Below are 288,358 nucleotides of genomic sequence, written 5' to 3' on the forward strand. Positions count from 1 at the left end.
TTATATCTTACCACCTTTCAGCCACAAAGTTTCAGACACTACTATGATAGCATCTCGACCTCTCTGTCTTCCCCTCCTCTCTCGACTTCTCTCTGTCCTACCCAACAAAAACAACAGTTATAACAACAATAACAACCACAACAAGGGAAACAAAATGGGAAAAATAGCCTCCAGAAGCAGTGGATTCCTAGTTCTGGCAATAATAACAACGACGATAAACAATAAGGGCAACAAAAGGGAAAAAAATTCTTTCTCTCTAAGATTTTATTTATTTATTAATGAGAAATACAGGAGGAGAGAGAGAGAGAGAACCAGGCATCACTCTGGTACATGTGCTGCCAGGGATTGAACTGCAGACCTCACGCTTGAGAGCACAATGCTTTATATTCACTGTGTCACCTCCTGGGCCAGGTACCTCAGTAGTCATTTTCCATAAGTGTAGAATATATAGAGTTGTCACTTACTGATTACAGATTATATGACGTTTTTCTTTGCTAATTTTCTTTCATTTGCTTGCTGTAGGGGAGCTGAAAAAACAACCAGGTTAAAATAAGAGATAAGTAATGTTGAAAAGTCTGGAAGAGACTGATAAGTAAAACTTAAGCGTACTGAAAATTTTATGAAGACAAGTCACAGTTTTATCTCTTCATCGTCAGTAAATTTTTCTTTTCCTCAAATATGAAATATCAGCAGAACAGATAACAAATCAGCTTGGGAAATCACACACGAAGCACGAGAACCAGAGTGACCTTTGGAAACAAGTTAAAAATACAGGCAAAGCAACTCAGAATTGAATGATTCAGGTAGATTAGAAGATTAAGGTTCAGATCTATTCTAACTGGTTGTTAGTGACACCATAATACTGTTGAGTCAGCCCTTCCCAATAATCCTTTTTGGTTAGTTTTTTTCTGCCTATATATTCATATTTTACAACTAATGAAGGGTAGCTTAGAAACAAATGGTTGGGAGTCGGGTGGTAGCGCAGTGGGTTAAGTACAGGTGGTGTGAAGTGCAAGGACTGGCATAAGGATCCTGGTTCAAGCCCCTGGCTCCCCACCTGTAGGGGAGTCGCTTCACAAGTGGTGAAGCAGGTCTGCAGGTGTCTATCTTTCTCTCCTTCTCTCTGTCTACCTTCCTCTCTCGATTTCTTTCTGTCCTATCCAACAACAATGATAACAACAACAATAATAATAACCACAACAATGATAAAACAACAAGGGCAACAAAAGAGGAAAAAATGACCTCCAGGAGCGGTGGATTTGTGATGCAGGCACTGAGCCCCTGGAGGCAAAACAAAGAAACAAATGGTTGTTTTATAATAGGAAAGACAATCAGAGACCAATGACATCAACATCCTGTGTTTCCTAATGGAAACGTTTCAAAGTTTATACATATTCAGTCATACATAAGATGACAAAGGAGGATGCGACTTTTATTATTATTTTTTTGCTTTTAAAATATTTTTATTTATTTATTTTAGATAGAGACAGAAATCACAAGGGAAGGGGGAGGTAGGAACATTCCCTACAATGTTGCTTCACTTTTTAAAAATTAATTAATTAATATATTTATTTATTCCCTTTTGTTGCCCTTGTTGTTTTATTGTTGTAGTTATTATTGTTGTTGTTATTGATGTCGTCATTGTTGTTGGATAGGACAGAGCAAAATGGAGAGAGGAGGGGAAGACAGAGAGGGGGAGAGAAAGACATCTGCAGACCTGCTTCACTGCCTGTGAAGTGACTCCCCTGCAGGTCGGGAGCCAGGGGCTCGAACCAGTATCCTTATGCTGGTCCTTGTGCTTTGCGCATTGCTTCACTTCTAGTGAAGCTTCCCCTTTGCAAGTGAGGACCAGGAGCTGGAGCCTGGGTCCTTAGGCACTGGTATGTGTGCAGTCTACCAAGTGCCCTGCCACCTGGCCTCAAGAATGATACTTCTGGAGAAACTGAGTAATCTCTCTCTCTCTCTCTTTTTACTTATTATTATTGGGTAGAGACAGAGAAATAGAGAAGGTAATGGAGATAGGGAGGGGAAGAGACAGAGAGACACCATAGCCCTCCCTGCTACACCACTTGTGAAGCTTTCCCCCTATAGCTGGGGGCCAGTGGCTTGAACCTAGTCCTTGTGCACTGTGATATGTGCTCTTAACCAGGTTGCTACCACCTGGCCCTCAATACTCTTTTTTCTATAAAGGGACAATTGACTTTTAATTTAATTTATGTACAGCGTCTGGGTGGGTATACCTAGTTTAGTGCACGCATTACCAAATGTGCAAGGACCTAGGTTCTGCTCCCCACCTGCAGGGAGGATGCTTCACAAGTGGTAAAGCAGGTCTGCAGGTGTCTCTTTCTCTCCCTCCCTCTCTCTTTTTCTAATTTTTTAAATTTCTGTCTTTATTGAATAGAGACAATCAGAAATCGAGAGAATAGACGGAGATAGAGAGGGAGAGAGAAAGAGAGATAACCTGTAGCCCTGCTTCACCACTTGCAAAAACTTTCCCCCGGCAGGTGGGGACCAGGGCCTTGAACCTGGGTCCTTGTGCATTGTAAGATGTGCGCTCAACCAGGTGCCCCACCACCTGGCCCCTCTCCCTCCCTCTTTATCTCTTTCTTCCCTCTCAACATGTCTCTGTTCTATCAAATAAAATAGAAAGACAGAAAAATGACCATCAGGAGCTGTGGATTCATATTGCTTGCACCAAGTCCCAGTGATAACCCTGGTGGCAATAAAAAATAAAACAAAATGAAATAAAATAAGACATTGGCCTGCCTTTATGTCAAAGGTGGATATTTGTCTTCTGTTGTAGCTGATTTAGCTGCTGTGTGAAAGTTGAAACATGATATTATCCTTATAAAAGACAGTCTGGGGGTAGGGCCAGATGGTTGGCGCACCTGGTTAAGCGCTCACATTACAGTGCACAAGGACCCAAGTCAAGCCCCCTGGTCCCCACTGCAGGGGGAAAGCTTCATGAGTGATGAAGCAGGGCTGCAGGTGTCTCTCTGTTTCTCTCCCTCTCTATCTCTTCTTCCCCTCTCAGTTTCTCTCTGTCACTATCCAATAATAAATAAAAGTTTTTGACTTGGAAAAAACTTTAGAAGACAGCCTGGAAATTTCTCAGAACACAAAAAATAGGCATACCCTATGACCCAGCAATTTCCCTCCTGTGGCTTTATCCAAAGAAAACAAAAACCAACATCAGAAGAGATCTATGTATACCTATGTTCAAAGAAGCTCAAATTGTAATCGCCAAAACTTGTAAGCAACCCAGATGTCCAACGACAGATGAGTGGCTAAAGAAACTGTGCTATACATACACAGTGGTAAACTACTCAGCTGTTAAAAATGATGACGTCATCTCCTTTGAGTCACCTTGGATGGCACTTCAAGACATCCTGTTAGGTGATAGAGGACAAAAAGAGAAGAACAAATACTGAATGATCTCACTTTTAAGTGGGACCTGGTAACTAGGAACAGGGAAGGAGAAAACAAAGTGAAGAATCAGCTAGGCACGGTGTATTGGATCACATGGATCAAAGCAAGGAACTCTGGGGAGAGATGGGGGAGGGAACAGTTGAGGAGATTTGTGGGAGCTGGGTGCATAATGAAATTATGTACATGTGACCATGTGACAATGACTGTACTGCAAAGCATTAACTCTAATAACAATGTTGATGATAATAATGATAATAAAGAAATGTGACAATTTGCTTGACTGCTCAGTCTCACACATCTTTCCATCATACAATTAAAAAAAATTTTTTTTAATATTTATTTATTTATTTTCCCCTTTGTTGCCCTTGTTGTTTTTCATTGTTGTTGTAGTTATTATTGTTGTTATTGATGTCTGGTGTCGTCGTTGTTGGATAGGACAGAGAGAAATGGAGAGAGGAGGGGAAGACAGAGAGGGGGAGAGAAAGACAGACACCTGCAGACCTGCTTCACCGTCTGTGAAGCGACTCCCCTGCAGGTGGGGAGCCGGGGGCTCGAACCGGGATCCTTACAAAGGTCCTTGCGCTTTGCGCCACCTGCGCTTAACCCACTGCGCCACCACCCGACTCCCCTCCATCATACAATTTTTGTTTAGGTACTCAAAACATCCTGCTCTAAGTCTGCCCTGTTGTCAGAATCACAGTACTTTTCTGTCATCACTGCTGTACTGACAATCGTCACACAAATCTCACACAAGTGCCACAAGGTTGGTTTCTCGATAATTTCACCTTTGGGCCTTGTGAACTCTCTCAGACTTTTCTGATACCTTGGAACACATCTAGACAGTTGGCACACAGATGGAGCATAGAGGCTCACAGAACCAGCTCTGCACTTCAAAGAGTGTCCCCCCCCCCCCGGTTATCACTGGGGTTCAGTGCCTGCACTATGAATCCATTGCTCCTGGAAGCTATTTTTTTCCTTGTTGCCCTTCTTGTTTATCATTGTTGTTGTTATTATTATTGTTGTTGTTGCTGTAGCTGTCGTTGGATAGGACAGAGAGAAATGCGAAAGAGGAGGGGAAGACAGAGAGAGGGAGAGAAAGATAGACACCTGCAGACCTGCTTTACCTCCCTTGAAGCGACCCCCCAACCCCCGCAGGTGGGGAGCCCGGTCTCAAACTGGGATCCTTACGCAGGTCCTTGAGTTTCTCACCATGTACACTTAACTCTCTGCGCTACTGCCTGGTCCCCAAGGGTGTTGCTCTTACACTGAGATACCATCTCACACCTGAGAGAAGGGTTTACAACAACAAACCAGAAAATTACAAGCATGGGAGAGGTTTTGGAGGAAAGGGAACTCAGAAGAGACATATGCAGCCCTATGTTCATAGCTGCATTATTCACAACAGCCAGAGTGGAAGCAGCCTAGATGTCCATTAACAGATGACTGGCTAAAGATGTTGTGGAATATCTATTAAATGGAATACAACTCTGCATTCACAAAGATGATATTGTGTCCTTTGGGACAAAAATGGATGAAACTGGAGGTGATTATGCATAACAATGTAAGTAAAGAGATGAAAAATGGTTTCCGGATGGTTTCACTCATGTGGAATCTAGAGAACTGATACACATGAACTTGCCCAAAACAAACAAACACACACACACACACACACACACACACACACAACCAAAACAAAATAGAAGCAAGCAAATTGTAAGACTTATGCGAACTCTGGTGGTAGGTGTGGTGTGGAACTATACATTGCAATCTTACAATCTTCTATCAAACTATTAAGAACAAAGAAAAATTTTTTTAAAAAGTATAGTTCCTGAGGAAGGAGCTGTTTATTCCCTTTTGTTGCCCTTTAAAAAATTTTTTTTATATTTATTTTATTTACTTATTCCCTTTTGTTGCCCTTGTTGTTTTATTGTTGTAGTTACTATTGTTGTTGTCATTGTTGGATAGGACAGAGAGAAATGGAGAGAGGAGGGGAAGACAGAGAGGAGGAGAGAAAGATAGACACCTGCTGACCTGCTTCACCGCCTGTGAAGCGACTCCCCTGCAGGTGGGGAGCCGGGGTTCGAACCGGGATTCTTATGCCGGTCCTTGTGCTCTGCGCCACCTGCGCTTAGCCCGCTGCGCTACAGCCCGACTCCTGCCCTTTTTTTTTTATTGTAGTTATTGTTGTTGTTATTGATGGCATCGTCATTGTTGGATAGGACAGAGAGAAGTGGAGAGAGGAGGGGAAGACAGAGAGGGGGAGAGAAAGATAGACACCTGCAGACCTGCTTCACCTCCTGTGAAGTGACTCCCCTGCAGGTGGGGAGCCTGGGGCTCCAACCGGGATCCTTAGCCACCTGCGCTTAGCCCGCTGCGCTACCGCCAGACTCCCCATTTATTCATTTTTATGAGAGACAAAGAGAAAGAGAGAGAAAGATGTGCTCCACTCAGCTCCAGCATATGAAGCACTGGGGATTGAACCTGGGGTCTTAGGATACAAGTACAGTGCTTTACCTCAGATATCTTCTTCCCAGTCCAAGTCCAGGCTACTGATGGTCCATTTCACTGAAGTTTCAGCTAGTGCCATTATGATAGTTGTCTGAGGTAGCCTGGGAGGTGGTGCAGTGGCTACAAACTTGAGCTTAATAGCAGGAGGTCCTGAGTTTGATTTCCACTATTGTATGTGTACGGGTGATGTTCTGGTTCTCAATCTTTCTCTCTCTCATTAATAAATAAATAACATTTTAAAAGACAATTTTCTGAGTAGAGTCCTAATTATGTAACAGGCTTAATAATTATATTTTGAAACATTTTCATAAGAATTGTATTGGGGGGGCAGGCAGTGGCACACATATTACTAAGTGCAGGACCTGGGTTTGAGCCCCTGCTCCCCACCTGCAGAGGGTTCCGCTTTATGAGTGGTGAAGCAGGTCTTCAGGTATCTATCTTTCTATCTCCCCATCCTCTTTCAATTTCTCTCTGTCGTATCTAATAACGAAAATTAGAAAGAAAAAAAATGGAAAAGAAAATGCCCACTGGCAGTATTGGATTCATAGTGCTGGCACCAAGCTCTCATGATAACCCTGGTGGCAAGAAAAGAAAAAAAAGGAAGAATTTTATTAGTAACTGTATTATACTCATGCTCTAACAAGAGTGCCTCCTATCTCAGTCTTAAACCTGCTATTCAGTGACTCTAGGCAGTGATAGCACCTCTATCTGTCTATCTATCTATCTATCATCCATCCATCCATCCATCCATCCATCCATCCATCCATCCATCCATCCATCCATCCATCCATCCATCCATCCATCCATCCATCCATCCATCCACTCATCATCTATGCATCCTGTGCTGCTGACTCCAGTAACATACTGCATCAGCCACTGTGACCACTAGGTGGCAGCCTGATGCTGAATGGCAGCATCAGGAAAAAGGACACAGTTCTAATCGGATGACGATGAACATCAAGCTTTTCTTGTATTTAAAATGCAAACCGAGTCAGGTGGTAGCGCATTGGTTTAAGCGCCGGCTCAAGGATCCTGGTTCAAGCCCCCGGATCCCCACCTAGGGGAGTTGCTTCACAGGCGGTGAACCAGGTCAACAGGTGTCTGTCTTTCTCCCCCCACCTCCGTCTTCCCCTCCTATATTTCTCTGTTCTATTCAACGACGACGACATCAATAACAACAACAATAAAACAACAAGGGTAACAAAAGGGAATACAAAAAGTAAAATAAAATAAAAAAATAAAATGCAAAAATTCAGGCTGGGGAAATGCACAGCTGATAGAGCAAAGGATTTGCACGCCTGAAATCCCCAGTTCAATCTTCAGAGCTGCACATCCTGGAGTGGTGTTTTGATTTCTTTCTCTCCCATGTGAAACTTCTATCTTATATGAAATAAGTAAAGTAAAATACGAACATCTGTTCTCATATGAGTCTATAGCCCCAATTGCCATTATTATTTCTGCTTGTAGACTGTCATACACAAAATATTCAGGGTCTTATTCCTGACATAAAACCAGATAATAGGATAGATTTCCTATCATAAAGTAGATTTTTTTTTTTTTTTTTTAACCAGAGCACTGCTCAGCTCTAGCTTATGGTGGTGTGGGGGATTGAACCTGGGACTATAGAGCCTCAGGCATGAGAGTCTCTTTGCAGAACCATTATTCTATCTAGCCCCACCCCTTAAAAATTTTTTTTTTTTTAATTTTTTACCTCCAGGGTTATCTCCAGCACTCGGTACCAGCACTATAAATCCACTGTTCCTGGTAGTCATTTTTCCATTTTATTTGATAGGACTGAGAGAAATTGAAGGGGGAGGGGAAGGTATATATAGAGAGACACCTGCAGACCTGCTTCACCGCTTGTGAAACGATCTCCCTGCAGGTGGGGAAGCTAGGGCTAGAACCTGGATCCTTGTGCCGGTCCTTGTGCTTCATACTATGTGCGTTTAACCCAGTGCGCCACCACCTGGCCCCCATAATGTAGTTCCTAAATAGACATCTAGAGTTTTTGAAGAGACAGTCTGACATTTTGAGTTCCTTTTGAAAATGTATGCAGCACTGTAATAATAAAAAGGAATGCACATTAAAAGAACCTGGAAGTGAGGATGGGAATCCTCAGACAAAGTCTACTAACTTCAGACCCTAGAGAGGCACTGCAGTACTACACCACCACCTCTCCATTGCAGTGTTTATGAGAAGTCAAAGCTTCCGGTCTAGCAACAAGGGAGGTGACTCAGCACACAGAGTGCAGGACTTGCATGCCTAAGGCTCCAGGTTCCGTTCCTGGCACCGCATATGCTGATGCTGGGCTCTGGTTTCTCTCTATAAATAAAGAAGTAAATACATCGATATTTTTTTTCAATTACACAATGAGTTACCTTTACTAATGCATGGAGAAAAACAACTAGATTGTGGTGTGGTGGAGGAGGTAATGTTTGCTTTTGACCGTTTTCTCTTTGCTGAAACTTCTAGTAAATAAAACTTCCATACAGGGCTCTTTTTTGCTTGTTTGTTTGTTTTGTAGCATCTGGGTCATAAATGCATAATTTCACCACTCCAGGTTGTTTTTAAAATTCAGATTGAGAGGAAGAGACACCACAGTAAGGGAGCTTCCTTTGTTGCCACAGTGCTTCCTATGTGGTGCCAGGGTTCAAACTAGTAATTATCAATAAAACTTACTTGTTGTTATTATTATTATTATTTTACTTTTTTTTGCCACCAGGGTTATCCTGGGGCACAGTGTCTGCACAACAAGTCCACTGTGTCTGGTTGCCATCCTTCTTTTATTTTTTTTTTTGTTTGTTTTTTGACCATAATACCAGAGTTTCTTTTATTGACATAGCATCTCTCATGTAGTACAGAAATTTGAGCCTACATGAAGTTGATGTATATCCCTGATGTAATGAGCTATCTCCCTGGCTCTGACTAAAGTTTTTTTTTTTTAAATTTTTTATTTAAGAAAGGATTAGTGAACAAAAACATAAGGTAGGAGGGGTACAACTCCACACAATTCCCACCACCCAATCTCCATATCCCACCCCCTCCCCTGATAGCTTTCCCATTCTCTAGCCCTCTAGGATCATGGACCCAGGGTCGTTGAGGGTTGCAGAAGGTAGAAGGTCTGGCTTCTGTAATTGCTTCCCCGCTGAACATGGGCGTTGACTGGTCGGTCCATACTCCCAGTCTGCCTCTCTCTTTCCCTAGTAGGGTGTGTCTCTGGGGAAGCTGAGCTCCAGGACACATTGGTGGGGTCTTCAATCCAGGGAAGCCTGGCCAGCATCCTGATGGCATCTGGAACCTGGTGATTGAAAAGAGAGTTAACATATGAAGCCAAACAAATTGTTGAGCAATCATGGATCCCAAGCTTGGAATAGTGGAGAGGAAGTGTTAGGGAGGTACTCACTGCAAACTCTAGTGTACTTCTGCTTTCAGGTATATATTTTGCAGTAGTTTATGGATACGTGTGCACATAAGCTATCTCTCACAGAAACTGGTGTATATCTAGGTTTTGGGACTTGGTTAGAAAGTGAACCACCTGAGATGAAATTAGAGTGTACTATAAAAGGAAAGGTCTCACCCGAGTAATGAAGCTGAAGGGTTGTCATTCCACACGTGAAGTCTCTGGACACAGTCTGAGGTGAAGCATGTTGAGGTGGCAATCGTTGCTTTGGTTAGGTTGTGATCGGCGGACGCAATATTATTTGGTTTGGATTGGGAGATGCATACGGGAAAGTGGGCCCTATCCAAGGGTTCCAGGACTGGGGGAAGTAGGGGCTCTATAGTGGAGATGTGAGGTTCCTGCTGTCTTAGGGTTCAAAAAGACAATCGATAGTTAATGTTATCATCACATTATTTGTTAATTGGGTTAACTTTGAAAAGTCCTTTTGTTATGGTTTGCTGTACAGTACCCAGTATCTTGTATATAGCTGTGCTATTGGATGCTTCTAAGCCATCCTTCTTTTATTTATTTATATTTTTTACTTATAAAAGGGAAGCGTTGACAAAACCGTAGGGTAAGAGGGTTACAACTCCACACAGTTCCTACCACTAGATCTCCTTATCCCACCCCCTCCCTTGATAGCTTTCCTATTCTCTATCCCTCTGGGAGTATGGACCCAGGGTCATTGTGGGATGCAGAAGGTGGAAGGTCTGGCTTCTGTAATTGCTTCCCCGCTGAACATGGGCGTTGACTGGTCAATCCATACTCCCAGGTTGCCATCTTTCCTTTCTTTCTTTCTTTCTTTCTTTCTTTCTTTCTTTCTTTCCTTTCTTCCTTCCTTTCTTTCTTTCTTCCTTCCTTCCTTTCTTTCTTTCGTCTTTTCCTTCTGATAGAGACAGAGAAATAGAAGTGGGGGAGAGAGAAATACTTGCAATACTGCTTCATTGCTCCTGAAGCTTCTCCCTGTAGGTGAGGACAATGGATTTGAACCTGGGTCCTTCTACACTCTACCATGTGCCTCACCACCAGGTCCCAGAATTTGGTTCTTCTCCTTCTCCTTCTCCTTCTCCTTCTCCTTCTCCTTCCCTTCCTTTCCCTTTTTCTCTTGGTATCTTTTTTCCTGCTTTGCAATGACATTGACTCCAGTGATAGCATTGACTATCACTGGACTCGACTCTATTGAAAAAAACAAAGGCAGTCCTTTAGGATAGTAAAATTGTGGTTTTATTAGATTTCTGGACACTGGAGTAATGGCTTGATAGGGCCAGTAAATAAAGTTAAGCCATACAACGAGTCTAACATGAACCCTTATGGAGTGAGTTAATCTCCGTCACAAGTCCATTCTCTAGGCATCAACGTCCAAACTGTAGCATCCCAAGAGACCAGATGCCCAGAGAGAGTGGGTCCCAAGAAAAAGCTGTTTCCCCAACTCAGCTCTTAAATAATGTTCGGATCTCAAGTTACTACAATCATATGTTCATGCTAATCACACCTACGAGGCCCCTACCTTCCTATTTGTTTAGCGGCTCTGACGTAACAGGCATAATTCACCATGTGTATTCCAACAAACTTAAGTAAGACAACTTTTGTTCTCACGCTTCTTCAAAATTGATAGTCGAGGGGGTCCGGCGGTAGCACAGCGGGTTAAACGCACGTGTGGCAAAGCGTAAGGACTAGCATAAGGATCCCGGTTCGAACCGGCTTCCCACCTGCAGGGGAGTCGCTTCACAGGCGGTGAAGCATGTCTGTAGGTGTCTGTCTTTCTCTCCCCATCTCTGTCTTCCCCTCCTCTCTCTATTTCTCTCTGTCCTATTCAACAACATCAATAACAACAATAACTACAACAATAAAACAACAAGGGCAACAAAAGAGATTAAATAAATATTTAAAAATATATAGATAGTTGTTTTTGGTCCCCAAATGACCTCCCTACTTGAAGTGATCTGTGTTGATGCTGTTTGGTGTAGTTACTGCTTTTGAAACCAGATCATTCCCAGACCTTAAGCTACCTTCCCTCCCTCCCGGCTCTTGTATCTATGGTCCTCTTTCTGACTCCTGTCCTAGGATCTCCCCCGTTACCTGCTATGCTAGCTTGTCTCAGCATTCAGCATTTGAACTCTCTGTGAAGTGTTGTCACATGACTGATTAGGCTCTCCCATTTGCACCGGGACACTGTACCTATCCTACTTTCTTCTGTTCAAGACTCTGGTACTGTCACTCCCAAGTTCATTCAATTCCACTTTCATCATGTCCCTGTGCATGCTTGATGGAAGTAACAGAAAATGCAAAGACACTTTACAATGAGGGAAAGTTCAAAATTATAAAGGTGTTCTAGTTTCATTTGCCCTATGCCCACCTTACAATTTTGTTAATCATTATTAAATCACAAATAAAAATTAAAAAAAACCCAAAAGATTAGAAAGGTATTGATGCTTCCTAATAAATCAAATAAGAACTTTTAAATACTTTCATCCTTTTCCTTCCCCCACCCTTAAAACTAGACAGATTCAAAAATTCACAAAGAAGAGTGATACTCACAGAGGACCTAGTGGCGGTTGTACTGTTATGTGGAAAACTGAGAAATGTTATGCATGTACAAACTATTGTATTTACTGTCAACTATAAAAAATTAATCACCCAATAAAGAAATAAAAAAAAAGAGTCATAGTTTAGTGGTGGTGGTGGTGGTGGTGGTGGTGGTGGTGGTGGTGGGGTGGTAGAGCATGGGACACTGAAGCATGAGGTCCTGAGTTCAATTCCCATAAACACATGTACCAGAGTGATGTCTGGTTTTTCCCCTCTCTCTCCTCCTATCTTTCTCACTAATAAATAAATAAAATGTTTAAAAGAATTTGGAAGAGTCCTAGTCTAAGCAAAGCTCAGAACAATTTTTAAATCAGCTAGAGTAGGTGATTTTTCTATTAGGCACCAAAACTTAATACAAAATCATATTAATGAAATCATATGGAATCTGGCATGGTGACAGGCAGGCAGATCTAGATTCCTAGACGAGGGATCACCGGAACATAGGGTTGGTTCCTTTCTGGTGTTTTGAGGAATCTCCAGACTGTTTCCCATCAGCAATGTAAAGAGTTTCTTTCTTTCTTTAATTTTTTAATATTTATTTATTTATTTTCCCTTTGGTTGCCCTTGTTGATTTTATTGCTGTTGTAGTTATTATTACTGTTGTTCTTGCTATCGTCGTTGTTGGATAGGACAGAGAGAAATGGAGAGAGGAGGGGAAGACAGAGAGGGGGAGAGAAAGATAGACACCTGGGGGTCGGGCGGTGGCGCAGTGGGTTAAGCGCATGTGGCGCAAAGCGCAGGGACCTGCGTAAGGATCCCGGTTCGAGCCCCTGGCTCCCCACCTGCAGGGGAGTCACTTCACAGGCGGTGAAGCAGTTCTGCAGGTGTCTATCTTTCTCTCCCCTTCTCTGTCTTCCCCTCCTCTCTCCATTTCTCTCTGTCCTATCCAACAACGAATTGCGTCAACAAGGGCAATAATAATAACCACAACGAAGCTACAACAAGGGCAACAAAAGGGGGGGAAAATGGCCTCCAGGAGCGGTGGATTCATGGTGCAGGCACCGAGCCCAGCAATAACCCTGGAGGAGGAAAAAAAAAGAAAGAAAGATAGATAGATACCTGCAGACCTGCTTTATCTCCTGTGAAGGGACTCCCCCTGCAGGTGGGGAGTCGTGGGCTTGAACCAGGATCCTTATGCTGGTCCTTGCGCTTTGCACCAAGTGCCCTTAACCTGCTGCACTACTGACTCCCAAGAGTTTCTTTACTCCTACAACCTCTCTCCAACATTTGTTACTGCCTTTTCTTTAGTTCGTTTTTGTTTTAATTTTTATTAGTGATTATTATTGATTTACAAAATTATGAGAAAACAGTGGTGAAATTCTGCATCATTCCCACCACCAGAGCTCTGCATCCCCATTCCCTCCATTGGAAACTGAAATAGTTCTCCCAAACATGGGTTGATATATATATCATATATATATATATATATATATATATATATATATATATATATATATATATATCTCCAGTTTTTCTTATGGTCCTGCCTTCTCTTCCTTTCTAAGTCACACCTATACCTGCTACCACTTCCAAGTAGCCTTCCTTCCCCCCCCTTCTCTCTCTGGGTCTTGATGGAGTTGGAATTCAGAGCCTACTGATCATCTTCCTTTTAACATTCTCCCCCTCTGGGAGAATAGATCAAAAATCCTGGAAAAGGTAGGAGTCCTGGCTTCTGTAATTGCTTCTCTGCTGGACATGGATGTTGGCAGGTGGATCCATACTCCTGTGCTATTTCTAGCTTTCTCTGGGGAGGTAGGGCTCTTTAGAGGAGAGATTCTGGGACATGTACTGCCCTTTCTAATGTGTGAAGTTCTCATGGGTGTGAAGTAGTGGTATTGTTATCTTTCTTTGCCTTTCTCTGATAATCAATGACTTCGAGCATTTTTTTCATAAATTTGTTGATCTTTTCTATCTCTTCTTGGTGAGGATTCTGTCCAGGTTCTCTCTCTCATATTTTAGTGAGGTTATTTGTTCTTTTTTCTTTTTTTTTTTTTGAGATCTGTAGGCTCTCTCTCTATATATGTATACTTTAAAAATATTTATTTATTTCCTTTTTGTTGCCCTTTTTATTATTGTTGTAGTTATTATTGTTGATGTTGTCGTTGTTGGATAGCACAGAAAGAAATGGAGAGGGGAGGGGAAGACAGAGAGGGGGAGAGAAAGACAGACACCTGTAGACCTGCTTTACCGGCTATGAAGCGACTCCCCTGCAGGTGGGGAGCCTGGGGCTTGAACTGGGATCCTTACACTGGTCTTTGGCTTTGCGCCACATGAGCTTAATCCTCTGATACCGCCCGACTCCCAGGATTGATACTGTCATTGTCCTCTGGACAAAGAGGGAAGTGAATTAGCATCAGGGACAGCCACAGGCCCCTGGACCTTTATATCTGACTAATCCATGGCACACATCCATATTATAGAAAAAAGGACAAAGAACCACATCAGCACTTGACGTAGAGATTAAATCCCACTTAGGGAAACCAGGATTTGGGGCTCGTGATCTCAATACTCTAACCATTGTGCAATCTCTTGACCCTTCCCCAACTCCTGCCTGAGACAAAGGAATGGGGAAGTTGATCTGAGGAGGGCATCTGCCTCCATTGCAAACAGTCAGAAGTGCACATTCTCTCTCTCTCTCTCTCTCCTTTTAATATTTTTATTGATTTATTACTGGATAGAGACAGCCAGAAATTGAAAGGGGAAGAGGAGAGAGAGAGGGAGAGAGACAGAGACAACTACATCCTTGCTTCACCACTGGTGAAGCCTCTCCCCGCTGCAGGTGGAGACCAGGGGCTTGAACCTGGGTCTTTGCACACTGTGTTCACTTAACCAGGTGTGCCCCCGCCTGGCCCCCCAAAGCTGGCATTTGATTTGCTGAAGTGCTGAGCAGTCAGTCCACATTCAGCTTCAGAAGTATTGAGTGCAAGGATGGGTTCTAAATTACAATGAGCCTTCAGCTGCATCCAGTTTGTCTCAAAAGACACAAATTTCATCTTTTCAAATTAAAGAGTAGCATTCTATTAAACATATTTACCTTGACTTCATTCAGTTGTCCATTGATGGGCATTTAGGCTGCTTCCACTCCTTGGCTAATGTTAACAACGCAGCTATGAACACAGGGGTGCACGTGTTCCTCCAAATGAGTGTTTTCATGTCCTTTGGATATATGACCATCAGTGGTACTGCTTGGTCATAAGATAATTCCATTTTTATTTGTTTAAGGACTCTCCATACTCTTTTCTTTCTATTCTTTTTTTCCCTCTCTACCTCCTCTTCCTCCCTCTTCCTTCTTTCCTCACTCTTTCTTTCTTTCTTTCTTTCTTTCTTTCTTTCTTTCTTTCTTTCTTTCTTTCTTTCTCTTTTTTGCCCCCAGCTGGGCTTGGTGCCAGCACTATAAATCCATTGCTCCTAGAAGGTGTTCTTATTGTCACTGTTGTTATTGCTGTTGGATAGGACAGAGAGAAATCGAGAAGATAGAGACGGGGAAAGAAAGACACCTTCAGACCTGTTTCACTGCTTGTGAAGCGACCCCCTTTTAGGTGGGGAACCGGGGGTTGGAACCAGGATGTCTAAGCTGATCCTTGTGCTTTGCCATGTGCATTTAACCTGCTGCACCACTGCCCAGTCCCCTCCATACTGTTTTTTTTTAAATGTTTATTTATTTACTTATTCCCTTTTTGCTGCCCTTGTTTTATTGTTGTAGTTATTATTGTTGTTACTGATGCAGTTGTTGTTGGATAGGACAGAGAGAGATGGGGAGAGGAAGGGAAGACAGAGGGGGAAAGAAAGACAGATACCTGCAGACTTGCTTCACCGCTTGTGAAGTGTCTCCTCTGTAGGTGGGGAGCCAGGGGCTCGAACTGGGATCCTTACACAGGTCCTTGCACTTTACACCACGTGCACTTAACCCGCTGTGCCACTGCCCGACTCCCCGTACTGTTTTCTAAAGGGGATGCACCGGGTTGCATTCCCACCAACAGTGCAACAGAGTTCCTTTCCTCCCCCACATCCCGCCCAACACTTTTAATTTCCTGCTTTGTTGATGTAGGCCATCCTCATAGACCTGAAGTGCTATTTCTTTTTCTTCTTTAATGTCTTTATTGGGGGATTAATGTTTTACATTTGAAAGTAAACACGATAGTTTCTACATGCATAACATTTCTCGGTTTTCCATATAAGAATACTACTTTGCTATTTCTTTGTTGTTTTAAGTTGTCTTTTTCTAGTGATAAGTGATGTGGAGCATTTTTTTCATATGTCCATGAGTCATCTGAATATCTTTACAGAGCAGTCTAGTTATATCTTTTGCCTACTATTTTACTGGGCTGCTTTTTTTTTTTTTTTTTTTAATGTTGTTGAGCTGTATGGTTTCTTTATGAATTTTTCCACATCATCCCTTGTCAGATGGGTGATGTGCAAATATCTTCTCCCAGTTACAGTTAGGTTGAATTTGTATCCTTTTGGAATTTCCTTCGGATGTACAGAAACTGTAATCTGATATAGTACCATTTGTTTATCCTTTTTTTTTTTAGCTTCTTGTCAATGCAGATAAGTTTCTGAAGTCATATTTATTTATTTTTAATTACAGCCAGGGTCACTGCTTGGTTTGGTGCCTGCAAGATGACTTCACCAGTCCTGGCAGTCATCTTCTACCCCTTCTTTCTCCCTTTCTTTCTCATCAGACAGAAGTTGAGATGGGACGGAGATAGATAGGGAGAGAGAGAGAGATACCCATACTACTTCACTTTATGAAGCTTCCCACTACAGTTGCACATCAGGGGGTTGAACCCAGATCTTTGCAATGTATGTGCTCACCTGGATGTGGTACTGCCTAGCCCTTCTGAATATATATATTTTCCAGAGCACTGCTCAGCGCTGGCTTGTGGTGGTGTGGGGGATTGAACCTGGGGCTTTGTAGTTTGAGAGAGTCTCTTTGCATAACCATTATGCTATCTACTCCACCTCCTGAATACACTTTTGATTTTAAGGTCCTGAAGTGTTTCACTATGTTTTATCTTATGTATTTTATATGTTTTATCTTATGTATTTTATATTTTAGGTCTAATATTCAAGTCTTTAAAAATTCATTTTGAATAGTAGGGACTGCCCCATTCTTGAAGGGAGGCTGGGTCAGCCTGCTCTGCCACTCGAAGAAGACTGGTCCTGAAATGATTGCAGCCTAGACTGTTCCTAGCTGTGACCATGGACCGTGAGCTCAGACTGGCAGGGACTCAGAGGCTACACAGGCTTTAGTGCTAAATATGCTATACATGGGCCCTGGGTCAGATTGATGGGGTGAGCAGTTAATAGCATTTATATACTTTCCTCATGTTTGGGAATACTTTCTGCCCTAATCCAGCTTATTCTCAGTTCTGACATCATTTTACCAGACAATGGATTTAGTTTACCTGCATGTTAGCTATCAGGCCCAGGCAAAAATTACTAAAGTCATGATGGGTCCCTTGGAACATACCTAAAATGAACTTCCTAGCTTCTTCTCACCCTCAAATCCCTATTCTCATCTGATCTATTCCTACTTTTGGGTTCCTGTTTATTAAACATTTTGTCCTGCTTTATATCTTATTGCCCTTCTGCCACCAAGTTGCAGATGCTAATATCATTTCATCCTGAATTCCCTGGGAAGATGACCTCACAAATGTATCCTGACATTTCATCTCTCCAGAGCCCTATTTACCCTATTTTCCCACTAGGGAAAGATAGAAACAGGCCGAGAGGTAATGGATTGAACTGCTAACACCCTTGTCTAGCAGAGAAGCAATTACAGAAGCCAGAACTCCCACCTTCTGCACCCCATAAAGAATGATGATTCATACTCCCAGAGGGATAAAGAATAAGGAAGCTTCCAATGGGAGGGACGGGACACAGAACTCTGATGTTGGGAACTATGTGGAATTGTATTCCTGTTACATTACAATCTTGTTAATCATTATTAAATCACTAATGAAAAGTTTATTTTGAGTTGATTTTGGTGTAAGGTGTTAAGTGATGCTCTCGTTTCATTTTGCTACTTGTGGCTGACCAGTTTTCCTAATGCTGTTTATTGAAGAGTTATATGCTAGGTTTTCATATATGTGTAAATGTATTTCTGATCTCTATGTTCTGTTTCATTGGCTGGAATATCTGTGTTTTGCTTGAATATTATTCTATTTTAATTACATTTCCTTTATTATTTTTTTCCCGTTTTGTTGCCCTGGTTGTTTTATCATTGTTGTTTATTATTATTGTTGTTGTTATTGATGTCATTGTTGTTGGATAGGGCAGAGTGAAATCGAAAAATGAAGGGAAGACAGAGAGGGAGAGAGAAAGCTAGACACTTGCAGACCTGCTTCACTGCTTGTGAAGCGACCCCGCTGCAGGTGGGGGGTTGAGGGCTTGAACCGGGATCCTTATGCCATCCTTGTACTTTGCACCATGTGTGCTTAACCCACTGGGCTACCGCCTGACCCCACCCCCCCGTTACATTTGCTTTATGGCATAGTTGGCAGCCGGAGTTCGTGATACCACTATTTTCTTTTTCATTTCTCTCAGAATTACTTTAACTATTCATGGTCTTTTGAAGCTCCACACACATTTTAGAACTGTTTTTTTTTTTTTTCAAAAGAACTAGAAATTTCTTTAGATAGAATGGTAAAGGAAACAAACATTCATCTAGAGAGATTTATGTACACATGTGGTGGCTCCAGGAGGGGAGCACAGCTTCTTATATACCCTCAACCAAAGACTGGTCCATTTCTGTTCAAGGAAGGTTATCCTCTTTGACCAAGCACACAGATTTGGGAGAGACGCACATGGATCAGTGAGGAAAGAAGGGGACACTGGCTTTGATAGTCAGATTCGCTGAATCAACTCTGGTGATCAATGGGATGACAGATGTCACAGTGAGACTGCCCTCATATTCAGTAATAGTTCATTTTAAATCTTTTTTTTGTGTGTCTGCAACCATAGCATAGCTATATCTTGCTATTAGTTATTATTTTTAATTAACTTTCAATCCATGGTTTATTTACTTAAAAATGTTTATTTATTATTTCTTTATTTAGTGAGAGTGAAAGAACCAGAGTAGTATGCAGACTGAATCTGAGACCTCAGTCCTATATTTCTCCATTAAGCCACCTCTCTCCAAGATTTATTTCTTGAAGGAATTTTTTTTTCAAAAGATTTTATTAAAAAAGGTCCTGTTTGGTTGTATCATTATATAGAAAACTGGGAAATGTTATGCCTGTACAAACTATTGTATTTACTGTCGAATGTAAAACATTAATCCCCCAATAAAGAAATTTTAAAAAAAGGTCCTATTTATATATTTAGACAGAGTGAGAAACTAGTGCACAGCTCTATATGCATAGCCAAGGATCAAACCTAGGATCTCAGACTGGAAAAACTTAAGTTCTATCTGCCAAGCTATACATTCAGATGTCTGATAAAAACTCCCATAGTCCACATTTTGCTAATACATTTGTGTAGTGTTTAATTTCTTCCCCTAGAGTGTATGCTCTTGAAGACTGGAAGTTATATTCAGAGGCTTGGTTAGATACAGGCTCAATACAGAGTAACTGTGTTAAGTAGTATCTTGTTGATCTCTTACTGAAACTTCTCTTTTCCTTGCTTTCTGGTTTATATATAGTTTCTCCTGAATCTTGTATCTTTCTTTCTTTTGAGTTATTTCATTGATTTGATTTTTGTAATATAAGTAGCCCTACTTATATTTAAAATGTAATTAATTCGTTTATTTTTGAAGAATCACTTTATTGGGGAAAATGCTAATTTACAAGACTTCCCATCTTCCTCCATCACAGGAAACTGGGTCTTTAAGTTTCCTCTTTCCATCTCCCCAAGTTAGTGTCCTTGGATTTGCTGTGATAGACCAAAACTAATGGTAATCCCACCCCGTATTTTCCTTTGTGTTGTGTCTTAACTTTCTTTTTAAATTTTTTAAAAATATTTATTTTCCCTTTTGTTGCCATTGTTGCTTTTCATCATTGTAGTAGTTATTATTGTTGTTGTTATTGATGTCGTTGTTAGATAGGATAGAGAGAAAGATAGACACCTGGAGGCCTGCTTCACCACTTGTGAAGAGACTCCCCTGCAAGTGGGGAGACAGGGGCTGGAACTGGGATCCTTATGCCGGTCCTTGTGCCGGTCCTTGTGCTTTACGCCACCTGTGCTTAACCTGCTGCTCTACCGCCTGACTCCCGCGTCTTAACGTTCACTGAGTGAAGTCATTTGATACTTGTCCTCCTTCTGACTTACTTATTTACTTAACTAGTAACTATTTATGATCATGAAGCATTTTCATCACCATAGCAAGTGCTATTGGCCTAGGCTCATTAGTTCATTATAATTTATGATGAGCTGTTATTACAGTTCTAATGTTCATCTTATATTTATTAACTGGAAACCTTTTATAAAGAGAAAGTTTCCCTTATCTATCTTTGGTTATCTAGTGATAGAATTCATATGGGAAAAGTAGGAAAATATTTAATCCTTTCCCTTTAATGTATAAATTCTAAGTCCGATTGACCATGCTTACCTCAGTATAAGCAAACATTGTTCATTGTAGAACTAAAATATTATGCTTGTACTTTTATTTTTTTGCCTCCAGGGTTGTTGCTGGGGCTTGGTGCCTGCACTATGAATCCACTGCTCCTGTAGGCTATTTTTCCCATTTTTGTTGCCCTTGGTGTCATTCTTATTATTGCTGTCGTCGTTGTTGGATAGGACAGAGAGAAATTGAGAGAGGAGGGGAAGACAGAGAGGGGGAGAGAAAGACAGACACCTGCAGACCTGCTTCACCGCCTGTGAAGCGACTCTTCTGCAGGTGGGGAGCCGGGGCTTGAACCCGGACCCTTATGGTCCTTGCGCTTTGTGCCACGTGTGCCCAACCCGCTGCGCTACCGCCCGACCCCCTGCCAGTATCTTTTCTTTCACTCTCCCTCTTTTTCTTCTCTCACCCTATTTCTGTCTCTTTCATAATAGGAAAAAAATTATTTCCCCCTCCCTTTGTTGCCTTTTTCCTAGAGTTAGTTCTTCTTGTTGGAACTTCTGTTTTCCTTGATCTCTGGGTTATATATACTTCCCCCTGAATCACACATGTTCCTCTTTCCTTGGGTTATTTCACTAGTTTGCTAAATAAGTGCTCCTCAAGAAATTTCCTGGTAGTCGGGCGGTAGCGCAGCGGGTTAAGCGCAGGTGGCTCAAAGCGCAAGGACCGGCATAATGACCCCCGTTCGAGCCCCGGCTCCCCACCTACTTCGGGAGTCACTTCACAGGCGGTGAAGCAGGTCTGCAGGTGTCTATCTTTCTCTCCCCCTCTCTGTCTTCCCCTCCTCTCTCCATTTCTCTCTGTCCTATACAACAACAATGACATCAACAACAACAACAATAACAACTACAATAACAATAAATAAAACAAGGGCAACAAAAGAGAAAATAAATAAATAAGAAACTTCCTAAAGAATTTGTGAGGTCCAAGTTTCTGAGACGTCCCATTTCCGAAAAGTGCTTTAAATTTATGATTACTCTTATTTAATAATTTGTTCAGTCATAGACTCCCAATGTTAAATTCTGGACTCATAAAAAATGTTAAGGACCAGACTATTACTATTCCTAGTTATTTTCAGCACTATTTATTTTCCAAACGGGCAGAGATTTCCCCTTGGGTAAAAAAGATCATTGGACAACAATCAGGTATTCTCTGTAAGTCTGTCTATCTAAATTTTTATTGTCTTTATTTATTTATTGGATAGAGACAGCCAGAAATTGAGAGGAAAGGGGAAACAGAGAAGGAAAGAGACAAGGAGATACTTACAGCACTGTTTCATCACTTGTGAAGCTTTCCCCCTGCAAGTGGGGACCCGGGACTTGAACCTGGGTCCTTGTGCATTATAAATGTGTGCTCAACCAGGTATGCCACCAACTGGCCCCAGTTGTAAGATTTTATATAAATAATTGTTAAGTAGATTATGCATGTATTAATTTTGTCTATAGTGTTTCTGGAATGTTACAGAATTTGATGTATACAAAGCAAATGATTTTTGGATGCGGTATATACTCTGAACCAGCAGTTAATGCTTTTCCCAGCTGTCTGAAGAATAAAGAGGTGGAAGCAAGGGGCGGGGCTCCCCTTAGTCCTCAGGAATCCATTAATGAATTTATGTTTTTTTTGCTTCTCATTCTGTAACATCAGGAATTATACACATATACATGAATATATGTTTGTATACATAGACACATAGACACATACACACACACAATAGTAAATTTGTAAGATGCAGGTAAACACTAGCGTACCAATGACATTTTGGTAAATGTCCTTCAAGTCTTCTGTCAGTGCATTTATCTACAGTGTGTATGTACAGATAGACACTTTCCAGGGCTGGGCGGTGGTGCACTTGGTACATGTTACATGACGTATGTTATAGTGAGCAAGGATCCGGGTTCAAGCCCCCACTCCCCACCTGCAGGGGGAAAGCTTCACAAATGGTGAAGTAGTGCTGCAGGTATCTCTCTGTTTCTCCCTTTCTATCTCCCCCTTCCCTCTCGATTTCTGGCTGTTTCTACCCAATAAATAAAGATAATAATAAGAAAAAAATTTAAAAAGATAGACACTTTCATTTTTATCAAATGGAATCACATTAAGTTTTTGTTTTCTAAAACAGACTCCTTGCCTTTAACAACATGTCATGAACATTTATTGCTAATTAATCTCCAGCTTAAGATCATGATTTGGGGGGTTGAGTGGTAGCGCAGCGGGTTAAGCGCTCATGGTGCAAAGTGCAAGGTTCCTGGCTCCTTGTTCCCCATCTGCGGGGGAGTCCCTTCACAGGTGGTGAAGCAGGTCTGCAGGTGCCTATCTTTCTCTCCCTCTCTCTGTCTTTCCTCCTCTCTCTCCATTTCTCTCTGTCCTATCCAACAACAAAGCAACGTCAACAATGGCAATAATAACCGCAACAAGGCTGCAACAACTAGGGCAACAAAAGGGAAAAAATGGCCTCCAGGAGCGGTGGATTCATGGTGCAGGCACCGAGCCCAGCAATAATCCTGGAGGAAGAAAAAAAAAAAAGAGCATGATTTGATTTGTTTTATTGTTCTACATGCTCACTTTCACTGCTGTGGGTCATACTTTCATTCAGATAGGGAGACACAGAGAGGAAAGACTACAATTTTAAATCACCTCACAGTGCTCTGCTGCAGGGGGATACCATAGCTGATTTATCTCAATCTCTTTTGTTTTTCGGCCCTCAGATTATTTTTGGACGCCACCAACCCTATCACAGGAGGAGATAGGTAGTTGTATGATTCCAGCATTCCTTGGATCTGTCTCTTCTTTCTTTCTTTCTTTTTGGTAGATGGTGAGAGACAGAAAAAGAGAGGGAGAGACAAAGAGAGAAGGAGAGACACTTTCAGCATTGCTCCACTACTCTTGAAAATTCCTTCCCTCTTCCGGGTGGAGATGGGGGCTTGAACCCTGGTCCTTAAGCATAGTAATGTGTGTGCTTTGCTGGGTGAGCCACCACCCCACCTATCAGACAGTTGTTTAAAGACCTATCTTGACATGATAAAGGGAGAGGGAGGGAGAGACAGAGAGACATCCACACACAGAGAGATACCAGGGCAGCTTTGCTTTGGCATATGGTGGGCTGGGTAAATCCTGTGCTTTTCCTGCTGAGACACCAGTTTTCCTTTTGTTTGACTATTTTCTTGAATGAATGATTTTTTTTTTTTTTTTTTTTGCCTCCAGGCTTACTGCTGGGGCTCGGTGCCTGCACTACGAATCCACTGCTCCTGGAGGCCATTTTTCCCATTTTGTTGCCCTTGTTGTTGCGCTTTTTGTAGTTTTTATTGTTATTGTTGTAATAGCTGTTGCTGTTGTTGTTGGATAGGACAGAGAAATCGAGAGAGGAGGGGAAGACAGGAGGAGAGAAAGATAGACACCTGCAGACCTGCTTCACCGCCTGTGACGCGACTCTCCTGCGGACTGGGAACCAGGGGCTCCAAACCGGGATCCTTACGCAAAGGTCCTTGCGCTTTGCGCCATGTGCGCTTGATCCAGTGCGCTACTGCCCAGCTCCCGAATTAATTTATTTTTAGTGCCACCAGGGTTATTGCTGGGCTCAGTGTGGGCACTCTGAACCCTGGCAGCTATTTCTTTCTTTCTTTGTATCTTATTTGATAGGACAGAGGGAAATTGAGAGGGGAGGAGGAGGTAGAGAGGGAGAAAGATAGACACCTGCAGACCTGCTTCACATCTTGTGTGGCTTCCTTCCTACAGATAGGGAATGGGGGCTCAAACCTGGGTACTTGTGCATGGTAATGTGTGTATGCAACTGCATGCCACCATCCTGCTTGATGGTGATTATTATTATTATTATTTTTTTGGTGATTATTATTTTTTAAAGCTCTACTTATTTTTATTAATGAGAGAGAAGGAGACACCAAAGCGTTGCTCATTTCTGACATTTTGTTGTGCTGGGGATTGAACCTCTGTGCTGCCTCTTTATATTCTCCCTGGTCCTAACAGTAGCGTGCAAGGACACAGGTTCAAGCCTCCGGTCCACACCGCAAGGGGAAAGCTTCACGAGTGGTGAAGTAGAGCTGTGGGTGACTCTCTCTCTTTCCCTGTCCCTCTCTCTCTCTCCCCCTCACCTCTCAATTTCTCTCTGTGTGGTGACCCCTCTGCAGGTGTAAGGAACCAGGTTCCTTACATTGGTCCTTTTACTTCACACTAAGTGCGCTTAACCGGCTGTGCTACCTCCTGGCCCCCTCAAATTTCTTTCTGTTTCTGTCTAATAAAATAATAAAGTAAAAAAAAAAAAAGAACTCCAAGATAAACATTTCTTCTTCAACAAATTTTCATTGAGTAGCTACTCTACTAAGGTTTGTAATAGATTCATTTCTATGAAAATCCAGATGATTAGCTTTCTGCATGGCTAAACTTTTAACAGTGTGCACTGTGAGAAAAATGGTATAAACAGATGAAGGTGGGTGGAGGGTAGATAGCATAATGGTTATGTAAAGAGACTTTCATGCCTGAGGCTCCAAAGTCCCAGGTTCAATCCCATGCACCACCATAAGCCAGAGCTGAACAGTGCTCTGGTAAAAAAAAAAAAAAAAAAGCAAAAACCAAACAAACCCAAAAAACAAACAAACAAACAAACAGATGAAGGCAACATCCATTTAAAACCTGCAAATTTGTGTAAAACAACCTGGCTGTTCTAAGCCTTTCTAGATTTCCTGGAATAGCATCAACTAATCCCTCTTATATATGTCTGCTTCTAGAATAAACCTGATTTATGGATCCATTGTATAAAGTGAGATTTTTTTTTTTGTTATGTCACATGTACTTTGTATTTATTTTCAGAAAGGCCCATAAAAACCAAATATATGCATTTTTCCCTCCAAGAGTCTATTTTTAAAATCTTTTTTTTTTATTTGTGATTAATAGTTGGTTACAAGATTGTAAGATTACAATTTATAGTTCCACACCACATTCAGCCACCAGAATTCTATGTCCCCACCCTCCTCTGTCCCAAAGAAACCACTATAGTTCTCATAAGTCTTAGAAACAGGTTTTTTCCCCCCCCAAGTTCATGTGTATAGGCTCTCTAGATTTCTCATATGAGTGACACCATCTGGTGGTTGTCATTCATCTCTTTACTTTTTTGCTAAGCATAATCACCTCCAGTTCCATCCATTTTATTTTATTTAATTCATTTATTTTTTTGCCTTCAGGGTTATTGCTGGGCCTCAGTGTCTGCACCATGAAGTCACTGCTCCTGGAGGCTATTTTTTTCCCCTTTTGTTGCCCTTGTTGTTTTATCATTGTTGTGGTTGTTATGATTATTGTTATTATTGATGTCATTTTTGGATAGGACAGGGAGAAATGGAGAGAGGAGGGGAAGACAGAGAGGGAGAGAAAGATAGACACCTGCAGACCTGCTTCACCACCTGTGAATTGATTCCCCAGAAGATGGGAAGCCGGGGCCTCAAACTGGGATCCTTATGTTGGTCCTTGAGCTTCACGCCATGTGTACTTAACTCGCTGTGCTACTGCCCGACTTCCCAGTTCCATCCATTTTATCCTAAAGGACACAGTATCATCTTTTTGATTGCAGAGTAGTATTCAATTTAATATATATTCCATAACTTCTTTAGCCAGTCACTTGTTGATGGGTTTCTAGGCTGCTTCCACTCTTTGGCTATTGTGAATAATGCAGCTATGAACATAGGGGTGCATATGTCCCTTTGAATCAGTGTTTCAGTGTCCTCCGGATAATTGTCTAAGAGTGATATTGCTGGATCATAAGGTAACTTAATATTGACTTGTTTAAGGACAGTCCACACAGTCTTCCAAAGGGGCTGCACCACTTTGCAGTCCCAGTGTATCAGAATCCCTTTTCTGTGAAGTGAAACTTGAATAAAAATTCTCTGTGTTCCCAACTTTCACATCTCATCAAAATGCCCATCCACTGCCTCTATCTGTAGGCTTTCTTTGGTCCATGTTGTTGAAGTTATGTGAAATTTTGAAGTATGTACATTGAACTTCGGCAAAATTTTGGCCTCCACCCACACCTGTTGAAGCAATGTCTGGAGCTCATGTGATTCTCACAGATACCACAGCTTGAGAGACACTGATTTAGACCGTGACACTTAGCTGGGACTCAGACCTGCCCCTGCTCTCTGAACAACAGGGGAAAGAGACCAGAGGAGCAGTATCAGCTGTGCCAGGGCCAGGATTTGTACTCAAGGATCCACTCAGACCCTTGTCACTGTATCCCATCCCCTACCTGCACAGGATGTGGGCCACTAAAGATAGGCTGCCTGCAGGAGACAAGGACATCAGGGACCTCTGCAAGTTGCCTGGTGGGGTGAGAAAAGGGTGGAACAGGAAAGGGAGGAAAGCCAGTTCCTGGACTCCAGAAACCACAGTTCATCTAGGTGCTACTTTCCCCCTTATTTAGCTCAGGGCTCTGCCGAGACACATTCCTTTGCTGACCTCGTTTCCTTTCGCGTGTTGCCCTGTGTTAAAAACCACACCATCTCGAAAAGTTGCTTCAGGAACCAGAAAGTTTTAAGTTGTCAAGGATGGTGTGTACTGTTTGCCAACAGCTTCTGGCAGTTGCCTGGTTTTTATGGTGTTGTCATGGTAAAACCTGAGTCATCAGAGTGAGTGGCAGCGCCAAAGTGCTGGGGGGAAGGAGCTAGGTCCATTAGCTTATTGACCACAAACAAACGGCCCAGCAACATTCACCTTAGCAGCTAAGCTACTGCATCCTGTGTTGAAACAAATTGCTCCAAGCCTCACAGCCCTAATGAAAACTCTTGCAGTACCGTGTGTTTACCTTCAGTGGAAAATAGAAAGCATCTCCTCCACATAATTGCTTTTCAGGGTGCCAAATAGCTACACCGAATTTGTTCCTGTGTCAGCATCTTTCCCCTCTTCTGTTCCGTTTTATGGTCCTATCTCTTTGTTTTTAAAGCTGAGAAAACCCATTTTCCTGGAAGGGCAAACAACACGCATTCATTTCTGTCGAAAAGAACCCGTGTCTTCTTCTTGTACTTCATGTACACGGAGCATTCTCCAGAAAATGCACCCCTATTTGGCCCGTGAGTGAGTGAGTGAAGGAGTGAGTGTGTGTTTGTCATTTCTCTAAAGCTCTGACTCATAGTCTGGAGGACAATGATTGATTTTTTTCCACTTCACATAGCTGCAATGAATTTCGCTTCCCAAGGATGGGCCTGTTTATACACTCTGGGCACCACTGGTTGGAAAGCCCGGCGGTCTGGGGGAAGCGGGCTCTCGGTGTGCTCCCTGGGGTGGCGTGGAGGGAGCAGGGGTGCAAGGGGGGGGGCAGAACCTGGCCGAACAGATACCCCAGCCCCCTCCAGCTCTGCCCGAGGAGCTCGAAGCGCCATTGTGAAGTGGGCGGGAGGGGTGGAGCCAGCGAGTCGCGTCTCAATTTAGATCGCTCCTTCTAAAAGGCGCGCCCATTTCAGATTGCTAAACGCCAGAGTCCCCGGGAAAAAAAAAATCCCGGAGGAGGTGCAGAGCCACACCCCGCGGGGCCCGCGAAGTTCCCCAGCAGTTTCCAGGCAGACACCGCCGAGATGCGCGACCCGCGGCTGCTGCGTGCTGCCCACCTCGTCCTAGTGTGCGCGGCCGCCGCGCTGGCCGCAGCCCCGGGGTAGGAGCGCGGGGGGCGCGCGGGCGGGGCGGAGCGGGGCTGGGGCGCGCGGGTTCCCGGGGCGGGGGCCGGGGCTGGGCTGCAGCGCGGGGAGCTGCCCGGCCTGGCGAGGGCCTGGAGGTTTGGCCGGCTATTCCTTCGGGCCAGATTCTCCAGGGCGGCAGTTGGTTTTTCCACCTTTGAAGTCAGAGCCTCCTTTTTAGGAGACTTTTTTTTTTTTTTTTTTTTTAATCTCTTTTCCCCCAAAACAAGGTCAGTGGCATTGACAAAGTGTGACTGAGGTGACAGGTACAGATGCTGTAGGAAGATAACTAAAGTGACACTCTAATAACCCCCAAATAATGGAAAGCCGCCCATTTCTAAAGTTTTCTTTTTTACATTTTTATTATTTATTTTTTAATGGGCAGTTGATCTGTAATTTCCACTTTGGGCGGGGACAATGCGGCTTGGGGACGGTGCAGTTTTGCTCCATTTGGGCATTTCACCTGGATAATTTAAATTTCAGTCATTTTACATCAATGGTATTGGTTGCATAGTTTTTTTTGGGGGGGAGCAGGTGTTGGAGCAAAAAGATCTGGAAATAGGCAAAATCCTAGCATGTTGCAATGGAACAGGCAAAAAAAAATATCTTAGTTTGTTACACCTTTTCACTTTTTCTTAAACCAAGTCAACAAACAAACAAACAAAACAAAGATCAGAAAAGAAAACACAGGTAGAACCTGAACTGGAATTGGCATATCGCACCAAAGTAAAAGACTCTGGGGTGGGTGGGTGGGGAGAATACAGGTCCATGAAGGATGACAGAGGACCTAGTGGGGGTTGTATTGTTATATGGGAAACTGGGGAATGTTATGCATGTACAAACTATTGTATTTACTGTTGAATGTAAAACATTAATTTCCCAATAAAAAATAAAATAAAAAAAGACCAGCGTTGGGATGAGGTTTTCTACAAAGAAGTTTAACTCCCCCCAGGCCTCCTACCTGCAGGGGGAAGAAGCTTCACAAGTGAAGAAGCTGTGCTATAGGGCTCTCTCTCTCTCTCTCTCCCCCCCTCTTGTTTTGCTCTCAGTTTTTCTCTGTCCTGTCAAATAAGGAATAAATAAATAAAATTTAAAGTTGTTAAAAAAAAAGTAGAAGCTCCTGCCTGACTAGTATCCTCTGCATGCCCTGGTTTAAGCCACGGGCACCGAGGCTCATTCTGTGCTGTTTGTGGTTTATAAAGTGGAAGTAATAGCAAGGTCCTCTTCCAGTGGTGCATTAGTTACTGCGCAAAAACGGTCTCGGGGAATAGTTGTTTCAGGAGCATTTTCACTGTTGGCTCAGAGAGGAGCCGAGGACGTTCTTAGATGGAACAGCTGCAGCTGGCACAATCTAGGAAGTCTGTCTCACTGTGAAGTTGGAGGATTACAGAAGAGTGGAGATGTGAGGCTAAGAAACTTTGCTTTTCCCTTGTTGGGAACTCTTTAGGCCCCGGTTCCTGGTGACAGTTCCTGGCATCATCAGGCCAGGAGGAATGGTGACTATTGGGGTGGACCTTCTGGAACACAGCCCCTCGCAGGTTGTTGTGAAAGCCGAGGTGGTCAGGATGGTGGCCAACCACACTGTCTCTGTCCTGGATGCAGAAGGAGTCTTTGAGAAAGGTAAGGTCAAGCCTGGGCTGTGGTGCATCCATGCACAAGGACCGGGGTTCAAGCCCTGGGTTCACACCTGCAGGGGGAAAGCTTCATGAGTGGTGAAGCAGTGCTGCATGTGTCTTTCTTTCTCTTTCCCAGTCTCCCCCCACCCCAGTTTTTCTCTGCCTCTATCAAAATAAATAAATAAATAAAAATTAAAGACAAAACTATATAAAGAAAAAGATAAAAGTAATCAATATAGATTCTTCTGCAACAGTGATAGGAACATTGTTAATAAAGTCGTGGGGGGCTGGGTGGTGGCACACCTGCTTAAGTGCACACATTGAGTACACAAGGGCCCAGGTTCGAGGCCCTGTGTCTCCATCTGTGGTGGAAAGCTTTGCAAATGGTGAAGAAGGGTTGCAGGTGTCTTTCTGTCTCTCTTCCTGTTTATCTCTCCCTTCCCTCTTGATTTCTGTCTCTATCAAATAAATAAAGATAGCAAACAAACAAACAAAAGCCATGTGGTAGGTAGTGTGACAGAAACTTCAGATTTGCGGTGACCCAAGTAATAGCAGTCTGTATGTCATGTACTTCTTTCTCAAGTGAAGTCCAAAGCGATACTTTGGGTGCTTTCCAAGTGGAGATTCAGACACCCAGGTGCTTTGTACTTGGTGGTTCCGTCATCCTCACTCGGCATGCGGCTACCAAGTCTGCGAAGGAAGAGCATGGGATCCCTCGAGGGCAGGTTTTATGCTGTAGGCTTATAAGTGGCCTACATGTCTGCTCCTCTTTCAGAGGCCACACCTGCTTGCAAAGGAGGCTGGGAAATGCAGACATAATGTGCCCTAGAAGAAAAAAAAAAGGGCATAATTAATAGTCTGACACAAGCTATAGTTACTTTTTAAATTTATAGATAAAATTTATTCCAGATATTTTCATTCTGTTCTAACAATCACTTTCAAAACACAAGCTGTAGAGGCTGGGTTTACACCCAGTTTAGTGCACAAGGACCCACATTTAAGCCCTTTGTCCCCCTACCTGCGCGGGGTGGGGGGAAGAATCTTCACTAGTGGTGAAGCAGTGTGGCAAGTACCTCTCTGTCTCTCCTTCTCTATCTCCCTTCCCACTCAGTCCTATTAAGTAAATAAATAAAATTAAAACAAACAGCCTCCTCAAAAAAAAAAAAAGCACTATCTATATCTTTTTAACTTACTTAGAAAAATTCTTTATTGGAGGATTAATGGTTTACAGTTGACAGTAAAATACAATAGTTCGTACAATGCATAACATTTCCCAGTTTTCCACATTCTTTTTTGCTTTCAAACTTGTCTCAGCATGTAGAATTGTTTCACATCTTGTAGAATATAAAAGCTAAATTAACACACCCGTAACATAAATCAGGGATCAAAACAAAACAATATAAAATAAATTTATTTGAGTCTCCTGAAGTATCCTGGTAACAGCAGGCTTTTCCCAGAGGATCTGACTTTATGGCAAAAAGAATTCAATTAACATTTATAACCTTTCTTTCTTTCTGTGGAAAAAAACGAAGTCATTATTGTTTGACTAGAGCACTGCTCAGCTAGTGCTCACTTATGGTTGTACCAGAAATTAAATCTGGGATTACGAAGACTCAGGTGTGAAAGTCTGTGGTGTAAATTGCTGTGCTATCTCTCAAGGTTTTTCTCTGGAGATTTCTAACTGAAGCTACAAACCGTAGACAGTGAGTGCAGGGGATTTTGCTCAGTAGGCCTGTGGGAAGGAAAAGAACTGTGTTAAAGCCCAGTTGTGTGGAATCTCTCTCTCTCTCTCTCTCTCTCAATATATAGCTATTTATTTGGCCAGAATATTCTTCAGCTTTGGCTAATGGTAACGCTGGGGACTGAATCTGGATCCTCAATGCTTCAGGCATGAAAGTCTTTTTATATTAACTACTATACTGTCTCCCCAACCCTATTTCTTTTCTTTTTAAAGAATATTTCTATTTAGTTATTAGTGACAATATGGATTTACAAAATTACATGTAAGACAGTTTTCATAAGGTTGCAGATATGGGATAACTATTATTTCTACAACTCTAACTCTCTCTCTCTCTCCATATATATATATGCCTCCAGAGTTATTGATGGGGCTATGTGCCTGCACTATGAATCCACTGCTCCTGGAGGCCTTTTTTTTTCCTTCCCATTTTGTTGTCCTTATTGTTGCCATCGCTGTTGTCATTATTATTATTGTTATTGTTGTCATTGATATTGTTGGACAGGACAGAGAAATTGAGAGAGAGAAGAAGAGACGGGGGGAGAGAAAGATAGACACCTGCTGACCTGCTTCACCGCTTGTGAAGTGACCCCTCCCCACACACAGGTAGCAAGCTGTGGGCTTGAACAGGCATCCTTATGCCAGTCCTTGGGCTTTGCACCATGTGCGCTTAACCCGCTGCACTACCGCCTGACTCCCCCTCTGTGTATATTTATATATAATTGCCTCCCCCCTTTAAAATAAAGATCCTATCTTCCTTTCCAAGCTACACAATGTTATTACTACATCTAAATATCCCTCTCTTTTTCCTCTTTTCTCTTTGGGTCTTGATAGAGTTAGAATTCAGAGTCCTCATCCTCTTTTTCCTATCACTTCTCCCCCACTGGGAACATAGATCAAAATTATTTTTGGTGTGTAGAAGGTAGGAGTTCTGATTTCTGTAATTGCTTCTCCATTGGACCTGGGCATTGGCAGGTCAATCCATACTCCCCGCCTGTTTCTGTCTTTCCCTAGCAGGGCAGAGCTCTGGAGAGGTGGAGTTCCAGGACACATTGGTGAGGTCTTCTGCCCAGAGAAGTCAGGATAGAGGCATAGTAGCGTCTGCAATTTGGTGGCTGAAAGGTGGCAAGATATAAAATGGGACAAAATGGATAATGAACAGAAACCAAAAAATAGACACAGAGCAGATTAGATTAGGGATCTTAGGGTCGAAAGAAACTAGGAAGTCCATTTTAGGCATGTTTCTAAGGGACCATGACTATCATTGTTTTTTGCTTGAGCTGATAGCTAACATGGAGATGGACAAAAATATTGTTCAAGGGGCAGTCGGGCAGTAGCGCAGCCGATTAAGCGCACGTGGCGCAAAGCAGAAGGACCGGCCTGGCCTAAGGATCCCGGTTCGAGCCCCGGCTCCCCACCTGCAGGGGAGTCGCTTCACAGGCGGTGAAGCAGGTCTGCAGGTGTCTGTCTTTCTCTCCCCCTCTGTCTTCCCCTCCTCTCTCCATTTCTCTCTGTCCTATCCAACAATGACATCAATAATGACTACAACAATAAAACAACAAGGACAACAAAAGTGAATAAGTAAATAAATATAAAAAAATTAAAAAAAAAGAAAGAAAAATATTGTTCAAGAAGATGGTGTCAGAGTAGAGAAAAAGGCTAAAAAGTTAAGGTTAGGGCAGAGAGTAGCTCCCAATCTTGAAAAAGATCTCTGAGCAGAAGTTGAAAAACAAAATCAGAAGGAAAAACACTAAGCAGAACTTGGACTAGAGTTGGTGTATTACACGAAAGTGAAAGACTCTAGGGTAGGTTGTGGGGTTGGCGTGGGTTCTGGTTCTGGAACATGATGGCAGAGAGGGACCTAGTGGGGGTTGAATTGTTTGTTATGTGGAAAACTGGGAAATGTTATGCATGTACAAACTACTGTCAGTTGTAAATCATTAATCCCCCAATAGACAAATTAGAAAAAAAAAAAAAAAACGATGTATGAGTAAAATAAACTGTTTACCTCATACACCTGATCCAGGGCCCATATGTATTTTTATTTTTAGCACAGGAGCCTGTGTAACCTCTAAGTCCCTGTTAATCTGAGTTTGCAGTTCATGCCCACAGCTGGGAACATTGTAGGCTGCACTCATTTCAGGACCAGTCTCCCTCAAGTGGCAGGGCAGGATGACCCATCCTCCCTTCAGAGCCTGGAGCAGTCCCTACCTTTGTTGCTTTATGGCAAGAGCAAGGTACTTTGAAGGCCAGCTAGCGGACTTATGATGACATTCCTGATGGAAGTGACCATTGATGGTGGAGAGAGGGACCCGTTAGAACTCTAGGCCCATCATATTTGTGTAGGAATACAAGGATTCCCTGACTAGGGCCCAGATGATGGGATAGTGTGATACTAACCATAAAGGCCATTAGTATTTTTTTCTTCTTTTTATTTGTTGGGGGGATTAATGGTTTATAGTCAACAATAAAATATAGTAGCAAAAACCAAAACACAGTAGTTTGTACATGTGTAACAAAAAGGGCCATTATTACATGAGCCAGTCTCTTGCCTTTATCCAACTTTTGTAGTCCTCTCTTTATCTGATGACCTTAGACCTTAAGAGTTGAATGTCATTTGTTGAAACCAACCAGTATTAGGTTTTTGGGATCTGTCTTCTTTGGGCTTTTCTGCTAGATTTCCAAGCTAATTTGGTCTAAGACTGTCCATTAGAGGATTATAATTAGGATTATTCTTTAGGCATTTCTACTAGGATTCTTGGCTTCTTAGGTCTAAGTCTTATCACAGAGGGCTATTAATCATTTTTATTTTGAGTTCTGTAATTGTCCATTGCTTATGGATACATGTACACCTGTATCCAGTACCCTAAGCTCCATCCTAAACCTAATATCTGTAACTTTGTTAGGTGATATGTCATCTAAAGTGGAACTAGATAGTCCCATGTGTTAAGAAAGATCTCACCAGATTTGAGGAGTTGGGAGGTTGACATCTTACGCTTGGTATCTCTGGCAACAGTCCAGAGAATTCAGTAGCAGCATAACATGGGATGACTAGTAGCGTTGATTTGGTTGAAGTCAACAGAGGTAGTTTGGCAGTAAGAGATCAGAAAGAAGAAATATCAAGAAGTATGGACATAGTCCTAGAGGTTCCAGGACTAGGAGAAATGAGGATCTTAAAGAGAATGCAAAGGGTTTCTTGAAGTCTTCGAATTTCGAGTTTCGAGTTTCGAATAACAGTAGTTAATATCATTATAACCAGGTTAGTTGGGGGTTTGTTTTTCTGAAGATCCAATGGTTAGCATCTGGCGTAAGAATCCTGGTTCAAGCCCCCGGCTCCCCACCTGCAGGGCAGTCGCTTCACAGGCGGTGAAGCAGGTCTGCAGGTGTCTATCTTTCTTTCTTTATTTTATTTTATTTATTTATTCCCTTTTGTTGCCCTGGTGTCTATCTTTCTCTCCCCCTCTCTGTCTTCCTCTCCTCTCTCCATTTCTCTCTGTCCTATCCTACAATGACGACATCAATGACGACAACAACAACAACAACAATAAAACAACAAAGGCAACAAAATGGAATTAATAAATAATGAATTTAAAAATAAACCAAACAAATAAGCAAAAAAAAAGTTTCTAAAAAAAAAAAAAAGAAAATCCAATGGTCAGCATCGACAGCAATATCCTTAACCTCTGTGCACTTTGTGCCCTCCAGTGCTATCTGACAGTCTCCACATTTTAGATACTCACAGTGCCAAATGCCCAACCCTATTTCTTTTTCTTTTTTAAAAATTTTTATTTATAAAAAGGAAACACTGACAAAACCATAGGAGAAGAGGGGTACAACTCCACACAATTCCCACCACCAGAACTCCATATCCCATCCCCTCCCCTGATAGCTTACCCATTCTCTATCCCTCTGGGAGCATGGACCCAGGGTCATTGTGGGTTGCTGAAGGTGGAAGGTCTGGCTTCTGTAACTGCTTCCCCGCTGAAGATGGGCGTTGACAGGTCGACCCATACTCCCAGCCTGCCTCTGTCTTTCCCAGGGGGCAGATCTCTGGGGAAGCAGGAGCTCCAGGACACCAAACCGATTTCTTAATTAACAGGAAAAATAAAAATGAGAGCCATTTGTCAAAGTACCCATGTGTTCTGTTTCATGGTTAGACTGTAACTTGGTTCAGGATTATATGGGACAACTAATATCTTCCCTCACCCCCAATATAGGGGGAAATGATTTGGGGAGACAAGTACCTGTATACTTAAACTTTTTTTTTATTAAAATAAAAGCTTATTGTTTTGATTTTAACAACCTGATAAACACTGGAAGTCAAGGAAACAAATCAGAATCACTTACCTCACCACCCAACTACAAACAACACTGTTAGCTAAGATGTTTAGCCAGAGAGGCTAGAGATTAAGGGGAACAATCCTATAATTTTGAGAGTCAGTTTTAAAGAACAGCATTTACAGGTACCTAATGAAAGGTGGATAGGATTCCACAAAAAGTTCTTGATAGAAATCTTCATCCTCTACCAGCATGGAGAAGTTGACACCACCGTGACGTGAGATAAAATTGATAGCTGTGGTTCTTTCTCCAGGGGCAGTTGAGTGATTGGTGGGTAAGTCTGGGACAGGAGTCAGGAGGAGATGATGTGTGCAGGGGCCAGGCTGCTTTGTCCTTCACATTAGGAAAGGGGAAGTCCTTCATCGCCTTGAGAAGAAATGTAGGTGTTTGGGCACCTGGTAGAGTGCACACATCACAGCATGCAAGGACTCAGGTTCAAGCCCCACATCCCCACTTGTTGGGGTGAGGGGGAACTTCACAAGTGGCAAAATAGTGTGGCAGGTATTTCTCTTTCTCCCTCTTTTTTTATTATTTAAAAAATTTTCCCCCTTTTGTTGCCCTTGTTTATCATCTTTGTTATTATTATTGTTATTGCTGAATAGGACAGAGAGAAATGGAGAGAGGAGGGGAAGACAGAGAGGGGGGGAGAAAGACAGACACCTGCAGACCTGCTTCACTGCCTGTGAAGTGATCCCCGGCAGGTGGGGAGCCAGGGGCTCAAACTGGGATCCTTACGCTGGTCCGTGAGCTTAACCCGCTGCACCACCACCCGGCTCCCCTCTTCCTCCCTCTTATTTTCCACTTTCCTCTCAATTTCTCTCTGTCCTATTAAATAAAATAGAAAGGAAAAAAACTGGCTACTGCGTGTAGCAGATTTGAGCCCCCAGTGATAGCCCTGGTGGCAAGGAAAAAAAAAGAAAGACATAGGTGAGTTCTTAAATGTGAAATCGAGTCCTGGCACCGGTGTGATTTCCCGAAGGCTATGTAGTTGATCTGAATCTGTTTCCTTATCTGTAAATTGGGGATGGTGAGAGTTATTTCCCAGATGAGTTGTAAGTTAGACATCAGCATCTGGTACCTCTTAGCAAATCAATAAAGCATAGTAGTTAATGCTACAAATAGTACTTACTGCAGAAGGAGATGCAGGAAGCATCATTTCCTCTTTACATAATTTCCCCTTTTACTTTTTTTACATTTCCTTTTTACAAATTTTCTGAAAAAAATGAATGAATTCTGCTTTTAGCATAAGAGCTACAGGAAATTCTGAAATACTAGTCCACAGCCAATAATCCTTAAGATAGTTCCAATATCATTAAGAGCTATGATTTTGGCTCTACTGATGGGAGTTTTACTGCATTGCTAAGGCACAGAAAAAACATAGCTTCTTCGGATAAATATTTGGGCCTTGCTTGGATGCTTGCCCATTCTTTTTCTAGAATATCTCCTGTATCTTTCTTTTTCTTTCCTCTTTGTTAGTCTCTTTTTTCTGCAAACAAATAACACTAACGCCACAGGTGAATGTTGTTGTGGCTTTTTTTTTTTTTTTTTTTTTTTAAAGTGAGACTTTTGTCTGGAAGGCGAGTCAGAAGTTGAAGTACTGAAGACTGGCTTGGATAACACTATTCTGGCAGTAGAATGATTCTTTTGGGGGGGGGGTATCTACTTATTTAGGGGTTGTTTTTAATTCTGTTCCACAGAATCCCTGAAACTACTGTTGCTCAGAACTGTTGCTCCTTGCTTCAAAGGTGAATACTGCTCTGTTATCTGAGGACGAGTCCCTTGTTCTCAGAGCAGATGCTTCCTGTAACGCTAGAACTTAAGGATCCAGCCCTTTCTCCCTCCTTGTCTTCACATCCTTTGATTTATTTGGCTTCTCCAGTTGTAACAATATGATAAACACGCAGCTCTAAATCAGTGGGATCTTCAGTGGGATCTAAATCTTCCTAGGATCTTTTTCCCTCTCTTTTACCACATAAACACTGACTATTTCTAGCTGAGCTGGTAGGTAGGGGAACTGTTTCTAGAAGTCACAGTCCTGTTTTTAGAAATCCCAGGGTCAGGACTGTGTTTCACCATAACCTGAATGTAATTCTTAGTTTCATTTGTGTCAGCAAGACTTAATAGCTGAAGGGTTTGCATTGTAATTCTACTTTAATAAGGGTGGGAAAAATATGGTTTGTCTTTAAGAAAGTTACTCTTTTAACATTGTTTACTTTTCTACCCAGGAGAACAGTAGCATTGATTATATTAGAGTTCATTCATTCATTTTATTTTTTTTAAATTTTTATTTATAGAATGGAAATATTGACAAGACTGTAAGATAAGAGGGGTACATTTCCACACTACCTATCACCCGAGGAAGATGGGTCCTGAAATGAGTGCAGCCTGGAATGTTCCTAACCATGACCACAGAATGCGAGCTCAGACCTACAGGGATGCAGAGGTTACACAGGCTCCTGTGCTGAATATGGACCCCAGATCAAATAGATGGGGTTTACAGTTAATGATATTTATATAAGTTCATTCATTTTTAGTTGTATGAACTATACCTCTATTAGGGAGCAATTTAGCTTTTGGGTGTTTTTTTTTTTTTTTAGGAAAAAGCATTAATAGTAAACTTTGTGTGTTAATGCCTCTTTAGAGTAGATTTTTCAGACACTGAAGAGTATTTGTCATTATCACCATTGCCATCTCTGTCATATGTGTATCCACTAGAACTTGGCTCAGAACCCTGCCTTCTTCCCCCTGCCTTTTTAAATTGATTTAATAATGTTTGACAAGACTATAGGATAAGAGGGGCACAATTCCATACAATTCCCACCACCAGAATTCCGTATTCCACCCCCTACATTGGAATCTTTCCTGTCCTTTATCTCTCTGGGAGCATGGACCCAGGATTATTATAGGATGCGGAAGGTGGCTTCTGTAATTGCTTCTCTGCTGGACGTGGGTGTTTATAACGTTGGCAGGTTGACCAATACTCCCAGGGGCTCTGGGAAGGTGGGGATCCAGGACACATTGGTGATGTCATCTGTCCAGTAAAGTTAGGTTGGTGTCGTTTACCCTACCTTCTATTCATAAGGATTAAAATCTTCCTTCTTTATAGTCTTTACATCTTTCTCAGATTGATGATGGGACATTGACTTTTCTTTAATTTTTTTCTTATTTTATTTTGATATGTTTTAAAAATGTATATTTATTGGATAGAGGAAGAGAGAAATCAAGACGGAAGAGGGAGACAGAGAGGAAAAGAAATCACCTGCACTGGGGACACTTCACAAGCCGTGAAGCAGGTCTGCAGGTGTTTATTTTTCTCTCTCCCTCTTTTCTTTTCTCTCCCTCTTTGTCTCCCCCTCCTCTTTCAAATTCTCTCTGTCCTATTGAGTAAAATAGAAAAAAGGAAAAAAAAAAGGCCCTCAAGACCAGTGGATTTGTAGAGCTGGCATCAAGCCCCAGTGAGAACCCTGGTGGCAAAAAAATAAAATAAAAAGGTTGGTGGGGGAGGGAAAGAGAGAGAGAGAGAGAGATGTAGTACTGCTTCACTGCTCAGGCAGTTTTCCCTCTGCAGGTGAGGACTGGGGGCTTGAACCTATGTCCTTGTGCATTGTAATGTGTGCATTCAACCAGCTGCGCTACCTCCTGGCCCCAGAAATTTTATTTTCTGTCTTGATCCAGTAAATTTGTGAAGTCATTATCTTCAGTTTTCTTTTCTTCTCTTCTTTTTTTTCATTTTTATTATTGGATAGAGACAGAGAGAAATTGAGAGGGGAGGGGTAGAGAGGACAGAGACAGTAAGACACCTGCAGCCCTGCTTCACCACTTGCAAAGCTTTTCCTCTGCAGGTGGGGAACAGGGGCTTGAACCTGGGTCCTTGCACAGTAATGTATGTGCTTAACCAGGTGCGCCACCACCTGGCCCCTTCAGTCTTCTTTATTAGCTAGAAAACAAAACCAAAAAGCAGCCAATTCTGTTTACATGACTTTTTTTTTTCTTTGCTTCCAGGGTTATTGCAGGGGCAATAATCCCAACCTGCAATACGGATCTGCTCCCAGAGGGTATCCCCCCCCCTTTTTGCCTTTTTGTTATTATTGTTGTTATGGCTGTCATTGTTGCTGGATAGGACAGAGAAATAGAGAAGGGGAAGACAGAGAAGGGGAGAGAAAGATAGACACCTGCAGACCTGCTTCACCACTTGTAAAGTGACCCCCCCCCCCCCGTAGGTGGGGAGCCGGGGCCTTGAACCAGGATTCTTACACTGGTCCTTCTGCTTTTGCGCTGTGTGTGCTTAACCTGCTGTGCTACCGTCCACCCCCCTCCCCCTTACATGACTTTCTATTGGAAACCAAACTTCTGGACACACTTTTCATGACATATAGATCAGAATCAGACACAAGGGTTAATGGAAGTAGATTAATTAGTGTGTGGGCTGGATTTTACAGGCAGCTTTGCCAGGAGAAATCTGTCTGAACTTGTAGGTATGTGAGAGTGATTTGGAAAAGGTGTGGGCCTTTCATTCACACATCTTTGCTGTTGTGTGTGGCATAGATAAAGAGATAGGTGGACTCTGAAGATAAAGGAGTGTAGTGTAATGGTGCTTCCATTGGTGGTTGGGTGGCTGCGGGCAGTTATGATCTCACCTGCCTTTAGTTTTATCATCTGAAGAGCAGTGGTTCCCTCTTTATATGATTATATGTTCTTGTGAGGACTAAATGCACTCAACACACGGCAATTACTCAAGAATATGGTAGTTATTGTTATTAGAAAAGAATAGCAACAATCATGTCAGAAGCCATGATTAAGCACTTCTTGGGATGATTTTGCACTGAGAACTCTATAAAAAGTACATGACTGGCTTGGAGTGAGGAGGGATTTAACGTGTGAACTGTTGTGTTTCTTCCCAGTGCCACAAGCTTTACACTCAGTGTCTAACTTCAAGAGTCCCACAGAGAAGGCCTGGTTATCTTCATTTCTGAGAGGGGGAAGCTGGGAGAGAACAGTGACTTCCCTGAACACTAGAAATGCCCGAATTTAAAGTTGGCTTTGGGTTTGAAGGTTTTTTTTTTTTTTTTCCCCATGCCTGAAAGAGTTGGAAGTACAGTGCCGTCTTAAGTGATCTTTCTGAATTTTTTTTTTTTTTTTTTTGCTTCTAGGGTTATCATTGTGGCTGGGTGCCTGCACCACGAATCCACTGCTGCAGGCCATCTTTTCCATTGTTGTTGTTGGATAGGACAGAGAGAAATGGAGAGAGGAGGGGAAGATAGAGAGGGGGAAAGAAAGATAGACACCTGCAGACCTGCTTCACTGCTTGGGAAGCGGTCCCCCTACAGGTGGGGCAGCCTGGGCTCTAACCCAGATCTGTGTGCAGGTCCTTGAGTTGCTTATGAGACGACCCAAACTGCCCCTGTGGCTACAGACAGACTATGACCCATATAGTCAACGACTGCCACCTCTACAGATTCAAAGGAGGTCTCGAAACTTTACATCAGGCTCAACCTGACGCTGTTGACTGGCTACGGAAGAAGGGCAAACGCTAGAAGAAGAAGTTGCTTATGTGTGCGTAACCTAGTGCACTACCACGGGGGGGGGGCGGCTGCACACAATCATTTTTACATTTGTATTTGGTGGTTTAGTCTTGGGTCGAATGACATCAAATTGAGACTTAAATCATCCTACATGCAGGGTGATCTTTCTTCTTCATTCATTTTGAGCCTCATGGATTATTGGAGCCGGAAGGAACCTCAGAGGTAAACCAGTGCAAGCAAGCAGTTAGTAGCTGGGGATGAGGTGTGATGTGTGGTGACTTGCCCGCAGTGAAATCGTTTGTCTGTGCAAAGCTGGATTGTGGGGTGGTGAAATTTGCTGTCTTGTGCTCTTTACTGTTTCACTGGAGTATCAACTACTATGTTTAAAACAGAGGCTATGCTTGCCAATGTCTTTAGCCACAGAGGGAAATAAGGTGAACCAAGGCATTTTAAAATACCTGTCTGTGTATTGGTGCAAGATTTCTATTTCAGGCCAAGGTGAAGTAACTCTTGATTATTTTTTAATGTTGTCAGGGTATTGCTGTGGCTTGGTGCTGGCACTACAAATTCAGGAGGCTATTTTTTTCTTTTACTTTATTTGATAGGACAGAGAAATTGAGAGGGGTGAGGGAGATAGAGAGGGAGAGAGAAAGATAGACACCTGTGGAGCAGCGAACTGTGAAGCATCCCCACTGCAGGTGGGGAGTGGGGGCTTGAAGCCGGGTCCATGTGCATGGTAACTTGTATGCCACTGCCGAGCCCCCAGTGAAGTAACTTTATGGACTTATGAAGAAGAAAGGACTTTATGCTGTGGCATCAAAGGTCCCAGGTTCAAACCCCAGTGTTACCAGAAGAATTGAGGAGAACTCTAGTAAAACAAAACAAACAGAAACATTCAGGGAGCTGGGCGGTAGTGCAGTGGTTAAGTACACATGGCGTTAAGCACAAGGCCCGCCAAGGATCCAGGTTTGAACCCCTGGCTCCCCACCTGCAGGGGAGGGGGTCGCTTCCCAAGTGTTGAAGCAGGTCTGCAGGTGTCTGTTTTCTTTTCTCCCTCTCTGTCTTCCCCTCCTCTCTCAATTTCTCTCTGTCCTATCCAACAGCAATGGCAACAATAACAATAACAACAACAACAAAGGCAACAGAAATGGGGAGAAAATGGCCTCCAGGATCAGTGGATTCATAGTGCTGGTACCTAGCCCCAGCAGTAGTCTTAGAGGCAAAAAGAAAAAAAAAAATCATGGTGCAAAAATAATAAATAAATAAAAAAAAAAAACCCAGCATTCATAGGGTCTAAATTTGTAAAGCCCAGAAATGGAAACTTCATTTCTAGCACTCAGAACAGTTTTCTCTTGGCCACATCGAAATGAGAATGACTTCTCTGTAGGTGCCCACCATGTGTTCCGTGCCCAGTTCGGGAGAGCCTACGAGTGAGAGGCATGCCTTTACAAGTGCCTTTACGTGCCTTTCATGATTCATCGGGGCATCCAGAAAGCCCCACCCAGAGTTCCGTCTTTGCTTTTCTGGCAGCCCCCAAACCTAAGCTTCAGTGTTCTTTTCAACCCTGGTGAGACACGTCTTGAGGCTTGATTATGAACCAGCGACTGATTGAAGTTGAAAATGAACACACTGTGATTTTGCAAACTCCCGCAGTCAAACGTGCGGCTTCCCTCCTAACACTGAATTGAGTCATCGTCTCTGTGACTCATGGGGTGGTTGCAGGCAGGAGAAATCAGATCCTGTCAGAATTTGGGCTGAGTGAATGTGAATCTTGAGTGTTCCTGAGAGAGTTTTACAGTGCTGGGATGAGTTACTCTGATGACATTAATCCCTTGTTTCCTTGCTTTGCTTTCGTTTGTTAGGATATAAAGGGTATTTTCTTTTAATTGTTATTTATTTGTATTCGTTACTTATCTTTTATATTTTTACTTATTGGATAGATAGAGACCAGAAATCAAGAGAGGAGGGAAAGATAAAGGAGAGAGACAAAGATACTTGCAGCATGGCTCTGCACTGCTCACAAAGTCCCCTTCCCCCTTGCAGGTGGGGACTGGGGGCTTGAACTCCGGTCCTTGCACATTGTAACATGTGTGCTCAACCTTGTGAACCACTGCCCAGCCCCAGGCCCTGTTTGCTTTGTTATTGTTATTTGCTGTGTCTGAAATGTGAGTAAATGGGAGAATAAGAGAAAGGAGGGCATTGGAGGAGGGTCAGAGGTTCCAGGAGGATATCTTACAATATTAAGAGTACAGAAGACTGGGGAATTTTCATTTTATTTCATGGATTTTTCTTTTCATTTTTATGAGAGAAAAATTAGAGAGAGACACTAGAGCCCAGCTCAGCTCTGGCATATGTGATGTCTTCTGCCTGGAACTGCTTCCTTTTATGTCCAGAGTGATACAGATATCCATTCATAGGCTTCCTACCTCTGCTGACTTGACCTATTTGGTATTTCATAGGAATAGTTATTTCACAGAGTGGGGAAGGGAAGGGTGTGTCTGGGAGTGGCAACTGAAAAGAGACAGAGGTCTCTGTGTGTTTTCTGAAAAGATACTGCATCCTGTTTTGGGGTAAGCTTGGGTAAACAACCTGGAGGGAACACCTAGCAGACAGTTTTGAAACGGTAGCTGAGGATAAGGACTAAAGCACTGTTTTCACAGAGGCAGGCACTATTTGAAGGCTCAGTGGGAATGCATGGGATGCATAGAGTCTATGGAAAGAACAAAATCCACCGAGGAGAAGTGTAAGAGAAGGAGAGGAAATCAGTGAGAGGGACAGGCAACTGGCAGCCAGAATCAGGATAGATGGAAGGTTTTGGGATGCTTCAGAAGCCAAGAGGAGGGAGTTGGGAGGTAGTGCAGTGGGTCGAGCGCACGTGGTGCAAAGCACAAGGACTGTCGTAAGGATTCTGGTTTGAGTTCCTGGCTCCCCACTTGCAGGGGAGTCACTTTGCAGGCAGTGAAGCAGGTCTGCAGGTGTCTGTCTTTCTCTCCCCCTCTCTGTCTTCCCCATCTCTGTCGATTTCTCTCTGTCTTATGTAACAACAATGACATCAGTAACAACAATAATAATAACTACAACACAAAAAAAGGGCAACAAAGGGGAAAATAAATAAATTTAAAAAATTTAAAAAAAGCCAAGTGGAGATGGGCAGAGGAAAGATGAAAGGGTGCTGGTGACCTGTAAGCAAATGATTTTAAGTGTTGGAAGTCAAATCCTATTACTGTTGTTGTTGTTATATTTACCGGAGCACTGTTCAGGTCTTTTTTTTTTTTTTTTTTGAAATTTTATTTTTTAAAACTCCTTTTGTTCTTAAAAAAAAAATTTTTTTTTACAGTCTTTATATATTGGATAGAGACAGCCAGAAATCAAAAGGGTAGAGGGAGATATACAGAGAGACACCTGCAACACTGCTTCATCACTCACAAAGCTTTCCCCCTGCAGGTGGGGATGGGGGCTCGAAGGATCCCCCCCCCCCGTCTGGTGTATGGTGGTGCTGGGCATTGAACCTGGGACTTTTGGTGCATCAGGCATTTCTTAGGCAGGCAGGTGGTAGTGAGTCAAGTACACATGGCTCAAAGCCCAAGGACCAGAGTAAAGATCCAGGTTCAAGCACCCGGCTCCCCACCTGCTGGGGGTGGGGTTGGGGGGGGTGTCGTTTCACAAGCGATGAAGCAGGTCTGCAGGGGTCTCTGTCTTCCCCTTCTCTGTCGATTTCTCTGTCCTATCCAACAGTGACAGCAATAACAACAACAACAACAACAACGGTAAATAACAAGGGCAACAAAAGGGAAAAAACAGAGGAGCAGTGGATTTGTAGTGCAGGCACCGAGCCCCAGCAATAACCTTGGAGGCAAAAAAAAAAAAAGTAAGTCTTTTTTTGTAACCGTTATGCTATCTCCCTTGTCCATCAAAGCTATTTTTTTTTTTTTTGAGTCAGAAATGGGTGGTGTAAAAATACAGTCAGAAAAATATAATCCAGTCTTCCTTCACCAACATTTGAAGGTTGAAAGGAGAAAGGTGGATGGTCTTTTCCTCGGCATTGTAGATGGGCAAACAGGATAAAGGCGGGTGTGTGTGTATGTGTGTGTGTGTGTGTGTGTGTGTCACTTCAGGCATAAGAAGTAGTGGGGTCAGACTGAGAGCATCTGTGAGTGCATTACCCTAAAAAAGGACTATACTTAAAACAGACAAACAAAAAAAACTTGTACATTTTCTTTTGATTTAAGCAAGAAAAAGAAGAGAATGATTAAGAAATATCTTTTAAGTATGACATTGAGATGATGAATAAAATTGAAATATATATAATTGATAAGTAAAACTAAAGTATACATTAGGGAAAAGATAGAAACAGGCTGGGAGGATGAATTGACCTGCCAACACCCATGTCCAGTAGAGCAGCAATTATAGAAGCCAGACCTTCCACCTTCTGTACCCCATAAAGAATTTTGGCCCATATTCCCAGATCCCTATGATATGATATGATATGATATAATATGATAGAGAAATGATAGAGGAAGATAGCTCAGAGGGCTCTGAACTCCAATTCCATCAGGACCTGAAAAGAGAAGAGGGAGAAAAAAAAAAAGGAGAAGAGCATTCAGAAGTAGTAGGTATGACTTAGAAAGGAAGAGAAGGGAGGACCATAGGGGAAAAAAAAGGATATATGTATATGATAGTCAATCCATATCTGTGATCTTGGGAGAACTAATGAAGTTTCTAATGGAGGGAATAGGGACATAGAACTCTGGTAGTGGGAAAGGTGTGGAATTAAACCTCTGTTATCTTGTAATTTATTAATATTAAATATAAATATAAAATACTAAATCACTACAGAAAATTGAAGTATACATTGGGCTTAGACTCTGACTCCCACTAGATTGTGCAGATCTAGTTATTTCTGTATTGGAAGTGGGGATAAACCTGAAAAGTAATGGCACATTGGGAAGAGAAATGTAGATTTGGAGATATCCCCAAATGGGGTCCCTGAAAGATTGTGGGGGTATTGGAATGCAAGGGCTGATAGTAATCGGGGGGCAGGAAACACAGGAGAGTGCAAAGAGAGCAGTTTTGATGGTAGTTTTTCTTACTGGAAGCTGCAGTAGGGTAGAGTTATATTCTTGTGATGGTTGTCAGAGTGAGTAAGATGTGAGATTGTAACTCGGAGTTCTTTGGTTTTAAAGTGACCATTTCACTGAGGGTGTGTAGAGTGAGTTGAGTTGAGGAGAGGGAGATAGTAGTGAGTCTTTTTTTTTTTTTTTAAATCTTATTTAAAAAAAATTAATATATATTTGTTTATTTTCCCTTTTGTTGCCCTTGTTTTTTATTGTTGTAGTTATTGTTGTTATTGATGTCGTCATCGTTGTTGGATAAGACAGAGAGAAATGGAGAGAGGAGGGAAGACAGAGGGGGAGAGAAAGATAGACCTGCAGACCTGCTTCACCGCCTGTGATGCGACTCCCCTGCAGGCGGGGAGCCAGGGGGCTCAAACCTTAAGCCTTCTCTTCTACATTTCACTTCCCTCAGGGAAATGCCAGAGCTTGACTTTCATCCTTTAAAGAGTCTGCGTGAAATTGGTCAAAGGCTTCATGGAAAGAACTCGGGAGGGAGGTAGTCTACAGGTCTGAGCATCTTTGATTTTTTTTTTTCCCCTCCGGAGGAATGCTCAGCCTTGACTTGCTTGACTTAGGGTGGTGCATGGGATTGAATTTGCGACTTTGGATCTTCAGGAATGAGAGTCTCTTTGCATAACCTTTATGCCCATTATGCTACCTACCCCTGGGAGTTTTTGGTTGTGAGAAAATCATACACAGAGATTTGAAAATCAGAGTGGTAAAGAACTTGGAAACAAACTGGAGTGGGGGGAGGTCTGTTTGTTTACATTAATAGTTTTATTTGTTTTTGAGAAACTGGTTCCAAGGCAATAAAGGTTTTAGAAGTACAGTGTATACCTCTTCTGTGTCTGTACACCTCACCTCATCCCTCACCAAAGCACCAGCCTTGCTCCACCAGCGTCTTTGGAGCCCACCCACCACCACACTTTCTGCCTTACAGCCACACTCTTAGATAATCTCAGTTCAGCAGTTCAAGACCAAAGGCTTGTCTTGTCTTAATTTGACCTTGCTGTTCCCTTGTTTTACTTATTTTAGGAAGATTTTTTAAAAAATTTTTAATCATTTTTGTTGGCGGGGTGGGGTGGGGTGGGCGGGGAAGATAATGGTCTATAGGACAGATGTTGACACATGGGTACAGTTTTTTTAAAAAAAATTTTATTTTTTCCCCTTTTGTTGCCCTTGTTTATCATTGTTGTTATTATTGCTGACGTTGTTGTTGGATAGGACAGAGAGAAATTGAGAGAGGAGGGGAAGACAGAGTGGGAGAGAAAGACACCTGCAGACCTGCTTCACCGATTGTGAACGACCCTCCTGCAGGTGGGGAGCTGGGGGCTTGAACCTAAATCTTCACGTTGACTCTTGCATTTTGCGACGTGCGCTTAACCCTCTGTGCTATCGTCCAGCTCTCAGTTTTTTTTTTTTTTTTAACCTCCCCTTGATAGGTGTTTCCAAGCCACTTCCACCATCATCCCATGTCCCTCTAAGGAAACACAAAATTTTTTTGTTATTATTTAATTTAATTATTGAATAGATACAGTGAGAAATTGACAGGGGGATGTCGGGCGGTAGCACAGCGGTTAAGCGTAGGTGGCACAAAGTGCAAGGACCGGCGTAAGGATCCCGGTTCAAGCCCCCGGTTCCCCACCTGCAGGGGAGTCGCTTCACAGGCGGTGGAGCAGGTCTGCAGGTGTCTATCTTTCTCCCCCCCGTCTCTGTCTTCCCCTCCTCTCTCCATTTCTCTCTGTCCTATCCAACAATGACGACATCAATGGCAACAACAATAATAACTACAACAATAAAACGAGGGCAACAGAAAGGGAAAATGAATAAATAAATATTAAGAAAAGTCTCACATCTATATATAAAAAAAGAAATTGACAGGGAAGGGGTTGTTAGAAAGGGAGAGACACACAGAGGCATCTGCAGCACTGCTTCACCACTTGCAAAGCTTTCCCCGTGCGGGTGGGCACTGGGGGTTCGAGAGTGGGTCTTTGTGCATTATAGCATGTGCACTCAATCAAGTGCGCCACCACCCGGCCTCAGGTACTTTCTTCTTCTTTTTTATTATTTCTTTATTGGGGGGTTAATGGTTTACAGCTGGCAGTAAAATACAATAGTTTGTATATGTATAACATTTCCACATAACAGATTTAGGTTAAGGAACTTGAGGAAATTTTTTGGAGAGATTTCCTAAGTTGGTCCAATCTAATAAGCACTATTAGAAGTGGAAAAATTTCCCCAGCTGCAACTAGAGAGAGACATAACAACACCATAGTAACAATCCACATCTTGTTTATTTTTTAAAAAAATTAATTTATAAAATGGAACCGCTGACAAAACCAGAGGATAAGAGGGGTACAATTCCACACAATTTCCACTACCAGAACTCCGTATTTCATCCTCTCTCCTGATAGCTTTCCTAGTCTTTATTCCTCTGGGAGTATGGCCCCAGGGTCATTATGGGATGCAGAAGGTGGAAGGTCTGGCTTCTGTAATTGCTTCCCCGCTGAACATGGGCGTTGACAGGTCCATCCATACTCCCAGCCTGACTCTCTCTTTCCCTAGTGGGGCGGGGGCTTTGGGGAAGCAGGGCTCCAGGACACATTGGTGGGGTCTTCTGCCTAGGGAAGTCTGTTTGGCATCATGGTATCATCTGGAACCTGGTGGTGAAAAAGAGTTATGATATAAAGCAGAACAAGTTGTTGACCAGTCATGAACCTAAAGGCTGGAATAGTGCAGATGGAGATTTAGGGTCTTCATTTTGGAAAAAAGCTGGCAGGTCTGTTTTAGGTCTATTCCAAGGGACCCATGACTTTACTAGTTTGTGCCTGAGTCTGACTTCTGATGTGCAGGTGGACCCAGGTTATTGTCTGGGGAGATGATGTCATGGCTGAAAAAAGGCTAGAAAGCTGGATCAGGGCAGAGAGTAGCTCCCAAATATGGGAAAAGTGTATAAATATTGCTGACTATAAACTCCATCGATTTGATCTGGGGCCCATATTCAGTGTAGGAGCCTATGTAACCTCTGCACCCCTGTAGGTCTGAGCTCACATTCTGTGGTCACAAGTAGGAATGTTCCAGCTTGCACCAGTTTCAGGACCCATTTTTCCTCAGGTGGTAGGTAATGTATGTTATCCAACCTCCCTTTGGAGAATGGAACAGCTTCTACCATTGTTGATCCACATTGAGGGCAAGGTTGAGTGCACATGCTATAATGCACAAGGACCCACGTTGGAGTCCCCAGTCCCCACCTGCAAGGGGAAAGCTTTGCAAGTGGTGAAACACTGTTGCAGGTGTCTCTGTGTCTCTCTCCCTTTCTAGCAACCCCTTCCCTGTTAATTTCTGGCTGTGTCTATTTAATAATTAAATAAAGATAATACAAAAAAAAAAGAAAGATGGCTTATTGGTTATGCAAAAGACATTCACACCTGAGATTCTTGAGGTCCGGGGATAAACCCCTGGCACCACCATATGTCAGAACTGAGCAGCGCTCTAGTGAGGGAAAAAGGAGGGAGGGGGTGGGAGAAAGAAAAAGAGGGGGAGGGGAGGAAGAGAGAGAGAAGGAGGGAAGGGCAGAGGGGGGAGGGACGAAGGGGAGGGGAAGAGCAAGCCAAGTAGCTCACTTAGTGTGCTGCTTTGCCCTGTGTGCAATCCAGGTTCAAGCCAGGCCCCCACCTCATCAAGGAAAGCTTCAGAGCTGCGGTCTCTTTCACTCTCTCTGCCTCCCCGCTGCTCTGTGACTGTCTTAAAAGTAATAATAATAACAGGTTGGCAGCGGCACACCCTGCAGAGCACATGGGTTACAATAACAAGGGCCTGGCTTCAAACCTGTTCCTACCTGTTGGGTGGAAAAAGGTCTTCATGAGTGGTGAAGCAGTGCTACCGGTGTCTCTGTTTCTCTCTTCCTTCCTCTCTATCGCCTACTTCCCTCTCGGTTTCTCTCTTATCCTTTCATTTAAATAAATACTTAAATAAAAGCACCTAGTACCTTCTTATGGCAGAGAAAGATAAGGATGAATATGGGATGATCCTACTCGTAGACAGAAGTTGAAAAATAAGAATGGAAGAGAAAACACAAAGCAGAACTTAGACGGGATCTGGTGTATTGCATCAAAGTAAAAGACTCTGGGGGTGTGATGGGGGTCGGGATATTCAGGTCCTGGAACATGATGGTGGAGGAGGACCTAGAGTTAGGAGGCGGTTAGAGTGTTATGTGGAAAACTGAGAAATGTTACACATGTTCCAACTACTACATCTTACTGTCGACTATAAACTCTTAATCTCTCCAGTAAAGGAAAAAAAAAATACAGCTGTCAGAAATGATTCAGGATTGCATATTTAGGTTTTACTGAAAAGTGTTACATCTCCTCAGGAGTAGAGGTCAAGACAGGACACCTACTATTTTGAGAGGTCCCAAATACTTCTAAGGCACTGAATTATATGTGGTATAATACTGGGTGGCCTAAATGCGTGTTTACCTCACAAGATTCTTGCCCATACTTTCCTCAGAGGGAAGCAAAGTCAGTTTTATTTCATGTGCCAACTTAAATTGATGGTACTGGCTACTTTTAAGTTTTGTGTCAGTGCCTCAAGTCAAGTCTGGTGACTTAGCTGTGCCTACCATGGGCCTGGAGATGGGAGTGCGGTCAGATGGTCTGAATACTATAAGTGAGCTTACTAGATTGAAGACGGATAGTTACCTTCAGAGTTCCAGAGCAGTTGAGGTAATAGCAACATGGATAGGAGAGAAAGATGGATAAACAGATGTGTACACATGCTCAAATGAGCGTGCACTCATCTATTGAACTACTATTTTAGTTTTTCCTTTTAATATTAGTGAGTTCGTGGTCCGGGGGGTGGTGCAGTGGATGGGGTACTGGACTCTCAAGCGTGAGGTCCTGAGTTCAAGCCCTGGCAGCACATGTACCAGAGTGATGTCTGGTTCTTTCTCATCAATAAATAAATAAAATCTTAAAAAAAATATTAGTGAGTTCACAGTGTTTTACAAAATTATAAAACACCAGGATTCTAATTCCCTGCTCAGACATGGTAAGGTTAAGTCACTACATGTTCCACCATAAGTTCTTTTTTTATTTTTATTACTGAATAGAGACAAATTAAGAAATTAGAGGGAGATAGAGAAGGAGAGAGACAGAGAGACACCTGCTGCCCTGCTTCACCATTTGTGAAGCTTTCTTCCTGTAGGTGGGGACTAGGGGCTTGAACCTGGGTCCTTGCGCATTGTAATGTGTGCACTTAACCAGGTGTGCCACCTCCTGGCCCTTCCACCACAGATCTGTGTCCCTCCATCCTGCCTCCCATAATCATAACATAGTTCTTAAAAAGTTCAAGAGACAGTTTGTTTGCCATTTTTTTTTACAAGGTCATTTGCTTTAGTCATCTATATCATGCATGAACGAAAATATCTAGTAATTATCTTTTTACCTCTTATTTCACTTAGTGTCATCTCCGGTTGCATCCGTTTTGTTCCAAATGACACAGCCTCATCTTTTTTGATTGCAAAGTAGTGTTCCATTGAATATGTGTGTGTGTGTGTGTGTGTGTATATATATTCTTGATCATCTGTCGTTGGGCATATTTAGGTTGCTTTCATATTTTGGCTATCATAAATAGTGTAGCTATGGCTTGAAGAAATCATGTTAAGTGAAATAAGTCAGAAACGGAAGAATATGGGCATTCACAGGCAGAAGATGAAAAACAAGATCAGAAGGGAAAACACTAAGCAGAACCTGGGCTTGAGTTGGTGTATTGCACCAAAGTAAAAGACTCTGGGGTGTGTGTTTTAGGGGGGAGTACAGGTTCTGGAAAAGGATGACAGAGGAACTAGTGGAGGTTGTATTGTTGTGGAAAACTGAGAAATGTTATGCACATACGAACTATTATATTTACTGTCAAATGTAACACATTAATCCCCCAATAAAGGGGAAAATAGTGTGGCTATGAACATAGAGGTTCACATATCCTTTCCAGTTAGTGTTTCTCTGTTACTATAGTTTTGGGAGGAATGCCTGGGTTTGTCTAGGATGATTTGGAGGACACCGTGGGGCTTTAGAATCACATTAAAATGGCTTCTTTAATATTAGATCTTACAACCTGTGTGACCTTGGTAAGCCACTTCAGCCCCTCTGGTCCCACTCATTTATAAAATGACAATAATAGCAGTACTTCAGAGCACTGAGGAATACATGAGCTAATGCTTTAGAGCTGCATTCTCCAGTATGGTAGCCACTAACTACATGTGGCTTTTGAGAACTTAAGTTTGCTTTATACAAAGTGAGATGGAGCATTAGGATAACATACACGACGGAGTTTCACTGCTTCATACCCCTATTAATAACTATATCGAGGGTGGGGGTAGATAGCTTAATGGTTATGCAAAGAGACTCTTGGGCATGAGATTCCAAAGTCCCAGTTCCCAACACCACTATAAGCCAAAGCTGAGCAGTGTTCTGGTTAAAATAAATACATAAATAAATAAAAGCTAAAAAAAATTACTATACTGAGTGAAGGACTTATGCTGAGGCCTGACCCCCCCTACTGTCACAGGGAGAATTTATCTTGCTGAAACAGATTGGAGGGGATGAGAATAATTAGCAGACCCCTCAGCCACACAGGAAGACTTACCCCTGTTTGCACGGACATCTCCAACCAGAAACGGGTCATAAATCCTATGACCCAACCAGGTCTCTTTCAACTGGGGCTCCTTCCCCCTGACTTCGATTGCACCTCATAATTCTAACATCTTGGTGCTAAAATCTGAGAAGGGGCTTAAGATTTAGCTTCTCCCTCTGGGCCTTTTAATGTCACAGAAACCTAGCACTGAGCCTATTTTCAGTTTTCATGTTATTGGGATATATTGGTTTAATGAAAGAATGCTATTAAACTTCCACTGGTTTTCTTTTTTTTGTTTGTTTAGTCTTTTTTTTTTTTTTTTTTTTGATATTCTGCTTTAGAACATCTATCGCAGTGTATGGCACAACGTAAACTCCCAGGAATGCCAGCTGTGTTGTACCTAACCCTTCCAGTGATAGACAAGTAGCACCGAGGCCTCTTCTCTGAGCACAAGCTATGGCATGAGGCCAGGTCTCTCTGTGAATGGTTGTTTGATTTTGAAGTGAGTGGGCCTTCAGCCTACTGTTTATGCTTTGCGGAAGGAAGAGGATACTGTTCTGTAGGGGTCAGTAGACTTGCTGTGAAAGGGCTACATGGCAAACACTGCAGGCCTTTGGTCTCTGTTGCAGCTATATGTCTTTGCCGGAGCAGCAGGAGAGCAACCACAGCTGATAGAAGATGCATGAGCGGGCATGTGTACCCACAGAGCCTGGCCTGTGAAATTTGAATGTGGGATTGAGAATATTTCACTGTGTAATGAGAGAGATCCTTTAAGCCCCCTCACCCCCAGCTATTTGCTAAATGCAAAACAATTTTTAGTTCCTGAGCAGTACCAGAAAGGGTATAAGTCAGATTTGGCCCAAGACATCTGTTGCCAAACTTCCATCATACATCAGTTAGCCTTCAGCAGCCAAAGGGGGAGGGAGAGGCCTTGCTTGACTCTTGGATTGCCACTTGTGTCAAACCTAAGATTGAAAATTTTTAAAAATTAATTTATTTATAAAATGGAAACACCAACAAGACCATAGGATAAGAAGGGTACAATTCCCACTACCAGAGCTCTGTATCCCATTCCCTCCCCTGATAGCTTTCCTATTCTTTATCCCTCTGGGAGTAGGTGGAGGATGCAGAAGGAGGAAGGTCTGGCTTCTGTAATTGCTTCCCCGCTGAACATGGGCATTGACAGGTTGATCCAAACTTCCAGTCTGCTTCTCTCTTCCCCTAGGGGCCAGGGCTCTGGAGAAGTGGAGCTCCAGGACACATTGGTGGGGTCGTCTGCCCAGGGAAGTCTGTTTGGCCTCATGGTAGCATCTGGAGCCTGGTGGCCCAGGCAAGACCAAGGCCCTCTCAGATTTCTTATAGTTTAAAGATGTATGTATGTATGTATTTCCAAGAGTGTAGGTTGGAGCACCACTTAGTTTAGGAATATGAGGTGCTGGACAGGTAGTATAATGGCTATGGAAAAGATTTTCATGTCTGAGGCTCTGAGGGCCCAGGTTGAATCCCCAGCACCACCGTTAACCACAGCTGAGCAGTGCTTTGGTCTCTCTCTGCATCTGTTTTTTATTATAAATAAATAAATAAATAAATAAATAATGGGGGTCGGGCGGTAGCACAGCTGGTTAAGTGCACATGGCTCAAAGCACAAGGACCGAAGGATCTGGGTTCGAGCCCCTGGCTGCCCACCTGCAGAGGGGTGTCGCTTTACAAGTGGTGAAGCAGATTTGCAGGCTTCTGTCTTTCTCTCCCCGTCTCTGTCTTCCCCTCCTTTTCCCCTCTCTGTGTCCTATCCTGCAACAATGACATCAACAATGACAACACAACAACAATAATAACCATAAAACAAAAGGGGGAAATAGCCTCCAGGAGCAGTGGAATTTGTGGTGCAGGCACAAATAATCCTGGGGAGAAAAAAAAGAAATAAAGGCTAGGTGGTGGTGCACCAGGTTAAGCACACACATTACAGTGTGCAAGGTACCAGGTTCAAGCCCCTGGTCCCCACCTGCAGGGGGAAAGCTTCACGAGTGATGAAGCAGGGCTGCAGGTGTCTGTCTCTTTCCCTCTCTTTATTTCCTTCTACCCTCTCCATTCCTCTTTGTCTCTATTCAATAATAAGCAAGTAAAATATTAAATAAACAAACAAGGGGCCAGGTGGTAATGCACCTGGTTGAGTGCAAATATTACCATTTGAAAGGACTCTGGATCAAGCCCTCGGCCCCCATTTGCAGGGGAGAAGGTTCATGAGTGGTGAAGCAGTGCCGCAGGTGTCTGTCTTTGTCTCTCCCTCTCTGTCTCCTCCTCCTCTATCAATTTCTTTCTGTCCTATCAGATGAAAGAAAGGGAAAAAAGGGGGGAGGCTGGGTGGTGGCACACCTGGTTGAGCGCACATGTTACAGTGCACAAAGGCCTGGGATCAAGCCCCTGGTCCCCACCTGCAGGGGGAAAGCTTCACGAGTGATGAAGCAGGGCTGCAGGTGTCTCTCTGTCTCTCTCCCTCTCTATCGCCCTCTTCCCTTTCAATTTCTGACTGTCTCTGTCCATTAACTAAATAAAGACAATATATATTTAAAAAAAAAAGAAAGGGACAAAAATAGAAAAAAATGGATGCATTGTGCAGGCACTGAACCCCAGTAACACCTGGTGGTAATAAAAAATCCCCACAAATAAAATTATTAACAAATCAATATGAAGTACTAGGGCCTTGAACCCAGGACCTCAGCAATGCATGCCCCCCCAAGCCCTCTGATGTGTAGTTTTTTGTTTTTTTAAATATTTTATTTTATTTATTTATTCCCTTTTGTTGCCCTTGTTGTTTTATTGTTGTAGTTATTATTGTTGTTGTTGTTGTTGGATAGGACAGAGAGAAACGGAGAGAGGAGGGGAAGACAGAGGGGGAGAGAAAGATAGACACCTGCAGACCTGCTTCACCGCCTGTGAAGCGACTTCCCTGCAGGTGGGGAGCCGGGGTTCGAACCGGGATCCTTATGCCGGTCCTTGTGCTTTGCGCCACCTGCGCTTAACCCGCTGCGCTACAGCCCGACTCCCCTGATGTGTAGTTTATGCTGTCCTGTTTTACTGATCTTTCTCTCAGTGGGGTTTCCTTTGATTTGCTTGACATTCTGGAAGAACAGCAGGTCTTGCTGAGACTCATATTTATTGAGATTCTTGCAAAAAGGGGAGACAGGAGAAAAAATAGGTCTAAGGGGATGAACAACTTCCTCCCCTTTTATTGTTTTGCTTTGTTTAAAAATGCTTGTGGTTTTGTATAGATTACATTCATTGGAGAGTTTCTTAACCTAAAAGTGACATTAAGCCATGAAGCAGAAATGGAATATTTCAAGTTTTTAAAAAATTTTTAATATTTATTTATTTACTTCCCCTTTTGTTGCCCTTGTTTCTTTTCTATTGTTGTAGTTGTTATTGTTGTTGTTATTGATGTCGTCGTTGTTAGGACAGAGAGAGATGAAGAGAGGAGGGGAAGACAGAGAAGGGGAGAGAAAGATAGACACCTGCAGACCTGCTTCACCACCTGTGAAGCGACCCCCCTTTGCAGGTGGGGAGCTAGGGGCTCGAACAGGGATTCTTACCCTGGTGCTTGCGCTTTGTGCCACGTGCACTTAACCCGCTGCGCTACCGCCTGACTCCGCGAGTTCTTTTATTATTATTATTTCCCACAGATTTGTGATAGAAAATCCCTTTCTTGACCAGTCAACGCCCATGTTCAGCAGGGAAGCAATTACAGAAGCCAGACCTTCTCCCTTCTGCAACCCACAATGACCCTGGGTCCATGCTCCCAGAGGGATAGAGAGTGGGAAAGCTATGGGGGGTGGGGGGGTGGGATGTGGGGATTGGGTGGTGGGAATTGTGTGGAGTTGTGCCCCTCCTACCCTATGGTTTGTTGATTAGTCCTTTCTTAAATAAAATAAAAAAAATAAAATAAAATACTAGGTGACTTCTCACCCTCACCTAATATTCTGTGCTCAAAAAAAAAAAAGAAAAAAGAAAATCCCTTTCTTACTTTTTCCACAAGGATCACAAGGATCACAAGGCTGCTGTTGAAACAATGATAATGAAGGTGGAGCTGGGTGGCAGCACACATATTACCATGCTTGAGGACCTGGATTCAAGCCCTTGGTCCTTACTTGCAATGTAGTGGGGCAGGTTGGAGGTACCTCTCTTTTTCTCTCCCCTTTCTTTCTCTTTATCTCTTTCTAGTTCTTTCTGTTTCTGTCCTAAAAATAAAAAAGGGCACTGGGAGTGATGGAATTATTGTGTAACCACCAAACCTTTGGTGTGTGGGGGGGGGAAGGAAAGAAAATAAAGAAAATAAATCCAAAAAGAATATTTAATAACTTGGTAACAAAGCAACATTTTGAGCTTAAAAAAATGCTGTGCTTAAGTGTGTTACTGTAGTTTACTGACTTGCAGAGAGCTGGCATAAGCAATAAATACTAAGTCAGGCGTACATGGAGCGGAAGATCTTTGGTGCTTGCTTTTTTCATAGAGAATATTTCTGGATTTAATTGGATTTCCACTTACACACTACTCCTTCCCTTCAACTATTCTCTGCAGAGTTATTTGGCAAGTCGAGATGTCAGAAGAGGCAGCACATGGTGTTATAAAGCAAGCTAAAATAGTTATGGAAAGGTTCAGTGTGTGTGTGTGTGTGTGTGTGTGTTTATTACACAATCTAAAAATAACTTTGACTGTATTTGTAAGGCTGGCCCTTAGGTTCATATTCTTGCCAAATGTGAGCTCTTTGAGGGTTCATTTGAGTAGCTTCCACAGTAAGGGGAAGGGACAAATTTCATGAGAGGGTTTTTAAGTTTAACTTTCTCTGCTTAGACACAAAAATGTGGGAGTGTTGCAAAGGGAATCACAGTAACGTTGAGCAGGACTTGGTGTTTAGCTAAGAGTGCCACACAGCTTTTTTTTTTTTTTAATTTCTTTATTGGGGGATTAATGCTTTACATTCGACAATAAATACAATAGTTTGTACATGCATAACATTTCTCAGTTTTCCAAAAAAACAGTAGAACCCCCACTAGGTCCTCTGTCATCCTTTTTGGACCTGTACTCTCCCCACTACCTACCCCAGAGTCTTTTACTTTGGTGCAATACGCCAACTCTAGTTCAGGTTCTACTTGTGTTTTCTCTTCTGATCTTGTTTTTCAATTTCAGCCTGAGAGTGCCGCACAGCTTTGTGTGAGCTGGTGTCTGAGTGGAGCCTGGCCAAAGTGGAGGAGAAATGTTTCCAGCTGTTGGTAGATACTGCCTTTTTTATCCTCAGCCTAGCCAGAATGGAGAAGGAGGCTCCTGTTCCTTATCTACTTCCATACGGCTTCACTTGGTTCCTGATTTTATGTTTGGGTGGAAATTATTGCTTGAATGTTAGGGCTTTCTTCCTCCTCTCTCTTCCCCTCACCTTCCCTCATCTCTTCTTCCTCTTTCTTTTTATTTTGCAAGATAGAGACAGAATTAGTGATAGAGATTACCACACTGAGGCTTCCTTCAGTGCGGTGGGGGCTGGCCTCAAACCTGGGTCACACACATGCAAAGCAGCGACCTAAGTGAGCTATTTTTCCAGTCTTACTCCTCCTCTTTCTTTTGCCTTCAGGGTTATTGATGGGGCTCAGTACCAGCAATATGAATCCACCACTTCCAGTGGCCATTTTTCCCTCCCTGTTGCCTTCTTTCCTTCTCTCCTTCCTTCTCTCCTTCCTCTTTCCCTCCCTTCCTTCCTTTGTTCCTTTCTGTTTTTATTTGGCAGGCCAGGGAAAGATTGTGAAGGAAGGGAGAGATAGGGAGGGAGAGAAAAAGATAGATACTTGAAGACCGGCTTCTTCTCTAGTGAAGTGTCCCTCCCACAGGTGGGGCAGCGAGGGCTTGAACCCTGGTCCTTGTACATGGTAATGTGTGCACTCCACTGTGTGCACTACCACGTGCTCCCCTTCTCCTGCTTAAGATAGAGACAGAGAAGGTAGAGAGGCAGAGATAAAGAGACCACAGCCCTGAAACTTCCTTCAGTGTTGTGGGGGCTGGGCTTGAACTAGGTTCACATACATGGCAGAGCAGCACACAATCCGAGAGAGCTGTTTGACTGGCCCTGGACTTGCGAATAAGACTTAATAAGCACTTAGGAAATTCCAAGCTTCATTGGGGAATCTAGGGGGAAGACAACAAATCGAAAAAAAAGATGGTGAGTACTTAAAGTTGACCTTTTAGTAAGGACACAGGAAAGCAATGAGCGAGTCTTCAGTTGGCTCTCTGCACACTCTCTGAGTCACTCTCTGAATCCAGCAAGGATTTGGGGATGGGGGGGAATGGGGATGGGGATGGGGCGTCTCTGTCCCTCCACTCTAGCTTTTGGATGGGGCTCTTGATTTCAACTGCTTATCTTTATATAGTTGATAGGACAGAGAGAAATTGAGTGAGAGATTGAACACTCACTCATGAAACTTCTCCCTTGCAAACTGAACTTGGGACTTTGGATTGCCAGGCACAAGAGTCTCTTTGCACTCGGCCATCTTCCCCACTGTATGAATGTATCTCATTGCCGGTGTGTGTGATCAGATAGAGACAGAAAGAGGGATCAATACCATCACACTGGAGCTCCCCCTGGTGCTGTGTCCCCAGCCACGTGTTGCTGGGCTTTGAACCTAGGCCAAGTCATGGCAAGTTAGGCCTTCTGCTTCGTAAACTAGTTTTCAGACCCTTTCTCCTGGGTCTTTGAATGATTACAGTCATGTATGAGACCAGTGGGTCTCAGGCATGCTGTCCGTTTCCTTTTCTCATTTCTCTCTAACAAGAAAATCTTTTAAAAGTTTGACTCCATTATGATCTATATTTAGGGGGGGAGGAGGGGATGGCTCTCTACTATAAAAAGGACTTCCTGTGCTTCAGTTCTGGGCAGCATGCTTTAAATGGACAAAATGCTTGCTCTCCAGTGAGTGAACTTATGTGATCAAAGTTGGAGTGCTGACTGTTTTGTTTTGCTTTGTTTGGTGTTATTTACCCACTCAACACACACACACACACACACACACCCGTTACTTGGTCTTTGTACATTTACCCTTGATGGGAGGACTGGACAACAGGAAGTCCATTGCTTTCTCCAATCTCCTGGCTGACATGACAGTGTCAACCCTGATGATGTCACTTAATGAAGAATCAGAAACTAATTGAAAATTATTATTTATTGAGTAGAGACAGAGAGAAACTGAGAGGAAAAAAGAGGGAGATACAGAGGGAGAGAGAAAGATAGACACCCACAGATCTGCCTCATCATTTGGGAAGCTTTTCCCCCTCCTCAGGTGGGAAGTGTGGGCTTGAACCCGGATCCATGCACACGGTGATATGTACTCTTAATCAGGCGCACCACTTCCTGTCTCCTAAGTCTGAAACTCATTATCCAAGGGGCTCATTTATTGGGACTCGGGTTAGTGCAAGGTAATTTTTGAAAAATTGATTACTGGAGGACCGGCGTAAGGATCCTGGTTCGATCCCCTGGCTCCCCACCTGCAGGGGGGGGGTCACTTCACAAGGGGTGAAGCAGGTCTGCAGGTGTCTATCTTTTTATCCCCCTCTGTCTCCCCTCCTCTCTCCATTCCTGTCTGTCCTGTTCAACAACGAAGACAACAAAATGGGGAAAAAATGGTCTCTAGGAGCAGTGGATTAGTAGTTCAGGCACCGAGCTCCAGCAATAACCCTGAATGCAAAAAGAAAAAAGAATTGATTCTAAAGTAGGGCATCTAGGAGGAGGCTGTATCTTGGAGTCCTTCAGGGATACAGGACCTGCCCTCTTCATTAAATAAATAAATAAACAAATAAACAAAAGCCATCAGGTATAGTGAACTTGTCATGCAGGTGTCAAGCCTGAGTGATAACCCTGGTGGCAATAAAAAAAAGTTCTATTTTTGCTGATAGTGTATTTTGGCTGATAGTCCTTTTGCAGTTATTATGTCTTTTGAAAATATTTTCTTTCAGTCTGTTTTTTCTCAAATTTCTCTTGGCATCTTTTGCAGAGCAGATGTTTTTAATTTAATTGATTATTTTTCAAAGTTTTGTTGAGGGGACATTACCTTACAAGAGATTTGTTTCAGGGGCACAGTTGTTATTGACAGTTTTAAAACTCTTACCAGTAGCTCCTGGCAATGAGTAGACACAACATAACAACAAAAAGGGTTAAAGAGAAAAAGAAAATTCTTTAGCCAAGGAAGAAAGGAGCTGTTGCTTAGATTAAAAAACAAAACCAAAACAAACAACAACAACAAAAAAAAAAACACAACAAAACCATCATATCTCAGTGACTGAGAAACAGCAAATTTCTGGTGTCATTTTTTTCTTTCTTTTTTTTGTCTATTGGGATTTTTTCCCCCCATAGCACTGCTCAGCCCTGGTTTATTTATTTATTTACTTAATTTATTTTTATTTTTTCTATTGGATAGAGAGAGAGAAATTGAGAGAGAAGGGGGAGATAGAGAGGAAGAGAGACAGAGACGCCTGTCGACCTGCTTCACCACCTGTGAAGTGACTCCCCTGCAGGTGAGGAGCTAGGGTCTTGAACCAGGATCCTAACAGGTCCTTGCGCTTAACCTGCTGCACTACCACCCGACTCCCATTATTTACTTAATTTCTTATTGTGGGATTAATGGTTTATAGTTGACAGTAAATACAATAGTTTTGTACATGCATAACATTTCCCAGTTTTCCACATAACAATACAACCCCCACTAGGTCCTCCTCTGCCATCATGTTCCAGGGCCTGAACCCCTCTCCCCAACTTCAGAGTCTTTTACTTTGGTGAAATACACCAACTGCAGTCCATGTTCTGCTTAGTGTTTTCCCTTCTGATCTTGTTTTTCAATTTCTGCCTATCAGTGAGGTCCATATTCATCCTTTTGTTCCTGACTTTTCTCACTTAACATTTCTTCAAGCTCCATCCAAGATGGGGTGAAGGTGAATTCACATGGTGTCAAATTTTCACTGAGCATTAACAGAAAAGTGCAGTACACAGTGTGTGTCAATGCTGCCTTCTTGCTGGCTATTTTCCAAGAGTTGTGGGGTACTGGCCTATATGTTTCCTTTTGTGCCCCAGATCAGTGGGCCACGCTACATCCAGAGTGTTTAAAAATCTTCCAAAACAACCTTAGAAATTGGGGCTGGAAATCTGACTCTAGTGGTACAATTTCATGTCTCCTGAAATATGTGCCTGTGCATCTCACCCACCAGTCTTCTTCTTCTAGCGTTTGCCCTTCTTCCGTAGCCAGTCAACAGTGTCAGGTTGAGCCTGATGTAAAGTTTCGAGACCTCCTTTGAATCTGGAGAGGTGGCAGTCGTTGACTATGTGGGTCATAGTCTGTCTGGAGCCGCAGGGGCAGTTCGGGTCGTCTCTGGCTCCCCAGCGATGGAACATAGCGGCGCACCGGCCATGGCCTGTTCCATAGCGATTGAGGAGGGCCCAATCATAACGTGCTAGGTCAAAGCCGGGTTGACGCTTGCAGGGGTCTGTGATGAGGTGTTTGTTCTTGACCTCAGCTGACTGCCAACTCTGTTTCCAAGAGACTGGAACAGAGAAGTTCAGTGTAGGCGTAGGGGACCAGATTGGGTGACGAGACGTCAAGCGTTGGACAGGGTAGGCGAAGATATCGGCAGGTCCGGTCGAGCATAGACGCGGGAAATGAACTTAGATGATGCCGCATCCCGACGAATATCTGGCGGGGCGATGTTGCTAAGAACTGGCAGCCATGGAACCGGGGTAGAACGGATGGTTCCAGAAATTATCCTCATGGAGGAATATAATTTGGAATCGACCAAGTGGACATGGGGGCTACGGAACCATACTGGGGCACAGTATTCTGCAGTGGAATAGCATAATGCCAGAGATGATGATCGTAGTGTGGAAGCGCTCGCGCCCCATGAGGAGCTGGCCAGTCTAGCAATGATGTTATTCCTCGCGCCCACCTTTGCTGCAGTTTTTATGAGATGTTCGTGAAATGACAGAGTGCGATCGAGAGTAACGCCAAGATAGACTGGCTGGGCTTCATGCCGGATTCTCGTATCGCCAAGCTGCACGTTAAGCTCACGCGAGGCCGAGGCATGGTGTAGATAGAAAACAGATGATACCGTTTTTGCAGTGCTAGGGATTAGTCGCCATTTTTTACAGTAATCAGATATCAGAGACATGTCTTTCGTGAGTGTTTCCTCAAGGATGTCAAACTTTGATGCCTGAGTTGCACAGCAGATGTCATCGGCGTAGATGAACTTCCTTGAAGAAGTTTCTGGGAGGTCATTGATGTAAATATTAAATAGCGTAGGAGCCAGAACAGAGCCCTGGGGGAGGCCACTTGAGACAAGTCTCCATTTGCTAGACTTGTCACCCAGATGCACCCGGAATCTTCTGTTTTGGAGGAGAAACGATATAGTGCTGGCCACCCATGGAGGCAGGCATCTTGAGATCTTGACTAGGAGACTACGGTGCCAGACCGTGTCATAGGCTGCTGTGAGATCAACAAAGACAGCACCCGTCTTTAAATTCTTCTGGAATCCATTTTCAATGTAAGTTGAGAGGGCCAGGGCTTGTTCGCAGGTAGATCTTCCTGGGCGGAAACCAGCTTGGGCGGGTGATAGGAATTTCTCTGTAAGAGGAGAAATACGTGACAGAAGCAGCCTCTCAAGGAGTTTGTAACACACGGAGAGGAGAGAAATTGGTCTATAGCTGGCGGCCAGTGTTGGGTCTTTCTTTGGTTTCAAAACTGCTATTATCATCGCACGACGCCAAATTTTGGGCATAGATTCAGATTCCAAGATGTGGGACAGGAATGAAGTGAGCGACTTCTTTGCCGCGGGGCCCAAGTTAAGAATGAGTTCTGGGGTGATGTTATCATAGCCAGCAGCCATTCCCAGTTTAACCCTCTTCAAAGCGTCTTCCAGTTCAGACAGTGTAAAGGGAGAGAGTTTTGGAGATGGACAAGATAAACGGAAGTGGGATGACCACTCATGGGAAATTTCTCTTTTCCAGACTGGGTCGATCTTAGCACGTCCAACTTGAGTTAGGTGACTGGCCACTGAGTTTGGAGATACGGGAGGATGGGAGACAGGAGGGGGTTGGCTACCGGCACCCAGTCTGTGAAGAAGCTTCCAGGCCTTCCTACTTGAGTGGGTGAAGTTCAGACTTTCCGTGAGTTGTTGCCAGCGGGCTTGGCGTGCTGCATCCAGGGAGGCAATGAGGTGGTCAGCCACATCTGGGTCGCCCGACTCATCATACTGCTTTAGTAGTTGCTCGCATTCAGCATCAAGACAAGGTGTATAGTCAGCATGTCTCCCACGAGGAATGGCTTGGGAAGCTGCTTTGAAGATGGCTTGGCGGAAGCGCCTGTAGGAATCTTCAGAGGGGATAGAGTTAATTGGAATTGCAGGAATAGATTTGTTGGTAAGATCACTGAACAGACGCCAGTTTGCTTTCCGAAAGTTCCATCTTAGTTTCTCTGAGCACAGAATCAGTGGGAGCTGGAGACCAATGTGGATGATAGCTGGGCGGTGATGACTGTGCGGGAAGATCTTGAGAACGTGTCTCGTAGCGGGAAAGGCTTGGCCATTGACTGTGCTAATCCAGCACAGGTCGGGTGACGAGTCTTTATTCCATCTAGCACTGTGAAAAGAGCCTGGCTGTTTGGGATCGTATAATAGGGAGAGGTCATTCGCTGAAGCCCAGTCGGCTAAGATAGAGCCGTCAGCACGAGTGGAGGAATATCCCCAGTCTTGGTGATGACTATTAAAGTCTCCAACGTAAACGGCTGGGTGATTCGGGCTAGGCAGGACCTCATTCACCCGCCAGTGAAGTGCCATTTTTCTCCATGAGGGGGCACTGCATCTCTAGAACCCCCCCAGTTGTTTTCCCCCTTCCCCATCCGTGTCCTCAGATCTGATGCCAACCAAAGGTTTTTAATGTTTGACTCGATCTTTCCAGAACTTTTTTTAAATGATTTTTTTAAAAAAAATTTATTCTCTTTTATTTTATTTTTTATATTTATTATTTTTTTATTTAAGAAAGGATTAATTAACAAAACCATAGGGTAGGAGGGGTACAACTCCACACAATTCCCACCACCCAATCTCCACATCCTACCCCCTCCCCGATAGCTTTCCCATTCTCTATCCCTCTGGGAGCATGGACCCAGGGTCGTTGTGGGTTGCAGAAGGTGGAAGGTCTGGCTTCTGTAATTGCTTCCCTGCTGAACATGGGCGTTGACTGGTCGGTCCATACTCCCATATTCCCTTTTATTGCCCTTGTTGTTTTATTGTTGTTATTGATGTCGTCATTGTTGGATAGGACACAGAGAAATGCAGAGAGGAGTGGAAGACAGAGAGGGGGAGAGAATGACAGACACCTGCAGACCTGCCTCACCACTTGTGAAGCAACTCTCCTGCAGGTGAGGAGCCGGGAACTCGAACCGGGATCCTTATGCCTTATGCCAATCCTTGCGATTTGCACCACGTGCTCTTAACCCGCTGCGCTACCGCCGGATTCCCAATCTTTCCAGAACTTTTACATTTTAGTGGAATCCAGCTTGTCAGTTACTTCTTTCATGGGCTGTATCTTTGGTGTTGTATCTAAAAAGAAAACACCATACCTGCAGTCATCTTGTTTTTCTTTTATGTTTTGTGAATGGGTTTAATGGACAAATATTAAAAAGTTATTTTTTTTAAGAGAGAGAGAGAAAGCCTGGTGGTGGTGCACCTGGTTGAGCACACATGTTATAGTGTGCAAGGACCCAGGTTCAAGCCCCCAGACCCCAACTGCAGGGGAAACCTTTATAAGTGGTGAAGCAGTGCTGCAGGTGTCTTTCTGTCTCTCTTCCTCTCAGTCTTCCCATTCCTCTTGATTTTTGGCTGTCTGTATCTAGTAAATAAATAAAGATAATTGAGAAAGGGAGAGGGAAAGGGAGAGGAGGAGGAAGAGAGAGAGAGAGAGGAGAGAGAGACTTCAGAGTGCTGCTCAGCTCTGGCATACAGTTATGGCCCCAGTTATCCTGGGGCCTCTGACATGCAAGTGTTGTGTTCTGACATTGAGGTACTTCCTCCAACTTGTTTATTTGTTTGTTTTCTTCTTTTTCTTTTTTAACATTTTGCCTAGTTACAGCAGTATCACAGGACTTCTCAGTTTCACTTCAGTTCCACATAGAATAAACCCGACCTTGTGACACACTAGAGACAGAAAGATGGATACGGAATGATCTCACCTATAGGTGGAACTTAAGAACAAAGAACAGTGGGGAAGGAGGGAAAGGGGTGGGATGAAGGGACATGAGGATCTTGATGTGTCTCCTAGGTACCAGTCAAGGGGAGCTGAGAGGGAGTGACTAGTGTTAAGGACTATAGTGTAAACCACTAACCCCCTCCCTCCAATAAAAAGGAAAACAAATGGGTTAAGTAGGGAGGGAAGGAAAAATAAAAAATAAACCATTAAAATGAATGGGCTTGTGGTCTGGGAGGTGGTACAGTGGATACAGTGTTGGACTCTTTAAGAATGAGGTCCTGGTGACCTGTTGGTAGCACAGCAGGTTAAGCATATGTGGCACCAAGTTCAAGGACCCACATAAGGATCCCGGTTCTAGCCCCCGGCTCTCCACCTGCAGGAGCGTTGCTTCACAAGCGGTGAAGTAAGTCTGCAGGTGTCTATCATTCTCTCCCCCTCTCTGTCTTCCCCTCCTCTCTCCATTTCTCTCTGTCCGATCCAACAACAACAACGTCAATAATAGTAATAACCTTAGCAATGATAAAACAAGGACAACAAAAAGGGAAAAAAAAATTAGCCTCCAGGAGCAGTGGATTCGTGGTGCAGGCACCGAGCCCCCAGCAATAACCCTGGGGGGAGGGGAAGAATGAGGTCCTGAGTTTGGTGTCCGGCAGTTGATCCCTGGAGGCACATGTACCAGAGTGATGTCTGGTTCTTTCTCTCTCTTTCTAATCCATTTCATTAATAAATAAATAAAATATTTAAAAAAATTAATGGGTTTATGTTTTGGACTGAAGTTGGGGTGTTGCTGAGAGATGTCAGGACTGAATCTTTTTTTAAAAAAATTTTTAATATTTGTTTATTTACTTATTCCTTTTTGTTGCCCTTGTTGTTTTATTGTTGTAGTTATTATTGTTGTTATTGATGTCATTGTTGTTGGATAGGACAGAGAGAAATGGAGAGGGGAGGGAAAGATGAGGGGAAGACAGAGGGGAAGAGAAAGATAGACACCTACAGACCAGCTTCACCGCCTGTGAAGTGACCCCCCCTGCAGATGGGGAGCTGGGGGCTTGAACCGGGATCCTTACACTGGTCCTTGCGCTTTGCGCCACCTGCGCTTAACCTGCTGCGCTACTGCCCGACTCCCATCAGGACTGAATCTTAATTCACTAGCAGATGAAGCAGTTAGTTGGTATGATGTAAGACTGAAAAGTCTGACTACCAACGCCAGCTGATTTTTTTTCTTCTTGTGAATTATTTAAATGATTTATTTAGTTTTTCCATTATTGGGGGGATTAATAGTTTACAGTTAATAGTAAAATACAGTAGTTTGTACATGTGTAACATTTCTCAGTTTTCCACATAATACTAACCCCCAACTAGGTCCTCCTCCAACATCATGTTCCTGGACCTGAATACCCCCCCAATCCCAGGAGTACACCAAATCCAATTCAAGTTCTGCTTTGTGATTTCCCCTCTGATAATTTTCTTAATTTAGGGCTTTCCTTTTATCCACTCACTCGTACCCTTGGATATGCAAGTGTTATACCACACACTTGTAGTTTACGTTAAGTGCTTAAATGGAATAGTAATTTCTAGAATTTTAATTTCTTTCTCTTACTGCGTTTCTAAAATTTTTTTTAATACTTATTTTCCCTTTTATTGCCCTTGTTTTTTATTGTTGTAGTTATTGTTGTTTTTGATGCCATTTTTGTTAGATAGGACAGAGAGAAATAGAGGGAGGAGGGGAAGACAGAGAAGGGGAGAGAAAGATAGACATCTGCAGACCTGCTTCACTGCCTGTGAAGCAATGCTCCTGCAGGTGGGGAGCTGGGGACTTGAACCGGGATTGCTACGTCTGTCCTTGTGCTTTGTGCCGCATGCACTTAACCCGCTGTGCTACTGCCCGACTCCCTCTCTTATTGGTTCACCTAATCTCTTCCCTCTCTTTTTTCTCCCCCCATATAAGATGACCTTAGCACTTTTGAATGTTTTACTTTATGATCTATAATTATAAACAAACTACATATAGGCAAAAAATTGAGAATTTTTTGGGGCCAGGCAGTAGTGCACTGGGTTAAGCGCACATGCAAAGTGCAAGGTCCAGCACAAGGACCCGGGTTTGAGCCATTGTTATTTCCGAATGACTTTTCTTTTTTCCTCTTCTCTTTCTGGGTTTTGATGGAATTGGAGTTCAGAGCCCTCTGGCCATCTCTCCCTAACATTTCTCTCCCTCTGGGAGTATGAACCAAGATTCTTAATGGGGTGCAGCAAGTGTGAGTTCAGGCTTCTATAATTGCTTTTCTGATGGACATGAGTGTTGGCAGGTGGATGGATCTATGCCCCCAGCCTATTTCTTTCTTTCTTTTTTTAAAAATTTATTTATTGGGGGATTAATGTTTTACATTTGACAGCAAATACAATAGTTTGTACATAACATTTCTCAGTTTTCCACATAACAATACAACCCCAACCCCAGCCTGTTTCTATCTTTCCCTAGTGGGGTAGGGCTCTGGGGAGGTGAGGTTCCAGGACACACTGGTGAGGTCTCCTGCCCAGTGAAGTCAGGAATAGTATCATGGTAGCATCTGCAGTTTAGTGGTTGAAAGGCGGCAAGATATAAAGCACATTGTTTAATAAACAGGAACTCAAAGGTAGGAATAGAGCAGATGAAATTAAGGGTTTTCATGTGGGGAGAAGTTAGGAAGTCCATTTTAATTATGTTCCAAGGGGCCCATGACCTCGGTAATTTTTGTCTGAGTCTGATAACATGCAGGTGGATTAAAAATATTGTCTGGGAAATTGGTGTCAGAGTTTAGAATAGGACTAGAAAGCTGGATTAGGGCAGAGAATAACTCCCAAACATGAGGAAAATATATAAATACCATTAACTGTATACCCCAATCCTTCTGATGTAGGATTCATCTATACTAATATTTAACACAGGAACCTGTGTCTGAACTCACAGTCCCTGGTCACAGCTGGGAACATTCTAGGCTGTGTTTCATTTCAGGACCAGTTTTCCTCAAGTGGCAGAGTAGGTTGACCGAGCCTCCCTTCGGAGAGTCCCTACCATGGCTGCTCTAGATTGAGGGCAAGGTCCTGTAGAGGCCCACAGCAGAACTTATGATGATGTTCCTGATGGAAGTGACCAGTGATAGTGGAAACTGGGATCTGTTAAGAGGTCGAGGCCTATTGTGTCTATGTAGAAATCCAAGAATTCCCTCCCTGACTAGGGCCCAGACGATGGGCAGGCCTGGTATTGACCAAAACGGCCATCATTATGTGAGCCAGTGAGACAGAGAATTTAATGAACATAAAACTTTCCCCCAGGAGTACAAGTCCTGGAAAAGGATGACAGAGGACCTAGTGGCGGTTGTATTGTTATGTGGAAAACTGAGAAATGTTATGCATGGACAAACTATTGTATTCACTGTCGACTATAAAAACATTACACCCCCTTATAAAGAAATTAAAAAACAAAACTTTCCTCCAGGTTAGGATATTTCCAAAGCAAGGATTACAAATTTCAATGTTAAATCATGTGCAAATTGAATCCACCTCACTTAAATATTTTGCTAACCACACAAATAAAAAAATAGATCCGGACAAATGTTATACCAGCATGTGGAGACAGTGAAACATAGGAGGGTGTGGCCCAGTGTAAAAGATCTTCCATAATCTGTCCTTGGTCTCTTTTCCTCTCTCTTTGCTGGTGGTCTTGTCTCACACTCCTTTTTGCTTTAGTCAGTTCATGTTGACTTCCATCCCTTTGCACGTGCCCGTTACTTTGCCTGGAAACCTTCTCCCTCCTCCTTCCCTGGCTGCATTCACCTTATCCTACAACTCAAGATTTTGGCATCATTTTTCTCCAGGCCTTCCCTGTTCTGCGTTTACTGCAGCATCCTTTGCCGTCACTACTAAATCTCCACCTTTTCACGGTACTTTATTTTGGGTCCAGTGTCCTATTGCTTAAGCTTCCCGTCTTTGATTCTTAGCGATGACAGTTTACTGGGTAAATGGATCTGTACTAAGCATTAAGGGCTGTTGATGAATTGCTTGTCTGCTTCTGTAAACCTTTTTTTGGATTATATCGAGGCCCACGGGGTGCAGAGCAGGTGTGCGAACGTCTGGGAGTATGCAGGACTGTTGAGAAGAGTGTGAGCAGAGAATGTACTGCTTTTCCCTCCATTGTTTTAGAGAGCAAAAGTAAGACATCCAGGGTTTTTTGGGACTGGCGAGATAGTTCACCTGCTAGAGCACTCACCCTGTCATGCTGGCAACATGGTGTTGGGCTCCTCGCTCCATATGAGAGCATTGTGATACTTAGATGCTGTATTCTGACTGTCTGTCTGTCTGTCTCTATAGGAAAAAAAAGTCAGTCCGGAGTGGTGAAAGAACACATGTAAAGGCTCTAGAGAAACAAATTAATTAGGGAGTTCTAATAGCTGACACTTTGGCCGAGAAAGTACATGTGTGTAACTTTCTAAGTTCAAGTGGATACTGATAATGTGCAGAACTCTTTAAAACCTCCTGCCACGGTCATAGCAGGTGGCACTTAGCCACCCTTCCTCTGTGTCAGCACTGTTGTTCTCTCCCTCTTTCTTTTATCCTTCCTTCCTTCCTTCTTCCTCTTTATTACCTCCTTTCTTTCTTTCAGAGAAATTGAGAGCTAAGGGGGAGATAGAGAGAAAGAGAGACCACCCACAGCACTGCTTTACTGCTTGTGAACCTTCCCCTCTGCAGGTGGAGAACCTGGGCTTTTATTGTACACTTTACTGGGTACACCACCACCCACCCACAGCCCTATTTTGTTTTTAATTTGAAATGCTTCTTTCCCTGAAATAACTGTTTTCTGATGAGAAATTGGCATGAGGAGTCCCACACATAGAAACTTTATATGGTAGAGTGTCTGCACCTTTCTAATACCAGTGAGTCAGTTATGAGTCTCAACTCACTCCGGAAATGACTCAAGTCTTCCTTTTCTTCTTTAGTCAGGAGGGAATGAGAACATAAAGAATAAACCTCAAATTCCTTGTGTTCACTCTACACTGAGCAGTGTCCTGTTAAACATGCATAACTTGAAAGCAGAAACAAGAGCAACACCACACACACACACACACACACACACACACACCACACACACACACACACACACCCAGAAAGCAAGCAATCAACAAAAAGTCACAACATAAAAAAATCCTAGAAAAGAGAAAGAGAAGTGAGTGGTCCAGTGAATAAAGCGTTGTATTCTCAACCATGAGGTCCCGAGTTCGTCCCTGGCTGTACATGTACCAGAGTGATGTCTGGTTCTTTCTCTTCTCCTATCTCTCTCATGAATAAATAAGTAAATTGTTAAAAAAAAAAAAAAGAAGAGAGAGTGAAACTTGACTAAATTTTGATGTCTGGCCCGGTTTCTTTAATTTTTTTTTTAGTCACAAGACTATAGTCATCTTTTATACTTAGGACATTAATAAGATTATTTGGTTTTGACGGTTACCTTTTAAGTTTAACATAAACTTAACAGAAGCCACAATGAAGTTTATGATTCTGTATGTTTATGATTCCTTCCACATCTAAGAAACATTTGGATAGTCTTGCAAGGTTCTGTGTTGTATCATATTCAAGTTCTCATTCTTTCTTCCTCCCTATTCTCCATTAGGTTCTCTCAAGATGCTTTCTCTTCCTCCGGTAAGTACTCATATCTCAGAAATATGTATTGTGCCAATGATTTAAAGAGATTAATTGCTTATTGACTTTTGTTTTATTTATTTATCTTAAAAGTATTTTATTCATTTATTAATGAGAAGGGTAGGAGGAGAGAAAGAACCAGACATCACTCTGGTACATGCGCTTCTAGAGATCGAACTCAGGACCTCATGCTTGAGAGTCCAATGCCTTATTCACTGCACTACCTCCTGGTCCACCTTATTGACTTTTATATCAGCTTGATTTGTGTGTGTGTGTGTGTGTGTGTGTGTGTGTGTGTATTGGTTTCAGGTAAATTCCTCCTCCAGATTATTTAAGAATAATATTCCTTCAGAAACAGTGGATATTAGACCCTTCAAATTGGTAACAGAGCTTTTTTCCTCTTGTTAAATAGAGAATTTCATCAAGGTAGCCTGGTCTGGACCGTAAGTAATTATACCTGGGATTGGTTTTGGTTCTGCTTCTGACTTAGTGACTCTCAGTGTCTGGAAACACTCTGCCTCTTGTCTTAGAAAAATGGCGCCCTCCCCCATCTTGGAAAATGGTTGCCCTCCCCATTCTGAGCCATGTTGAGATCAAGGCAAAAATAGACACCAGGGATGCCCTGTCGTGTCTTTGCTGAAATTGGAATGTGTTTGTAATTTCATCTCCCCATACTTTTTGACATTAATAGTATTTGTTTATTATGCAGAGCATGGCTCAGCTCTGGATTATGGTGGAGCTAGGGTTTCAGTCTGCTGCTTCTGGTGTCTGCAGTGTGTGAATGTCTGTCGAGTATAAAATTGCTGTGATTATTTCCCAGCCCAAATGTTTTGAGTCAGACGCTGTTTTTTATCTGATTTCTGCTTTTTTTTTTTTTTTTTTTTGGGTGGGGGGGAGCTCACTCTTAAGTTTTGTACCAGAGACAGTTGCCTTCACTCACTTCATCCTAGTTCCTATTTTGGAAATAAAAACAGATAAATGATTTTTGTTTTTTGGCTCAGAGAAGAAACCCTGGAGGTGAAAAGACATGTGAAAGTGCTGTAAAATTGCTATAGATGTGGGAAGGGGATATGATTTTACTGAGAGAGTTATCGGGGGGGCTGGGTGCTGGCGCAGTGGGTTAAGCGCACATAGTACGAAGTATAAGGACTCACGTAAGGATCCCAGTTCAAGCCTCTGGCTCTCCACCTGCAGCGTGGGTCACTTCACAAGTGGTGAAGCAGGTCTGTAGGTGTCTGTCTGTCATTCTCCCACTCTGTCTTTCCCTTCCCTCTCAATTTTTCTCTGTCCTAACAAACAAACCTATAAAATAAGAGTTATCTGATTTAACGTAGCTTTAATTCAGATGTTTGTACTTTCATTACTAAGTTCTTTTTTTTAAATTACATATATAAAAGAAATCTCATTCTTATTTTAAATTATGTATTTCTTTTTTTCTTTTTATTTATTTATTTAATTTATTATTTTTTTTTAAATTTATTTCTTTATTGGGGAATTAATGTTTTATATTCAACAGTAAATACAATAGTTTGTACATGCATAACATTCCCCAGTTTTCCCATTTAACAATACAACCCCCACTATATCATTTATTATCCTTCATGGACCTGTATTCTCCCCCACCCACCCACCCAGAGTCTTTTACTTTGGTGGCAATATGCCAATTCCATTTCAGGTTCTACTTCTGTTTTCTTTTCTGATACTGTTTTTCAACTTCTGCCCTGAAAGTGAGACCAATCCCATATTCATCCTTCTGTTTCTGACTTATTTCACTCAACATGATTTTTTCAGGTCCATCCAAGATCGGCTGAAAACGGTGAAGTCACCATTTTTTTTATACAGCTGAGTAGTATTCCATTGTTCATTACTAAGTTCTGTTTTTGGAGCTGCACATGTTGAATATATAATGACTATATTATTCAAAGCACCTGAGACTGGATGGCTTATGACTTTGTGACACACCTGCAGAGCCTGGTCTCCTAATTAGCTGTTGGAAGTTCCTTGTCCAGGATATTTAGAAACCGTATTTGCTTTGGAGGTTCCTAGAGAATACAAGGTTCTTAAAGGGCCTTTTGTAACAATTACTTAATATTCCAAATCTCTTATATTTCTTATCTACTAAGAAATATGGAATTCAAGGGCCAGGTTAGGTAGCACACCTGGTTAAGTGCACATATTACCAAGTGCAGTGATCTGGGTTCAAGCCCCCTGCTCCCCACCTGCAGGGGGGGATGCTTCATAAGCAGTGATGTGGGTCTGCAGACATCTCTCTTTCTCTTCTCCTCTCTATCACCCCATCCTCTCTCAATTTCTTGCTGTCTTATCTAATAAAAATTAGAAAGAAAAAAAAATAAAAAAGGAAAAAATGGCTGTCAGGTGCAGTGGATTTGTAGTGCAGGAACCAAGCTCCGGTGATAACCCTGATGGCAGTAAAATAAAATAAATAACTCTTGTATTGTCAGATAGAAAGTATGTGGGGGGGGGAACAGGCAAAAAAAAGCAGAAATAAGGAGAAAACTTCAATTTTAATAATAATTCCATGCAACCCCTACTGGATTGGAGGAAACTTCGGTGTCCTGGTCTCTCTCTCTCTCTCTCTCTGCCTCCAGGGTTATCACTGGGGCCCAGTGTCTGCACTATAAATCCACGGCTTCTGTGGCATTTTTCTTTTGATTTGTTGAATAGGACAGAGACAAATTAAGAGGGGAGAGGGAGATAGAGTGGGAGAGAGAAAGGTAGACACCTGCAGACTTGCTTCACTGCTTGTGAAGTGACTCCCCTGCAGGTAGGGAAGTGGGGGTTTGAACTGGGATCCTTGCACTTTGTACTATGTGCACTGAAGGTGCGCCCCCCCCCCCCCCCCGCCAAAAAAAAAAGTCAACTGGAAGTGGTGAAACCCTAGCAATGTCGAAAACCAAATCAAGTAAACATAGAAGCAAGCAAGTAAGGAAACTAGCCCCAACCCAACTGAATAACAAAACCAAAACAATAGGTTGCATCCGTGCCACCTAGTACACTAGACGCTGGCCAATAAAATCTGTGTTTTCTTTCAATGGTTGAATGAGGAGTCCAAATGAGATCTCAATGATCTAATGCATTGTAATTGTTCCATAGAGGAAGGCGGGTGGGATTTAAGCTCAGGAATCATAGCTTCAAGCACAATAGCTGGTTTCCTTAAAGAAGCTTGCAGGTCCACTGACTGGGAATAGAGAAAGTTTTGAAAGAAGCACTTCCGGCAGGACAAGAGGCAGTTGAATTCAGATTAGTTCCTGCAATACCAGCATAAGCTGTACTCATCTGTGCTGTCATAATACGGAAGCTGGTCTTAGTTTTGTTTTAGTCTAAACTATATGAAATATAACCCTGGAACCTTATGTTTGTCTTTAACATCATGCTATGTCTGTTGTATGTAGAAATGGCAACCCATCCTACATCGGGCAGAGAGAAACTTTGTCAAGATTGCTTAAGGCTGGCCAGGGTGCTCGGTGGTTTGTGCGCCCGACTTGCATGCCTGAGGTACCAGTACAAGCCAGAGCTGAGCAGAACTCTGGTCTTCCTTATTGAAAAAAGACTGCTTAAAAAAAACCAGAGTTCCCCCCATTCTCCTTTACATGAGGTCACTGTGTCACAGCAGAGGGTCAAGGGCTGTACCAAGGGTCCAGAGACCCAGGTGGGAATAACGCCCAGTGGCTCATAGAAATTCCCCAGAGGGGAGTTGGGCGGGCGGTAGTGCAGTGGGTTAAGTGCACGTGGAGCAATGCGCAAGGACAGCGGAAAGATCCCGGTTCAAGTCCCCCGCTCCCCACATTCAGGGGAGTTGCTTCACAGGCGGTGAAGCAGGTCTGCAGGTCTTTCTCTCCCCCTCTCTGTCTTCCCCTCCTCTCTCTATTTCTCTCTGTCCTATCCAACAACGAACAACATCAACAACCACAATAATAACCACAAGGCTACAACAACAAAGGCAACAAAAGGGGGAAAAATGGCCTCCAGGAGCAGCAGATTCGTGGTGCTGGCACCAAGCCCCACCAAAAACCCTGGAGGCAAAAAAAAAAAGGAGTTCCCCAGAGCTGCTCTTATGCATGAATGATATGCCGTCAGCTCTGACTTTCCAGAATTAGGATGAGCACTGAGGCCTTGAAGATCCCCACCTATGAAGATCTTACAAATGATGAGGGAGGGGTTTTGATAGTTAGGGTAGCCCTTTCTGAAAGGATCAGAAAACCAGTATCATTTCTCCTTTATATTGCCATCTCCCTAAAAAAAGGATGGAATTGGGGGGGGGGTTGAGTAAACGCTTTGGATTTACATGTGTATTAATTTTGATTCTCTTAGACCTCTTTGTGGTTAAATAGGCCTCCTTAGCTTCCGGTTTCTTCTGTGTCATTTATTTTATATAAGTTTTCAACCTATTATCTATCCTGGAGTCTCTGTGTCACTAAAAATCTTCTTCTTCTAGCGTTTGCCCTTCTCCCGTAGCCAGTCAACAGCGTCAGGTTGAGCCTGATGTAAAGTTTCGAGACCTCCTTTGAATCTGGAGAGGTGGCAGTCATTGACTATGTGGGTCATAGTCTGTCTGGAGCCGCAGGGGCAGTTCGGGTGTCTCTGGCTCCCCAGTGATGGAACATAGTGGCGCACCGGCCATGGCCTGTTCCATAGCGATTGAGGAGAGCCCAATCATAACGTACTAGGTCAAAGCCGGGTTGACGCTTGCAGGGATCTGTGATGAGGTGTTTGTTCTTTACCTCAGCTGACTGCCAACTCTGTTTCCAAGAGACTGGAACAGAGAAGTTCAGTGTAGGCGTAGGGGACCAGATTGGGTGACGAGACCTCAAGCGTTGGACAGGGTGGGCGAAGATATCTGCGTATATTGGCAGGTCCGGTCGAGCGTAGACGTGGGAAATGAACTTAGATGATGCCACATCCCTACGAATATCTGGCGGGGCGATGTTGCTAAGAACTGGCAGCCATGGAACCGGGGTGGAACGGATGGTTCCAGAAATTATCCTCATGGAGGAATATAATCACTAAAAATGATCAAATAATACCTCAAATACCTCAGTCATAAAAGACAATTACAGTGGGCTGGGGATGCAAAAAAGGCTTTCATGCCTGAGGCAGCAAAGGTCTCAGTTTCAATCCCCAGCAGAGAGAGAAAGAGAGAGAGAGGGAGGAAGAGAAACAGGTTGCTCCATTGAACCACCTGGAAACAACTTGGAGAACTCCAAGGATGGTGGAGTGAAATTTTTGCTCTCTCTTTGTCTCTGTCTCTGTCTCCCTCCATCTCCCTCTCTCTCTCTCTCTCTCTCTTTCTCTCTCTCTCTCTCTCTCTCTCTCTCTATATATATATATATATATATATATATATATATATATATATATCCCTCTAGCTGCTGGGTTGCCAGTACTATAAAACAAATAATTAAAAAAAAAATTAAAAAAAAAATTTATCTATTTCCTTTTGTTGCCCTTGTTTTATTGTTGTAGTGATTGTTGCTGTTGTTATTGATGTTGTCGTTATTGGATAGGACAGAGAGAAATGGAGGGGGGGAAGACAGAGAGGGGGAAAAAGATAGACACCTGCAGACCTGCTTCATCAATTGAGAAGCGACTCCCCTGCAGATGGGGAGCTGGGGGCTCGAACCAGGATCTTCACGCCGGTCCTTGTGCTTTGCGCCACGTGTGCTTAACCCTCATTTTCTTCTTTTTAACCAGAGCATTGCTCAGCTTTGGCTGTTGGTGGTGTGGGGAATTGAACCTGAGACGTTGGCACCTCAGGCATGAAAGTATTTACATAACTATTATGCTATCTACCCTCTGACCAATGCCAGCACTATGAATCCATTACTCCTGGAGACTATTTTTCCTTTTTTTCCCCCAGAATTTATTTATTATTTATTTTTTATTAAATAGGACAGAGAGAAATTGAGAGGGGAGGGGGAGATAAAGAGGGAGAAAGTCCTGCTTCACTGCTCGTGGGGAGGGAGGAACTCAAACCCAGATTCTTGCCTGTGTCTTTGTGCTTACTACTAAGTGTGCTTAACTGGGTGCACTACTGCTTGGCCCCTGAGGGCTCTCTCTCTCTCTCTCCCTCTCCCCTCCCCCCTGCTCTCTCTCTCCTAAAAATAGAAAAAAGAAAACGGTACAGGAGAGGCGACTCAGTGGGACTGTGCTTATGTGACTCCCAGAGTTCAATCTCTGTCACCTGATTAAAAAAGCTCCCATTGAGGGAGGTTACTCAGCAGTAAAGCACAAGACTTGCTTTTATAACATCCTGAGTTTGATTCCCAGCTTTGCATATGCCAGAGTTGATGCCCGATTCTCATTACACAAACACATCTACAAAAAAGCTGAAAGTAGCAGCTAGTCATGCCTTTCTCCTTATCCCAGAGCTGTGACTTGTGAGGAGCAGGATACAGGGGTGAAGTGAAGTGCAGGAGAGACCTAGAGGACTGAGAGATAGCTTCCTGGTAGAGCACATGCCTTGCTACATCAGAGTCTGAGCCCTAGCACCACGTGGGAATATCAGCAGCATCTGGGGAGCTGTATGACTAGTAGGGTGCTACTGTAGTGCTGGGCTGTCTCTCCTCTCTGTTTCTCCATCTCTCTCGCCCTACTTCCAAAGAGAAAGAATGAAAAAGCCAGCCCGGAGAAGTTGCTTATAGGATGGAGAGAGAGAGAGAGGGAGAGGGAGAAGGAGAGGGAGAGAAAGTGAGAGAGCTTGAGTTCAAGAAAGAACGGCTAGTAAACAATTCTTATATGAAGATGCCTTTTAAAGATTGGCTGTACAAAGCAGAGCAGGGAAAGGACAGTGAAGGAAGGTAGATATTCTCTCTCCTCAGGACCGTTAGTGAGAAAGGATTCATACTTTCGGTAAGAAATGAGCTCGTGACTGGGCTGGGAGCTGTCTTCATTCCAGTAAATCAGGGGTTTGCTTGGACATCAACAAATTACAGCATGTTAAAAGAGGGGAAAAAAAGAGGAAAACAAATTTCTTCCCTTTGGCGTCTAGGAGGGATAAATGTTTCAAGGTTGCAATTACTTTTACTAATGATGCTTACTTGCATTTTATAGCCTAATTATAACATTTTTGAGGTAAGATCCTGAGACACTGATATGTCAAATCTCTGTTTTTCTTTTTTTCTCCAGTTGCCTATGAACAGTGCAGATGGGCTCTATGAGCTCCATGTGATTATACAAGACCAAGATGAAGTTATATTCGCTGACAGAACACACTTATCCTTTGAGACCAAGAGAATGTCTGTCTTCATTCAAACCGACAAATCCATATACAAAGCAAAGCAAGAAGTGAAGTTTCGTGTTGTGACACTCCTCCCAGATTTTAAGCCTTACAATACCTCGTTGAACATCCTCATTAAGGTAAGTGCCAGACAGAAATGAAGCAAGGAAGCCCAAGTCTTTCACTTCGAAGTTCTACTTGTCTTATTAATATCAGATTTAGAATCCACCATAAATAAGCTTCCCTTATAGCAGGCGAGTCCTTTCTGTGGGAGGGAGAGGGGCAGAGAGCACTGACTGAGATCACAGATCATTTTTTATTACTAGTGAGTTAATAATTATTGACAAGATTGTAGGATAAGAGGGGGTACAATTCATATAATTCCCACCACCAGAGCGCCATATCCCATCCCCTCCATTGGAAGCTTGTCTATTCTTTATCCCTCTGGGAGTATGGACCAAAGACCTTTATGGGATGCAGAAGTTGGGAGGTCTGGCTTCTGTAATTTTTTGTCTGCTAGATATGGGCATTGACAGGTTCACCTATACCCCCAGCCTGTCTCTACCTTTCTCTAGTGGGGATGTGGGGTTCTAGGACATATTGGGAGGTCATCTACCCAGGGAAGGCAGATTGACATCATGGTAGTATTTTTCAACTTCTGTCTATGAGTGAGATCATCCCATATTCATCCATCTCTTTCTGACTTATCTCATTTAACATTTCTTTAAGCTCCATCCAGATGAAGTGAAGAAAGTGAAATCACCATTTTTAATAGCTGAGTAGTATTCCACTGTGTATATAGACCACAACTTATTCAGTCACTCATCTGTTGTTCGACACCTGAGTTGCTTCCAGGTTTTGGCTATTACAAATTGTGCTGTTATGAACACAGGCGTATGCAGATCTTTTTTGTATGGGTGTGTTTGGTTCCTTATTATTTGTAAAATTTGTAATCATTTTAATATACTATCTTACAAGGTTCTTTCTGAGTGTAAGAGAGGATTAAGCAAGACAATTCAAATAATAAACATTTAGAGCCACACCTAGCACATAGAACATTTATGCTTACTAAACACCATCTATTTTTATTAGTATAATGTTAATAGAATTCTTTTTTCTTTTTTATATTTAAAAATATTTATTATTTGATAGAGACAGAGAGAAACTGAGAGGAGAGAGGGAGATAAAGAGGGAGAAAGACAGAGAGTTACCTGCAGCTCTGCTTTACCACTCATGAAGCTTTCCCTCTTCAGGTGGGGAGCAGGGGCTTGAACCCAAATCTTTGTACATTGTAGTGTGTGTGCTTAACTAGCTGTGCCACTGCCTGGCCTTTGACAGAGTTCTCTAGATGATCTGGAGATAGCATGGGTAGCAGACTGAGTTTTTTCCCCTTGAGAACCAAGTTGAGGACAATTGAGATAAGTTGGACCTGGTTTTCTACATTTAAACTGCAGAGAGTTTTAGATATTTGGCTGTCACACGGGAATTGTATGACCAGCTCTTTTTAATTTCCTGGAACTTTATGATTTTAGAAAGTTCCTGGTCCTTCCTTAGGGACCTCTCTCAGTCCCAGGACATGTGTCACTATAGTGTCCTGATAAATGACATAGATTGGAAAGAAAGCCTAGATTCTTTTAGTTTGGTCCCTCCTTATTTTTGAATTATTTGATATTACAAATTAAGGAAACAAAATTCAACTAAACTTATGTGCATACACAAAAACTCAAGACAAAATACATTGATTGGTAAGGTGCTCATATCTGTATATCTATTTATTTATTTATTTTTAATATTTATTTATTTATACCCTTTTGTTGCCTTTGTTGCTTTATTGTTGTAGTTATTATTGTTTTTATTAATATCATTGATGGATAGGGCAGAGAGAGAAGGGGAGAGAAAGATAGACACCTGCAGACCTGCTTCACCACCTGTGAAGTGACAGGTGGGGAGCCGGGGGCTCGAACCGGGATCCTTACGCCGGACCTAGTGCTTTGCACCACGTGCACTTAACCTGCTGCGCTACCCCCCGAGTCCTTCTGTCTGTTTGTCTGTCTGCCTATATCTATCCCTATATGTCTGTCAGTATCTGTATCTTGATCTGTATCTGAACTGGCATAATTTCAGAGTTTGTAACTCTGAGTTTCTGCTTTTTTTTTTTTTTTAAGTACTAGACAGTCTGCAAAGCAAGGTGACACAGTGTATTCAGAACTCTATTCATAGTACCCTTCACCATATTCCTATCCACGTAGACCAAGAACTGACTATATGTCAGGCACTGAGTTAGATGAAGTCCTTAAAAGCGAGTGTTTGCTTCTCGCTGACTCATTACATTCCAGCCGTCTCCTTCCCTTCTCAGGTGAATAAGTATCAGCACTGGATAAATCATCCACTTAATCCTCTGGATACCAACCCTGAACTAACCCTACCGTTTCTGGACTGCATTCTGGGCATTTTTATAATCTATCTCATCTCTCTTCTCTGCCCTAGAGTCAGCCTTACGTTCTTTGCTCTGCAGGATCCCTTGGCTTCTCCTTTCTAGCTGTGAACATAAACCTGCCACATGTGACTTTCTTAGACGTTCTCAGAGAACCCTTCCTCTTGCTGACACTGATCTCGTGAGGGATCCGCCACATCTGGCTAACGTGGTCTGGAGAGGGGAGTTTAGATGAAAATTCTACTTGGAATCCAAATCCTTTGGAAATAGTGAGCTGCACAATGGCTCCACTCTGCTCTCTGCACTGGGTGGTGAAGCCTGATATGCTTTGAGGCCTCCTCCTGCTGTACATCTCCAGCTGAAAACAGTGATCTGGACTATGCTCCCACAGCCTGTGACATTTTCCATCTTCTAGTGTGTGATAGTTGGACTGTGGATCAAATTCCCCAGAAAAATGAGAAACTAGTGTAACAAGAACCTGATTTTGATGTTTTATTCCTTAGCACAGCACCATCTGCAGGCTGACATGGAGAAGTGCATCTGGAAGTTGCATTTTTTTTTTTTAGCTTTTATTTATAAAAAGGAAACACTGACAAAAACCATAGAAGAAGAGGGATACAACTCCACACAATTCCCACCACCAGAACTCCGTATCCCATCCCCTCCCCTGATAGATTTCCTGTTATTTATTTATTTTAATTTTTATATTTATTTTCCCTTTTGTTGCCCTTGTTGTTTTTTATTGTTGTTGTAGTTATTATTATTGTTGTTGTTATTGTTGTCGTCGTTGTTAGATAGGACAGAGAGAAATGGAGAGGGGGGGAAGATAGAGAGGGCGAGAGAAAGATAAACCTGCAGACCCGCTTCATTGCCTGTGAAGCGACTCCCCTGCAGCGGGGGGTGGGGGGTGGGGGGTGGGGGTGAGGTGGGGTGGGTTATGCCTGTCCTTGTGCTTCGCTGGGGATTTATTTATTTAGTTTAGACAGCAGGTGAAAGACATAAGGGGAGAGACAGAGATGGTAGAACATTGCTCCGCTGTCAGTGAACAGTCCCCTTTGTGTGTTGCTTCCGTGTGGTGAGTGGGTGCTTGAACCTGGGTCCTTATGCATGGTAGAGTGTGCACTCTACTGGTTGAACTATCTCCCTGCCCTCTTCTCTTTTTTTTATGTGGTGCTGGGGAATGAATTTAGGGCCTAATATCTGCCCAGTACTTCTGAGTAATCTCGTGAGCCCTTTTTCTCTTCTTCATTTTCCCTTATTACTATTTAAGTATTTATTTAAATGAAAGGATAAGAGAGAAACCGAGAGGGAAGTAGGAGATAGAGAGGAAGGAAGAGAGAAACAGAGACACCGGTAGCACTGCTTCACCACTCGTGAAGACCTTTTTCCACCCAACAGGTAGGAACAGGGGTTTGAAGCCAGGCCCTTGTTATTGTAACCCATGTGCTCTACAGGGTGTGCCGCTGCCAACCTGTTATTATTATTACTTTTAAGACAGTCACAGAGCAGCGGGGAGGCAGAGAGAGTGAAAGAGACCGCAGCTCTGAAGCTTTCCTTGATGAGGTGGGGGCCTGGCTTGAACCTGGATTGCACACAGGGCAAAGCAGCACACTAAGTGAGCTACTTGGCTTGCTCTTCCCCTCCCCTTCGTCCCTCCCCCCTCTGCCCTTCCCTCCTTCTCTCTCTCTTCCTCCCCTCCCCCTCTTTTTCTTTCTCCCACCCCCTCCCTCCTTTTTCCCTCACTAGAGCGCTGCTCAGTTCTGACATATGGTGGTGCCAGGGGGTTATCCCCGGACCTCAAGAATCTCAGGTGTGAATGTCTTTTGCATAACCAATAAGCCATCTTTCTTTTTTATTTTATTTTAAATTTTTATTATGTTTATTTGCTAGAGACGGCCAGATATTGAGAGGAGAGGGAGAGATAGGAAGAGAGACAGAGAGACAGCTGCAGACCTGTTTCACTATTTGTGAAGCTTTCCCCCTGCAGGTGGGGTCTAGGGGCTTGAACCTGGGTCCTTGTGCACTGTAACATGTGTGCTGAACCAGATACGCCACCACCTGGTCCAATAAGCTATCTTTCTAGCCAGGTCCAATATTTTTCATTCTTTCTATTTAGAGAGAGCGAGAGACACTCAGCAGTGTTCTCACATTCATAAGGTTCCTTGCAGTGTCAGGACTCAAACCCAAGGCCTTGTGTATTTTAATGTATTTGCTCTCCTGGTTGAACTATATCTTGTCTCCCCAGCTCACTTCGTGAGAAAGTTTCTGCTCTTGGCATAGGTGAATGACCTTGCCTGAACAGGTGTTGTTGGCATGGGTGTCTGGCCTTGTGATTATGCCCTGTTCCTGACCCCACATTGTCTCATTCACTCCCAACCTTCTGGATCCTCCAGTGAAAAGTCATCAAAGACTTGAGTGCAGACCTCCTTTCTGAAGGAGTTATTTTTTATATTTTTCAGTCTGATAGCAGAGAAATGGTAGTTCGTTGTTTTCATCTGTGTTTCCTCAGTATGATTGTTAGTTATTCATATTTCTCTTTTGTTTATGTGCTTTTAAGCTTTACCTCCTTTCCATCAAACGGTGTCAGACACAATATTGACGATGCCCACATCAGGGTTTGCCAAGGATAGTTGACCTGCATATTCTTGACTTGCTTTCAGTCTTTAATTTTGGCAATTAGTTTCTGGCTTACTAGGCTGTGCCCTACCAGCCCACTTTTCAAAAAGTCTGTTCCATTGTTTTATCAGGGAGTTTTGTTTTGTTCCTTACTGAGAAGGCACCAAGGTGGTGCTGACCTGGCCAGCCTCTCCATAAAGTTAAGCTCTCTAACTGGAATCCATCTTTCTTGTGTGTTCACTATGTGACCTAGGCTCTTGTGTACTATTCCTGTATAAGGAAGTGGAAGCATAGTGGTGGGTGGTAGATTAGAAGGCCCATTGTATTTAGGTGGGTACCATATCTTTCCATTTATTAATTATGCTATGCAAGGTGGCCCCTCCACTGTGAGAACCACCAATCTTTCTCTATATTTTAGGGGGAATACTAAAGGAAGTGGTATAGCTAGAGGGGGAAACAAGTCTTCCTCTTGGAGTCTCCTAAAAATTCTGCATTACTGATATTGCTTGTTCCATTATTATCAATCTTTCAGAGTGCAGTACAGGTTTTGTCATTATTTTTGTTATTGGTCAGGCTCTGAGCCTGGCCATAGATAAATATTATTAAGACCACACAGAGCTTAATACCAAGCCTTATATATGGCAGAAGGTAAGATGGTTTCAGTTTGGCCTGGAGAGTCCAGCCATGCTGAACTTCCTGTGAAGCTGGTACCATGTCAAGCAGCTTGCATGGTGGCGCCTGCGCCAATCTACAAATAGGGAGAGTTTGACCTCTTCTCTTCCAATCTGTATCCCTTTAATTCCTTGCTCCTGCCTGATTGCTATGGCAAGAATTACCAACACTATGTTGAACAGTAATGGTGACAGTGGGCAGCCCTTTCTAGTACCTGGTCTGAGGGGAAATGCTTCCAGTTTTTCACCATTGAGTATGATGTAGGCTGTAGGTTTGTTATATATAGACTCCACTATCTTGAGGAATTTTCCATCTATTCCCATTTTTTGTAGTGTTTTGATCATGAAGGGATGCTGGATTTTGTCAAAGGCTTTCTCTGCATCTGTTGATATAATCATGTGGTTTCTGGTCTTGTTTTTATTAATGTGGTGGATCATGTTGATTGATTTACATATATTATACCAACCTTGCATTTTATACTGCTATATATGGTTAGCTAGAATTTTGTTCAATATTTTAGCATCTCTGTTCATCAGAGATATTGATCTGTAGTCTTCTTTTTTAATTGTGGCCCTGTCTACTTTTGGTATCAGAATGATGTTGGCTTCATAGAAACTGGAAGGGAGTATTCCTGTGTTTTCAATCTTCTGGAAGACTTTTAAAAGTAGAGGTATTAGCTCTGCTTTGAAGGTTTTGTAGAATTCATTTGTAAAACTATCTGGTCTAGGACTTTTATTCTTGGGAAGGTTTTTGATAACTGTTTCAATTTCATTAGCTGTGATGGGCCTGTTCATATTACCTAGTTCCTTTTTATTTAATTGTGGAAGTTCGTAGGTATCTAAGAAATCATCCATTTCTTCCAGGTTCTCTAACTTGGTGGCATATAGTTAGTTGTTCATAGAAGCCTTGCATGATATGTTGAATTTCTGCAGTGTCTGTTGTGATATTTCCTCTTTCATTTAGTATCCAATTTATTTGGGTCTTCTCCCTTTTTTGTTCTGTGAGTCTGGCTAAAGGTTTGTTGATTTTTACTTTTGTTAATCTTTTGTGTGGCTTTCTTATTTTCAATGTTATTTATTTCTGCCCTAACTTTAGTTATTTCTGTCCTTTGGGTTGATTTAGGGTTCCTTTGTTTTTCTTCTTCTAGGTCTTTAAGGTGTGCAATCAGGTTGTTTATTTGTGCTTTTTCTTGTTTCCTAATGTGTGCTTGTGTGGCTATGAACTTCCCTCTCAGTACTGCCTTAGCTGTGTCCCAAATATTTTGATAGCTTGTGTCTTCATTTTCATTGAACTCTCGAAACTTTTTGACTTGTTCCTTTGTTTCCTCTTTGACCCAGTAGTTGTTAAGTAGTGTACTGTAGAGATTCCACATTTTGGGACTATTACTAATCCTTTGTTGATTGTTAAGTGTTAATTTAATTCCAATGTTGTCTGAGAAGATGCTTGGGATGATTTCATGCTCTTGAATTTGTTAGGTCTTTGGGGCCTAACATATGGTCTATCCTTGAGAATGACCCATGTGGACTTGAGTAGAATGTGTATTACAGTTTCTTGGGGTAAATTACTCTGAAAATGTCTAATAGTTCTAGTTTATCTGTCATTTAGCTCCCTCATTTCTTTATTGATGTTCTGCCTGGATGACCTGTCAAGCTGAGAGAGTGGGGTATTGAAGTCCCCTACTATGACTTTGTTGCTGTAGTTAATTTATTGCTGTAGCTATTTCAGTAGATGTTTGATGTATTTAGATGGCTTCTCATTGGGTGCATAGATGTTAATAATTGTTAAGTCCTCTTGATTGACTGATACTCTGAGCATTAATGTTCATCCTTATGTTTTTGAATTTTATTTATTTTAAAGTCTGTCATGTGAGATATGAGAGTAGCTGTGCCTGCCCTTTTTTGTGGGCCATTGGCTTGTATGATCGTTTTCCATCCTTTCACTTTGAGTCTGTGTTTGTCTTGTTGAGTTAGGTGGGTTTTCTGTTGACAGCATATTGTTGGGTTGTGTTTTCTGATCCACCTTCCTACTGTGTGCCTTTTAATAGGTGAATTCAGGCTATTGACATTTATTGATATCATAGATTGAAGATATTTTAACACCATTATTGTTGATTTTTAGAGTGTTCTGATATGTTTTTTAAAATATTTATTTATTTTTCCTTTTTTTTGCCCTTGTTGTTTTTCATTTTTGTTGTAGTTATTATTGTTGTTATTGATGTCATCGTTGTTAGATAGGACAGAGAGAAATGGAGAGAGGAGGGGAAGACAGAGAGGGGGAGAAAAAAATAGACACCTGAAGACCTGCTTAACTGCCTATGAAGCGACTCCCCTGCAGGTGGGGAGCCAGGGGCTCAAACTGGGATCCTTGTGCTTCGTGTATCACATGCACTTAACCCGCTGTGTTACTACTGCCCGACTCCTGATATATGGCTTATTTATGGTGGTCTGATTGTTTATAGGAGACCTTCCAGAACTTCTTTCAGGGCAGACTTGGTGATAGTTGATTCTTTCAACTGTTGCTTGTCTGAGGAGGTTTATATGCCTCCATGTAGTCTAAATGACACTCTAGCAGGATACAGTAGTCTTGGTTGAAAGCCTTTCTCATTGGGCACTCAGTAGATATCTTGCCATTCCCTTCTGGCTTGTAGTGTTTGTGTGGAGAAGCCTGCTGCCAATCTTACGAGTTTTCCTCTCTAGGTGACTCTTTGTTTTTCACTTGCAGCCTTCAGAATCCTTTCTTTATCTTTATTCCTTTCCATTCTAAATAGGATGTATCTCGGTGTCTTTAAGTCTAGATTAATTCTGTTTGGGACCTTCTGGGCTTCTTGAACCTTTATGTTTTTGATGTTGTCTACACTAGAGAAGTTCTCAGCTATTATGTCCTTAAGAATGCTTTCTTCCTCTCCCTCTCTTTCTTCCTCTGGTAAGCCAATAATGCATATAGTGTTTCTTTTGAAGTCATCCCATACGTCTCTGTTGTTGTTTTCAGTATCTCTTAATCTCTTTTTGAGATCTCTTAATTCTTTTTTAGTTGTCTCTAATTCATCCTCAATGATTCTATTTTCAGTCTCATTGATTCTATTCTCTCTCCCTTCTACTGTTTTCTGGAGTTCATCTATTTTGTTTCCCTGTTCTGACACTGTTTTAGCTTGTTCAGCTAGTTGTGTTCTTAGTTCAGCTATTTCAGCTTTCATCTCTCTAATAACCTTGAGATAATTAGTGTTTTCTTCCAGAGTCTCATTTGTTGTTTCTGCATTTCTGATGACAATTCTTTGAAACTCTTTACTCACTCCTGTGACTATTTCCTTAACTAGCATTGGATGTTGACCTCATTATTTTGTGCTTGAACCTTTGAGGGTCTTTTAGCTGGACTTTTGTCCTGATTAATTTCTCCAATATTTCTTCTTGTTGGTTTAACCATTTTATATATTATGTTATGAGTTCCTTCTCTCAGTACTTTCCAAATTACTGATTACTCTTACCTGGATTGACTTGTGTCTAAGTAAGGTACTAAAAGAGTTCACAGTTGTAGAAATTAGCAGTTCTTTTAATATTATTGCAATCTCTGAGTTGGAGCACAGTGGCTGTTAAAGCTTCTTTTGTTATTTTTCTTCCCTGTAGGCTATGGGAGCCTGAGGGCTTATAAACTATAATATAAGTAGGCTTCTTAGCTTAATCACCACTCAAGACCAAGAGATAAAGATGGGTGGGGGAGAGATAATACAGTGGTTATGCAAAGAGAGTCTCACACCCCAAGGATCCAAAGCTCTGGACTCAATTCAGCTGTCTGCACTGCTGGGCCTTGTGAGTTTCTAAACAATTTCTGTTTATAGTCTGTAGGTTCTGAGGCAATTATTCTCCATATTCTCACCAGGAGAACAATGTGAAAAGGCTCTTACCATACAGCCCCACTGCTAGGCCACTGAGGTGTAGATCTTCTCCTGAGTTTCCTGGTCATTTCTCTGTACCCCGATGTCTGAGGAGGGAGGCCTCCCCCGTGCTGCTCCAGCCTCTGAGGCAGTAGCAATGGAGACTCAAAGTTGCATTTGATGCATAATAGCTGAGAGTCTAAGGGGAGTCCTCTTTTCCCTTCAGTAGTCTTTCTGTTTGTAAAACAGATTGAAGGTGGTACCTCAACCTGTAAACTGCCAGTCTGTTACCAGCCACTCAGGAGTGTAAATGGGCTTTATTTCCAGGAATCTCTCCTTAGGCTCCTCTCTGTCCACTAGCCCCATGTGCTTGCACTCACTCACTGGTGATTTGGTAGGTTCCCAAGTTGTTCTAGTCCAGTTTTGTTGAGGTCTCAGGTGATCTCCTTTGATATTCCTAGTTGAAAGTGGAAAGGAGAGGAGAGAAACACAGCTGCTGCTGCTCTGTAGCCCCACCTCTGGAAGTCCCCTGAACTGTACCTATCTTATCTCACAATCTTGTCGACCATTATTTTAAATCACTAATAATAATAACAAGATGGCAGAGGACCCTAGTGGGGGTTGTATTGTGGTGTGGAAAACTAAGAAATGTTATGCATGTACAAACTATGGTATTTACTGTCAAATGTAAAACAGTAATCCCCCAATAAAGAAAGAAATCAAAAGAGGATCCTGACCACAAAAAAAGAAATAATAAGGTGGGGGCGATAGCATAATGGTGATGCCAGCAGACTTTTATGCCTGAGGCTCCAAAGTATTAAGTTCAATCCCCCGCACCTCCACAAGCCAGAGCTGAGCAGTACTCTGATGTTTCTGTCTCTGTCTCTCTCAAAAATAAAATAGATAAAATACTTAAAAATAAAAGAAATAATAATAAGTTGAAAAAATAAGAAGACACAAAGCAGAACTTGAACTGGGTTGGTATATTGCACCAAAGTAAAGGACTCTGGGTTGGGGGAGGGGGGAGGATTCAGCTCCTGGAACACTGTGGCAGAGGGGGCCTAGAAGAGGGTGAATTGTTCTGTGGAAAACTGAGAAATGTATTTTACTGTTGACTGTAAACCATTAATCCCCCCAATAAAGAAAAAAATATTTCTGTGACATATTTTTGATAGGCTAAAAGTTTGTGTGTACTTGCCTTTAAAAGTTAATGTTAAAAAAAAGTCAATGTCCATGGTATTTATTACAGGACCCAAAGTCAAATCTAATTCAGCAGTGGTTGTCGGAACAAAATGATCTCGGAGTCGTTTCCAAAACTTTTCAATTATCTTCTCATCCAATACTTGGTGACTGGTCCATTCAAGTTCAAGTGAATGTGAGTATAAATCTCTATTATTTGGGGGAGTGTTATAACATGTAACTAGGCCAGGTGGGGAAATCTCTCTGCCTCTTTCTCTTTTTTTTTTTTTTTGCTTCCAGGGTCATAGCTAGGGCTCACTGCTGGCACTACAAATCCACTGCTCCTAGCAGCCATTTTTCCATTTTATTGGATAACACAGAGAGAAGTTGAGAGGGGAGGGAAAGATAGGGAGAGAGAGAGAGAGAGAGAGAGAGAGAGACACCTGCAGACCTGCTTCACTGCTTGTGAAAAATCCCCACTGTAGGTGGAAAGCAGGGGCTAGCTAGAACTTAGATCCTTGTGTTTAGTGCTGTGGTGTGCCACTGCCTGGCCCTGGTGGGGAAATAATTTCCAAAGTCATTTATTCAATGAATAAAAAAGATTAATCTGAACGTCTAGTCAATTTAGGCGGTTTATTTTTCACTTACTATGCTGATTGATCATGGGAATAAATTTGTAATAACATTTGGGTTTTTAACCAATGTTGCTTTTTTTTATAATGAGATATTTGAAGAGTCAGCCATTTGGTATTTTAGTATTAAACATTATAAATCATTAAATGAGGGTTATTTTACTCACTGCATGCATTGAGAATTTTGAAATTAGTAAACACATAGCCATTATCTAGAAAGCCTTATGTATCAGAATAATGACTTCTATAACTACTATATTCTTAGTTTTAAAATGTGTCTTTGAAATAAAGCCTCGTGAGAACTGTGGTGGTTATTTTTGGTGGGGGGCACAGAACTTTGTTGGTGGATATGGTGTGGAATTATACCCTGTAATCTTATAATCTCTTTTTTAAAAATTATTATCTTTATTTATTTATTGGATAGAAAAGGCAGAACTCAAGAGGGAAAGGGAGAGAGGGAGGGAGGGAGGGAGAGAGAGAGAAAAAGAGAGAGAGAGGAGAGAGGCTCCTGCAACCCTGCTTCACCACTCATGAAACTTTCCCCCTGCAGATGGGGACTGGGGGGTTGAACCAGGGTCCTTGTGCACTCAACCAGGTGTGCCACTACCTAGCCCCAATCTCACAGTCTTGTAAATCATTATTAATTGCAAATAGAAAATGCCTTGGGGGGGGGGGAAGACTTCAAATGGCCATATCAGACTTCTGTCTCCTAATCTTTTCTCCCCCACGTTTTCACTTTCTTGGTTAGTCACTTACTCATTAACAGCATAGGAACATTAAGATGCTCTCACCTCTCTACTTCAGTTTTTCTCTTGTGCATAACTGTGGGATCTTTTCCAGTATGCCTTTGGATTTATTAAAAATATATAGTCATAGAGGGCCTGGCAGTGGCACAGCAGATTAAGCAAACATGACGCAAAGTGCAAGGACCAGTGTAAGGATCCCGGTTTGAGCCCCGGCTCCCCACCTGCAGTCGGGTGGTGAGTGTCACTTCACGAGCAGTGTAGCAAGTCTGCAGGTGTCTGTCTTTCTCTCCCTGCTCTCTGTCTCTCCTCCTCTCTCGATTTCTCTTTGTCCTATCCAACAACAGCAGCAGTAGCAGCAACAATAATAGCAACAACAATGGAAAAAATATTGTCACCAGGAGCAGAGAAATTGTAGTGTAGACACTTAACCCTCGCCATACCCCTGGAGTTAAAAAAATATATATATATGTATATATATATTCATAAATAAGAACTTTAAAAGAGTTTTTATTTTTTAAACATTAAAAAATGTACTTTATGAGACAGAAAGACCAAACTGTTCCAGCATATGTGGTGCTAGGAATCAAACCTGGTGCCTCCACAAGCAAGCCCTGTGCTCTAACCACTGACTGCTCAAAATAGGTCTCTTCAAACAGGGTTTCTCAAGGTCAGGGAGCTAGCACAGTGGTCATTATTCAAAATGACTTTTCATGCCTGAGGCTACAAAACTCAATCTCAGGTACGACCATAAGGCAGAGTTAAACAGTGCTTTGGTAGAAAACAAAACGAAACACATCCAACAAACAGGGTTTCTTACCATTGACATTGTGGACAAAATTTCTTGGCTGTGGTCGCATTGTAGAATACTTAGCAGCACTTCTGACCTCCGCTAGATGCCAGAAACAGTTTTTCCTTCTCCCTAAGTGGTAACAGCCAAATACATCTCTCCTCCTCCTCTTCTGAGATCGCTGTATAAGAAAGGGTCATCGTTCATTAGCTGAACACCTGAGATGAAAGTGTCACATTCTGAATAAATTAAACATTTCTTTGATTTTTGTTTTTCTTGTTTTGGGCAGCAGGGTGGTGGTGGTGACACATTTTAGAAGCAGGATTAATTCCATTAAGTCGGCTTTTTTTTTTTTTTTTAAGATTTTAAAAAAATATTTATTCATTTACTTATTTGTTTCCTTTTTGTTGTCCTTGTTTTTATTGTTGTAGTTATTATTGTTGATGCCATCGTTGTTGGATAGGACAGAGAAAAATGGGAAGAGGAGGGGAAGACGGGGCGGGGGGAGAGAAAGATAGACACCTGCAGACCTGCTTCACTGACTGTGAAGTGACTCCCCTGAAGGTGGGGAGCGGGGGCTCGAACAGGGATCCTTATGACTCCCCTGCAGGTGCAGAGCGAAGGCTCGAACCGGGATCCTTACTCCACGTGCGCTTAACCCACTGCGCTACCGCCCAACTCCCCTCCGCTCGTGTTTTATGAGCGACTGGTGTTTTATGAGCATCTGCATGAAGATGGAGAGCACAGTTGGCCACAGAAAAGTTGTGCCATAGAGGGGAGACAGACAGGAAATGAGAGGTGCTACAGATAGGAAGTAGGATACCTCAGAATATGTGTCGGGTGTTAAGGAACCTAGAGCATGGAATGGTGGACTATATAGAGAGAACAAAGGGGGGGGGGTCGGCTGGTAGCACACCTGGTTGAGTGCACATGTCACTATGTGCAAGGACCCAGGTTTGAGCCCCTGGCTTCCACTTGCAGGGGGAAAGCTTTGTGAGTGGTGAAGCAGTGCTGTAGGTGTGTCTGTTTCTCTCCCTCCCGATCTCCCCTTAACCTCTTTATTTCTGACCGTCTCTATCCAATAAATAAATAGAGATAACAACAATAACAAAAAATACCGGGATGGTATTTTTCTTTTCTTTTTATCTTTATTTATTTATTGGATAGAGACAACCAGAAATTGAGAAGGAAGGGGGTGATAGGAACAGAGAGAGACACCTGCAGCCCTGCTTCATCACTCGCAAAGCTTTTCCCTTGCAGGTGGGGGCTGGGGGTTCGAACCTGGGTCCTTGAGCACTGTAACATGTGCACTCGACCAGATGCACCACCGCTCAGCCCCTGGATGGTCTTTTTCTCTGTTATTAGCTTTTGTCCTTATGGGATCCCCGCCCGCCCTCCACAAGTCGCTTGAGCTGATGGCCAGCACTACGAATCCACTCCAGGCAGCCATTTTTGTCCCCATTTTATTGGATAGGACAGAGAGAATTTGAGAGGGGAGGGGGAGATAAGAGAAGGAGAGAGAAAAACAGACACCTGAAGCCCTACTCCACCGATTGTGAAATGTCCCAGCTGCAACTGGGGAGCGGGACCATCACCACCTGGCCCCTCCTCCTGGGAATCCTCTTAACTGGCCTAACTCCTGTAGGCATTTGGCTGTGTGACTTGGTTTCTTCACACACTTTTTTTTTTTTTTTTTGTCTCTATCCCTGCGTCTCTGTGACCTAGTGCAGTGCAAGGCCATAGACATGCAAGGATAAACAGACAAAAGTTCTATGTACAAAGTATATTTGTATAAATAAATATAATTTATCAAGTGAATATTTTATATTTTTATTAGTGATTATTTTATTTAGTGGATAGACACAGAGAGAAACTGAGATGAAAAGAATATATATTATATATATATATAATATATATTCATATGTATATGAACTTGTGCAGCACTGCGTTATCACCCATGAAGCTTCCTTCCCCTGCAGGTGGGGACCGCAGCCTTGAACCTGGATCCTTGTGCATGGTGATGTGTGTGCCCTACCACGTGTGCTGTCACCCTGCCCCATAAATGCATATTTTAAAGCTATTGGTGTGAACTAAGTGTAGTTTCCCCTTTCCACATTTTACAGAGCATCTATTTTAAGACAAATATTCATTAGGTGCTTATTGACAAGTCCCCTTTCCTCAGGATTACAGTAGGCAGATAAAGTCACAAAAAATTGGTCTGTACATTGGGTAATTTGATGTTCCTCTGTATCGTGCAAGAGCTTTCCTCAGGTGAGAGGACCTTAAGGCACAAAACTAGTGAAAACTAAGTTGCTTTATTAAAAGAATGAATTCTTCTTGCGCCACCAGGGGTCAGTATAATCAAAGAAATTCTATGAGAAGCAAAGCCTGTCCTGGTCTGGGTTTTTCTCTCTCCTTGATTTCTGCACAATTTTCAATGACAGTGGAGGAAATATACTTATTATTTAAATAGTTTGCCCTCAGAGATTTTGTTTTTCTTTGCTGAAGGTCATTCTCAGTATAAATTCCGGAGTGGGGAAAATATTTGCTGTCTGGAGTGTGTTTTGAAATCTCATTTTATTTCCAGAAGAAACTATACAAGGGGCCAGGTGGTGGTACCTGGTTGAGCACATGTTACAGTGCGTAGGACCTGAGTTCGAGCCCCCATCCCCACCTGCAGGGGAAAAGCTTTGCAAGTGGCGAAGCAGGGCTGTAGGTGTCTCTTTGTCTCTCTCTCCCACTCCCCTTCCCTCTCGATTTCTGGCTGAAATATATATATATATATATATATACATATATATATATATATATATATATACATATATATATATATATATATTTTTTTTTTTTTCTTTTTTCAAGTTCATGTGTTTCAATTCTCTGTATTCCATTTATGACTGAAATCTTTCCATAGTTGTCCTTTCTTCTTCTTGTTCCCTTTCAGATAAGAGAAATGCCTAAAGTCAGCTTTCTCAGGTGTTTTTAGAATCTCTTCCTTCTCAGTAATGGTACAAACACAAAAGTTCCTTACCACAGAAGCTCCTGGCTTGACATTTTACTTGTATTTTGAAGCACCTATTTGACAAGCACTGACTGATAGATGTATACCCACAGCCAGGAATATTTTAATCTGTTCCACTAAGAGGCAATGTTGGGCCACTGAAAAAATTATGGCAGTGGGGACAGGCTCCCTGATTTCTCCTTCTCCTTCTCCTCCTTCATTTTCTTCTTCATGAGAATGAGAGAGGAGGGAGAGAGAAAGAACCGGTTCACTTCTCAGCTCTGGTATAAAGTGGTGCCAGGAAGTGAACCCCGTTGCTTCTGGAGCCCCAAATGTTCCAGCTGGTTCTGTGACAGGCTGAGCTCACCCTCACCCCCTGATGTGCTCTTTGAACTCTATGAAGACGAGAATCTAGCTCTCTAGGCTACTAGTGCATTCTGACACCCTTTAGCTATGCATTCAGATTTTTTTTTTTTTCCTGGGGGGTGGTGGTGTCTGTCTTTTCACAACAGCTTCTCTGGTGAGTTAAATGCCTGACTAATGTGGCGACCACTGCCCTAGATAACCTGTGGGCTTGCTGGTGTAACTGACCACAAGTACAGGTACACACATCAAGTTCACTATTTTAGAAAGAGTTTTTAAATTTATTTCCATGATAGAGGGCACCTCTCTTGCTAATGTGGTACCTGGAGATTAAACCTAGGGTCTCACACGTGCAAGTCCTGTGCTCTCGCTGCTGCCCTCTCCCCTCCCCTCCCTGCGCCCTGTTTTAATATTTAATTGGGCAGTTCATTTGGCAATAATTAACATATGGGTGTGTAGCTGGCACCACTGCCCATTTCTCATCTCACTCCGAAGCTGGTGTTGAGCAGGGTGGGCACCAGGGTAGGGCATGCTAGTTTCAAGGCTTGAGAATGTTCACTTGGAGCTCTATCTAACTGAAACAGGGGTGTCTTATACCCATAATGTAACTCAGAAGCCACTTGTGAGATAACTCAATAATTGTTTCAAGGCTTGGGACTGTTCTTTTGGTGAAGTGAGTCCTGGGTGTCCTTTTTAAAAAATTTTTTTTGTATTTATTTATTTATTTATTTATTTGCCTTTTGTGGCCCTTGTTATTTTTGATTGTTGTTGTAGTGATTACTGTTGTTGTTATTGATGTCATCGTTGTTGGATAGGACAGAGAGAAGTGGAGAGAGGAGGGGAAGACAAGAGAGGGGGAGAGAAAGATGCCTGCAGACCTGCTTCACTGCTTGTGAAGTGACTTCCCTGCAGGTGGGGAGCCGGGGGCTGGAACCGGGATTCTTACGAGGGTCCTTGCGCTTTACTCCACGTGCACTTAATACTGCCCGACTCCTGGATGTCTTTTTTTTCCTAAAAAAATATTTATTTTAATGAAATAGAGAGGCAAGAGATACCAGAACGCTGCTCAGCTCTAGCTTATGGTAGTACCGGGGATTGAACATCAGACATGAAAGTCTCTTGCATAACCATCATGTTGTCTCCCCTGCCCGTGAGATTCTTTTATACATGATGTAACTCAGGAGCTGTCAGTGTGATTTGTTCTTTTGTTCCTAACAATTCTTTCTGAATTCACTGGAGTCAGCTGCTGAGGAGAGGTTAAGGAAGGGTTGCCAGGATCTTGCCTTTTATTTTTTACTTTTATTATTTATTTATTTATTTATTTTTTAATAGCTACTTGGAATGTTTCTGATCTTCCTGGTTGGCCTTACTGCTCAGCTCTTGGCTGGGTCAGTTTGCTTCCACTGTCAGGTTTGTCTGGGTCTGTTAGTCCTTTGTACAAGACCCTATCTTTGGATGGCTCTGTCCTTGAAACGCTCCACAAGTAGCAACTGCTCTCCCCACCCCCCACCCCAGCCCCTTGCTTGTGATGAAAACTTAACAGGAAGCCCAGAGGACACCATGACAGGTCAGGAAGCAGTGGCAGCCTCTCTGGAATGTGGATATAGCTTCCAGAAAGCTAGTCTCTTCTTAAGAGTGATTGTTTTGGGAAAGACTTCAAGTTCTTGCAGATGTGGCTGGGGGAAAGAGAGGAAAGAGAGAGAGAGAGAGAGAGAGAGAGAGAGTGAGAGACCGTAGAGTTTTGACTTGAGAGTATCAGCTTTTAGAGTTTAATTTAAATTTTTTAATTTATTTTTACCTACCTGGGTTTTACCAGCACAACTCCTTGTCCCATTGGTCATTTTACTGCCTTCCTGATAGAAAGTGAGAGAGAGAGGCAAATATGGATGGGGGCGAGGAGGAGGGGAGACACCACAGCACTGCTCTACCAGTTGTGAAGTTTCCTGCTCGAGCCCAGGTCCTTGTGCATGGTAACGTGTGCACTGTACTAAGTAATGCTTCTGTTACCCCACAGTTCTGGTTATTATTATTATTTATATTTATTTATTTCCCCTTTTGTTGCCCTTGTTTCTTTTTTATTGTTGTTGTAGTTATTATTGTTGTTATTGATGTCATCATTGTTAGACAGGACAGAGAGAAATGGAGAGAGGAGGTGAAGACAGAGAGGGGAAGAGAAAGACAGACACCTGCAGACCTGCTTCAACACCTAGCGACACCTCTGCAGGTGGGAAGCCAGACGCTCAAACTGGGATCCTTACGCGGGTCCTTGCGCTTTGCACCACGTGCGCTTAACCTGCTGTGCTATCGCCCGACTCCCTATTATTATTTTTAAAAACATATATTTATTTGGATATATAAAGAGCTCAACAAACTCAGCAGCAATAGCAGCAGCAGCAACAACAAAATGTCCCCATCCATAAGTGGGGAGAGGACATGAACCAAAGAGATCCAAAAAGCCAACAGCCATATGAAAAAATGCTTCAAGTCATTAGAGAAATGCAAATAAGACAACACTGAGCTACCACTTCACTCCTGTGAGAATGTCATATAGCAGAAAGGATAGTAACAACAGATACTAGAGGGGGCTGGGTGGTGTACACAGTTGGTTGAGTACACAGGTTATAGTGATCAAGGACCCAAGTTCGAGCCCCCAGTCCCCGTATGCGGGGGGGGGGGGAAGCTTTGCGAGTGGTGAAGCAGGGCTGCTGGTGTCTCTCTATCTCTTTTCCTCTCTATCACCCCCTTCCCTCTAGATTTCTGGCTGTCTCTATCTAATAAATAAAGATGATAAAAAAATAAAAATCACAAATATTAGAGAGGTTGCATTGCTGGTGGGAATGTAAATTTGTCCAACTCCTGTGCAGAGCAGTCTGGAGAACTCTTAGAGGGCTAGAAATGGACCTACCCTATGACCTGGAAATTTCTCTCCTGGGGATATGTTCTTTTTTTTTTTTTTTGCTTCCAGGCTTATTGCTGGGGCTTTGTGCATGCACCATGAACCCACTGCTCCTGGAGGCTATTTTTTCCCCCTTTTGTTGTCCTGGTTGTTTTATCGTTGTTGTAATTATTATTATTGTTTTTATTGCTGTCGTTGTTGTTGGATAGGTCAGAGAGAAATGGAGGAGGGGAAGACAGAGGGGGAGAGAAAGACACACACCTGCAGCAACTCTCCTGTAGATAGGGAGCTGGGGGCTCAAACTGGGATCCTTTAGCGGGTCCTTGCGCTTTGTGCCATGTGCACTTAACCTGCTGTGCTTAACTCGACTCCCCCTGGGGATATATTCTAAGGAAGCAAACACACACATCCAAAAACATCTGTTTATACTTAAGTTCATTGCGGCACAACTTGTAATAGCCAAAACCTGGAAGCACTGCAGGTGTCCAACAACAGATGAGTGGCTGAGCAAGTTGTGGTCTATATACACAATGGAATACTACTCACCTATTAAAAATAGTGAATTCACCTTCTTCACCTCATCTTGGATGGAGCTTGAAGGAATCATGCTAAGTGAGGTAAGTCAGAAAGAGAAGGATGAATATGGGATGATCTCACTCATAGACAGAAGTCAAAGTAAAACTTGGACTGGTTCTGGTGTATTGCATCAAAGCAAAGGACTCGGTGGGGGGTGGGATGGGGGTAAGGAAAGGTTTTCAGGTCCTGGGTGCATGATGGTGGAGGAGGACCTAGGTTGGGGGTGAGAGTGTTTTGCAGAAAACTGAGAAACTTTACGAATGTACCAATAATTGTATGTACTGTAAACCATTAATTCCCCCCCCCCAATAATAATAAATACTACGACTGTGCGAAATGAAATAAGTAAAGGGTGAAAGTCAACTACCAGATGGTCTTGTTCATATATAGAATATAGATGACTAAAGCAAGTGAAGTTGCAACAAACAAACAAACAAAAACCAAACCAAACTTTGATTGTGAGAACTGTGGTGATGGGGAGGAGGGGCACAGGAGTCTGGGGGAGGCCATGGTGACTTCTACCTACTATGCATAGGTGTGAAAGTATACCCCTGAAATCATATGATTTTTTTGAAAACACAGTTAAATCACCAGTGAAAATAACATTGAGAATATACGGTGGCTTTATTTACAACTTAGTGACATTTTTTTTTTGAGGTGAGGAACTCTTATTTTAATAATTTTCATATTTACTCAGTCTGCTATAGTATTTGGTCTGTCAGAGGAACTTATTCATGTTGACGGTGTGAAAGAATGAGTGAGTCAAGTGAATGAACAGTTCCTCCTGGCCCACTGCTACTGATGATTATCCTTTGAGGTATTTAGTCTTTGACATACAGTCCTGCTCTTCTGTTACAATTTAGTAGAAAAATATATATTTTTAATTTTTATTTATAAAAAGGAAACACTGACAAAACCATAGGATAAGAGGGGTACAACTCCACACAATTTCCACCATCAGAACTCCGTATCCCATCCCCTCTTCCTGATAGCTTTCCTATTCTTTAACCCTCTGGGAGTATGGACTCAAGGTCATTGTGGGATGCAGAAGGTGGAAGGTCTGCTTCTGAAATTGCTTCCCCGCAGAACATGGGCGTTGACAGGTTGATCCATACTCCCAACCTGTCTCTCTCTTTCCCTAGTGGGGCGGGGCTTTGGGGAATTGGGGCTCCAGGACACATTGGTGGAGTTGTCTGCCCAGGGAAGTCTGGTTGGCATCATGCTAGCATCTGGAACCTGGTGGCTGAAAAAAAGAGTTAACATATAGAGCCAAACAAATTGACTAAGAAATATTTTTTATTATTATATTTATTTATTTATTGGATAGAGGTAGCCAGAAATTGAGAGGAAGCGGGGGGAGGCAGAGAGGGAGAGACAAAGAGACACCTTCAGCCTTGCTTCACGGCTTGTGAAGCTTTTCCCTTTCAGGTGGGGACCGGGGGCTTGAACTCGGGTCATTGTGCACTGTAACATGCACTCAACCACGTGTGCCACCACCCGGCCCCAATATACCTGTGGTGGTGTGCATTTTAATGTTGGACTGTAAGTTAATTTACAAGAGGATTTCTTTTTTTGCTATTGTCATTTTATTTATTTTAAATGCTTTTTTTTTTTTTTAAACTTTTCTTTATTTATTGGATAGAGACAGCCAGAAATCAAGAGGGAAAGGGGTGATAGAGAGGGAAAGAGACAGAGAGACACCTTCAGCACTGCTTTACTACCTGCAAAAGTTTTCCCCCTGCAGGTGGGGACTGGGGGCTCGAACCTGGGTCTTTGTGTATTATAATGTTCACTCAACCAGGTGTGCCACCACTCGGCCCTGCCATTTTATTTTTAATTAGCAGTTGAACATTGTTTTACAAAATTATCAGATTTCAGGTGTATTTTCTTTTTTTAAAAAAGATTTTATTTATTAGTGAGAAAGATAGGAGGAGAGAGAGAAAGAACCAGATATCACTCTGGTACATGTGCTGCGGGGGATGGAACTCTGGACCTCATGCTTGAGAGTCCAATGCTTTATCCACTGCACCACCTTCTGGACCACACAGGTGTATTTTCATACCGACATATGATAATGAGACCAAGATTCTGAGTGCTTGTCTGCCCCCCTACTTCCCAGTCGCCTTCCTTCCCTCCATCCCTCCCTCTGTCCCAGTAACTTGAGCTTCAACCTTCATTTTGTTTAAGTCAGTCCAGTTATCTCTCCCTGCCCCCTTTTGCTCATTTGCTTTAGTCATTTACTGATATATTCCACACACAAGCGAAGCCATTCCTTAGTTATCCGTTGTCCTATTCACCTCTTAGTCCACTCAGCACACTCACCTCTATTTCCATTAGTTTTGTTTCAAATGATACAGTCTCATCTTTTTTAAATTGTAGAGCAGTGTTCTCCAGTATACATACCCCACAACTTCTTTTTCCAGCTGTCATTGGGCACTTAGGCTGTTTTCATATTTTGGCTACTGTGAACCGTGCAGTTACGAACTTAGACGTGCGTGCACACTTTCGAATTATTATAGGTGGTGCATATGTCCTTTCAAATTGGTGCTTCCTTGTTCTTTGAATAAATGCCTAGAAATGGCATTGCTGGGTCATAAAGTATTTCCATGTTTATTTGTTTAAGTATTCTCCAAAGTGCTCTTATCTGGTAAGGGATTGTTATCAAAACTTTACAAAGTAATCAAACAGCTCAACAACAAGACAACAAACAGCACAATTATAAAATGGGCAAATGATCTGAAGAGAAAGTTTTCTAGAAAAGAGATAACACATGACTGACACAGACATACGAAAAAATGTTCCACATCACTTATCTTTAGAGAATTGCCAATCAAAACTACAATGAGTTGCCCCCTATTTTTTAATTTTAATTTTAATTTTTAATTTCTTTACTTATAAAATTGAAACCCTGACAAGGCCATAGGATAAGAGGGGTAAATTTCCACCACCAGAGCTCCGTATCCCATCCCCACCCCTGATAGCTTTCCTATTCTTTAACCGCCTGGAAGTATGGACCCAGGGTCATTATGGGGTGCAGAAGGTGGAAGGTCTGGCTTCTGTAATTCCTTCCCCGCTGAACCTGGGTGTTGACAGGTCGATCCATACTCCCAGGGCTCTGAGGAAGCGGAGCTCCAGGACACATTGGTGGGGTGAGATGCCCGCTCTTTTAAGTGTGAGAGTTTCTTGAAAGTTTTTGTTGTTATTTCAGAGACTTTATCAATGTTTTTCAGAGAGAGATAGAGGCAGACTGAGGGAGAGTGAGAAGTGCATCTAAATTAGATCTTTAATGTTGGTTCCTATTTTGGAAAGGTGAGATGGTACCACTATGACAAGAAAAGTCTTGTAAAACACTTCAGCTAATAATAATAATAATAATAATAATAATAATAATAATAATAATAATACCAAAGCAAATGAAATAAGACAACAAAATTAACTCCTAGACTCATTGAAAACTGTTGTAGCTTCGGGAGGGCATGAAGTTGGGAGGAGTAGGGAGGGGCCTTTGTGGTGGAGTGGCACTGGAATTTTGGTGGTGAGTGCTGTGACATTTAAAAAAAATACTTTATTGAGGGGGCTTGGCGGTGGTACAGCGGGTTAAGGGCACATGGTGTGAAACACAGGGGCCAGCAAAAGGATCCCGGTTCGAGCCCCCGGCTCCCCACCCACAGAGGGGGTTGCTTCACAAGCAGGTCTCCAGGTGTCTATCTTTCTCTCCCTCTCTCTGTCCTCCCCATCTCTCTCGATTTCTCTCTATCCTACCCAACAACAACAGCAGCAATAACAACAACAATAACAACAGTAAAGATAACAAGGGCAACAAAGGCAAAAAAAATAGTCTCCAGGAGCAGTGGATTTGTGGTGTAGGCACCAAGCCCCAGCCATAACCCTGGAGGCAAAATAAAAAAGTATATATATATGTATGTGTATATATATATATATGTGTATATATGTATATATATATTTTTAACTGGGGGGGTTGTGTGGGGGAGCACTGGGTTAAGCGCACATAGTATGAAGTACAAGGACTCGCGCAAGGATCTTGGTTGGAGGAGGGAACGCTTCACAAGTGGTGTCTTTCTCTCTCCCTCTTTATCTCCCTCTCCCCCTCTCAATTTCTCTCTATCCTATCCAATAAATAGAAAAAAAAAATGGCTTCCAGGAGTAGTGGATTTGTAGTGCAGGTGCTGAGCCCCATCGATAACCCTGGAGGCAAAAAAAAAAAGTATTAATGCTTTGGATAGAGACTGAGAGAAATTGAAAGAGGAGAGGGGAAGACTAAGGAAGGGGAGAGAGAGAGAGAGAGAGGCACACACTCCACAGCACTGCTGATGGGGACTGGGGTTTTGGAAGTGGGTCTCTGTGTGCACTGTAATGTGTGTGCTCAACCTGGTACAACATCACCAGGCTCCTCAAGTATAGGGAATTTGAATACATATAAGGAGGTGTAAAACTACACCCCTACATTTTTTAATTTCTTTATTGGGGGGTTAATGTTTTACATTTGAAAGTAAATACTGTAGTTTGTACATGCAGAACATTTCTCAGTTTTCCACATAACAATTCAACTCCCACTAGGTCCTCTGTCATCCCTTTCTAGGACCTGTACTCTACCCCCCCCCCCCCGAGTCTTTTACTTTGGTGCAATACACCAACTCCAGTTCAGGTTCTACTTGTGTTTTCTCTTCTGGTCTTGTTTTTCAACTTCAGCCTGAGACCCCTGCATTTTTTAATAGTATTTTTTTTAGTGATGTTAAATCAATATATAAATACATAGATTAAAAATTACAGTGATGGAATCAGGTGGTGGTTCACACACTGGAGTACACACATTATTCTGTGAGGACCCAGGTTTGAGCCCCTGGTCCCCGGCTGCTTGGGTGAAGCTTCACAAGCAGTGTCATAGGGCTGCAGGTGTCTCTTTTTGTCTCTGCCTCACCCTCCCTCTCTGTCTCTATCTTATCTTCAGTACATCAGATGTTTCTTTTTTTAAAAAAAATTTTTATTTATAAAAAGGAAACATTGACAAAACCATAGGATAAGAGGGGTACAACTTCACACAGTTCCCACCACCAGACTTCTGTATCCCATCCCCTCCCCTGATAGCTTTCCTATTCTCTATCCCTCTGGGAGAATGGACCCAGGGTCATTATGGGATGCAGAAGGTGGAAGGTCTGGGTTTTGTAATTTCTTCCCCCGCTGAACATGGGCGTTGACAGGTCGATCCATACTCCCAGGCTGTCTCTCTCTTTCCCTAGTGGGGAAGGGCTCTGAGGAAGTGGAGCTCCAGGACACATTGGTGGGGTTGTCTGTCCAGGGAAGTCTGGTCAGCATCATACTAGCACAATGCCTGGCATTTCGGTGCAGCGATTCTCGGCTGAAGGGGATGGGTAATGGGATGGTTTTTTTTTGTCTGGGTTACAGACAAAACATTGTTCATTCTGGTGCAGTATCTCCTGAGTACAAACCAGGTTTCTCTCTCTTTTTTTTTTTAATTTTAATTTTTATTTATTTATTTTTTCCCCCTTTTGTTGCCCTTGTTGTTGTAGCCTCGTTGTGGTTATTATTATTGCCCTTGTTGATGCTATTCGTTGTTGGATAGGACAGAGAGAAATGGAGAGAGGAGGGGAAGACAGAGTGGGGGAGAGAAAGATAGACACCTGCAGACCTGCTTCACCGCCTGTGAAGCGACTCCCCTGCAGGTGGGGAGCCGGGGGCTCGAACCGGGATCCTTACTCCGGTCCTTGCGCTTTGCGCCACATGCGCTTAACCCACTGCGCCATCGCCCGACCCCTGGGTTTCTCTCTTTTAACTGAACCTGCAGCAGGTGCTCCTGATGTTGAGTTTGGATTGAAAACTCTTGGAGAAATATGCTACACCTGCAAATTAGTTTACGGACGCTTAGATTCTCTCTCTTTTTTAAAATTTACTGGGGATTAATGTTTTACATTTGACAGTAAATACAATAGTTTGTATATGCGTAACACTTCTCAGTTTTCCATATAATAATACAACCCCTACTAGGTCCTCTGTCATCCTTTTTGGACCCGTACTCTACCCCCCCCCCCCCACCAGAGTCTTTTACTTTGGTGCAATACACCAATTCCAGTTCAGGTTCTACTTGTGTTTTTTCTTCTGATCTTATTTTTCAACTTCTGCCTGGGAGTGAGATCATCCCATATTCATCCTTCTGTTTTTTAACTTATTTTACTAGCTCTGCAAGCTCCATCCAAGATGGGCTGAAAATGGTGAAGTCACCGTTTTAACAGCTGAGTAGTATTCCATTGTGAATATAGACCACAACTTGCTCAGCCACTCATCTGTTGTTGGACACCTAGGTTGCTTTCAGGTTTTGGCTATTACAAATTGTGCTGCTAAGAACATAGTTATACACAAATATTTTTGGATGGGTGTGTTGGGTTCCTTAGGATATATCCCCAGGAGAGGAATTGCAGGATCATAGGGTAGGTCCATTTCTAGCCTTCTGAGGGTTCTCCAGACTGCTCTCCACAGGGGTTGGACCAATTGACATTCCCACCAGCAGTGCAGGAGGGTTTCTTTGACCCTACAACCTCTCCAGTATTTGTTGTTGCTACCTTTCCTCATGTATGACACTCTCTCAGGAGTGAAGTGGTATCTCATTGTTGTTTTTATTTGCATTTCTCTGACAACAAAGAATTGGAGCATTTTTTTCATGTGTTTCTTGGCCTTTTGGATCTCTTCTGTGGTGAATATTCTGTCCATGTCCTCTCCCCATTTTTGGACGGGGTTATTTGTTTTCTTGTTAAGTTTGGCAGGCTCTTTATATATTTTGGTTATTAACCTCTTATCTGATGCATGGCATGTAAAGATCTTCTCCCATTCTGTGAGGGGTCTCTTGGTTTGGGTATTGGTTTCTTTTGCTGTGCAGAAGCTTTTTTAAAAAAATTTATTTATAAAAAAGGAAACACTGACAAAAACCATAGGATAAGAGGGGTACAACTCCATACAACTCTCACCACCAGAACTCTGTATCCCTTCCTCTCTCCTGATAGCTTTCCTATTCTTTAACCCTCTGGGAGTATGGACCCAAAGTCATTGTGGGATGCAGAGGGTGGAAGGTCTGGCTTCTGTAATTGCTTCCCCACTGAACATGGACGTTGACGGGTCGATCCATACTCTCAATCCATACAGGTTGTTCCATACTCTCATCCTTTATAATTTGATGTAGTCCCAGAGTTCTGCCAATATTTTCCTCTAAGTACCTGATAGTTTATGGCCTAACATCCAAGTCCTTGATCCACTTGGAATTTACTTTTGTGTTTGGTGAAATATAGTGGTTCAGTTTCGTTCTTCTGCATGTTTCCACCTATGTTTTCCAGCACCATTTGTTGAAGAGACTCCTTTTCTCCCATTTAATAGTCTGTACACCTTTGTCAAAGACTAGATATTCATAGGTGTGGGAGCTTACTTCTGGGCTCAGTTCTACTCCACTGGTCAGTGTGTCTATTCATGTTCCAATATCAAGCAGTTTTGCTGAGAATGGCCCTGTAATACAGTTTGAGATCTGGGAGTGCCTCCAGTTCTGTTCTCTCTTCTCAAGATTGTTTTGGCAATTCTAGGTCTTTTCTGGTTCCAGATAAACATTTATAGAATTTGTTCTATCCTCCTAAAAATGAGGTTGGAATCTTGATGGGGATAGCATTAAATTTGTATATGGCTCTGGGTAGTATATTCATTTTGATGATGTTAATTCTTCCAACCCATGAACATGGAATATCTTTCCACTTCTCTGTGTCTTTTTCTATTTTATTGAGTAGTGACTCATAATTTTCAGTATACAAGTTTTTCCCTTCTTTGGTTAGGTTTATTACTAGATATTTTATTCTTTTTGTTGCTATAGTAAAAGGAATTGATTTCTTGCTTTCATCTTCTTCTAACTTAGTGTTTGCATAGAGGAATGCCACTAACTTTTGAATATTAGTTTTGTAGCCTGACACCTTACTGTATTGCCTAATGATTTCCAAAAGCTACTGCTGGATTCCTTAGGCTTTTCTATGTATACTATCATGTCATCTGCAAATAGGGAGAGCTTGACTTCTCTTCCAATCTGTATCCCTTTAATTCCTTATTCCTGTCTGATTGCTATGGTAACAACTTCCAACACTATGTTGAATAGTAATGGTGATATGACCATGTGGTTTTTGGTGTTGCTTTTATTGATGTGGTGGATCACATTGATTGATTTACATATATTAAACCAACCTTGCATCCTTGGGATAAACCCCACTTGGTCATGATTAACAGTCTTTTTAATATCCTGCTGTTTCCAGTTGGCTAGAATTTTGTTCAATATTTTAGCATCTATGTTCATCAGAGATATTGGTCTATAGTTTTCTTTTTTGGTTGTTTCCCTTTCTGTTTTTGGTATCAGAGTGATGTTAGCTTCATAGAAGCTGGAAGGGAGTATTCCAGTGTCTTCAATGTTCTGAAAGACTTTTTTAAATTTAAGAAAGGAGACATTAACAAAACCGTAGGATAGGAGGGGTACAACTCCACACAACTCCCGCCACCCAATCTCCATATCCCCTCTCCCCCTTAGCTTTCCCATTCTCTATCCCTCTGGGAGCATGGACCCAGGGTCATTATGGGTTGCAGAAGGTGGGAGGTCAGGCTTCTGTAATTGCTTCCCTGCTGAACATGGGCATTGACTGGTTGATCCATACTCCCAGTCTGCCTCTCTCTTTCCCTAGTAGGGTGGATCTCAGGGGAAATGGAGCTCCAGGACATATTGGTGGGGTCTTCAGTCCAGGGAAGCCTGTTCGGCATCTGATGACATCTGGAACCTGGTGGCTAAAAAGAGAGTTAACATACAAAGCCAAACAAATTGTTCAATAATCATGGACCCGAAGGTTGGAATAGTGGAGATGAAGTGTTGGGGGGTACTCACTGCAGACCCTAGTGTACTTCTGTTTTCAGGTATATATTTTGCCCTAGTTTATGGATACATGTGAACATATGCTGTATCTCACAGAACCTGGTCTATATCTAGGTTTTGGGACTTTGTTAGGAAGTGAACCACCTGGGATGGAATTAGAGATTACTAGGAAAGGTCTCACCCGAGTAATGAAGCTGAAGGGTCTGAAAGACTTTTAAAAGTAGAGGTATTAAATCTTCCTTGATGGTTTTGTAGAATTCATTTGTAAAAACACCAGGACTTTTATTCTTGGGAACTATTTTGTAACTATTTCAATTTCATTAGCTATGATGGGCCTGTTCATATTATCTAGTTCCTTTTATTTAATTTTGGAAGTTCATAGGTATCTAGGAAATTGTCCATTTCTTCCAGGTTCTCTAGCTTGGTGGCATAGAGTTGGGTTTTCCTCTGTAGGTGGCTCTTTTTTTTTTTTTCTCTTGCAGCCTTCAGGATTCTTTCTTTATCCTTATTCCTTTCCATTCTAAATATGTTGTGTCTTGGTGTCTTTAAGTCTGGATTAATTCTGTTTGGGACCCTCTGGGCTTCTCGAATCTTTATGTCTTTGATGTTGTCTAGACTAGAGAAGTTTTCAGCTATTATGGCCTGAAGAATGCTTTCTTCCTCTCCCTCACTTTCTTCCTCTGGTAAGCCAATAATATATTATTTGTTTTGCAATATATTGCGTATATTGTTTCTTTTGAAGTCATCCCATAGGTCTCTGTTGTTGTTTTCAGTATCTCTTAATCTCTTTTTGAGATCTCTTACTTTTTTTTTAGTTGCCTCTAATTCATCCTTGATCTTGCTAATTCTGTCTTCAGCCTCATTGATTCTATTCTCTCTCCCTTCTACTGTTTTCTGGAGTTCATCTATTTTGTTAATCTGTTCTGATACTGTTTTAGCATGTTCAACTAGTTGTGTTCTTAGTTCAGCTATTTCAGCTTTCAGCTCTCTAATAACCTTGAGATAATTAGTGTTTTCTTCCAGAGTCTCATTTGTTGTTTCTGCATTTCTGATGACAATTCTTTCAAACTCTTTACTCACTCCTGTGATTATTTTCTTAGCTAGTGTTTGGATGTTGATCTCATTTTGTGCTTCACCCTTTGGGGGGCTTTGAGCTGGACTCTTGTCCCGGTTCATTTCTCCAATATTTCTTCTTGTTTGTTTAACCATTTTATATATTATGTTATGAGTTCCCTCTCTCAGTGCTTTTCAAATTACTGAATACTATTGCCTGGATTGACTTGTGTCTAAGTAAGGTAATTAAAGGGTTCACAGTTGTGGAAGTTAACAGTTGTTTCAATAGTATTTTAATCCCTGATTTGGAGCTCAGTGGCTTAAAAGCCCCTTTTGTGCTTTTCCTTCCCTGTAAGGTTTCTAAACTATAAGTAGGCTTCTTAGCTCAATCCCTCACTCCTGACCAAGAAGTAAAGCAGGGTGTGGCAGAGTTAAGCCAGTGGTTATGCAAAGGGACTTTCACAGCCCCACTGCTATGCCACCGAGGTATAGGTCTTCTCCTGAGTTTCCTGGTTAGATCTGTGTCCCCTGGTGTCAGCCCACGGCTTCCCTGATGCTGCTCCAGATTCTGAGGGCAGTAGCAATGGAGACTCAGAGTTGCACTTGGTGAGTTTCAGGGGAGTCCTCTCCTCCCTCAGCCGTCCCCCTGTTGGTGGAACAGATTGGAGGTTGTGTCTCAATTGATAAACTACCAGATTGTTACCAGCCACTTAATCTCTCCCTAGGCTCCTCTCTGTCCACCAGCCACACGTGTTTGCACTCACTGTTGATTTGGTGGGTTCCTGAAGTCGTTGTAGTCCTGTCTTGTTTCGGTCCTAGGTGGTCTCCTTTGGTGTTCCTAGTTGATCTGGGAGAGGAGAGGAGAGAAACAGATCTGCTGCTGCTAGTAATCCTGCCTCCGGAAGTCTCCTTCTGTTTTTATGTTTTTATGAGAATGAAGGAGAGAGGAAAGGATGAGTTATCAAAGTACTGTTCCACCTTCATGGAGATGCAACATCTTAGCTAGAATTTACTTTCTGATTATTCTTGGGTCCGGGCACATCAATACTTCCTCATACAATTTATCTTTAGTTTATTTTCATATCTACCCTTATGTTAAAGAGTTGTAAAAACCAGCTTTTGGAAACCTTGTGCATGTCCTGCATTAGGGTTGTACACCTGACTTTGGGAATAGGGATGTAGTTGGCATCTGTTGTCTTGAGGGACAAGGTCCAGAGTGATTCTGAAAAAAGTTCCATTTTTTTTATTAGTGATTTAATAATGATTAACAAGATTGTAGGACAGGAAGGTTCCAATTCCCTGTAATCCCCACCAACTGAGTTTTCTATTTCATCCCCTCCCATGGAAGGTTTCCTCTGGGAGTGTGGAACAAAGATCAAAGTTCCATTTTCAAGATGCTATAAATGTACTGGAAAAAAATATCCAGTCTGTTGGTTAGTCTTTAAATAAAAAATAAATATAGACACTGGAAATCCAAACTGAAGCAGACTTTTGGGCAGTTTAAATGATCATAAATGAGCATCAGTGTGCAGTCATTACCCACCCAGTATCTCAGTTCTTTTGCTGCTCTTTCTTTCTTTCTTTCTTTCTTTCTTTCTTTCTTTCTTTCTTTCTTTCTTTCTTTCTTTCTTTCTTTCTTTTACTCCAGAAGCAAGAGTTCAAAGAAGCTGACTAGCATTTTAAAATAATAATAAAAAAATTAATGGCCATATAGTGTGTCATACTCTTTTAAGTTTGCTAAAACCAGCACCCCCCAAAAGTTGGATGATTTTGTGGTTAAAGGGGGAACATTCTGTCGCTGGAATAGATGACTTGAGTCATTTACATGTATTCACTTTGCAGTCTAGTCCGAGTGAATTTCTTAGGAAGATAGTCATGACAGTGTCTGCTTTCTGTCATTAGATTTGGTGAGTTTCTTTCTTTTTTTTTTTAAATATATTTTTCAAGTTTTATGATCTTTATTTATTGGATAGAGACAACCAGAAATTGAGAGGAGCGGGGGAGATAGAGAGGGAGAGAGACAGAGAGACATGTGCAGTACTGCTTCATCACCCATGAAGCTTTCCCCTTGCAGGTGGGGACTGGGCGCTTGAACCTGGGTCCTCGTGCATTGTAATATGTGTGTTCAACCAGGTGCACCACCACCTGCCCCCGTCCCCCCCGATTTGATTTATTTCCATAATAGGCACCATCACAAGGAATTATAAGAGAAAGGGGATAAGGAAATGAGAAACTGCTGACCAACCTACTGGTGATTCTTCTCAAACATCTCTGCTTTAGAAACTGAAAATTTGAAGACAGACTTACTTCCATCTGATACAACTAAAGACTGAATATGTGTGCTGAAGAATAGGATTTCACAAGGGGAACTTCCCCCTTAGGGCAGAGATACTGGGGAAGATGTTGACACATGATGTGTGCTCTTGTCTGGTAAGGTGTCTGCTTAGAAGACAGGCTGCCAAATATTTCAATCTGTAGGTCAGCATATCTCTCTCTCTCTCTCTCTCTCTCTCTCTCTCCCTCTCTCTATTGCTGGCAGAGTAAGTGATCCTGAGCTGCATATGATAAGCTAGAATGGACATTAAAAATTATGTGGGGGGCGCTGTATGGTAGCCCACTGGGTTAAGTTCACATACTGGAAAGCGCAAGGACCAGCACAAGGATCCCAGTTCAAGTACCCTGGCTCCCCACCTGCAGGGTGTTTGTTTCACAGGCAGTGAAGCAGCTCTGAAGGTATCTTTCTTTCCCCTTCTCTGTCTTTCTCTCCTCTCAATTTCTCTCTGTCTTGTCCAACAACAACAATAATAACAACAACAAGATGGGAAAAATGGCCACAGGAGCAGTGGATTTTAATTTTAAACAACTGTGACAAGGAACACTTTCCTCCCACTTTTTCCATCAGTTTCCGTAATGGCTGGCTTCTTCCACTCTGTGGTATTTATATTCTTCCCAAGAACAGGGCAGAGAGTTTAGGCTATTCTGTACATCATTTGACAGATGACTGTTTGATTCTGTTCATGAGAAGGCTGTTGCAGTTTATTGCAGGAGAAGTATTGCCTATAAAAAGAAATTATTCTTTCATTGACAACATACTTCCATTCAATCAGTGTTGAAAGCATGCTGGATTACGTGCTATGTTTCCAAGAACATAATTATGGCATAGTGAGCAAAGTTAAATGTTAGAGTTTATACACAAGATGTTACAGGGGTGGGAAAGAAGGGACATCTAAGCCAACATAGAAATGAACAAGAAAAATGGCCTCTGGTTGCCGGAGAGGTAACTTAGCTTGAAGGCTTTTCATGTGTGAGGTTACAACTCTGATGTCTGACATCCCCACATGACAGAATGGAGTGGAACAGTATTCTGGCATTTCTCTCTTATTATATAAGATAAATAATTTTTTAAAAAAAATGGTCTGTGGCTCTACCCTCTTAGGTAAAAGATAGAAACAGGCTGAGGAATGGTCTGGGTGGTGGCACAGTGGATAAAGCATTGGATTCTCAAGTATGAGGTCCTGAATTCAATCCCTGGCAGCAGATGTACCAAAGATATATCTGGTTCTTTCTCTTTCTCTTCCTATCTTTCTCATAAATAAATTCTTTTTAAAAAAAAGAAAGAATCAGGTTGGGGATATGGATCAGCTTGCCATTGTCCATGTCTAGTGGAGAAACAATTACAGAAGCCAGAACGCCCACCTTCTGCACCACCTAAAGAAATTTGATCCATACTCCCAGAGAGATAAATGATAGGGCAAGATAACCTGAAGTCTCTGAACCTCCTATTCCCTGAGAAAATAGTGCCAGAGTAAAGGGCTAGAGGGGTGGATTAGGACAGAGTTGCTCCCATTCTTGAAAATATTCTGTAGATAGAATTAACTACTTACTTACTCTTTATCCCTCTGGGAGTATGGAACAAAGATCTTTATGGGGTGCAGAAGACTGTTTCTTTTATCTGAGAGAGAAGAGGAAAAAAGAAAAGGATACTTGGAAGTAGTAATAGGTGTAGGTGTGACTTAGAAAGGAAGTAAAGGCAGGACTGTGGAAAAAAATGGACAAAAACATTATATGTATATTTAGAAGAAAAAAAAATATATATACAGTCAGTTCATGGAAATGACCTTGGGTGAACTACTGCTGTTTCCAACAGAGGAAAATGAGGAAACAGAACTCTGGTGGTGGGAATGGTGTGGTAGTATCCTCATTATCAAATAATTTTGTAAATCAATATATATTAAATCACTAATACAAAATAAAGCTTAAAAAAAGAGAAATGTTCTGTGTGAGAAGTTAAATCCAAGTATAAAAACCCCTAATGCTGTAGAGGATTTTCAAATGGACATGGTCGACGGGTGGGTTTGAGTTTGAATTGCCAGGGTGGAGTGTAGCTAGATAGAAAAATTTAGGAGCCTCTCATATAGAGGTGACAGTCCAAACCATGACAGTTGAGGGCCAGGTAGGTGGTGGCACACCTGGTTGAACGCACACATTACAGTGTGCAAGGGCCCAGAGTTTAAGGACCCAGATTTAAGCCCTTGGTCCTCACCTTTAGGGGGAAAGCTTCACAAGTGGTGAATCAGGGTTGTAGGTGTCTGTCTCTTTCCCTCTTCTTTCTCCCCCATCCCTCCCAATTTCTCTCTGTCTCTCCTGCAGGTGGGGAGCCAGGGGCTCAAACTGGGATCCTTACACCGCTCCTTGCACTTTGTGCCACGTGCGCTTAACCTGCTGTGCTACTGCCCGACTCCCTCATCCCATCTTTTGATGTTTCTGTTGTGTTAATTGAATAGTCAGGTGCCTTATTATCTTGTAATTTTGTAAATCAATATTAAATCACTAATAATAATAATAATAATAATAAAAATGAGGGCCTCTCAACGTAGTTTATTTGCACCTTAGTAACTCAAACTGTGTCTTGGATGACATTGCCGTAGCTAAATGTGGGCAGCCTGGGACATAGCTTGTTGATGGAGTTTTATGTACAACTTGGATGTGTGAGATCACAAGTTCAGTTCCTGGCAGTGTATACACTAGGATATTGATCCAGCCACCCACCCATGAAATAATATATTATTTGGGCTCAGGATGGGAAGGCCCAATATTTCAGGATCAGAAGAAGTATTAATGGGGACTAGGAATTACTTAACTATTTTGAAGAGACTCTGTTTCAGGTGTTATCTGTGGTTGAAAATGGAAATATGAACATAAATAGAAATAGGAAGTTAGAAAAGAATGGTGGTCACATACTTCCTTGCTGATCTTTAAAAAAGGAAATGCTAAATATTATTTGTTAAAATAGGATTGAGTATATTGATTGAAGTGTTTCTACAAGAAAATACTTCAATGGTCCAGGCAGTGGTGCACCTGGTTAAGTGCACACATTACAGTGCTCAAGGACCCAGGTTCGAGCCCTCAGTTCCCACCTGCAGGGGGAAGGCTTTGCAAGTGGTGAAGTAGAGCTGCAGGTGTCTCTCTGTCTCTCACTTTCTCTATGCCTCCCTTCCTTCTTAATTTCTCTCTTGCTCTGTGGATTTCCAATAAGAAATAAATAAAAATTAAAAAAGAACAAACCATTTGAATATAAAAATATAAGAAAATAGTTCAAGGAATTGAAGTTGAGGATGTTGGTTCATGATGGTTTTGTATCTTTGATTTGAATTTTTTGTAAATATTTGCATAATGTGTAAGTTTTCTTCATTGTTTTTAATAGGGACATCATTTTCACTTTTTTTTTTTTTTTGCCTCCAGGGCTATTGCTGGGGTTTGATGCCTGCACTATGAATCCACTGCTCCTGGAGGCTATTTTTTCCTTTTGTTGCCCTTGTTTATCGCAGTTATTATTATTATTGTTATTGCTGTCATTGCTGGATAGGACAGAGAGAAATGGAGAGAGGAGGGGAAGACAGAGAGGGGGGAGAGAAAGATAGACACCTGCAGACCTGCTTCACCGCCCGTGAAGTGACCCCCCCTGCAGGTGGGGAGCCAGGATCCTGTAACCAGGATCCTTTGCGCTTTGCACCATGTGTGCTTAACCTACTGCATTACCGCCCGTCCCTCTATTATCACTATTAATAGTGATACCAATAACTGTGAAGTCATTTCCTGTTAATTTGACATGCTAACCTTGTTTCAGAAATTTCTAAATAATATAAATTAATCTAGTTCACTTTTCACAGTGTACATCAGATTAAGCAGTTTGCTTAAATGACCTGCAATGAACTATAAAAGACAAGTTACTTTTTGTGTTATGTTAGTGAATTGGTAAAAAATAAATACTCATGAAATCTTACCTGCTTCATATAATAGATTACAAAAAACAAACTTTCACAAGCTGTTTTGTTCATCAAATCATTGTAAGTGTGATTAAAATATTTTTTCTAAACATTTCTTAAGTAGCTATGTAAATGAGCAAATTCATATACTTTTTTTTTTTCCTCTTCATAGGACCAGACGTATTATCAGTCATTTCATGTCTCAGAATATGGTAAGTGTTTTCAATTTGTGTGAAAGAAAAAGACACTAATCACTTCCCACAGAGATGAGAGAAATTTCCAAGAGACTTCCTACTTAAAGTAAAAATACCAATGAAGACAAAATCCTGCTGTTTTTATTAGGCCTGGACTTTTGTTTTCTTTGTAAAAGTGAAATTTGTGAAACATCCTCGTAAAGACTAGACAAAGAAGGTCTTCTTTCATAGTCCCATTATGCTAGTCTTTTTATTTTTTATTTTTTTGCCTCCAGGGTTATCACTGGGGCTCAATGTGGTCACTATGAATCCACTGCTCCTGGCAGCCATTTTTTCCATTTTATTGGATAGGACAGAGAGAAATAGAGAGAGGAGAGACAGAGAGGGAGAGAAAAACACCTGTAGATCTGCTTTGTGAAGCTTCCTCTCTACAGGTGGGGAGCAGGCAGGACTCAAACCCAGATCCTTGCACTTAGTACTATGTGCACTTAACCTGCGAGTGCGTCCCTGCCAAGCCACCCCCCCATGTCACCCCCCCCACTAGTCTTTGTATTACATAAAGTTTTCCGTTTTTCCTACTTTTGTAGTGCTCATGGCACATTCACATTTTTGTATTTTAAAAATATATAACATCAGTTATTTTCTGTGCTTCTTGCTTGGTTGGCACTGGTAAAGGCCTTGTTATGAGACTGGTCTGTTTCATTTTCCAGTGAAGTTAGAGAAAAGAAGCAAAAGAAAACTTTTTTACAGTAGTGATATCACCTAGCATTCATACTTGTAAAATATTTCATGTCTTAGTTACATAAAACTGACCAAGAATGACTTCTAATATTGGAATCATCTTTTTGGGACCAGTGCCTGCCCTTCAAGAAGCAACATTGCTACTCTGTAGTCATATCTCAGTTATCTTGAAATCCTACTATTCAGCTCTCTTGTCATTAGCCTAACTTTTTCCTTCTTTTTAAAAACTAGTTTTAAAAATGATCTTTATTTATTTATTGGATAGAGACAGCCAGGAATCGAGAGGAATGAGGGTGGGAGAGAGGGAAACAGAGAGAGACACCTGCAACACTGCTTCACCACTCACAGAGCTTTCCCCCCTGCAAGTTGGGACTGGGGGCTCGAACCCAGGTCCTTGCACATTGTAACATCTTCACTCAAATAGGTGTGCCGCCACCTGATCCCATAACTTTTTTTTCTTTATATAGGGTGGTTAATGGATTATAGTTTAGTAGTTGACACATGGGTGCAATTTCTTGTCTCCACATGATAGGTATCTGTAAAACACTCTCCTCCCTAGTTTAGGTCCCTTGGCACCAGGACAACAACACTGTCCTCTCCCCACACTACCACTTCTTAACCTGAATTCTTTGCTTTGGTAAAATCCACCAAACCCATTCCATTTTTTTCTTTGCCTCCAGGGTTATTGCTGGGGCTCAGTGCCTGCACCATGAATCCACTGCTCTTGGAGGCCATTCTTTCCCCCCCTTTTGTTGCCCTTGTTGTTGTAGCCTTGTTGTGGTTATTGTTGTTGATGTTGTTCGTTGTTGGATAGGACAGAGAGAAATCGAGAGAGGTGGGGAAGACAGAAAGGGGGAGAGAAAGATAGACACCTGCAAACCTGCTTCACTGCTTATGAAGTGACTCCCCTGCGGGTGGGGAGCCGAGGGCTCAAACCGGGATCCTTATGCCGGTCCTTGCCCTTTGCACCAGGCGTGCTTAACCTGCTGTGCTACCACCTGCCCCACCCCATTCCATGTTTTACTTCGTGTTTACTCTTTCTGTTCTTGTTTGTTAAGTTCACCTATGAGTGAGACCATCCAGTTATTCATCCTTCTCATCTTGTCTTATCTCACGTAAAACGATGTCTTCACATTCCATCCAAGATGCGTCTATTATTATAGGAGTTTGTCTCCAGATTTGCCTTAAATTTTCTCAAAGGTCAGGGGTTCTCTACGACAACATATTTGACATCACACAGAAGAGGGAGACTATTGTGTACCTGAGATGTGTTTTCAAGAGTAAAATTTAGGAAATGTCCTAAGGAAAGCAGCATCTTACGTATTTTAACAAACAGTAAGGCTATGCTGACAGATGACAGCTGAGTAAAAGCCTGATTTAGCACTCAAATGCTCCTGCCTCTAGAACTTGGATGCAATTTAGATCTTACCAGTAAAAAACTTCCACTGAAACAAGTGTCCACATTAGTAGACCACCACTGTGGGTTTTTCCTTTTTTTTTTTTTTTTTCTTACCAGAGCACTGCTCAGCTCTGGCTTTTGGTGGTATGGGGGGAGTGAACCTGGAACTTTGGAGCCTCAGGCATGAGTCTCTTTGTATAACCATTATGCTATCTACCTCCACCTACATATTATGGTCCTTGTGGGGATTTCTAATTTTGGGTAAAAGAAAATGCTTTTCTAATATGTTACCATACATATCTATAATTATGTTTAAATAACACTGGTTGTCATTCCCTTCATCAAATTCTAGTCTTAATTTTGTTAAGCTGAAGATGACTAAGTAATCTTTAAAATATTGACACTGGCTTTTCTTTTTCAGTATTACCAAAATTTGAAGTTGCTTTGCAAACACCACTATACTGTTCTTTGAATTCTAAAAGCTTAACTGGTACCGTGACAGCAAAGTAAGTACATTTTTCCTTTTATGGCTATGAACTACTGTACAACTCTGTGACAGAGAGTTCAGTACTTACTCTAGAATATCACCACCATTTCCTTCTGGATTAGAAACAAGTGTCTATAATAAATAATTAAGTATGAGAGATGTCTGCACAACCCTTTGTATCCATCACTTTGTTTCCAAGCTGAGCTAGTTCTAAATCGTTTTCACAGGGTAGTATGTTGACAAGACTTATCAGTTCGTTTACATTGTAGCTTGTGTCTGATTACCAAAAATAAATAAATAAATGAATAAATAAATAAATAAATTTATATATTCCCCACTCATCTGTTGTGACTTGAGGCAACTTACCTTAATTTTTTCCCCCTGAAAGATATGTATAATTTTTTTCCCTTAACATCACTCAACTCTGGCATAGGTGGTGCTGGGAATTGAATCTGGGTCTTAATGCAATGCAAGTTCATCAGCCTCTGAGCTGCTTCCCTTGTCATTTTTTTCTTGAATCTCCTTTTAGCTTTCTACTATTTATTAAAACATTCTTTAGATTTATTTGTGTGTGTATGTGTATGTGTGTGTGTGTGTGTGTGTGAGAGAGAGAGAGAGAGAGAGAGAGAGAGAGAGAGAGAGAGAAATATCACATTGCTTGAGATGGTGCTGGGGATTGAACCTGGGGTCTCTGGGACTTGAGGCATACAAATCTAGTGCTATCTCCCTGGCCTGGTAACTTTTATTTGGAAGTACTGATATCTGTATTTTTCTCTCTGAAATATATTTAGTTTCGTAATACATCTGTAGTAATTGTTAAGAGCTAGCCTTGACCTTGGGTCATCACCTTTTTTTCTTTAGTATATATTATTTATTTACTATTTGATAGAGACAGAGAGAAATTGAAGGGGGGAGAGATAGAGAGGGAAAGAGACAGATATCTGCAGCCCTGCTTCACTACTCATGAAGATTTTTCTCCCTGCAGGTCAAGGTCCCAGGGCTTGAACCTGGGTCCTTGTGCATTGTAATGTGTGTGCTTCACCAGGTGTGCCACTGCCTGGCTCTTGGTTATCATAATGCCTCATGGCCTTCCTCTCCTGGTGAGAGTTTGAGGCAGTGACAGGAGATGGACAGAAGGATTCCTAGTTGAAGTGGTTCACAGGCCAGCATATTCTGAGGACTCCTGCTTTGAGATTTCACTTAATTATTACCCTGCGTTTGATCCTAGACATTCTGTCTGGGATTCTTTTAAAAGAGTGCTTTAAGTATGCTTATAAAACTTATTGGGTTCAAATTGACACAAACCATCTTCTGTTCCCATGGCTTAAGTTGACTGTGGAGCCTTTCCTTGCACATGCTTTTGGTTTGCAGGGATGGAATTGAATATAGTCAGTTAAAGCAGAGGCTCTTGATCAGCTCTTCCAGATAGAGACAGAGGCAAAGAGGGTTAAGATAGCACAGGACCAAGTCTTCCCCCAATGCAGATGAGATTTGGGGTTTCCATTTTGGAAAATGTTAGCAGATCTATTTTAGGTATATTCCAAGGGGCCTATGACTTTACTTCTCTCTGTCTTTTTTAAAAAAATTTTATTTATAAAAATGAAACACAAAAACCGTAGGATAAGAGGGGCACAACGTCACACAATTCCCACCACCAGAACTCCGTATCTCATCCCCTCCCCTGGTAGCTTTCCTATTCTTTATCCCTCTGGGAGTATGGAGCAAGGGACATAATGGGGTGCAGAAGGTGGAAAGTCTGGCTTCTGTAATTGCTTCCCCACTAAACATGGGCATTGACAGGGTGATCCATACTCCCAGCCTGTCTCTCTCTTTCCCTAGTGAGGATACATCCCCTTTGCCTCCCAATTTCTGTGTGTTGTATCAAATAAAGTAAATAAAATGATAAAAAACCAAAAAGTCTTCCCATTTTAGAGATAATTTCAAGGATTTATAAAGGAATTCCCTATATTTAATTAAAACCATTGCTGTAAGAGCTTGTTAATGTAATTTTTAAAGTTGAACTGCCAATGTGTATTATTAAAATATTATTTATCTCATGATGTTGATTTTTAGGTATACTTATGGGAAACCAGTGAAAGGAGATGTAACACTTACATTTTCACTTTTGTCCTTTTGGGGATTGAAGAAAAATATTACCAAAAAAATTAAGGTAACTTTTGCACGCATAATTTACTTCTTTTTACAGATATATATATACATACATACATACATATGTATATATGTATATATATATATACATATGTATGTATGTATGTATATATATATTTACTTATTGGATAGAAACAGAGAAAAATTGAGAGGGCAGGGGAGATAGAGAGGGAGACAGACAGAGAAACACCTGTAGACCTGCTTCATTGCTTGTGAAACTTTCTTGCAAGTGGGGAGTGGGGGCTTCACGCACCTTGTAACGTGCACTCAACCAGGTGCACCACCACCTGGCCCCCTACACACCTTCTAATTTCTTATGGGGAAAATTATAAAGCATACTTTTTCTAGAAATGGGACTTTGGTGCTGAATTAGCACATTATTCAGAGTAAAAGAAAACAGAAGCTTTTTAGCAGTGGCCATAGGAGGATTCACCCATTTATAGTGATTAAAATGGAATCAGAGCCATTGTATCATTGTGAGCTTGTCTTCTTATAAATCGAATTTGAAATAAAGACTGACACGGCACTTTGAATCAAAACAGATTGATGGATCTGCAAACTTTTCTTTTACCAACGAAGAGATGAAAAAGGTAATAGGTTCTTCTCATGAGCTTTCTGAACACGTGACTCCATCTGTTCCTGGGCCAGTAGAAATTTTAGCCACAGTGACAGAATCTCTTACAGGTTAGTCAACTTGGAAGTGAGGTAAGCCGTGTGGTACTACTCTTTGTTATTTTTCTTGTTATAACCAGCATGCTTGTTAGGGAATATGACCGCCTTTTGAATGGTGCTCTAGAGGTTGGCTGGTGGTGACACACATGTTAAATGTGCAAGGACCCAGGTTCAACCCCCAGTCCTCCCTTGCTTCCCGATTGGTGAAGCAGTGCTGTGGATTTCTCTCTTTCTCTCTCTCCTCCTTTCTCTTGATTTCTGGCTGTCTCTCTCCAATAAATAAATAAAGATAATAATAATAATAACCCCCCCTAAAGGTTCTTGTTAATGATGAAATGGTCATGACTGTTCATTAACTTGCAGATGGTCATAATGATGGCAAAGTTAGTTTTTTATGAAAGTTGGTGCTTCATCAATCACACATGATAGGTACCTATACTTTTCCCATTTCTAGCCTTTGTGTTTAGGCTGAAAGGTACATGGAAAGGTCAACCATTTTAGCTGACAAACCATCTTTTTTTAAAATTATTTAACATCCATCTGAAAGCTACCCTTTCCTTGAAAAGTTTTCTTTTCTTTTGCCTCCAGGGTTATTGCTGGGGCTCAGTGTCTGCACCACAAATCCACTGCTCCTGGAGGCCACCTTTCCCTTTTGTTGCCCTTGTTGTCTATTGTTGTTGTTAATATCGTTGTTGGATAGGACAGAGAGAAATGGAGAGAGGGAGAAGATAGAGAGAGGGAGAGAAAGATAGACACCTACAGAACTGCTTCACCACCTGTGAAGCAACTCCCCTGCAGGTGGGGAGCTGGGGGGGCTTGAACCAGGGTCCATACACTGGTCCTTGTGCTTTGCGCCACGTGGTGTGTGCTTAACCCGCTGCGCTACCACCCGGCCCCCTCTTTTTTATCTTTTAAAATTATCAGAGAGAGAGAGGAAGGGGGGCTGATTAGAGCCTCACTCTGGCACATGCGTTGTTGGGGGTTAAACTCAGCATTCCATGCCTGTGAATCCTGTGCTCCACTCACTGTGCTGCCTATGGGCCATGACAATCGTTCTTTAATATTAAAAGTTTAATCACATGGAATTTTCAGTTACAATCACAGCTACTTTCACCAACCCGCAGTGAAACCACAAATGTGTCTTAATTTGTGCAAATGTCATTTAGCGAGTTTAGAAGGCAATTCTCTTGGCCTTATCAGTGTGAGAATGAAGTTTCCACGTCCTGAGTTCGTAATCCTTTGGAGAAGTAGCTCAAATGGAGAGATTTGGTAGGCAGAAGATGATGGTGAAATATTACTCTTGCTTTCTAATTGGTACACTTTCCCAAAACAGGTATCTCAAGAAATGCAAGTTCGAATGTATTTTTCAAACAATACGATTACACTATTGATTTTTTTGATTATGCTACTGTCTTGAAGCCATCTCTCAACTTCACAGCCACTGTAAGTTCACATATTTGTTACTGGTGTAAAACAGCAAGATCAATTTAGTGGAGCAGAATGGGGAATGGTTTTTTTCGGGGCTCTTCATACATTTTAAGCCAAACGTAGATAGAATACTTTCCTTTTTAGATAGATGAAGCATATAGAATGGTTTCTCAAATGAGTTCTAACTCAAAATACAGCTGGGATACTTCTAACATTCCTCTATCAATTTAAGTAAGTACTTGTATTGCTACACTGAGATTTTAATAGTTAGATACAAATAAAAAGTTTGCAATTAAAATTTGATTTTTAATAATGACTGAGATAGCACTGGGTGTAGTTTTCAAAGTTAAGAAAGACCTAGTCCCTACCACAGGTTGACAGTTTTTGTGTTGGTGACAAGAAAATACATGAAGCCAGGGAATAGCTCACCTGGTAGAGTTTGTACCTTACATTTAGGAGGTCCATCCTAGGTTTAAGTCCCAGCAACATGGGAGCAATGTGGACGGGGGCAGCTTCACAGATGGTGGAACAGTGCTGTGTTATTTCCCCTGTATTCATCTCTCTCTCATTAAGGTAGAGTGAAAGAAAAATTCGCAAAGAGGTACTATCACACATTTGATAATAAGGAAAACACACACACAGTGCTGGGATATTGTACAGATGTGGTTGAGTTAGGCAGGACCTACAAACCACCATATTTCCATGCGAGTATTATTATTTACATATCAGTCTTCTGCCTTGTTTTAAAATGACTCCTCTGCCACCACATTAACCCCTCAGGGTATCACCCATTCCCGCGAGCTAAAAAAATATAGTAACCATTACTACAGAAGCTTTCTACCTTCCCAGAGTGCCTTGTTTTCTGCACCCACTTTCCTACCCAATTTCGTCTTGACTTGCCACTTCCAGAATTCTCCTATAAAAGTCACTCCTGTTTCTGCTCTCTCTCTTTTTCTCTTTTGCATCCCAACCTGGAGAAGGGCTGGCATGCATAGCAGGAGGCAGCCATTTTGCTAGCTCCACATGGCCTAAACCTGCTGTGCTCACACCCGACTCTGGGGTGTCTGCATGAATAAAGATTTGTGTTTGCACTCTGCCACGAGTTCCTGGTCTCTTCTCTCTCCAGTGACTAGCCCGGCAACACAGTAACTATTATGGTCTCTCTCTCTCTCTCTCTCTCTCTCTCTCTCTCTCCTAGAGCATTGCTCAGCTCGGGTTTATGGTGGTACTGGAGATTAAACCTAGGACCTTGGAGCTTCAGGCATGAAAATCATTTGCATAACCACTGTGCTGCCTCTCTCACTATCCTTGGTTATAATTCAAGCCAGGATAAGATTAGTAACATGAGTGGTGGGAATTGTGTGGAATTGTATCCCTCTTATCCTGTGGTCTTGTCAGTATTTCCATTTTATAAATAAAAATTAAAAAAAATTAGTATCATGAATAAATTTGTCTTTTTAATAATAAAAGCTCTTTTGAAAATATTAATTTTCACACACACACTACACACACACACACACACCCAGAGCACTACTCAGTTCAGGCTAAGGGTGGTGTTGCAGATTGAACCTGGGAGCTTAGAGCCTCAGGAATGAAAATCTTTTGCATAACTACTATGTTATCTCCTCACCCCCCCAATAGGAATAAATTTCTTTCTTTTTTTTTGATACCAGGGTTACTGCTGAAGCTTAGTGCCTACCTACATTATGAATCCAGCACTGCCAAAGTCCTTTTTTAAAACTTCTATTTTTTTTTTTACTTGGTAATGCAGAGAGAAATTGAGACACCTGCAAATGTATGATAGAAAGGGAGAGAGAAAAAGAGACACTGGCAACTCTGTTTCACCACTCATGAAGCTCCCTCCTCACAAGTAAGGACTGGAGTTTGAACATGTGCCCTTACAAATTGTAACCCATATGCATGAGGTGTGCCACTGCCTGGCCCCCCCATAAATAGATGTCTATAGGCTCTTTCAACCAAAAGTTGACAAACTTTGCCTGTGAGGTGCTACATGATAAATATTTTCAGCTTTGTAGGCCATGTGGTATTTGCCACAAAGACTTAGCACTGCCATTGTAGCATGACCGAAACCCCAACCACTTTGTGACCTCCCTGCCAAGAAAGCTTGGCTTACAGAAAGACTACATTCATTCTCCCTGTTGAGTGGATCAAGAGATTTTTTTTTCCCCCGATACTTCCTAGTTGCTTCTGACTTGGTGGTTTGACAGGTAAGTGAGGAAGCTGCAGGTCCAAATGAATTGGATGAAACAAGGAGAGTTCAGACAGGCGGACTCAGCGTTGCCTTATGGATGAGGGCCTTTAAGGGAGACTGCAGGAAGGGTTAAGAGTTAAGCTACTTGCTGAAATGTGTTTGGGGAGTATTTGGATGTGAGGGTGGGATGGCAAGGAGCAAGATGAGCTCAGCATGAGGTAGGAGCATTGCCTGGCTAGCTCAGAGTGTATTTAGGCAACAGTGAGCAGACGATGCAATTGCAATACAGAGTGTGTCTAGGAGGGGTCAGATGTAACCGGAAAGGCCGGGTGGTGGTGTACTTGGTGGGTGGTACACATTACAGTGTTCAAGAACCCAGGTTCAAGTCCCTAATTCCTACCAGCAGGGAGGAAGCTTCAGTTGTGTAATAGTTCTAAAGGTCTTTATCTCTATCACTATTTCTATCTCTTTATCTATATCTTTTTTTTTTAAAAAAATATTTTAGTAGTGATTTAATTATGGGATCAAGATTGTGGCCTAAGAGGGATACAATTCCACACAATTCTCACCATCTGAGTCCTGTATCCCATTCCCTCCATTGGAAGCTTCCCTAGTCTTTATCCCTCTGGGAGTATGGGTCAAATATCTTTATGGGGTGCAGAAGGTGGAAGGTCTGGCTTCTGTAATTGCTTCTTCGCTGGACATGGGCATTGGTAAGTTGATCCACAACCCCAGCCTGTTCCTGTCTTTCCCTAGTGGGGCAGGGCTCTGGGAGGTGAGGTTCCAGGACACATTGGTGAGATCATCTCCCCAGGGAAGTCAGGTTGGTGTCATGGTAACAGCTGCAATTTGGTGGCTGAAAATTGGTAAGATAGAAAACAGAATAAATTATTTAATAATCTAGAACCTAAATGTAAGAATATAGCAGATGAGATTTGGGGCCTTCATGTTGGAAGAAATTAGGAAGTCTATTTTAGGTCTATTCCGATGGGCCTGTGACTTAACTACTCTTTGCCTGGGCCTGACAGCTAACATGCAGGTGGGCTAAAAGTGTTGTCTGGCAAGATGGTGTCAGAGTTGGGAATAGGACTAGAAAGCCAGATCAGGGCAGAGAGAAGCTTTCAAATAGGGGTCTCTATCTATATTCACCCATCTCTATATTACCTTTGTCTATTTCTATCTGCCTCTATCTTTATTTCTATCTCTATCTCCAACACTTTCTACCTCTGACTGCCCCTTCCCTCTCAATTTCCCATTGTCTGTATCCAAAATAAATAAATTAAAATACTAAAAGAAAAAATGTTCAGCAAGGGCCAAAGCTTGGGGTGTGGGGAGTTGTGTCTCACTCAGGTATTTGAGTTTTCAGCTGTAGACATGAAACATCAAGGAGCCTTGTGAATGGGGAGGGCTGGGGTGGATGGGAGGGGATGGGAAGGACAGTGGAGCTTCTAGGGTGGAGGAAGATAAAGTTTGAGGACACTGTGGTGTGTTAATGCTTATCATGGAGAGATAAGGAGCTCTATACTTGTGAAGACAGTAGTCTTGCAGATCCACAACTCTCCAATGTTGTGTTTTGATCATTAGGTCAAGGTGGCTCGAAGTGATGGCAGTCTGCTGACTCATGAAGAAAGAAGAAATAATGTCATCATAAGAGTGACACAGAAAAATAGCACTCAGATTTGGAGCCGTTGGGACAATGAGAATCAGGAAATGCTATCTGTCCAGATCATAAATTATACTGTCCCTTCCAATGGAATTTTTAAAATTGAATTCCCCATTCTTAATGATTCCAGCAAGCTACAATTGAAGGTGCTGTTTTCTTCATCGTGATGCTTAATAGCAATGTTGCAATTATAATCTTCCAATAAGTGTTCAGTTGTGCGGGAGGGGCAAAGTGCACACGAAGTGGATGCATGTTTATCTCTTTAAAAATGGGGGGGAAGGAAATGGGTGCTGGATGATAATTCATCACACAGCACATATACCTGCTCACATACAAGGTTCCGGTTTTGAGTTCATGGAGTACTGTGGATGGATCAGGGGAGCTGTAGGGATTGTGCAGTAGTGCTATGATATCTCTCTTCTTTGTCTGCCATTCTCTCTCCTTTCTCTTTGAAATGAACAAAAAACTGGTCTAGGGGAACCTTTTAGTGACAGTGTCGTGTGTACACCCTGCTATGGGTTCATTTTTCATTGCCATATCTAAAAATAAAATGGAGGCAAGTTTTGAAACGTTCCCCATTCCTCTCTGCCTCTCTCCTTCTCTTCCCCTCCCCTCTTCTTTCCTTTCTTTTCCCACTTGACCACTTGAGCCTCAAGCCTGCATGATTTTACCTCTTGGAAGCCTTTTTTCCCCCCCGCCCTTTCAACTTCAGACGTGCAGTGAGAGAGACAGTGAGGAGAGGCACCACATCGCAATTCCTTTGTTGATGGAGCTTCCCTTGTATAGTGTAAGGTGCTTCTTCTGTGTTTCAGGTCCTCAAGCATGACAGTGTGTGCTTTGCCCGTTGAGTTATCTCTTGACTCCTGTTCCTATTCCTTTTTTTTTTTTTTTTTTGTAGTTTGGGTCTGCCGCAGGCCTGTGAGTTTTTCAGTTTTTATTTGTTGATTAGATCCAGTTGGGTGGGGCCTATAACTTTTTTATTGTTGTTTGTAATTGAGCTCTGTGTTAGACAGAGAAGGGAAAGACACCTCTTCCATTTTCTTTCTTTTTCTTTTAGTTTTTATTATAAAATGGAAACACTGACAAGACCACAGGATAAGAGGGGTACAACTCCACACAGTTCCCACTACCAGAACTCTGTATCCCATCCCCTCCCCTGATAGCTTTCTTATTCTTTAACCCTCTGGGAGTATGGGCCCACGGTCATTATGGGGTGCAGAAGGTGGAAGGTCTGGCTTCTGCAATTGCTTCCCCACTGCACATGGGCATTGGCAGATTGATCCATACTCCCAGTCTGTCTCTGTCTTTGCCTGGTGGGGCAGGGCTCTGGGGAAGCGGAGTTCCAGGACACATTGTTGGGGTCGTCTGCTCTAGAATCCTCTTCCATTTTCTATTATCTCAGCAGTATTGTCTAACCATCTGCCTTTGTTTCTGAACTGAATTAGCGACTGTGCTTTTTCCTCTTACATTGATGAAGACCCATTTCTCTGTGTTAAAACTATCAGTTTCTTTACAGTATAAGCTATATAGTGATTAAAATCAGTGTTTGGGGAATGTATTTTTCCTGCATGAAAAAAGTGAAAGTGTATTAGTTTTTCTGCAGTTGTTGAACAGGCAGAAAGCATCTTTCCTAAGGTTGTTACTAACTATGAATTTTATTTGCTCTTTTTGCCTTTTGCTACAGGCATCATTTCTTGATAGCGAAGGTGGTATTGCAGTTCATGGCGTATTTATGTCTCCCAGTAAGACATATATCCAACTGAAAACAAGAGAAGAAAGCATAGTGGTACTGCCTATAATCACTTGTAATTGGATTGTAATTATTTTTCTCTTGCCATTTTTATGTGTATATAATTAGTGTGTTTTTTCCTAGGTGGGGTCACCGTTTGAACTGGTGGTGAGTAGCAGCAAGTCATTGAAGGAGTTCAGCTATATGGTAAATTTCTTTATTAGTGATTTAATAATGATTAGCAATATTGTAAGACAACACGGGTATGATTCCATACATTTCCCACCACCAGAGTTCCTTGTTCCATGCCCTCCATTGGAAGGTTCCCTATTCTTTATCCCTCTGGGAGTATAGACCAAAATTCTTAAGTCATATCTATTTATTTATTTATTGGATAGAGACAGAGAGGAAATTGAGAGGAGAGGGGGGAGATAGATAGATAGAGAGAGAGAGTCAGAGCTTTACCACTCACAAAGCCTTTTCCCTGCAGGTGGGGACTAGGGGCTTGAACCTGAGTCCTTGTGAACTGTAATGTGAGCGCTTAACCAGGTGCACCACCACCTGGCCCCTAGACCAAAATTCTTTATGGGGTGCAGAAGGTGGAAGGTCTGGCTTCTGCAATTGCTTCTCTGGGCATTGGCAGGTGGATCCATACCCCCAGCCTGTTTCTATCTTTCCCTAGTGAGGTAGGGATCTGGGGAGGTGAGTTTCCAGGACACATTGGTGAGGTCATCTGTCCAGGGAAGTCAGGTTGGTGTCATGGTAGCATCTACAACTTGGTGGCTGAGAGTTGGTAAGATATAAAGCAGTACAAATTGTGTAATAATTAGGAACCTAAAGGTAAGAATAGAGCAGATGGAACTATGGGTCTTCGTGTGGAAAGAAGCTAGGAAGTCTATTTTAGGTATGTTACAAGGGGACCATGACTTTAGTAATTTTTGCCTGAGCCTGATAGCTAACGTACAGGTGGGCTAAAAGTACTGTTTGGGAAGGTGGTGTTAGAGTTTAGAAAAGGAGTAGAAAGCTAGATTAGGGTAGAGAGTAGCTCCCAAATATGAGGGAAGTATATAAATACTGTTAACTTTAAACCCCATTGATCTGAGCCTAGGGCCCATATCTGCTCATATTTAGCACAGAAGCCTGTATGACCGCTGAGTCTCTGCCAGTCTGAGCTCACAGTTCATGGTCACAGCTAGGAACATTTTAGCTTGCAGTTATTTCAGGACCCCTCTTCCTTGGGTGACCTAGCCTCCCTTTGGAGAGTCCCTACCATTACAGAACAACCTTATATGGTTCCTGCCTAAGTCTAGACTCAAATAATTTTTGAAAAAAGTCAGCCTGACACCTGTTCAGCCTGTTCTTTGTAGAGTTATACTCACAATATCTTTTTTTTATCTTTCTTATCAATTTTTGAAGTTTCAAGATTGAAAAATTAGATCCTGCATTATGTTTAAGATTTAAATTTTTATGAAATAAACCACATACTCACTATATAAAATTAGCAAAGATAAATAAAACAAACAAAAAGGAAATAAAATGCTATTCACAGACTTTTAATAAACCTTTCTTCTCAATAGTGTCCCCCCATATTTGTGCCAGAAATAAATTCTGGAATATGAAGTAATTGTGTCAGTTAGGGTTACTTTACATTACCTTAATTCTGTATTTCAGTGTCATTTCTTCATTGATTAGGGATAATTTTTTTGTTTGCATTTGAAAATGTTTTGAAGTTGATTTAAGGATTTGTACGTGTGGTTAAGATAATGATAAATCGGGGTCAGGCGGTAGTGCAGCGGGTTAAGTGCCCATGGCGCAAAGCGCAAGAACTGGCATAAGAATCTCAGTTCGAGCCCCTGGCTCCCCACCTACAGGGGAGTTGCTTCACAGGCAGTGAAACAGGTCTGCAGGTGTCTCTCTTTCTCTCCCCCTCCTCTCTCCACTTCTCTCTGTCCTATCCAACAATGAACAACATCAACAACAACGATAACCACAATGCTATTACAACAAGGGCAACAAAAAGGGGGGGGGGATGGCCTCCAGGAACAGTGGATTCATGGTACAGGCACTGAGCCCCAGCAATAACCCTGGAGGCAAAAAAAAAAAAAAAGATAATGATAAATACTGCAGTAGTTGAGTGTCTCACTACTTTTAGTACAAAATTAAGCTTGTCTGTTGTTATTTTCAGGTAGTATCCAGGGGGCAGTTGGTTGCTCTAGGCAAACAAACTTCAACAAGCTTCTCTTTAACACCAGAGAATTCTTGGGCTCCAAAAACCTGTATAATCGTGTATTATATTGAAGATGATGGGGAAGTTATAAACGATGTTCTCAAACTTCCTGTTCAGCTTGTTTTTAAAAATAAGGTAAGATTGCTGGTAATTAAAAAAAAAAACAAACTACATATATGTGAAGTCATAGAAATGCCGTATCTTTCGAAACAAATCAGCAGAACACTAGGATGTCACTCAAGTGCAATTAATTTGATTAAAAGTTTATGTACCTTTTTCAAACTCTGGCTAAGCCTCTGCCTATCTAGTTGCTGCTTATGCTTTTCTGTGTGTGGGGGTCTTATTTGTAAGATATGATGCTTTGCTTTAAGACTTTAATTCAAATTATTGAGGCAGTTTTAGGACTTCTCATGTGGGTAAGTCAGTATTATTCTGACATGGAATTTTGGAGACAAAATAGAATCTGTGTGGTATTGATTTTGTTGTATCTACATTAGCACATAGAGAATAAAATGAAGTGTGTGCTAATTTTCTGGTCTGCAGTGGAGCAGTAACTTGTATTCCCTTCTAAGTCCAGATTGACAACATTTTAGCATCTTGTTTCTCTCTCTTTCTTTCTTTCTTCCTTTCTTCCTTCCTTCCTTCCTCTCTTTCTCTCTCTCTTTCTTATGTTATTTCACCCAATTGTCTTTGTAATCTTTTTTGTTATTATTATTTTATTGGGAGGACTAGTGGTTTATAGTCAACAGTAAAATACAGTAGCTTGTACATGCGTAACATTTCTCAGTTTTCCACATAACGATTCAACCCCCCTCTTAGTCCTCCTCTTCCAGGACCTGAACCATCCCCCTCCCCACCTCAGAGTCTTTTTACTTTGGTGCAATACACCAAACCCAGTCTAAGTTCTGCTTTGTGTTTTCACTTCTGTTCTTATTTTTCGATTTCTGTCTATGGATGAGATCATCCCATATTCATCCTTCTCTTTCTGACTTATCTTACTTATCATGATTTCTTCAAGTTCCATCCAAATGAGGTGAAGAAAGTGAAATCACCATTTTCAATAGCTGAGTAGTATTCCAGTATGTATATATGTCACAACTTACTCAGCCACTCATCTGTTGTTGGACAAGGCATCTCTAGTTTATTTCTTCTCTCCTGTCCTTCATCAGATGCTCTGAAAATGTCATAGATGAGGCACTGGTGTCTTGTCTTCATCACTGACTGACGGGTAAGGGGTTGGGCATGGAGAAAGGGAAGAGGAATGTTAGAAGTGAAGATAATTCTGTTTTATGCCACTGTAAAAACTTCTCATGCCTCATGCTTCCACGGGAGTAGATTTTATCTCATTCTCTGGAGACGATTAGTATATAGTTTTAAAATTATTCCTGAGCAGAAGCAAAAAATAGAACATCTACTAGATATTGTCAGTAAAACGTGTCAAGTTGTGCTTTAAGGCAGTGAGTTAAATTAATCCTGTCTTCCTTCCTTCCTTCCTTCCTTTTTTTGTTTTTGTTTTTAGATAAATCTCTTTTGGAGTAAAGCAAATGCTAAACCATCTGAGAAGGTCTCTCTTAGGTTCTCTGTGACACAGCCAAATTCGCTCGTTGGCATTGTAGCTGTTGACAAAAGTGTGATGCTGATGAATGCTACAAATGAGCTGACAATGGAAAATGTGAGTCCAACTAGTGATCAGTCAGTCTTCCAAGTCAAAAGTAATCCTCCCTCCAACTGCCATCATGGAAGGAAGCTCATATGCTCAGGTCTTTGTCGTCTTACAGGGGAAGTGCCACTAAGAGTTCCCCTCATTTTCATACTATGTTTAAATTTAAGATTTTCAAGAAGGGAGTTGGAGGTTGACTTGCACTGTTATGGATGGAGAACTTTAGTTACTACTGAAGTGTCTTCTATTTTGGTCATACACAAAGATTATAGAGCCCTCACTGAATCAGGACTTTGCAGTATATTGAAGGAATGAATTCATGTTAATCTAACTTAAATTTATAAATCAGAAAGTATGTGAATATTTAATGCTGCATAAAGTAGTTTCCAATTCATTTGCCATTTTATTTTATTTTTATTTTTTATTTATAAAAAGGAAACATTGAACAGAGAGGGAAACTCAAAGCAGAATTTGACTGAATTTGGAGTAGGGCATCAAAGTAAAAACCCTGGGTTGACGGTGAGGGTGGACGTTTGGCTTCATGGGGTGGGGGGAAAGGGGGGAGATGGGATGGGACACAGTCTTTTGGTGGTGGGAATGGTGTTTATGTATACGCCTATTAATTTCTAGTCATATAAATCACTAATTAATATGAGAGGGGAATATTTTATTTTTAATAAAATAAAGGAAACATGGATAAAACCATAGGATAAGAGGTGTACAATTCCACACAATTCCCACCACCAGAACTCCGTATCCCATCCCTCGATAGCTTTCCTATTCTTTAACCCTCTGGAAGTATGGACCCAAGGTCATTGTGGGATGCAGAAGGTGGAAGGTCTGGCTTCTGTAATTGCTTCCCCACTGAACATGGGCGTTGATAGGTCGATCCATACTCCCAGCCTGCCTCTCTCTTTCCCTAGTGGGGCGGGATTCTGGGGAAGCGTGCCTCCAGGACACATTGGTGGAGTTGTCTGTCCAGGGAAGTCTGTTTGGCATCATGGTAGCATCTGGAACCTGGTGGCTGAAAAGAGAGTTAACATAAAAAGCCAGGGAGTCCGGCGATAGCGCAGTGGGTTAAGCACACGTGGTGCAAAGCTCAACGACTGGCGTAAGGATCCCGGTTTCCCCGGTTTCCCCGGTTTGAGCCCCCGGCTCCCCATCTGCAGGGGAGTCGCTTCACAAGCGGTGAAGCAGGTCTGCAGGTGTCTGTCTTTCTCTCCCCCTCTCTGTGTTCCCCTCCAGTCTCCATTTCTCTCTGTCCTATCCAACGACGACATCAACAAAAATAACTACAACAATAAAACAACAAGGGCAACAAAAGGGAATAAATAAATAAATATTTATATTAAAAACCACAAAAAGCCAAACAAATAGTTCATTAATCATGAACCTACAGGCTGGAATAGTGCAGATGAAGAGCCATTTTCTTTTTGTTTGTTAAGATCTTGATATGTCCTTGTGTGCAGTAATGAATTTAGATTGTTGCCTTCTCTAGATACTGTTGATTTGTCAGCTGCAACGCTCCTACTTTAATCTTTTGTTTATTTTTTGTTAACGAATCACTTCTCAGCTCTGGTTTATGGTGGTGCAGAGGACTGAACCCGAGACCTCTAGTATCTGAAGCATGAGAGATCAGTCTTTTTTTTTTAATGAATTTGTCTTTCATCTTTCTCTTTTTTTTTTAGTCTTTATTTATTATTGCATGGAGACAGAGAGAAATTGACAGGGGAGGTAGAGATAGGGAAAGAGACACAAAGACACCTGTAGCCCTGCTTTACCACTCGTGAAGTTTGTCCCCCTGCAGGTGGGGATCAGGGTCTTTAATGGAGGTCCTTGCATACTGTAAGGTATGTGCCCAACGAGGTGTGCCACCGCCTGCCCCCAGCATGAGAGTCTTTTTACATAACCATTATTCTATCTCCTCCCATCCTACTTGATCCTTGTCTTAAGTGCTCTCAGCTATTATGCTCATTTAGTTCTTATTTCTTGTTCTTGTTTTATATTGCTAGCATCTCTATCTCGTTTTTTTTCCTTTTCTTTTTTTTTTTTTTTTTTGCTGTCAGTGCTATCGCTGGGTCTCAGTGCCTGCACTATGAATCCATTGCTCCTGTGGCCATTTTTTTCTTTCAGTTTTTTTGAATAGGATAGAGAGAAATTGAGTGGGGAGGGGAGGGGAAGATAGAGAGGGAGACAGAACGGTAGACACCTACAGACTTGCTTCACCACTTGTGAAGCGACCCCCTTGCAGGTGGGGAGCCAGGGGCTCAAACTGGGATCCTTATGAAGGTCCTTGTGCTTTGTACTATGTGTGCTTAACCTGGTGTGCCACCGCCTAACCCCCACATCTCTATCTCTTTATACATATTTACAATGATTTTTAAAAGTTGTTGAGCTGACCTTTTCAATAGCTTGCTTCATGTACTATGTGTTGTCCAGTTGGATGTCTCTTAAGGAAGTTACAGGCTTTGAATAACTCGTAGATTTGGTCAGTCACAATGTCTGTTAGGGAAGGCTGGACAGCAGGCTGCAGTGCTGTGACTTTCAGGATGGGGAAAGGGCTGAGTTTCAGTGAGAAGTTATTGATTTTTTTTTCTGTTTCCTGTTTTTATTGATAATGACCTAGCATTATTTCACAATATTACAAGGTTTCAGGAGTATAGTTCCACGTGTGTGTGTATATGTAATTTCAAACCACCGCCAAAGTTCTGCACCTCTCACCTTGGATAACCACCAATGTTCTTATCTTCTTCTTGTGTGCTGTCAGTTTTCACTTAGTTAAACATTTAAACTCTCATTTAAACTTTCACATTTAAATTCTGATGACAAAGCAGTGGCAGGAAGAAGCAGTTTCTAGATGCTGTGACCCCTTAGATACTTAGAGGAAATATGAAGACTTGAGTGTTTGATCCCCGTGGCTTTCTCACTTTCCTGCCCTGAAGGGCAGAGGGGCTAATCTTTCTTCTCCATGTGTAAGGATACTGCAGGCAGCTACCACTGCTGAGTTTTTAAAAGGCTTTATCTGCTGGAAGGTCGCTTCACAAGTGGTGAAGCAGGTCTGCAGGTGTCTGTCTTTCTTTCCTCCTCTCTGTCTTCCCTTCCCCTCTCAATTTCTCTCTGTCCTATTTAATAAAATGGAAAAAATGGCCACCAGGAGCTGTAGATTTGTAGTGCAGGTACTGAGCCCCAGTGATAACCTTGGAGGCAAAAAAAAAAAGTTTTTACTATGCATCCTTTTAGTTTTTTAAAAAGATATACTTTTATTAGTGATTTAAAGATTACAATAGGGGTATAATTCCATACCATGCCCCCCACCGAAGTTCTGTGCCCCCATCTGCCTCCTATGGTGACTACCACAATTCTCCCCAGCTCATAGATATGGGCTCACTATCTATTTCTATATCTGTATCATCTATATCTATCTGTATCTATATCATCTATATCTACATCATCTATATCTATCTATCTATATATATTTCAAGTTCATTTCATTTTTTAAAGATCATTTTATTGTGGGGGGTTGGTTAGTGGCTTAAAGTAGTTGTTGACACATGGACACAGTTTTCATCTCCCTAGGATAGGTGAATACAAAACACTCTTTTCCCCAACTTAGGTCCTTTTATGAGAGAGAGAGTGAGAGAGACATAGAAAGAGACAGAGGGATGTACCCCTCATTTGGACTATCTTTTTAAAGTTTTAAAAAAATATTTATTTATTCTCCTTTGTTGCCCTTGTTGTTTTATTGTTGTAGTTATTGTTGTTGTTATTGATGTTGTCATTATCTGATAGGACAGAGAGAAATGGAGAGAGGAGGGGAAGACAGAGAGGGGGAGAGAAAGATAGACACCTGCAGACCTGCTTCACCGCTTGTGAAGCGACTCCCCTGCAGATGGGGAGCCGGGGGCTCGAACTGGGATCCTTCTGCCGGTCCTTAGGCTTTGTGCCACGTGCGCTTAACCCACTGCGCTACCACCCAACTCCCCATTTGGATTATCTTATGCTACAGGGAATAGAACTCTGGACCTCATGCATGCCACTCCTCGATTCTACAGATGAACCGTATTTTTGGCTGCTTCCACTGCTGAATTCGACAGTGAAATGGCAGGGAATGTTTGTCCTGTGACTGATCCCTTGAAGAGAAGCAAGAATAGGACTGAAGAACCTTTCTAACTGCCATTCTAATAAACTTCAGTCTCCTACTCTCTCCTAACATGCCTGTTTGAAAAGATCCTTTACTCTTCCCAGGGTTTTCTATTGCTACTTAGTTAGCCATGTTTCCTGCCTGCTTTGGTTATTTCTACAGATCTGGCTCTGGAGAAGGGAGTCAGGAGCTGGGGATAATAGACTTCATTTTGGCTTCTTTCTTGCTCGTTAAATCTGCTTGGGCTGCTGAGAGACTCTTGAATGCCTTGGAATCATTTTAAGTATGCCAGATTTTCCGGGGACAGCTTTCAGACATCAATCTGCCCTTCATTAACTCGCACTAGAGCTTTGGCAGTACTTGTTCTTTTATTGAGCCCATGAGAAAAAGAAGGGTTTCTTTATATGAGAGTGATGCTTCTTCCTAGCTAATTTCATCAATTCACACCTAAGTGTCAGCCTAAAGCAATTGCATGATTTTGCCTTCTGTGGCAGAGTGTGAGTCATGGGACGAAATCTTCTTGCTATCGTCTCCTGGTTCCATTCTCAGTAGCTGGCCTTGCTATATTTGCCAGCTTGTTGAGACATAACGGAATTTTCTGTTTTCTCTTTCTGCTGTTTTGTTTCGCCTGTTCTAGCTTCATCTTTGCTTATGGTGCATGTATTAGTAGTTATTGTCAGCAGAGCAGAAATGTGGTGTGTTTGTTGAACTCGGACTTTGTCATTGCTTTTTATTCTTGCCTTAATTTGTGTGGTTAATGCTGATATGCATAGGACAGGTATATAAAGAAGTACACTGCTCCTGGAGGCCTCCCCCCCCATTTTGTTGCCCTTGTTATTGCTGTTGTTGGATAGAACTGAGAGAAATCGAGAGAGGAGGGGAAGACAGAGGGGAAGAGAAAGACAGCTGCAGAACTGCTTCACTGCCTGTGACTTCACCCCCCCCCCCACACAAATGGGAAGTCTGGGGTGCAGATTGGGATCCTCACGCAGGTCCTTGCACTTCTCACCATGTGTGCTTAACCTGCTACACTACCGCCTTGCCCCTCCTTTTTTTTTTCATTTCTTCTATCCTTCCTCCCTCCCTCCCTTCCCCTCTCCCTTCTTTCCTTCTTTCGTTCCTTCCTTCCTCCCTTCCCTTTCCTTCCTTCCTTCTTCCTTCCTTCCTTCTTTCCTTCTCTCTCTCTCTCTCTCCTTTCTCTCTTTCTCTCCCTCCTTCCCTTCCTTTCTTCTTTCTTTCTTTTTGCCTCCAGAGTTGTCACGGGGCTTGGTGCTGGAACTATGATCCACTGCTTTTGGCGGCCATTCCCCCCCCCCCCCCATTTTATTGGATAGGACAGAGACATTGAGAGGGGAGGGGAAGACACCTGTAGACCTGTTTCACCACTTGTGAAGGGACCCTCCTGCTGATGGAGAACCCCGGGCTCGCACCAGGATCCTTGAATGGGTCCTTGCACTTTGTACTGTGTGTGCTTAACTCGGTGCTCCACTACCTGGTCCCCAAGATTTTATTTCTTTTTGTGACTGAATAATAATATCATTGTTAGCATACACATTTTGTTTATCCATTCTCCTTTTTATGGACACTTAGGTTGTTTCTACTTTTTGGCTATTGTAATGGATGCTGTGAAAATCGTTACACAAGTATCTCCTCAGGTTCCCATTTTCAGTTTTTGCTTTGTTTTGGTAGATAGGAAAGAGTGGAATCGCAGGTTCACAGTCTGTGTTTAACTTTCTGAGGAACTGCCCATTTTACTCTTTTGTACCGCTTTGTCCTGTTGTTCCTCACTCTAGCTAGCAGTATGCACCATTTAAAAGTAGCATTTTGAATGTGACAAACATAAATGTTTCACTTTGCAAAGACATTGTAATTCACTGAAGTGGCAATTGGCATTGTTCAGAGTATTAACGAGGTTGAATATTTTCCTGCTCACTAGTAATATTTATTTATTTAATTTATTCTTTTTAGCAGAGCACTGCTCAGCTCTGGTTTATGGTGGTGTGGAGGATTGAACCTGGGATTTCAGAGCCTCAGGCTTGAGAGTCTCTTTGCATAATCATTATGCTATCTACCCCCAACCATATTTCTTTTTTTTGTGTGTGAATTGTGTGATTTTTTAAACTGAGTTAAAGATTTTACAAAAATTATATTAACTATCTAATTTAACTGGTTTATTTTTTTTGCCAAACATTTGGGTGATTTTTTAACTCCCACCTCTCTATGTGTCAGGCTTGCCAATCAGTGACATTTAAGTTTTTCCTGAGCAAAACTCAAGCCCATGTTTCTTTTAAAAATTTTTATTAGTGATTTGATAATGATTAACAAGATTATATGATAACAGGGGTATAATTGCTACCACTAGAGTTCCATGTTTCATCCTCTCCATTGGAAACTTTATACCTCTGGTAGTATGGACTAAAATTCTTTATCAAGCCCATGTTTCATAGGAACTCTAGATGACTGAGTAGTTTAAGAAAACTATGAAAGTCACCCCATCAGCTGGGGCTCTAGTCGGGGCATCCTGAGATTCCCAAACAGACATGATGGTCCTAGACCTCGAATGAATCCCTCTCTCCATTGTTACCAGTCATTTCTATCAGGAACAACAAAATAGACACCTTTGTGGGCCCCCATAAGACCTTGCCCTCAACCTGTATCAACAATGGTAGAGAATGTTCCATCCTCTGAAGGGAGGATGGACAGCATACTCTATGCTACACCTGAGGAAGATGGGTCGATATTGGAGCAGCTTGGAACGTTCCTACTCATGACCACAGAATGTGAGCTCAGATCTACAGGGATGCAGAGGTCACATAGGCTTCTAGGCTGAATATGGGCCCCAGATCACATCAAATCGATGGGGTTTACAGTCAACAATATTTATGCCCCTTTCCCATATTATGGAGCTACTCCATTCCCAGATCCAGCTTTCTGGTCCTTTTTCCAGCCATGACATCATTTCCCCAGACAATAACTTGGATCCACTGGCATATCAGATTTCAGGCTCAGGGGCAAAAAGAAAAAGGAAACAAAACAAAACAAAAAGAAAACTAGTATAGTCACAAGCCCTTTGGAATTTAACTAAAATATGCCTACTAGCTATCTACAAAATGGAGGACCCCCTCCCCCCAACTCTTCATCTGCACTATACCAGCCCTTAGGTCTATGATTGGTCAACAATTTGCTTGGGATATGTTAACTCTCTTCTCAACCACCAGGTTCCAGATGCTAGCTTGATGCTAACCAGACTTCCCTGGAAAGACAACCCCACCAATGTGTCCTAGAGCTCCACTTCCCCAGAGCCCTTCCCCACCAGGAAAAGAGAGAGACAGGCTGGGAGTATGGATCGATCTGTCAATGCCCATGTTCAGCGGGGAAGCAATTACAGAAGCCAGACCGTCAACCTTCTGCATCCCACAATAACCTTGGGTTCATACTCCCAGAGGGTTAAAGAATAAGAAAGCTATCAGGGGAGGGGATGGGATACAGAGTTCTTGTGGTGGGAATTGTGCGAAGTTGTACCCCTCTTATCCTATGGTTTTGTGAATGTTTCCTTTTTACAGATAAAAAAATTAAAAAAAAAAAGAATATTATGAAAGAGGGTTGGGTGGTAGCACAATGGGCTAAGTGCACATGGTGCAAAGTGCAAGGACCAATGTAAGGATCCTGGTTTGAGCCCCTGGCTCCCCACTTATAAGGGGGGTCGCTTCAGAAGCAGTGAAGTAGGTCTGCTGGCATCTTTCTCTCCCCCTCTCTGTCTTCTCCTCCTCTCTCCATTTCTTTCTGTCCTATCCAACAATGATGACATCAGTAACAACAATAATAATAACAACAACAATGATAAAACAACAAGGGCAACAAAAAAGGGGCAAAAATTAGCTCCAAGAGCAGTGGATTCATGGTGCAGGCACTGAGCCCCATCAATAACCCTGGAATCAAAAAAAAAAAAAAAAGAATACTATGAAATAAGAAATAACAATTTAGGCTACTTGAATCATGAACAAAACATTCACATATGTTCATATATTCATGCCATCAGCAAACTTGATATGTGGGCTCTGTCTTATTTAAGTTACATATAAGCAGTGTTGCAGAGAATAGGACAAGTTGATAAAAAAACATTCATTATGTGTATTTTATCTTTTCAGGTGGTCAATGAATTGGAACTTTATAACACAGGATATCATTTCGGCACATTCATGAATTCTTTTCAGGTCTTTCAAGTATGTCTAGTTTGCTATATTCTTGAAAGCATGTTGCTGTCTCTTACCATTGCAAATACTTTAGAGTTAATGAGATGAACTGTGAAAAGGTAAACTTGTATTAAAGGTGGTGTAGTACAATCTTGTATAATTTGAAATGGAAAGCTGATTGTTTTAGTTTGAAAGATAAATGGAAATAATAACCAAGAGAAAATTCGTAGGTGACTGGAATTATCTCTAAGTAAGTAATTTGTTTCTTTTCTTTTGATTTCCATTGATTCTATTATTACTTTTTGTTTATTTTTATGATTAATAGTAGGTTAAAAGATTGTAGGGTTACAGGGTTTAGTTTTCTACCACATCGACCACCAAAATCCTATGCTTCCCCTCCCCCTTGCAATGGCTACCACTATAGTTCTCACAGTCTTAGTTTGTTTCATTTTATTTATTTAATTTTTTTATCTATAAAAAGGAAACATTGACAAAACCATGAGATAAGAGCGGTACAACTCCACACAATTCCCACCACCAGATCTCCCATCCCCTCCCCTGATAGCTTTCCTATTCTTTAACCCTCTGGGAGTATGGACCCAAGGTCATTCTGGAATGCAGAAGGTGGAAGGTCTGGCTTCTGTAATTGCTTCCCCGCTGAACATGGGCATTGACAGGTCGATCCATAATCCCAGCCTGCCTCTCTTTTTCCCTAGTAGGGTGGGGCTCTGGGGAAGCGGAGCCAGGATCTTGTTTAATATTTTGGCATCTATGTTCATCGGAGATATTGGTCTGTAGTTTTCCTTTTTTGTTGTGTCCCTGTCTACTTTTTGTATCAGGGTGATGTTGGCTTCATCTAAGGTGGAAGGGAGTGTTCCTGTTTCTTTGATCTTGTGGAAGAGCTTTAGAAGTATAGGTATTAGCTGTTTTCTGAAGGTTTTGTAGAATTCGTTTGTGAAGCCATCTTGTCCAGGACTTTTGTTGTTGGGAAGATTCTTAATAACTATTTCAATTTCTTTGTGCATTTAGGTAGTTCTTCTTGTTTCAGTTTTGGAAGGCCATATGTGTCTAGGAATTCTTCCATTTCTTCCAGATTCTCTAGCTTGGTGGCATATAACTCTTTGTAGATGTTTCACATTATTTTCTGGATTTCTGTGGTGTCAGTTGTGATATCTCCTCTATCGTTTACAATTCTATTTATTTGAGTCTTCTTCTTCTTCTTCTTCTTCTTTTTTTTTTTTTTTTAGTGAGTATGGCTAGGGGTTTGTCACTCTTATTTACATTTTCAAAGAAACAACATTTGGCTTCATTGATCTTTTGTATGCTTCTCTTATTTTTGACGTTGTTTATTTCTGCTCTAATTTTAGTGATTTCCATCCTTCTGGTTGCTTTAAGGTTCCTTTGTTCCTTTTCCTCTAAGTCCTTAAGGTGTGCAGTAAGGTCGTTTATTTGACCTTTTTCTTGTTTTCCAATATGTGATTGATGGCTATGAGTTTCCCTCTCAATACTGCTTTAGCTATGTCCCAAATATTTTGATAACTTGTGTCTTCATTTTCATTTGTTTCCAGGAATGTTTGAATTTCTTGCTTGAGTACCTGTCTGACCCAGTGGATCTTAAGCAGTATGTTGTTGAGTTTCCAAATTCTGGACTTTTAATAATTTTCTGTTTGTTGTTGAATGTTAGCTTTACTCCACTGTGGTCTGAGAAGATACTTGGGATGATATCAGTGTTCTTGAATTTGTTGATGCTGTCTTTGTGGCCTAACATGTGGTCTGTCCTTGAGTATGTGTTATGTGGATTTGTAAAGAATGTGTATTTCAGTTTTTTGGGATGAGAGTTTGTTTCTTTTTTTTTTTTTTTTCTTTTCTTTAAGATAATTTACGCCAGTCCTTTCATCACATAGGAGTAAAATCACCTAGTAGCTATCTTTTATTTTTTAACTTTGCTAAATATGATCACCTCCAGTTTTGTCCATTTTGTCCCAGAGGGCACAGTACATATAAACTACAGAATGGTGTGTTCTGTAACTTCTTTAGCCAGTCACCTGTTGATGAGTATTTAGGGTGCTTCTACTCTTTGGCTGTTGTGAGTAATGCAGCTATGAATATTGGGAAGTATAAGTCCTATTAGATAAGTGTTTGTGGAGATAAGTGTTTGTGGGTCTTTTGGGTGGATGCCTAAGATTGCTTTGCTGGATCATAAGGTAATTCCTTTTTGTTTTTCATTTGTTTAAGGACTTCATGTAGTCTTCCAGAGGGACTTCACCAATTTATACTCCCACCATCAGTGTAATAGAGTCCCCCTTTCTCCATAACCTCGCCAACACCAGTCATTTCCGGTTGTGTTTATGTAAGCCATTTTCATAGGTGTGAGGTGGAATTTCAGTGTAGTTTAGATTGCATTTCTCTACTGATAAACTGAAATGGAGCATTTCTTTCTATGTCTGTGGACCATATGTATCTATTCTTTAGAAAACTGTATAGTTCTTTGGCTCAATTTTTTATTGGGTTGCCTTTTTTTCCCCTTTTGTTGGGTTGTACCAGTTCTTTGTAGATGTTTGATAACAATTATTTATTGGATGTGTGATATATATAAATATCTTCTCCCAGTTACTTGCTTGCCTGGTTACCCTTGTGTAGATTGCTTTTGATGTTTAGAAGCTTTTTAGTTTGATGTAATCCTATTTATTTACACTTGTTTTCATTTTACATTCCCATGGGTTTGAATTTCCTAATACAGTTTTGATGTTCATATCCCGCATTGTTTAACTGATATTTTCTTCTATATGTTTTAGAGTTTTTGGACTAATATCCAGGTCTTTGATCTATTTTTAACTGATTTTGCTGCTTGGTGTTAAGTGATGGTCCAGTTTCTTTTTCTTTTCTTCTACCCATGGCAGCCCAGTTATTCCAGCACAATTTGCTGAAGAGACTTTCTTTTTCCCATTGAATAGTTTTGGATAGTTTGTCGTATATTAAATAGCAATATATGTGTGAGATTATTTCTGGGCTCTCAGTACTGCTCCACAGATCCAGGTGTCCATTTTTATTCCAGTACCATGATGTTTAGTTATTACTGCTTTGTGGTATAAACTGAAGTTGGGGAGTGCTATAACTCCACATTTTTTCTTTTTTTTTTTCTCAGAATTTTGATTATTCCTGTTTTTTTTTTTTGTGGTTTCACACAGAATTTTGGACAAGTACACTTTCTTTGAAAACTGTTGTTATGATCTTTATAGACATTACATGAAACTGTAGGTTGGTTTTGGTAGGATGACTATTGTCTTTCCAGTCCAAGAACAATATATGTTCTTTAATTTCTTTGTGTCATTTTCTATCTCTTTAAACAGTGTCCTCTATTTTTCACTGTAAAGATATTTATAGTGATAGTCACCACAAGTTAGTTTATCTTTTGGGGCTCTGTTGTCAATGGGACTAAGTTATTCAATTCCCTTTCCTCTAACTCATCATTTGCTTATAGAAATGCCACTGATATGTGGGTGTTAATTTTATACCCTGCTATTTTATTGAATTTAAGCTATCAACTTTCTTTTGTCTTAAGCTTGGTAAGAGGTATGAATCTAGAATTTATCTATTTCATCTAGATTGTCTAGTTTATTTGCATAAAGGTGTTCATAATATTCTCATAGAATTGTTTTTTACCTTCCCATCTAAATTATAGAATAATTATAATTTTACTTCTCTCATTCTTGATTTCTTTTATCATAGCTTTCTACTGTTCTCTCTCCTTTATCCTTTTTATTTTTTTTTGGTAAGCCTGACCAGTTGTTTATCTGTTTTGTTTATCCTTTTCAAAGAACGAGCTCTTGGTTTCATTACTCTTTTTAGATAGTTTTACTATGAGGTGTCTTGGTGGGGGCCATTTTGGTTTTAGGAACTTGAGTGTTCATTAATTTTCTGGATGTTTAGTTTTGAATATTACCCAGGTGGGGAAGAGTGAGGACTTGGGGTTGCTTTGCGGTTCTGGTGGTGCATGACGGTGGAAATGGACTTAAGTTGAGAGTGAGACTATTTTTCAGCTACCTATCATGGAGACATGAGAAATGGTACCCATGTGTCAACCACTGTATTGAAATCTATTAACCCCCCAATGAAACGAAAAAAAAAAAAGCTAAGTGTTAAAGACAGAAACATTTCCACACAGGCATAAGTTAGTAGGATAGCTGAGTGCTGTAACTAACTAGAGCTCATTTAAATTTTTATTTTAAAAGCATGCTAACATTGTCTTTTCAGGAATGTGACCTCCAAGTATTTACAGATGCAAACCTGACGAAGTTTTATAGCTCCAGCCTTGATATTGATTATAATGCTTGTAAGTAAAAACCTGACAATTTGCTTTTATAGTAGTGATATGTCCCTGACAACATTTTCTAGCGACCAGCATTCATCCTTGTGCCTTGGCTAGTGAGATAGTTCAGTGGTAGGGCAGAAGACCTGCAAGACTGAGATCCTTCCTGGTCTATTTCCTAGCACTATATATAAGCTCCCAGAGATGAGCGATGCCCTGGTCGTTTCTTTAAAAAAATATTTTATTTATTCTAATGGGAGAGAAACGGAGGGAATGTTATAGAGTAAGAATAGAATATAGTTCAGGTCTGTTTTATGGTGGTTTGAACCTGGGACCTCAGAGCCCCAGGCATGAGGTTCTTTTACATAACCATTATATTGTGTCTCCGGTCCTCTGTCTTTCTCTGTTTCATGAAATAAGTAATTTTTATTCCTGTTTCCTAAATCGGAGTCAGTGGTGATAAGGGTTCAATATTTTCTCGACTATTCCAAGATTTGTCTAACAACTTACAGTTAAGAGATTCTTAGCAGGGGGCCGGGTGGTGGCGCACAGGGTTAAGTACACATAGTGCTAATTGCAGGGACTGGCCCAAGGATTCCTGTTTGAACCCCTGGCTTCCCACCTGAAAGGGGGGGTTGCTTCACAAGCAGTGAAGCAGGTCTGCAGGTTTCTTTTTCTTCCCCTTTCTGTCTTCCCCCCCCCCATCAATTTCTCTCTGTCCTATCCAACAACACTAACAACAACAACAGCAACAAGAACAAAAAAACAAAAAAAAAGGAAAATATAGCTGCCAGGAGCAGTGGATTCATAATACAGGCACCGAGCCAAGCCCTAGAGATAGCATTGGAGGCAAACAAACAACAACAAAAAACCCTTTAGTATTTGAAGCTCAGGCATTGCAATTCTAGCTTCCTAAGTCATCTTTCAGATTCCATTCCTCTTCTTTTTTAAAATAATTTTTTATATTTATTTATTTTCCCTTTTGTTGCCCTTGTTGTTTTTCATTGTTGTAGTAGTTATTATTGTTGTTGTTATTGATGTCTTCGTTGTTAGGACAGAGAGAAATAGAAAGAGGAGGGGAAGACAAAGGGGGGGGAGAGAAAGACAGACACCAGCGGACCTGCTTCACCGCCTGTGAAACGACTCCCCTGCAGGTGGGGAGCTGGGGGCTGGAACCGGTATTCTTACACCTGTCCTTGTACTTTGTGCCAAGTGCGCTTAACCCGTTGCGCTACCACCCAACTCCCTCCATTCCTCTTCTGAATGCTCTTGTAGAAGACTCAAAGTCTTATTCCTGTTGTTAACGTGGGTGAGTTGAATGTCTCTGTGGTTGACTCATCCAGCTTCCCTGTGATGACTATTATGGTCCAGCTGGCAAGTACTTCAGGTGATGCTCTAACCAAAACACTGCTCTACTAACACTTCAAGTGTTTATTCCTCTGCCTTGTATGCTTTTTCACTTCCCTAAATATGTTAAATGACTTCTGTTGCTAAGATCTTCAATTTCTTTTTTTAATTTAGTTTTTCTTTTCTTTTTAAATTAATTAATTAACTAATTAATTCTTTTTTGTTGCCCTTGTTGCAATTATCATTGTTGTCATCATTGTTGGATAGGACAGAAGGAAATGGAGAGAGGAGGGGAAGACAGAGAGGAGGAGAGAAAGATAGACACCTGCAGACCTGCTTCACCGCCTGTGAAGTGACTCCCCTGCAGGTGGGGAACCGGGGGCTCAAACTGGGATCCTTACACTTTGTGCCACCTGCGCTTAACCCGCTGCGCTACTGCCCGACTCCCAGCTACAGTCTTTCTATCATTCAGACTCAGTGTCATGTCAGCCCTCCTCTGTGTTAGAGGCTTTTCACATCGCTGCACTTCCCATGCCATTTCATTCTCTATTTGCCAATCTTCTCCAGAGAACAGAAGGGAAGCTTATTGCATTTGTCTCTGTATCATTGGCACCTACTAGATTGTAACTTCTTTTCATTTTATTTTGAAATAATTTAGACTTGGAGGAAAATCGAGAAAAAAGAGATAGAGGACATGGGGATTTTATAAGAAAAGACACTGTAGTGGAAGATAGGGCTGTCCTGAGACTGATATAATCAGTGGTCATCAGCACCGAGAAGATAAAAAGAAGGAACAGCAAAATTGAAGGGAGTTTAAAAAAAAATAGGAATAACCTTAATTTTGGCAACAGAACTATTTGCAGTTTTCCAGGTGTTTGCTATAGGTACCTTTTCTTTCTTTTTCTTTACTTCTTGACCTACAATAACCAGTCATGAATGTTACCTTCTCTTTTATCATTAAAATTATTATTATTATTATTCCACCAGGATTATTGCTGGGGCATGGTGCCAGCACTGGGGATCCACCACTCCTGGTGGCCATCTTTTTATTTTTTGTTTTCTTTCTATTTTATTTGGTAGGACAGAGAGAAATTGGTGGGGGGAGGGGAGATAGAGAAGGAGAGAGAAAGATAGACATCTATAGCACTGCTTCACCACTTGTGAAGCTTCCCTTTTGCATGTGGGGACTGGGGGGCTTGAACCTAGGTCCTTATTCATTCTGACATGTACACTCAAGCAGGTGCACCACCACTCAGCATCTCATGATGCTTCTGAGAGTCTCAGATTTGTCATCTGTAAAATGAAGGGATTTGTGAAATGAGCTCTAAAGTCCTAGTCAGCTGATAGGTGCTATGACTTGTGTATGTTTATAGTCAGTCATGCTCTATAATGCCCTTCCCCCCCTAACAGTTGTCAATGTTTATTTTCAGTTGACTTAGAATATTCCATAGAGGAAGCTGGATCCATGGATTTAAATGACTTTGCTTCTGTTAGCAGTCCACATGTCAGAAAGAATTTCCCAGAGACTTGGATTTGGCTAGACACTCACCTGGGGTAAAAATTTATAATGTTCTTTGCTTATGTGTATACACAATTATACACATATAATTTAGTTATAACTCTTGCTCTTTCTGTCATTTATGTATAAGCATAATATGATTAAGAGGTTTTAGTTTGAGAGGTTTTACTTTGGACTGTTTATCATGCCTGAACATAGTATTTGTGAAGTCATATGCAGATATTTTTTCTTTTTTTTCTAATATTCTTTATTTTTTAATAATTTTTTATTAGTGATTTAATAGTGATTGACAAGATTGTGGGATAAGAGGGCACAATTCGGTGGTCAGGTGGTGGTGCAGTGGGTTAAGCGCATGTGGTGCAAAGCGCAAGGACCGGCGTGAGGATCCTGGTTTGAGCCCACCTGCAGGGGAGTCGCTTCACAGGCGGTGAGGCAGGTCTGCAAGTGTCTATCTTTCTCTCCTCCTCTCTGTCTTCCCCTCCTCTCTCCATTTCTCTCTGTCCTATCCAACAACGAACAATATCAACAATGGCAATAATAATAACCACAACGAGGCTACAACAAGGGCAACAAAAGGGGGAAAATGGCCTCCAGGAGCAGTGGATTCATGGTGCAGGCACCGAGCCCAGCATTAACCTTGGAGGGAAAAAAAGAAAGAGGGTGCAATTCCATACAATTCCCACCACCAGACTTCTATATTCCTTCCCTGACAACGGATGTTTCCCTGTTCTTTATCCTTCTGGAAGTATGGACCAAAATTCTTTTTTTTTTTTTCTTTTAATTTTTATTTATAAAAAGGAAACACTAACAAAACCCACAGAATAAGAGGGGTACAACTCCACACAGTTCCCACCACCAGACCTCCATATTCTATAACCCACCCCCGATATTTTTCCCATTCTCTATCCCTCTGGGAGTATGGACCCAGGGTCATTATGGGCTGCAGAAGGTGGAAGGTCTGGCTTCTGTAATTGCTTCCTCGCTGAATATGGGTGTTGGCAGGTTGATACATACTCCCAGCCTGTCTCTCTTTTCCCTAGTGGGTGGGGTTCCGGGGAATTGGAGCTCCAGGACATATTGGTGGGGTCATCTGTCCAGGGAAGTCCATTTGGCATCATGGTAGCATCTGGAACCTGGTAGCTGAAAAAAGAGTTAACATATAGAGCCACACAAATAGTTGACTAATCATGAACGTAAAGGCTGGAATAGTTCATATAAAGAGTAGGGGGGGGTCTGTTTGTAGATAGTAATCCTAGTTTAGTTATATTCCGAAGACCCCATGACTACACTAGTTTATTTATTTTTTTCCCTGAGCCTGGCATCTGATATGAAGGTGGACTCAAGTTATTGTCTGGGGAGATGTTGTCATGGCTGGGAAAAGGATCAGAAAGCTAGATCAGGGATGAGAGTAGTTCTCAAATATGAGAAAAGTGTATAAATATTGTTGACTGTAAACTCCATTGATTTGATGTGATCTGGGGCCCATATTCAGTTTAGGAGCCTGTGTGACCTCGGCGTCCCTGTAGATCTGAGCTCACATTCTGTGGTCCTGAGTAGGATCATTCCAAGCTGCCCCAGTTTTAGGACCCATCTTCCTCAGCTGGAACATAGAGTATGCTGTCCAGCCTCTCTTCAGAGGATGCAACATTCTCTACCATTGTTGATCTACATTGAGGACAAGGTCCTATGGGAGCCCACAAAGGTGTCTTTTGAGTTGTTGGACCAAAATTCTTTATGGGGTACAGAGGGTGGGAAGTCTGGCTTCTGTAATTGCTTCTTCGCTGGACGTGGGTGTCGGCAGGTGGATCCATACCCCCAGCCCATTTTTAAGATATAAAACAGAACAAATTGTTTAATAACCAGGAACCTAAAGGTGAAAGTATGGCAGATGAAATTTGGGTTCTCGGTGTGGGGAGAAGGTAGGAAGTCTATTTTAGGTATGTGCCAAGGGGCCTGTGACTTTATGAATTTTTGACTGAGCCCAACAGCTAGCAAGCAGGTGGGCTAGGCTTATTGCCTGGGAAGATGGTGTCAAAGTTGAGGATAGGACTAAAAAGCTGGATAAGGGCAAAGAGAAGCTCCCAAATATGGGAAAAGTATGTAAATACCGTTGACTGTCACCCCCATTGATCTGATCTCTGGCCAGTGTCTCTTCATACTTAGCTCAGGAACCTGTGTGACCTTTGCATCCCTGTCAGTCTGAGCTCACATTTCATGTTAAGATACTTTTTCTAATGCAGAATGATTTTAACTTTTTGGGGGTAAGTTTTATTTTATGGAGAAGAATTGATGAAAGTACATTTGTACCTTGGTTTGGAATTGATGCCTCTCACTGCAGTTCATAGTGAGGAATTTACTTTCACAGATAAAGTCTGTACCAGCTTACCTGACCACCAGAGAGATGTTGTTTTCGCTGGGCTGGCTTCACGGGTGGGTAACAGATGACCAGAAACACATGCCTGAGCTGAGAATGCAGTTTTATCTTTATTCACAAGCAGACAAACAGTCCAACACCTAATCACCACACCATGTGTCCCTCCATCTTTCTCCTCCGGCAGCAGAGTCAGGAACTCAGGAAGTACGTAGGGTAGGGGGCAGGGAGAAGGGAGAAGCCCAAACTAGCAAGGGCTAAACCAAATCTCCCGGAGGTGGGGGGGTGAGACCAAACCAATGTAACAGAAAGATCATGTAAATAGACCACAACGTCAAGCAATGTAACAGAAGCAAAAGATCATGTAAATAGACCACAACTTCAAGCAATGTATCAGAAGCAAAACTGTATCCCAGAAGCAGAACTAGAAGCATACCAACAGATAGGTAAATCATGAAATCTACATGTACTATGGTCAGTCACTTATAGAAACTTGACATATGACACAAGTCAAGAGGCTGGCCAGCAGTGCACCTAGTTGAGTGCACATGCTACCATGCACATTGGCCAAGGTTCTAAACGCTTAGCCCCACCGGTAGAGGGGAAACTTCACGAGTGGTGAAACAGTGTTGCAGGTGTCTTTCTTTCTCTCCGCTCTCTGTCTTAGTATCTTTATGTTCTATGAAAAACAAAAGGGAAAAAAATAGTAAAAGTGGCTACTGTATTCATCATAGAGACATCAAAAAACCCCATTGATAATCCTGGTGGGAAAACAACAAAAAAACAGACACAAGTAAAAGGGAAGAAAAAAAAATCCCATAAATATCACCTTTGACTAAGAAACTTCTATGACAGTTGAGAAAAAATATATTAGAGTTCAGTTTGAAAGCATGTTTTTATGAGCCAAGTGGTGATTTACCTTGTTGAATGCATATTATTACAATGGGCCAAGACCCAGGTTCAAACTCTGGGGACTCTACCTGCAGGGGGGGAGTTTCATGAATGGTGAAACTATTCATGAAACTATTCAGTGCTATAGGTATCTCTCTGTCTTCTCTCTACTTTCCCCTTCCCTTTCAATTTCTCTCTGTCTCTATCCAAAATAATTAAATAAATAATTTACATAGTTACAAATATAAATATTTACATAAATATATAGATCTTATTAGTTATATAAAATTTAGGAATATAGTATTCCTTTTTGGGAAACAAGTATTTTTTAATATATATATTTAAAAAAATATATATATATTTAATATTTATTTACTCTCTTTTGTTGCCCTGTTGTTTTATTGTTGTATTTATTATTGTTGTTGTTATTGATGTTGTTGTTGGATAGGACAGAGAGAAATGGAGAGAGGAGGGGAAGACAGAGAGGGGGAGAGAAATACAGACACCTGCAGACCTGCTTCACAGCTTGTGAAGCGACTCCCCTGCAGGTGGGGAGCCGGGAGCTCCAACGGGGATCCTTATGCTGGTCCTTGAGCTTTGAGCCACGTGTGCTTAACTTGCTGCGCTGCCGCCCAGCTCCTGGAAACAAGTATTTTTAGGACGATATTACTGTGAAATACATGAGAATGCAGTAGTCACATGCTTATTATGCTCTAATCCTTGAGCCTGGGGACTTTTCTTTTTTTGATAACACTTTTTTTTTCTTTATTGGTGGATTAATGGTTTACAGTCGACAATAAATACAGTAGTTTGTACATGCATAACATTTCCACATAACAACACAACCCCCACTAGGTCCTCCTCTGCTGTCTTGTTCCAGGACCTGAACCCTCCCAGCCACCCCAGAGTCTTTTACTTTGGTGCAGTACACCAACTGATTACACTTCTTTTTTAATAAAAAAAAAATTTATAAAATGGAAACACTGACAAGACCATAGGATAAAAGGGGTACAAGTCCCACCACCAGAACTCTGTATCCCATCCCCTCCCCTGATAGCTTTCCTATTCTTTAACCTTCTGGGAGCATAGACCCGGGGTCGTTATGGGGTGCAGAAGGTGGAAGGTCTGGCTTCTGTCATTGCTTCCCCACTGAATGTGGGCATTGGCAGATTGATCCATACTAGGACCTACTGTTTTATGCTTAAATCACTTGAAAAATTTAGATATGGGAACAACTTGGAAAATTAAAGTTATTTCCCCTGATAGTTTAGATTAACTTGACTAATTGTGAAATGCAACATTTGTATCTTCTGTGATTGTCTGCTTGTCTTGATTTCAGTTCCAAAAATTTGCAAGAATTTGAAGTTACTGTACCTGATACAATTACTTCATGGGTGGCAACTGCTTTTGTGATCTCTGAGGACTTGGGCCTTGGACTAACAACTACTCCAGTAGAGGTAATATATTAAAGGGCTGCTTAAAAAATGCTACAGGGACTGGGGAGGTAGTTATGCAAAAAGACCTTTATGCCTGAGACTCTGAGTCCCAGGTTCAATCCCCAGTACTATCATAAGCCAGAGCTGAGCAGTGCTTTGGTCTTTTTATATGTCTTTCTCTTTGTATCTCTCATTAAAATCAGCTAAAACTAGTAAATCCACTAATGAATAAAATATTTAAAATATATATAAAAAAACCCCTACAATGTCATGCAGTTAAGAAATTACAAGTGCCTCAGTGGATTAAAAAATGATTCCTTATGCTCCTGATCACAGAGATTCCTTGACTCCTGCTGTTGGACACATAGGTTGCTTCAGTTTTGGCTATTAAGAATTGTGCTGCTGTGAACATAGATATACACAGATATTTTTAGGTGGGTGTGTTGGGTTCCTTAGGCTATATCCACAGGAGAGGAATTGCCAGGTCATATGGTAGGTCCATTTCTAGCCTTCTGAGGTTTGGTTACTTACCTTTTTTTTTTTTTGCCAAGTTTATCTTTAATTAGTTGTATTTCACATATAACTGAAATCACATAGTAGTTGTCTTTACTTCAATCGCTTCACTGAGCGTAATTACCTCCAGCTCCACTCATTTTCTCTTAAAGGATACAATATCATAATTTTAAATTGTAAATTAGTATTTCATTAATATATATACCATAACTGTAAATTAGTATTTCATTACTATATATTCCAGTCACCTGCTGATGGGCATTTAGATTTCTTTGATTCCTTAAGACCCCAATCCTGCACTGCTGGTGGGAATGTAAATTGGTCCAACCTCTATGGAGAGCAATCTGGAGAATTCTTACTAGGCTACAAATGGACCTACCCTATGGCCCTGCAATTTCTCTCCTGGGGATATATCCTAAGGAACCCAACACACCCATCCAAACTTTAGTGCATTTCAAAACGTAGTTTTTTTTGGTATATAAAAATGGAATTAGGTTGTCAAGGAAGGTCATCTTAAATACTTTGTCTCAATATGGATGTCAGAAGGGACATTAAAGACATTAAAGAGATACAAGTTCTTCACTGAGTGGGACTGTTTGGAACATGGAAGACTTTACTTCACCCAATAAGTGTTAGTAGCATTCTCCAATCTAAGACAGTTCCAAAACGATCATCTAGAGAGAATTATTAATGCCAATGAAATTCATGATCCGTACCAAGATTTATCTCCAAGGCAGGAGAGGGTCAGCCTTTACAACAGACCAACAGTGTAAGAGCTGGGTCACCAATGAGATATACACATGCATATGTAATTGCAGAAGGTAGTAAGCAGAACAGCACTTAGACTTCCTGCATGAATCAAAATCAGGAGCTCTTGGTTTGACCAACAGCTTCAAATGCAGATGGGTGGACTCAGAATATTTAGTACAAGAACAGCGTATTTTGGAACCAATTCTGCCTTCTCCATTTACCAGTAATATGAAGTTATATCAGGTAGAGATCTCTGGACTTCAGATTGTTTATACTTAAAATATGAACCTAACACCTGCATCATAAGGCTGTAATATTTAAGTGGAATTAACTTGTCTAACAACCATTCAATAAATAAAATGTAGCAATCACTATAATCAATAACAGATCCCTTTACCATCATTTGTTTGGGGTCTGATGTTCTTTGCTTTCTGTTGATACACTTTTTTTTTTGAGGCAAATCTATGAACATTGATTTTGTGAGGTTTGCTTTCAAATTGCATAAAATGTGGAGTACTCTGGCTTGGATAAATATGTATTTATTATTATTATTTATTTATTTTTACAGCTGAAAGCCTTCCAGCCATTTTTCATTTTCTTGAATCTTCCCTACTCTGTTATCAGAAGTGAAGAATTTGCTTTGGAAGTCACCATATTTAATTATTTGAAAAATTCCACAGAGGTAAATGTATTCAAAGTTTTGTTAATTATTTGCATTTTGAGAATGAATGAGGAGAACAAGCAGGGAGTGGATTGTTTAGTTGTGTGGGTCTGTGGATTCTAAGCATTTTATACATTTCTGGGAGACTGAAAGTGGTTCTCCTTTGTCAGTGATTTCTTCTGCTTATTGATGTCTAAGGAGGGTATTAGCATGTCTGAGCATTTGCTGTCCAATTCCCAATTCAGTTTCTCTACCTCCTTAGTATTTCTTCAACATGTCATTTCCCATACGATTTTTCCTACTTTTCCCCACACCTGGAATGTGTTACAACTTCTCTCAGCCTTTCTGTGCTGCAGTTGGTAGGAATTTCTTTCTCTCAAGACCTGGCTTGAAACTAATACGCTTTTCCTGAGGAGACTCCATCACTCTGTCCTCTGTGGTGTCTCCATGCTTTTGCAGTATGTTCTGTTCAGGGCAGTGGCAGCTACTTCTTGCCTTTCCCCTCCTCCTCCTTGTCCTCTTTGCCTTTGTCCTCCCCCTCCCCGCCTTCTTCTCTCCTTTTCCTTCTGCTTTTTTTTTTTTTTTTTGAGCCATAAGTCTGTGTCTCTTAGCTGGTCAGTCAGTCCCCTGGAAGGTAGGGATTAGGTCTCCTGTTTGTAGTGTGTTCACAGTGGCGTGAATCAAATGGTTGACTTCATGTCTTTGTGAAGTGGGGGTATATAATTAAATTTATGACATAAAATGTAATCTCTTGCACATGGCACTGACTGAATAAATTGTTTCTAACTTACCAAGTTTGATTTTTAATCTAGTCAAAGAGAAAAAAAAGTTCTAATCAGTGTAGGGAGATTTGTCGACCTGGATTCAGTGTCTAGTTCTGTCACTTTAACCAATAACTAATAACTAAGATATAGTTCCTCATGTGGAAATAAGAATAATTATTGCCATTCCTTCCAGAAAAATATTTTGGGAACCAGATGAGAAAAATAAATGGGAAAACAGTCTATAAAATGCAAGGCCAAGAGATGTTATTGTTGACCAGACAGGCATCTTTAACATTCTTTATAAAAGTTTTACAACTAATCTGCACTTTAGAACTGGTAGGTCTGAGTCACAATTTCCCTGGGGTGATTTTTAGCAGAGCTTCTCAATGAATGTAATAAAATTCCTCTTTGTTTCAGGGGTTTCAAGTGGGACCAGTGTCTCATGACAGATAAAGCAGGCTGGTGACAACCCCAAGATAGGAAGTAGCCTTTCTGAGCATCGTCTCACTACTCAGAAACTTGAGATGATGAGAGAATTTAATATTGGTGGGAATTTTGTTCATCTGATGTTAGTGGGAATTTGACATTAGCTCACCAGAGCTGAGCAGTGCTATGGTAAAGGAAAATAAATATAATTAATTAGTTAATGAATAACAAAACCACCAGAACACAACTAGATATCCACTATGCTTAGTTATCTTATGCAGACTGTCTTCTTTAAAAAAAAAAAAAACCTACAAAATTAGGCACCGGGTTAAGAGCACATAGTGCAAAATGCAAGGATCAGAGCAAGGATCCCAGTTCCAGCTCGATTGTGCTTGTGCACTTGAACACACATTGCTTTGTGCAAGTACCGAGGTTCGAGTACCCCCTTCCCACCCGCAGGGCGGAAGCTTCATCAGCAGTGAAGCAAGTACTACAGGGGTCTCTGTGTCTCTCTCCTTCTCTGTCTTCTCCTCCCCTCTTAATTTCTCTCTGTCCTGTCAAATAAAGAAAAAAAAAAAGGTAAAAATGGCCACCAGGAGCAGTGGTTTCGTCATGCAGGCATGGAGCCTCAGCAATAATCCTGGAGGCAACAAAAAGCAAAGCTGGGGGAGGGAGATGAAGTGAAGACTTTCTTTCCTCGATATGTTTTAGGTAGTGGGGCAACAATAGGAAAGGATAATCTCCCTTTTCATTCTTCCCATGGTTGAAACTTTCTGTCTCATTCATTCCCACACTTGTGTCTCCTGAGCCACATAGTCGTGACAGCACTTGAAGTAGTGATATAAGAAACCTTTACTGAAAATCTTTTATTGTACAAAACCTTTGGTGATTTTTGTCTTCCAGGTTGAGGTAATCATTGAGAAAAGTGACCAGTTTGATATTCTAATGACTTCAAATGAAATAAATGCCACAAGGCATCAGCAGACCATTTTGGTTCCCAGTGAGGATGGGGCAACGGTTCATTTCCCAATCAAGCCTACACAACTAGGGGAAATCCCTATCACAGTTAGTGCGATTTCACCAGTTGCTTCTGATGCCATCACCCAGAAGATTCTAGTAAAGGTAAATAAATACATGGGGTCTCAGGTACATGAAATGGGAATATATAATGGAAGAAGAAACAGATGACTATTTTTTTTTTCCTCTTGGTTAAATTTGTTGGCAAGACTACATAGACCATCTCCTCTACCATTATGACAGTGTCTACGTGTTTTCTCATTTGTATGTAAAAAAACTCACTTATAACTCTGTAGTATGACTTATCACACAAATCTATTACTTTCAGTTACATTGACAAACTGTTTAGGATAGATCCTACTAAATCATATCATGTTGATCTGTGAATTTGGAATGTTGGAATTCTCCAGTACAGGTAGAAGAAATTCTGTAGATTTTTTTTTTTCTCTTTGCCTCCAGGGTTATTGCTGGGGCTCAGTGCCTGCACTAGGAATCCACTGCTCCTAGTGGCCATCTTTTTACCATTGTTGTTGTTGTTGCTGTTATTATTGTTGTTGCAGCTGTTGCTGTTGGATAGGACAGAGAAATGGAGAGAGGAGGGGAAGATGAAAAGGGGGAGAGAAAGATACCTGCAGACATGCTTCACTACTTGTGAAGCGACCCCCTACAAGTGGGGAGCCTCGGGCTGGAACTGGGATCCTTGCTCTGGTTCTTGCATCTTGCACTATGTGCACTTAACCCGGTGCACCACTGCCCGGTGCCCGGTTTTGTAGGTTTTTAGAGAGAAGACAGTCTGCATACGATAACTAAGCATAGTGGATATCTAGTTGTGGTCTGGTGGTTTTGTTATTAATTAATTAATAATATTTTACCATAGCACTGCTCAGCTCTGGTGTATCGTGGTGTGAAGGATTTAGCCTGGGAATTTGGAACCTCAGGCATGAGAGTCTCTTTGCATAGCTGATATGCTATGCTGTGTTTTGGATGCTGCAGTTCTGGGTTTAAATCTTAACCTCTGTCAGTATAACTTTGATTTGATAATGTGTTTAATTTCTCTCTTTAGATAGGAATAGGACACAATTCAGGTTTTTTTTTCCTATCACCTTCTCATCCTTTGTCACTTTCATTGCCATTCTTTTAGTCAGGAAAAAAAAAACACACCAATAGATTTGAAGCAAAAATCAAGAAGTGGCGGGTGCTTAGCTAGCCATACCCAAACTGTAGACACAACAGGTCAGATAAGTGTCTTACCATCTGCATACACTTCTCTGTAAACAGATGGGTAGTGACCTTGTTAATTTTGTTCCGTTTTCTCCCACAGGCTGAAGGAATAGAAAAGTCATTTTCACAATCTGTTTTGTTAGATTTGACGGACAACAAAGTAACAGCTACCACAAAAACTTTGAGTTTCTCCTTTCCTCCAGACACAGTGAGTGGTAGTGAAAGAGTTCAGCTCACTGTAATAGGTAAGGATAGACTAGGTCGCCACCACTGCTGGTTTACTTAAAGTCTGTGATAATATGTATCCTTCATTTGCTCTACATGTCTTTTTTTCCTTATTAGCCTAATGAGAAGAGGCTGCAAATTATTCTTAGCTAGTAACAGTTGATTCTTATTATATAAAGACTAGCAAAATATGCCTGTGGCCCAGTTGTTAATGGTCAGTGTACATATGAATCACTTAGGGAGCTTGTGAAAAAACAAATCACATTAAGTAGTGTTGGGATGGAGCTGAGGATGCTGGGTAGATTTCCCTCCCTGCTTTCTTCTCTCCCTTCCTCTTCCCTTTCCCTCCCCTCCTCTTCCCTTTCCTTTCTCTTCCCCTTTTCCCTTTTCCCTTTTCCCTTTTCCCTTTTCCCTTTTCCCTTTTCCCTTTTCCCTTTTCCCTTTTCCCTTTTCTTCCCTTCCCTTCCCTTCCCTTCCCTTCCCTTCCCTTCCCTTCCCTTCCCTTCCCTTCCCTTCCCTTCCCTTCCCTTCCCTTCCCTTCCCTTCCCTTCCCTTCCCTTCCCTTCCCTTCCCTTCCCTTCCCTTCCCTTCCCTTCCCTCACCTCCTCTCCCCTCCCCTTTCCCTTTCCTTCCCCTCCCCTCTCCTCCCCTTCTCTCCTTTTTTTCTTTATCTTTTTTCTTTGCCCTTTGCCCTTTCCCCTTTCCTTTATTTTTTGTCACTAGGGTTATCACTGGGGCTTGGTGCATACATGATGAGTGTACCTTTGGTGACCTTTTTTTTTTAAAAAAAAAATATATATATATATATATACAGAAAAATAGGAAGAGAGGGAGAAAAAGAGAGACACTTAACAGCCCTGATTCACCTCTCATGAAGCTTCCCTCCCTGCAGGTGGGGACTAGGGCTTGAGCCTGGGTCTTTGCGTGTGGTAATGTGTGCATTCTGCCTCATGTGTCACTGCTCAGCTCCAATGCTGGATTTTTTTGGTGCTTCTAGTTTGCAGACTGTGCTTAAAAATTCTCCAGTAGTTATTTCAAGATAAATTAATTACCAAGGTGACATTGGCTCAGCCTTTTCACACAGAGACTGTTTTAACACCCACCACCATTCTACATCAGCCACGACGTTCTGAGCTGTGACCATGAACTGCGAGCTCAGACCAACAGGGACTCAGAGGTTACACAGGCTACTGTGCTAAATGTGAATATATATATGCCCTGGGTCAGGTTGATAGGCTAAGCAGTTAATTTTGTTCATAGATTTTCTTCAAGTTTGGGAGCTAATTTCTGCCCTAATCCAGTTTTCTAGCCCTATTCTCAACTCTGACACCATCTTCCCAGACAATAATTTCGTCACCTTCCATGTTAGCTATTAAACTTAAGCAAAAACTATGAAAATCATGAGCCCCTATAAACATGCCTAAAATAGACTTTCTAGCTTCTTGTCCTTTAAAGTTAATTGTTTTTAGTGTATTCCATATGTTACACTGAGCTAAAAGTCGCTTACTGCATAACCTTCAAGTTTAATACTACTATGCTGTTATTTATTTAATGGTCTTCCTAAAAGCTTGATGCCATTTTCTTTTCTTTTCTTTTTTTTTAAATTTAAATTTATTTAAAAAAGGAGATATTAACAAAACCATAGGATAAGAGGGGTACAACTCCACACAATTCCCACCACCAGACCTCCGTATCCCATCCCCTCCCCTGATAGCTTTCCTATTCTTTATCCCTCTGGGAGTATGGACCCAAGGTTATTGTAGGATGCAGAAGGTTGAAGGTCTGGCTTCTGTAATTGCTTCCTCACTGAACATGGGTATTGGCAGGTCGATCCATACTCCCAGCCTGCCTCTCTCTTTCCCTAGTGGGGAAGGACTCTGGGGAAGTGGAGCTCTAGGACACATTGGTGGGGTTTTCTGTCCAGGGAAGTCTGGTTGGCATCATGCTGGCAGCTTGTTCCAAACTATTGGATAATCATACTGCTTTATTGATATATATTTTTTCTGAACTGAAATTTTCTTCTCCCTAGCAGGGAAAGTTACTGTTTACTGAATATTTTGAACATATTGCACTTTCTTTCAGGAGATATTCTTGGTTCTTCCATCAATGGTCTAGCCTCATTAATCCGTATGCCTTATGGCTGTGGTGAACAGAACATGATCAGTTTTGCTCCAAATATATATGTTTTGGATTACCTGACTAAAAAGAGACAACTGACAGAAAGTTTAAAAGAAAAAGCCCTTTCATTTATGAGGCAAGGTAAGTAATTTTAGAAATGTACTTTCATTTTCAAAAAAAACTAAAAAAAATTTTTTTTAGGTGGAGTTCACTTTAGACTGTGTTTCAAAGTGGATTCTGCTTTTGCTTTGTGAAAGTGGGACTAGATTGGATTGAAACATATGACAGTGGAAGCAATAAGGAGCGGCCACCATTTTTTTTTTCTTCAGCTAATTGTTTACTGATTGCTGCTATGAAGTTTGCTAGTAATAAAATGAAGGATTCAATTTCTGGAGGGGCTTATATTTTAATAAGTGATCTGAAATTAAAACACCTTCAAAATCTAAAGTAGTAAGTGACCAATTATTTACTTATTGCATTCACATGGAATAGCTCTTGGTCCCTGGGCCAGTAACTAGTACTATAGAAACAGGAAGTGAGACCTTCCAGCTCAAGGAATTCACTGCTCTGTGGGGAAGATGGCCTACACTTCCACACACATAAGGCCATATCTGCTGATCCTTCTTGGCACATTTAAAATGTCAGGAGATGGGGCCCTTGAGGGAAGTTAATTGTGTTAGGAGGCTGCCCTGTTCGCCCCTCAGAAATGTCACTCTATTGGAGTGAAATATCACCCTACTGGAAGACTGAGAGTCCAAAACTGTTCACAGACACCAGGTGCTTTGTGTTTGTTGCTAATATCAGTTGATAGGTGCTGGAGAGAACTCTCACTGGGTAGAGGGCCTGTTTTGCCATTTGCATGACCTACCTTTGAGCATGGGGAGTGCTATAATGGTGCCAGAGAAAGCTCCAGTGCTTTGTTGCCTCTTCACTGTGCTTGCCCCTCTCTCTCTCTCCCTCTCTCTCTGTCTCATTATTACTTTCTCACTCAGAGATGAAAAAGTCAGCCTGAAACAGTGAAATTGCCTATGCATAGGACCCTGGCAGTACAAAAACAAGCAAACAGTCCCCTCAAGTCAAAATAACCCAACCAACCCATTCGACACTGAGTGCTTACCATAGGATAAGTAGTACTCTATGCACTGTCCATCTAATAAATCACTAACCCTCACAGTTCATATTAGAAATTTCTCTTGTTGCTACGTATGTGGAAATTAAGCACAGAAAAAAAGTTGACTAACTTGTTTACTTGTACTAGCTGGTTGATTAGTCAGTTACTTAGTTCTTAAAAAGGCAATCGACTGTGTAGTTTGAATTACTTAAAGAATGATGAACTCACCCCTTCAAAGTAATTTGAATTTGGCTGGGAAGGTGGCTCTGAGATAGAGTACATGCTTTGCATGGATTCACTGCTTGGCACCACATGAGATGAATAGAGACAAAAACAGACATAGCATCACAAATGGTGGAGCAGTTCTCTGGTCTTGTTCTTCCTTTCTCTCTCTGTCTCTCTCTCTCTCTCACACACACACACACACACACACACACACACACACACATACACACACACACACGGAAAAGAACTTAATGACGAATTGAATGCGTGCCCAAGATGTTTTCACTCTGGGGTGGCAGAAGTCCTAAAGAATGAATGATTAAAATTTTTGGCATCTGTTTTTTTTTGCTGAAAAAAGAGAATGCTGTTTGCTCAGGCAGGTGTCAAATAGCAGGCTTTTCAGGCTCCCCTTGGGCAGCTCCAGGATCCTTGATTGCCTTGGAATCATCTTCACATCTGTTGGCTGCTGAGAGGCTCAAAGGGACAAGAGGGCAGAAAGAGCCTTGTTTTGCAGGTGCCAAATAGTTTTCCAAGTTGTCATCAGAATGAGGACAGCCCTGCTGTAAAAAGGTGGAGAGACCCCCCACTTTGGGAGAAAGTTGATCCTAGTGATTATTATTCTAGTTCCATGCTCTCGGGACCTGAGCTCTTATCTAGATTTTGTCTCCTGCTTTGGTTGGATCTCCCAGAAACTTAATCTATCTGTATAATCTTATCTAACTGTAAGGTAGAGATGATAAAGTGACTTCTTCACAGGACTGTTTTTAAGGATTAAATGAGGGCCTGAACGTTTATCTGGTAGGGTTATCTGCTTTGCTTTGTGTGTGACCTGGGTTTGAGCTTCATTCAGGTCACATGAGGAGTGCTTTGGAGGTATTCTCTCTCTCTCTCTCTCCCTCCCCCTCTGCTCCCCTCCCTCTCCCTCCCTCTCTCTATCCCTCCCTCCCTCCCTCTCTCCCTCTCTCTTTTAATTTTTTTTGCTTCCTATCTTTACTTATTTGAAAGAGACAGCCAGAAATCAAGAGGAAGGGGGATATAGAGAGGGAGAGAGACAGAGAGACACCTGCAGCTCTGCATCACCACTCGTGAAGCTTTCCCCCTACAGGTGGGGGCCAAGGGCTAGAGCCTGGGTCCTTATGCATTGTATGTGTGTGCTTAGCCAGCTGCGCCATCACCTGCCCCCCCTCTCTTTCTCTCTATTTGGTGATGACAAAGAAAAAAGGAAAGCCAATTAGATGTGGTTTTTAGCACCTTGCTCATCACACAGTAAATGCCTCATGTCATCTATAGTGTAGCTGATTTCACCTAACTGGGGAGTTAGAGTCTAATGTCAGCAATATGATTCTGTCCATTCTACCTCTGACAACAGATGTGAATTCCTTCCACTAGTCATACCACCTAAATAACATCTATTGCTCATGGGGCTGTGCCAGTGACTCTTAAACAATCCTTTTGTACCCTCCCTTCCCCTTTCTTTCCCTCCCCACACCTCCCTTCCCTTTCCAAAAGATTTACTTAATTATTAATTATTTCTTAGAGAGAAGGAGAGGCCATGGTACCCTTTGGGGAGTCTGTATTCTTAATGCTGAGCTATCTCCCTTCACTCAGTTGTCTCTATTTTTCTGCTTATTCTACTTTGATACACTTACTTTATTAAAAAAAATACCGTCACTCATTATATTAAAAAATTACCTTTTGGAAACATGAAAGTCATGTAACTTCCTTACATATAATTTTCCACTGGGTTCCTGGGCTCCTGGGCTCAGTCTACAAGGGGTTTCCTTGGCTTCTATCTTTCACCTCTTCTTATTCTCTCCTCCACTTCTCGGGCCACCTTTGGAGCATTCTCAGATGCACAGTGCTCTGGGGCTTCTAAACTTGCTCTTCTTTCTCCTGGAATTCTTTTCATCATCTGTCCTTATCATTTAGACAGTATTTTCTAGAGGGAGGGAGAGGAGAGGGAGGGAGAGGGAGAGGGAGAGAGAGCAGAACACCAAAACTTTCTTTGATATGGGGGCCAGATTTGAACTTGGGTCAAGGGCAAGGCAGAGTAACCTACTATCATAGTGAGCGATTTGCCTGCCACTTCCCTGACCTTTGAGTAATTTGAATTTTCTTCATTATACTTAGATTTTAAAAATATTTTTATTTATCTTTTGGGTAGAGACAGAGAGAAATGGAGAGAGGAGGGGAGATAGAAAGAGAAACATCTGAACTACTGATTTAGCGCTCATGAAGCTTCCCCCTGTGCCGGTGGGGACTGGGTCTTGAACATGGGACCTTGTGCACTGTAATGTGGGCGCTCAATAAGGTGCACCATCACTGGGACCTCATTAACTTTTTTCTTTCTTCTCTCTCTCTCTTGCCTTCAGTCGTTGGGGGCTTGATGCTGGTACTATCAATTTACTACTTGTGGTGGGCTTTTTAGTTTTTTTCCTTTTCTTTTAATAGGAAAGAGAGAAATTGAGAGGGGAGGGAAAATAGAGGGAAAGAAAGACAACAGCAGACCTGCTTCACCACTTGTGAAGTTACCCTCCCACACACACAGGTCTGGAGAAGGGGCTTGGAACTGGGATCTTTGTGCAAATCCTTGCGGTTGGTACTGTATACCAGGCTCCGTCTTTTTTCTTTCTGTCTGTCGGCCTTTCATTCTTTTGTTTTTTTCCCCCATCACTGGTACTTCACCACTCTTGTCTGACTTTTTCAGATTAGGAGAGAGTCAGACAGAGACAGAGAGACTGAGGGAGAGAAGAGACTACAGCAGTGAAGCTTCCCCTAGTGTAAGTGGGAAGGTGATTGCTTGAACCTGGATCATGTACATGGCAAACCCCTCCGAGGTGAACTGTCTCGCTGACCCCATACTTATCATGATTCAAAATGATCTTGTTAAGATCTTAGTTTCTTTTTTGTATATTTAGACAGACACCTCAGTAAGTACAGAATGGATGCATGAATGAATGTTTATTTTTAATTTTTTTAAATTTTACTTATTTATTCCCTTTTGTTGCACTTGTTTCTTTTTTTATTGTTGTAGTCACTACTGTTGTCATCGTTGTTGGATAGGACAGAGAGAAGTGGAGAGAGGAGGGGAAGACAGAGAGGGGGAGAGAAAGACAGACACTTGCAGACCTGCTTCACCGTCTGTGAAGTGACTCCCCTGCAGGTGGGGAGCTGGGGGCTCGAACCGGGATCCTGTTTTGCGCCACCTTGCACTTAACCCACTGAGCTACCGCCTGACTCCCGAATGAGTGTTAATAGTTACTTTTTGGGCTTTAGATTTATCATCTGTACTTGCACTAGACAAGGAGACTACCTAAAATGGTGTATTCTTATTTATTTATTATAAAAAGGAATTTTTAACAAAACCATAGGATAAGAGGGGTACAACTCCACACAGTTCCCACCACCAGAACTCCGTATCCCATCCCCTCCCCTGATAGCTTTCCTATTCTTTATCCCTCTGGGAGTATGGACCCAAGGTCATTGTGGGATGCAGAAGGTGGAGGGTTTGGCTTCTGTAATTGATTCCCCCCTGAATGAACATGGGTGTTGACATGTTGATTCATACTCCCATCCTGTCTCTCTCTTTTCTGAGTAGGGTGGGGCTCTGCAGAAGCAGAGCTCCAGGACACATTGGTGGGTTCATTTGTCCAGGGAAGTCTGGTTGGCATCCTGCTAGCATCTGGAACCTGGTGACTGAAAAGAGAGTTCACATACAAAGCCAAACAAATTGTTGATCAATCATGAACTTAAAGACTGGAATAGTGCAGATGAAGATTTGGGGTATACTCCATTTTGTAGATAGCTAGTAGGTATATTTTAGTTATATTCCAAAGGGTCTGTGGCTATACTCGTTTTTTTTTTTTTTTTCCCCTGAGCCTGAAATCTGATATACAGGTGGATCCAAGTTATTGTCTGGGGAGCTGATGTCATGGCTGGCAACAAGGATCAGAAAGCTGGATCAGGGAAGAAAGTAGCTCCCTAATATGGGAAACGGGTATAAATATTGTTGACTGTAAACCCCATCGATTTGATGTGATCTGGGACCCATATTCAGCTTAGGAGCCTATGTGACCTCTGTATCCCTGTAGATCTGAGCTCACATTCTGTGGTCATGAGTAGGAACATTTCAAGCTGTCCTTATATCAGGACCCATCTTCATCAGGTGTAGCACAGAGTATGTTGTCCATCCTCCCTTCAGAGGATGGAACATTCTCTACTGTTGTTGATCCAAGTTGAGGGCAAGGTCCTATGGGGGGCCCACAAAGGGGTCTGCTTTGTTGTTCTTGATAGAAATGACCGGTAACAAGGCGAAAGGGATTTATTTGAGGTCTAGACTCATCATGTCTGTTCGGGAATCTTAGGACTCTCCTAATAGGGCCCCAGCTGATGGGGTGGGCTGATAGTGACTAAAGAGTCATCATTAAACTATGAAAATGGTGTATTCTTTAAAAAATTTTTTTAAAAATATTTATTTTATTTATTTATTCCCTTTTGTTACCCTTGTTGTTTTATTGTTGTAGTTATTATTGTTGTTGTCGTTGTCATTGTTGTTGGATAGGACAGAGAGAAATGGAGAGAGGAGGGGAAGACAGAGAGGAGGAGAGAAAGACAGACACCTGCAGACCTGCTTCACCGCCTGTGAAGCAACTCCCCTGCAGGTGGGGAGCCGGGGTTCGAACCGGGATACTTATGCCGGACCTTGTGCTTTGCGCCACCTGTGCTTAACCCGCTGAGCTACAGCCCGACTCCCCCCAATTTTTTTATATTATTTATTTTCCCTTTTGTTGCCCTTGTTTAAGATTGTTGTGATTATTGATGTCGTTGTTGTTGGATAGGACAGAGAGAAGTGGAGAGAGGAGGGGAAGACAGAGAGAGGGAGAGAAAGACAGACACCTGCAGACCTGTTTCACTGCTTGTGAAGCGACTCCCCTGCAGGTGGGGAGCTTGGGGCTCAAACCGGGATCCTTATGCTGGTCCCTGCGTGTTTACGTCACATGCGCTTAATCCCCTGCAGCACTGCCCGACTCCCCCAAAATGGCATATTCTTAATAACTTAAGAAATGTGATTCATGGGGTCGGTAGTGCAGTGGGTTAAGCGCACATGGTGCAAAGCACAAAGAACTGACCCGTTCAGGGATCTAGGTTTGGGCCCCTAGCTCTCTAGCTGCAGGGGAGCTGCTTTGCAAGCAGTGAAGCAGGTCTGCAGGTGTCTTTCTCTCCTCCTCTCTGTCTTATCCTCCCCTCTAATTTTCAATCTGTCTTACCCAACAGCAGGAGCAGCAATAACAGCAGTGGAAAAAAGATGGCCTCCAAGAGCAGTGGGCTCATAGTTCAGGCACCGAGCTCCAGCAATAACCGTGGAGGCAAAAAAAAAAAAAAAGAAGAAGAAAAGAAAAGAAAAAAAAGTGATCCATTTTTTTTTCCAGCTTATCACCTTTTCAAAAAACTGGTGAAAGTGACTAATGAAACTGCACTACCAAGCCCCCCCCCCCCAACACACCACTTCACCTATTGCACTGAACTACATAACTAAACTATAAGGCAGTGGACAAAAGTTTCTTGGTACAGTGATTTATTTTCATTATGAAATCAGTGTCTTATTTCAGAGACTTTTTTTTTCTTTTGCTACAACAATTGCCAAAAACCCTATAAATATTACTGTAGTTGTGTTTTATTTTATTTTTATGAAATTAACGTGGCTTTAGCTTGAGTCATGATTATATTATTTAAATGTCATTTATGAGAGCACACTGCCTTAAATCATGCTTGGCCCCAGGGCCCTGTAACCTAACCCATTGTGTTTTTGGTCAAGACAACTGTTACATCACTGAAGAGTCTTTTGCTGTCAAAACAAAACCACAAGATCAAAACTGCTTTGGAGAACCACTGGAAAATCAGAAACCGGCTAATTAGAGACTTAAATCATTTTTTCCCCCTCTTAAATATTTTAGCTACACTGCCTGTGACTCAGTTCTTCAAGTGAGCCACAGACCAAGTTTCTTCTAAAACATGTTCTATATATTCTCGGTTGAAATAAAGATAGGAAATTAAGAGATAGCTCACCCAGTAAATATGTATCTCACAGTGTCCTGGGCTTCAGCCTTTGGGACTGCACGGAAGCACAATAGATAGTGAAGCTGTGCTGTGGTGTCTCCTCTTCAGCATCTGTCTCTCTCTTTCTCTCTCTCTCTATCTGAAAAATATTGAATGAAAAATTGCTGATGACAGAAGAGGACCTGGGAGGGGGGTTACATTGTTCTGTAGAAAACTGAAAAATGTTATACAAGAAAAAGCTACTGTATTTTAATGTTGACTGTAAACCATTAGCCCCCCCCCAATAATGAGAAAAATAAAAAAAATTTAAAAAGAAAAGAAAAATTGGACTAGGGGGTGCAGCTCAGTAAAAAAAGTCTTCAACATAGGTGACTGTGCTGAACCACTGAATTTTGTGGCAATAAAAAAAGTCACAGTGAGTCAACAGTGCCCTTTTCAGCCAAGGGCTTGGATAATTTAGAGAACAAGGAGCTGACAATTCTTTACACCTTAGAAGAGACCACCCAGTGGGACAGTCACCGATGTTTTTAGGTTCTGATTTGCTGTTTTGTTTTTGCCATGGAAGCAGGGCTGGAGACTTGAGTGTCCACATTATCTAAACCAGCTTAATAAAAACGCTCCATGGAGTGGTCGGTCTGTAGCGCAGCAGGTTAAGCACATGTGGCCCAAAGCGCAAGGACTGGAGTAAGGATCCCGGTTCCAGCCCCCAGCTCCCCACCTGCAGGGGAGTCGCTTCACAAGCAGTGAAGCAGGTCTGCAGGTATCTATCTTTCTCTCCTCCACTCTGTCTTCCCCTCCTCTCTCCATATCTCTCTGTCCTATCCAACAACTAACGACATCAACAATAACAATAATAACCACAAGGCTATAACAACAAGGGCAACAAAAGGGGAGAAAATGGCCTCCAGGAGCAGTGGATTCATGGTTCAGGCACTGAGCCCCAGCAATAACCCTGGAGGCAAACAAAACAAAACAAAAACGCTCCATGGAAGATAACAAGTTGGTGGAAGGTGTGACAAACCATGGGGAGATATGAAACTGTACACTTGTGGCAACTACAGTCTTTAAAAAGGAAAAAAAGAGAAAGCCCTCTCCAACTGGGGATGGTCTGAACACCCTCTTTTCCAGGCTGGCTGCCCTTGGTGGAGGAATGGTACTGGCTGTTGATACTAATGGGAACTGCTGGAGCTTAGCCACCAGAGGGGTACTTTCCACAAGCACTGACCTCATCTCCATGATCTCATCTCAGTGACCAGTTTTAGAATAGCTCATACTTGGAACTGCAGTTGTTGATGGGATTCTGGACTTGGAGGCACATGGTCTCTCCCTGTGGTCTGGCTTCTTTCCATAGAAGTGTCTCCAATACTGATGGAGGGCCTGAACTCCTCACCTTGCTCCCTTGATCTCTCCCTCCTTTGTCCCTCCCTTTCTTCCCCTTCCCCTTCCTATTCCTTCTTCCTTCCCTTCCCTTCCCTTCCCTTCCCTTCCCTCCCCTCCCCTCCCCTCCCCTCCCCTCCCCTTCCCTTCCCTTCCCTTCCCTTCCCTTCCCTCCCCTCCCCTCCCCTCCCCTCCCCTCCCCTCCCCTCCCCTCCCCTCCCCTCCCCTCCCCTCCCCTCCTCTCCCCTCCCCTCCCCATCCTTCCTTTCCTTTCCTTTCCCCCTTCCCATCACCTCCCCTCCCCTTTCATTTCATTTCATTTTATTTTATTTATAAAAAGGAAACTTTAACAAAACCATAGGATAAGAGGGGTACAACTCCACACAGTTCCCACCACCATAGCTCCGTAACCCATCCCCTCCCCTGATAGCTTTCCTATTCTTTATCCCTCTGGGAGTATGGACTTTATCCCTCTGGGAGTGTGGTCATTGTGGGGTGCAGAAGGTGGAAGGTCTGGCTTCTGTAATTGATTCCTCGATGAACATGGGTGTTGACAGGTCGATCCATACTCCCAGTCTGCCTCTCTCTTTCCCTAGTGGGGTGGGGTTCTGGGGAATTGGAACTCCAGGATACGTTGGTGGGGTCATCTATCTAGGGAAGTCTGTTTGGCATTATGGTAGCATCTGGAACCTGGTGGCTAAAAAGACAGTTAGCATATAAAGCCAAACAAGTTGTTGATTAATCATGAGCCTAAATGCTTAAATAGTGCAGATGAAGAGTTGTTGGTGGTGGGATCTCTGTTCTGTAGATAGCTAGTAGGCATATTTTAGTTCTATTCCAAAAGGTCTGTGGCTATACTAGTTTTTTTTTTCCCTCTGAGCCTGAAATCTGATATAAAGGTGGATCCTAGTTGTTGTCTGGGGAGATGATGTCATGGCTGGAAAAAGGACCAGAAAGCTGGATCAGGGGAGAGAGTAGCTCACAAATATGGGAAAGGTGTATAAATATTGTTGACTGTAAACCCCATCGATTGGATGTGATCTGGGGCCCACATTCAGCTTTTTTAAAATAAATTTTATTTATTTATTATTGGATAGAGACAGAAAACCTGAGAGGGTATTGGGAGATAGAGGGAGATATCTGCAGCTCTACTTCATCATCTTTGGAGCTTTCCCTCTGCAGGTGGGGACCAGGGGCTTGAACTCGGGTCCTTGCACACTGTAGTGTATGTGCCCAACCAGGTGCTGCACCACCTGGCCTGCATCCCTTCTCCTTTCCTTCCCCATCCTGGTCTAGTCTCCTTCCTGTCTTAGTCCGAGACCCCAGGATATGTGCTCTTCTTTCTCTTCTCCCCTCCTCCCCTTTTCTGTTAGCCTGAGTTGATGGTTAAACTCTTTTCTCCGGTAGAATTTAGCCTTGAGTTGGGAATTGAAGGAGGATCTCTTGGAATCTTTTGCTAATTTACTTTGTGAATATGCTCTTGGACCCTTGACTCTGAAGAAGAGATTATATGTTGCATTTTTTTTCCCCCCAAGGTTATATGGGAACCAAAATATGTTAAAATAAAGGGAGATTGTGTGAATAGTGCTTATCATAGTTTCCCTATCTTGTTTCATGTTATGTAGGAATTAGCATCTTTCCAAAAGTCAAATTTGTTTTAGAAGTTATTTATCATTTTCCCTACTCCTGTTGGTTGAATTTGCTTTTTTCAAGTTTCTGTTTATTCCTCCAGCCAAACCCAGATACACTTTTTCTTAGTTCCTCCCTTTCTTACATAAAAGGTAATACACTATACTTCTATACTATACACTATCATATGTGTACTTTTAGATCTGTCTGATTTCACTTAATATATCAAGAAATTGTCCTGCATCAGTTCAGAGAAATAGTCCTAATTCTTTTTTCTGTCTTTCTTTCTCTTTTAAATATTTATTTATTCTCTTTTGTTGCACTTGCTGTTTTATTGTTGTAGTTATTGTTTTATATGTTTTATTGTTGTCGTTGTTGGATAGGACAGAGAGAAATGGAGAGAGGAGGGGAAGACAGAGAGGGGGAGAGAAAGATAGACACCTGCAGACCTGCTTCACCACTTGTAAAGCGACTCCTCTGCAAGCGAGGAGCCAGGGGCTCGAACTGGAATCTTTACGCCGGTCCTTGTGCTTTGTGCCACATGTGCTTAACCCACTGTGCTACCGACTGACTCCCTTTTTATTTCTTCTTCTTCTTTCTTTTTTTGGGCCTGTTAATGCTTTTGTGAACATATTGGAGAGGGATTTTAGTGTGATTTTTTTTTTTACTTTAATTATAGAAAATATTTCACAATTGGGATCTATATATATATATTTTATAATGAAAAACATTGCCTTGAGAAAGGATACACAGAGTGGATTTATATGCTATCTATCTCCACCCTTCCTCATTCTTTTTTTTTTTCAACTGCATAGCATTCTATAATATTCAGCTTTTTGTGTGCACAACAGTTTATTCAACCTGTCTTCAGTGTGGGGACATCTAGACCATTTTACAACTGAAACGAGTTGCTTTCTGCATGAGCATCTTTTTCAGTATTGTTGAAGGTGGAGCTTTTACTTATTTATTCTTGCTTAGAGACAGGCAGAAATTGAGAGGAGAGGGGGAGATAGAAAGGGAGAGAGACAAAGAGACGACTGCAGCCCTGCTTCACCCCTTGTGAACCTTTCCCCTTGCAGGTGAGGACCAGGACTTGAACCTGCGTCCTTGCACACTGTAATGTGTGTGCTTAACCAGGTTTGCCACTGCCTGGCCCCAATAGTACCTTTTTAAAAAGTAATCTTTATTATTTATTGAATAGAGACAGTCAGAAATTGAGAGCAGAGGGGTTGGGAGAGAGAGGGAGAGAGAGGGAGAGAGGGAGGGAGGGAGAGAGAGAGAGAGAGAGAGAGAGATGCTGCCCTGCCTCACCACTTGCAAAGCTTTCCTCCTGCAGGTGGAGACCGGGGGCTTGAACCCAGGTCCTTGTGCACTGTAAATCTTCACTCAACCAAGTGTGCTACTGCCCAGCCCCTGAAATAGTACTTTGTTATTTTATTTATTGATTTTTAGAATTTTGCCTTACTGTAAATTCAGCAAGATTCTTCCATCAAGGTTTTAATTAATTACTGTTTTCACTGCTACCAGGTATTTCTGGAGCTTGGTACCTGCATGATGAATCTACCACTCATAGTAGCCTTTTTTTTTTCTTCTTGATAGCAACAGAAAATTTTATTTATTTATTTTATTAGGGATTTTACAAACTCATAACAGGGGTTTGCTCTACACTGTTTTCACCAGCAGTGGAAACTGTAGTAGTTCTCCCAAGGTCACAGATATGGGTTGACTTATTATTTCTATAATATCTATCTATATTCATAAGTATTATTTTTGCGCATTTCCCCCCCTATGGTTCTATTTTCTCTTAATATAAGTTACACTTACACCTACTACTACTTCTAAGTGTTCTTCCTTTGTTTTTCCTCTTCCCAGGGTCCTGATGGAATTGGCTGGGGTTCAGAGTGCTCTAGTCATCTTCCCCTAACATTTCTCTCCCTCTGGGAATATGGAACAAAATTCTCTTTGGGGTGCAAAAGGTGGGCGTTCTGGCTTCTGTAAGTGCTTCTCTGCTGGATTTGGACATTGGCAGGTGTGTCCATACCCCCAGCCTGTTTCTGCTATCTTTCCATAGTGGGACAGGGCTCTGGAGAGATGAGGCTGTCTGCCTAGGGAGTTCAGGATAGAGTCATAGTAGCATCTGCAACTTGGTGGCTGAAAGGCAGCATGATATAAAGCAGGACGAAATAATAAACAGAAACAAAAACGTATGAATAGAACAGATGAGAATAGTGATCGTAGGGTGGAGAGGAGCTAAGAAATCTGTTTTAGGCATTTTCCTAGGGGCCCATGACTTTAGTAAATTTTGCTTGAGCTTGATAGCTAACATAGAGGTTGACTAAAAATACTATCTGGGAAGATGACAGAGAAGTTGAGAATGAAGGGGAGACAGAGGAAGAGAGAGATAGAGACGCCAGTAGCACTGCTTCACTGCTCATGAAGCTTTCCCCTCTGCAGGTAGGGCTTGAGGGCTTGAACCAGGTCCTTGTGCATTGAAATGCATACTCTCGACTGAGTGCTCTACCATTTGGCCCCAGATCTGGGATCTCTCTCTCTCTCTCTCTCTCTCTCTTTCTCTCTATGTCTTTTCTAAGTAAGTTTTATTTTCAAATTAGCTCATCAAATAACACAGTTATTTTAAAAAATTAATTATTTAATATTGATTTACAAAATTATAAGATAACAGGACTATACTTCCTCACCTTTCTCACTACCAGAGTTCTCTGTCCCCATTCCCTCCACTGGAAACTGCATTAATGCTCCCAAGATCACAGATATGGGTTGACTATTATTCCTATAACGATTTTTCTGTATTTATATATATTTACCACTTTTTCTGCCTTCTTTTGCTTTTTTTTTTAAGTGGGTAATTTTTTTTTTAATTGGGGGACTCATGATTTACAGTTGACAGTAAAATACTGTAGTTTTTACACGTGCAACATTTCTCAGTTTTTCACAGAACAATCTACCCCCTCTAGGTCCTCCTCTGCCATCATGCTTCAGGACCTGAACTCTCCTTCCCTACCCCAGAGTCTTTTACTTTGGTGCAATATACCAACTCCCAGTCCAAGTGTGTTTCCCCTTCTGTTCTTATTTTTAAACTTCTATCTGTAAGTGGGATTATCCACATTCATCCTTCTCTTTCTGGCTTATCTCACTTTGCATGATTCCTTCAAGTTCTATCCAAGATGAGGTGAAGAAGGTGAATTCACCATTTTTTAATAGCTGAGTACTATTATTGAAAAAACTGCATGGAGACTTCAAAGTTAGGTGACAGAGGCAGCATTGCTTCTCTTCCTTTTTTAAGTCCCACTTTTTACTTCTTAGTGTCCTTCTCCCCTCTCCCCCCCTTTTTTTCTTTTCTCTCTCTGGGTCCTGATGGAATTGGAGTTTAGAACCCTCTGGTCATCTTCCTCTAACATCTACCCCTCTGGGAGCATGGACTGAAATTCTTTATAGGGTACAGAGATCTGGGATTTCTTATGGTCAGACTCAAGAAGAAATGTTTGGGATGTGGCAAGAGTGGAATCATAATTTTAAACTACAGAAATGCTCATGCTTTGCTAGTTAAATATGACTAATTATGGGTTATTGATAGTTCCAAAATGTGGTTGTCATAAAGTGGAAATGTTGTTTGTTGCTAGAGTTGACTAGGGATTGAATTCAACATGTCACAGATGCTAACAACAGTCAGGCTCTTCCCCAGCTCAGCCTCTGACCTCACCTGCCTGCTGTGTGAGCTTTGCTGTTTTCAGGAAGGATTCCTCATGACCCCAGAATGGCTGCTAATATCTTGAGCTGGAAACGTTTTTGTCTCCTGATTATACTTGCTTTTAAGTGATAAATTATTGCTATTTCAATTTTATCTTGAGCCAGTTCATTCACTGTGGGTTGCTCAGTGCTTAATTAGTGGGCTGTCTTAGTCACCAAGCTTTGAGGTCTACATGTATTGTTTTTGCAAATACGAAACATCTGCCTCTTATTTCTAACTACTTATTTGGGAATAGGAAACATCTGCTTTCATTAAAACAGATACATGGACCTTAACCTTTGGCCTCCTCCAAAATTTACTTTTAAATTGAGACTTTATTACCCCCTCACTGATTTTTTTTTTTTTTTCTTTTAGTGAGAACTTGGAATTGATGTGTGTGGACCAGTTGGACTTCTGGTTTCCCTCAGGAACAAAAATTTTTTTTTGCTCTTTTTTTTTTAAGACTATTTAGTGACCTCTCCTCCCAAGCTCACTCCCTGCCTTTTCCTCAGTTAAGGATGGAAAGTATGTTTTTACTTTATTTAGCCTTAAGGTTAATCATAACATTCTAGGTTGTACTTTTCTTTCTTTCTTTTTTTAAAATTTAAACTAAATTATTATCTTATTTACTATTTTTCTGGCTCTTTTTTCATGGGGATTCATGGCTTAAAGTAAATATAGTTGTTGATACATTTGTAGAATTTCCCAGTACTCCCCCTGCCCCGTCCTACTTCCCCATCATGCACCAGGACCTGAAAGCCTCCTGGCATTCTCCAATTCTCCACCCCCCAGTTTTTTTTTGTTTTGTTTTGTTTTTTTACTTTGGTGCAATACGCCAAACCCAGTCCACGTTCTACTTTGTGTTTCTCCTTTCTGTCCTTATTTCTCAGCTTCTGCCCATGAGTGAGATCATCCCATAGTCTCCTGCTCTTCCTGGCTTATCTCACTTAACATGATTCCTTTAAGCTCCATGATGAGGCGAAGAAGGTGACTTTATCACTTTTAATAGCTACGTAATATTCAATTGTGTAGCTAGACCACAGCTTTCCTAAGTAGCAAACACTTTTTAGATGCTAAGCATTGAAACCAATATGCTGAGAAGTACAGAGTTAAATACCATTCACTATTAGTTTCTTTGGTTTTGAGTGGATCTGACTGCTGTGTCATATACAGTATTTTTCTGAATTTACTGTTTTTTTATTTTGATGGTAACACAGTTCTTAATTTACACATCCTGCTTGCAAAATCTTGATGTTTCCCACAGCACTTAATATATTTTATGTTCGAGTGGGGGAGATAGCATGATGATTATGCAGTAAAACCCTCATGTTTGAGGCTCTGAGGCCCAAAGTTCAATCTCCCACACCACCATATGCCAGAGCTGAGCCATGTTCTGGCATTGAAGAAAAGCAAAGGACTCTGGTCTAGGAAGATATAAGGAGGTAGGGCTTCGGGTATTCAGGACATAAATGTGGAGAGGGACTTGGGTTGGTGGTGGGAGTTGTGTGCAGACACCTGTCAAAGGAATGGAAAGAGACTGTACTCATGGGTCAACAGTTGCCCTACAAATCACTATTTCCAGAATATAATATTAAAAAAATAACCAGTTTCTACTATGAGAGTGGTGGTAGTGGTGGGGTGCCAGTGAAGGAATTTAGGCTGCAACTTAAAATTATTTTTTAATGGTTGTATATAAATGGAAACTACATTTAGCATTTGGAAAATCTCCTATGAATTTTTTTTCTTTTTTATATTTATTTATTCCCTTTTGTTGCCCTTGTTGTTTTATTGTTGATGTTATTATTGATGTCATTGTTGGATAGGACAGAGAGAAATGGAGAGAGGAAGGGAAGACAGAGAGGGGGAGAGAAAGATAGACACATGCAGACCTGCTTCACTACTTGTGAAGCGACTCCCCTGCCAGTGGGGAGCCGGGGACTCGAACTGGGATCCTTATGCTGGTCCTTGGGCTTTGTGCCACCTGCACTTAACCTGCTGCGCTACTGCCCAATTCCCTTTCCTATGAATTTTTAAATACACAAGTTGTGTGCACATTATTTATACGTAGAGTGAGAAGAAACCAATTGTTATTTAAACCTGATGAAAATGCAATTGATTCTTCCTCCTAAAGCAAATGAAATTTTCCATATATGTTGGAAAATATCTTCATATTGATCTCCCAGTTTCAAAGAGTATATAGGAAGAAAATTCTGTTCATGTAGTTCTTACTTGGATTTTGTCAGATGTTTTATTCAGAAGTATTTAAGGACTCACAGGACTGTGTTATATTCTTATTTCCCCCCTCTTTTAAATTTTTTTATATTTATTTATTCACTTATTCTCTTTTGTTGCCCTTGTTATTTTGTTGTTGTAGTTATTATTATTGTTATTGATGTCATTGTTGTTGGATAGGACAGAGAGAAATGGAGAGAGGAGGGGAAGAGAGAGGAGGAGAGAAAGATAGACACCTGCAGACCTGCTTCACCGCTTGTGAAGCCACTCCCCTGTAGGTTGGGGAGACAGGGGCTCGAACCGTGATCCTTATGACGGTCCTTGTGCTTTGCGCCACGTGTGCTTAATCTGCTGCGCTACCGCTTGACTTACTCTTTTTTTTAAACTGATTTAATAATGGTCAACAAGACCATAGGATAAGAGGGGTACATTTCCACACAATTCCCACCACAAGAGTTCTGTATCCCATCCTTTCCACTGGAAGTTTTCCTATTCTTTATCCCTCTGGGAGTATGGTCCCAGGATCATTATGGGGTGCAGAAAGTGAAAGATCTGGTTTCTTTTTTTTATTATTTATTTATAAAAAGGAAACACTGACAAAACCTTAGGATAAGTGGGGTACAACTTCACACAATTCCTGCCATCAGAACTCTGTATCCCATCCCCTCCCTTGATAGCTTTCCTATTCTTTTTTTAAAAATTTTTTATTTATAAAAAGGAAATATTGACTAAACCATAGGATAAGAGGGGTACAACTCCACACAGTTCCCACCACCAGAACTCTGTATCCCATCCCCTCCCCTGATAGCTTTCCTAGTCTTTAACCCTCTGGGAGTATGGACCCAAGGTCATTACGGGTTGAAGAAGGTAGAAGGTCTCTGGCTTCTGTAATTGATTCCCCCCTGAACATGGGCGTTGACAGGTCGATCCATACTCCCAGCCTGCCTCTCTTTTTCCCTAGTAGGGTGGGGCTCTGCAGAAGCAGAGCTCCAGGACACATTGGTGGGTTCATTTGTCCAGGGAAGTCTGGTCAGCATCCTGCTAGCATCTGGAACCTGGTGGCTGAAAAGAGTTAACATACAAAGCCAAACAAATTGTTGATCAATCATGAACATAAAGGCTGGAATAGTGCAGATGAAGATTGGGGGTACTCCATTTTGTAGATAGCATGTAGGTATATTTTAGTTATATTCCAAAGGGCCTGTGGCTATACTAGTTTTTTTTTTTTTTCCCTGAGCCTGAAATCTGATATGCAGGTGGATCCAAGTTATTGTCTGGGGAGGTGATGTCATGGCTGGAAAAAAGACCAGAAAGCTGGATCTGGGAAGAGAGTAGCTCCCTAATATGGGAAAGGGGTATACATATTGTTGACTGTAAACCCCATCGATTTGATGTGATCTGAGGTCCATATTCAGCTTAGGAGCCTGTGTGACCTCTGCATCCCTGTAGATCTGAGCTCACATTCTGTGGTCATGATGAGTAGGAACATTCCATGCTGCCCCAATATCGACCCATCTTCATCAGGTGTAGCATAGAGTATGTTGTCCAGCCTCCCTTTGGAGGATGGAACATTCTCTACTGTTGTTGATCCAAATTGAGGGCAAGGTCTTATGGGGTGCCCACAAAGGGGTCTGTTTTGTTGTTCCTGATAGAGATGACTGGTAACAATGATTTCTTTTAATTGCTTCTTCACTGGACATAGGCGTTGGCAGGTTGATCCATACTCCCAGTCTGTTTCTTTCCCTAGTGGGGCAGGGATTTAATCTTTTACTATATTTCAACCATTATCTGTTGTTAAAATTTCGGAGGCTCTTGCCGGGCGGGTCTAGCTTCACGGCGGGTAACAGAGACGCGGAGACAACGGCTGGGCAGGGCAGCTGTATTTTTTTATTCAGGAACAAAGATTCACAAACTAAGACAAACTAATCACCAAACAGAACTCTGCTGTCTCTTTGCGGCGGCGCAAGCACTCCCTCTTACTCTGTAACTCCGGAACTCTCCAACTCTGGAACCCTCTGGCCCTCTCTCTCTTCCTCTCGAACTCTGGAACTCAGGAACTCTGTCACTCTGGAACTCTCGGACTCAGGAACCCTTTCTCGGGGTTCCTTGGGGCGGGGCCAAGCAGGCCCGAGAAATTAATAGGACTGATCCAATTCTCTTGGCTGGGGAGGGCTAGAACAAACCAATGTAAAGCATACGACAATTATCTGTCTAATGGATCTTAGTAGACTGCTGTGAATCATTTGTTATTTTATTTCTATTTCTAAATCCCTGACTTACATGCTATCTTTATGAATACCTTAGCAATCTAGAAATTGCCTACCTAAACCAAAGAAGTGTTAGATAATGTTAATAATGAACCTGAAGTAGATACAAAAACCTTAATGATATTTTCAAATGAAAAAAAAAGAAAGAAAATGTTCAATGCCTTGTTAATTTGTTGTCTTTGTTTCCATTCTCCCATATTCCTTCAATTTTACGTGATACTAGAGACTCACTCAATGGAAGCTGATTACATGATTATCTGTCTGTATTGGTGTCTGCAGGCTACCAGAGAGAGCTTCTCTACCAGAGGGAAGATGGCTCGTTCAGTGCTTTTGGGAATGATGACCCTTCTGGGAGCACCTGGTGAGTGTTTCTACTACTAGAAAAAAATCCCAGTCATGGGATAGACTCTCCTGAGGTCATCAGAAAAATGGATTAACTTTTTTTTTTTTTTAACCAAGGCACTTTTCAGTCCTGACTTATGGTGGTACTGGGGATTGAACCTGGGATTTCTAGTGCCTTAGGCATGAAAGTCTTTTGTAGAACCATTATGTTGTCTTCCCATCCCAGCAAGGGTATCTCTTGATGTAATTTTAAAGACTGCTTTCCTTCCTTGCTTTGAAAGAAATGCTCCTTTGAACATGGGATTTTAAAATAGTAACATATACAATGATTTATTTATTTCATTGCTGCCAGAGCTATTTCTGGAGCTGGATGCTGGCACTATGAAATCCAATGCTGCTGGTGGCCATTATCCCCCCCCCCCCCGTTTTATTGGATAGGACAGAGAGAAATTGAGAGAGAACAAGTAGAGGGAGGGAGAGAAAGATAGACACCCGCAGACCTGCCTCACCTCTTGTGAAGTGTTCCCCCCTGCAGGTGGAGAGTGGGGGCTGAGCCAGGTCCTTACACCTGGTAATATGAGCGCTTCACTGGGGGTGCCAGCACCGGCCTGTCAGATACAATGATTTTTATTTAGAAATGATAAATGATACATCTCCCACCCCTTTGCACTGGTGAGAAAAGCACTGATAAGGATACTTTATGATGACGGTGCAACTGGCTAGAAAAATTGGTTAGACAGATAGCTCATGGGCTGTGGAGATAGCATAAAGGTTATGTACATAGACTCTCATAGACTCTCCCAGGTCCCAGGTTGAATCCCCAGTATTACTGTCAGCTAGAGCTGAGCAATGCTCTGGTGAGAAAAAAAAAATCTCACTTGGATAGGGCTTTGTCATTTGCACGACCCAGGCTGGAGCTTTAGTGCTCTGGTGTCTTACAATGTTTCTGCTGACCTGGAATAGTGAAGCCGAGTGATAACAGACAGATAGACAGACAACAGAAGGACTAGGTGATTGTGACATAGTTCTTTTATCTCATATGACCAACACAGATTTTGTGTTAATTCACTTAATATATTTATTTATTTATTATTGGATAGAGACAGAGAGAAATTGAGAGGAGCAAGGGAGATACAAAGGGAGAGAGATAGAGATAGAGAGACACCTGCAGCCCTCCTTCACCACTCGTGAAACTTTCCCCTTGCAAGCGTTCTCCATCTCTCCTCCTCCTCCTCCTCCTCCTCCTCCTCCTCCTCCTTTTTTGCCTCCAGGGTTATTGCTGGGGCTTGGTGCCTGCACCATGAATCCACTACACCATTTTTCCCATTTTGTTGCCCTTGTTATTGTTGCCGTTGCTATTGTTGTTGGATAGGACAGAGAGAAATCGAGAGGAGGGAAAGACAGGGAGGGGGAGAGAAAGATAGACACCTGCAGACCTGCTTCACCGCCTGTGAGGCAACTTCTCCTGCAGGTGGGGAGCGGGGGGCTCAAACCAGGATCCTTGCGTCAGTCCCTGCACTTCATGCCATGTGTGCTTAACCCCCTGCTTGGCCCCCAACAACTTCTTTTAAAAAGATTTCTATATCCATTCCTATAAACTAAAGGGGGAAGACAGCACAGCACTCTTGAAGTAAGAAAAGACTCGAATTGGGTTTGGAAATCCTGGCTTGACTGCTACTAGCCACTTCCTAGATTGTAATGCCGCTTCTTTATCATTTATTTTTGCAAAAACAAACAAACAAACAAAACAGTGGTGGAGTTGAGTAATGAATATTCAGTTTGCTTCAGAAAAGAATCTATGTGGCTGATTGCTTTTTCTGCTTTCACTACTTTCCGTTCCATACTTCATTGAGAAAAAGATTGATTTTCTTTTGTGCTGAACAAGGATTGCTGTGGCCTCTTGTCTTCTAAATCTCTGTAGTTTTTTGTTTTGTTCTTTGTTTTTGTGGATTTTCTTGCTCTAGCTACACTCCCCGGAGATATGAGCAGGGGGAGAGGGGCTACAGCTTTTGCTTCTGCTGCCACTGCCTGACCAAATCACTGGGAAGCTTCAGGCTTACCCTAGTTTGTAAAAAGACCAAATTAGGCAGGCTTGGCAATTAGATACTTGAACTTGGATAGAATATATCTCTTCAGTTTTATTGTTATCATTGGTTGCAAGGTCAGGCCTAATTTCAAGAGGAGAGTGAAGTGAGTTTCTCTACATACTTAAAGAGAGAGCTGGATATTATTGAATATTAGTGATGTTTCCCATACCAAATCCTTTATAGGATGACACAGATCTGCTTCCAATTTTCTTTTGGCGCAAGTCTTGCTATAGATCTATGAATAGAAAAGTTCCCATGCTTTATTGCTTGGTGTTCTTTCAGAGATCTTTATTATTTAATGTTCTGTAACTGTGCCTTACAAAGGGTTAGATACTAGATACTCTATTCTTTGTTGCATATTTTCTCTTCTCCTTTCTTCTACCTTCCCCCTTTCTTTCTTTCTCTCTTTAAAATACCATTCCTTTGAAAGAAATTTGATGGGAGAGAGGCAAATATAAACAGAGCATGGATTGTATTTGGCCTTGAGGGGTAGCCTTGACTCAAACAGATGTGATCAAAAGCTGTAGTTTTCTGATTCCTGTCCGAGAGCAGAGAAAATATTCATTTTCTCCATTTGAAAGTACCGTAGCTGGGGAGACTGCTCATCGGCCTAGTACACTGAACCCATTGCTCCTGGTGAACATGTTGGCATGAGGCCACAGGTTTGATAGCAGGCATGGTGTATGCTAGAGCTGAGTGGTCCTTTGGTGTCTTATGTCTCACAAAAATAAGTCAGTAAATCTTTTTTGTTGTAGTTGTTGGTGGTTATTTCAGTGCCTGCATAACGAACTCTTTGCTTCTGGCAGCCATTTTTTCCTTTTGAAAAATGATGACAGAAACAGAAATGGGGGGAGAGAGAGGGAGAGAGGGAGAGAGGGAGAGAGAGAGAGAGAGACATGCAACATTGCTTCAGTGTTCATGAAGCTTCTTCATTGTAGGTGGGGACTGGAGGCTTGCTTACCCCTCAGTCCTTGTGAATGGTAACTTATATGTTTTAGTGGTTGCACCACTGCCTGGGTCCAGGTAAATAAGTTTAAGAATAATAAGAATAAGTACTGCAGTTTGTGAACCATGTATATATCACCTCCACGAGGCTTTAGGGTAAGTGAAGTGTGTTAAGAGATTTTCTTTAGTAACTATCCAGAGCAATCCAAAGATGAATTTTCTTGGACAATTTATTTAACTCTCTCTAAGTGTTAAACTCTCAAAATAAAAAAGAAGGATAAAAAAGGCTAGATGAAATGGCTTCTTCCTTCTTTTCCAAAGCTGACTGTTTTGCGAGTGGACCTGGAATTTCTCAGCCACATATGAGCAGAAACCAGGCTGAATAGCTAGAAAGCACTGTCTATGAATTCTTTCTTCTCTTTATTCCTTCTTTAGAGTCTTCTCCCTTGGTTTCCCTTCTGATAGGACAAAAGGTCTTAATGTTGGTGTTTCTCTTGCTCAGCATTACTTGGAGGACTTTACAAAATGTATTTATGCAATTCTCTCCCCTTTTCACCAAGGTTGTCAGCTTTTGTTTTAAGATGTTTCCTTGAGGCTGATTCCTACATAGATATTGATGAGAACGTGTTACACAGAACATATACTTGGCTTAAAGGACGTCAGAAATCCAGTGGTGAATTTTGGGAGCCGGGAAGAGTGATCCACAGTGAGCTACAAGGTGGCAATAAAAGTCCAATAACACTCACAGCCTATATTGTAACTTCTCTCTTGGGATATAGAAAATATCAGGTATCTAATTTTTAATTTAATCGATAATGGTGGGCAGGAAATCACAAAGAAGATTGGTCTTGAGGGGTGAGATAGCTCTTTTGACCTCAGGAATCCTGCTACTCTGTACCACCTTCAAAGACTGAATTTGAGCATCCCTTGATTTGGTATTTGTGGTTGCATTAAAAAAAATCTGAGAATGAAGGCCGGACAGTGGTGCACCTGGTCAAGCACACACATACACAAGGACCCAGGTCCAGGTCCCCATCCCCACCTACATGGGGGAAGCTTCACCAAGAGTGAAGCAGTGCTACAGGTGTCTCCTTTTCTCCCTCTCCCTCTCCTTCTTCCCTCTCATTTCCCTCTCTCCTATCAAATTAAAAATAAATAAGTAGATAATCTGAGAGTGAAACTCTTAACCCATTCTTAGAGAGAAACTAAGAATTTGAAAATGACTTTTTAAATGTAGACACATTTTGCATTGGGAGGGTTAATTCTTTTTTAAAAGATTTTTATTTTTTTTTTCTTGGGTGGAGACAGAGAAATTGAGAGGAGGGGGGAAATAGAGAGGTAAAGAGACAGAGAGGCACCTGCAGCCCTACTTCACCACTCATGAAGCTTTTCCCCCTGCAGGTGGGGACCAGGGGCTTAAACCTGGGTCCTTGTGCACTGTAATGTGTGCGCTTTACCAGGTGCGCCACTGCCTAGCCTTGAGAAGGTTCATTATTTAGGGGACAGAAAATTCTCCAGAATGTGATAATATGCACTAGCCTGTGAGGGTTTTTTGTTTTTTTTTTTGGTTGCTAAACTATCATACTGCAATTGTTATGTCTGTTAACTTTGTACCTACACTTTGAAAAGTGTCTTAAATGGGCTTGGATATGTGGATAAGAATGCATGGTTGGGGATCGGGCGGTGGCGCAGTGGGTTAAGCGCATGTGGCGCAAAGCGCAGGAACCGGCGTAAGGATCCCAGTTCGAGCCCCCGGCTCCCCACCTGCAGGGGAGTCGCTTCACAGGCGGTGAAGCAGGTCTGCAGGTGTCTATCTTTCTCTCCCCTTCTCTGTCTTCCCCTCCTCTCTCCATTTCTCTCTGTCCTATCCAACAACGAATTGCGTCAACAAGGGAAGGGCAATAATAATAACCACAACGAAGCTACAACAAGGGCAACAAAAGGGGGAAAAATGGCCTCCAGGAGCGATGGATTCATGGTGCAGGCACTGAGCCCAGCAATAACCCTGGAGGAGGGAAAGAAAAAAAAAAAGAATGCATGGTTATGGAACCTTATGCTAATGAGCTTAATCTTGCTGCAGCATTGTCTTAGTGACTGATGTCTTTACTGCTTAACACTGAATACAGTTTAGATGATCAAAACCAGCCATTTTTTCTCTTAAGCATTTACGATTTTTTTTTTTTTAGACCAGAGCTAGGCATGTAGAAGATGATTTTCTTCCCCTCAATTTGTCAATATCTGAGATCAAATGGGAAAATTTTCTTTTTCAAGCTGTATTTTCTGCTCTTTTCTTAGTTCACCAGTTTCAGTGGGAGAAACACGGGCAAAACCTTCATTTGTTACTTTTTAGTCTAAGAAATGGCTGTCTTAAAAAAACCAAAAACTATTATTTTCTAAGTGCATAGCCAGCTTGAAATGCCAGTGATCAAAGTCAAGTGCTTAATAGACACTAAAATTGTTCTTGAAGAAACATTTGGATGTATTATTTTTTAAGCATGTGATAATGGTAAGATAATGATTTCTTTTTTTTTTTTTTTTTTTGCTCTCTCAAGCCTAATATTGATGTGCAAGAATCTATCAACTTTTTGGAGTCTGAATTCAGCAGAGGCATTTCAGATAATTACACTCTGGCTCTAATAACTTATGCACTGTCATCAGTGGGGAGCCCACAAGCGAAGGAAGCTTTGAACATGCTGAACCAGAGAGCAGAACGGGAAGGTAATTAATGCATTCCTGGACCCTGGTCGAGGTTATCAGACGTTTATGTACTATAAATCCACAAATGATGTAAGACGATTTTGCAAGGCAGGTCTGAAATTGATTATATTTACAAGTTCTGAATGACTAAGAGGGAAAACACACATGGGGCCAAGATGGACTTGTCTCCGCCTCCGCCTCCTTAATTCTCCTTCTTCCTCTTCCATTCCTCCTCCTCCTCCTCTTTCTTCCTTCTTCCATCTTGTTTTATTTTCTTTCTTTCATTCATTTTATTCTTTTCTTCTCCTCCTCTTCTTTATTTCTTCTTCATTTTTATTATTCTTTCCTTCTCTTTCTCCTCCTCCTTCTCTTTCTCCTTCTTGCTATCAGGGTTATTGGACTTTGAGAGCTTGTTTGGAGGTTCTAGCAGGGGAGCATAGCTACTCGTATACCTTTGACCCAAGACCTGTCATCTCTATTCAGGGAAGGCCGTCCTCTTCGACGGGAGCTCGCAGCTTCAGGAGGGACACACATGGAGCGGTGAGGGAGGAAGGGGACACCCGCCTAGCCAGCCAGATCAGCTGAATCAACCCTGGCGATGAATGAGATGACAGATGTCATAGCTAGATCACCCTCACATATGCTATCAGGGTTATTGGTAGAGTTCAGTGCTTGCATGATGAATCCACCATTCCTGGTGGGCATTTTCTCCTGTTTTTTTCTTTCTTTTATTTGATCGGACAGAGAAATTGTGAAGGGAATGGGGGGAGGGGAGGGGAAAGGAGAGATTCTTTCTTCTTCTCCTTCTTCTTCATCTTCTTCTTCTTCTTTTTCTTCTCCTTCTCCTCCTCCTCCTCCTCTTTCGTCTTCGTCTTCTCTCTCTCTCCCCGTGACTCTCTCATCTTTCCTTCTCTCTTCCCACTATCTCTAGAGTTTATAGTTGACAGCTTATTTCTGTATTTGTCTATTCTTACTTTTCCTTGTTTCTTTTCTTTTCTTTTCCTTTGTCTTTTCCTTTATATTGTTGTTTTGTTTTTAGACTGGAGATGTTGCTTGACTATCTAAACTAACGCAGTTTTGGTTGAACTGCATTAATCTTTGCTTCGGCTGCTAGTGTACTTTCTAAGGTTTGTGACTTTATCTGAGAAAAGACTCTAGTGTGGCCTATACTCACACAACACAACTGAAGAGAGACAGGACAGAAAAATACAAACCACACCAACTTAAAAAAAAGTCAAGTCAAGAGCAAATAAAACTGTTAGTACAATGATTGAGGACAGGACCCCATAAGAAATTCCCAGTAAGTCAGAAGCAATTATAGACAAAAGAACTATCCAAACAGTAATGGAACTATTTGTTACAGAAATGAGGACAACTATTGAGGAAAGGGCTATCAGAAATTGGGAAACAACAGATGAGATCCTTAAGGAAAATACCAGCTCCCTCGAGGTAATTAGAGAACTGAAAGCTGAAATAACTGAGCTAAAAGGACAACTAGCAGAACAAGCTAATACTGTAACTGAACTGAAGAAGGAAGCTGAGGGAAGTGAAAGCAGGTTAACAGGAGCAGAAAATAGAATTAGCCAGGCAGAGGATGAGCTAGAGAAAACTAAGAAGGAGGTAAAGGAACTAATAAAGAGATTTCAGAGACACTAAAAACCATAACAGAGACATATGGGATGATCTCAAAAGAAGTAACATTTGCATAATTGGCCTACCAGAGGAGAAAGAGAGGAAGGGAAAGCAAACATCCTAGAGGAAATAATAGAAAACTTCCCAGCCCTAAACAACAGAAAAGACTTTAAGATTCAAGAGGCCCAGAGAATCCCAAACATAATTAACCCAGACCTGAAGACACCAAGACACATCATAGTTACAATGAAAAGAAGCAAGGACAAAAAAGGATCCTAAAGGCTGCCAGAGAAAAACAAAAAGCCACATACAGGGGAAAACCCCTAAGACTATCAGCAGACTTCTCCACTCAACCTCTAAAAGCCAGAAGAGAATGGAAAGATATTTATGAAGCCCTCAATGAAAAAGCATTTCAACCAAGGATACTATATACAGCTAGACTTTCATTCAGACTAGATGGAGGGATCAAAACCTTCTCAGATAGGCAACAGTTAAAGGAGGCAACTATCACCAAGCTGGCCCTGAAAGAGGTTCTAAAAGTCCTCATATAAACAAGAACATCACCAAAATACTTGCCATATATGAGAGGGAAAAAAAAAAACTGAAGGGACTGGGTGGTAGTACACCAGTTGAAAACGTGTTACAGTGCACAAGGACCCAGGTTCGAGCCCCCAGTCCCCACCTGTAGGGGGAAGCTTCATGAGTGGTAAAGCAGGGCTGCAGGTGTCTCTCTGTCTTTCTCCCTTTCTATCTTCCCCTTCCCTCTCGATTTCTGACTGTCTCTATTCAATAATAAGTAAAGATAATAAAAAAAACCCTGTTGAATGATGGCACTTCAATACCTTAAATCCATACTATCAGTGGCTTAAATATGCCCATTAAAAGGCACAAAGTGGGAGCCAGGTGGTAGCACAGCGGGTTAAGTGCATGTGGAGCAAAGCACAAGGACTGGCATAAGGATCCCGGTTCAAGCTCCTGGCTCCCCACCTGCAAGAGAATCGCTTCACAGGCAGTGAAGCAGGTATCTTTCTTTTCCCCTCTCTGTCTTCCCCTCCTCTCTCCATTTCTCTCTGTCCTATCCAACAATGACAACATAAATAACAACAATAATAACTACAACAACAATAAAAAAGACAACAAGGGCAACAAAAGGGGAAAATATATATATATATATATATATGGCACAGAGTAGGAGGTTGGATCAGAAAACACAACCCAACCATATGCTGCTTGTAAGAATCCCACCTGACCCAACAAGACAAACAAAAACTTAAAGTGAAAGGATGGAAAACTATCATACAGTCTAATGGACCAAAGTAGTAGGATTTCCTTCTGGGGCCTAGCAGGTCTGTCTCTCAGAAGATTGTTGAATTGGCCAAGTAACATCAATCTTTTTTCTTAGGGGGCTTAGATTTTGAGTGTGAAAGTTCAGCTTTTAGGTAATGCTAAAAAAAGAAAAAGTTTCCTAGGACATTAGAGCTAATTAGTAACAGATTTCCAGAGCATCTTAAAATATTTTGGAAGATGACATAGATAAATTACATATATCATATACATTACCTTTTGTAATAGAGCATGCTTTCTTCCTTTTATTTATAGCTATTTAGTCTTGAGCCAGACATATGGAATTTCTTTTGAGGAATATGTTTTTTCATCAAATATTAGCAATAGGAAAGGAGAAGAAATTTAAGTGGTCATAACTTAAAAAGTGGCATACAAGCATTGCATGTATATTTTTGTTTGGAGTAATTATATATGAATGCAAGTGAAGTATGATTTGGAACCATGTGGGCATATTTAATGGTATAAAGCTTAATTGTTCTGTAACTCATCAGAATGAGTTTTTTAAGCTCATCAGAATGAGCTTTTTAAGATTATTTATAAATTAAAAAATAGAAAGTATCAACAAGACTACAGGATAAGAGGGTTAAAATTCTACACATTTCCAACCACCAGGGTTCCGTGTCCCATCCCCTCCACTGGAAGTTTTCCTATTCTTTATCCCTCTGGGTGTATGGACCCAGGATCATTATGGGGTGCAGAAGGTGGAAGATCTGGCTTCTGTAATTGCTTCTCTGCTGGACATGGGTGTTGGCAGGTTGATCCATACTCTCAGCCTGTTTCTGTCTTTCCTTGGCTCCAGAGAGATGGGGTTCCAGGGTACATTGGTGAGGTTGTCTGCCCAGAGAAGTCAGGTTGGCAACATGGTCACATCTGCAACTTGGTGTCCAAAAAAAGCATTAAGATATAAAGAACAAAAAATTGTTTAATAATCTGGAACCTAAAGGCAAGAATATAGCTGATGAGATTTGGGGTCTCCATGTTGGAAAAAACTAGTAGGTCTATTTTAGGTATATTCCAAGGGGCCCATGACTTCACTAATTTTTTGTCTGAGCCTGATAGCTAACGTGCAGGTGGGACAAATGTGTTATCTGGGAAGATGGTGGCAGAGTTGGAAATAGGACAAGAAAGCTATATAAGGGAAGAGAATAGCTCCCAAATCTGGGAAAAGTATATAAATACTGTTAACTGTAAACTCTATTGATTTGATCTGGGGCCTATATTCAGTGCAGGAGTCTTTGTATTCTCCGCAACTCTGTAGGTCTGAGTTTGCATTCTGTGGTCATAGCTAGGAATGTTCTAGGTTGCACCCATTGCCGGAGCAATCCTCTTTGAGTGGTAGAGGATTTTGGCCCAATCTCCCTTCCGAGAATGGGGCAGTCCCTGTCACTGTTGACTCACATTGAGGGTAACATTGGTCATAGCTAGCAATGTTCTAGGTTGCACCCATTGCCGGAGCAATCCTCTTCGAGTGGTAGAGGATTTTGGCCCAATCTCCCTTCCGAGAATGGGGCAGTCCCTACCACTGTTGACCCACATTGAGGGCAATGTCCTGTAGGGGCCAACAAAGGGGTCCATTCTGTTGTTCCCGATGGAGATGGCCAGTGACAGTGCAGAGAGGGATTATTAGAGGTCTAGGCCCATTATGTCTTTGTGGGAATATCAGGATTCCCTGACTAGGCCCCCATGAGATGAGGTGGCCTAGTAGTAAGCAAAAGAGCCATCATTAAAGTATGCTGGTCTCTTGCCCTTATCCAGTTTTTGTAGTCCTTACTTTGTCTGACAAGGTTAGTATCATTTAATCTTTGATAAAGGGGCTCAAACTATTAAATGGAGAAGAAGAGTCTCTTCAATAAATGGTGCTGGGAAAACTGGATTGAAACATGCAGAAGAATGAAACTGAACCACATTATCTCACCAGAAACAAAAGTCAGCTCCAAATGGATCAAGGACCTGGATGTTAGACCAGAAAATATCAAATATTTAGAGGAAAATATTGGTGGAACACTTTTCCCATCTAAACTTTTTGATGACACAAACCCAATTGCAAGGAAGACTAAAACAAAAATAAATCAATGGGAATACATCAAATTGAAAAGCTTCAGCACAGCCAAAGAAGCCATCACCCAAACAAAAAGACCCCTCACAGAATGAGAGAACATCTTTATAGATGCCATACATCAGACAAAAGACTAATAACCACAATCTATAAAGAGTTCACTAAACTTAGCAACAGAAAAGCAAATGACCCAATCCAAGAGTGTTACTATTTTTTTCAATGCACCAGAGAAAAAATTCAGGACCATGTGCATATACAGTATTAATGGATGTCTTCCTGGGTCTATTTTTTCCCATTCGTTTTTATCTAGAGAGAGATACATAGAGAGGGGAGCGGGGGGGGGGGGGGAGAAGGAGAAACAAGTACAAAGAGGACACACCTTAGCATCACTTCACTATCCATGGAGTCTGCCTGGTGCTGTCCATGATGCTTCCATATTAGGGCCTAAAGCAGGGATTTACATAGGGTAGTGTGCATACTCTACCTAGTGAGCTGTCTTCCAGCTCTCAGAATGCTAATATTGCCTTACTCTCTCAGGAGACATACAATTCTGGGTGTCATCGGTGTCCAAACTTTCTGAATCTTGGCAGCCTAGATCCCTGGATATTGAAGTTGCAGCCTATGCCTTGCTCTCACACTTCCTGCAACATCAAATCATGGAGGGACTCCCGATTATGAGGTGGCTGAGCCGGCAAAGGAATAGTTTGGGAGGCTTTGCCTCCACTCAGGTAAGAGATAGTATTTTTGTTTTTTTGGAACTACATATAATGTATACTTTAGGGGAAATAAATATAGTTGTCCCCCCCCCAACATTATTTAGCAGTTTAACAAATACTGTAACTTTGGTCAGTGGTTTAAATTAGTCATTTAATTTTTTTTTTTCCCTCACTGGGTTATCACTGGATTTTAGTGCCTGCGTGACAAATTCATTGCACACGGCAGCCATTTTTTTTTTTCCTTTTTGGATAAAGGCAGAGAAACGATAGGGAAGAGAGGTAAAGAGGGGAGAGAAAGACAGAGAGGCACCTGTCGCTTCCCATGCAAGTGGGAACCGGGGATTTGAATCTGGATCCTCGAACATAGTCATATGTGTTCTACCTGGTGTGCCACAGACCAGCCCCTCGTATCTGATATTTATGTGGAATAATTATAAGCCACTTTTCATCTGTGCTAGTTGATACAGTGGCTGCTTCATTTTCTTTTCAGCAGATTATTTTAAGTCACTCTGGAGATCCAGAGTGGGGGAAACAATGGGGAGGGTTCCATGGTTGGGGATCTAGTCTTCTGTGATGGAAGAGGAGGAGGGTCTGGTGGAGGACGAGGTGTGCTGACACCTATCTTGAGATGTGAAACTATACCCCTGTGGCAGCAACAGTGTCATTAATTAACATTTCCTGAGCCAAGTGGAAATTTATATTTTGGAAAAATTGCAAATTAAAAAAAAATTTTTTTCTTTTCCTTGTCAGGACACCGTTGTGGCTTTGAAGGCCCTTTCTGAGTTTGCAACCCGAATGAATACGGAATGGACAGATATGCAAGTGACGGTGACAAGACATGATTCACAGAGTCCTGTGAAGTTTTCACTTGACAACAAGAATCGCTTTCTGCTCCAGGCAGCAGAGGTATGAACAAAGGGGTGGTTATTTGAAATCTTGTGTAATTTTTTAGACCACAGTATTGCTTTATTTCCACACTGGAGACTTCAACGATGACTTCTTCCCAGAAATCTGTAGAGAGACAGGAAGAGTTTCTTTTGAACTGGGGAAAGGAGAAGGGAAGGGTAGTGAAGACTGGCAAGATTTGGGAAAGGAGGGAAACGTGGCCACTGCTCTGTTAGGAATGGAATGGACACTAATCAAGTTCTTGTTCTTTACAGACTTGGTGCTAGACTTCTTTTCTTGGACTTTACTGCGTTTACTTCTGAAACCCACACTAAGACACGATGTGCTTTTATTTTTGTTGTCCACAGGACATAACTGAGACTGAGAGAGAGGGTGTAAGTGACTTGGTCCAATCTTGTTAATAGTGATGATAACTGGGATTTGAATCCTTGGTTGTAAAGATCAATTTAGGAAAACAGATAGATGAGCATTAGAAGTCTTTCATTAAAATGGAATAAAGTAATTGATAGACCCTAACTTGAGTAGTCCCTTGATTAACCTTATGGGAAGTTGAGAGCATTGAAAGAAAGTGATGAGCTGAAAGCTGGAAACTGAGGAAGAAGGGAAAAAAGGGCAAAAGTTGGTTTTAGCTATTGACAGATGCCATTTTGTTATGAGGAAGAATGTGGGCTAGGCCTGACTCAAGAGATCAGAGAAGGGAGATATCTTCCATTGTTTGTCTTCCATGTTTTAGCCTCTATGGAAGAGGAGACCTGTGAATAACACTAACTTTCCCTCTCAAAGCACAGAGGTGAAGGAACATGGAGAATCTGTACTTTCTTTGGCTTCTCTCTTGTAGATGTATTCTGCTCCACTCAAGGTTTTTGATACATGAAACCACGTAAAGTTATTAAGACTTTCTACAAAACGACTACAGAACTAATAAGGAACAGTGTGAGTCTTATGTGCTACGTAGAAGAACCTGGATATGGAATGTAGTTCTACTTATGTTTCTCTCTCTCTCTCTCTTTAATCTAGCTTGATTTTGTACAGCCAACTGAAGTTAATATTTCTGCAGGTGGTTCTGGATTTGCTGTTTGCCAGGTATGCAATTGTGTTTGTTACCATTCTTTAGTTACCTGTGACATCAGAGTTCTTCGGTCTGGGAAGCTGCTAAATATCAACTAACATTACTTATATAAAAGTATTCATGACTTATTTCTATGTATTAGGAAAGGTTAAAAAAAAACCTACCTTTTTTTTTGTTTTGCTGTTGCTGGGACTTCTTCATTCTGGGTCATTGATGTGTGATAAGAGAGAGGTAGAGGCAGAGAGAAAGTGGGAGGGAAAGGCATTTTAAAACTGAAACTTCCTCCATTGCAGTGAGGGCTGGGCTCAAACCTAGGTCAGCACATGGCAAAGTGGATGCACTATCCAGGCGAACTGTTTTGCTGACTTTAAATATCCCTTTAAATAAATATTTTTAGGGTTGGGGGTTATGCAAAAACCATGTTTGAGGTTCCAAAGTCGCAGGTTCAGTCCCCAGCACTACCATAAGCCAGTGCTCTGGTAAAATAAATAAATAAATAAATAGTTATAGATGTTTGCTACCAGCTAGCAAGTAGATAGTATGAATCTACAAACCATATGGATTGATACTTTATTTGAAAACTCTATGGTGGTTATTATTTTTGTTTTTGTTTTTGAGAGAGTCTTTGCTGTTCACTGTTAGTCCATAGCTACGCCTCCTGGAAGTCTAGTATTATTTATTTTTGAAATGAAGATCAAAATCCTCTAATATGATTCATGTGAGCAACTACTTTTTTTTTGTAGATGTGAAAATAGAGTTCAGAAAGTGTGATGCTATAAGATTTTCTACTGTGACTTGATAAACAAATACATATTTTGCTTATACATTCTTAATATTCATCTCACAATATAAAGGTCAACATGATACTGCAAGTAGTTGACTTGAATATAGGGAATATGTCTCAATATAGATAATTTTTTTCTTTTTTATTTAAGAAAGGATTAATTAACAAAACCATAGGGTAGGAGGGGTACAATTCCACACAATTCCCACCACCCAATTTCCATATCCCATCCACTCCCCTGATAGCTTTGCCATTCTCTATCCCTCTGGGAGCATGGACCCAGGGTCATTGTGGGTTGCAGAAGGTAGAAGGTCTGGCTTCTGTAATTGCTTCCCTGCTGGACATGGGCGTTGACTGGTCAGTCCATACTCCCAGTCTGCCTCTCTCTTTCCCTAGTAGGATGGGTCTCTGGGGAAGCAGAGCTCCAGGACACATTGATGGGGTCTTCAGTCCAGGAAAGCCTGGCCGGCATCCTGATGACATCTGGAACCTGGTGACTGAAAAGAGAGTTAACATATGAAGCCAAACAAATTGTTGAGCAATCATGCACCCAAAGCTTGGAATAGTGGAGAGGAAGTGTTAGGGGGATACTCACTGCAAACTCTAGTGTACTTCTGCTTTCAGGTATATATTTTGCAGTAGTTTACAGATACGTGTGAACATATGCTCTCTCTCACAGAAACTGGTGTATATCTAGGTTTTGGGACTTTGTTAGAAAGTGAAACACCTGAGATGAAATTAGAGTATACTATGAAAGGAAAGGTCTCACCCGAGTAATGAAGTTGAAGGGTTGTCATTCCATATGTGAAGTCTCTGGACATGGTCTCAAGTGAAGCATGTTGAGGTGGCAATCGTTGTGTTGGTTAGGTTGTGATCGGCAGATGCAATATTATTTGATATGGATTGGGAGAGGTATACGGGAAAGTGGGCCCTATCCAAGGGTTCCAGGACTGGGGGAAGTAGAGGCTCTATAGTGGAGATGTGAGGTTCCTGCTGTCTTAGGGTTCAAAAAGACAATGGATAGTTAATGTTATCATCACATTATTTGGTAATTGGGTTAACTTTGAAAAGTCCTTTTGTTATGGTTTGCTGTACAGTACCCAGTATCTTGTATATAGCTGTGCTATTGGTTGCTTCTGACCTACTTGGTCTAGGCTTTTGAGAGAGTCTGCATATCAATTACACAGCCTATATATAGAAAAGATTCAGTTTGTGTTTTGAAAAACTTCGAGACATACAATTAATTTTGCCCCTATCGTATTAACTAGTGATGTATATGACTACATTTTACTAGGAGTGTACATAAACACCATTCCCACCACCAAAACACTGTGAGCCATCCCTCCCACCCACTCCCACCCCCCACTGTCCCAGGAAGCTGCATGTCTACCCCTCACCACAGGGTTTTTACTTTGGTGCCCTACTTGCAATTTGGTCATCTCCTGCTTTTAGTTTCCCTTTCAGATCTTCTTACTCAACTTCTGTTGATGAAAGTGATCATCCCATACTCATCTTTATCTTTCTGACTTAGCTCACTTAACATAATTCCTTCTAGCTCTGTCCAAGATGGGTCAGAGAGGGTGGGTTCATTGTTCTTGATAGCTGCATAGTATTCCATTGTGTATATATACCACAGCTTTCTCAGCCACTCATCTGGTGTTGGGCACCTGGGTTGCTTCCAGGTTTTAGCTATTATGAATGGTGCTGCTATGAACATAGGAGTACACACCTCTTTTTGGTTGGGTGTTATGGAGTCCTTGGGGTATAGCCCCAGGAGAGGAATTACTGGATCATATGGAAGGTCCATGTCTAGCCTTCTGAGAGTTTTCCAGACTGCTCTCCACAGAGGCTGGACCAATTTACATTCCCACCAGCAATGTAAAAGGGTTCCTCTGTCCCCACAACCTCTCCAGCATTTGTTGCTACTGTCCTTTTTGATGTATGCCATTCTTACAGGAGTGAGGTGGTATCTTAGTGTTGTCTCAATTTGCATTTCTCTGACAATCAGTGACCTAGAGCAGTTTTTCATATGTTTGTTAGCCTTTTGGATCTCCTCTGAGGTGAATGTTTTGTTCATATCCTCTGCCCATTTTTGGATGGGGTCATTTGCTTTTTTGGTGCTAAGTTTGCTGAGCTCTTTATGTATTTTGGTGATTAGTTTCTTGTCTGATGTCTGGCATGTGAAGATCTTCTCCCATTCTGTGAGGGGTCTCTCTGTTTGTTTAATAGTTTCTTTGGATGTGCAGAAGCTTTTCAATTTGATGTAGTCCCATTGGTTTGTTTCTGCTTTAGTCTTCCTTGCAATTGGGTTTGTTTCATCAAAGATGTCCTTGAGGTGTAGGTGGGAAACTGTTTTACCAATATAGATAATTTTTTATAGGTCCTGGAAAAGGATGACAGAGGACCTAGTGGGGGGTTGTATTGTCATGTGGAAAACTGAGAAATGTTATGCATGTACAGACTATTGTATTTACTGTCGATGTAAAACATTAATCTCCCAATAAAGGAAAAAATATATAAATCACTTTTTAGTATTACAGTATGATATCTTTGATGGCTGGATACAGAAACAAAAAGCAAATTAATCTGCTGTTTAAGGTGCATTGAGGGTAGAAATAATGGAGGTGTCATTGAATGGAGTAGTTGTTAACACTACATAATAAATGAAATTCATAAAGAGTCTAAAATCATTTTATTGAAAGCCCCAGATAATATGTAATTAGACTAACAATAATTACATCATTGAATAGAAAAGACAAACCCTGGAAGATTTATTGTGGATTTTTTTAAAAGTTACTACTTTTTCAAATAGTTCTAGTGAAGAGAGGAGGTACACTTGCTAAGGAGGGAAGGTAATGCAGAAAGAGACTAACTTGAGTGTGTCTTTTCTAGTAAAGAACATATAGAAATTATTATTCTCAAGATGTCTTTCATTGTAAATGGGAACTCTAAGAAGACATACACAGGATCTTTTGGGCACAGCTGAAGATTATATATATTTAAATCATCAAATTAGTTGGAATTTGACTTGAGGTTTGAAGGACACAGATCTCAAAATGGTAATGATGGTTAGAATATTCACCAGGGTTAGGTCTGTATGAACATTCAGAAAACAAAAGATAGGGGCTGATAGGCACCTTTTATGACAAGGAAAAAATATAACAAAGTTGGAGATTTCTTTCCAGTGAGATTTTTCTAAGGGCTCTGGAAAAAAAAAAAAAAAGCAAAACCAAAACAAAACAAAAACTTTCAGGTTTGCAGTACATGTTAACCTTATTTGGGGGTAGTAATAAAACTCTAGGTTATTAGGAATAAACAACAAGAGTCTTGGAGTTCTCTGAGTGAACAGTTAAGCTTTACTGTTAGTCAAAGAGAAACCCTAATTCCTAGTTATAGGTGGCTGTTTATTATGACCCAAGGGCAAAACCTTTTTTGTTTCCTGTCTGTGATGCAAACCTGCAAGACATTTGAGAATAGATGATGAATATAGCTAAGGCCAATCTCTTCAGTTTCATAAACTTCAGCTGCTTCAAGAATACTGTATAGGGCTGGAGATTCAGCATAATGTTGATGCAAAAAGACTTTCATACCTGAGACACCCAGGTCCCAGGTTCAATCCCTAGCACCACCAAATGATATCCAACATTCCCTCCTTATTTATCTTGCTTTTTGTTGCATTGAAATAAAATATTTATTTGCAAAAAGAATACCCTAAATTCTGATCATTATAGTTTAAGAAAGAATTGGTGCTTGGGACCAGACAGCTGTGTACCTGGTAGAGCACACGTTAAACAATGCCTACGATGCAGGATCAAGTCCCTGGTTCCCACCTGTAGGTGGGAAACATAATGAGTGATTTCTGCAGATGTTTCTCTTTCTCTCCCCTTTCAGATTCTCTCTGTCTTTTGCTATTGAACAACTAAATAACTAACCAATTATATAGATAACATATTTTTAATTTATAAAATGGAAATATTGCAAGACTATAGGATAAGAGGGGTACATTTCCACACAGTGCCTACCCCCCAGAGCTCCATATCCAATCTCCATTCTTGATAGCTTCCTGATTCCTTATCCCTCTGGGAGTTATGGACCCAGGATCATTGTGGGGTACAGAAGGTGGAAGGTCTGGCTTTTGTAATTGTTTCCCTGCTGAACATGGGTGTTGGCAGGTTCATCTATACTCCTGGCCTGTCTCTTTCCCTAGTGGGACAGGGATCTGGGGAGGCGAGCCTCCAAGGCACATGGTGGGGTCCTCTGCCCAAGGAATTCCAGTTGGCATCATGGTAGCATCTGGAACCTGGTGGCTAAAAAAGAGTTAAGATATAATGCAGAATAAGTTGTTGACTAATCATGAACCTAATGGCTGGAATATTGCAGATGAAGATTTGGGGTCTCCATTTTGGAAAAAGCTAATAGGTCTATTTTAGGTATATTCCAGAGGACCCATGACTTTACTAGTTTTTTCCTGAGCCTGACATCTGATATCCAGGTGGATCCAGGTTATTTTAAAAATAATTGTTGGGACCTAGAAGGTGGTCTAGAATGCATGTTTTGCCTACATAGAGTTCAGGGTTTAGTCCTTGGCATTAGATATACTGGAGTGGTTCTGTGAGCTCACTTCCCCACTTCTCTCACACATACTGAATGATGAATGATTAAGTAGAAAGAATTGATGATTCTCCAGAATCAGATAACCAGAATGATCAAGAAGGTGAAGAATTATATGAGTGGGGCCAGGTGGTGGCACACCTGGTTAAGCGCACAGTATGCAAGGGCCCAGGTTCAACCCCCTGGCTCCCACCTGCAGGGGAAAAGCTTCATATATGGTGAAGTAGGGCTGCAGGTGTCTTTCTGTCTCTTCCATTTCTATCTTCCCCTCCATTCTCCATTTCTCTGTGTCTTTATCCAGTAATTAAGAAAAATTATCTGAGCTAGATGTGACAGAATAAAAGAACTCTTAGATTTGACCGATAATATTTTAAAATACAATTATTTTATTTACCTTTGACCTGAGCGTGACTCAGCTATTAGCGGTTCCAGAAATCAAACCCAGGACCTCTACCATTGTACTATTATGCTATCTTTTCAGACTAAGAGAGATGATGATGATTATTATTTAGATGAGAGAGAGAAAGAGAGATGGAGAAAGAGACCACAACATCTCAAAGTTTTCTTCAGTGTGATTGGTGCCAGGCTTGAATCTTGGTCAAGCAGCGTACTTCCTAAGTGAGCTATTTTGCTGGTCTGAGAGGGTTTTTAAAACTATATTAAGCATCCCAGAAGGTGACATAGTAGATAGGGCTTGGAAGTCAAGTATGAAGTCTGAAGTCTAATCCTTGGCATCTCATGTGTCAGAATGATGCACGCCCCTCTCTCCTTGTCAGTCAGTCAGTCAGTCAGTCAGTCAGTCAGTCACTCACTCACACACTCACTCACTTACTCACTCCCTCACTCACTCTTCAAAAATAAATTAAGTTCACATAGGCTACTAAGTGTTCAGTTCTAAGGTAGGTGTGTGTGTGGGGGGGGGAGGAAGGAGAGTGTGTGCGCAGTGTAAGAGAAAAAATCTAAATATAAGAAAAAGAATCACACCATTGTATAGTTTACAAGGTCTGTGGACCTTGGTTTCAAAATAAGCAAAAGAAGTAAGACATGGGAATTTGATTCTGGTTCATTTTGGTATGAGATTGGCATAGGACATTTTGCATCTGTGTGGGGACTCTAGACTTTAGTTTCCTTGGAGAAGTACACTGGTCCTCCCATTCTCCTTTGGCCCTCACAGCACCCCACATTGATGCTGGGTGCAGCATATATGCTGAACAAGAACCAAGTGACTGAAATCTATCATTAATTTTTATCATCTTTGAAAAATATTTTATGTTCAAAAGCGGATCCACAGCCGCTGAACAGATTTCTGTCCAACCAAGGCTGTTAGATGTTTGACTTTTGATTTAGCTTATGGAGAGTTTCTAAGGTTCCAGTTTGTGAGAAAATGATTCCATTTGGGCAACAGAGCTTAGAAATTTGTGGATGGGCTCAATTAAATTGGCAACAGTTTACTTCCTTCTCTCAAAGGAATGCTTTACATTCTTTTGAAAACGACAACAGGACCCATGAGTACCAACTCCAGTGGTCTGCATACTTGTTCTGGAACAATACATGACTGTTTTCTTAATTGAAAAATCATTGCTAAAAAAAAAAAGCCCTCAAAAAAAAAACTAAACCGTCTCATCTTTGAGATAATAATTATGGTACGTGTTTGTGTGTGGTCGTGTGTGGGTGGAAGTTTAGTGTTAGGTGTTATGTGAAACTATTCCCCCGCAATCTTATAATCTTGTAAACTATTATCAAATCACTAATAAAAATGAAGAAACTCTTTCTAAACCTTAGTAACAACATTTGCTAGTAATGATATTTTGTTATCTACGTTAGTAAGATTAATTGGTTTTCTAGGTCGAGGATTACAAACATTATGATGTTTTTTTATCATTACTTATAATTTTATTATTATACTTTTATTATTATGCTTTGCTTTTTTTTTACATATTTACTTACTTATAAGTTAGAGAGAGAGAAATCAAGAGGGAAAGAGGAGAGAGACAGAGACAGAGAGACACCAGGCAACACTGCTTTACGGCTTGCGAAAACTTACCCTCTGCAGGTGGGGACCAGGAGCTTAAACCTAGATCTTTGCGCATTGTAATTGCGCTCAACTGGGGAGTCTGGCGCTAGCACAGTGGGTTAAGCACATGTGGAACAAAGTGCAAGGACTGGCATAAGGATCCCGGTTCAAGCCCCCGGCTCCCCACCTGCAGGGGAGTCACTTCACAGGCGGTGAAGCAGCTCTGCAGGTGTCTATCTTTCTCTCCCCCTCTCTGTCTTCCCCTCCTCTCTCCATTTCTCTCTGTCCTATCCAATAATGACAACATCAATAATAACTACAACAATAAAACAACAAGGGCACATGGGAGTCTGGCGCTAGTGCAGCGGGTCAAGCACACGTGGAGCAAAGTGCAAGGACCAGCATAAGGGTCCCAGTTCAAGCCCCCGGCTCCCCACCTGCAGGGGAGTCGCTTCACAGGCGGTGAAGCGGGTCTGCAGGTGTCTAGCTTTCTCTCCTCCTCTCTGTCTTCCCCTCCTCTCTCCATTTCTCTCTGTCCTATCTAACAACAAGGACATCAATAATAACAATGGCAATAATAATAACTACAACAACAGGGGCAACAAAAGGGAATAAATAAATAAATGTAAAAAATTGTGTCAACTGGATGTGTCCCTACCTGGCTTCTCGCTATTTATTTGTTTTTGTTGCTGCCAGGGTTATCGCTGGGGCGTGGTGCCTGCGTGATCCATCGCTACCAGACTTCTATGGCCGTTTCCTTCCTTCCTTCCTCCTTTCCTTCCTTCCTACCTTCTTCTCTTCCTTCTTTCCTTTTATTTTGATAAAACAGAGAAATTGCGAGGGGAAGGAGAGATACAGAGGGAGAGAGACAGAGACACCTGCAGCACTGTTTTACCATTTGTGAAGCTTCTTCCCTGCAGGTGGGGACTCAGGGCTTGAACCCCCATCCTTGCACATGGTGACATGTGTGTTCAACGGAGTGTGCCACTTCCTGGCCCTCACATGCTACACTTTTCTCAAAGGGAATCAATCACCATTGCTTTATATTTAAGGTATAAAGAAATATGACCAGTTTACTGTGGATTAATGGCTATGTTAACTTGCGATTTGTTGCAGCTCAATGCAGTTTACAATGTGAAAGAGTCAGAGTTGTCCAGGAGACGGAGATCAGCCCCTAATCAGGAAGCTTTTGATTTAGACCTTTCTGTAAGAGATGATACCGAGGATCCTGATCACTTCGACTTGAATGTGTGCACAAGGTATGTATCTTAAGTCGCCCGCTCTCAGGAAAAACACACACACACACACACATTTGGAGATTTTAGTTTTATACACATACATATACATAAGATGTATGTGTGTGTGTGTGTGTGTGTGTGTGTGTGCCCATCAAGTCAGATTTAACGAAAGATTTTACTTTCCAGTGTGTATTCCAATCCAGATTGTAAAGTAGAAATGCTGTTAATTATATTTGAGCAGTTTTTAGTGTTTCCAGAATTTTTAAATGTCTCCTGTTTGTTTGTGTATTTATTTATTTTTGGAGCTCGGGGCCTTGCACATGTATGGTTTTTCTACTCTGACATCTATTTTTTTTTAAATTTTTGTTGTAGTTATTGTTGTCGTCGTTGTTGTTGTTGGATAGGACAGAGAGAAATGGAGAGAGGAGGGGAAGACAGAGAGGGGGAGAGAAAGATAGACACCTGCAGACCTGCTTCACCACCTGTGAAGCGACTCCCTTGTAGGTGGGGAGCTGGGGGCTTGAGCCGGGGGCTCGAAGCAGGATCCTGACGCCGGCCCTTGCACTTTACGCCACCTGCACTTAACCTGATGTGCTGCCGCCCGGCTCCCATCTGGTGTCTATTTTTCTTTCAGCTGGGGCTGGAACCTGGTTTCTACATACCCTACGCAGTGAGTTAGGGATGGCTAGATGCATTTCTGTCTGGCTTGGCACTTTAACCAATTCTGTCCGTGGCTGGTAGAAGTCCAGGTCAGTCGAGCTGCTGTTGATGATGATGATGATGATGTGCTGAAGGTCCTGATTGGCTTTTTCTTTCCTCTCTAGTTTCCTTTCTGTTACAGATGACTGCCTGTTTGAATGTAGAATGCAGTTATTAGTTTTTATTTTATTTTTATTTATTAATTTTTTTTGCCACCAAGGTTACTGCTAGGGCTAAATGCCTTCACTGTGACTCCTCTGCTCCTGGTTGGCATTTCTCTCCACAATCTTCTTCACCCCATTTTTTTTTCTATTTTATTTGTTAGGACAGAGAGAAATTGTGTGTGTGTGGGGGAATAGAGAGGTAGAGAGAAAGACAGACACCTGCAGACCTGCTTCCCCACTCAGGAAGTGTCCCCCCTACCCTGCAGGTGGGGATCGGGTTTCCAACCGGGTCCTTGCTCATGATCAAGAGTGCTCACAACTCTAGTTAATAGTTATGAATAGCCTTTCTTTGGCTGAGAGCATCAGCCAGCAAATGGCTTCATTTGCATGGGTTTGCTGAGCCAGACTCGGCCAGCGGTGCATGGTATGGCTCTGCAGTCTGCCATGTTTGGCAAACTTCACTTTGCAGTTCGAGAAGGCTGACAGGAACCAACTTTATAGTGTCTGGATACCTACTTGTCGGAGACAAGCTGGTTTTCATTAACCACACTGTACTCCCTCTGTTCAAGAGCCGATGATCTTGCCACCTATTCATTTTAGAAACGAAATATTTATCTTTAAGAGCACGAGATGTTGTCGGTGCCCAGATCCTTGGCTGCTCATGTTGTGTGTGACAGGGTGCGAGAATGATGCGATGTGATAATAAAACTTTCTGAGGCTTGTAATTCAGAGTGGCCAAAGGAAACCCAAAGTGTGCTCCAAGTGTGTGGGAGAACAAAGGGGAGAAGTCTCCCTACTGGTCTTCTCTTTGGAAAACCAGATCAAGAAAAAGTTTCACTCGGCTGCTAAGTGGTCAAGCGATGCCTCCTTTTCTGTTCCTGGCTTTCAGCTGAAGATATTAGTGCCATCAGCTTTTGAGACAGTGGAAAAGACAATTCAGTGTTGAATCCTTGCTGGAGGACGGAGGTGCCTATTGGAAGGACATCTAGATTGTGCTTGGTACAACCTACACATTGCAGGCATTTATTCCATCCTGTCTGTCAAACGAACACTTTATTGATGCTTACTATTTTTATTTATTTTCTTGAGAATGATATGGAGAATGAGAGTGACATTGACACCAGAACATGTGAGAGAGAAAGAGAGAGGGAGTTGGGCGGTAGCACAGCGGGTTAAGTGCACGTGCGCAAAGCACAAGGACCGGTGTGAGGATCCCGGTTTGAGCCCCCGGCTCCGCACCTGCAGGGGAGTGGCTTCACAGGTGTTGAAGCAGGTCTGCAAGTGTCTGTCTTTATCTCCCCATCTCTGTCTTCCCCTCCTCTCTCCATTTCTCTCTGTCCTATCCAACAATGACTACATCAACAGCAATAATAACCACAACTACAATAAAAACAATAAGGGCAACAAAAAGGAAATAAATAAATAAATAAATATTTAAAGAGAGAGAGAGAGAGATTGATACCAGAGCATTGCTCAATTCTGCCTTGTGGTGGTGCTGGGGATTGAACCTGGGATCTTGCTGCCTCAAGGCATGAAAATCTTTTGCAGAACCATTATGTGTGTCTCCTAACCTCACAAACACATTTTTTTATTGAGGGGGGGAATTAATGGTTTACAGTCAATAATGTACAGTAACAAAAACCAGAATACAGTAGTTTGTACATGTACAACATTTCTCAGTTTTCCATATAACAATTTGCCCCTCCCCCCCGCAAGCACTCTGACATCATGTTCCAGGACCTGAACCCCCCTGCCCACCCCAGAGTACCTTTATTTTGGTGCAAACCCAGACAAACACATTTTTTCTACCATCAGTCTCCATCATATTTAAAGTCACTGGGCTGAGAGAGTCACTTAGTAAAGCACACAGCATATGGTGCTTGAGGTCCCGGGTCTGATCCCTTGGCACCATGTGGGAACACCACACACAGAAGCCTCATGAGCAGTGGAGCGGTATTGTGTTATATTCCTTCCTTCAACCCTCTTTGTCTCTCTCTGACATCAAAAGGAAAAAATAACTGGCCGCCTGTAGCAGTGGATTTGTGCAGGTGCCAAAAAAAAGAAAACGATTTATAAGAATTTCACATGTTTAAGAAGGTGGCTATTCATTACAGGTTTTTTTGTAGTGATTTATTATCATAATAGTTATTGTTATTATTTTGCCTCTATGGTTATTGCTGGAGTTTGGCACCTACACTAAACTCCACCACTCATGGTGGCCATATTTCCCCTTCCTTCCTTCCTTCCTTCCTTCCTTCCTCCCTCCCTCCCTCCCTCCCCCTCTCTTTCTTTCTCTCTCTCTCTTTCCTTCCTTCCTCCCCCCTCCCTCCCTCCCCCCCTCTTTCTTTCTTTCTTTCTTTCTTTCTTTCTTTCTTTCTTTCTTTCTTTCTTTCTTTCTCTTCTTTCTACCACTTGTGAAGCTTCTGCCCCTGCACATGGGGTGGAGGCTTGAACCTGGGCCCTTGTGCATGGTAACATGTTCTCTACAAGTTCTTTTTAAAAAACTCAGAGGGGGGAGTCAGGCAGTAGTGCAGCGGTTAAGCACAGGTGGCGCAAAGTGCAAGAACCGGTGTAAGGATCCCGGTTCAAGCCCCGGCTCCCCACCTGCAGGGGAGTCGCTACACAAGCGATGAAGCAGGTCTGAGGGTGTCTCTCTTTCTTCCCCCCCCCATCTTCCCCTCCTCTCTCGATTTCTCTCTGTCCTATCCAACAACAACAACAATAACAACAACAGTAATAACTATAAAAAGGGCAACAAAAGGGAATAAATAAATAAATATTGAAAAAACAATCTCAGAGGGTGAAAGACGGTGCACTCTGTTTATGGCACATATTACAATACACAAAGAGACGGACTCAAGCTCCTGGTCCCCACCTGCAGGGGAAAGCTTCATCAGTGGTAAAACATTCAACTGGTTTCTTTCTCTCTTTCTTTCTAGCCCTTTTCTCTTCATTTCTTTTTGTCTATACAATAAATAATAAAATATGAAAAATTACAATAATATTAAACAATGTTTGCCTCTTGATGTCTTTGTGGTGTACATCAGAGACCTTTCCTCAAAGATATTTCCTTTTTTCTAAATTATTATTAGTGATATAATATTGATTTACAAAATTATGAGATAACAGGGGTATAATTCCTAAGCGAGAATCATACCCCTAGACCAACGAGCCATGTAACAGGGTTATAATTCCATACTGTTCCGACCACTAGAATTCTGTGTCCCCATTCCCTCCATTGGAAACTGCAGATGTTCTCCCAAGGTTTCATATGTGAGTTGACTATTATTTCTGTAACTATTTATATATATTTGCCCATTTTTTCCTATGCTCTTGCCTTCTCTTCTTTTCTAAGTCACATCTGTGCCTATTATCTACAAATGTGCTTCCTTTTTTTCCTCTTCTCTCTCTTGATCCTGATAGAATTGGGTGGGGTTCAGAGCCCTCTGGTCATCTTCCTCTAACATTTCTCTCTTCCTGGGAGTATGGGTCAAAATTCTTTTTGGGCTGTAGAATGTGGGAGTTCTGGCTTGTGTAACTGCTTCTCCACTAGATGCGAACATTGGCAGGTGGCCCCATAATCCCAGCCTGTTTCTGTCATTCCCTAGTGGGGTAGGGTTCGGGAAAGATGAGGCTTCGGGAATCATTTGTGAGGTTGTCTGCCCAGGGAAGTTAGATCAAGGATATTGTTTGTTTTCTTCTTCTTATCCTCTGTTGGTTCCTGGTTTATCACACACAGACACACACACACACACACACACACACACACACACACACACCAGTGAGCTAGTGAAAACTTTTCTCAGACTTTGTAAAAAATATTTAGCTGTATAGCTAAATAGAAGAAACATGGCAAACTCTGAAGTTGAAGGCCGTGGAGAGGGTTTCTGTGGCCGAGTAGAGACAGCCAGTAATGCCCAGAGTGAAGGCCATGACTAGTGCAACTAGTCAACTTAAAAATCAAAATGGAGTCTCTTCTGCTCAGTTATAGTATCAGCAATAGTTTGTGAATAATCTCAGGCCATTTCTAAAAAGTTTGCTTCTGTTCTTTCTCTCTGCTGCAGGTTTTTGGGCCCAGCTCCGAGTGGCATGGCCCTTATGGAAGTTAACCTCCTCAGTGGCTTCACTGTGCCTCCAGATGCCATTTCTCTGAGCGAGACAGTGAAAAAAGTGGAACATGATCATGGCAAGCTCAACCTATATTTAGATTCTGTAAGTAGGACACCGTGAGTTTCATAGAAGTCATCGTTGACAAAGCGAGCACTTGCTGTGTCTCTAGGAGTCAACTTTACTTTTTTAAATCAATTAATTTTTATCTCTTTATTGGGGGATTAGTGGTTCACAGTTGACAGTAAAATACAGTAGTTTGTACATGCATAACATTTCCCACTTTTCCACATAGCAATTCAACCCCCACTAGGTCCTCTTCTGCCATCATTAAATCTGTTTCTGTTTTTTAAAAAGTTTTTAAAATTTTATTTATTTTTTTTTTAAAGAGTGAGAGAGAAAAAAAAGAGAGCTACCTGCAGCATTGTTCCACAGTTTATGAAACTTCCTTCCCTGCATGTGGGGACTGAACCTGGGCCTCCATGCATAGTAATCTGTGGACTCTACCAGGTGTGTCACCACCTGGCTCCCTTTGCGTCAGTGTTTTATATCCTTGCATGATTTTCCCCCCTTTCTTGCCCCTTATTTTTTTGAGAGAGAGAGAGAGAGATGCAGAGGGAGAGACAGAGAGACAGAAACACCATAGCACTGCTCACTTCCGGCTTATGGTGGTACGGGGGATTGAACCTGGGACTTTGGATCCTCAGGTATGAGGGTCTGTTTGCATAACCATTATGCTGTCTCCCCTGCCCCCCATTTTTATCGTTGTGGTTATTATTACTGTTGTTATTCTTGATGTCATTGCTGTTGGATAGGACAGAGAGAAATGGAGAGAAGAGGGGAAGACGAGAAGAGAAAGATACCTGCAGACCTGCTTCACTACCTGTGAAGCAAATCCCCTGCAGGTGGAGAGCTGGGGGCTTGAACCAGGATCCTTACTCAGGTCTTTGAGCTTTGGACCACAACGCTTAACCAGCTGCTCTACCGCCTGACCCCCTCCCCCCATGATTTTTAACATGAAAGCCATATATTTGTTCCGTTTGAAAAGACATCATTGTGGCCTGGGAGGTGGCACAGTGGATAAAGCATTGGACTCTCAAGCATGAGGTCCTGAGTTCAATCCCTGGCAGCACATGTACCAGAGTGATAATCTTTCTTTCTCCTCCCATCTCTCTCATGAATAAATAAATAAAATCTTTAAAAAAAAAGAAATGATATCATTATAAAATAAGCTCAAAGATAACCAATTTTAATGATAGCCCTGATGAAGCTACTGTTGACAGCTGTAGCATTATTTCATGCCGCATGTTAAGAATACAGAAGCTACCATGTCCTAATGCACACACTCAATTTCTTTTTTTCTAATACTTTTTCTTTAATTTTTTAATATATATTTATTTTCCCTTTTGTTGCCCTTTTTATTGTTGTTGTAGTTATTATTGTTGGTATCGATGTCGTCATTGTTGGATAGGACAGAGAGAAATAGAGAGAGGAGGGGAAGACAGAGAGGGGGAGATAAAGATAGACACCTGCAGACCTGCTTCACCATTTGTGAGGTGACTCCCCTGCAGGTGGAAAGCCGGGGGCTCGAACCGGGATCCTTATGCCGGCCCTTGCTCACACTCAGTTTCTAAGCTTGAGTCCCTCTTCCTTCAGGGGGTTGACAGATACGTTTGTTTAAATGCTGATGTGACAGTTTTTAATTATTTAATTGTACTTAGATTTTATTATTTTAAGTAAACTATCTGTTTAAATAATTCTGTGAAGATTTTTTTTTTTTTAAATAAATCTCAAAAGGGTTAAGGTTCTTGCACTCAACATTTAGGTACTTGGATCATCGAAGAATATTCTCAGAGGTTCAGTCTCACATTAAAACTTTAATGTCCTTTATCCATTCCTGTGTGAAGATTACAGACCCAAGGGTAAAGTTCATAAAATATGTCAGTGTCTGTATGTGACAAATTTAAGTTTTTTCTTGTTTTGCCTCAAAATAACTGGTGTGTAAGTGTCTTCACTTCTCCTAGCATGTATCTGAAACTCACAGATTAAATCAACATTGTATTCTCAGGGTTCTTAAGACCTTGGTTTGCTTGGAGGGTAAGGAGAATATTTGTATGCGACTTACTCTACTTTTGCCAACTTCGAATCAGAAATGGTGATTTTTTTTGGTTTGTTTGTTTTAAAGCTGATTTCTATTATCATTTGCCTTAGGACTTCAACAAGCCACACTGCTAAAAGCAAATTCAATTTAGCCCCTACATTCTTTTATTGTTCAGGAATTCTTATGTACTTGGCACTACTTGAAGGCTATGGTCCTGGTTTGAAACTTGAGTAACAGATTTAAGCTTTTAATAGTTCATTGGTTCCAAAGTTTGTCCTGCTTCTGTGAGTGTTCTTTTTAATGGTTATCTTGACTTAAGTGACTAGTACATCTTGACTGATTCATTTGACTGTTTATTTACTGCTCTTGGAGGCAAGGAAGTTGGCTCAGTCAGTTACTGGATATGGAGTGGATAGATGGGAAGTTGTGGAATAACTGAGTCTTTTTTTCCCCTTTTTGCCTCCAGGGTTATTATTGGGGCTTGGTGCTATCACTACAAATCCACCACTCTTGGTGTCAATTTTCCTCTTTCTTTTTAAAATTATTCATTTATTTACTTTTGGATAGACACAGAGAGAAACTGAGAAAGGAGTGGGAGATGGAGACAGAGAGAGACAGAGAGACACCTGCGGCCCTGCTTCACCATTCGTGAAGCTTTCCCCCTGCAGGTGGGGATAAGGGGCTTGAACTTGGGTCCTTGCTCACTGTACCATGTGCACTTAAACAGATGTGCCATCGCCTGGCCCATATTGTTTTTTATTTGATAAGACAGAGAGATTGAAAAGGGGAGAGGGAGAAAGATATACACCTGCAGACCAGCTTCACCACTTGTGAAGTGTCTCCACTGCAGGTGAGAAGAGAGGGCTCGAACCCGGGTCCTTGCACAGGTCCTTGTGTATAGTACCATGTGTGTTTAACTGAGTGTGCTACTGCCTAGCTGATAACTGAGTCTTTCGTAGCAACTACATAGAATGCAATGAACTATCCGAGATGGCAGACGCTCCACTGTCCTGAGTGTGTATCCGTGGTCTGTCGCTTACTTAACTTCGACTTCTCAGTATACCTTTCAGTAAAATAGAAGATAACATGCTCTTGTAAGGATTGTTTTACATGTTATAGAAACTTTACATATGAAGCAAGTTTTAGAAAGTGCTTACGCCATTCTTAGGCACAGAAAATCCTCACTAAGTGTTCACTTCTATTTTCTAAAGTGTTTGGGGAGAAAGAAATGTCTTTTGCTTTCTCTTGCAAGCACCCAGGATCTTCTATGCCTTTAAGGGCCTTTTATATTCTCTTTAAGGTAAATCAGACTGAGTTTTGTGTTGATATTCCTGCTGTGAGAAGCTTTAAAGTCTCAAATACACAAGATGCTGCCGTGTCCATAGTAGATTACTACGAACCAAGTGAGTGTGTTCTGAAGTTTCTCATACTTGAGAAATTAAACCAGACCTTGCTTCATTCATTACTTTCTTCCCATGTCCTCCTCCTTTTTCTCCTCCATCCTCTCTCCCCTTCCCCCACCCTTTCCCCACCCTCTCTCCCCTCCCCTCCCTTTGTGTTTTACCAGACCACTGTTGAGCTTTGGCTTATAGTGGTGCTGGGATTTGAAACTGGGAACCGGACCTCAGAGCCTTAAGCATGAAAGTCTTTTGCCCAACCATTTTCCTTTCTTTCCAGCCCTATATATATATTTTAATGTGTTATCAAGAAAATTACAGCTGTTTAGAAAAATAGTGTGAGCTTTTTTAATTTTATTGATAGCTTTAAAAAATTATGTGATACAGAAAGCCCCCTGGCTTGACTGTTTTCACTCTTTGTTTCTTAGGGGAATGGGGAGAGGGAGAGAGGAGAGGAGGCAGACAGAATGAGGTGGGACACCCCGAGCGCTACTCCACCATCCGTAGACCTACCTACCTCTTGTGCTGCGTACATAGTGCTGGGGCTTGAACCTGGGGCCTTCTATACAGTAACACTTGGGTGCTGGTGACTGATCCAGCTGCGGTCAATTTGCTGACTTTTCATGTCAGCCAGCTGCACGTGGTAGATAGATTGGGCTGAAAGTTTTGTTTCTCTCTTGGAATTGGTTAGCAGTTTGGACTTCTCTACAACACTTAGGTTATTTCTTGTAAAGAAAAAAAAAATCATGTGAAGAATGGAAAACTCGAGAAGTGTATTGAAATGCTCTTAAGCTTTGGCACAGCGAATGTTTCTAAACAAGGAAACCCTGTAAACTGTTGTCTGTTTCTTTGAACAGGGAGACACGCCGTGAGAAGCTACAACTCCAGAGCTCAGCTGTCCTCCTGTGACCTCTGCAGAGACACCCTGGGCTGCAGAGTTTGTGAGAACAGAGCCACAGCCTCTGCCTGTCACTCCAGGGCCCTTTTTGTTTTGTGGTTCACACTTCTGTTCTCTTTGCAGTACTGGCTGTGACTTTTTTTTTTAGGGACTCCATGGACCCCACTTCCAAATTGCACGTGATCATATAGTTTTCATAATCAAACTTTGCATCTGAATATTTCTTAACGGCGATCTTTTTTTTTTTTTTTCTTCCTATGGGGCTGGAGAAGGGTGTTGTGTGACAAGATCTAGTGTGTACAGCTACAGAGAGCTCTTCTCCTGACTTGGAGGGGACCCTAATCAAAGTGATTGCAATATGTATCTCATTCCCCCCCCCCGCAAATATTTCCAGATTGGGGGGGGGTTCTCCAGAATAAATTTGCTATTTTAAATTAGTTAGTCTCTTCATCTTCTAGAAAAAATGAGCCCAGGTGTGTAACCATTATTATGCACCTGCTGTTGGCTTCAGAATCAAGACTGAGTTCCTGGGAACTGGGAGAAAGCAACTAGGCGGAGTGACCTTATTTTCTACATTTTCTCTCGCCCCATAGCCCATCACATAATGATCTTGTTCTCTCTCTCTCTCTCTCTCTTTCTCTCTCTCTCTGTCTCTCTCGTTCTAGCCAGAGCACTGCTCAGCTCTGGTTATTGATGGTGCCAGTGGCTGAAGCTAAACCTTTGGCATGCAAGACCTCTCCATAACCAACCCTTAATCTATCCTTTTAAATTGGGCACAAATTCTTTTTCTAGCATAGAAGTGGTGAATGAAAAAAATATATTATGGTGTTTTTCTACTTAACATGCAATCACATGCCCCAGCCCTTGCCCTCTCTCTACTCTGAAGGGAACGCAGTTTCCTGTGTTTCACATACTGTGTGAGAGACTGAGAATGAGAAGCAGGCTAAAAACTGGTAAAAGGGCTTTCAGGTACTAGTTCCCTGCTTACTTCCTCAGCTCTGCAGGTTGGCTCTTTAAGTAGGACTGAGAGAGTGTAATGCAATAGACACCTTTTGCAACTTAGACTAGTGGATCCTAGACCAGAATCATATGTATTGTTAAAAGAGTGATAAGCCGGAGGGCTATCAGTGTTGAGATGCAGCAGAACAAACTCCTTGTGGGCTGGAGTTGGGGAGATTATGTTTCAGTAGGAATCAGAATCTCCTTGTTATTGTTGGGGGTGGCCCAAGACCCAGTAGAAACTTTTCCAGGCTGCTGTGTCTGAGCACTAGTCCACCAGCTCTCTTGAGACCCACTGGCTTGCTCACTGGCTTGCTTTCAGCCTTTCAGAATTCCTGCATTTTGATCACTTGAATCATTGCTTATCTGTGAAGGATGATAATGATTTATCTGGATAAAAAATTTAAAGAAAAGCTTCTTTCCCCTCTTCTTTCTTTTTCTCTTCTCTCTCTTTAATTAAAGCATTCATTCATTTTTTTTTCCTGCTCTCCTTTTAAGGCATATTGAAAAATTCTGTACATATATACAATTAAAGATCTTTTTACTTAATCTAAGGAATGGTTTAATTTTTCTCCGTAACTCCATGGCATGCCTCTCAAGTGAACATGGAGAGGATAATTGTTGTGGGGTCTAAAAAGACTGCATGACAACATTTTTGTTTTATATTGACAGCATTTTTTTTAACTGTTCAAAAAGAAGCCCGTCAAAATAATAAAATCTGAAAACTTGTATTTTCATGTTCAAAAGAATGGTTTAATTTTAGTGAATTTTCAGAAATGATAATTCTATGGATGTTTATGTATTGTTTACAGATATTTTGGTTGCCAAAATAGAAATGATAGAGCCTCCGAGACTTGTCTATGGCGAGAGAATAATTAATGTCATATACACACTCTTGCATATACACACTCTTAATTGGGGAAAGTTCTGTTACACTTTTGAGACAATCATATCACGTGTCATCGTTATGTTTGTGTTTTCAGCCTTTATACCCTAGGGTGTTTATAGAGATGAACTTATTTTATAATTAATGGGGGGAGACTTTTGACCAGGTTACTGCCTTCCTGCACCCTGCTGTGGGGGATGTATATTAGCCACCAATAGCTTAGATTCTCTCCAATGACTTATGCTGAACTTCTAGTGTAGCATAGTCGGAAACACTAGATTAGAAGAGGGATTGGAAAACAGCTTGTTTTTCTAGGCTATATTTTCTGATTTCAAAGCTAGAACTCTAGTCCTTTTCTGTGAAGTGTGCCAGACTTGCCCGTTACAAAGTCAACATGTAACTCATAATGTCTTTTCTAGTTATAACTGTATCAGAAATGAGGGTGAATGTGTAAGAGGAGGAGCAAGGTTCAGCACTCCCTCCTGGGAGTGCTTGGACTCTGAAGCTTCTCTTCTCTTTCTCTTTCTTTCTCTCTCTTTCTCTCTCTCTCTCTCAGAACTTGCTTGGCTATAAACAGTGGCTGGGATTAAGGGGGACTAAACTTCACAGGCGGTGAAGCAAGTCTGCAGGTGTCTGTCTTTCTCTCCCCCTCTCTGTGTTCCCCTCCTCTCTCCATTTCTCTCTGTCCTATCCAACAACAAAGGACGTCAACAACAACAATAATAACAACCACAACAAGGCTACAACAACAAGGGCAACAAAAGGGAGAAAAATGGCCTCCAGGAGCAGTGGATTCATGGCGCAGGCACTGAGCCCCAGCAATAACCCTGGAGGAAAAATAAAGTAAAATAAAATAAAACAGGGACTAAACTGCCACACACATAAGGAGAAAAGAAGATTATTTTCTTGACATGTTCTGATAGTTTGCTTTTGTGGAAACTCTTCCATTTAGAATGCCACCTTGGCCAATATGAACTAAGGAAACATCCTCCTTTCTCTACCACTGACTGGGAGGCTTATTAAAACACCAGTGTATCTCACATCCATTTCCTTATTTTCCTTTCTTTCTTTTTTTTTTTTTTTAAACTGGAACTGCTCAGCTCTAGCTTACCTTGGTGCAGGGTATTGAACCTAGGACTTCGGAGCTTCAGGCATGAGAGCCTCTTTGCATAACCATTAAACTATCTATCCCCTGCCCCATTTTATTGTATTTTCACTGGCCAATGGTTCCAGAGGCTGAACACTGCAAATAACTAGTAGCCAAACAATTCAAGGACAGAACAACACTTGGTTTTACCAAGATGGTTCCACCATCTTTCTGTCTTCAACTCTAATTCTGAAGAAGAAATCCAAACTCATTAAAATAGGTCTGGTCAGTGAAATGCTTGCCTTTATTTTACTGGTACTATTATACTTAATATTTTTTTCTAAACATTATAACACTAGTATGTTTGATTTAGGATTTTGGTTATATTATCATCTGTGGAGCACTGTGCTAATAATGTAAAATCCAGAAATATTTCTAATGGATGCTACATATATATGATCACTATATCCTACATGGGGATTTTCAGGACAGTAGGTATCAGAATCCTTTCCCACTCTTTGAACCTGAATATGGTTATTTTTAAAGATGATATTTTGCTCTAACTTCTGTCATGTTAAAAGAGTTAAAATAGTCAAGGAACATAATATCAACCACCTTTTTTGTCGATAATATTAAATTATTCAACACTTCTGGCTGTCCTGTGACAATTTAAAAATGGAGCTGTGATTTTTCTGTTATTTTTAAAAGATATATTTAAAATTTTTTTTTTAAATCTTTATTTATTGGATAGAAACGGTCAGAAATTGAGAGGGTAGGGGGAGATAGAGAGGGAGAGAGAAAGAGAGACACTTGCAGTCCTGCTTCACCACCTGCAAAGCTTTCCCCTTGCAGGTGGAGACCAGGGTATCAAACCTGGGTCCTTGAGTACTGTAACGTGTGTGCTCAGCCAGGTGCAGAGCCACCACCTGGCCCCCTAAAAGACAGATTAAAAAAAAAATTACTTATTATTGGATAGCTACAGGTAGACATTGAGAATGGTAGGGGAGAAAGAGACGGAAAGAAACAAAGAAATACCTACAGCCCTATTTCCCCCTGCAGGTGGGGACCAGGGGCCTGAACCTAGGTCCTTGTGCACTATAATGTGTGTGCTTAACCAGGGTCACCACTGCCTGGCCCCCAAAAATGATACATACATTTAAACTTGCTGACATGTAAACTGGAGCTCTTTGCAGAGCCTTACTTAAAATTACTGCTTTATTGGAATGTAATATTGATTTAATGAAAGTGGGCTATAAATTCCTCCTTGACAAGTAAAAAAAAAAAAAGCTTAAAGTTTGTCAAATGGCTTCCAAGTGTTCAGGTGCACTTCATTGTCCAAGGTGCATCTCTTTCTTGAGTGTAATAAACTTAAAAGATACATGGAGAGAGTACACTTACCCTTGGGTAAGTTTTAGAACCCCTTCCTCCATTTTTTTTACTTTATTCTTTCAAGTAGAGACTTGGAAGAATATAGTTCTCATTTTTCTTAATTGCCAAATTCCAGTATAGCACAAGACTTCTAAGAACTTGAACATTTTCTGTCTTCTATTCAAGTGCTATTTTATGAAAATCTGAAAATAATTTCAGTTTACATTGACAATAGGTAGAAGTCCAAATATTTTCCATCAGTGTCTCAAACAGAGGGCAGTCTTCCTACTTCATGAAACCAAGCAGTAAATACCTACTTCTTATCATCAAAAGTGGATTTGCTTTAAAACTATTCCTAGCCAATGAGTTGTGCTTTCATGTGGCAAATCAAATAAAGTGTCATCTTGCCTCATTCCATCCTAGATGACTCCTGAGTAACTTTAAAGGACCTTGTATATCGCTATGTGTGTATCTCTGTAATAGGGATGATATTTATATATGTGATTTAAGAAAAATTCTATCTTGTGCTGTCATTTACCATTCTTGTGTCCAGTGTATTGCATCCATGGTAGAAACTATATTCTATTTGTATATCCTTAAGATTTATCTTCAGTATCTTCACTAGATTGTGATTCTGTTGTGGTCCTTAAGCCTTTATGCTTTGGAATTCTTATCAGGTGCAGTAGAGGTGGTAGAAGTTAATTTCTAATGAACATAAAAAGCTTTATAAAATTTAATCCACAAATTCCCTATTTTGAGAAGCTATCTTGCATCTAAGAAGAGTACTGTTTGAAATAACCTATTTTCCTTATAAGCTAAATCTTTATATTTTGATTAAGGTGATTTTGCAATTTAAAATTTTAGAATGATAATGTTATTGTTAGCTGTATTCTGTTTTCAAAGGGGGATCTTGATTTAATGATACGAATAAAATTTCCTTCGTTTATTTATCTGCATTCTTTTAATTTTAGCTTGGAGCATTTGTTTGAACATCTTCTTGACCTGAATCTATTTAATTCCAACCTATAGGGGGCAAACTTGATGATGCAGGTCTTTTTCTTTCCATCTCTATCTCTATCTCCCTCTCCTATCTCAATTTCTGTCTTGTCCTAATTAATATAAGTAACATAAAGAAAAAAAAACTTTAAAAATGAAATACCCTTTAAAAAAAGAAAATATACCCCTGAAATCTTGTGATGTTATTATCTACTGTTTTATTTCTGATAAGGAATAGTTTATCTCTAGAAATCCTAATTCAGAAAACATAGGCATATGAATTGCTAAGCTTCTAGATGATTCGAATGATTATGTCAGTCTGGGGGTCACTGGCATCCACAATGTTTTGATGTCTTTGTGGAATTGCTCCCATTGAGTAGAGAGCTGACCTTTTATTTGTTTCTAGCCAATAGAATATAGCCAAGCCGACGGGTGTACTGGACTCCATCATCCTTCTTGCTGGAGTCCCTCTTGTTTTTTCTGACTGAAGACATGAGCTGCCATGCTGAAGTTGCCCATTTTGGGAGACTCATCCAGTCAAAAAGTGAGAGCAGCTAGGCTGGCTTTTAGAAAATAAAACCCCTCTGTGCCCTCCTATAAGGAACTGAGTTCTACATACAAAAGTGGATCTCCACTGAAATAATGCCTTCATTGTAGTCATAAGATTTCAAAGAGAGAACTCAATTATTGAGCCCCAGGATTCCTGACTTATAGAAAATAAGTGTAACACCTATGGACATCTAATCTTTGATAAGGGGGCCCAAAGGATTAAATGGAAAAAGGAGGCTCTTTTCAATAAATGGTGCTGGGAAAACTGGGTTGTAACCTGCAGAAGAATGAAATTGAACCACTTTTTCTCACCAGAAACAAAAATCAACTCCAAATGGATCAAAGACCTAGATGTCAGACCAGAAACAATCAAATACTTAGAGGAAAACATTGGTAAAACAGTTTCCCACCTACACCTCAAGGACATCTTTGATGAAACAAATCCAATTGCAAGGAAGACTAAAGCAGAAACAAACCAATGGGACTACATCAAATTGAAAAGCTTCTGCACATCCAAAGAAACTATTAAACAAACAAAGAGACCCCTCACAGAATGGGAGAAGATCTTCACATGCCAGACATCAGACAAGAAACTAATCACCAAAATATATAAAGAGCTCAGCAAACTTAGCACCAAAAAAGCAAATGACCCCATCCAAAAATGGGCAGAGGATATGAACAAAACATTCACCTCAGAGGAGATCCAAAAGGCTAACAAACATATGAAAAACTGCTCTAGGTCACTGATTGTCAGAGAAATGCAAATTAAGGCAACACTAAGATACCACCTCACTCCTGTAAGAATGGCATACATCAAAAAGGACAGCAGCAACAAATGCTGGAGAGGTTATGAAGACAGAGGAACCCTTTTATATTGCTGGTGGGAATGTAAATTGGTACAGCCTCTGTGGAGAGCAGTCTGGAAAACTCTAGAAGGCTAGACATGGACCTTCCATATGATCCAGTAATTCCTCTCCTGGGGCTATACCCCAAGGACTCCATAACACCCAACCAAAAAGAGGTGTTTACTCCTATGTTCATAGCAGCACCATTCATAATAGCTAAAACCTGGAAGCAACCCAGGTGCCCAACAACAGATGAGTGGCTGAGAAAGCTGTGGTATATATATACAATGGAATACTATGCAGCTATCAAGAACAATGAACCCACCTTCTCTGACCCATCTTGGACAGAGCTAGAAGGAATTATGTTAAGTGAGCTAAGTCAGAAAGATAAAGATGAGTATGGGATGATCGCTTTCATCAACAGAAGTTGAGTAAGAAGATCTGAAAGGGAAACTAAAAGCAGGACCTGACCAAATTGCAAGTAGGGCACCAAAGTAAAAACCCTGTGGTGAGGGGTAGACATGCAACTTCCTGGACCAGTGGGGGGTGGGAGTGGGTGGGAGGGATGGGTCACAGTCTTTTGGTGGTGGGAATGGTGTTTATGTACACTCCTAGTAAAATGTAGTCATAAATCACTAGTTAATTAATATGAGAGGGGCAAAATTAATTGTATGTCTCGAAGTTTTTCAAAACACAAACTGAATCTTTTCTATATATAGGCTGTGTAATTGATATACAGACTCTCTCAAAAGCCTAGACCAAGTAGGTCAGAAGCAACCAATAGCACAGCTATATACAAGATACTGGGTACTGTACAGCAAACCCTAACAAAAGGACTTTTCAAAGTTAACCCAATTACCAAATAATGTGATGATAACATTAACTATCAATTGTCTTTTTGAACCCTAAGACAGCAGGAACCTCACATCACTATAGAGCCTCTACTTCTCCCAGTCCTGGAACCATTGGATAGGGCCCACTTTCCCGTATGCCTCTCCCAATCCATATCAAATAATATTGCATCTGCCGATCACAACCTAACCAACACAATGATTGCCACCTCAACATGCTTCACTTCAGACCATGTCCAGAGACTTCACATATGGAATGACAACCCTTCAACTTCATTACTCGGGTGAGACCTTTCCTTTCATAGTATACTCTAATTCCATCCCAGGTGGTTCACTTTCTAACAAAGTCCCAAAACCTAGATATATACCAGTTTCTGTAAGAGAGAGCATATGTTCACACATATCCGTTAACTACTGCAAAATATATACCTGAAAGCAGAAGTACACTAGAGTTTGCAGTGAGTATCCCCCTAACACTTCCTCTCCACTATTCCAAGCTTTGGGTCCATGATTGCTCAGCAATTTGTTTGGCTTCGTATGTTAACTCTCTTTTCAGTCACCAGGTTCCAGATGTCATCAGGATGCCGGCCAGGCTTCCCTAGACTGAAGACCCCACCAATGTGTCCTGGAGCTCCGCTTCCCCAGAGACCCATCCTATTAGGGAAAGAGAGAGGCAGACTGGGAGTATGGACTGACCAGTCAATGCCCATATTCAGTGGGGAAGCAATTACAGAAGCCAGACCTTCTACCTTCTGCAACCCACAATGACTCTGGGTCCATGCTCCCAGAGGGATAGAGAATGGGAAAGCTATCAGGGGAGGGGATGGGATATGGAGATTGGGTGGTGGGAATTGTGTGGAATTGTACCCCTCCTACCCTATGGTTTTGTTAATCCTTTCTTAAATAAAAAATAAAAAAAAATAAAATAAGTGTAATAAAAGTATGTGCTTGGGGCCGGGTGTTGGTGTACCTGGTTGAGCGCACATTACAGTGCGCAAAGATCCAGGTTTGAGTCCCCAGTCCCCACCTACAGGGGAAAAGCTTCACGAGTGGTGAAGCAGGCCTGCAGTTGTCTCTCTGTCTCTCTTCCTCTCTATAACCCCTTCCCTCTCAATTTCTGGCTGTGTCTATCCAATAAATAAAAAAAGATTTTAAACAGTTTAAAAAATAAAGTATGTGCTTGAAGCCATCAATTTTGTTGTAATTTATTATACATCAAGAAAATATACACACACACACATACACACACACACAATACTATAGTAAGTGGCTAGCTTGTTTCTGACCACCACCTCTGGTGTCGCCATCTTTACTTCAGTCAAGTGTAAACATTTGTGTGTTAGCCCTGGTGGCCAGCGCTACCTCTACTACCTCTTTAGACTGTGTTCTTTGGAGCCCTAGTTGCCAACAGAGTTGGCAGTCAGCTGAGGTAAAGAACAAACACCTCATCACAGACCCCTGCAAGCGTCAACCCGGCTTTGACCTAGCACGTTATGACTGGGCCCTCCTCAATTGCTATCGAACAGGCCATGGCCGGTGCACCGCTATGTTCCATCGCTGGGGAGCCAGAGACGACCGGAACTGCCCCTGTGGCTACAGACAGACTATGACCCACATAGTCAACGACTGCCACCTCTCCAGATTCAAAGGAGGTCTCGAAACTTTACATCAGGCTCAACCTGACGCTGTTGACTGGCTACAGAAGAAGGGTAAACGCTAGAAGAAGAAGGAGCCCTAGTTGACCCTAACCCACAATGACAAAGGTTTCCACACTGAAGGGAGGAGTTTTACTCTCCCTTGTTGGGCATTAAGCCAACCCCCCTGCTCCATCCCGAACTGCTGATACTATGTCCTATTTACATAATCATTGCTTTGCCTGAAAGACCCCCACCCATCCCATTGATCTATCTTCTTTCTACCTCGAGACCCACCCTGCCTGCAGGGTAACATTAATCCCACCAGTTAAAACCCTCACAACAGTTTCCAAGGAAGCTTCTATCTTCCCAGCGTACTTTTGCCTTTCTCCACCCCCTTTTCTAGCCATTTCCATTTTTGACTTGCCACTTCTGGTTTTATCCTATGAAAGCATTGGCTCTCTGATCAATATATCCTTTTGCATTACCACGCTGCCACAAGTTCCTGAGTCACCTATCTCCCACATCGCTGAGTGAGTAGCAGCCCAGGCTGAGTCCGGTCGAGTTCTCTCCAACCCAGAGAGCACATGCCCAGGGAAGAAGCACCCCCACGATAGCCCAGCACTCCCTGACATCATACTGTACCTTTTTATTCCTTAGGAAGAGTGAAGTTGCTATGCTTTAGGATTCATAGATTTTTCACGGAAGTTTTGGTGCCAGGGAGGTCTGAATTCCCGTCCTGAGTCTGCCTCATCTGAAGAGAGAGCCTTTTCCGCTTTGGTGCATGGAATCTGGAGTTTTGTCTGGATGAAGTTAGGTTCCCTCACTTTATCCTAATGAAGACAGACAGACAGACAGACAGACAGACACACACACACACACACACACACACACACGCTGTGGAGTGGACCAAGGGTTTAATGTATGAGTGTTACAATGAATGGCCTCCCTTGACCTATATTTTATTTACAAAATTATTTACATGGAGAGAGATATAGAGGAAGAGATAGTAAGATAGCACAGCATACAGCTCCCAGTGGTGTCACAGTTGTTGAACTTAGGACCTTGAGGATGGAGGATCTGCTCTCTTATGTACTTAGCTACATACCTTCAGATTTTTTCATCTCATGTGAGCTGTGCTCAGTCACATCCCTGGGACAGAGAGATGATGAAAGATAATTGGATGATTCTCCCCTCTGATTGGTAGTTGACCTTTATTTTATGTTGCCCCAATTATATATGAAAGGTCAGACATGCATACATTCAGGATGAGAGAAATACTTGATGGCAGAACACACAAGTATGAGTCAAGTGAGAATGGGGCTAGTGCGTCCAGATTCTCAGTCAGAGAGGTATGAGTTCTCAGTCTGCCATGTTTGTGGGGATGATGTCCAGCTACTCATGTTGTAATTTAAGGAGGAAGATTAACTGGTATCTGGTATCCACATGGGGGCAGAGTGGCCATTGTGGATTAGGATGAAAGATGAAGGAAAGTAAGGTTGCGCCGTTGGGGAAGAAACAATATGTACTCTGACACTTTTCTTCAAGTATCTTCAAGGCTGACATGTATACTCACATTGCAGAATCATTATACCTGGGTAAATTCGGCCCCAGTATCAAGAAGAATTAAATATATTGAAGAGATTTTTTTTTTATTTCAGCAAGTTGTGACTACATCGCTTCTGGAGTGAGTTAGTAGAAGCAGCAGTTAGCAAAAGCACACTCTTTAAGATTTTTTTTTTTTTTTTTTAAACAAGAACATTGCTCAGCTCTGGCCTATTGTCATGCTGTGGGATGAACCTGAGAACCGAGAGCCTCAGGCCTCACAGTTGTTCTTCATAATCATTCTGCTGTTTCCCAGCCCTTTTTAAAATCATGTCTTTTCCATTACTTTGCTTTTGCATGGGCTATTAAAAATTATTAGGGATTAAAAAAATTTATGGATTACCTCATGTAATGAACTGTTTTCCCCAAAAGCTATGCTGAAGTTATGTTTTCTTGCTAAAATAAAATAGATGTTTAAAACACATAATCAAATGCTTCTATTAAATTGATTTTAAGGGTTCTAGCAGGCACAGATATAAAAGAACTACTCGTCTGGTGGAAATATAGAAGTCAAATATTGCCGACCAGACTTCCCTGGGCAGACAACCCCACCAATATGTCCTGGAGCTCCGCTTCCCCAGAACCCTTTCCCACTAGGGAAAGAGACAGACAGGCTGGGAGTATGGATCGACCTGTCAATGCCCGTGTTCAGTGGGGAAGCAATTGCAGAAGGCAGACCTTCAACTTTCTGCATCCCGTAAGGACTTTGGGTCCATACTCCTAGAGGGATAAAGAATAGGAAAGCTGTCAGGGAAGGGATGGGATACAGAGCTCTGGTGGTGGGAATTGTGTCCCTTTTATCGTGTGGTTTAGTCATAGGATAAGACTCCTTTTTTAAAAAATATTTTATTTAGTTTATTATTTTAATGAGAAAGTATAGATAAGAGGGAAAGACATATATATATGTATATATATATACATATATATAGAGAGAGAGAGAGACAGAGACAGAGACAGACAGACACCAGAACACTGCTTAGTTCTGGCTTATGTGGGGCTGGGGATTGAACCTGGGACCTCAGAGGCTCAGGCTTGAAAGGCTTTTGCATAACCATTATGCTGTCTCCCCATCCCCCGACTCCTTTTTTTAAAAATTTATTTTCCCTGTTGTTGCTCTTGTTTTTTAATTATTATTGTTGTTGTTTTGATGTCGTTTTTGGATAGGACAGAGAGAAATGGAGAGAGGAGGGGGAGAGAAAGATAGACACCTGCAGACCTGCTTCACCGCCTGTGAAGCGACTCCCCTGTAGGCGGGGATCCAGGGGCTCCAACGGGGATCCTTATGCTGGTCCTTGGGCTTTGCGCGCCACATGAGCTTAACTCGCTGGCTACTGTCTCACTCTCAATGTTTCCTTTTTGTCACTAGAAGTCCAATGAGCTATCCATTGTGCCACAGAGCCACCTTCCTTTTTATAAATAAAAAAATTTTTTTTTAAAAAAGTCAAATATTGCAAGTGGAAAAAAACAAAAAGAAAAGAAAAAGTCAAACTCAGAAATAGAATGGATCTGTAGTAACCAGGGGCTGGGAGTGGGGAGATGAGGAGACTTTGACTAAAAGCTGCAAGCTCTCGAATATGATTAAGTGCTAGTGATTCATGTACTATAATATATAGTAGGTTGGTGATATCCACTATTGCAGTATTGTATTATGTATTTGGAACTTGCTAAGATCTTAAATGTTCTTATTATACCCCGAGGTAACTAGGTGAAGTTATGGGTATTGTAGTCAACTAGAGGGTAGCACTAATTTAATAAGGTATATGGTATTATCACATTATATACATCTAAAAAACCATATGAAATTTAAATCTGGGAGAAATACATACTATATTGGACCACTAGGGGGCAGAAGAGAATTAGAGCAAGGAAAGGAAAAAAAAAACACTTCCCAAACTTGCTTATTTAGAAAATTAATTAATTAATAAGCATTGCTTAGTCTCTGGCTTATGGTGGGTCTAGGGATTGAACCTGGGACCTTTAGCTCCTCAGGCATGAAAGTCTTTTTTGCATAACCATTATGCTATCTCCCAGTTCCTTGCTAAATACAGAAGTAAATGACATGAGGACCTTTTCTCCTTCCTGTGCTATTAGCTAATACAGTTACTGTAACATTCTGTTTATTTGAATTGATATATTTTTAAAGGTATATTATCATTTTGTCCTATACTGTATGCATAATGCTTTGTCATCTTTAGAGTAAATAACAGTGGATAGAATAGGAAATTCCTTAAAATTTATAAAAGTTATCCTGATTTTCAAAACCTGCAAGGTCACTAGCCACTGGATCATTTAGAAAGACACTTGTCGCTTCTTGCTGTCAGTCCCCTAGCCTGCTTTGGTTAAGGAATAAGTCATGGCAGGTAAAGTTTGACCTAGAATTTGTGGAATTTTAATCTCCTAGTGGAGTCGAAAAGATTCCACTAATCCCTTACGATTTATTTTTTATTATCTTTCCCAGCCTACTTCTTATATTGTGCTTGAAGTACACCACCCCACCTCACCCTCAGCACCTCACTGCTGCTTTTCGTAATTACAGCCGGAGAAGAAAAAAATGAAAAAAAAACAGTTAACTGAGAAGATAACAAGATGAAGTTGTTCCTAGAGTTTTGATTGCTTGGCAAAGTGCATCAAGACTTTTCTCTATAATATAGCTCCAGATTTCCACATGCTCTTTTCTTTCTTAAATATATCACTTTTAAAATTTATTTATTTATCATAAAAGAATGAGAAAGAGTGGAGGGAGAAAGAGGAAAGAGATCAGAGCATCATTGCTCAAACTTTGGCATGAGGTGGTTCTGGGATTAACATTCTGAATGTGAAATGTGGAAAGAAGAGATAAAATTTCTTCCTATATTAAATGCTGCTAAGTTGTCCTCTTAAGCCCCCTCCCCCCCTTTGGTCAAAGATTTTCCAAGTGTATCAACTACTGGGTTGAATAGAGCAAGCAGGTGGTTTACTATCAACTCAACTAACTTCAATTCTTTTCAGGTGAGGAAATCCCAAAGTAGTTTTGAGAGATTGATGTATTGATATTCCCGAAGCCCATTGGTTGGAGAGAAGTGTGGGGGTGGAGAGGGAGCTAACACTGAAGGTTTTTTGAGGCAAGGTTGTTTTCCCTCTTCTCCCAGAGAAGATGCCTATTTCTTGGCCAGGTCTTACTTTGCAATGAGACAGAAGTTTCAAGAGCTGGCAAAACAGCTTGTTTGGATAATGTGCCTACTTTGGGGGAAGCTTCTCTACATCCTGTGGTATTTTCTTCCCTTGTCTCTTTGTGTCTTACTCTATCTGAAAATCAGCTTGGTACAGTGAAATCCGGTGATGACAAGAAAAAATCAGGGAGAAAAACAAAACAAAACAAAACAAAACAAAACACCAAAACGGAGTTTCAGCATACCACCAGGAAGCAGTGGCCAATGAAAACAGGTTTCTATTCTTCCTTTGTTTTCTACTAAGAAAGTATTAAATCATAGTAGATGATAATTGCGTGATCTTCCCTGAACTGAGAGAAGAATACTTTCAACGACCCTGGAACCCAGTCCTGTGTGATTCAATGATTGCACAACAGACACAGAAAAGGTCTTCATGGGGGGCTGGGCGGTAGCACAGTGGGTTAAGCACATGTGGCGCAAAGTGCAAAAACCAGCATAAGGATCCTGGTTCGAGCCCCTGACTTCCCCACCTATGGAGAGGTAGCTTCATGAATGGTGAAGCAGGTCTACAGGTACCTCCACCTCTCTGTCTTCCCCTCCTCTCTTGATTTCTGTCTGTTCTATCCAACAACAACAACAGTAATGACAAAAATAATAGTAACAAGGGCAACAAAAGGGAAAAAGTGGCCTCTGGAAGCAGTGGATTTGTAGTGCAGGCTCTGAGCCTCAGCAATAACCCTGGAGGCAAAAAAGGTCTTTTTATTTTTCCTTTATTGGGAGATTAATAATTCACAGTCGACAGCAAATACAAGTTTGTACATGCATAACATTTCTCAGTTTTCCATATAACAATACAACTCCCACTAAGGCCTCTGCCATCTTTTCCAGGACCTGTACTCTCCCCCCACCCTCACCCGCCCTAGTATTTTTTACTTTGGTGCAATACGCCAACTCCAGTGCAGGTTCTACTTAGTGTTTTCTCTTCTGATCTTGTTTTTCAACCCCTGCCTGTGAGTGAGGTCATCCCATATTCATCCTTCTGTTTCTGACTTATTTTATTTAACATGATTTCTTGAAGCTCCATACAAGATGGACTGAAAATGGTGAAATCACCATTTTTATATTTATTCATTTATTCACTTTTTGTTGCCCTTGTTTCATTCTTGTAGTTATAGTTGTTGTTGTTATTGATGTCGTTGTTCTTGGATAGGACAGAGAGAAATGGAGAGAGGAGGGGAAGACAGAGATGGGGAGAGAAAGATAGACACCTGCTTCACGGCCTGTGAAGCCACTCCCCTGCAGGTGGGGAGTCGGGGGCTTGAACCCAAATCCTCATGCCAATCCTTGCAATTTGCATCATGTGCACTTAACCCGCTGCACTACCGCCCGACTCCCTTTTTTAAATTTTTTAAAAATAGAAATCACCATTTTAAATAGCTGAGTAGTATTCCATTGTGTATAAAGATCACAACTTCCTGAGCCACTCATCTGTTGTTGGACACCTGGGTTGTTTCCAGGTTTTGGCTATTATAAACTGTGCTGCTATGAACCTAGGTATACACAGATCTTTTTGGATGAGTGTGTTGGGTTCCTTAGGATATATCCCCAGACTTCATGTCATGGCTTCACAGACACATAAGCTCAAAACTGTGAGGGGATGATAAGATGTTGGCTTCAGAGGATAGTATGTGTGTGTTTTGCGTGTAATTCCATTTACTGTATCCTCGGGCAACAATTAGTAGGTTAGGTGACTTGCAGTCATTACCCTCTCCTAGTATACTGAAGGGTAATTTCCTTTCTATTGCTAGGTAGAAATGGAAGAAACATGTCATCTCAATTCCAAATAGAGGGACATCAAAGTGGGAAAGGAATACCAAGATTTTGATGATAGTTGCTTAGTCATCAACACATTATTGACCCTATATATTCAATGTGGAAAATGGAAAACCTTTATACAGCATGATCAATGGCCTTTCTATAACCAGGCATGGATGGTATTCTCATTTGTTCCAGAATTCTGGTGAGAGGTAGGAAGAAGAATCAGCTGGACACTATCCGCTCAGGCAAGTCAAATATTATCGTAAGAGAAGGAAAGTAGAGGAAGTTTATGCAGAGACACTTGTAGGTCCCCAAAGGATGAGTGGCCCTGAGCTGCCAAGGAGAGTTCTTTGTTATAGGGCAAAACACTTTAGGTCATTAAGATGTTCACTGGCAGTCTGGGCAACATCTCACTATATTCATTTTTTAAAAATTGTATTATCTTTATTTGTTTATTAGATAGAGACAGCCAGAAATTGAAAGGGGAGAGGGGGCAGGAGACAGAGAGGGAGAGAGACATAGAGATGTCTGTGACTCTGCTTCACTACTCGTAAAGCTTTCCCCTTGCAGGTGGGAGCCAGGGTCTCGAACCCATAACTGTGCACCACCACCTGGTCCCCTCCTTATTCATTTTTCTGATCCATTGCCACAATGTTCTGCATCACAGCGATTCTTGAAGGTAGCCATCTCCTGCACACACAGGCACATTTCAGTTGATCGGTCAGCCATCTGGTTGATTCTTATAGTTTGTAGCAACTCTTTATGGCAACCTGGGGTCCTTAACCCTGCCAGTCCTTAGCATTTGCATCATACCATTCATTTCTCCAAGATGGTCACTTGTGTCAGCATATTGCTTGCTTGTCTGCTGTGTGTCTAGCACTACTGTGACTCCTTTACATGCATTCTGTTAGGTAGTGCTTGAAAGTGTCTTGCCAGACAGGCATGATATTATAGATGAAGATATTTAAAAAATCACGATTCCAGGTATAGGTACTAGCAGTCTAGTTCGACCTGGTGGCCTTTGTCTTCTAGGGAACCCTGAGGACTTAGATTAAATTTTGCATTTTCATTCACAATCCCATGGATTCTGTGAGCACCTCCATGGAGTTATGCTTATTAGAACTACCCAGGATGAAAACCAGAGCTTGATAATACAATTACTGCAGTGACCACATAAAAATTACATGCCCTGTCATGCCATTCTATGTTTAACTCATTAATATTATTTTCCAAACACAGGGCCAGTATTCATTGGGATTTATGTAGAACTTAACTAAATGCAAAGCATGCATTTTATATGTATTACCTCTTAAGCAACCTAGTGATCAGATAAGCACTACAGTTGTTTCTAGTTTATAGATAAGCTAAGGGTGATGTAGTAATTCCCCGATATCCTATAGCTTCCCAGAAGGCAGACATGAAGTTTGAACTCAACATTATTACCCTAGCACCTGTACTGTGTTAGTGTGCTAATTGCTTTACACTTCAGGACAGTTAACTTGCCTGAAAAGTTTGGAAGCTGGATAGTCGTGGTCTCTGTGCTCATGCATTTTGTTTTGCTGATCCTGTCCTGTCCTGCACATGTGTACCATTTTTCTTCTCTTTAGCATTCAGTCTTCTTCATCATCTGGCATTGATTTGCTCAAACTTTCTCCTCTGTGTGCTTTGTGGTGTTTTAGTTTCTTTTTCTATGGAAACCACTTTTTGTGGTTAATTTAATAAGACATGTTTCATTACTTTGAAGCTTTCTTCTTCTGCTGCAATAATGAAATTATATAGCACTATCATAGATAAATTCAGTAAAAAAGTATATACATATATATATTTAAATTTATTTATTTATTTATTCCCTTTTGTTGCCCTTGTTGTTTTATTGTTGTAATTATTATTGTTGTTGTTGTTGTTGGATAGGACAGAGAGAAATGGAGAGAGGAGGAGAAGACAGAGAGGAGGAGAGAAAGGTAGACACCTGCGGACCTACTTCACCACTTGTGAAGTGACTCCTCTGCAGGTGGGGAGCCGGGGGCTCAAACCGGTCCTTGTGCTTTGCACCACGTGCGCTTAAGCCGCTGTACTACTACCCAACTCTCTATACATATATTTTTAAATGAGAGATGTTGACTTTGTAATTATCATTGCTCTTTGTCAAATACAGATAATCTGAAGATACTTTCCAATGTCTCTTCCTATGTGGCATGGTTTGAAGAGTGGGGGAAATACAATGCATTACAATTGTAAGAAGAAATAAAAAATAAAGTATTATTTTCAGTAAGTTCTGTGAACACTTAGACGGGGATCATCCCAGGAGGGCCAGACAGTAACTGAAGACTATTTTATAATCAGCTAAATGAATTGCTTGAAATTCTAAAGAGTAGAGGGTAACCTGGCAAAATTGGTCAGGAAAAGTATAATTCATCACCAGTGTGGAACATTCTACACAGAGCATCTGTTGTATGGTCATTAAACTCAGAGAGTACAGAAACCTAGAAGTGGTTGATAGTGGGATTAACATGTCGAGAGAGAGAAAGAGGAATTAGAAAATTTAAGAAGAATCCAGGAAGAGGATTACACAACAGGGTGAACACCAGTGGTTGGTAATCCCCTTGCAGGCTGTTTGTCATAATGATCCTTTGCAGTTTGTCTAATAAACTGATCATTCATAGAAATACAGACATTTCACTTGAGCTCATTGCTATGGGAAGAAAGACTTCAGTCACCACAGAACTCCTAGCACCTGTAGTAACCTGTGTCATTCTGAGAGTTAAGCTTTACTGTGTACAGGACACCTAGACCGTTTTTCATGTTATATATGTGTCTCTTACAAAAAGCTTCATTTATAGGCCATTTGGGTATCTGGAGAAAAGTTCCAGAATTCCTAACTGAAACTATAAATAAAACAAGTGTTTCAAGAGTTAAAAAAAAAAAAAAAAAAGGAAAATAAATGTAGGAAGAAGTAAATATTTGGACTTGTCACAGACATCCATGCAGTTCCCTTCTTAGCCCACAGTGACTATCCCTCTTACTTCTCCTCTTCCTCTTCCTCATGCTCCTTCTCCTCATTTACTTCTAATTATTATTTTTCTCCCTTTTTATTAGTGACTTAACAGTATTTTATAAAAGTAGAAGATTTCAGGAGTATATTTTCATACCCACATATAGTGTGTATAAATGACTACATCCTTCACCAAAGACCTGTCTCCTCTACCCCACCTCCCCAAACATCATAGTTCTCACAAAGTCCAAGGAATAGTTTGGCTCCCATTTTGTTTTGCAAATCCATTTGCTCTATTATTATTCCCATTATTATTATTTGCCACTAGGGTTATTGCTAGGGCTCAGTGGCAGCACTATGAATCCAACACTATTTTATTTGATAGGACAGAGAAAAATTGTGAGGGGAAGGTGAGATAGAAAGGTAGTGAGAATGAGAGATACCTGCAGACCTGCTTCATCATTCATGAAGTGCCCCCCCCCATGCAGGTGGGGAGTGGGGGCTTGAACCTGGGTCCTTGAGCATGGTAATACATCCACTGAACTAGATGTGCTACCGTCTGCCCCCCCCCAAGTCCATTTGATTTAATAATCTACATGTGAGTGAAGCCATTTTGGTAGTTGCCCTCCATCTCTTGACTTATTTGATGTAGTATAATCATCTCTAGTTCTTGTCACTTTCTTCCAAATGATACAATCTCATCATTTTGGGTTGCAAAGTAATGCTCTGTTGAACACATCTCACTTAGTGAGCAGGCTTCTGTCCCTTGTCCTTCTCCTTCCCCTCCCTGATGCCTATTCAAGTGAAAATAGTAGACTCAGCCTAGCTCACAAACATGTCTTTGCCTTCATAGGTTAGTAGTAAATGTGGTCCAATTTATCCCTTCTCAAATCTCTTGACACTAAGAGGGTGTAGAGAGTTGACCGTTTTCCCATACACACAGGAGATATACAATAGGAGTCCTCTGAGAGGAAAATGAAGCACATGCTAATGACTGACATAGATAAGAAACCATTTCTTGGTTCCCTTCAGTGTTCTAGTCATTGCTTTTTGAAATGCATTCCCTCAGACCAGCTGTAACTCTGCTCCTGACATTAAAAGGGTTCTCTGTCATTGTGCTTAGTATTTAACTTCCTATAATCACTATGAAATGTGGTCAAATACCTTTAGTATGAATTTTATCATTTTAGCCTTTATTTATTTATTTACTTACTTATTTTGCAGGGCTACAACCTCACCCATGTGCAATTTCATGACTTCTTGCTCTTTCCTTTTTATATTTAGAGACAGAGGGACAGAGAGAGTGAAAGGGAAAGGCGTCACATACCAGAGTTCTTTTCTGCCTATAGGAGAAGTGGAATCCATTCACTTAACATAGACTCTTAGAGTTTGCAGGCATCTAGTTTATATGGTAACCTTCTCAGAAGTTACTTTTCTCAAGCTGTTTGATCCCAAAATAACAGGCTTTTTGATGGTTTGAGCCTGGCCATTTTGGAGTCTGAGTCAGAAGTTAAGACGTCTCAACTTATTTGATGATTGCCAAACTAGAACATCAAAGAATTACACTCAGTGCAAACATGAATGCTATGGATTCTAATGGGGTGCTCGAGTTGGCAAATATCTTTGTGCAAATCATCTGTGCTCCATAACATGGGCTAGCTACATCTCGAGGAAATCATGCCCTCTAGGTTTTCAGGCTGATTTGATACAGGCCTAGTTGAACGCTGACATTTTCATTAAGTGTTTGTGGTGTAGCTATTAATACCGAAAAAGTGGGCTGTGATATATAAGAGAGAGTAGAGCAAGACAAACCTCTATTTATAGTTAAGTATTATGTAATTATTAACCATTTTTGTTGAAGCCCCTTTCTTTTATAATGTATGTGAGCTTTAAAAAATTGAGTTGTAAGTGATATATAACATTATATCACTCCCCTCCCCTCCTTTTCCCTTCCCTTCCTCTTCCCTTCCCCTCCCCTTCCCTTCCCCACCCCTCCCCTCCCCTTCCCTTCCCTTCCCTTCCCCAGAATCCTTTGCTTTGATGCCATACATCATGCTCAGTCAGTGTTTCATTTTGGGATCTACCTCTCTGGTCTATTTATTAAGCCCTGCTTATAGGTGAGATCAGTCCTTATTCATCCTTCTCCTTTTGACTTATCTCACTTAACATGATGTCTTCAAGTTTCATTCAAGATGATGCAAAGGAGATAACTTTATCATATTTAACATCGAAGTAGTTTTTCATTGTATCAATACACCACCTTTTCTATTTACTTACTTATTTATTTATTCATTTATTTATTTACTAGAAAACTACTCAGCTCTGGTTTATATTGGTGCTGGGGATTGAAATGGAACTTGGAGCTCTTTCTCTCTTCCTCTTTATCTTCCCTTCCTCTCTTAATTTCTCTCCATTCTATCCAATAACATAGAAAATAAATTGGCCATCACTAGGAGAAGACTTGTAGTGCCAGCATTGAGCCCCAGTGATAACCCTGGTGTTAGTGAAAAATTAAAACAACAATAAAGGTCTTTGTAGGGGAGTTGGGCTGTAGTGCAGTGGGTTAAGTGCATGTGGCACAAAGCGCAAGGACTGGCCTAGGGGATCCCAGTTCAAGCCTCCAGCTCCCCACCTGCAGGGGGTTTGCTTCACAGGTAGTGAAGCAGGTCTGCAGGTGTCTATCTTTCTCTCCTCCTCTCTGTCTTTCCCTCCTCTCCCCATTTCTCTCTGTCCTATGGAACAATGATGACTACGACAATAAAAACAACAAAGGCAACAAAAAGGAAATAAATAAAAAAAAAGTCTTTGTAATGAATACAATTTTTGTCAGCCATTCTTCCAAGAAGACAGGGTGAAAATTTCAAAAATAAAAATCAGTTCTTCATGATTATTTAAAGTAAAATGTGTACTTTGACCAGAAAGGTGCTTGAAATAATGCACATTATTTCCAGGGGCTGCAGAAGTAGCATAATGGTTATGCAAAAAGGTTTTCATATCTGACCCACCAAAGGTACCAGGGTCAATACCCAGCATCATCATAAGCTAGAGTTGAGCATTGTTCTCATAAGAAATAAATAAGTAAACAATATTTTCCACTACTATATAATTCTCTGTTGGAGTATTGTGCAGATACCCTTAGGGCATCGCCAATTCCCATGAGAGCTGAAACCCAAGCTTCCCAGAGTGACTTGGTTCCTCCTCCCACTTCCCATTCCCCCTAGAGCTGTAACTCTATCCCAAGTGCCTTGTTTCCTAGCCTATCCTGTCCCGACTTGCCACTTCAGGCTTTTATCCTATAAAGCTCGATGCTGTTCTGGGTTAGCCTTCTTTGCCCTTTTCACCTCGGCAACCTGATGCAGAGAAGGGTTGCTATAGCAGGAGGAGGCCATTTTGCTAGCTCCACGTGGCCCGAACCACTGTATGCTCACCTAACTCTGAGGTGCCCACGTGAATAAATATTTGTGTTCCCTCTCCATTCAGGTCTCTTCTCTCTCCCCCATGGTGCAGCCTGACAATTCTCAATCTCTGAAAACAAAATAAATCAATTAGGAAGGCAAGATGGCTCACCTGAGAGTTCTGCCATGTGTACAACCCAGTTTTGAGCCCCTCAGACCCTCAGATTCTATATGGTAGTACCAGCACACAGAAGTGCTATTGTGTTTCTCCCCGTCCATCTCTCTCTCTCTTTTTATCTTAAAAAAAAAAAAAGCCAGTCTGAAGCAGCGAAACCCTGATGATAATTAAAAACAAAAAATTTAAGGGGCTGAGTGGTGGCGCACCTGTTTGAACACATGTTACGATGCACAAGGATAACCCTGGTGTTAGTGAAAAATTAAAACAACAAGAAAAGTCTTTGTAATGAATACAGTTTTTGTCAGTCATTCCTCCAGAAGGCTGGGTGAAAATTTCAAAAATAAAAATCAGTTCTTCATGATTATTCAAAGTAAAATGTTTATTTTGATCAGAAAGTAAAACAATTTAAATGTATTGATCTCCTGGGATCCGGTGGTAGTGCACTGGGTTAAGTGCATTTAGTGCGAAGTGCAAGTATTACCTTAAGGATTCCAAGCTGTAAGGATCCCAGTTCGAGCCCCTCCGGTAGGTCGCTTCACATGTGGTGTAACAGGTCTGCAGCTGTCTATCTTTTTCTCCCCCCTCCTGTCTTCCCCTCCTCTCTCAATTTCTCTCTGTCCAATCCAACAACAGCAATAATAACAATGGAAAAAGATGGGCCATTTCCCAGTTTTCCTCATAACAATTCAACCCCCTCTAAGTCCTCCTCTGCCATCATGTTCCAGGACCAGAACCGTCCCCCACACCCAACCAATGATGTTTCCAAAGCAAACATCTTAAGAGTATTCCGCTCATGTTTTCTTTTATGCATTTGATAGTTTCTGGTTTACTATCCATGTAATTGATCCATTTCAATTTGACTTTTGTGCAAGGGGATAGGTGGTGGTACTGTTTCTTTCTTTTGAATGTTTCAATCCAATTTTCCCAGCGCCGTTTGTTGATGAGACTCTCCATTATCCATTTCATATTTTGGAATCTCTTATCAAAAATTAGCATCCATAGGTGTGGAAGCTTTTTCATTTAAAATTTAAAATTAATTTAATTAATTTATTTTGAATAGAGAAGTTGAGAGGGAAGGGGAACTAGAGAGGGAGAAGCTTGTCATGCTTCCCCTCTGCAAGTGCTCAACTGACCAACCCCTAATTCAAATATCTTTTTTTCCTAATTTTTTATTCATTTATTTATTATTGAATAGAGACAGAGAGACATTGAGAGGGGGGAGATAGAGAAGGAAAGGGACAGAGAGACACCTGCAGCACTACTTCATTACTCGCTAATCATTCCCCCCTGTAGGTGGGGACCAGGGGCTTGAACCTAGGTCCTTGTGCACTGTAATGTGTGCACTTAACCAGCTGTGCCACTGCCTGGCCCCTTAATTCAAATTTCTAATTGTGGTAAAACATGTATCATAAAAATTTCCAGCTAAACTATTTTTAAGTAAAAATAGTCATGTCATGTACACCATTGTGCAACCGACTCCTAGAACTCTTTTCATCTCACAAGAAACTCTAAACCAATCACTAAGCAACTCCCCACTCTTATCCTCCATCTTTGCACCCTCATAGGACCGGAATCTGTGTCCATGAAATTGACTGCTCTAGGTCTTGCATTAGATTCAGTGGGAGGGTTTTTCTTTTCCTTTTTTTTCAGCATTATGCAATGGGTTTTATTAAAGCTGATGAATATTTCTTGATAAATGCCATTTTAGAAGTAGACAAAGCTTCCTGATGTATTATATTTGAAGATGTTGTGTTTGCTCATGCACTTGGTATCTATTCCTCTGTCAGTTTTATTATTATTATGTAATTTTTAAAAATTATCTTTATTTACTTATGGGTAGATGGCCAGAAATTGAGAGGAAGGAGATAGATAGATAGATAGATGGTCTTGCTTCGTCATTTGTGAAGCATCCCCCCTGCAGGTGGGAACTGGGGGCCTACATGGAGGACCCTGCATGTTGTAACATGTGTGCTCAACTGGGTGCATCACCACTCAACCCCTCAGGTGGGGAGCCCAGGGCTTGGACCTGGATCCTTGCACCAGTCCTTGCTTACTACCCTGTGCACTTAACTAGGTGTGCCACTGCCCAGCCTTCCTCTGTCAGTTTTATTAAATGACAAATATTTGCTTTAGGCAATTTTTGAATCCTTTTTACTGTTACTGCACACTCTTATTTTTCATTCTGGAATTTGGTGGGTACTTAGAAATTAAATATTATTTAAGATCTGTACCTCTTAAATGGAAAAAGGGATAAATGAATTTGTAAGTACTTAGTAAAATCATCCCAGATGATCATGAATTTTATCTGATACTTTTCTAAGGGAACATTAGATAGTTTCTTAGTCAGTTTTAAAGAAATTAAAACATATATATGTATATATATATGTATTTGCACACACAGATATATATGTAGGATAGAAAGACATGTTGACAGAAGAAATACCTACTTTCAAATAGAATATTTCAATATAAAGTGAGGTTTCTAATAACTTACCAGGGATGCCAAGAATTACTGAAGACTTTAAAATTGGACTGGAACTGCATGGGCATCAGTAGGTTCCCAAAGTCTTCATTAGAAAGAATATTTGAACAAACCTGAATCATATTTGTAAGAATTTTCCTTTACATATTCTAGATTATGTTTTTACTGCATATCGGTGAATATTGCTTGAACACTGGCTAAATATGAGCAAAGCCTACTAATCAGCCCCCTTTCCTTCAAATAATTTTTCAGTTCTACCACAATATACTTGTTCATTTTAGAAAAGATTATTTACTTATACTAGTAGTTTGATAGTGCTTTCCAAAATTATAACATTTCATATCATGCATGGTGTGTGTAGGTTACCTCACTCTCCACCCAAGTCCTGTGTCTCAGCTCCTGCTAACTACCACAGTTCTTATAAAATCTGAGAGACAGTTTGGTTAAATATTTTCCAGGTTCACCTGGTTGAGTTGTCTATATTAGAAATATTTGTTTGTTGATTTAATGAGAAAGAGATGGAGTGAGACCAGATCGTCCGTCTGGCATATTTGCTGCTAGGAACTGAAGTCGAGAAAGGAGACTTGCAAGTCTAGTGCTATATACACTGAGTCACTTTCCCATGCACTAGAGCTTAGTGATCTCCTTCTTTTTTAAAAAATTAAAAAAAACATTATTAGTGATTTAATAGTGATTGACAATATTGTGTTATAAGAGGGGTACAATTCCCACCACCAGAGTTCCATATCCCCTCCCCTTCATTGGAAGCTTCCCTATTCTTTATCTCTCTGGGAGTATGGGTCAAAGATCTTTATGGGGAGCAGAAGGCGGGAGGTCTGGCTTCTGTAATTGCTCCCCTGCTGTACATGGACATTGACAGGTCAGTCCATACTCATAGCCTGTTTCTATCTTTTCCTATCTTAAAAAAAAATATTTACGTAAATGTTTGGAAAGAGGAAGAAAGGGAGAGGGAAGGGGAAGGGAAGAAACAGAGGGAGAGGGGAGGGAGTGGGGGAGAGAGAGAGAGAGAAAGAGAGAGAGAGAATATGAGCCAGAACAGACAGACCTCTGATACATATTATGCCAAAATGCTGGGGATTCAACTCATGCATTCAAGTCTGACTCCCTACCTCCTGTTGCACCTCCTGGGTTACGCCTTCCTCAAAGGGAAATAAAGTAGCTATCTGTTGTGATTTTTGAGTCAAGAGTTGTGATGAAATTTAATGTGAAACAACTGAGCCAAGCAGGAGGAAGAAGAAATTGCTTTCCTCCTGAAACAAAGTTTTCATCAGGGGCATTTAATCACTGGACAAGAAGACACTTGGTACCATATCCATCACTTAATCCCAAACTCTTGCACTCTTTTGAAGAGATAACCAAACCTGCATGGTTTCTCTTACCCAAGGTTTGTCAGTTCACCTTTAGAAAACTACTAGAAAAAGATTCCTTTGTAGCTTTTATTTATTTACTTTGATCCCATCCTTTGGATACTTGGAGAAATATCCACTATCTCTTCCACAAGATCCATCTTCAACTATATAGAGATGGTTTTGTTTTCATCACCTGAAATCTTTCTGGATAGCCCAGGGCAGAACTCAAGAGGCAGAACAAGTGCAAAAGAAGAAAACAAAGGGAAGTGGCAGAGTTCACCTGTTCACCTCTGCCATAAATGGGAACAAGATTTGTGAATCTGCTGACCAGGTGTCACTGGTCCGCCCCCACTTCCACTGGGCAGCCCTCATTTCAGCTGTGCAGGTGTGTTCTGACTTCTTCAGAAAACCCTGCCTGTGCTTTGTGCTTTTAAAATAATTACTATTGACACTTGCGGATAATACAATATGTATGTCCTTTGTAGTCTCTGGAAGTTGCTGTGCCACAGCCAAGAAAAAAACCAGGGCACTGACAATTATTATTCTTGTCCAGATAGTAGAGACTAAGTGGGAAGGGCATTACTTTACATTAATATTTTAATTTTATTGGAGTATTACTTTTTTATATGCAAAAGATAAGTTTGTATGTTAAAAGAGTTGTTATAAAATCTTATGAAAATTCACAGACATGTCTGCAGGTGTATGTAAGTCCAAGAGCTCAGGAGGAAAGAAACATTTGCTTCGGCTGTGTTCTCTTTGTTGGTGTCCTCACTGGTCTGGGCTCCAACAGAAAATTGATTTCCTGCCAGGAATCATCCTCTGTGATTCATCCTCTGGGGTTATGGGAGGTAACCCCAGCATCCAGTTCCCCAGGCTACTGCTGATGATTCTCAAATATTGACAAAAGGTTACTTGAAGAATTTTAGTAGGTGAATTCTTTGGTGGAACTATTTTGTGCGCTGCAGGACATTTAAAATCCATGATCTCCGTTTACATTTTCTCATCACTGTGACAGCAAATATTTAGGTGCAACTTTGGATTGGGGTTGGTGTATTGTACCAAAGTAAAAGAATTTGGGGTGCAGGGAGTGTTCAGGTCCTGCAACATGGTGGCAGAGGAGGACTGAGGGGGGCTAGATTATTATGTGGAAAACTGAGAAATGTTACACATGTACAAACTCTGTATTATTGATTATAAACCATTAATCCCCAATACATAAAAAATGAAAAAGGAAAAAAAGACAGTAAGAGAAAACATGAAGTGAAACTTTTATTGGGTGTGAAGTATTGCACCAAAGCAAAGGATTCTGGGTAAGGTGGGTAAGGGTTGGGATGGAGGGACATTGGTGTCCTGGTGGGGGAGTGTATGTCTCCCAGACAACTAGACATCTATCATAAGCAGATGAGAGGTTGTGGTCACATGTGAATGACTGTAATATAAACCATTATTCCCCTCGAAATAACACACACACACACATTATTTACCCCCTAAGTATTTCTCCACACTTCTCAGTGGGCAGGGTTTGGAGGAGGGAGTGTAAGAGGATATTCACAGAGAGGAGTCAAAGTTATCCCAGGAAGAAGCATCAATTTAGGGGAATCACAGAAGCTCCTTTCCTTTATTCAGTGATTGGCGCAGACACAGGGATCTCAGTTCTGGCCAGTGCCATGAAAAGGGGGGCTTCTGGGAAAAGTTTAAACCATTAATAGCATGAAAAGACACTGTTTCTTTTCTCTGCCTGGCCATTGAAATAATAAGATGATGTCTATTTGATTGGTGGGTGAAGCGAATTTGGTCAAAACAGCCAAGCGAGGAGGAAGGGAACCCGATCCTTGATGGGGACAATGAACAGCTAAATCCATCAGCCTAGGAGCTATTTTGAGATTGAGGTTTTACCATGAGAGCTAATAAATTCTTATTGATTGGGTCAACTGAGCTCAAGTTTTTGGTTACTTTACTTAAATATTTATAAAAGTGATATCCTGGATTGTTTTTTTTTTCTTGTCCTCTACAATTTTTTCCCTTACCAGGGTTATCACTGAAGCTTAATGCTTGCAGGCCTCCATTGGTTCCCAAAGCCATGTCATTCTTCTAGAAGGTGAGAGACAGAGAAGGACAGACACCCGCAGCACTGCTCCACTCCACTGCTTGTGAAGCTTCTACCACTGCAGGTGTGGGTCGGGGGTTTGAGTCAGGATCCTTAAGCATGGTAACACGTGCACTCTACTGGATGACCCACCACTCTCCTTTATTATTATTATTTTTTAAGGATTAACTTACTAAGAAAGGAGGTAAGAAACAGAGATCTAACACTCCTCTCACCAGATGCAAGGCCTGTGATCAGTCTCAGGCCTCAGGGTTGCAACACATGCGTTTTATCAGCTGAACCACTTCCCCAGTATCCTAGAGATCCCTTTATTGATACAACTTTAGTGTTAACATTTATAACGGAAGCAAATATCAATGCTGTTTGAAAAACAAGTTTTCTGGGGCTGGGTGGTGGTGTACCTGGTTGAATGCACATATTGCAGTGTGCAAAGATCTGGGTTCGAGGCCCCAGTCCTCACCCGCAGGAGGAAAGCTTTGCAAGTGGTGAAGCAGTGCTGCAGGTGTCTCTCTCTATCTCTCTCCCTCTCTATCACTCCCCCTTTCCTCGAGATTTCTGGCTGTCTCTATCAAATTAATAAAAATAATAAAACATTTTTTTAAAAAAGACAAGTTTTCTGCATGACACATTTGCTAGGTTAAATAGGTCATAATTAAATAAGGGTTGTGTCTTCATTGCAGCAAGTGGTTCTAAAACCAGAACTAATTTTATAAGTAGTAAGGTATTTTCTTCTAAAAAGTTATAATGGTATCAGAATAATATGCTAGTGATATCATAGCATGTCATAATATTCAGCCTGGTGGCCTTTTATCCTTATCTTTGAGTTCTTTTTTGAATTGTGACACTAATTTCTGAGGTTTCTTTTTCCATCTGATGTTTCCCAATTTGATCATGATTTTCACTGAAATTAAACACATGCTTGGACACTGAGAGCAGTGCCTCCTGAATGCATCTATTAGCGATGGTCTTAATTCGTATTTCAACTAGGCTCACATATTTTCACAGATCTGTAGCATCTTAATGCTTGGGTAGACATCAAAGCTAATCTAACATGCTTGAGTTCTTTTGGAATCCATAACTGGAAGGGAGAGATTGGACTGATAGAGAACATTTTCAAATTGGCATACATTCTTTTAGAGATAGCATGTGACAGCAAAATAAAAAGCATAGATATTGGGATCAGAGCCCATTAGCTCTTCTGGTACTGGCTTTGAAATTCCTTAAGTACATGATATTAGACAAGCTATTCACTTCTTTGTAATGTAGGTTTAAAAAGATCTGTTCTTCTTGTCTCCACAGGGGTGGGGGAGGGAAGGTTGAGAAGGGTATTGTAAGAATTAAGTGGACAGGACTGGTATCCAGAGAGCTTAACAACTACCACAATGGTAGTGGTGAATTTATTTTGAATGATAAATTTACACATTAAAGTCAAGAAAAAAGAAGCTGGAACACACTTCTCCCTCCTTATCCTTATCCTTCATTCATCTTTCATTCATCTTTGCTCATGGTGGAAGATAGAGCTTCTAGCTTCTAGCTGTGGGTCTGATGTCATTTACATGAATGAGAAGAGCTGGTTCAGGACTGTAGAGTCTCAGAAGCCAACACTCTGGCAAATTTTATTTTATTTTATTTATTTTATTTTCGTAAGAAATTCAAACACATGAATAACACCTAGTACTACAGTTCCACACCCAGTAATTTAACAAGTAATCTAGAGAAAAGTTTACAGCCCTGGGACTCTTTGTGTAATGTTGCCAAAGTGCACGGAAGAATTTCAATCATATTGGATGCAAGGAGTGTAGCAGACAAAACAAAACCATAACATTCATCCAACCAAACAATGGTAACAAAAACTCAGCTTTCACTTCTCTAGGATGCCAATTGTAACCAGTTGTCTAGAATCCACAATGAATGAACTTCAACTCAACCGGAAGAGATATCTTACTACTTTTGTTTAAGAGACATTTTTGTTTTCACTTTTAAAAAGTGAGCATTAAAAAAATGCTCTCCAGGGTTGGAGTCATTTCATCAGATACACTGGAAGAAGGTAAATGTGATTCACTAACGTTTGTTTCACCACTCACAGTCATGTCCCCTCATACCTATGATGCGCTACAGTATGCTCTAGCGTGGCTTCGTCACATTCAAGTAGAGCAGATATGCCTTATCCTTTCTTTCATTATTCAGGACAAGGAGGGGAGTGCTAAGGAGAGGTTGGGGACCTAAATCCCTTTGGTGGAAAAAGATGAGACTTTGATGCAAGTTGAATTATGCTAACACCTATCTCGGGGTAATATGGAGATGCACCCTCATGCCAATAACAGCCTTATAAATGACCATTTCCTCAATAAATTCAAATTGAAAAAAAAAGTGATTCTGATAAACAACACCATTATAAAAATGGGGAGAAGATACAGGCGTAATCTTTTCAGGAGGCTAAAAGGTTTACGAAAAAAAAAAACAAAAAAAAAAACAACCTCTCAAAGTCATGGATTATCAGAGAAATGCAAATAAAGACAACAATGAATGATCACTTTACGTCTGTGAGAATGTCAAACATTAGAAAGGGCAGGAAAGGGGCCGGGCAGTTGTGTACTAGGTTGAGTGTACACTTTATAATGTGCAAGGATCCTGATTTAAGTCCACAGTCCTCACCTGCAGGGGACAAACTTCACAAGCAGTAAAGCAGTGATACAGGTGTCTCTTTTCCTCTATCTCTTTCTGCATTCCCCTTCCCTCTCAATTTCTGTCTCTAGCCAGTAAATGACTAATAAATGAAGTATTTAAAAAAGAAAAGCATTAAAAAAAAAAAAGGGAAAGGTTAGCAAAGACAAGTGCTGACTAGGATATAGGGAAAAAGGAACTATTCTCTACTGTTGGTGGGAATGTAAACCAGACCGACCCATATGGAAAACAGTCTACAGATTCCTCAGGACACTACATATGGACCTGCCCTGTGATCTGGCAGGTCCTCTCCTTAGGGACACTTCTTTATCCAAAGAAACCAAAACAACTATTTGAAGAGATATATGTACAACTATGTTCATAACAGCACAATTTGTTTCTTTCTTTATTTTTTATTTATACAAAGGAAGCACTGACAAAGCGATAGGATAAGAAAGGTACAATTCCATACAATTCCCACCACCAGAACTCTGTATCCCATCCCCTCCCCTGATAGCTTTCCTGTTCTTTAACCCTCTGGGAGTATGGACCCCAAGGTCATTGTGGGATGCAGAAAGTGGAAGATCTGGTTTCTATAATTGCTTCCCTGTTGAACATGGACATTGGTACGTTGATCCATACTCCCAGCCTGCCTCTCTTTTCCCCTAGTGAGGCAGGGCTCTGGGGAAGCAGAGCTCTGGGACACATTGGTGGGGTTGCCTGTCCAGGGAAGTCTGGTTGGCATCATGCTAGCATCTGGAACCTGGTAACTGAAAATAGAGTTAAAATGCAAAGCCAAACAAATTGTTGACCACTCATGAACCTAAAAGCTGGAATAGTGCAGATGAAGAGTGTGTGTAGGGGGGTGTCTCCATTTTGTAGATAGCTAGTAGGCATATTTTAGTTATATTCCAAAGGGCCTATGGCTATATTGGTTATTTTTGTCTTTTTCTTTTTTCCCCTGAGCCTGAAATCTGATATACAGGTGGATCCAAATTATTGTCTGGGGAGATGATGTCATGGCTGGAAAATGGGGCAGAAAGCTGGATCAAGGAAGAGAGTAGCTCCCTAATATGGGAAAGGCGCATAAAAATTATGTTGAGTGAACACATTACCATGCACAAGGCTCAAGCCCCCTGTTCCCACTGGCTAGGGGAAAGTTTCACAAAAAGTAAAGCAGTGCTGCAGGTGTTGCTATGTCTCCTTATCTCTATTCCACCTCCCTCTCAGTTTCTCTATTCTATCAAGTAAAGTTAAAACTATTAACACAAGAAATTGCATAAAACTATTTTTCTAATTCTCCAGTTGTATACTGAAATAAAGTTGCCATAGATTGAATGTTTATGTCTCTCCAAAAAAAAAAAATTATGTTGAACAGCACAATTTGTAATAGCTCAAACCTGAAAGCAAGCCAGATGCTCAAGGACAGTTGAGTGGGAATAATTTTCTGTTAAAAATGATAAAAATTATCTCTTTTACACCATTTTGGGTGGAGTTTGAAGAAATCATGTTAAGGGAGATAAGTCAACGGAAGAAGGACAATACCAGATGATCTAATTTAAAGGTGCAACTTAAGAGGAAAAAGGGGATGGGTGGTGGCGCACCTGATTGAGTGCGCTTGTTATCATGAACAAAGACCTGGGTTCAAGCCCCTAGTCCCTAACTAATTTCACAAGTGATGAAGTAGTGCTATAGGTGTCTCTTGTTCTCTCTACCTCCCTTTTTCTCTCAATTTATCTCTGTCCTATCAAGTTCAGAAACTTAAAAAAAAAAAACCAAGGAAAGAAATGGAAAACACAAGGTGAAACTTGGACTGGCTGTGGTATATTACACTGAGGCAAAGGACTCTGGAAGGAAAGGGCAGTAGACTCCTGGCACATGTTAGTGGAACTTGACATCAGCTAGAGCTGGGCATGGTGTGCATACGCTTATCACGAGAGGAGATCTTGTACCCACCTGTCAAAAACTGTACGGCAAATGATTATCCCCACTATAAAATGATTTGGAAGAGAAAAAAAAGAGGGGGTGGTTTTTAGATTTTACTATCTTCTTCTGATAGTTTAGAAATTGACAGTGGGGGGGGGGAAGGGGCTGACCATCCTCTCCTGTTATACCATCATTTTGGGCCTGTGTTTCAGTGGCTTTTTTTTTTTAATTTGTTTATTTATTTTTAAATATTTTATTTATTTATTGAATAGAGATAGAGAAATTGAGACGAAGAAAGGAGATAGACACACAGAGAGAGATAACTACAGAACTACTTCACCGCTCATGAGGTTTTCCCCCTACAGGTAGGGATCAGGGGCTTGAACCTAGAGCCTTGAGCAATGTGATACATGTGCTCAACCAGGTTCTCCATCACCTGCCCCCTGCTTCAGTAGCTCTTTCTGCTCTCTAGTACCGTGGGATTGATTAGACCTGTAAAATCTGATTCCTGTGGGAAGGCTTACTTCTTATGGAATTAAATTGATAACTTACTTGGTGGCTTTTGTATAGGGTGACAGTGCTGGCAAACTCTGAGGTGTTACAGCTTCTTTCTTGGAAATGCAAAATGAAATCCTAAGTCCTTCATTAAATCTTAGTCTGTCAAGTTGCTGACCTGGTCCTAGAATGACTGAGGTGAATGTGAGACCTTGAGAGTGCTCAGTACAGGAAGAATACTGCCTGCCTTGTAGACCTGGCTACAAAAGGCAGTCACTTAGCAGACTGGGGAAGACGTTGCTCTCTCCCACCGGAAGCTGTTTCCCACTCTGTCCTCGTGGCTCATCTGCTTCTGTTGATTTGTCTCTGACACAGTCTCTTCTTTCCACGGCAGAGTCTGTCTCATGCACAAGTTTCAAGGTCAAGCTCTGTGACTGCGTCCCGAGGCTGCCTGCACCCTATATTTCAGCTCAGCCTGTCCCAGCATCTCACTCTCTCTTTGCTGAAAAATTTAAACTCCACATCCTTGCGGAGTTTACTTACAAGCCTACGCGTGTTGATCCCTATCTTCTTCTCAGTTTTACTTAAGGCCAGACTTGCTGAAGACCCTCACTTTTGCTGATGTCCCGTTACCTTCCTGGTGCCTAGGTAGTTCCAAATACATTTCAAGCTGTCCAGATCAAACTGTGTCTGTGTTTATCTGAACTGAGGCTAATTTTTTCGAGTGATCCTCTTAGTGTCTTGAGGCCACATACTTAGGATAGGGAGGGTGGGACTAGACAGACACTAAAGTGAGACATTTTTTGCTGTTGTTTATTATTAAATATTTTTATTCATTTGTTATTGGATAGAGACAGAGAGAAACTGAGAGTGGAGGTGGAGGTAGAGAGGGAGAAAGACAGAGAGGAACCTGCAGCCCTGTTTTATCACTCACAAAGCTTTCCCCCTGCAGATAGGTACCTGGGGCTTGAACCTGTGTCCTTGTGCATTGTACTGTGTGTGCTTAACCAGGTACACCACTGCCTGGCCCTGCTGCTGTTTATTTAATATGTTAACACATTACTTCTGAGTTGAAGACTATCCAAATGAACTATGTAAATTAGGATTGTTATTACTTTTTAAAATTTCTTTATTGGGGATTAATGGCTTACAGTTGACAATAAATACAATAGTTTGTCCATGCATAACATCTCCCAGTTTTCCACATAACAATTCAACCCCCACTAGGTCCTCCTCTGCCATCATGTTCCAGGAGCTGAGAGTTTTACTTTGGTGCAATATATGAAACCCAGTCCAAGTTCTGCTTTGTGTTTTCCCTTTTTAAAACATTTCTTTATTGAGGAATTAATGGTTTACCATCAACAGTGAAATACAATAGTCTGTACATGCATAACATTTCCCAGTTTTCCACATAACAATTCAACCCCCACTAGGTCCTCCTCTGCCCATCTTCCAGGAGTGATTTCCCTTCTGTTCCTGTTTTTCAACTTTTGTCTATGAGTGAGAGCATCTCATATTCATCCTTCTCTTTCTGACTTATCTCACTTAACATGATTCCTGCATGCACCATCCAACATGAGGTGAAGAAAGTGAGTTCACCATTTTTAATAGCTGAGTAGTATTCCATTGGGTATATAGACCACAACCTGGGTCTGTTAGCAACCTGGGTTGCTTCCAGGTTTTGGCTATTATAAATTGTGTTGCTATGAACATAGGTATACACAAATCCTTTTGGATGGGTATGTTTGATGCCTCAGGCTATGTCCCCAGGAGACGAATTGCAATATCATAGGGTAGGTCATCCACTTTTAGCCTTCTGAGAGTTTTCCAGACTGCTCTGCACAACAGGGGTTGGACTAAGTTACATTCATTTCCACCAGTAGTGAAGGAGGGTAATTAGGATTATTTCTAAATGAAGGCAAATATATGGGTTGATTTGGAGTAAAGAAGAATGTAGTTTCAGAAATGGAATTGGAGGAAGGTATTCCAGTAACCCAGGCCAGGGAGGTGGTGGGGACAGAGGACAGAGTACAAACATAATATTATTTTAGTAATGAGGATGACTAAGTGACAGAGTCGGTGGGGTGAAAAATCCTTCAGGAGCGTAAGACTTAGGAGTGCTCCCCATTTTCTTCTCCCTGCCCTGTGCCATTTGAGAGAGATGGCTTCTTACTCAGGGAGCCTCAGGGAAGCATTGACTAGGTGACAGTGGGTGATTGTAAGGGATCAGGGATCCTAAGGGAAGATTCTTAGCATGCTTTGAGTCAGTCTGATGAGTGACATTGGGATGCGAGTCTGCGTTTCCTCTCCTCAGACAGTTGAGAGATGTCCCTCCTGGCCTGAAATGTGATCCATCCCCAAGGTAACTCTTCGACATCTGGTGCTAAGATTGTGCTCTTGACAAATGACTAGCATCTCAAGTAAAGGAAAATATGACATCAGGGGGTTCCACTTATTTCTCAAAACCAAATGGCACCGGAGTCACTTGATGTGTCATTGTTTTAAAAAAGAAAAAAAAAATGTCCTGTAGACTCCAAGGAGCAAAGAGAATTTCACAACTTTTTCACATGTCCATGCTTGCATTTAAAAAGCATTCCCAGACAGACTCAGCTCCTTCCCTCCCATAGAGGAAGAGAAGTGACTTTTTATCCAATGACTATTTGGCCATCATGCTAATGATGTCCACCTGTTTTTGAAAAGCACAGCTGTTTTCTTTCATTCCAGGAGAGCCGGGCATCGAGTGTCTCACCCACTGTCAGCACTTGGCTGCTGGGACATGACTAGAATCCACATTGACATAAATTCCCAGCTGTCTCCTAATGAAAGCCAGCCTTCTAACCCTAAGTGATGTATGGTGTCCTGGCCCAGCAGAAAGATGATCTCTTTGTAGTGGGGACATTCCCATTTCTGTCCCCTGAGCCATTTGTAACCTGTCACTGAGATATTTTAGTTAATAAAATGATTTACTAAACTCTTTGTTAAAAGGAAAACATCTGAAAGAAAGATTGTTGTGTATGTGTGTTATTTAAAAGAAAATACTGGGGGCCAGGTGGTGTTGTATTTGATAGAACACATATGTCATCATGTGCAAGGACCCAGGTTCAAGCCCTCTATCCCCACCTGCAGGGGAAAAGCTTCATCAGTGGTGAAGCAGTGCTACAGGTCTCTCTCTCTCTCTCTCTCTCTCTCTTCCCCTTTATTTATTTATTTATAATTTTTTTTATTGGGGGATTAATGTTTTACAGTTGACTATTACCCTTTATACCTCACCCTTCAATCTTGATTTTTCTGTTTCTATCAAAAATAAATAAAAATTAAATTAAGGAAATAAAAATATTTTAAAAAAGAAAGTAACATTTTATTGTTACCAGCAGTGTGAACCAGAGCAAAAAATGGAGCATTGTTGTTATTTATTTTTATTTATTTTTTTATCATTTGATAGAGACAGCCAGAAATCGAGAGGAAGGGGGAGATAGGGAAAGAGACAGAGAGTCACTTGAAGCACTGCTTCACCACTTGTGAAGGGTTCCCCTTGCAGGTGGGGACTGGGTACTTGAACTCGGGTCCTTGTGCATTGTAATATGTGCTCAACCAGGTGCGCCACCACCTGGCCCCGTTTGTTTTTATTTTCATTTTTTAAAAATTTCTTTATTGAATGACTAATGTTTTACAGTCAATAGTAACATAAGATAGTTTGTACATGTATAACATTCCTCAATTTTCCATATAACAATTTATGTTTTTATTGCCATAGGGTTATTGCTTGGATTTGGCGCCTGCTGAAGAATCCACGGTTTCTAGAGGTCATCTTTCTTTCTTTCTTTCTTTCTTTCTTTCTTTCTTTCTTTCTTTCTTTCTTCTTTCTTTCTTTCTTCCTTTCTCTTTCTTTCTTTCTCTCTCTCTTTTCTTTCTTTCTCTCTCTCCTTTCTTTCTTTCTTTCTTTCTCTCTCCCTCCCTTCCTTTCTTTTACTTTCTTCCCTTCCTCCTCTCTTCTCTTTCTATTTCTTCCATTCTTCCTACTTATGTTTTTGTTTTTATTAGATAGGATGGAGAGAAGTTGAGAGGGCAGGAGGAGATAGGATTAGAGAAAGAGAAGCAGACCTGCTTCACCGCTTGTGAAGCTTTCCCCCCTTGCTGGTGGGAAGCAGGAGCATGAACCTTTTCCTCGTGTATGGTCGTGTGCACACTTAACCTGCCGCACCACCACCAGGCCGGCCCTCTGAGCATGTTTACTGACAGAGCATGGATCCAATGCTTCTTCTTCTAGCGTTTGCCCTTCTCCCGTAGCCAGTCAACAGCGTCAGGTTGAGCCTGATGTAAAGTTTCAAGAGATCCAATGCTAAGCACCATTTAAAAAAGGGAGAGCTTCCAGTTTCTGGCAGAAACTTAAATAAAATCACTTTCCTTTACATTTGTTTTCCCTTTGTATAGCTCTGGAATATTGCTTAATTGGAACCGTCTCCTCCTTTTTAATGTAGGCATGTTATATTTTCCTTCCTGATTTGTAAGAGTCTAAACATCAAATTTGATAGTGTATGCTATTATGCAAAATTGATGTTTTCCCTCCTAGTATATGTATAGTAATTCTGGTACTCTTAGATGTGCAGACCATATAAAACACCCCCAATTCTGCTTTTGGATGGATGTCTTCATCTGAAGGAACAGGATGGAGGATCCATATAGAATAAAAAGTATGATCCCTTTCTTGTGTAATATTTTTTCATTTTTCAGTGTTGACAGATCTTTTATGCATGCATCTCATTTGGAAGCAAATGTGCTTCTCTGAATTTCTGGTCTAAATGGAACAAAGTCTCTTCATGTACCTCATGAGGATTTGAACTGTTCCAGATCATTGTTGTTTCTGTTTCATGGGACTTTAGACTGTTCGCCACTGGGTCTTATGTGATTGCTAACTGGTAGAATTCTGTGCTTAGTCACATGTCAGTGTCATGTGACTAAGAGAAGGAACTTGACCTTTGTCTCTTATCTTCTATTTGGTAGAGTCAGAATCAGAATTGATATACTGGAGATGGTACTACATTGGAATTTCTTTTATGTTTTTAATTGCCACCAGGATTATTGCTGGGGCTCAGTGCTGTCACAAGAAATCCACTGCTCCTGGTGGGCATTTTCTCTCCCCCCCCTTTCAATTTTATTTGCTAAGACAAAGAGAAATTGAGAGGGCACAGGGATATAGGGAGAGAGAAAGATAGACACCTATGCCAAAAGGCCAACAACATATGAAAAAATGTTCCAAGTCATTGATTGTTAGAGAAATGAAAATAAAGACAACAGTGAGATACCACTTCACTCCTGTGAGAATGTCGTACATGAGAAAAGGTAGCAGCAACATGTGTGGGAGAGGTTGTGGGTCCAAACCCTCTTGCACTTCTGGTGGGAATATAACTTAGTTCAACCCCTGTTGTGGAGAGCAGTCTGGAAAACTCTCAGAAGGCTAGAAGTGGACCTACCCTATGATCCTGCAATTCCTCTCTAGGGGACATAACCTTAGGAACTAAACACACCCATCCAAAAGGATTTGTGTATACCCATGTTCATAGCAGCACAATTTGTAATATCCAAAACCTGGAAGCAATCGAGGTATCCAACAGCAGATGAGTGGTTGAGAAAGTTGTGGTCTATATACACAATGGAATACTACTCAGCTATTAAAAGTGGTGAAATCACCTTCTTCACCCCATGTTGGGTGGAACTTGAAGGAATTTTGTTAAGTGAGATAAATCAGAAAGAGAAGGATGAATACGGGGTGATCTTGAGATGATCTCATTCACAGACAGAAGTTGAAGAACAAGAACAGAAGGGAAAATACAAAGCAGAACTTGGACTGGAGTTTTAAAAGTAAAAGACTCAGAGGTACAGGAGAAGGTTCAGGTCCTGGAATACGAAGGCAGAGAACCTAGTGGGAGGTTGGACTGTTAAGTGGAAAACTGGGAAATGTTACATTTGTAAAAACTATTGTATTTTACTGTTAACTATAAACCATTAATCCCCCAACAAAGAAATAAAAAAAAAAAAGAAAGACACGTGCAGACCTGCTTTATCATTTGTGAAGCATTCCCCCTGCAAATGGGTACTGGGGACTGGGGACTAGGGACTGGGGACTGGGGATGGGGCACTGGGAACTGGGAACTTGAACCCTTTTTTTTTTTTTAAAGGAGTGTGGAGATAACTCAAAGGTAGAGTACAGAGCTGCACAAGGTCCCAGGTTTGATCCCTGGTACCGCCTATGCCACAGCTGACCTGAAGGTTTTTTGTTTGTTTGTTTTTGTTTTTTAACTGGGGCACCACTTGCCTTGGTTTATGGCTGTGCAGAGAATTGAACCTGGGACTTTGGAGTCTCAGGCATGAGAGGGACTTTGGAGTCTCAGGCATGAGACTGCTTGCATAACCATTATACTATCTACCCCCACCCTAGGCTGACTTTTTACACATAGGAGGATAGCATAGAAAGAGAGAGAGAGAGAGTGGAAGAGATCACAATAGTGAAGTTTTCTCTAGTATGGTGGAGGCCAGACACGAACCTGGGTCACGTTCATGACATAGTAGGCATACTATCCAGGGGAAGTATCTTGCCAGCCCCAGAGCAATGTTCTTTATCTCTCATAATAGTAAATAAGTAAATGTCTTCAATTTGTTTATTTACCAGAGCACTGCTCAGCTTTGGCTTATGGTGGGGTTGGGGTTTGAATTTAGGTCCTTTTGTGCCTCAAGCAGGAAAGTCTTTTTGCATAACCATTATGCTGTCTCCTCAGCCCTTTAAATTATTTTGAAGAGTAGTCAAGGGCATATAGCATCAATTAACCATCTAAGTGAACAGTTCAGTGGTATTAGATATGTTCACATTGTTGTGAGACTACCATCAGTTTTTTTTTTTTTTTTTACCTTGCAAAACTAAAGCTCTGCTTCTATTTTTTTTTTTTTTTTTAGGCTCTTCTCTATTAATGATTAGCTTCAATTGGGGGTTTGGTGGTAGTGCCACAGGTTAAGTGCACGTGGTGTGAAGCACAAGGACCGGCTTAAGGATCCCAGTTTGAGCTCCCGGCCCCACCTGGAAGGGGTCACTTCACAGGCAGTGAAGTAGGACTGCTGGTGTCTATCTTTCTCTCCCCCTCTCTTGATTTCTCTCTGTCCTATCCAACAGCAACAGCAGCAGCAGCAGCAGCAGCAGCAGCAGCAGCAGCAGCAGCAGCAGCAGCAGCAGCAGCAATGTCAACTATATCAATAACAAGAGGGAACAACAAGGGCAAAAAAACAAAAAACAAAAAACAAAAAAAACAGAAAAAGTGGCCTCCAGGAGCAATGGATTCACAATGCAGGCACTGAGGCCCAGCAATAACCCTGGATTCAAAAAAAAGAAGGAAAGTGAAAAAAAAAAAAAAAAGAATAGCTCCTATTATTTGTCTCATTCCCATCTTGGCAGCCATCATTGCACTTAGTCTATAAATTTAACAGTGCTAGTTACCTCACATAAGTGGAATCATAAATGCCTTTTTGTGAGTGATTGCTGTGATCTGGTCTATTGGCACCCAGGGCAGGACAGTTCTTGGTTGAGTACAATGTCCCTTGTATGCAGTTTGGCTGTTGAGTGACTCTAGGGTTCTATATGGCTATGTAAGTGCCGCTGTCCTGTGGGAATCAACGCTGGAAGATGGTGCTGCTTCTTTGACTGTTGTGAGCTGGGTGGGAAAGGCATATCCTAATAAAACCTTTAAAGCATCTGAAGTTGATTCTCTCAGTCAACTATGTATTTGAAATATGAGTAAACCCTTATCCCAATCTGTGCAAACAAGCCTCAGATGCCACTCTCAGCCAAGTTCATCAAAGGCTCTTTCAGAGTTCAGTTCCTTACCAGGCACTTGTAAACAAGTAGAAATGATCAGCTTGGAGTATGTTGTTTGCATCTGGCCTGATATAGTCTGGAACCCTTGACTTATTCCAGGAGCACTAGATGGACAATTTGGCTTCTCTCCTCAACACCCTCCCCAACCAAGCACTCTGGAGAGTTCCACTTTATGCTCTCTGTGTAAACAGTTTACCACCATGCTTGTTACTTATTACATTTTCCAGTGTATTTGTGTTAGTAGAAATACCTCAAATAGCTTAGAAATGTAGCAAGGAGCAACCTTGTCTTTTTTTTTTTTTAAATATTTATTTTGTTTATTCCCTTTTGTTGCCCTTGTGTTGTAGTTATTCTTGTTGTCGTCGTTGTTGGATAGGACAGAAAGAAATGGAGAGAGGAGGGGAAGACAGAGAGGGGGGAGAGAAAGACACCTGCAGACCTGCTTCACCGCCTGTGAAGCAACAGGTGGGGAGCTGGGGGCTCCAACCGGGATCCTTATGCTGGCCCTTGGGCTTTGAGCCATGTGTGTTTAACCCACTGTGCTACCACCCGACTCTTTGCAAGCAAACTTGTTTTAAATGCTAGAGTGGAAGTGGAATTTGAGTTGAACCACTTTCCTGACAGAAATGGGCACCTCTGATGCCCAGTTCACAGGGCAAAAAAGAACAAGTTATCTTGGAGATCTTCAGCTAAACCTTTCTGTTTTCGTCGTCAGTGATTAGAGATCCACTCCTTCTTCTACCCATCACACCTCTCCACCCCTTTTTCTTTTTCCTACCAGAGCACTGCTCAGCTCTGGCTTAGGCAAGTGCTGGGGAATGGACCTGGGGCTTTTAGCGCCTCAGGCAGGAATGCCTTTTTTTTTTTTGCATAACCTTTATGACATTTTCCAAACTGAAAGAGAAAGAAAAAGAGGCCACCACAACTTCCCTCCCCAGTGTGGTGTCCCAGGGGCTTGAGCCTAGGTTGTGTGGTTGGCAGAACAGGTCTTCCAGTGTAGTTATCTTGTCAAAAAACAGTCTTCATACTTTTTTAAAAAAATGTCTTCACTTGGGACCAGGCACTTGCACACTTGGTTGAGTGCACTGGCTACCTAGCACAGGGACCAGAGTTTGAGTCCCCTCCCCCCACCTGTAGGGGGACACTTCATGAGCAAGTCTTCAGGCATCTGCCTTTCTCCTTCTCTGTCTTCCCCTTCTCTCCCAATTTCTCTGAGTTCAATCAAATAAAAATAGAAAAAAAAAATGGAGAAAATGGATGTAGGGATCAGTGGATTTGTGGTACTGGCACTTAGCTCCAGTGAAAACCCTGGTGGCAATAAAAGAAAAAAAGTTGTTTTCATTTTGAAAGCATACATTTAAAATGAATGTGCATTATTAAAATATCAAAAAAAATTGTGAAGAGAAAGGATAAGAAGAAAAAGAAAGATGATTAGGCCCAGTGTAATCCCAGTATCCACAATTTCTTTTTTAATTTACATATTGATTTATTTATATAGGAAATACCCTCTAGGGGCTGCACTGTGGCGATCCTGTATGTTATAGTGCATGTGGACCCAGGTTCGAGCATCTGTGCTGCAGATGTGTCTCTTTCTCTCTTCCTCTCTATTGCCCCCTCCCCTCTAAATTTCTCTCTGTCACTATCAAAAAATAAATAAAATAGAATATACACAATGAAAATATGGATTTCATTATTATTCTGACTCACATGTTTTCTGGAGAGTTAGGAAGACAGTAGGGCACAAAGCAGATGTAACACATTTGATTCAGTTTACCTGTTAGTGGGGGAAAGGAAGCTTAGTAAAAACTTCATTAAAAAATGGCAGGTGAAAAATAGTGCCTGCTAGCAGTTGTATTTTACAACATTTTCTTTCTTTCTCTTTCTCTCTTTCTTTTCCTCTTTTTTTTTTGTGCCTCCAGGGTTATCGCTGGGGCTCGATGCCTGCACTATAAATCCACGGTTCCTGGCGGCCATTTTTTCCATTGTTATTGCTGCTGTTATTGTTGTTGGATAGGACAGAGAGAAATGGAGAGAGGAGGGGAAGACAGAGAGGGGGAGAGAAAGATAGACACCTACAGATCTGCTCCATCTCCTGGAAGAGACCCCCTGCATTTGGGGAGCCTGGGGCTCCAACCCAGATCTTTGAGTGGGTCCTTGTGCTTCGCACTATGCGCACTTCAGTGGGTGCCCTACCCCTTGGCCCCCTACAACCATTTCTTATGGCTCACCTGTTGCTTCATTGACTTCTGCTATTTTGAATACATTTGTAAAACACAGTTCCCACCCACTTTCTTCCTTTGTTTTCAAAAGAAACTTTCCTGCATTTTATTGCACTAAAACTGAATTCTGCAATCTTTTATTTCATACCACCCTCCCATTTTATAATGAGACCCTTTGTAGGCAATTACATGTCTTATTGGTGGTCACATCACTTACCATCGCCATGTTTGGTAACCCTTCTGTTCATGCATTTAGTAATTTCAATGTTAGTTTAAAATCAGTTTGGAAAAATAAAATCTGGTTCTTTAGACTGTGTTGCCTGCCAGTCTATGCGGCTCTGTCTCTGCGGTTTCAGCATGATTCTTCTTAGACTTTATAATGCACTCCCCCTAGCCTAAGGCCTTCCCACCTTTTACCCATCCAACCTTAGCAATTGCTTTTCAAGTTATCTGTTGCTACACTAACTTGGTATTTATTGGGGAACATTTAGAAAGGTATGCTGCAATGTCATGCTTCAGTCTGATGGAAGAACAAATTCAGAATAAGAAAATCAGAGTTGTCTTTATCTTGGCAGTCACTGGATTTCTCTATGACTTGGTTCCCCTCTCTGTAAGATGGAATAATAATGGCTTCCAGAGAGTTTCCATAAGGATTGCTGGGATATGAGTGCTTTGTAAACAGATACAATGTGAGCATGTTAAACCATGATGCTTTTCTTGCTTCTTCCTCACTGTTTAAGATGAGATCTGACTCTGATGGGAAACACATTAAATTCTTGGATGATTTGCTTTTATGGCAAACTAGAATCTTGCTCGAAAGTATGTCAGGAAGAAACAAGAGCCTTCGGGATGTGGAGAACTCAGAGGGGCTTGGAGTTATGCTGATATCTTGAATGTGATTCTCATTTTTGAGGAAGGAAGGCAAAACTGAATAAAACATAGGGTCAACTTTGAAAATCCCATTGTTAGGTTTCGTTATATCATACATGACAGCACCATAATTTATGTCTTTTGAAATTATTTATATATACCTCTGTCTTATAAAGTAACGCCACTGGTTGCTTCTGTTCTCCCTGGTCTAAGCTTTTAGGAGAATCAACATTTCAAAGAATAAATCATTATTAGAAATGTATTAACAATTTGAGACCACTCTTAAGTGCTTAGATTGAAGGAACATATACTCAGCCTATGGTCTGTGTATTAAAGGGTTTGAGACATTCAATCATTTTCAAAGTTAACCCAGTTGCCAAACAATGTGATTATAGTAATAACTATCTATTGCCTTCTTAAGCCCTAAGATAGCAGAAACCTCCCACTTCTTCTACAAAGCCCATATGAGGCCCATATGAACCTCAGTGATAACCTTACTGCAGAGGATGATTGACTCGTGGACTGACGCCTCCCTCTCTATTTCTTTGTTGATTTCACATTGATTTACAATATAAAGATATTTTAGCAGTTTCACACTTATATTACACCCACCACCAAATTTCCAATGCCGCCACTCTAAGGAGTCTTCTCTATTTCCCTATTTCCTTTCCCTTACCCCTCTGATAGTCACCATCATTTTCAGAGTCTGAGAGTCACTTTGAGTATTATTGCTATGATTCTTATTTTTACAGAGTAATTTTCTTTAGTTACCGACGTTGGTTTCTTTTAATCAGACTATATACATTGCTGGAAAGCTTAATCTACGACATATATTTTCCATATCTATCTGGTAGCATAAAGCATATATCAGCCATATGCAGGGTTGGGAAAACGTTGTGTCTGTCTGTCAACAGTGGGATATTCAGCAGAATTGCATGAAAACCACTGCTTTGCATGCAGGAAGAGATGGGTGCGAAGATGATGAGTGGCCAGGGAATAACACAGTTAAATATTTGTATGTAAGGAGTCGAATGGTAGCACAGTGGGTTGAGAGCACGTGGCCAAAGCACAAGGACCTGCCTACGGATCCCAGTTCGAGGCCCCGGCTCCCTACCTGCAGGGGAGTTGCTTCACAGGCGGTGAAGCAGGTCTGCAGGTGTCTGTCTGTCTGTCTCTCTCTCCCCCTCTCTGTCTTCCCCTCGTCTCTCCATTTCTCTCTGTCCTATCCAACAATGATGACATCAATCACAATAATAACTACAACAATAAAAAACAAGGGCAACAAAAGGGAATAAATAAATATTTAAAAAAATTAAAAAATATATTTGTATGTGATAGTGATGGAACAAAAGGAGCTATAGAAGAACTACAGGCATTCAGGACAAATTCCACCTGCATTCAATCTGGCCTACAGGCAGACCTGCATGTGGAGAGTTTGACTTATTTGGGGAAGGCCATCCTCTTTGACCGAGCTTGCAGCTTCAGGAGGGATGCACATGGAGTGGTGAGGGAGGAAGGGGGCACCCGCCTAGCCAGCCAGATCAGCCGAATCAACCCTGGCGATCAATGGGGTGACAGATGTCACAGCCAAATCACCCTCACATCCAAGAGAGTTTGATTTATGTGCTGAGATTGGAGCAGAGATTCCTGGTGAGAGAAAGTTCCTGCTGTCTTAGGGCTTAAGAAGGTAATGAATAGTTATTGTTATAATCAAATTACTTGGCAACTTTGAAACTGATTGAATGTCTCAAGCCTTTTAAAAAAATATTTATTTATTCCCTTTTGTCACACTTGTTGTTTTATTGTAGTTATTGATGTCATCGTTGCTGGATAGGATAGAGAGAAATGGAGAGAGGAGGGGAAGACAGAGATGGGGAGAGAAAGATAGACACCTGTAGACCTACTTCACCACCTGTGAAGCGACTCCCCTGCAGGTGGGGAGCCAGGGGCTCGAACCGGGATCCTTATGCCGGTCCTTGTACTTTGCACCATGTGCGCTTAACCCGCTGTGCTACCACCCGACTCCCCTCAAGCCTTTTAATACACAGACCATGTCTCTTCTCAGAGGTTAAATTCCACCCCCCCCACGTTGATGAGTGTTGGAATTCTGGTTCTGCCAGCATCTTATCTCTCAGAATTGGGCTTAAATAGCATAGTTTTGAAAGTCTTCCCTCTGCCCACTCCAAAGTGATCACTTTCTATTGAATTGCTAATTTATTTGTATGCCTTGGCTTGAAATTATGCAAATTCTTTTAAAATTTATCTAACATCTCAGTGATCTGTTCATTGATTTCTAAGATTCAAACGGTGTATGATAGTTAAAAAATGGTGGCTGAACCTGAGCAAGATGGATCCTGAAATTGGGGCAGGCTGGAACGTTCCTGCTCACGACCACAGAATGTGAGCTTGGACCTACAGGGATGCAGAGGTTGCATGGGCTCCTAGGCTGAATATGGGCCCCAGATCAAGTCGATGGGGTTTTACAGTCAGCAATATTTATACACTTTCCCCATATTTGGGAGCTACTCTCTTCCCTGATCCATATTTCTAGCCCTTTTCCCAGCCATGACATCATCTCCTCAGACAATAACCTGGGTTCACCCGCATATCAGATGTCAGGCTCAGGAAAAAAACTGCTATAGTCATGGGACCTATGGAATGTGAGTAAAATAGGCCTACTAGCTATCTCCGAAACAGAGACCCCAAATCTTCATCTTCAATACTCTAGCCTTTAGGTTTATGATTAGTCAACAATTTGTTTGGCTTTATATGTTGACTCTTTCTTCAGCTACCAGGTTCCAGATGCTACCATGATGCCAGCTGGACTTCCCTGGGCGGACAACCTCATCAATGTGTCCTGGAACCCTGCTTCCCCAGAGCCCTGCCCCACTAGGGAAAGAGAGAGACTGGGAGTATGGATCGACCTGCCAATGCCCATGTTCAGCAGGGAAGCCATTACAGATGCCAGACCTTCCACCTTCTGCACCCCATAATGACCCTGGGTCCATGCTCCCAGAGGGATAAAGAATAGGAAAGTTATCGGTGGAGGGGATGCGATACAGAGTTCTGGTGGTGGGAATTGTGTAGAGTTGTACCCCTCTTATCCTATGGTTTTTGTCAGTGTTTCTTTTTTATAAATAAAAAAAATGGTGGATGAAAAAAATAATTCACAGGAATGTGAGGCACAGAATGTGAACTAAATTTAATAATACTAAATTGTGTATTTGATAGTTGTTAAGAGAGTAGAAATTAAGTTTTCATGATGGTGAAAATAGCTTGTTGGGGCCAAGCAGTGGCGCACCTGGTTAAGCACACACATTACAGTGCACAAGAAAATAGTTTGTCACTGGGGTTAGGTGGTGGTGCACTCAGTAGAGGAGGCACGTTACAATGGGCAAGGACCAAAGTTCAAGCCCCTGGTCCCCACCTGTCAGGGAAAGCTTTAGGAGTGGTGAAGAAGTGTTGCAAGTCTCTCTCTCTCTCTATATATATATATATACATATATATACATATATATATATCCATCTTTATCTCTCTCCTTCCATCTCAATTTCTCTGTATCTATTCAATAAATTAAAAAATAATTTAAAAAGTTTGTTACTATGTATGATAGTGGAAGTTGACTAGACTTATTTTGGTAACACTTTTACAACATATATAAATGTCAGACCATTATATTGTATACTTGAAATGAATCTATATATGCATATATATAGTAAATATATTTATAATAAATGAATATATACAATAACCACTAGCTTTAAGGAGGCATCTCAGTGTTTTATTGATTTGAGATGTTGTTATGAAATGTTTCTTTAAAATTGGGCCATGTCGACAAGAGTTGAAACTGCCTAAGTCTGAATTTTTGAAGATTAATGAACTGGACCTTTTAAAGTATAGCGCCTTTTACTTTACTGCTGATTGACCTTATGCGGCTAATATTGAGAATGAGTGAAAACAACATAATGCTGGGAAAGACACAGTGATGCAGGTGGAAGCCTTTAGTTCCATTTTCTCAGCTGCCAGATGGCATAGTTGGCATACCGATGGAATAGAATACTAAGGGGCCGTGTGATTCTTTGTAAGAGGAAATAAGGAGCAGTCTTTAACCCTTGCATCTGAATAGACATATTTAAACATGCATATAGAAGATGACAGAGCATCCTTTTAAGCCTTCATGAAACATGTCAACTGATGGACTGATTATGACTCCATCTTTGAGGAAGACCTTGGGGGAAGATGAGCTAGGGAACACTTGCCAACAATTTCATTGTGCAACAGACAACTGTCTCGTCGGTACAGGAATTTTCCTTTACTTTAGGCCCCAGATAATGACAAATTGGCCAGCGTACTGGGAAATTTGTAGTCAATTTTGAAGACTTAGAAAACTTATTTGCTTTGATCAGAACGTATGCCTTTAAGTCAAAGAATACGTTTCAGCTGTTCTCTTTCCCAGCTTCAGGCTGTTGCTGTTAGTTTTATCTGATTATCCTTTTGGCAGTGACTCTAGGTCTGGGTAAGTGTACCAATCAAGAAAAGAATTTGAAATAGAAGATAGTAGATCAATGCTTTATTTATAGATACAAAAAAAAGACTTCTTCTTTTATAAAAATTCACTGCCTGGGCGGGGGTAGATAGCATAATGGTTATGCAAAGAGACTCTCATGCCAGAGGCTCTGAAGTCCCACGTTCAGTCCCCCACAACATCTTAAGCCAGAGCTGATCAGTGCTCTGATAAAAAAAAAAAAATCACTACAAATAATTATCCAAAATAATGGTGATACTCTACAAACAGGACAGTAGGCAAAGTATCTATATGCATGTTTGTGGATTATGATCATAGCGTGAAAGATGAAGAGGTGGTTTAGTATTAAATTTAGACAGTGGGTTCTCAGCTGCTATAACTCACTTTTATTAAGATCCTGACTTCCCTGGACAGATAACCCCACCAATGTGTCCTGGAGCTCTGCTTACCCAGAGCCTCACCCTACTAGGGAAAGAGAGAAACAGGCTGGGAGTATGGACCGACCAGTCAACACTTATGTTCAGTGGGGAAGCAATTACAGAAGCCAGACCTTCTACCTTCTGCATCCCACAATGACCTTGGGCCCATGCTTTCAGAGGGTTAAAGAATAGGAAAACTATCAGGGGAGGGGATGGGATACGAAGATCTGGTGGTGGGAATTGTACCCCTCTTACCCTATGGTTTTGTTAATGTCTCCTTTTTTTAAATAAATGAAAAAATTGAAAAAAAGGATCCTTCTTCATTTCTCTATAACAAATGACATTCACCGGGTAAGAATATGAGATTTTATTTTCTGATTCTGAATGTTAATCACCATCAAGGTAGTTATTCTGCAAAGAAAGAAAGAAATTAGCTTTTATAGTACAAATTATAGACAGGGAATTCTGATGAGTTTGTGATCACGTGTTCCTGCTATGTTTATGTAAGTATAAGTAAAGCTGTATGTACCACAGATGGGCTTTCTATAGGCTGGCACAGATGTGCTCTACTAGTTATTTGTCTGTGAATTAAAACATGATGTCTTTAATGAGATTTTTTTAAAAATATTTTTTAAAGGTTTTTTTAAATATTTATTTTATTTATTTATTCCCTTTTGTTGCCCTTGTTGTTTTATTGTTGTAGTTATTATTGTTGTTGTCGTTGTTGGATAGGACAGAGAGAAATGGAGAGAGGAGGGGAAGACAGAGGAGAGAAAGATAGACACCTGCAGACCTGCTTCACCGCCTGTGAAGCGACTTTCCTGCAGGTGGGGAGCCGGGGTTCGAACCGGGATCCTTATGCCGGTCCTTGTGCTTTGCGCCACCTGCGCTTAGCCCGATGCACTACAGCCCGACTCCCAATGAGATATTTTTTGTAAGGATTAGGCACAAGGGGGCAAGGCAGTGACACACCTGGTTAAGCACACACATTACAGGGTGCAAAGACCCAGGTTCAAGCCCCTGGCCTCCACCTGCAGAGGGACCTGCTTCATGAGTGGTGAAGCAGGGCGGCAGGTATCTCTCTCCCTCCCCCTTTAAATTTCTCTGTCTCTATGCAATGATAAAAAAAGAAAGAGCTAGGTGCAAAATAAGTATATTTATCATTATCCTAAAAGTGAGATAATAAGATGGAAAGAACTCTAGGTGGTTAGAACATATGCGTCCAAGTTGTGGCTCAGTAGCATAAAACAATTTTTATAAGCCTCTTTATAGCTTCCCTATTTATAATTTGCCCTGACTTGGACTATTTCTTATCATTCAATGCTATGGATTTAAAAATTTCTGCAAAACTTGTATTAGTCTTTATTAAAAAAAAACTTAGGAAAATGAAAAAATGAAATCAGAATTAAATGGTCTATAAGACCTCCAATTTCCATAATAATTCTGAGGAAAAAGAACCAGCATGGGGGGCAGACATGTCCTTGGCTATATACTATACTACAAAGATGTAGTAATCAAAGCAGTGAGGTACGAGTGGTCAGGCAGTTGGCTCTACAGTAAATAGGGTACAGAAAATTGAATACCTACAAGCAAAAGAATGAAACTGGAGATTGAGGGAGATAGCATAATGGCTCTGCAAACAGATTCTGAGCCTCTTAAGATCCCAGACTAAATTCTCATAAGCTAGAGCTGAGCAGTGCTATAGTAAAGGATTCACTCTTGGCCTTTGTTAAGTAGGAAGCAGAGGGGGTTATGCCAGCCAAAATAAGTCACAAGGTCAAACACCAAAGGGTCTTACTCATCTGTTGGATAATAAAGATACAAGACAAAAGAACAGACAAAATAAAAAGAACCCAAATGCTGAGATTCTGATGCAGAATTGAAGTTATCAAAGATGCAGGGAGTAGAAAGAGGAAAGGGGGTTCCATGGACTAGCAGGTAGATTGTGGGTGAAGTGTGGTAACACATGATTTGAAGAGAGGTGAAATTGTATTATTATTTTTCTTCTTTTTCAATTGAATTAATTAAATTAATTACTTAAGTAATTTTGCCTCCAGGGTTATTGCTGGGGCTTGGTGCCTGCACTACAAATATACTGCTCCTGAAGGCCATTTTTTTTCCCCATTTTGTTGTTGCCCTTGTTGTTGTCTTTGTTGTAGTTGTTATTGATGTGATAGCTGTTGTTGTTGGATAGGACAGAGAGAAATCAAGAGAGGAGGGGAAGACAGAGAGGAGAAGTACAGACACCTGAAGACTTGCTTCACCGCTTATGAAGCAACCACCCTGTAGGTGGGGAGCTGGGTGCTCGAACCAGGATCCTTACGCCGGTCCTTGCACTTTGTGCCATGTGTGCTTAACCTGCTGTGCTACCACCCAGCCCCCAAAATTGCATTCTTCAAAGGTACACAATATATACAACCCTGTAAACTGTTACATCAATAATAAAATGGTTTAAGATGGCCACTGATTGAGATCTCCTATTTCTTACCTCATCTTTTTACAAATGAACATAAAATCTTCATAAACATCAGGGAAACATTTTCTTAATGCCCAGGTGAGTAGATGCAATCTGATAGTAGTGCTGCTGGTTAGAAATATCCCTTCCTCTCCACTTGAGAGATAGAAAGAAATGAAATAATTAACTAAAAAATCTTGAAACTGAAAAATAAAATTTTATTGAAAAATAAAAAACTAAAAAATCTCCATATCTTAGTGCCTTCTAGACCCTGGCATGTGATTTGGAGGAGAAGAAGTGATCCAGAAGGTAGTGCAGTGAATAAGGCACTGGACTTTCAAGCATGAGGTCCTGAGTTCAGTCCCTAGAAGCACATGTACCAGAGTGATAATCTGGTTCTTTGTCTGTCTCCCACTATCCCTCTCATTAATAAATAAATATTTTTAAAAAAGAAGAAGGAGGAGGAGGAGGAGAGAAGAAGGCAGAGGAGGAGGAGAGGAGGAGGAGAGAAGAAGGCAGAGGAGGAGGAGGAGAAGAAGGAGAATAAAGTGAGTAGTGGGTAAATGAAGTGGGGTTGAGGAATTTATCTGTCTTTATATGGTAGGATAGGTTGGTTTTGATATTTTTCAGGAGGAATTATCTTCATCCATACTTGAAAATAATTACTCTGGGAAATACACATAAACAAAACTTTTCTTCTAGAATTATCCTTAGTGATCAATGATTAGACATGCCACACCACGCTCCATGTGACACAGGATGTGGTCTAATATTGAACATAAGTACATGCTCAACTTTATTTCCTGATACAATGAAGGGACATATAGTGCTTCTTTGTTATGGAATGACTTTTTAGAAAATGGATTTCTCTGGCCCTTCCTTATGTCACAGTAATTTCTCTCCTAGGGATATATCCTAAGGATTCAATCACACCCATCCCAAAAGATATATGTACATCTATGTTCATAGCAGCACAATCCATAGCTAAAACCTGGAAACAACCCAGGTGTCCAACAACAGATGAGTGGCCAAGAAAGTTGTGGTATATATACACAATGGAATACTACTCAGCGATTAAGAACAATGAATGCACCTACTTTAACCCATCTTGGATAAAGCTAGAAGGAATTATATTAAGTGAGATAATCCAGAAAGAGAAAGAGGAGTATGGGATGATCCCAATCATAAACAGAAGTTGAGAAAGAAGAGCAGAAAGGGAAATACAAAGCAGAATTTGACTGAGTTTGGAGTATTGAACCAAAGTACAAATTTCTGGGGGAGGGAGAGGTTGGGAAGGGTAGATTTTCAGCTCCACTATGGGGTGGGAATGGGGCTAGGGACACAGACCTTTGGTGGCAGGAATGCTGTTAATAATGACTACTATTAATTTACAGTCTTATAAATCACTATTTAATCAATAAGAGGGGGGAAATAGTTTGAATGTCTTGAACCTTTTAATGCATAGATTCAGTTATGAGTATATATTTCTTCAATCTAAGCACTTAACTTTTCAAATTAGTAAATTGGTTGGATTTTAACATGGCTTAAATTTTTAATGTATTTCTAATAATAATTTTTTTGAAATATTAAAACACCTATTACCTTAGGCCAGGGAGACCAGAAGCAACTGGTCTTGTTAGTATATAAATATAGTTAATTAAATAGCATTAAAAGACATAAATCATGGTAAGGTCTTATATCTTAACCATGTGATTTTCAAAGTAAATGAAGTTCCCAAATAACTCAGTTATAATAATAATTATCTATTGTTTTCTTAAACTCTAAGATAGCACGGACCCTTTCTCATTCTCTATAAAACCTGTATGTCTCCCAGTCCTGGAACCTCTGGGGCTTGGCTCACTTTGCTTCATGCTTCTCTTGATCCACACCATTTGATACTGCATATCTGCTGATCTCAACCAAATCAATACAACCAGCACACTTTGGATGGTTTCCTGAGATGCCAGGCCTGGAATGTCAAACCTCCAGTGTCAATACTCTGGTGAAACCTTTCCTAGCTCCTAGGACACCTTAATTCCATTTTGCGAGGCACACTTCTTAATAAAATTACAGAATCTAGATATAGACCAGGGCCCATAAGAGAGGGCACATGTACACATGTATCTATAAATTAGGGGGAAATATATACCTTTATACCTTACAGTAAAAGTGTGCAATAGTTTGCAGTGATTCAATAAGCACAACAAACAAGTAGAGAAACCTAACAAAAGACACCATAAAGTACTTAATCAAATATTTTCTATTTAGACCTATCCTCATCTACTTTGTATCTCACTTCCCTGAATCACTCTAAGTCTAACCTTGTCAGATAAAGTAAGGACTACAAAAGCTGGATAAGGGAAAGAGACCGGCACACTTTAATGACGGCCCTTTTGGTCACTCCCAGGCCACCCCATCATCTGGGGCCCTAAGGGAATCCTTGGATTTTTCATATAGATATTTATGGGCCTAGACCTCTACCAGATCCCTCTCTGTTCACCATCACTGGTCATCTCCATCAGGAACAACATTATAAACCCTCCTATGGGCCTCTACAGGAATCTGCCCTCAGCATAGAACAATAGACACTGCCCCACTTTCCAAAGGGAGGTTAGGTCAACATACTCAGCTACTTGAGGTAGACTGGTCTTGAAATGAGTGCAGCATAGAATGTTCCTAGCTATAACCATGGAATGCAAGTTCAGAGCAACAGGGATGCAGAGGTTACACAGCCTCCTGTGCTAAATATGAATAGACATAGGCCCTAAGTCAGATCAGTGAGGTCTACAATTAACAGTATTTATATACATACTCTTCCTCTATTTGGGAGCTACTCTCTGCTCTGATCCAGTTTTCTATTCCTATTTCCAACTCTGAAACCATCTTCTCAGTCAATACTTTCAGCCCACCTACATGTTATCTGTTGGCCTCCAGAAAAACTAGTAAAGTCATGTGCTCCCTTGGAATATAACTAAAATAGACCTTCTAGCGTCTTTCAACATGAAGACCTCAAGTTTCCTCTGCTATATTCTTACCTTTAGGTTTCTGATTATTATATAATTTGTTCTGCTTTATATCTTCTCCTTCTTCTTCTAATACCAGAGCACTGCTCAGCTCTGGCTTATGGTGGTGCAGCGGATTGAACCTGGGACTTCGGAGCCTCAGGCATGAGCGTCTGTTTCCATAATCATTATGCTATCTACCCCCACCCTCTGCTATATATATATATATATATATATATATATATATATATATATATATATATATATATATTTATTATCTTTATTTATTGGATAGAGATAGCCAGAGATATAGAGAGGGAGAGAGACAGTGAGATACCTGCAGACCTGCTTCATCGCTCATAAAGCTCTCCCCCTGCAGGTGGGGACCAGGGGCTTGAACCTGGGTCCTTACACACTGTAATGTGTGCACTTAATCAGGTGCATCACCACCTGGCCCTCTCTGCTTTATAGCTTAGTGCTTTTAAGCCACCAAGTTGCAGATGCTCCCATGACATCAACCTGTCATTCCTAGGCAGATGAGCTCACCAATGTGTCCTGGAACCCCACTTCCCCAGAGCGCCACCACACTAGGGAAAGAGAAACAGGGTGAGGGTGTGGATCAACCTGCCAATGTCCATGTTCAGCAGAGAAACAGTTACAGAAGCATGTCTTCCCACCTTCTGCATCCCATAATGATTTCTGGTCCATACTCCCAGAGGGATAAAGATGAGGGAACCTTCCAATGGAGGGGATGGACATGGAACTCTGGTGGTAGGAATTTTTTAAAAAAATTAAAAAAAAAATTTTTTTATTTTCCCTTTTGTTGCCCTTGTTTTTTTATTGTTGTTGTTGTTGCTGATGTCATTGTTGTTGGATAGGACAGAGAGAAATGGAGAGAGGAGGGGAAGACAGAGAGGGGGAGAGAAAGATAGACACCTGCAGACCTGTTTCACAGGCAATGACGCAACTTCCCTATAGGTGGGGAGCCAGGGGCACGAACCAGGATCCTTAACGCCGTCCTCGCGCTTTGCGTACACTTAACCACTGCGCTACCACCCGACTCCCGGTGGTAGGAATTTTAAGGGATGGTACCCCTCTTATCCCACAATCTCATTATCTTGTTGCCCATTACTAAATTTAAAAAAAAAGTGGATTTCTCTCCTTCTCAAACAGTGGAATTACTCATATAAGCTAGGATAAAATATGAAAAAAAATTAGTCTTGGCATTGGTCCCTGAACCTCAGTAGCCATTTTGGTAGGTGATAAATGTGTTTTAGTGATTGAATATTTATGCATTGTAAGCAGAATCAGTCTCCAATAGGGTCAGCTAAGTTGTCACTCTGTAGACCTAGAACAGACCTGCTGATCTTGCTGTAACAGTCATTCTTGCTGGGATGATTCCTGCCTTATCTCAGCTATCCTCCCATAGTTCATTTCCTTGGATTTTACCCCATGCAGAATAGATGTTACTAGTCTAAGTAGACTGTCTTTAATACAACAGTATTTTTACCTATCTATGTTAATTCCATGTTATACTCCTGTGTAAGAAAGTCTCTTGTCAGTTATCCTGCTTCTTTAGATTTGCACAGTGGGGAGATTAAGTCTTATAACAGGTCATTTGAATGTCCACCAAACCAGAGCAATACAGTTGCATAATTTGCTTACAATGTCAAGTGACTCTTGATAGTTTTATTAATTTACTGACATGGGAAAACATAGACCACCAGCAAAGTGACAGAGTCATTGGTACCTGTTCTCCAAGGGAAAAAGAGAGCTCAAGGTAGAAAGCCAACATTCCGAAATGCTTCTTGGGAGGTCCACTTGGGTCTCACGTCATCAGCGTTACTGAGGGAATTGTTGGGGCTGGACCCCTGGCGAATCAGACAGACATAGAGAAGAATGGTTTGGACTTAGAGAAGAGGGTTTGGACTTAACAGCAATCAACCTATAGATCTCTCCAAACCACATTCCCATTGTTGGTGGTGCAGAGATCTCAGATGGCTGGTAGAGTTGAGCTGAAGTTCCTGTCTAGCCAGGGAATTTGGTCAGAAGTTTTTTTTCATTTTTCCCCAGCCAGTGGGTTGTATTGGCAGTGAAACTCATTTTATGGAATTACCTAGACAGGCAAGCAAATTAGTGGTCCAGCCTAGCTGAGCTTAGAACTAGTCTCATCTGACCAGGAAGGCAACTCTGTTTCTGTGAACTCAGACTTTTTTCCTTTTCCTTTTATGATTCCATACAGTAGTGGTATTACACTGTATTTCTCTTTCTCTGTCTCATACCTTTGCCTTCAGGGTCTGACTATATTGTTTCAAATAGCAGCAGCCTTTTTTTTTTCTCATGATTGAATATTATTATTTTGTTTATACTATATGCACACCACATTTTTTATTCATTCTATAATTTGACCACTGAGGTGTAGCTCTTCTCCTGAGTTTCCTGGTCATTTCTCTCTTCCCAGATGTCAGCACAGGGCCTCCCCCTGCTGCTCCAGCCTCTGAGGGCAGTAGCAATGGAGACTCACAGTTGCATTTGGTGAGTTTTAGTGGAGTCCTCTCCTCCCTTCAGCAGTCTTTTTGTTGCTGAAACAGACTGGAGGTGGCGCCTCAACTGGCAAAATGCTGGACTTTTATCAGCCGCTCAGTCTCTCCTTAGGCTCCTTCCTGTCTATGAGCCACACGTGTTTGCACTCACCAGTGGTTTGTTTGGTGGGTTCACAAGGCTGTTGTAGTCCCAGGTGATCTCCTTTGGTATTCCTAGTTGACCTGGGAGAGAAGAGAGAAACACAGCTGCTCCCTCCTTTCACTTCTGTTACTTAGTAGTGTATTGTTTAGTTTCCATATGCTTGAAAATTTTCCTAGTTTACTCTTGTTAATATCACATTTCATACCACTGTGATCAGAAAAAGATATATTTATTATAATTTTAGTTCTTGAAATTTTTTTTCCTTCAGGGTTATCACTGAAGGCTCGGGGCTTGGTGCCAGCACTATGAATCCACTGCTCCTGGAGACTATTTTTTTCCATTTTGTTGTCCTCGTTGTGTTTGTTATTGTTGGATAGAACAGAGAGAAATCGAGGTAGGAGGGGAAAATAGAGAGGAGGAGAGAAAGACAGATAGACACCTGCAGACCTGCTTCACCGCTTGCTAAGGGACCCCCCCTCCCCGCAGGTGGGGAACTGGGGGCTCAAACCGGTATCCTTATGCTGGTCCTTGAGCTTTGCCCCATGTGTACTTAACCTTCTGCGCTACTGCCCAGCCCCCTAGTTCTTGAATTTCCCGGGATTTGTTTTTTATTCCGTGATATGATGTATTCTAGAGAATGCCCCATATGTACTTAAACATGTGTATCCTTCTGTTGGATGAACTGTTCTGTTCTGTTTGGTGTAATGTTTGTTTGAATAGTTCTGTTTGGTGTAGTGTTTGTTTAAATCCAATGTTTCTTTGACCTTCTGTCTGGATGATCTATTGCTGAACATTGTATATTGAAGTTTCCTATTATTGTTGCCTACTTTTCTCTTTAGATCTTCTAGTATTTTGTTTATTGCACTTAGGTACTGTTATATATATATTACTGTTCTATCTTTTGAATTGACCTTTTCCTCACCATATAAAGAACTTGTTTCTGTTCCCATTTTTTTTTTTTCATTTAACATATACTTCGTATGAGTAACTTCAATTATTTCTGGTCTCTTTTAGTGTCCACATGCATGGGCCATATTTTCCATTCTTTCAATTTGGACCTATGTGCATCTTTAGAGCTGAAATAAATCTCAATGCAAGCAGTAATATAGTTGGGTCATGCTTTAAAAATCTATTCAACCACTCTAGCTTTTTGATTGGTGGATTCAGTCCATTTTCATTTAAATTATTGTTATATGAGCACTTGTAGTTATCTGTATACTCATTGTTTTCTGCTTATTTTTGTAGCTTCATTTCTTCTTTTTTCCCTTTGTTTCTCTTTATAGTGAATTTGCAATTTTCTGTTGTTGTGTGTTCTGATTTCCTCTATCTATATCTTTTGTGAATGTACGCTAGCCTTTTGATTTGTCTGTCATCTATACCATGAGGCTTATATAAAAATTCTTATAGTTAGTTCTTTTTTTTTTTTTGGGACAATCTGGAACATTTATCTTCCACTCATCTTAGACTCCATTATCACCAAGTGCCAATTCGAACTGGTGACTTACAGAATGAGCTGACGGAAAAAATTCACCTCCAGGACTGGATGGAAGCACGGAGAAAATGCCTCATTTATCTAAATGAGCAAATGGAATCGCTAGAAATGATCGCTATAACCTTTGTTGTCAAGTCACACAAGGTCTCACTCAGGCCAGCCCACTGTTCCAATACATCATTTCCCCAGTCTTCCGGCAGGCACCCTGTGAAGCTGTCCCTCATTAATTGGACTACAGTATCCTGGGACAGAGTCTCAAAAAGGAACAAGTGCCAAAGTCTCCTTGTCTTTTATGATGCCAGCTGGAAAAAAGGTCTTTTAAAAACGAGATACAGCCTTTTCCTTCACTCGAAGAGCACAGCAACAAGTTTTCCAAAATCACTCTGCTCTCCACAGTCCCCCGCCAAAATGTTCAAAGTACAACAAAAGCATCATATTCCTTAAAAACCCCCACCTATTTCAAGGCACATTGAATTGAATATCGAGTGCAATACAAAAGGCCAGGTACAATGAAGGAAGGAAGACACTCCCCGTAACACCAAAGACAACGTTCTTTCAACATGTGCCTGTTGGACGGATGGGGACTTAAGAGATTTCACTACTGGAAAAAAGAAAAAGAAAAAGAAAAAAAAAGAAGAATGCAGCGAGTCCCATCACAGCCAATATCCTTATACAATCTAGTTGTGAAATGGATGTTTATAATGCTCCAGACAGTTTAAACCTGGTTTGATAGCACACCAGCAGGTTTGTACAGTCCTTGGTAAGAGTAGCAACCATTCAAAAAACACACTGTTGAGTAAACCACAGCGAATTAAGACTCCACCAAGTAACGTGGAGCCCCAAACTATGTGGTTAGATATTGAACTATTTGTACTGACAGCTATTATTTGATTACTAGTAACTATTAAGTTGGTTCTTAGCAAATAAACCTTTGGAGGCAAAATTCACCTCGTTTGAGTTTTGACCCAGCAGTTCAACAATCACGAAGTCCACAGTCTCATTGGCCAAACTGACACACGGTTGTCTAAGTCACTACGCTCAAGGTTAGGAGCGATGCATAGTCCGCTTTTGCATTTTACTGGAATTTTACATGTTCAATTCATGATTAAAATCTCTAGGTTTTCACTCCGCCACACTGCCTGAAGACACAGTGTGCCACAGACTTAAGACTTGGGTTTCTCCCTCTATTTTCTTCAAACAGAAACATTTCTCAAGTGTCTACGTGTTCTAGAGGGGACTTGTGCGGAGGTGGCCGCTTATATAGTTAGTACTTATAGTTCCTTGCAACTTAGTTTCAACGCCATATACAAGATCTCTCCATTTATTCTCTTCTTTATATATTTGATGCTGTTTATTAATAAATTATAGCAGTTATAGTTATTTTAAATTCTCTTTTATTTTAACCTTTTAAATATTAACATACAATTATATTATAGAGCGAGAGTTTTCTAAATATAACTGTATAGATACCTTATTAGTATACAGTATATTTTCATATGTTCCATATTAGTATCTTTTTTATTTTTGCTTAAAGAATTCCAAGACATGTCTTGTGGGTATGTAATCCTTCAACTTTTGTCTGGGAAAATCCTTACTTTTCCTACATATGAAAAGCATATCTTTGCCAGATAAATATTCTTGACTGACAATTTTTAACTTTCAACACTTTGAACATGTCATTTAATTCTTTTCTGACCTGTAGTTTCTGTTGAGAAATCTACTTATAATTTAATGGTTGTTGTTTTGTAAGTCAGAATCATTTTTACCTCTTCCTGCTTTTAAGATTCTCTCGTCTTTGGTTTTATTGAAATAATGGTGTGAATAATGTTTTTTTTTAATTTAGTTGTCTTATTTTTCTATAGCTTTGGGAAGCCTTTAGGTATTATTCTTTGCTTAGAATTTCTGTTTTTGGAAGTCGGGAGGTAACGCAGTATGTTAAGAGCACGTGGCGCAAAACGCAAGGACCCGCCTAGTAAGGATCCCGGTTTGAGGGCCCGGCTCCCCACCGCTTCACAAGCGGTGAAGTAGGTCTGCAGGTGTCTTTCTCTCCCCCTCTGTCTTCCCCTCCTCTCTCCATTTCTCTCTGTCCTATCTAACAATGACGACAACAATAATAAATATAACAATAAAAACAACAAGGGCAACAAAAGGGAAAATAAATAAATAAAATAATTTAAAAAAAAAGAATTTCTGTTTTTTACCTCCTTCCAATTTTTTACTTGTGGAATTTCAATTATTATTATAATATTTTCCCCTTGGTACCTTATACTTTAGCTTTCAGTATTCTTTTAAATTATTTTTTTCTTTGCTTATTTCTGTCTGAATTATTTTAAAAGATTTTAAAAACTTATTAATAAGATAGGTTAAAGAGGGGCTGGGTGGTATTGTACATAGTTGAGCATATTTGTTACAATGGGCAAGGATCTAGGTTCAAGCCCCCAGCCCCCACTTGCAGGAACTAACCTTCACTTGAAATGAAGCAGTACGGTAGATGTCTTTCTCTTTCCTCTCTCTCCTTCCCCTCTTAGTTTCTCTCTGTCCTATCAAATTGAATAAATAAATAAAACATAAAGAAAGACTTAAAATATATGTTAAAAGATAGGTGAGAGAGAGGGAGGGAGAGTGAGAGGCTGAGGAAACAGCTGAGTACCACCTTGGTATATGCAATTCAAGGAGTGAACGCTGTACCTCTTGCTTGTGAGTTCAGTGCTTTTTCCACTGTGCCAGATAGAAATAAAAACCTTAAAATAATGAAGAAAACTAATGTGATTTATGGTACAGTACCAAGTTACCAATACAATATAATTTGAAAATGATATTTATTTATTTTATTGTTTAGCGATAGAGAGAAATTGAGAAGGAACAGGAGATGAAGAGGGAGAGAGAAGGGGAGATGCCTGCAGTACTGCGTCACTGCTTGCAAAGCTTTCCTTCTACAAGTGGGGACCAGGGGCTTGAACCTGAATCCTCACACATTGTAGCATAAGAGAACCACCCAGCCTCAAATATAATGATAATTATTATTGTCATTACTGGGGCTTCACTTTTCTACGCTGATTTTTTTCTATTAGAGGTAGAGACAGAGAGACAGAGTGAGAGAAGGAAGAATACCACAGCTCTGACACATCCTCCAGTGGTAGGGACTGGGCTCAACCCTGGGTTGCACACATGGCAAAGCAAGAACCCTCCGAGGTGATCTATTTTCTAGGCCTTTTTATTACTCTTCCCCACACTGGGACGTCTTTTGTTTGCCAGAAGGTGGCACTACAATTCAAGGTTGTGGATTCCTCCTTTCCTGAGGACACTAATCTTTTTCCTGAGGGGTTTCCTGTTTACTGAAGTTCACTGCTACCTCTGCACTTAGGAGCACACACAAAAACTGGTCGCATAGTGGGGGGGGGGAGGTGTGACTTTAGCTTTTTTTTTTTTGCCTCCAGAGTTATTAGTTATCAGCTTAGCGCCTGCACTAGGAATCCTCTGCTCCTGGAAGCCACTTTTTTCCTTTTGTTGCCCATGGTTGTTGCATAAGACAGAAAAATCGAAAGAGGAAGGGAAGACAGAGAGGGGGAGAGAAGGATAGACACCTGCAGACCTGCTTCACTGCTTGTGAGGTGACCTCCCTGCAGGTGGGGAGTTGGGGGCTCCAACCGGATCCTTATGCTGGTCCTTGCGCTTTGCTGGGTGTGCCCTTAACCCGCTGCACTACTGCCTGGCCCCCTGATTTTAGCTTTTGGAGCATTATGGTTGTCCAATGGTCAGGAGATCCTCAGGTGAAATGGTGTGGGAGGACTTGCAGTTATAATTGGGGCTTGGTGCCTGCACTATGAATCCACTGCTCCTGGAGGCTATTTTTTCCCCCTTTTGTTGCCCTGTTGTTTATCTCTGTTGTTGTTGGATAGGACAAAGGGAAATCGAGAGAAGACGACAGAGAGAGGGATAGAGAAAGATAGACACCTGCAGACCTGCTTCACTGCTTGTGAAGCGACCCCCCCCTGCAGGTGGGGGAACTGGGGGCTTGAACAGGGATTCTTATGCTGGTCCTTGCACTTTTCACCTGCGCTACTGCCCCCCCCCCAATTTCATCTTCTTCTAAGGCTACTATTAAGTAGATGTGTTAGTTCTGTGGATGTCACTAATTCTTTTACCATTCATATCTTTAAGTGGTTTCTTTTTTCTTCTTCTTCTTCCTTTTTTCTTATTCAATCCTTCTTTCTGCCTTTTGTGGAATTTCCCAGACCCAGTTTATTCTTACAGATTGATTTTAAAATAAATGCTTCCTATCATCTCAGTTTCTACGTTTCTTCCCCCTACCAGGATTATTGCTGGGGTTCTGTGCCTGCACGATGTCACTATTCTTTGTGGCCATTTTTTTCCCTTTTCCTCTTTCTTTCTTTCTTTCTTTCTTTCTTTCTGAGGGTAAAAAGCAGGGAGAGAAGGAGAGACAGAGAGAGGGAAAGGCACTTGCAGCACTGTTCCATTGCTTGGAAAGCTTTCCACCTGCAGGTGGGGACCAGAGACTTGAAATGGGTCTTTGTACATGGTAACGCACATTCTGCTGGGTGTGTCAACACCCAGCCTCCTCCTTTAAAATAATATTTATTTATTTTCAGATAGTGTCAGAGAGAGAAGATGAGGGGGACACACACACACTCACAGAGGGGGGGAGAGGGAGAGGATGAGGGACACACACACACACACACAAAGAGAGGGAGGGGAAGAGAGAGAGAGAGAGAGACACTATGGGATTAAAGTTTCCTTCAATGCAGTTGAGTCTTGGCTCCAACCTGTATAACACACATAGCACAGCAGTGAACTATTCAAGTGAGCAATTTTAATCATCCTTATTTATTGTCGAGAGAGAGAGAGAGAGAGAGAGAGAGAGGGAGAGAACTACTAGAGCACCGCTTAGCCGGAGTCCAGTGGTCCCAGCTTTAGTCTCTTGTACCTGAACTCTAGTGCACTGAGCTCTCTTACAGGACCTCCACTAATTTGGTGATGTTATTTTCATCTCTAGTATTTCTATTAGAACTACATTAAGTTATTTGATGGATTTTCATTGCCTGGGTTCTACTTTTCTGGGACAACTTTGTTTTCATATAGAAAGGGAGAGAGAGGGATAGGACTGCCACAGCACCAAAATATTCTCTCAGTTCTATGGGAGATGGCCTTTGACCTGGATTGAATGCTCTGAAAAGCAAGCATCCTCCTAGGTGAATTATCATATTATTTATTTATTTATTTAGGGTATCAATGCCACAGTTCTTAATGGGGATTATTTATTTATTTATTTATTTATTTATTTATTTATTTATTGCCTTCAGGGTTATCACTGGAGCTCAGTGCCTGCACTAGGAATCCACTGCTCCTAGCAGCTATTTTTATATCATTTTTTGTTGTTGCTGTTGTTGTGGTTATTGTTGTTGGATAGAACCGGGAGAAATTGAGAGAGAAGAGGAAGATAGTGAGGGAGAGAGAACGATAGATGCCTGCAGAACTGTTTCACTGCTTGTTAAGTGAATCTCCCCCTGCAGGTGGGGAGCAGGGGGTTCACACTGGGACCTTTGAGTAGGTCCTTGTGCTTTGTACTGTGTGCGCTTAACCCAGTGCGTCACCGCCAAACTGGCCCACTCTGTCTCGTATTTGTACCCAAGTTTTTCTTTAGCATTTTCTTACCTCTCTAATACAAGAATATATTTCAATATAATATGCTTTTTAAATATTTTATTTATTAATCAGTGAGAAAGGTAAGAGGAGAGAGTGAAAGAACCAGACATCACTCTGGTACATGTGCTGCCAGGGACTGAACTCAGGACTTCATGCTTGAGAGTTCAGTGTTTTATTTACTGTGCCACCTCCCGGACCACTCAATATAATAGTTTTTATAGAGGATAGCATAAGAATTTCTAAACAGTGAGATAGGGCATATGTTCACATGTATCCATAAATTAGGGAAAAATATATACCTGTAAGCAAAAGTGTACAATAGTCTGCAGTGAGTCAATATTTGCAGCAAGCAATTAGAAAGACCTACAAAGACACCATAAAGTTCCTAGTGAAATAGTGTCTACATAGACCTAAATATCCTCCTCACCTACTTCCTATCACACTTCCCTTACTCACTCCAAAGCTAACCTTATCAAAGGAAGGACTGCAAAAGCTGAACAAGGAAGAGACGGGCATACTTTAATGATGACTCTTTAGTCACTATTAGGCCACTCTATCAGCTGGGGCCCCAGTCAGGGAGTCCTGAGTTTCCAAAACAGACATGATGGGCCTAGATCTTGAATAAATCCCTCTCTCCATTGTTACTGGTCATCTCTATCAGGAACAACACAATAGACCCCTTTGTGGGCCCCCATAGGACCTTGCCCTCAATGTGGATCAACAACAGTAGAGAATGTTCCATCCTCCTAAGGGAGGCTGGACAACATACTTTATCTACCACATGAGGAAGATGGGTCATGAAATTCCGGCAGCTTGGAATGATCCTACTCATGACCACAGAATGTGAGCTCAGATCTACAGGGATGCAGAGGTCACATAGGCTTCTAAACTGAATATGGGCCCCAGATCACATCAAATCAGTGGGGTTTACAGTCAACAATACTTATACACCTTTCCCATATTTGGGAGCTACTCTCTTCTCTGATCCAGCTTTCTGGACCTTTTTCCAGCCATGACATCATCTCCCCAGACAATAACTTCAGCCCACCTGCATATCAGATTTCAGGTTCAGAAACAAACAGCATGAGTATAGTCATGGGCCCTTTGGAATATAACTAAAATAGGTCTACTAACTCTCTACAAAATGGAGACCCCCCAACTCTTCATCTGCACTATTCCAGCCTTTAGGTTCATGATTAGTCTACAGTTTGTTTGGCTTTATATGTTGACTCTTTCTTTAGCTACCAGGTTCCAGATGCTAGCATGATGCCAACTGGACTTCCCTGGGCAGATGACCCCACCATGTGTCCTGGAGCCCTGCTTCCCCAGAGCCCCACCTCACTAGGGAAAGAGAGAGACAGGCTGTGAGTATGGACCTATCTGTCAACACCCATGTTCAGTGGGAAAACAATTACAGAAGCCAGACCTTCCACCTTCAGCACCCCATAATGACCCTGAGTCTATACTCCCAGAGGGTTAAAGAATGGGAAAGCTATCAGGAGAGGGGATGGGATGCGGAGTTCTGGTGGTGGGAATTGTGTGGAGTTGTACTCTCTTATCCTATAGTTTCTGTCAGTGTTTCCTTTTTATAAAGAAAAATTCAAAAATATATTTTAATGATATCTTATAAAAGAATGTCTAAACAGAAGACAAATATTGAGTTAAATAAATGAATGATATGTCAGTTGTACTTCCATGAAAATTTATGTCTTGGTATGTTCTTTGAGGTATGTTGCTTCATTAAAGGGTCAGAATGATCTTTTAGGCATCTTAAAGAGGAGGCAGAGGAACACACCACTCATGTCTGACTGTTCACTTTAAAAAGTAGATGATTCAAGGGCTTGCATTCAAGCCCCTGGTCTCACCTACACGGGTGAAACTTGAAGAGTGTTGAAGCAGTGCTATAGGTGTCTCTCTGTATTTTCCTCTTTCTATCTCTCTGTGGCTTCCTTTCCTTTCAATTTTTATCTCTATCCAAAAATAAATAAAAGAATCTCTTAAGGGGACCTGGCAGTGGTGCACCTGCTTAAGCACACACATTACAGTGCCCAAGGACCCAGGTTCAAGCCTTTGGTCCCCATTAAAAGCTTCACGAAGGTGAAACAGGTGTCTCTCTCTCTCTCCCCATCTCTGTCTTCTCCCTTTCAGTTTCCCTATGTATGTAATAATAACTAATTTTTAAAAAGCACCTCTTATGGAAAACTGGGAAATGTTATGCATGTAAAAATATTGTACTTACTGTCGAATGTAAAACATTAATTCCTCAATAAAGAAATAAAAAAATAAAGAAAATTAGCTGTCTTAAGATTTCATTTTCTATCTCAGAGTTGTAGTAGATAGCTTATTTTTTGTGAATTGTTATTTTCTCAGATCATATTTTATGTAAAATAATAGTTTACAGGAAGGTTAGCAGATAGTTTCTAAAAAAAAAAGGATCTCTTAAGAACAGGTGTTTTACTCTTTAAATGTCTTATTTACTAATTGAACCTATGGGTTCTCATTCTTTTGGGGCTACCAGCTGTCCCATCTGGCGATGATGACTGGGGTGGGGATAGAGAATAGTTGATATTAGTTGTAACAAATCAGGAATCTTGAAGTTGAGCAAACAGCAGCCACAGAACCCTCTAAGATGACCTACTTGCCCCCTCTCTCTCACCCACTTTCTGGTCAGAGATTTAGCTTAGAGGTTTTTGGACAAGCAACATGGGAGGAAACAGACTCTGGGGTCACCATTCTCAGCCTTGGAGGTTTGGAAAATTGAGGCTGGGTAGTCTGTTCTTATCTGTTTCCCAAACCCTTTTCTCCCAACTGGGTGTTTGCACTGCTCTGATATTTCCTTTCCATGATCGCAGATGACCTTTGTGATGGCTATCAATAACTCTGATGCAGAGCCAGGAAATGAATAGCTCCAGACCAAGTAGGGCGAAGAAAGAGCAGAACTAAAAGGTTCCTCACCAGCCTATTATCCCCTTGCTGCTGACTCCCAGGCTTCCACAGGCCAATTCTCACACAAGCCAATTTATGCAGGCCTCTGTCTCTGGGGCTTTCTTATCTTTTTATTTGTTATTAATTGCTGTAGTCTATGTTTCCCTCCAGCAGTTATAGTTTTTCTACAGTTGATTTTGGAGGAAGGAGCTAACAGCTTGTCCTAGACTAACTCTTGGCAGGAACCAGAGCGGTCTTGCCCTTTCTCTTCCACCTCCCTGCCTTCATGAAAAGTTGTGCAGAAGGCATGAGACACATATTTGGGAGCAAATTTAAGAGACTGTTTCTTTTCTTTTCCTTTTCTTATCTTTTTCATTCTGGGAAGGTAAATCACTCAGGTGGTTGGAGACTGCTGTTTATTCTCTTAGTAGGAACAAGAAATCTTTGTTGGGCAGTGACACATTTAGTAGCAAAATATTTTCCATCATTTGATTTTATTTTATTATTTTTGGCCTCCAGGGTTAGTGCTGGGGCTTAGTGCCTGCACTATGAATCCATTGCTTCTGGAGGCTAGAAGCAATGGATTAAGAATTTGGTTAAGAAATCGTTAAGAAATTTGACAGATGTACTTAACCCAGTGATTAAGAACTCTTCACAGGTGTACTTATCTCAGTGATTTAGAAATCTGACAGGTATACTTATGGTCAGTGTTATTTCTTTTTCTTTTCTTTTCCTTCCTTTTCTTTTCTTTTCTTTTCTCTTCTTTCTTTTTTATTTTTTAAAAGATTTTTTTATTTATTACTGGATAGATGCAGAGAGAAATTGAAAGAGGGGGGAAGATAGGGTGAGAAACAGAGAGACACCTGCAGCCCACCTTCACCACTTATGAAGCTTTCCCCCTGCAGGTGGGGACCAGGGGCTTGAACCTGGGTCCTTACGTACTGCAATATGAGCGCTTAACCAGGTGTGCCACTGCCTGGCCCCGGTCAGTGATATTTCATAGATCATGTATCTCTGGATGAGAAGAACATTTTACCTGTGTGATAGCCTTTTTTTTTTCTTCTCACAGAAACCCTTAATCTCTACTCTGATGATGAGAAATACATGAAATGATTTGGAGTAAAGAACATTATTCACTAGTATCTTTCAAGACTACCAAGGTCAAGAAAAGCAAGAGAGCTGAGGAAATAGTTCAATCTGTTAAAAGCAACCAACATGGATGCCTGAACTTCCAAAGGTCATACGTTCAGTCCCTAACCCCACCTATACCAGGTCTGAGCTGTACTTTGGTCTCTCTCTTTTCACTCTTGTATGATTTTTTTCCCCTTCCTTCTAGGATGTCTCCTAGGCCTTAATATGTTGCATGTATTGGGAGTCTCTGGAAGATACTTGTAGGGTCTCTCAAAGTTACTTATGTATTTACACTTTTTTTTTTCTGTCAGAAGAGCAAGAGAGTCAGTGTTTCCCAAAGTATACTTTGAGAAAAACTGGTTAAAGCATGTGATTTCCAGAGCTGGAATACAATTTAAAGATGATGTATCGCAATCTTGAGAACTTAAGTTATCTAAGGTCACACTAGACTTAAAAGTTCAGGCCTTCTGAAACCCAACAGAGTGACTGTCAACCATTTCACAACCTATAGTTAAAAACAGAGCCTTTAACATCACATACTTTTATTGTGTCAGTGTGAAGGAATTCAGCCTGCATTTTTCAAGTTTGGGATAAATTGAAAACTGATGGTGCCTTTTTCTTTTTGTTATCTGAATAGCACTCTACAATCATCAGCATTTCCTCTTTGATTGGCAAGATGCCTGATTTCCACGGGAGGAAGTGGTTGCCATTAGCTTTTGACATTGTCTGACCTTGCAGGAGGTGATTTAGAAACCAGTGGGGATCAGGAGGTTTGAAGATGAGAATGAGGAGAAAGGAGGAGTGGTAGCTGGACAGAGCTTTCCACATGAGAGATGTAGGAAGAGATGAATCAAGCCTGAGCTTCAGGAAGGTTTCTGTCCTGAAATCAGAAAATATCACCATTCTTCACTCCCCCTGGGGGCTATGCTCACCTTTTTTCATAGGCCATGGAGGTTAGGGCAAGCAGTCTTGTTCCAGTGTCAGTCCCAGTGAGCCTGCATGTCCACTCCTCTTCTCTTTGTGCTGGCCAGCAAGCTGATAACTTCAAGAAGCTGACTGCATGGCGGGCACTTGGGAAAGAGTCTATCTTAGAAGTTGGAAAATCTTTGTCAGTGCTGTTGTATTGGAAAACAGAAGAGCCTAACTACAGTAGTTTTTCCTCAGTTATTTCCCTTCTTTATCTTTCTGAACTGATTTAGACAACCCCACCAAGCTGGACGTTATAACGGATTTTCAGAGTGGTTTAGGATCTAGTCAATGGACTCATTCCTGTCAGTGTTGGACTGTCAGCAGGATTGTGGATGAGCATCAGAATCTGACAGTCCAGGAAACGGTGTATAAACTTCTAGCACAATTTTTTTTTTTCCTGAGTAAAGAGTCCATAGCTTTTATAAGAGTTTCAAATGAGTGGATGTCCCCTCGAAATTTAATCACCTTAAACTAACTTTACTAGTTTACAGAGATGAGGAAAAGATCTGGATGATTTTTTAAGGTAAAAAAATTATGTGTACATATATATTTAATGTGTATTAGATTTATAATATAATTCAAATTCATCATATAGTATCAAAAGATTTAAGAGGCAACACTTTTTCATATTTGGGCATTCAACATTTGAAGGAGTCTGTCCTGTTAGAATTATCTGTCCCCCAAGTGAGGGACTTAGTAATTGTGAGACATGTGTCAATATATCAATAAAATCACCTTTTCTGCTATCCTACTATATATATATATATTTCTTTTCTCCAGTCCACTGTTTAGCATCTATTCTTGTCTAGTGACTTGAATAAAAATCACAGTGAGTGGACATTGCAGGGTGGCTTCATTTTGTGTGTGTGGCTTTAGGCTCTGAATCAGTCAGTGTTTATCTGGGAAATAGCATGACCCCAGGCTTCTCAGCAGAGGGAGTTTATTTATTTATTTGCAATTCTGGGCCTCACACAAAATGACTCCTGAATGAATGACTTCTGGTCTAACTTTTTTTCATTCAGATAGAAAGGTAGAGACAGAGACACGGATAACACAGCCCAAGAGCTTCTCTGATGCCGACACTCCCATGTGGTCCTGGGGTTCAAGCCTGAGCTGTGCACATGACAAGTCACCACTAATCCTACCAGGTGAACTATCTTTCCAGCTCAGTAGAGGAATTTTAATCAGGAAGTTGGACTTTTTTTTTTAGTTCTTTATTGGGCATATCTTTATTTATTTGCCTTTTAAATAAACTTTTATTTTCACACAGCAAGTTTTAAATCATATCAGAGAACATATTTGACCTAGTGAGAAAATAGTCACTACCAATAGACAATGGTTACCTAAAGAATGTTCACATTTCATTGAGTAAGGCCTCAAGGTCTATGATAATTTGTCTATTATTGGCTGCATAAACTAACCTAGAATTAAATTATTTGTAAAGGTATTCTTATGTTTTAGGTTCCTTTATTTTCTTTACTTTTTAATTTTTTATAAAGTGTTTTTATTTTTTATATTTATTTTCCCTTTTGTTGCCCTTGTTTAACATTGATGTGATTATTATTGTTGTTGTTATAGATGTCTTTGTTGTTGTATAGGACAAAGAGAAATGGAGAGAGGAGGGGAAGACAGAGAGGGGGAGAGAAAGATAGATACCTGCAGACCTGCTTCACTGCCTGTGAAACGACACCCCTGCAGGTGGGGAGCTAAGGGCTCGAACTGGGATCCTCATGCCGGTCCTTGCGCTTTGCACCACATGCGCTTAACCCACTGTGCCATCGCCTGACTCCCCTTTCTTTTTATTTTTTTCAGAGTTAACATTCCACATTTAATGTCCACATTTACCACATAGGCTTTTTCCACATTTACCACATGCTGCTTTCCAGTTTCAGAGCTTTTAGTTGTGTGTTTGATACCTGGATAATAAAGGTAACTATAGAATTACATTCCCCAAAATCAGCATAACTGAGCAGGGGGAAATATCTTAATGGAATTGGACTCTTAGGCAATGAAACAGGTAAACAAATAGGGTCAGGGGAGGAAATAAGAGGGAATGGGAAGCGAATATTAATATTAGCACACTGTTCATTCCATCATAGCAGAGGGATGGTAGGAAAAGTGATGCTTACAGAACCAACAAGTGGGAACTATCCAGAAGGATCTAGAACAAAGGCAGGGACTTATGGAGTGCAAACAAAAAACACATAATAGACACAGTCATTACAGTGACATTGCCAAAAGCCCAAAGAGGAGGAGAACTCTTCTGCCTTCACAGCTCTAGCACTGGTGTTGTTTGCTACCACTTGCCATTCATTGGTCAAACCTACATGGAAAGCAGAGAGAGCAGGAGATGCTGAGAATTTTAACTCCCAAAATATATGAACAAGTTAAGCTAAGCTGGGGAACATCAAAAGCCCTTAGGAAAACGTCCCTTTGGAGCATAATTCTCATCCCTTCTGAGACTTAGCACAGCCAGTTTTTACCTCTGGTGTTGATACAGAAAGTTCTTTTGTGATTGAGCAATACGTGACATTTTTGGCATTGCTCTGGTGTCATCATGTATGAAAAATATGCATGTCTTAAGGCTAAGTCACTCAGCTCAGTGACATGCTCATACCTTGAGATGTTGCCAGCTACTGAGAAGAAAGGGGATAAATGCAGTTTCACATTTTCCATTTCACACCCAGGAAATCTCTGTCTCAAAAAAAAAAAAAGTCCATCCAAAAATGGGCAGAGGAGATGAACAGAACATTCACTACGGAAGAGATCCAAAGGCTAACAAACACATGAAAAAGTGCTCCAGGTTGCTGATTGTCAGAGAAATGCAAATAAAGACAACATTGAGATACCACCTCACCCCTGTGAGAATGGCATACATCAAAAAGAACAGCAGCAACAAATGATGGAGAGGCTGTGGGGACAAAGGAACCCTTCTGCACTGCTGGTGGGAATGTAAATTGGTCCAGCCTCTGTGGAAAGCAGTCTAGAGAACTCTCACAAGGCTAAACATGGGCCTTCCATATGACCCAGTAATTCCTTTCTTGGGGATATACCCCAAGGACTCCATAACACCTAACCAAAAAGATATTTGTACACCTATGTTCATAGCAACACAATTCGTAATAGCTAAAACCTGGAAGCAACCCAGGTGCCCAACAACAGATGAGTGGCTGAGAAAGCTGTGGTATATATACACAATGGAATACTATGCAGCTATTAAGAACAATGAACCTGTTGGTCATCATTTCTCCTTTGGCTAATTCTGCTTCTGTTCCCCTTGCTTAATGCTGTGGTCTATTTACATAATCATTGTTTTGTTTGAGACCCACCCTGGTTTAATCCCCACTGGTTTAATCCCCACTGCTTCACACTCTCTTTTTGCTCTGCCCCCTCTCCTAGCCACATCCTGTTTTCCACCCTACCACTTCCGTCTTGGCAAGTATAAAATAATCTTCTTTTCTGATTAGAAACATTTGATTGCGTTCCCGCTCCGAAAGTCCCAGAGTCTCTCCTGCAACGCTAGCCCAGCACGAGTTCCTGATCCCTCTCCCGCGCAGCAGCCTAGGTTGGCTCCGGTTGAGTTCTCTCCAAACCAGAGAGCACATGCTCAGGAAGAAGCACCCTCAGACTATCCCAGCATGAACCCACCTTCTCTGACCCATCTTGGATGGAGCTAGAAGGAATTATGTTAAGTGAGCTAAGTCAGAAAGATAAAGATGAGTATGGGATGATACCACTCATAAACAGGAATTGAGAAAGAAGAACAGAAAGGGAAACTAAAAGCAGGATTTGACTAAATCTGGAGTAGGGTACCAAAGTAAAAACCCTGGAGTGAGGGCGAGGATGGATATTCAGCTTCCCAGGGTGGTGTGTGTGTGTGTGTGTGTGTGTGTGTAATGGGACACAGTCCTTTGGTGGTGGTAGTGGTGTTTATGTACACTCCTCTATTAATTTGTAGTCTTATTTAATTAATATGAGGAGAAAAATTGATTGTATGTCTCAAACTTTTTAAAGCACAGACTGAGTCTTTTTAATACATAGGCTGAGTCTTCAATATGTTGACTCTCTCAAAAGCGTAGACCAGGGAGAACAGAAGCAACCAGTGGCAAAGCTATATACAAATAATGTCAAAGGACATAAATTATGGTGACGTTGGGTATTATACAGCAAATCCTAACAAAGGGATTTTTCAAAGTTAACCCAATTACCAAATAATGTGATTATAACAATAACTATCTATTGTCTTCTTGAACCTTAAGACAGCAAGAACTTCACATTTCCACTATAGAGCCTGTATTTCCCCTGGTCCTGGAACCTTAGGGTGGGGCACACTTTCCTGCATGCTTCTTCTCTCAATTCATACCAAATAATATTGCATCTGCCGATCCCAACCTAATCAATGCAATGAGTACCACCTCAGCATGCTTCACTTCAGATTGTGTCCAGAGACTTCAGGTGTGGAGTGACAACCCTTCCACTTCATTACTCTGGTGAGACCTTTCCTTTCATAGTGTTTTCTAATTCCATTCCAGGTGGTTCACTTCCTAACAAAGTCCCAAAACCTAGATATAGACCAGGTCCCGTGAGATAGAGCATATGTTCACACGTATCCATAAACTAGGGCAAACTATATACTTGAAAGCATAAGTACATAATAGTCTGCAGTGAGTCACTATCAAGATCCTAATGAAATAGTATATACTTAGACTGAGATACCCTCCTCACTTACTTCATATTACAGTTCTCTCACTCACTTCAAAGCTAATCTTAGCAAAGCTAGGAATGCAAAAGCTGAATAAGGGCAAGAGGCTGGCATACTTTAATGATGACTCTTTAGTCACTATCAGGCCACCCCATCAGCTGGTGCCCTATTTGGGGAGTCCTGAGATTCCCAAACAGACATGATGGGCCCAGACCTCAAATAAATACCTCTCTCCATGGTTACTGGTCATCTCTATCAGGAACAACAAAGAAGATCCCTTTGTGGATCCCCCATAGGACCTTGCCCTCAACTTGGATCAACAATGGTAGAGAATGTTCCATCTTCTGAAGGGAGGATGGACAACATACTCTATGCTACACCTGAGGAAGATGGGTCGATATTGGGGCAGCTTGAATTTTCCTACTCTGGACCACAGAATGTGAGCTCAGATCTACAGGGATGCAGAGGTCACATAGGCTCCTAAGCTGAATATGGGCCCCAGACCAAATCAAATCGATGGGGTTTACAGTTAACATTATTTATACCCCATCCCCATATTAGGGAGCTACTCTCTTCCCTGATCCAGCTTTCTGTCCCTTTTCCAGCCATGACATCACCTCCCCAGACAATAACTTGGATCCATCTGCATATCAGATTTCAGGCTCAGAGGAGAAAAACAAACAAACTAGTATAGCTACTGGCACTTTGGAATATAACTAAAATATGCCTACTAGCTATCTACAAAGTGGAGGACCCCCCAACACTTCATTTGCACTATTCCAGCTTTTAGGTCCATGATTGCTCAACAATTTGTTTGGCTTTGTATGTTAACTCTCTTTTCAGCCACCAGGTTCCAGATGCTAGCATGATGCTGACCAGACTTCCCTGGACAGACAACCCCACCAATGTGTCCTGGAGCTCAGATTCCCGGGAGCCCCACCCTACTAGGGAAAGAGAGAGGCAGTCTGGGAGTAGGGATTGAGCAGTCAATGCCCATATTAAGTGGGGAAGCAATTACAGAAGCCAGACCTTCCACCTTCTGCATCCCACAATGACCTTGGTTCCATACTCCCAGAGGGATAAAAAATAGGAAAGCTATCAGGGGAGGGGATGGGATATGGAGATTGGGTGGTGGGAATTGTGTGGAGTTGTACCCCTGTTATCCTATGGTTTTGTTAATGTCTCCTTTTTAAAATAAATAAATAAAAATTTTTAAGAAAAGATATGTCACAGAAAAGCTAGAGAAACATGAACCATACATAACTCTTACTTCTGTCTGTATTCTTCTTTTATATTCTTGTTTTTTCCCAATGACCTTAATCTTGCGTCAGTTAAACACTATTATATATAATGTTCTCAGTGCCATTGCATTTTGCTAGGTGCTAAATGTTCTGCTTAGTGTAGAATAATAATGAGATACTGCTTATAAATTTAATGGAATGAATTGGGACAGTGTTTAAACAGAATACTGGAAAAATAATTTAAGAAAAGATTGGTGGCTGATTGGGTGGTGGCACACTTGGTTAATAGCACATATTACCATGTATAAGGACCTGGATTTAAGACCCCAGTCCTCATCTGCAGGAGGGATGTTCATTAATAGTGAAACAACATTCAAAAATCTCTCTTGACAGGCAGAGAGTATGGATTGACTTGCCAACAGCCATGTTCAGTGGGGAAGCAATTACAGAAGCCAGATTCTGCACCCCATAATGACCCTGGGTCCATACTGCCAGACAGATAAAGAATAGGAAAACTATCAGGGGATGGGATGGGATATGGAGTTCTGGTGGTGGGAATTGTATGGAATTGTACCCCTCTTATCCTATAGTCTTGTTAACAGTTCCATTTTATAAATAAAAAGGGAAGAAAATCTCTAATTTCTCTGTCTCTATCCTAAAAAGTAAATGAATAAAGTCAAATATTGACTGCTAGTGGTTGGTCTTCATAATTAACCAGCTGGGATTAGTTACTGATTATTATTTAAAGTGGTGTACATTAACCAATATAGTAATGATTTCTGATTGATCATTATCCTACTCATACAGGTAGGTATTTCTCCCATTTTCTGGTTTGAGTCTAGGAGTAATGAATAATTGCCAAGGACTGGGAAATTATTTATGGAAACCAGGCTTGAACCCTGTTCTGGTTGTACTGACCTTGTTTCATGAGTTCCAATGGTTTCATAAGACCTGCTGCGAAGCTGAAAAAGAAGATCAGAAGAGAAAACACAAGTAGAACCTAAATTGGAATTGACGTACTACATCAAAGTAAAAGACTCTGGAGTGGGTGGGGGGGAGAATACAGGTCCAAGAAGGATGACAGAGGACCTAGTGGGGGTTGTATTATTATATGGATAACTGAGAAATGTTATGCATGTACAAACTATTGTATTTACTGTTGAATGTAAAACATTAATTCCCCAATAAAGAAATTTTTAAAAAAAGACCTGCTGCAGGGACAGGTTTGATAAACTCCCAGAAATTAAATACGATGATGGAAAGTATTTGATGAAATGTGTTTGAATTTTAAAAATATTTATTTATTTATTTTCTTTTTTGCTGTCCTTGTTGTTTTTTATTGTTGTTGTAGTTGTTATAGTTATTGTTATTGATGTTGTCATTGTTAGATAGGACAGAGAAAAATGGAGAAAGGAGGGGAAGACGGAGGGGGAGAGAAAGAACTGCTGCAGGTCTCTCTTTCTCTCACTTTCTTTCCCTCTCTTTCTCTCCATATTTTTTTCTCCCCTGTCAGAAAAAGAAAGAAAAGAAGCCTAAAGGAAACTTGCTAAATATGGAAATGAAAAGAAAATGAAGTCAATATTATTGCCCATGAGGTAAGTAAACATTTTACAGACTGAGACTATGTATATGGGGTGAGCACATGGAGACAACTTTTCCATAGACTACTGCATGGTGAGTAAAGTAATTCAACACCTTTCTTTGGTGAATAAATTTGCAGTACTAATTTATATCAAAAGCAGGTGCTCTTGACATTAGTCATTTCAATTCTAGCAATTTATCCTATAGTATGTGTACTGGGATGTTCATTACATACTTACCTGTAAGCAAAACCTGTGGTGACATAGTATGCCGGTGACTGTGGATGGAAGTCCTGGCACAGTGCTGAAGTTAGCCTTGGTGACAGGTATGCAGTGATCTGTGCAGGTGCATGGTGGACTGTGTGTGGATCCAGTCTGTGCTGGTGTACAAGGGATTGTGGATAGACTGATTGTAGATAGGGCTGAATAGACTTAAAAGTACAGCCAGCCAGAAGTCGAGCTCTTTTTGTATGCTGCTGCTTCTCCTGGTCAGAAGCATCTCGACGGAGCCATGTATCTGCCATGGCTACTTCTCCTGGGAACTGAACACGTGTGACTCTGCTAGCTGGTAAACTTTTAGACCCCTCTACAGCCATGAGCAACCTTTACCTCAGCTGCTAATTGTTTATCTTTGGGACTAAACTATAGTCAGACTTTATGGACCTAGTGTACTCTTAACCGTTGATGATAAATGCTTGTTTTGCCTTTTACCTGTTTCACCCTAATAAACCTTGTATTGTTTAAACCAGTTCCAGCTCCCTGCTGTGAATGCTCTCACATGCCACAGCAGCCCCACAAGCCCCCTTTTAAGTTAAATTACAACAAAAACCAACAAAAGAAATCATGTGAGCATACATTTGGAAATAACTAGATAAAATATGATATATCCATTTTACAAAATTTCTTTTGGAAAGAAAGGCTTTTAAATACTGATATAAAGATGACAGGCTTAAATACTGATATA

At 41.4% G+C, this 288,358-nt stretch overlaps 1 protein-coding gene across 2 annotated transcripts; it reads left to right on the forward strand.

Moving 5' to 3' along the window:
- Positions 1-27,711: 27,711 nt before the first annotated feature.
- Positions 27,712-211,985, forward strand: CD109 (CD109 molecule). Of its 2 annotated transcripts, XM_007516316.3 has the most exons (34): positions 27,712-27,785; positions 27,980-28,167; positions 29,637-29,809; positions 72,050-72,078; positions 79,225-79,455; positions 90,155-90,280; positions 115,494-115,533; positions 118,077-118,161; positions 120,216-120,312; positions 120,854-120,995; positions 122,317-122,426; positions 126,208-126,432; positions 127,971-128,072; positions 128,160-128,222; positions 130,201-130,377; positions 131,762-131,914; positions 140,192-140,266; positions 144,491-144,569; positions 147,323-147,446; positions 152,013-152,130; positions 153,941-154,054; positions 156,127-156,345; positions 157,562-157,706; positions 159,769-159,945; positions 178,730-178,811; positions 182,385-182,613; positions 184,377-184,542; positions 190,091-190,281; positions 191,020-191,175; positions 192,193-192,258; positions 200,770-200,912; positions 205,819-205,966; positions 209,263-209,365; positions 210,217-211,985. In XM_007516316.3, the coding sequence occupies exons 2-34, from the start codon at positions 28,091-28,093 to the stop codon at positions 210,390-210,392; spliced, it is 4,341 nt and encodes a 1,446-aa protein (XP_007516378.1). In that variant the 5' UTR covers positions 27,712-27,785; positions 27,980-28,090; the 3' UTR covers positions 210,393-211,985. The 2 variants fall into 2 exon arrangements, with proteins under 2 accessions (XP_007516378.1, XP_060061371.1); XM_060205388.1 differs by lacking the exons at positions 27,712-27,785; positions 140,192-140,266 and having other exon boundaries at positions 27,844-28,167.
- Positions 211,986-288,358: the final 76,373 nt, after the last annotated feature.

This window comes from Erinaceus europaeus, chromosome 13 (genome assembly GCF_950295315.1).
Source record: "Erinaceus europaeus chromosome 13, mEriEur2.1, whole genome shotgun sequence".
NCBI lineage: Eukaryota > Metazoa > Chordata > Mammalia > Eulipotyphla > Erinaceidae > Erinaceus > Erinaceus europaeus.

Bases quoted from the DNA above. Each gene is read 5' to 3' on its own strand.
- CD109 (XM_007516316.3), top strand. From the start codon at position 28,091: ATGCGCGACCCGCGGCTGCTGCGTGCTGCCCACCTCGTCCTAGTGTGC. The intron at 147,447-152,012 runs GTAAAAATTTAT...TCTTGATTTCAG, and splicing joins TGGCTAGACACTCACCTGGG to TTCCAAAAATTTGCAAGAAT. The intron at 182,614-184,376 runs GTATCTAATTTT...TGCTCTCTCAAG, and splicing joins TGGGATATAGAAAATATCAG to CCTAATATTGATGTGCAAGA.